Below are 288358 nucleotides of genomic sequence, written 5' to 3' on the forward strand. Positions count from 1 at the left end.
GATTTTTATATATGTTCTTAAACCCAGATGAAGGACATTTGTAGTGCATCAATCTTAAAAGAAATTTAAAGGGAAGGCAACTAAGCCAGAATCTAGAAGATCAGCAGTAAAAAATAAAAAGCTTTAATTCAAAAGGCTTTTGAGGATCAATAAATGTAAAAATGTCATCTATGTTTTATTTATGATTTAAATAATAGTTCTGTATTTGGAAATAAAAATAATATTAGGAATGGTATTTTATTCCCAATGCTACTTTTATAGTCTTTTTTATATTGAATATATACTTTCTGCAACAACAAAGCTCCTTTCTGCTCACTTTAACTTCCACCTAACATCACTATGACATTTATTTATGTTTTATCTTCTTTTATTCCTTCTCTGATGATTTCCTTTCTTTTTTAAAAAAAATGTTTATATTGAGGTATATACAATAAAATGCATAAATCTTATTGTACAGCTTGATGAATTTTGATATCTGTATACACTCATGTAACCTTTGCCCAGATCAAGATAGCCCCACTTCTTTATGGAAATTGCCAGTATGTGTCCTGTGTTTGAGTCTATTTCAGTTATATTTGTTCATTTGTTTTTCAAATTTCACATGTAAGTGAAATCATATGGCATTTGTTTCCTCTGATATATTTCACATAGGATAATATCCCCTGGTCCATCCTCACTGTCACAAATGGCAATATTTCATTCTTTTTTTTTATGGCTGAATTATATTCCATTTTGGACATACAGCACATCATTTTTAACATTCATCTATTGATGGACATTTAGGTTGTATACATATTTTGGCTACAGTAAATAGTGCTGTTATAAATATAGGAGTGCATATATCTTTTCAGATTAGTAATTTTGTTTCCTTTTGGTAAATTCCCAGAAGTGGAATTGCTGGATTATATGGTATTTCTATTTTTAGTTTTTTGAGAAACCTCCTTATTGCTTTCCGTAATGGCTGTACCAATTTGCAATCCCACCAGCAGTGTACAAGGGTTCTCTTTTCTCTACATCCTCTCAAATACTTGTCATTTCTTGTCTTTTAGATTGTGGCTATTCTGACTGGTGTGAGGTGGCATCTCATTGTGGTTTTAACTTGCATTTCCCTGATGATAAGTAACATTGAACATCTTTTCATGTATCTGTGTATCTTATTTGGAAAAATGTCTATTCAGGTCTTCTATTTTTAAGTTATATTATTATTATTATTATTTTTTGGTGTTGAGTTGTATGAGTTTTTGTATAATTTTGACGTTAGCCCCTTGGGAGATATATCATTTGCAAATATATTTGCCCATACAGTAGGTTGTCTTCTCATTTTGTTGATGGTGTCCTTTACTATGCAGAGCTTTGAGTTTGATGTAGTCCCACATGTTTATTTTTTGCTTTTGTTTCCCTTGCCTGGGGAGACATTTCCAGGAAAAAATTACTGATGCTGATGTTCAAGAGTTTGCTGCTTATGTTTTCTTCTAGGAATTATATGGCTTTAGGTACTATATTCAGTTATTTAATCCATTTCGTGTTTATTTTTGTGTATGTTATAAGATAGTGATCCAGTTTCATTATTTTGCATGTAGCTGTCCAATTTTTCCAACACTATTTGGGTATTTTGAAAAGATGGTCCTTTCCCCTTCATATAATCATGCCTTCACTGTCATAGATTAATTGATCATATAGGCATGGGTTTATTTCTGGGCTTTCTATATATGTATGTGTTTCTAAGGTCTATGTATCTGTTCTTGTGCCAGTAACATACTGTTTGATTACTGTTACTGTTTAGTATAGCTTGAAATCAGAGTGCATTATACTCCCAGCTTTGTTCTTCTTTCTCAATATTACTTTGGCTGTTGGGGGTTTTTGTGGTTCCATAGAAAGTTTAGGATTGTCTGCTCTACTTCAGTGAAAAATACCATTGGTATTTTGCTAGGAATTGCATTGAATTTGTTCACTGTTTTGGGTAGTATGACCATTTTAACAATATTAGTTCTTCCCATCCATGAACATGAAATAACTTTCCTTTTATTTGTATATTCTTCAGTTTCTTTCATCAGTGTCTTACAGTTTTCAGAGTACAGGTCTTTCACCCCCTTGATTAAATTTATTCCTAGGTATTTCATTTATTTATTTTTGAAAATGTTTTTGATACAATTTTAAATGAGATTGATGTCTTAATTTCTCTTTCTATTCACTATTTATAGAAATACAATAAATTTCTATATATTGAGATTTTATATCCTATGACTTTACTGAATTCATTCATTCTAGTATCTCTTGGTAGTTCTTTAGGATTTTTCTATATATAGTATCATGTTACCTGCAAATAGAGGCAATATTACTTCTTCCTTAACAATTTGGATCCCTTTTATTTATTTTTCTTGCCTGATTGCTATGACTAGGACCTCCAGTACTATGTTGAATAAAAGTGGGGAGAGTGGGCATCCTTGTCTTGTTCCTGATCTTAGAGGAAAAGCTTTTTACCATTGAGTATGATGTTAGTTGTGGGCTTGTCCTAATGGCCTTATGTTGAGATTTATTCCCCCATCTCCACTTTGTTGAGAGTTTTTATCATGAATGGATGCTGAATTTTGTCAAATGCTTTTTCAGCATCTAGTATGATAACCATATGGTTTTAATCCTTACTTTTTCATAATTTTCTTGTTTCTAGTAATAGCCTTTTTTTTCCTTTTAAGGAAGTCTCTTTAACATTTTCTTATAAGGCTGGTTTAGTGGTGGTGAACTTTCAACCTGTGTTTATCTGAGAAGCTCTTTATCTCTCCCTTAATTCTGAATGATAACCTTGCTGTGTAGACTATTCATGGTTGTAGGTCCCTCTCTTGCAGCTCTTTGAATATATTATGCCACTCCCTTCTGGTCTGCAGAACTTTTGCTAAAAATTCAGCTTACAGCCTTAGTGGTTTCCCTTGTAGGTAACTTACTGCTTTTGTCTCACTGCTTTTAAGATTCTCCCTTTGTCTTTGATCTTTGACATTTTAATTATTATGTATCTTGGTGTGGGCCTTTTTGGGTTCATCTTCTTTAGGGCTCTCTGTGCTTCTGGTCCTGGGCATCTGTTTCCTTCCCCTGTAGAGAGGTTTTCATCTATTATTTCTTTAAATAAGCTTTCCACCCCTTTCTCTCTCTCTTCTTCTTCTGGGACCCCTGTAATGTAAATGTCAGGACATTTGATGTTGTCCCAGAGTTTCCCTTACCTATCCTTATCTCTTTGTCTCTTTGTTCTTTTTTCTTTCTGCTGTTTATCTTGAGTGATTAACATTACCCACTGATCCATTCTTCTTTATCTTCTACTCTGCTGTTGATTTCCTCTAGTGTATTTTTCATTTCATTGATTGTATTCTTCATCTCTGATTGGTCCTCTTTTATATTTCTATCTCTTTGTTGAGTTTCTTACTGAGTTCATTCAATCTTCTCTCATGTCTGGTGAGCATTTTTATAACCGTTAAACTCTTGTCAGGTAGATTGTTTAATTCTGTTTCATTTAGTTCTTTTACTGATGTTTTGTCATATTCTTTGTTTTAAACATATTCCTTTGTCTCTTCTTTTTTGACTTCTGATATTTGTGTAGGTTAGGAAAAAGTGCTACCTTTCCCAGTCTTGCAGGTGTGGCCTTGTGTAGGATTGTTCCCTTGGTTGACTATACATGCCTGGCAGTTTTGACTGTCTGTCTGGAGGCTGGGTGGGCATGAACTGGAGTGTCCCAGTGTCAGGGCTCCCAGGTCTGAGCCTGGGGTCTCCTGTGTGGTTGCCAATTGGTGCTACTTTGGCAGGGTGAATGGTATTGAAGGGATGCATTCTGGGGAGCTCCTGTGTGGGCAACAGGGTGGCACCTCACTGGCAGGGTGACTGGGTTCAGAGGGGCATGGTCCAGGGCTCTCCCAGGTTGGGTATCAGCAGGATTCACACTAATGGTGTAGCTGGGGGAAGATGGTTGCAATCTGGGGTCTCCTGGGTTGGCATCAGACTGGAGCCATGCAAATGGTGTGGCCAGGGGTGGAAGTGGCATGGGTGGAGTGAATCCTTATGAGTCATGCTAGTGGTGCCTAAATCTCTGACAGTTGTGTTTGGGTGTGGGCAGGAGCCAGGAGCCTGCCTCTGTCACATCTTGTATTGGTGTGTTCACCCTGACCTTGCTCCTGTCTGCACTATCAATGTGCATGGGGAACATAAACAGTAGTGCTCTCCCTGCTCCTATCCATGCTTGCTATGTGCATGGGTCATATAAACGAAAGCACTCACCAGCACCTTCAGTCCTGGAGAGTGTGTTCCAGCAATTCCCCTGTGGTCTGGTGGGCACTTGAGTTCTGAAAATCAGCTTCCTTCAGTTATAGTTGCACTTGACTTTAAGTCCTCCAACTCACAGCTTTTTTTCTGTGCCCCAGGGCAAGCAAATCTGCACTCTAGTCCCTTAGTGATATCCCTCATTACTGCAGGGTCATGTTGGGGATGGGGCTTCCTCCATTAACACGTCTCTATCTCTCCTGCTATTTTCCACGTGGTCTTTCTGTTCCTCATTGTGCAGAAGGTGTTTCTCTAGACTCAGTTCCCTCTCAGGATTAATTGGTCTGTGTGTAGGTGCAGATCCTCTGTGTACATTGGAAGAGGTGGGCTCAGGCTCCTTCTGTGCTGCCATCTTGGATCTACTTCCTTTCAATATGGTATTTTAACTCATAAATAAACCACTGTCTATCTTTAGAAAATTTTGATAAAAAAAATTTAGCACCTTAAATCAGTTTTTGCAGTGGAAGTCCCGTATTTTGTTATACTAATTTTTATTGAGAAAAAGATAATTTCCAAGCAGCAAGCAACTTCATTTAGTAGCTAATAATAAATAATTGAGAAAAATTTGGGAATGAATAAAAATTCCAGTCCTTCTGCCAATATCCAATTCCTTATTTTCCTCTTTTGTAATGTAGTGATAACAGTACCTATGTATGTTAGAAAATTGAGAGAAACAATAATAAATATAACATAATTTGGTTCCTTAATCTAGGAAGTACTCAGATATGTTCCTTATTCCATCTAGGGAGTCATAGTTCCTGTTTTTTATGACCTAATGGCTGATAATTCTGTGGCTAACAGCTTGAAGATGGGAATAATTGGAAGTGATCTCTATACATTAGAGAAATGATCCGTTGAAACCAAGATACATTATGGTAGGAAATATTCTGAGACAGAACAACTACAAAGTAAGCAAAGACTCCCTAAACCCAAGTATAATATAAAAATACTTTGGAATTATAATGAGATATAAATTATAAATAAACCAGCAACAGGAGCAGAGGAAAATCATATCCAGGAAAGCAGAGGATATGATTAATTATGTAGAGAATAATAATCTTTTAGCCTTACAAATGAACACATTCTTTTTGATTATTAAAAAGTCTGGATTTGATTTCTGCATTTTAAATAGGATTTTTAAAAAACTGGTGGTCTGGACAAAAGGTTAGAGGGGAAGGACCTATAAAACATATGAAGAGATTTAAATTTAGGGTGACCACACATCCCAGTTTATATTGGTTGTTCCAGCATAACTGTGAATGATAAATTATATGGTCTCCCTATTGCACAACCATTTTCCAGGGGATGAAAATGGTTATAAATAAGATATTCAGCAACTTTTTTTTCATTCTTCAGAATCTAAGCTAAATAAACTGAGAAAGGGATAAAATATTCTTTTTCTAGCTCTAGTCTTACAATATGGCACTTTTTATAATAAAACACCTCAATGGCTTCATATTCACCCCTAAAGTCCAGAATGAGCACAATAGATCACAAGGCCATTCAGGAACAGGCCCCTGCTTATCTTCACAGAGTCACCTCTTCATACTTTATTTCCTCAGTCTTCATTTCCAAGTCATACTAAACTTGGAATTTTTTCCAAATCAGCACTCTCTCTTGTCTACAGACTTGAGCCAGCAAACATGTCTTGCTGGAATGTTCTTTCATCCCATGCTTCTCACCCTGTGTTTCACTTTACAACTCCTAGCTGCCCTAGTTGCCTCAGTTCAGGCAAGACTTCCTCCAGAAAGCAGTTCCTGGGCCACTAACAACTGGGTTGGCTGTCATCCATCCTCATACTTCTATAGCACATTATGCTTACTGCAGTCATGACACTCACCCCAACAAGTTTTGATTATCTTTTTACATTGCTGAATAGCTAGTCATACTGGCCGTTTCACAAGGCAGGACCTATTGTATACTCAGTGTGTGACCTGGTGCTTGGTGTGAAATAAGCCCTCCATGCATATATGCTGAATTTGTTTGTTGAATTAAAGATCCTCTCTAGTGTTAAGATTTTTTGTGCTTACACAAATAACTGGTCAGGTCATAACAAAAATAAATTTGAACTATATAATTCATAATTCTGGATTGAATAATCATAGAAGTTCTGGGACTTGTGAACTCTGTGTGTTTCTACTCTGAATTTTAACTGCCCTAGGCAATGTTTGTCTTCTTTGTCTTTAAACCTCTGGGGGTAGGCATACCACAACTCCTTTGGCAATGTTGATGTATTATTTTAAGAACACTTGGTTTAAGGAATTCACAAGAAGTAGCTTTCAAAAGAGTACAAGGTATTGACTAATTCTTCATGTGTTCCAGATATTCTTTTTCCTCAAGAAAACTGGTATGTTTCAGCATAGCAGTGCATTTGTTATTATTTAAAAAGGCATATTCTTGTATGGTAAATAAATGTCACACTACTGAAGCATATGTATTGGAATATACATCCAATAATGTATTATTCTATGACAAACTACCTGTAGCAAGCATTGCCAAGTTTCTTCATATAAAAAACTTTAAAAAAGAATTGGACTTTAATTTCTTGGATTCTTAATATCTTTTCTTTTTAAAATATATATCAATTGTACTCTTGCAAGTTGGGTTAATATTTTGTAAGTCATTTGGCCAAAGAGAGGAAATTCAGGTATTTGGGACCACTTTTATAGAATACAGTAAATATATTCTAACCACAGGTATTTTCTTAATAAAGAATTGCAAATCTTATAAAGTCTTACTATGTACTATTGATGATGACTTAAGTGTTTCACAAATTAACTCAGATCATTTTCACAACAACTCTATGAAGTAAGCATATAATATACCTATTTTACAAATAAGGAAAATAAGTCCCCACAGGGATTATATAATTTATAAGTAAGCATAGCTAGTAAGTAATAGATGTGAAATTTGTGCCCCAGTAGAGTGACTTCAGAGACTGAACACTTAACCACTCTATTATTAATGTGATGAGGCTAAATATAAATATTTCTATTAATAGGCTAATGAGAGAAATTTTTCCCTTAGATGTAAAACAAATCATCTGAATATGGTAGACTAACCTATGACATAGAATATGGCAAACTTAGTCTGAGCAGAGATTCCATGGAATGGTGAACCAGGCTTACTCTTTCGAGGGAGAAGCCTATGCATGAAGCTATAGACATTATAGATGGAATCAAGTAGAGCAATTCCAAACACCTCTCTTCATCCATCAATCCATTAATTTAGTGAATATTCATTAAACTTTTGTCACATACTATTTGTAAATTCAAACACTAAGTATCATAAAAAATACTAAATATAAAATATGACCCCTTTATCATGTTCCATATTAAAAAATGGCATTTTAAATATGAACAAATGTAAATACTTTAGGGCATTGTTGAAATTTTATCTAATGATTGGGATGATGGTATTTATAATATAGACAACAAGGCTTAATAGGCTCCAAAAGTACAGCATAGAGTAACCATGCCTCCATCAAGTACTTACTAGAGTCAAGTACAGCTTCTCAGGTACTTTTTAGGCTCAACTAAGTTTTGAGAACCATGGAGACAGACACTAATCTTGAATGTTTCCTGTTATGTGTCACATTATACAATAGGGTTTTTAATTTTTTTGTGGGGTCATCCATTCTTTTGGTAATCTACTATTGTAGATATATGTTCCTTGAAATACTCCCAGCAGAAATGGGATGTAGTATGATGAGTGTTATGAGTTGAATTCCCTCAAAATTCGTATTTTGAAATCATAATTCCCAGTATCTCAGAATGTGACCTTGTTTGGAAATAGGGTTGCTTTTGATGTCATTAGTTAAGATGAGGTTTTACTGAAGTAGAGTGGACTTCTATCCAACTTGATCAGAGTCCTTATAAAAAGGGACACACATACACAGGGACATGTGAAGATTAAAGTTAAGCTACCACAAGCTAAGGAATTACTTACACATGCCTGGAACATATCCTTCCTTAGTGCTTCCAAGGAACAGCATGTCTCTGCTGACTTCTTCAACTCAGATTTCTAGTTTCTGGAACAGTGAGACAATAAATTTCTGTTGCTTAAGCCACTCAGTTTGTGTTACATTGTCATGGGGGCCTTAGCAAATTAACACAGTGGTGAAGATAGTCTTTTTAAAAATTCCTGATAGCCTTCTTGATATTTATTGCAGAGAAGTTACAGATATATTAAGGTTGGGTTGACCAGAAATATTCTGGAAGTGGCGGAATTATTTAGAAGTGAGTTAATGGTTAGGAAAACAATATTGTTTATTGAAAATGGACTTTGGTGTTGGAAAGAACTGGGTTCAAAATCCAACTCTACTATTTATTAGTTGTGTCACCTGCAGTATGTTCACCCCTCTGAGCCTCAGTGTTCTCATCTGTTGCGTGGTAATGATAGTAAATGTCTACCTTATATAGTTGAGGAGCTGAAAAGAATAATATCTTGAAAACAAAACAAAACACCTTAAAACAGTGAACACAGTGTTATATACTATGGAAATATTCAATAAATGAAAACTCTTACGAGTGTCTATAATTGTCCTTCAATTAGTGTTAAGCCCTTAATGATTCCCCCACAAAAAGAGAGCAAAATCAGTTTTATCCCTGCTCTTTTCCCCTTATACTTGATTGGAGAATCTTACAACCTGCTGGGTTTGATGGTTGGAAGAGAGGTATGGGCGTAACTCAACATCCATATGTTATCAGCCTCAACAGGCAATTTATTGATAGATAGAATTTATAGCTTTGTAAGTAAAGTGATTTAAGTTTTAAATAAATACTTTAGTTTATCTATAATCCAATGAAGCACAGACTCATCCTGAAAAGCAGGTTCGCCATACCAAACATTTCCAGCCTAGAAAGGTCTACCCGTAAAACATTTTTCTTTGTTGTCCCAGTACATTTTACATAATTTATGCAAACTAATACAGTGGGACAGCAATCAACTCAAGAATATTATTCTTCCATAATAAAGGTAATACTTTATTTTAATAATTTAGAAAATATTAAAGAAATTAAAATCACTCTTCACCACAGTAGCCATAGATTTAAAATAAAATCACCAACTTCTTGTTACATATCCTCATTTGTATGCCTGTTATATATTTTACATATATATAAATGTACACATGTATGTATGTATACATTAAAAATGAATATGGTTCTGTCCAAATTGTTTTGTAATTTTTCTTTTTTTAGAAAAAACTTTTCTGAACATGAATACCATTTTTCAATACTGAGACAATAACTAAAAATATGTGTCCATATATTTGCATATTCCATAATTTAGTAATGAATCCCCAAATTTATACATTTACATTGTTTTAAAGCATTAAAAACCATTGGTGTGAATATTTGAACATAATTCTTTGTGAACGTCTCTGGTTATTTCCTTAGAATAAATTCCTGAAAGTCTGAGTTATTTGTGGTCCACATGAACCTTACATTCAGGTGACTGATATGTAAAAAAAAAAAAAATCTAAGGAATCTAATGGGGTATGCATTTTTTACCTAGAGCCTATCTTGATTGACTAAATTCAGTGAAAAATAAAGTTGTGATTAAATAGCCAATACATTTATGACATATGAAAACCAAATATCAACTTTCTTGATTTAGTGTTTTATAAACAAGGCCTTTCATTGCCCAGATACCAAGTGGGCCCAAAACATCATTGTCACTATCATAATAATATCTAACATTTGTGAAATGCTGCAGTAGGTGTTTTTTGTATTTTTTAAATAAATCCTTTCAGTAGCACTATGTAGAAGGTATTACCATGCCCACCGTGGATAGGAAAAAGAAGTCTAAGAAAACGAAGTTTCCTAAGTCCCACATTACATGGCAGAACAAGTTGAAAGTCAGGCCCTGGGCTATCTGACTTCAGAGCACAGGCTTTTTACCCATTATGTCCAAAGACCTCACCAAACTTTCAGGGATTCTCAGGATTTGCAAACCTATTCACAGCTTGGATAAACTACGATCTCTTTTAATTAGTCACATCTTACTCCTTTCTTCATGTTTATCCCACCTCAGAATTGTGTTTCTGATTTGAGTATAGTGCTGGTTTTCTGTTAAATACCTGAGTCACGATTGTATGTTTCAGGGCTTGTGAAAATCTGTTCAGTTGGGAAGCACAGACCGTGGCACCCCCTGCCCATGTTGTGTGCTCCTGTTCCTTTCTAGCAAAGGCACTGTGTTCTGTACCCTTTCACTCTATAACCTTAGGACTAATCCAGAAATTATGTAATTAATATTTCTTTTAAGACATCATTGATGCCTGGGGTGGAGAACATATGTTTTTGTATTTGCTTTAATATGAAGAGCATATGTGGTTATTAAAAACGAGTAATGCTGACATCTAACCTAATTATAATTCCCAGAGAGCACTGTCCAAAGGAAATATTCAAATATCAGACAAGTTGTACAGAAATTATCCCTGTACATTGACCAAAGACAAAGGAAAAGATACATTTGAAGAAAAGAATTCACATAATAATTTGAATGTACAAAAAATTTTATGAGAAATATGGATAAATCAAAAGAATGCTAAAACCACAAATAAAGTTGTTTAATTTGGTTTAAAAGGTTAAGTAGAGTTTACATAACAAAGTTCCTTTCTTTCAAGTAATTACTTGTTAGATAGTATTTATCTAAAATCATTAGACAGTTTTATCTAAAATTATTCAAGTTTTATCTAAAATTGTTAGTACTGTTAGGTTTATCTAAAATTCAGTTATTGAAAAATATATTTTATCCCAACTTAGAAAATGGACCAAAAGGAATGGAGTGAAAAAGTTTGCAATAGTCTTCATATTAGACCCTCCCTCCATCTATAAAGTTTATGTTCTTGTCAATCCATTAGGCTGCTTTTCTAAACTTACTTATTTAAAACGTAAATTTTAAGCTGTATTTAAAGGGGTTGTTTGTATCTGTAATCTCAAGAAAATGAAAACAGATGGATTTTGAGAGTTCCCATTGGTGTATTTATGACAATATAAAGGTAATGGGAAGAAAGGGGGAAGAGGTAGAAGGGAAAAGGGAGGGAAAGAGAGAGGGAGAAAGAATGAGTGAATATGAATTACTTCCTTCTTTTCTTTTTGAATCTCATTTGTGAGTATGTTTGCAAACCAGAAAGATGATGCTTAGCTAAACTTTGGTTGTTCCCAGTGCCTAATCAATAAAATTCAAATCTGCTTGTGTCAGAGGTTCTATTTTGGGAGATGGAAGAATGGCACTTTGTTTTTGCTAAATCTGAGGTTCTGCATATCATCCAGGTTTATGTTTTTGCTAAATCTGAGGTTCTGCATATCATCCAGGTTTATATGTTGAATATGGGGTTTGAAGCTGGAAAGAGTGGTTAGACTATTCAAGAAGAGAGAAGAAAGAGCACCCATTACAATGCCTGGGTCAGAAGTTCAGTAAGTGCTTTTCTTTCCCCACTGAAGTAGTAAGAGGGTGAAAGTTCTGGAGAAACTTGCCATCACTTATGATGAAGAGCAGAATTCAAGTTGGCAAAAGAAATAAAATATATGTTCTCTTGTCTCTGTCTCACAAACCAATCATTAAGAATTTACATCAAAACGGCACTGATAATTGACATTCTCTAGTTAAATATTGGAATTAATGTTATGTATTAGTGTATCTCATGCTTCACAAAAAATCATATATGAAAATACGTATTTTGATAAATTACCTTATTCTTACATGCTTAACCAGATTCCTCTAATGGTAGGCTCAAGATGGTACTGAGAGACAGTTCTCCAAGGGTTTATCCTGTTTCTACACTTTTTGTGAGTGAGGCACTAAATGGATTATCATTCTAGTCTCTCTTTTCGAGGATGTCTGAATAGTGAACAGCCTGGAAAAATAGAGATAGTCTCCCTCCAGAGGAAAGGACAGGCATGTTTACTGCACACTTTATTAGATCTGGGTTCTCTGAGCTCAGAATGTCTCTCTTGTCACGTGACTCACTGTGTGCACAGGTCTTCATCTGTGTCTGTCCGTATCACTTCCACGGGATTTGGAGCAAAGGGGAACTGATGCAGACATGATGATGGCCATGCTTCTAGCTGTGCCATAAATAATAGAAGTCCTTTGTTTCTGACCCAGGAATCACATGTCTTCTCCCAGCATGTATGAAACTGGCAGGCTGACTTGTTGTTAGTATGGTGGCCTCAGACCCTTCACAGTTATTACAGGCCGGTTTTCACTGAACATCTGTTGAGTAATTGAACAGTTTTCCTGGTAAAATAAAATCCGAACTTGATTTACATAAATTCGAATTATAATTTTTAAAAATGTATATACTACATAAGGCAAGGTAGATCTATACTGGATTCAAGACTTCCCCTCAGAATTGAAAAGAACAACTCATTCTGACACTTGTTAAAATGGTATGGAAGACTTTTGATTAAAGTTTGGCCAAGGGATATTCTTTGTCAGAGTTCAAAAGTCATGTGTGGAAAAATTCTGTAATTTGTGTGAATGGGAGGCAGGCGTAGGGCATTGGACAATGTATGGTTCCTTGATAGGAAAATGTATATGTATTATTTAACATTCCTTTCTTAGGTAGGATTTCCGTTGACTTTTTTAGAGAGTAAATGTTCACCACAATTCAGCTTAAATGGCACTTCAACCAGGAAATCTTTCTAGATTAACCAAATTAGAAATATTTATTGCTTCTAGGAATATGGGGCACTCTATATGTTTCTGAATCTAAAATTTAGTGATGTGTGCTATAGTTTGCAGTATGTGACTTTGTATTATGTAAAATTTTATCATCCAAGATTCAAAATTCATTAGGGTTTTAGTCATTGGCTCATATTTGTAATCCAGCAACAGCTAGCATCAGTTCATACAATTCTTTAGTTAAAACACATATCAAAACTCCCATTACCCCTTTTTTTCCTTCCCACCCTCCTTCCCCATCTCTTTCTTTCAATCTTTTTTTCTCTATACATATGCAAAAGTATATATATATATATATATATGTATATATGTGCGTATATATATATATACATATATATACACGGAGAGAAAGAGACACACTCTGTTTATACATATACATATTTACACACACATTTAAACTCCTGCTTTTCAGACTTTAAGATCAGATATGCTGTAACACTTCAATGCAGTGCATTTGGCAAAGCCAGGATGGATGATGTCTATTGTAATGATCATGTTTAATGTACCACTTGGAAAAACTAGCAAGACATTACAACATTCTGATAGTAATAATTTGAGGTACAAGTTTTGCTTTTTGAATTAGCAGCTGTTAGGTGAACTATCTTTGATATTTCCAAAGCAGCAGTCTTTTGTGAACTAACCACAAATGGAATTCGATTTCACTTTTTACTATTTTAGCTTTGTTTAAAATGTTTGTTTATTTTACCTGAACCAGTCTGTCAGGATTGACTTTTATTATGTATCTTGAAGGTAGGGGCCATTTTTCTTTTTTTTCACACCAACGTAACTCATAATGCTCAAGTCATTTTCCAATAAATGTTTGATCAATAAAATGGGTCTTGGATTTCTTTTATGAATTGTAAATGGTACTTTTTATCAGATCATAGAGGAAATATATACTCTTGTACAAAAATTTGAGGATAGTATATAAACACAAAGAAAGAAAAAGCATCCACAATGACAATATCAAGATAATTACCTTTTTTAAAATTTTGGTATCTTTAATCTACAATTACGTGAAGAACATTATTTTTACTAGACTCCCCCCTTCACCAAGTCCCCCCCCCCATTAGTCACTGCCCATCAGCGTAGTAAGATGCTGTAAAATCACTGTCTTCTCTGTGTTGCACAGCCCTCCCCGTGCCCCCCCACATTATACATGCTAATTGTAATGCCCCCTTTCTTCTTCCCCCACCCTTCTCCCTCCCTTCCCACCCATCCTCCCCAGTCCCTTTCCCTTTGGTAACTGTTAGTCCTTTCTTGGGTTCTGTGATTCTGCTGATGTTTTGTACCTTCAGTTTTTCCTTTATTCTTATACTCCACAGATGAGTGACCTAAGTGTCCATCAGTAGATGAATGGATAAAGAACATATGGTACATATACAGAATGGAATATTATTCAGCCATAAGAAGAAACAAATCCTACCATTTGCAACAACATGGATGGAGCTAAAGGGTATTATGCTCAGTGAAATAAGCCAGGTGGAGAAAAACAAGATAATTACCTTTTAACATGTTAATATTCCTATTACATTTTTTTATCATACATGTTTGAGAACTTCCATTACTATATATATATTTTTAAAATGAAATCATTATTGAGGGTATTTTGTAGTATAGTTTGTATTCAGTTAATAGTATGTTTTAAATACTTTCCTATAATATTAAATATATATTAGCCTATAGGCTGCATAATATTCACCTTATGGGTATAGTACAATTTTTTCAATCAATTATCCACTTTGGAAATCTAATTCATTTCTAATCTATTGTTGAAAATGCCATTTGGAAAATGAAAACATTTGTGTATATCCATCCAAATTACCTTAAATATAATCAAATGAAATTTCTGCATCCAATATATGCATATATTGGACTCCAGAAAAGAGATTTAAACTGCTACTAGAAGTGATAACTTCTGATAATTGATAAATTTAAAAAATTTTAAATGTGTATGTCCAATGATGAAAAATAACATGCTATCGAATTGTGATGCTAATTCACATTAGTTATCCTTATCCAACCTTACAACCATACATATTTAACTGTCTTATTTTTGTATGTGTTTCAGCCTACCCAATCACTTTTTCTTAGAAAGAATGTTGAATCTAAATTGCCAAATATTTTTTAAAATATCGATATTTAATGACATATTTCAAAAGACATTTAGGTTAATCAGCTGTGGTTTAAAATAACTTAATGAGCATTATAGTCCCTGATTTTGATGTGAATATTTACTCTATTTATTTTGATTAGTCATCAATAATTGTTATAAGCATGTGAGTTTGTTCTATGCTTGTGTGTAAAGTACTATCTTGTAATTTTTAGGTTAAGTTTTACTTCACAAAAAACATGAAAACAAAATAAACTGCAAAACATTTCAGAGACCCAACTAATGATCAAAATAGGTTAAAAGTAAAAATACAAGTAGGTTAAAACAATATTAATTCATTTATGACCTATGGCCTAACAAGTAGGTCAAACAATGTTAATGAGTCAATCACTGACCTCAGATTCTGTTTAAAGAAACTAGAAAAAGAAGAGCGAATGAAACCAATAAAGCAGAAGAAAGGAAATAGTAAAAGCAGAAATCAATAAAACAGAAGTGCAGCTGGGAAAAAACAATGAAATCAAATGCTCCTCCTATGCAATCTAGAAAATTGATAAATATCTAGCAAGATTGATTAGAGAAAAGAGAAGACAGAAATTACCGATAAAGGAATAATATCACTACAGATCCTATAGATTGAAAAATAATGAGAAAATATTATGAACAAATTTTATAAATAATATAACTTAGATGTCCACAAAAGATACAACTACCATCCATGCTCACTCAAAAACGAATAGAAAATCTGAATAGCCCTATTAAAGGAGTTGAATTTGTAGTTCAAAACTAGCTCAGAGAGAAAACTCCACATCCAGGTGGCTTCACTGGTGAATTCTAGTAAATATTTGAAGAAGAAATGATATCAATTTTACTTGAACTCTTCCATAAAACTAAAAAAATGGCAGTACTAGAGAGAAAACTGATTTTTGACAATAGGGCAAAGGTGCAGAAATTTCCTTCAGTGGAGAAAGATTAGTATTTTCAACAAATGTTGCTAGGAAACTGCAAATCTGAATGCAAAACAAATCATAAAGTTAAATATAAACCTAAAACCATGAAATTCCTAAAAGAAATCATAGAATAAACAAACCATTGTCACCTTGGATTAGGCAAACCGTTTTTAGATATGACACCAAAATCATGATTCATAAAAGAACAAATTGATATGTTATACTTCATAAAATTTGAAAACTTCTGTTCTTTGAACTTCATTGTTACAGGAATGAGAAGGCAAGCACAGACTAGGAAGAAATATTTGCAAATATCCATATATCTAATAAAGGATTTGAATGCAGAATGTATAAAGAATTCTCAAAACTCAATAATAAGCAAAGACATAATATAAAATGGGCAAAGATTGAACACACTCTTTATGTGTCAATTTTTATAAACATGTCAATTATTCTTCAATACAAAATGTTAAAAATGAATTACATTCTTTAACTTTTATTTATTTCCTCGGGATTTATTTGGTTATTGATCAGTAATGGTGTTTATATGTGGTCTTGTGCTGAGTCTAATTGTGTAAGTTACTATCTTTTAGTTTTAATCCTTTTCTAATAAGTAACACTAAGCCAAAATATCCCTAAAACAGACGATTTTGAAGGCTGAGCTGGCAATCTGATAAAATGAATAAACTGATGTTTGAACGAGATGTCTCATTGCTACTTGTACTTTAAATTGACATTTCTTTCTTTTGGAATTTAAAAATGTTTTAATGTGAATATGTCCTAGACAAGTATCTGCAAATCATTAATATTATACAATGCATTATACAGTTATGCCTAGATCTTGTGCTTGGTGAATGTTTTATGTGGTAGGAGGCAAAATATCTCAAGGTCCCTACTTAGCAAATACAAAGAATAATTGTTGTCTGTTCACAATATCTAGAGAAGGATAAAGTATTCCTTATGAGGGGTGATTTACAAACTGACAAATCTAGGACAGTCTCTTCAGTCCTGCACATATCCAGGATGAGGTATTGACTGGCCTTCTACTGTCCCCCATTTCTGACATAAAGATGATCAAAAGTCTAAATCCTCTGTGCCAGATCATCTAGTAAGGTTGTTTGTGATGGTCATCCCTAGACTATTCTTGAGACACCAGTTTAGGTTCTTCTGTTCTACTCCATACTGATGGTTCAGTAAAATGTGACTTTTTCTGTTATATTATTTTTGTTGAATAAAATGCTGTCATAAAACATACATAGAGTATAAATCTTAATTTGAGAAACTGGTTATCAGTTTCTGTTAGATTGAGTGAATGCCCACGATTTGCTACAAGGCATATGTGGAAGTAAAAATCTTTAAGACTTGCACATTGTAGAAATGTTTGAAGAATACTTTATTGAACATGTTATTTTTCTTCTCCATATAACCTACTAATGGTGACAATAGTATTTCTGTGTGTAGATGAGCCTGAAAAGACAATGTAGAACTACCCGTCATTTGTACGCTGCACCTGACATTTGTTACTAGCTTCATTCTGGTAGCTGCAATTTGAGTGCCTTGTTACAGTTTATTCTGAGCTGTGGCTAAATAATTTTCTTTATAGCTAGGTGTCATCTTGATTTGTTTATCACTGTTTTCACAATTGTGTCATGATTCTCGAAAATGTTCATCAGTGGCTCAGAGAAAGCCTTTCTTCAACTTCTCTTGTTTGTGGTTACCTCACTTTGGTTCACTTCCATAAAGCTGTTGTACTTTCCTGCTGTTGTTGTTCTTTAAAATTCTTGGTTACATTTTGGGCTACCTATGCGTTATGACCTGAACTCTTCACTGCTGAATTGGGCTATTTTCCAGCAACTCATAATAGCTCATCTTGTCTTTCCATAGAAAAGAGTATCAAGAGAATGCTCAGCATCCTGCAAATGTCTGTGGGAGGTCCAGGTCTTATAACAGGATAAAAAGGAGAGAGATGCTGGTGATACACAGACTAAATTAGCTCCAAAGCTTGCTCTTGGGGCTATGGAGTTAGACTTCTAAATATATGCCAGCTTGATGATTATAATCTGAGCTCACATACCATATTTAATATTCATTTATTTAACAAATATTTTTAAAATACTTTTTCAGGGGTCAGGTATTAGGGCTTCAGTGGAGAACAGAAAAAATATTTATCACAGGGTCATCATCTAGTAATAATTTCAGTCTGGAAAATGTCTCATACAGATAGGTTATGAGTTTAATTGTATTCTCCCCAAATCTATGTTGGAATCTTAACCTCCAGTGCCTCAGAATATGACCTTATCCCGAAATAGGGTCATTGCAAATGGAATTAGTTAGATGAGATCATATTGGATTAGGGGTCCACTCTTGTCCTTATTAAAAGAAGATCATGTTAGACACAGAGACATAGGGAGAAGGCCATGGGGTGGCAAAGGCAGAAACTGGAGTTATGTAGCTGTGAGCCGTGGAATGCCAAAGATTGCCAACAAACCTCCAGAAGCTGGGAAGAGGCAAGGAAGGGCTGCGAACAGGACTCAGAGGGGCCATGGAGCTTGCTTTTTGGACTTGGAGCTTCCAGAACTGTGAGACAACACATTTCTATGGTTTAAGCCAGCCAGTTTGTGTACCTTATTGAGGTAGCCCTAGTAAACTGATACAATAGGGGTTCACTATTTTTTTGGATTAAATTATTGCTTCTTTAGAGAAATTGTTTCTCTGAGGTTGTTAATCTGCTTTGGTCACTTACTCCTGGAAGAAGTTAATAAAGGACATGTAAATTCTCCAGATGAAAAATTCAGTGATAAAATCCAAAACTCTTGAATTTGGAAAGGACCTTCCGAGATCTCCTATCCAACCTTTCACATAAGGCAGTGCTTCCTTCCTTACCATAAACTGTGGTGTTCCCTACAAGAGCACTTACAAAAATGAGTGGTCACTAATTACTGGACAGTACATTCCACTTAAAAATCATTTTATTTCTATTTTTAAAGTTGTGATTAATACATATGCAGAATTTACCATCAACCATTTTAATTATACAGTTAAGTAGTAGTATTAGTGTATTCACGTTGTGGAAAGAATTTCAAAAACAAGTTCATCTTGCAAAACTCTAACTCTATTAAATTTCCACTTTCTCACTTGAAAGTTCTGCTAGTAAGTTCTTTCTTCTAGCCATTTCTAGAAGTTAGAATTATCTTCTTAGCTACTGCCTGAGCTCATTCTTATTCTACCCTTTAGAGTTAACCCAATTGGCATAATACCTTTTCTCCATGAAAACCCTATAAATTGTTATTTGCCTTCCAAGACTTCACCATCTATAAAGTGTCCACATTTACCTGGGCAGCAAAGCCATCTGACTTACATTTTCTAAAATTCCTTGGATTTTTAATCTTGTCTTTTTGGTCCATTTCCACAATGATTTCTCTGGTCTCACTAATTCACTTCAAGTCCTTTGATTTCCATTAATCTCTTTTAATCTTTCAAAAATGATCATCTACCTTAATATGGTTACTGGGAGAGTATTTTAAACACATTTTTATATCACATTTCTTTTCTGTAACTTGTATGTTAGTCCTCCATTTCCTATGTTAGTCAATCTAATTCCTCAGGCCGGTGTTCAAGGCCTTTTTTAATGCCCCCTCCATACCTATCTCAATCATGTTTTGACTTTTGTCCGTATGCCCCTCCTGCTATCTGCTTTGATCCACAAAGTCTTAGGAGATACAGTGTTTCTCAGTACCATCTTTCCAGACAGAATTGTGATTAAATTTTGTCACTTTCAGGTACATGACCTTGGCCAATATTTTAATTTCCTATAACTTGTTTTCCTCCTCTGTAAAGTGGGGGTAATAATAGCAGAATCTATCTTAACTATATTATTGTGAAAATTAAATGAGAAAAGGCAAGAAAAATCCTTGGTAAATTGTTTCATAGTAAAAAAATCAATGCATGATGATGTTTTGTAAGCATGTTATTGCTATTTCTGTACATTTAACAAAATGCCCATTTTATGTACATTAATCTTTTTTCTCTGGTTAGAATTTAATATTTTTAGAAGCAAGAACCAAGCCTTAGATTTCTTTTTAACTCTTCATAAACATTGGTACACATGGCATTAAATTAAATGCTGTACTTAATGAATACCTGAAGATATTTTTTCTTAAAATAAGAAGAGTTAGCCCCAGAGATTTAGTGGAAGGTTGGCAGATACCATGTTTCACATATCATTTTCTTGTATGCTTCTTAAGATGTGTATAGATCTGTGTAATAGAGAGGAACATTTTATGCCTCACTGGGGCACTACAACAACACTGAAGTCGTTTTGACAGTTTGGTCAGGGCATCTGTGTAGCAGCCACAGGATGGCAAGTGATGGATGTGTGTTTGCTCACATGTCCTTCTTGGGTCAGATGTGTAAATAATAGAAAACTCTACACTGAGGTGTGGTTTTGAAAGTAGGGCACTTTCTGGAATCACTGCAATGTATGCTACAGAAAAAGACATTGAACTCTTTCTTTGGGGAAAGAGGCTGTGATGATTTCTCTAAAGGATGTGTTCTGCAAAGTGTTGATGGTATCTTGCTGTGTTATCACAAAACGTTCTGCATTAGCCACAGTCTACACATACCATCACTTTATGTTTATGCAATATCATTTCAAATGTTATTATAATGCAAAGAGAATTTTGCTTTGATACAGAAACTAAGGTAGTATCATAAATATTCATATATGGAGTACAAAGTCATTATTAATGACTATGAGGATTCCTTTTGAATTTTCTTAATATTCAGCAAACCGTATGTTTGCTCAACCTGCATAGTGGTTTGTTTTACATTACCTATTACCTAGATTGTTTTTTCTTCTGCTGTACATAGTTACCTTCATTTCTTACTATGTACTTTCTCATCGTGATCCAACTTTTAAATGAATTCATTAATTTAGCAAATATTTATGGAGTGCTTTCTACACACCAGACATAGTGAGGAGAAGAGGACATGCTGTTAAATAAAAGTCATAATTACTACCCTAAAAAGCTTACACAATTAATTATTTAATTACAAGTAAAATTAAAGGTGACTTTAATTTTAGCAAAGAAACAACACAGGCTACACATAAGTGATGCCAGAAACAAAGTTAGGTCTAAAAATAGTTAATCTAATTGGTATCATGTAATAGGACTAACTTAATATGCCTTTTAGAAATTTCAGTTCAAATTTACCAGATGAGTGAATTACAACACATTTTTGTAGCAAAAGAGAGTGATTACTTTCCTTATTTATTTACACAAACTAAAGTACATTACCTCAAAATACTTCTACATTTTCAGAATGCTTTGGTTTATTTTTATTTTTGTTGAAGCAAATTATGCTTCAATGTCTGGTTTTATGAATTAAAAGAAATAAGGATTACTGATTTAAAATGCTTTTGTAGATACAGAGCATTCTTTCAATGCCTCATCTGTTTCTTTGCATTATTCTATTTTCTTTTAAAGCTTGAAAAATGCCTTTAGAAAGTCAAATTTTCAGATGTGATTAAATGTTTTGTAGAAGATACAGGGTTTTTTTTTAGGGATTCAGTGTCAATATTTTCCCCAATAAAGATGACAGCACATTAATTCTCTGACAGGTGAATAATAAATGAGATTTATTTATTTTTGTTTACTCAGCATTTCAAAAAGAAGTTTCTATCATATATCTAGTTTCCTAAACCCTAGTGGGGGTCATTGTTGAGGCTTAGCTTGCAGTGTGAAAATAATACACTCAAAATGAAAATAAGGTGATAATTAGCATTTACCTTTCCATTTTGGGGGCTTCATATTTTAAATGGTGTTGTATTTAGGCTAAGTTCTTTACTAGTGAATTTAGTGTAAACCTGGAAGTAAGAGATGTTATAAAATTTCTGGCTTTTTAAAATGTGCTTATTCTAGGTTGTATATAATCTCTGATGATATTACTTCAAAATACAAATTAGTATTTGGTATGGAGTTGCAGAGAATTATAAATAATCCTGCCTTTTCTTTTTCCTTTCAATTTATTTGTTTAGAGCCTCCTTTCCCTCTCTGAGATCTTTGAGAAGAAGGTAATTTTCTCTCTCCCCCTATACTCAGATTGTTGATATTGTCAAAATCTTCCTGGAGATGATTACATGGATTGAACAGTGTAATTCAATTTAACACTATGTAACTATGTGAAATGCTATACCAGTTTTTTTTTAAGGGGTTGGTCCTCCCAGCATACTTTAGAAACAGACTGAGAATATGATCTTGCAACTTCGTATTTTATTAGATGGTTTGGATGTTAGGTCTCCTTTCTAATCTTCCAACATATTGTACCATATTGTGTAATCTGAAACTCCTGGATTAAGGTTTATCACAAACATAATGATGACTTTGTCCAGTGGAGTGGGCTTTCTTCCAACATCATTTACCTTCATACTACATACTACTAGTGAGGTTAGTCACTTCTCTATGTAATTTAGGAATTTTTATTGGTTAATATATCCAGAATAAGGCCAGATAATTAATGTGCAAATATGAGATAAAGTTATCCTGGGATATAATATTTATCATTCATCTTGCAATGGGGTATCATTATGCAACAAAAGACAAAAAGAATAAACTCCACTATAAAATATTAACCTGGATAGATTTCTACTATCTATCTACTGGATAGATGGACTATACATTAGGCATTGGCTTAAGAATATGTGATTAAATTCATAGAATGACAAAACAAAAATAATATGGAGAAGATTTGTAGGCCCTTGCTTATGCTATGTTTTCCTGCCTGAGATATTTTTCTATTTGTGCTCCTACCCATTCAAATTCTTCATATTTTCTAAGGAATCAGACAACCACCCTATAAAAGTCATTTCCCACTCTTTCAGCACTCAATATACATTATGTGGTCTTTTTTCTTATTGTTGTTTAAAATTTATATAACACTGAGAGGAAATATTGGGAAAAGCCTGCCATATTTTTTTCTCATGTACTATCATAAAGCAACACAGAGGGTTCTCTACTGTTTTATATAAACTGCATGTTTATCATCAATTATTTTGAATTGTGGCAATCACAATTTTTTCCTTTTGACAACTTATTTTGCCTTGTAAATGTATATGCTCCTAATTTCTGGGGTTATTCTCATGAAAAAATGCCTTTTGGAGGGGGTCAATTTATAGATATGGTTATCTATCTACTTAGTGTTGCTTGGGTTATTGAAAATGGTAAATTTCAGACCTGATGGTCATTTATACAATAGACCCAACATTCCTGTAATGTTTCTACTTTGGGATTGAAAGGGAGTGAACAGTCACTGTTTATGTCCTTAAGTCTTTGGAAACTAAATTCTCCAGAATGCTCCCATGCAATCACCTTTTTAGCAAGAACCACACACAGATCTTTAAAAAAGCTCTAAACTAAAATATTTTAAATGTTCTCAACCTAAAATATTCAAATGTGTAAAGATGCAATCTCATTTACTCTTTGGAACTTATTTGATGCAAAATGGGTATTTGAGTTATCAGAAACAATGATCAGCAAAAGATAAAAGTATTTGTCTTTTGACAAAAATACTTTTGACCACAAAGAAGGTCAATTGTTAGCACTACCCATTTTTGCTATGTGTGATACTGGGAGAGTCACTTAAACTCTAACTATTTGCCTCTTTGTAAGTTAGGAGACTTAAACTAATAATGCAAATACATCTTTCACTTGAAATGATCAGATACCTGGATTCTTTTGAATGGTACAAATTTCTCTGAATAAAGCACAACGTGATGAAATGGTTACGTAACTATTAACTATTTACCATTACTAAGTGAAGCCAGTTAAACTAAGTTGTTACAAATCCTTCTAACAGGCTATTCATTCATGATTTTGAATATCATTTCCTCATGAAAAAAATCAGTGAAGTTTGAAGCAGTGTGCACAGGATAGAGAATGAGATTTTTGTCTTTTAATCTTGACCTTGCATGGATTTTGTAGGTGTCACTCATGTAGAACTGAAGGCGGTGACTTTAGGAGGTTAGTACTCTTTTACTTTGGACTGAACTGAAAATCCTATTAGGGACTCCAGTACTGATATCCTTATTTGAGTCATCTTCCTTTTCTGGCTTCCATCTTTGTGCCATGTTGTGCCCATCTTTAGAATTTACCATCTTTGCTTCCTGTCATAGTTTTTGTATGTGCTAAATACCTTACTAGATTGAAGATTTCTTGGGGATGCAAACTATGCTTTGATTTTATTTTCCACAGTTCTTAAAACTAATGTAGCATATGGTCATTTAGTAAACATTTGCTAAATTGAATTCATCTACTTTTATTCATAGGTCACTTACATATTAGATTGGCAACTTTTGGACATGTATGGGATTATCTGATCTGTGAGGTCAAACCAGATTCAGAATGGCATTTCCGATAGACCATGTGGTCAGGTCCAGTGGCTGGGATGACTAGAATGGTCTAAGACTGTCCTTTATTCCAGAATTTCAGTTGAGAGGTGACCATAACCTGTTGAGGCTTGCCAACAATGAGGATTTTCAAGGCTTCTTTTATCCACTGTATTTTCCTTATCGTAAGATACTATCCAGAACTGTATTCTTTTCCTAGATCACCAAGTTTTGGCACCTTAGTGGTAGAATGATTTTAATATAATTTAAGAATTTAAGCATCTCAGTAGGAAGGTAGGTGAAGGTATAAGAGCAATGTTGTTCGATGGTTCATATCAGAAAATGAATGAAAATGACAAGTGACATTGAAACTATAGGCCAATTTAGGGCATCACCCTAATAAAATATCTGGCCCAGATCCTAAATTAAATTCTGATTAACAGATCTACTAGTTTTTGGTTTTATGGCTTGGCCAAAGAGTAAGGTGATAATTTACATGTGCTATTAAGAGAATAGTCAGCTGATTATGAAGAATTAGAATGTTTGAGCAGTGGCTTCTAGAATGCACCCACGCTAAACATCAAGCCACAGGCCTGCAGATTACTGTGACTGTGATCATAAGTACAATTAAATTGCCTTTGAATACTAAGGAAACCTTGAACTCCTATGTGTTCTCCAAATCATTTAATGGAAAATATTTTCATGAGTATTTTGTCTGTCTAAAAAAGAAGGATAAATCAGAGCTACAATTAGTGTGATAAAAGGTAACTCTTAGCAGCTGAACTGGATTAAAGGAGCACAAAGAAATCAAGGTGCAAATTAAATTTCCATAATGATAAAAAATTTGCATGATATCAAACAGGGAGATACCGTATTAGCTGATAAATAACCTCATTGTTATGTACCTTAGTGTATCTTTCTCACATTTTATGAAAATTGTTTCTTGCATGGGGACATTTGTTAAGAAAAACATTCAACGCACACCAAGAGAAAGGTCATAAGATACACTTGTCTAATTAAATTTTAGGATGAATCAAATACATTCTTTGGTTTGTGCTGTGTCTGCAGAATATTACTGATATGATTGTAGTTATTTGTGGCAATCAGTGTTAAGAGAAATTAAACAAAGAGAACAGCAGTATAATCACTATATTTTGACACAGCTTTTAAGGGCATGTGTTGTTAATGAAATCATCCATAAGCAGTTCTTTTTGGAAACTGACATATGTAAATATTAGATATTAGTAACTCGAGTCAGATGGCCAAAGTGTTTATTAAGTAACCTTTCTAATTAATCTTTTTGTATCTCTGTGCTGTTTCATTTCATTTCTATCCTGTTTATTCCTCAGGAAGTATAAGTGCTCAATATTGAGGGTGTTTTTCAAAGAAAAGATGATAATTCAGTTTCTGGCCCTCAATTTGTTTATCAAAAAGATTTTAAAGAAAGGTCAATTTTATATTTGGCATAAGATGGCTTAGAGGGGGTTCTGGCTTCACAGAAGGAGAAAGGTACAATCTGATGCCCCAAATGATGTTCTAGTTTAGAAAAAATATAACTTCAATACAAAATTGTTCAAAGAACAATAATCAACATTTTAAAAATAATAGTTAAATGTTACTGAGCACTCATGTGTTAGACACTGTGCTCCTGTTGAAATATTCATTTATCCTCTAAAAAACTGTGAGTTGTGAGGTAGTAAATTTTACAGACAGTAAATATCAGGACAGTGTGTACATGTATTTCTGAATGTGTGCCTAAAGGTGTGTATGTATATGCATCCACACAATGGACTAATCACACTTACATATATTTTAAAATCTGAGTTATTTACATAGTACTATGTTTAATCTTCCCAAGTAAGTAGAGACAAATCACCTTTCCAGCTGCTTAACAATCTAATTCTATTGGCAAATAATTCAGATTGCTAAATTTTCTTCCTATCTTTACCAATGCTATAAAAATATAAACATTTTACTTTTTCAGTTGTCTGTTATAATATTTTAAGTGGAATTGCTGGGTCAGAGAGTTGTGTTCATTTAAATTTTCATACATAGTATGAAACTGCTGTCTAGAAAGACTTCACTAATGTACACTCAAATCAGTGAGTCCTCATTTGTTCCACTCTTGTCACCACTTGGTATGACCAGTCTTACTAATTATTGAAAGCTGCATGATGAAAATTTGTAGGGTGGCATGTTATTACTTCGATTTGCATTTCTCTGGTTACAAATGAAGTATTTTTTTATTACATTCATTCAAGATTTTTAATATGTATTTTATTAAATGTCTGGAAAAGTACATTGCCTTCTTGTCTAAGGAAGAGTTTTTTTTTCTTTCACCTGGCTATCAATCTCTATCAGTCTGGACATATGGATTCTTATTTCTTTTCCTGTGGATTATAATCACTTGCTGTCATTGAATTGTTCCAGAATGACCGGGAAGAATCATTTTATGCTGGCTCTTGTGTTCTGTTGATATTTGCTTCAATTTTTTAAAGCACATTTTTACTTTCTGACACAGCAAGATGTAGAGGAATGAAGAAATAAGAAAAATCACCATTTGACAATTGCCAGTAATTACTGTTTTAGATGGGATCATTAATGGATGCTAAAACTAGTAGGTCCAAGTGTGATACAGGGTGTGTAGTCCCAAAATATCTCCCACAATGTCAGTACAAAGGGAAAAGGAATAACTTCAAAGTGGAGAGAACTGATGACTCTACCTTAACCAAGTAATTAAAGTTAACATCACCAATAATAAGATATATATTCACATATTTCCTGATTCGTTGCATCAAGAAACACATACACATTTGGTGCTAATTCTTCCCTAAAGACATAAGCTGCATCTAATCTTGAGGAAATGTCACACAAATCCAAAATGAGAGATGCTATAAAAATAATTGACCTGTATTCTTGAAAAATGTCAGGGTCTGAAAGATACATAGATGGAGGAATCTTCTAGACTTCATCTAAAGAGACAACGACAACTAAATGCAACATTTGATCCTGAATTAGGTCCTGGACTAGAGAAAAATATTTCTTTTGCTATAAATAATCTAAGTAGGATATTGGCAGAATTTAATTACAGTGTCTCGATTAGATTGTAGTTCATTTTCTGATTGATAACTGTAACTGTGATTATTTAAGAAAATGTCCTTATTTTTAGGAAATACACATTGGATTCATTTAAGGATAAGGCACATCATATCTTCAACTTGGTTTAGAATAAAGTAGAGACAGAAGGGGATAGGGAAGTAGGGAGAGAAAGGAAGAGAGAGTAAGTAAATGTTAAAATACTAACATTTGGGGACTTTGGTAAAGTGTATGAGAATTCCTTATACTATTTTTGTAGCTTTTCTATCTGAATTATTTCAACACAGAAAGTTAAAAAAAGTTGCCTTTGACTTCATTTTGGTTTCTGTCCTTCTCTTATTGATTTACATCATCTGCTAGAGGGTCATAATGTTCTTTAATGGATGAAATATTTTAGTTTACCTTTTGCTGAAATTTGTAATATGGGCTGCATTTTCCCATAGGCCAGGGCTTGCAAAGATGATCAAACCAGCATTTTGATCCCCTGCTAAACCTTAATGATAATTTGAACATGGCTAAGAGATTTGTGGCCTAATTTAGATTCGCTTATCATTTAGAGAAGTGATTAAATGTGCTTTGTATGTTTTGATTTGTGGTTTATATTATATTACTCTATTCCCATTCAGGTTATTAAAAAATCTTAAAATGTAGTTATGAAATTACCTGTTTAACACCAGATGCAAATTTTGACTTGCATGATATTCAGATAAAATGTAATGTCTTTTGGGGCTAACGCTGACGCTGCAGTTTTGATTCATGCCATGACATAGCCAAGATAAAGCCACTATCACGAGTTTCTTCCAGCACCTTTAATAATTCACTTTATAGATGAGGTTTGGGGTAAACCTGCCTTATATACTCTTTCCTGTTAAAAGGACCTGTATTGAAGTAAGACCACAGAGTATTTTAAGTTCTAATAATAGTAGGTTTTCAAAGATGAGGACTTGTTTAAAAAGTCTTTGGATTGACCAAAGAATACAACTTCTCAGATTCAAAAAGACAGATGCACCCCTATGTTTATCGCAGCACTTTTTACAATGGCCAAGATATGGAAGCAACCTAAGTGTCCATCAGTAGATGAATGGATAAAGAAGATGTGGTACATATACACGATGGAATATTACTCAGCCATAAGAAAGAAACAAATCCTACCATTTGCAACAACATGGATGGAGCTGGAGGACATTATGCTCAGTGAAATAAGGCAGGCAGAGAAAGACAAATGCCAAATGATTTCCCTCATTTGTGGAGTATAGCAATGAAGCAAAACTGAAGGAACAAAATGGCAGCAGACTCAGACACTCCAAGAATGAACTAGTGGTTACCAAAGGGGAGGGGTGTGGGAGGGCGAGTGGGGAGGGAGGGAGAAGGGGACTGAGGGGTATTATGTTTAGTACACATGGTGTGGGGGATCACAGGGAGAACAGTGTAGCACAGAAAGGGCACATAGTGGATCTCTAGCAACTTGCTGCACTGATGGACAGTGACTACATTGGGGTGTGGGTGGGGACTTGATAATATTGATAAATGTAGTAACCACATTGTTTTTCCATGTGAAACCTTCATAAGAGTGTATATAAATCATACCTTAATAAAAAATTTTAAAAAAAGTCTATGGGTTGACTTAATGCAGGATATGCTGACTATGCCATGAAAAATAGGTTTAAAAGTGAGACAGGTGCAAGTTGAAGTTAACTCAGTGAGGACCAGAGAACTCTGGACATAAAATCCCCTTGACTTTGACAGCATGGGACTGCACTGGGGAAGGGAATAGGCATACAGCCTAGTGGAAGGAAAAAGTACAGAAGAAGGCATATTCTCAAAAGTAGAGCTAAATTAGACATTTTAAGAAGACAAGGGTACAGTAAATTATGTAACAAAATGCTATTACATGTAATTCATAGTGACATAAAAATAGCTCCCCATTTAGCAGACCAGCTGTAAAAAATATCTCATAAAGCCTAAGGTAGTGCTGATGCTTTGTGATGTATTCTAATTGTCTTCTGAATTCTTCTTTGGGTGCTTTAATTAACCTTTGTGACCCAATCCTCAGCCTAATCCTCAACCATAGCTGAGCTGCTACAGAATTATGATCCTGTTCAGCACTGGGTCACTGATTTGAATGATGCAAGTTTGCTCATTCCAGATTTTTTCCTCCATTCTAGGACTATAGAGTAAAATGAACCACAAAGAAATATGGTGATCCTGGAGGGCTGTATATTTCAGCTTTCTCTCCTGAATAATTTTCATGTCCCAGATGAAATAATGCACATGATATGTGACTACCTACCAGAAAACCCAGTCTTAGTAAATTTGTCATTATTTTGCTGAAAACCTTTTTCGAAAGGATTAAATGATTTGGGAGGCACTTTTAAGATTACATAAACCAATGCTGTATGAATGCTCAACACTGGTGTTGGAGCCAGGTAAGCCTTCTTAGCCTTGCCCCTGCTTCATGGAGTACACAGAGCATGAGGAAGCGTTCAGAACCAGTCAGAGCAAGTGGCTGGTCTCTGAGTGACATGCGCATTTTAGAGAGGCAAATTGGCAAACATTTAGAATTACACTTTCCATTACTTTCAGATAATAAAATCACACATATTATAAATATAGGCCCATTAACTAGCATATTTGCAAATTGCCATTTTATTTTTCTTCTGCATGTACTTTTGAATATTAGATGATAGTCGAAGTATGGCTAATTAGTGGCTTCATAACAAGAACTTGGGAAACCTTGTGGCACAGTTGATATCTTGCTGTTAGGTAATAGGAGAGTCATATGTATCTGATTTTGGCTTGTATGTGGCTGATGTGTGTTTCCCAGCTTCCTCTGCATGTGACTGGACTATAAGCAGAAATGTGTCCTTCTGCCAGGCATGATCCTCCACATTCTTCCCCTTTTAGCATGTTGTTGACATCCAGTGGAAGGCCTAGAGTTAGTTGCAGGGTGTCTGTCATCTCGAGTTCCAAAATAACCAAGCAGAACCCTATTGCCTGGAGCTGCCATGGAATGATAACATAAGTTAGAAATAAATTCTTGTATACTAAGCTGCAGAAATGCTGGGGTTTGTTATTATTATAGTTATACCCTAAGTAATACAAAAGGTAATGAAAAACTACAGCTGAAAATCATGAAACAATATAGCTGAATTTAAAAGTGAACAGGGAAAGAATGTAAGAGGAGGTGTGAAAAAGTAATGACAATATTAAGAAATAGATATAGGGCAAGTAATGATGTTAAATAAGAAGTCAACAAAGTAGATGGAAGAAATAAAATGAAATATATTTCAAGTGTGATTTCCACTAAAAGGCAGTCTGTGAGAGTTAGAAAACAAAACCTAGCTCTATGCTCTTTATAGGAAATAAGCGACAAAAATTATGAAGAAAGAGTAACAACAAAGAAATCTTGGTGAATGACAAATTGGTGTTGGGCAAATGCAAACCTAAAGAAAATGGGAGTTTGCAAATGAAAACCTATAGAAAACTTTTGCAGTTTTTAAAATATGAGCAATTTTATTGTATTCCTCTCTGCTTATAAGTCAATACAATTAAAATAATTAAAAATAGAACAAAATGTTTTATCTACTTAGAAAACACACACCTCAATAATTTTTGTATCAATAAAGAAATGATAAACAATACAAAAAGCATTGGAAAGAGCACTTCATGTGTTTGAAATGTAGAAAAGCTAAATGTAAGAGATATTCTACAGCTTTAAAAGTCTTTTTATTAAAGAGGAGAGAAAATGGAATTCAAGTACTCATCTTGAGAATTTTTAAAATATGCAGTGGCTAGGAATCCAAATCTTTTTATGTAAATTCCATGATTATGGGACTTAGTCCTTTTTTCCTTTGTTTTATTGAGACATAATTAAGAAGTCACTGTATATAATTATGGTATACAGCATAATGGTTTGACTTACATATATAGTGAGATGATTCCTATATAGTGAGATGATTCCACTTATCATCTCATATAGATACAATAAAAAGCCAAAAAAGAAAAAAAAAATTTTCCTTGTGATAAGAATGTAGGATTTACTCTTTTAACTTTCTTACATATCATACAGCAGTGTTGTTAATTGTAGTCATCATGTTGTTTATTAGATCCTTAGTGCTTGTTTATCTTATAGCTGGAAGTTTGTACCTTTTGACCACCTTAAGCCAATTCTCCTTCCCATCCCCCCACCTCTGGTAACCACAAAACTGATGTATTTTTCTATGAATTTGTGTGTGTGTGTGTGTGTATGTTTTTTTGTTGAGATTCCATATACAAGTGAGATCATACAGTATTTTCTCTGTCTGACTTATTTCACTTAGCATAATAGCCTCAAGGTCTATCCATATAGTTGCAAATGGTAGGATTTCCTCCTTTTCTGTGGTTGAATAATATTCTATTATGATAAATATATATGTATATATACATATACACACACATTCATACATACATACAACTCCTTTATCCATGGATGTTGATGGACACTTATGTTGTTTCCATGTCTTGGCTATTGTAAATAATGCTATGAACATGGGGGTGCAGAAATCTTTTCAAGTTAGTATTTTTGTTTCCTTTGGATGTATTCCCAGAAGTGGAATTGCTGGATCATATGGTAGTTCTATTTTTAATTTTTTGAGGAAGTCTGTTTCTTTAGATTTGTAATCTCAGCTCCTAGTAGAGTACCTAGCTCATTAACAGGCCTTTGGTAAATATTTCTTGAACAAATAAACTGTAGGAAACCCAATAATAAAAAAAGCTACCATTTACTAAGCATTTAGAGTGTGCTAATCACTGTGCCTTACATGAAGTATTTCATCACTCAGCAAACCTATGAAAGTATCAAACTTTTATAAATGAAAATGCAAGCCTCAAGAGGTTAAATGAACTGCCTAATCTGAAAAAGCTAGCAAGTGTCAGATCTGAGATTGGAACCCATGTGTCTTATTTAAAAACTTCACAAACTAAACAACTGTTTTATCTAGGAGTAAAAACCTCAATAACCTTGCAAAGAAAGGACCACATTTTTCTTGTAACTGGGGAATATCAAATTTTACTCTCTCCAGCCAGATGTAAATATGGAGTTTATGAAAGTCCAAGTGTCTGAACAAGGCAGGCTAAGGTCAGCTATATGCTGCAATATAAATCCTGTAAGGAGCAATAAGCCAACAATGAACTTACTTGGTGGCCCATATAAGTTTCTTTTGGCTGCTGTAACAAGTCATCACAGACTGTGGCTTAAAGCAACAGAAATACATTCTCTCTCAGTTCTGGAGCCAGAAATCCAAAATGCTGGTCAGCAGGGCTTTGTTCCCCGCAAAGACTGTAGGGGAGTATTGATTCCCTGCCTTGTCCAGTGTCTGATGGCTGTTGGCATTCCTTGGTTTGCAGCCTCATCACTCCAGTTTCTGCCTCTGTGCTCACACTTTCTTCTCTTCTGTGTGTTGGTACTATCTTTGCTTCTTTTATAAAGACACCTGTGATGGCATTTAGAGCCCTCCTGGATAATGCAGGGCAATCTCCTCATCTCAAAAACATTAACTTCATTACATCTGCAAAGACCCTTTATCCATAAAGGTAGTATTTACAAGTTCCCGGGATTAAGACTATCCTTGAGTGGCCACTATTCAACGTACTACAGGGATTTTTCAAAAGAGAGCTAGGGCCTTGGGGAAGCAGGAACACATCAATCTGAATGGTGCAGATAAAAACTGCTAAAACAACTGAGAGAAGAGAGGATCATTTGGACTTAGGTTTTGGGAGAAAGCTCTGTGAAGATAGGATCTGAGTTGCATTAGGAAGGTTGTGGAGAAAAAGAGCAGACCTTGAGCTGGGAGTACTAATATGAATCTGGGGATAATGAGAAGGTCTGTTGGGCAGCATCTAGTAAATATTACTCAGGGCAGTCAATATTCACCTATGAAGTGGTTAATATCAAATAATTATTTATTAAAAAAATGGTTGTGCATGAATTATTAAATGTGAGGCAGCATTTCCAATAAAACTCCATTCTCTGGCAGATGTTGAAGTAGCAGTTCAGAAATCCCAAATGTTCCTCCATGTGCATGTTGAGGCAGCCATTTGTCTCCCTATATTAGAGTGCAAAGCACACACTGTCAATAAGGGGTCTCTGAGATCCCCAAGAGTGAAATGTGGTCCAAAGATGCAAATACCTTTAGGAAAATTGAGGTAACATATAGGGATTTGAGAACTAGAGCTTCTTCTCTTGAAAGATTATCAATTTTCACTCATGCTTCTTCATTATAAATATAAATCCTCATTTAGCTAAGTTTTTTGCACAATGCTTTCAGGTCAGTTCTATGTCCCATAGCAGCTGATCACTTGGGGCTTTGAGTGACTCTGATAACTTTACTTTGCAAAAGATATATTTACTCTTCTGGGAATATTATGATTTCTCTTCATTCTTTCTCGCATTTTGTCCATTATATCCTGAGTTTGCCCATAGGACAGAAATAAGTAGCTCAGTCTTCTTTAAAAACAAAGTGTGAATTGAATAAATTTAGAAGCTGCTTGGTGCTCTTGATGCTGATCTAAGAGTGTTTTCAATTTATTCATTCCCCCTTTGTTCCTAAAGAAGGCTGGTTCTTTATTTAGGTTCATGGAAGGAGCTCTTGGCATCATGGATAGATCCAGAATAACAGTTGGGCATAACTTTAGCCAAGTAAATACATTACTGAGAATCTGATTTACTCTGGTTTGTACGGTAAAAGCAACAGCCCTATCCCAGATGTATTATTATATTTGTAATTTAACACTTTAACGCTTAAAAATCCTACTCTAGTGCAAGTTAATTGTGTGTTTCTGTTTCTGAGGAAAGTAGCTCAGTGCAGAGGTCTTCAACATTTTCTGCTTTATTTTCATGGGGGGAATCGTAATTCACAGGAAATGCTGGCTTTCAGCTGCCTATCAAAATGGAGGGTTTTTTCAAGCAGCACTTTCACAGTGAAAACCTTTTGGTCTGTAAGAATCAGACTATCCTTCCAGGAAGTGGACTTCAGAGTACTCTTCAGACCACCTTCTTATCTTTCTTATCCCTCCTTAGTGTTTGAACAATGTTAAGGATCCTGCTGCTGCTTTGATTTCTTTCCCCAGGAGCCCTTCTGACCCTGAGACTTGGGTCTTACCTGAGTCCCATCACCCAGGTGGTATAAAGAAGTTGGTCAGGGAGAGAAAACTAACATCCTAGCCCTGTTCTGACTCTGAATTACATACTAGGAGATTTCCTGATGTCCCAGACTACCAACAGTCTTACTCATGATCTAAAGAAAACAAAATTGAATAGCTCCACATTTAGGTGAAGGAAGTTTTAGGATATAAGTAATGTCAGGAAGGGTCAGGAATAGAATTAAAGATGGAAAAGGCTAGAAGATTGATGGCCGAGTATTATAATTTCAAGTACCTACGTTTGCTCTGCTAATGTGGGATGTACATAAAATTTCAAGGTGTTTTGACACATGATTTCCTGTCATGATGCCAGGTTTAAATATCACCTTAGCATTATTTGATGGTGATGCTGTATTGAATTGTAACAGTCTGTAGGTAAAAATTCCATAGGTTACAAACTCTGGCATGTGTAATAGAGAATCTTTTTTTTAGACGTTTTCCACTACTGACTAATCTCTATCCTGACCAATATTCCACTTCCTAGTAGAAACTTCATCTTGTCATTTACAACATAAAACACAGTCAGGGGTTTCTAAGCCAATTCCAGATTTCCTAGGTCAATTCTTTCTAAGGTAGGCAGAATCCTAAGAGTCTATGACTCCTACCCTCTGGAGTTCACATGGTTTCTCTCCATTACTCAACCAAGCACTAATCTAGGTACTGCTGTGCATGGATTTTGAAGATACAACTAAGGTCAATTAGCTGACTTTGAGAAAGGGATTATTTGGGCAAGTCTGACCTAATCACATGAGTCTTATAAGTCTGGGTCTATAGATCAAAGACAGAGAAGTCAGATTTAAAGTTTGAGATGGATATGGTATGAGGGAGATTCTTCATGGATTGCATTAAAGGTGGAAGGGGCCACATGTTAAGAAAGGATGGTAGTCTCTAATTGCTGAGAGCATCCCATCTGACAGTCAGCCAGGAACAAGGACCTCAGTCCTGTAGACACAAGAAACTGAGTTCTGAGAACAATCTCAGTGAGCTTGAAAGAAGACTTTTCCTGAGCCTCCAGATAAGAATTCAGCCTGGAAGACACTTTAAATTCAGTTTTGCGATACCCTAAGCAGAGAACTCTGTGTGGCCACTCTAGACTTTTGACACACTGAACTGTGAACTAATAGGTGTTATTTTAAGTCCCCTGAATTCATGGTGATTTGTTACGCAGCAATAGCTAACTAATATACCCTGTTTCCTTTCCGTTGTGGTTGCACGTAAGTTCTCATAGGCTAACACAGCATCATGGTCTGGGGCGGGGGAAAGCAAAGTCAGGAAATAACATTCCATTGGTTGCACCTTCCATGCTGGCCTTTGTTGTCCATTCTCAGTCCTGCCTGTTCTTCAGTTATCAGTCCCGGCTGGTATCTGCTGCTGCATTCCTCTGTCCTCACTACCTGCCTCTCTGGGCTGAGTCCTCAGGGGCCCTGTGAGGCTGCCCTCAGATTGAGATTCCTGGAGTCCATCTACAGACATTTCTAATCCATTGTTCCTTCCCACATGGATGTGAGATTTCTCTACAAGACTGGAAAAATTCCTGGAGCTTTATTTATTGGGGAAAATAGGAATTGTCTTCTGCTCTCAGAACTTCAAACTTACCTGAGGTTCTTTTACTCTCAGTTCTGCATCTCCAGTCCCCACACCAGCTGACTGACTTAGGAGAGATTGTTCTTAACATCTAACTCTAAGGATTTTTCTCTCAACACTTTCTAGGAAAACAGTATTCCCCTTGAATAGGAAAAACCTGTACACACGTATGCTTCCAGTTTTATTTGTCTCTTAGCTGGATATTGACATTTGATATTGATAATTGAAAGCCAGTAATTTGACTTATTTGTTCTTTGATTTCGCTGTGACAGCTCCACCCTGAGACAGTAGGTGCTTCATAAGGGTGATGGGGTATAGGACTAAGAAATAAATAAATAAATGACTTCATGCTTTTAATATTCCTTCACCTACAATTTTTTGAGAGTAAAGAAAGCTATTTAAAGAGAACATGATGAGTATTTAGTTTTCAATTACAATTACTGAAAAATAATGACTGAGAAACTAACAGTGTTCTCTCTCAGACAGGGTATTTAAAACAAAGTTGTAAAAAGATAAGGACTTAGTTTCACTAGTGGTCTATTACATAATACTTTTCAAATATGTATTAGAATAAATATTTTATTAAGATTTTTCAAATCTTATTCCAACATTCAGTTTTTAAAAGGATAATTGATAAAGATGAAACTTTGGAAAGTTCTTCGGGGTAAATGGTCTAAGTGTGCTGATTTCTGATATGCTATTCTAACACACTGTATTCTCTATTTTTCTCCCCTTAAAGATGACTTTTTAAAAATAATGAATATAGTTTAACAAAATAATTCAAGGACTGTAGCACAATAAAATACTAGGGCTATAAGGGGACTTAATGACATTTGTTTTAAATTTTAACCATCAGTGCCACACCATGTATATTTAACTTAACCCTAGTTTACAATGGAAATTTATTAAATTCCAGCCTGCACTGTAAATCAATAGGAGTTTAAAATATATTTAGTTCAAATATTTAAAATAGATCTATCTATGAAAGGTTTATAAAATGGAATGTTTTCTTAGATTTTGGCTTTTAAAAATTTGTCTGTAAGAAAATATACTAGTTTAATGATTCCACTGAAGGAAAACTCATTTTACATTTCTAATTTGTAAACTTGCATTGTATTAATGAAATGTTTCCATAAAAGTAAGTGTTAGGAAGAGGATTGTGTTGATAACACTGTGTGAAACAAACATATTTTTAAATAACTGCAAAGTTGTTACTAGCTCAGGGCTTAATTCTTTTGTGTAAGTATTGTATGCAAGGTAAAACTTACTGGCAAATCTTACAGTGTACCAACTAAAAAAAATCTGTAAGTGGCAAGGGGTAATATTTGTTTTATCAATATTATCTCACATTTGCGGCTCTATTCACTGGTGGATACTGAGGTTAAATGCATCAGGTTTGCCATTAGAAATAAAGCAACTGGCTCAGTGCACTGATACCTGTCTTTGGTGGGCACGTTACAACATTTGGTAGTTATTTAGCAGACACAGGGGTGAACAGGATGAACATGGGTCTAGAAATTAGGAAACAAATTGTATTAGGATGCTTGCCACTGCAAATTCTAGGAACTCAACATATGCAAGTTAAACAAGCAATGGAAGCACAGGAGCTTCAGCTGCAGCCTGAGACGGTGCCCACCGATGTCAGCATTTATCTTCTCCCCCTTTCCCTCTCCACTCTATCTTTTAGCTGAGCCTTGGTCTCAGAGCAGCATCAGAATAAGGAGAGTAGTAGTGCCTTTTAAAGAGTTCTCATGGCCCTGCTTGCACTACAGATCCACTCCTGAACCAACCACAGAAGCGCAGAGGTGAAGCGGGGATAGTCTGACTGGCCAGCCTGGGTCACATGACTATGGATGTCGGAGGAAAGCAGGTCTTAATTTATAACCTTACCCAAAAAACACTGAATGAAGGAAATACACTTCCCCAGTAGGAAATATCCTGAAAGCTAACTCCACTCCCCCTGTGTTCTATCACATTCTTTCTTTCATTAACTAAAAGTGTGGCCACAGCAAAGCACTTTAAAGAGTCTGGGCCTTGGTCTCTTCAGCTGTAAAATAAGATGTGCCCTTTGGTTTATGACCATGCATCTCATCTTTCCATCTATCCATTCTTCAGTTGGTGGCCACTCTCTGCCAGGTGCTATGCTGATTGTTAAGAGTTCAGATATTACCTATGATCCCCTCCTGTGATGGTCCAGTGTGGGGCGTAGACGTAAGTTAAATAATGACAGGGCACTCTTATGTAGGGCAGTGTGTGGAATACTGCTAATGATAGATATCATTCATTAGGACTCTGTTATGTGCTAGGTTCTGGTCTCCGTGCTTGTGTATATTACAGTATCTGGCCCTTATATTACATGATAATGCAACTACTGAACTGAAGTACTTAAAAGATGAGAAAACTAAGATTAGTGGGATTTGGTAAATTATGCAGAATCAGATGATCAGTGGTGGAAGCTGGACATTTTGAATTAATGCTGGACTTTGGATTCTCTGTTCTTTTCACTACACCATAAGCAAAGAGGGAACAACTACCTGTACGATAAGGATCAGGGAAACTTTCATAGCAGAGATGACAATATAACTGAGTGGAAAGATAAGTGGAGAAGAGCAAATGTGAAAATGTGTGGTATAAGAGTTGAGTCTGGGGCTGCTGGAGAAACAGCTAGAGAAAGACAGCTAGAAAGCTGGCTATAAACTTTTGAAGGGCTTTGGATGAAGGACTTTGGACTTTATTTATAGGCAGTAGAGATACTACAGAGGGTCTAAGACAAAGCTTTGAAGAGTCAGATTTTGATTTAGAAATATCATCTGAGGTCCATTAGGTAGTAATTTTTATAATCTGTTGTCATATGGAATTGTGCATTTTATTAGGTAATTTAAAACAGGAGCTTGAAATACTGTGTAGAACAAATATAGGATTTATTACTTAATTTTTATGTTTTGAATTCTATAATGTCTTTCATATACATTAACACATTCTCCCATGGTATTTTCTATGCACATGAATGAAGAATTTTATCTTATATATAAATGTGTGTGTGTGTGTGTGTGTGTATAATTAAAGTATCATTGATACACAATCTTCTGAAGGTTTCACATGAACAACATTGTGGTTTCAACATTCGCTATTACCACGTCTTCATCCCCCCATTACAGTCACTGTCAGCGTAGTAAGATGCTTAGAGTCACTCTGTCTTCTCTGTGACCTGCCTATATTGTGAGTGCTAATTATAGTGCCTTTTAATCCCTGTCTCCCTCCCCACATACCTTCCCCAACTTTTTCCCTTTCATAACCACTAGTCCCTTCTTGGAGTCTCTGAGTCTGCTGCTGGTTTGTTTCTTCACTTTTGTTTTGTTTTTATACTCCACAAGTGAGTGAAGTCATTTGGTACTTGTCTTTCTCCACCTGGCTTATTTCACTGAGCATAGTATCCTATAGCTCCATCCATCTTGTTGCAAATGGCAGGATTTCTTTTCTTTTTATGGCTGAAAAACATTACATTGTGTATATATACCACATCTTCTTTATCCATTCATATACTGGTAGACACTTAGGTTGTTTCCATATCTTGTCTATTGCAAATAGTGCTGTGGTAAACATAAGGGTGCATACGTCTTGTTTGGGTAAATTTCTGGGAGTGGAATTACTGGGTCAAATGATATTTCTATTTTCAGTTTTCTGAGGAACTTCACATTGCTTTCCACAGTGGTTGCATCAATTTACATTCCCACCAGCAGTGTAGGAGGGTTTCCCTTTCTCTGCATCCTGGCCAGCATTTGTTTGTTTCTTGTCTTTTGAATGTCGGCCATCTAGATCTTATGTTTTTACCTGTTTTCCACAATTATTCTCATTTTACATAAAGTAAAGCTGAAATTCAGAAAGCTGTAACATTTTTGGGGTTATAGCTATGACTAGGCTTTTCAATTCATGCCTTTTTCATACAAAGTACCTTGCCTTTGTGTTAATAAATGGAATGATTTAAATGTCTTAGGGCCTTTGTGTGCCTGGGAAAAGATGATAGGAGCTAAGGGTGATTAGAGTAGCTGGTTTATCATAAGGCTGCCATGACATTAGACTTATTTATTAATTTTTACAATATGGACTATAGTAAATTAAATGGACAAATCAACTAGCTATATATTATTAACAATGACATTAAATTATTTTTGACTCATTTTGTCTGGGATTTAATTATGTTTTCATGTTAAATCATAATTCATTTGGAAATGCCCCCTAGGACTTAAGGTGATGTCTCATTCACTACAATAATTTGTTTCAGTGTATCACATAAAAATTTTACTTATTATGGCTTTGCTCGAGATGATGTTAACCCTCTGGCCTGCTGCTGAAAACGCCTGGCCACTTTAAATAGATGAGGCAATGTCTTGATACATTTAATAAAGAAGGGTCCTATAGGATCCTAAAATTGCATGGAAGTAAAGCCTTATATGCTGAAAAATTAAAGGTGCAAACCTGAGTCTATTGTATTTTACTGTTTTTCATGATATAAAGTGTAATGTCTACTGGTACTTTAATTTTAAATGGAAGTTGAACCACATTTAGATAACAAAACTCATCAAACTTCCCTTTTTTGATTCCTTTTTCATGACAGGGGTAGGCTACTAGAAATATTTCTACATCACACAATGCTAATACTCAAAACAGAAAGACTCATTTCTGGATACAAAAGTCTGGTGATAATACTGGTATGACAAAAGTACTGCAAGTCATGCTGAATAAACACATTCAAAATTTAAGCACACATTTCACATGTGGAATGGTTCCATCACATTCATCTTAGACAAAAGCTATCTTTCTCTGTCTCCCTTTTTGTCTCTCTTGGATAAGAATAGGCTTAATAAATATTTGTCCTCAGGTCAATATACCTTACACTCACACTGCAACTTTTTCTTTCAGTAATTCTTTCTATCTATGGGTACATAAAGACAATTCCCACTTGATTTGACTCCAAATTTCACTGCATGATTTATTGCTTGGTTTTATTGGAATTATAAATATATCTATCATCTAAATGCAGTTATATTTGCTCTGTAATTCGGTAGTGTTCACTGGACATGTTACTATTCCTCATGGTTGCCTAAAGGAGAGGTTCTAGTGTACAGTTATATTGTTTCATATATGCTGGTGCAGGAGTTCAGATAAGGTAATGCATTAGAGGTATACAGTCTCTGTTTGATATTATATAGTGTCCTTGCTGACACAAGGGATGTTTACTCATTTAGAATGAAATTCTCTATTCATTGCCCAAATGGTACAGGAAAAGCTCATCTTTAAAATGTAGTATTGATAAGAAAAGGCTGATTGTGGAAATTATTTCTATCTAAGGGCATGGTAGGTACCACTGAGAGGAGAAAATGAGTTAAGGAAAACTGTTCTGAAACTCGGTTAAAAGCAGGTCTGATTATTGTCCTTTCCCAGGTTATGCTCATTTGAGGATAAGTGCTCCTCTGAAGAGACTCATGAAAAGGCAATACACATTTTCATTCCTGTTTGCAAAAGTCTCTCTGACTCCAAAAGAACTGCCTGAAAACTGCTTATAATCAATTTTGCAAGCTGCTTTCCATTTCATTCTTTTGGTGCTGTATCTAAGATAACTTTGCCTATCCCAAGTCACAAAGACTTTTTTCCTATGTTTTCTTAAAATTTTAAAAAATAATTGTGGTCTTCACACTTTTGTTCATGATCCATTTTAAGTTAATTTTTGTATAAGGTGTGAGATATAAACTGAATGTTATTTTTGCACATGGACGTCCAATTTTTCCAGCATGATTTTATTGAAAAGACTGTCCTTTTTTTACTAAATTGTCTTTGCAACTTTGTTGAAAATCGGTTGTCCACATATGGGTATTTTTCTGAACCCTACATTCTGCTCCAATGAGTTACTCTTCTGTCACTACCACAACTGTCTTCACTACTCTAGATTTATAAGAAGCCTTGGTATCAGGTGGTGTTAGCTCTCCTTCTTGGTTCTTTTCCAAGTTGTTTTGGTTATTCTGTGTCCTTTGCAATTCCATGAAGATTTTAGACTCAGTTTCTACCAAAAAGCCCACTGGGATTTGGATTGAGATTGTACTAAATATATAGGTCAATTTGAGAGACTCAACATCTTAACACTATCTAGTCCTATGACAGGTGATTATTGTAAGTGGTATCATTTTATAAAATTTCAATTTCCAATTACCTGTTATTATATATAAATGAAATTGATTTTTTCATATTGATTTGTACCTGCAATATTATTAGTTTTTAAAAAATATATTACATTGAGTTTTCTATATATGTAAATAATTTTATACTAATAGTTTCATCTATCACCATGCTTAATGTTTAGGGCCATGAATATTTAGCAATTGCTTTATGTAAAGTTACCTATGAAGAATTGAATAATTCTCTAACAATTAACATTTAGATCTCTAACAGAAGAGGCATGGTGTTCTAAGAGTTATGGCTGGGACCCAAATGCAATTAGGAATAAAATAACCATCTTTTGCCAGAGACCAGAGTAACTTGAAATTTTAAACAGTTTCCAATAAATATTAAATATTAGTACAGTTAAGTGGGCTAAAACTCTTCTTCCCAATATTGATTTACCTTCATATAACATTTATCTCCTAAAGAAGCAGTAATGTATTGAGGCAATCACAGTGTCTCTTTTAGATCATTATTTTCTGTTCCTTGTCCTTTGGAGCATTATAAAGAGCTTTAATTAGGCTAGCAACAGTATTCTGCCTTTATCAAAGTGAATTTAATGAAGGTGTTTGGGTTATTTTCTCCTGAATAATTTCAAATATTAAAACCTTGTTCTTTTAGGATATTTACAGAGAAATAATCATAGTCAATAAATCACTTTCAGAAGAAACCTGTTCAAAGATGGATTTATTTTGAAAGCATTCTTTCTCTTTGACTATTTAAAGATGTGAAAATGCAAAATAACTAATTCTAACTTGCACAGAATTTTTCAGGTAAATAGTTTCTTTTGATCTCTTTTAGGGAACAAACTTTATAATGGAAAGATTTTTTGTTTTAATTATTAGGCAATTAGATAAGGATTTATTTTGAGCAATCATTCTTACCCTGTTAAGTCTGGAGTAGAGAGTAGTCCTGGGCACTCCCACGGCTGTTTTCCTCTTGCCACGGCATTGCTCATTCTGTGTTGGGATTGCTGTTTGCATATTGATCGTCTCTCTGGACTCTGTGGTCAAGAGTCTCCATCTCTCGTTCCTGCTGCCCAGCATGGTGTGGAACACAGGTCATTCAAAAAAATGCTATTACTGAATGACTGAACTGCTTTAAAACATGCTCTTTTTTCATCTGGTTTTAAGTATCTAGATTCTATGGGCAGTGTCAAATCAGTAAGTCATTGAGAATTGTAGTGACCTTTTATACATGTAAATATTGTATAAGTAAATTCTAGTATTAGGGAGTAAACCAAGTAGAATTTTTTTTTAATTTAAGATCTTTTTTATGGCCAAGAAATTAAATATTTCCACATCACGCAATGCTAATACTCAAAACAGAAAGTTAAGAATGCCTTGCTATCCTAAGTCATTATTTACAGTTAGCATACTGCAAAATTGTTATTGTAGCATTTCTTCCTATCACATTTTTACAAAGCATGCAAATATTAATAATACATTTTCAAAGGAAAGGAAAGCAGATAAATTTTATAGTTAGCTGTATTTGTTTATAATTCTAGTTAAAGTTATATGGAAACAAGATTTGAAACTAGTTATTGAAATGTAGCTTATCCTTTTTTTGTAGTGTTGATATTCATACAACCCTTCTCCCTGATTGTAGAATTCAAGCTCATAAGGAGTAAATTTCCTTCTCCTTTGGTTATCTAATGTTTAAACCATCTATTTTCTTCTGCTTTAATTACTAAAGGTTTCCAAACTTTCCAGTCAAAGGAAGTTTTTTGCCTTTTTTAACTGATATACTATGGAACTATGAATTAGCACCAAATACAGATTTATAAATTTCAGAGAATTTAGTGTTAATTCCAGTACTTTTATTTTGCAGAAGGAAACTTTGGGCAAGAATCACATATTATGTTTAGAAGTTCTGTGATAATAGATAATTTATTATCTTTCAGGATTTATAGTTTACTTAAATCTGCTAAAAAATCCACCTTGGTTAATGAAGACAGTAAAATTTTAAAAAATCCCATTTACATGAGGCAAGCTCATATATTTAGCTCTAAATCTCAATCAGGATTCACACTTACTTGAGTATTTTAATTGGTCCTGAGTTGCTAAAGGAATAATGCTTTAGTGCAAACCACAAGAACTAGAGGCAGGGGTAGGCTACTAGAAAGTTTGGGGATATTACTTGGGGTTAAGTTACATATTGCAGAGAAATGGGGAAAGGGCTTAAAGAGAGATTAGGTTTCTTCAGAGCAGAGCCTGAGACAAGGATTTTGGGGCAGGTATTATTTAGACAGTGATTCCAGAAACAGGAGTTAAGGATCAGGGAGGGAGAGACAAGGATGGAGGTAAAGCCAGTGTGTGGGTATGTTATCAAAATTGCTGTGGTGCATAACAAGAGGTCCACTGGGAATGCCTCTCAGAACTTTCCACTTGAAGTACAGGAGGCAGAACATTTATGGACAGGGTCCTAAACTCTTAACTGGTTGAAGGTTGCCTCGGGTCCTAACTACCCTATGCTTCCAAGCATCATTTGTGAAAGATGAGGAAGCTCCTGAAGCATCTGGGAAGGAGCTGAGACTAAAAGCAGAAAGATACACAGTTCCCACTTCTGCCTGGATGCTGGTAGTATGAGGTGAGACTGAGCACACACAGAACTGCCCACTAGAGCTACAGCTGGAGTGAGAAGTTGAGGGATGTGAAGCACCAGCCAGCAGCTTCTGGTTTAAAATGAAATGATTACCAACCAAGACTTATAACAAAAAAGTGAAATAGAGTAAGGTAGGAGAGAGAAGAGAGTGGAAGCAGAAACTAGGTTTGTAGCTTCTGAGCAATAAATAAATTCTAAATTACTTGGTGACCATGTGTTTTTGGAATTTCTTATTTCAGAGTGAGCAGATCATCAAAGTGGAAGTAGGAAGGTTTATAATAATGTCCAAAGGATAATTTAGTTTACACTGGACAAGTAGAATTTTACTCTAAAAAGTATACAGAAATAAAAGAGAACGTGGGCTTTGAGAAAAAAGAAAAGAACAGTGTATGAGAGAAGCTGAAGAAGAATTCAAAGAGAACAGAAAAATAGAAGAAATTGAAAAGTGAGGTGTATGAGCTAAGGAAAGAAATTAAATATAACAATTAAGCTATTACAAAATGTAAAACCATACCGGAAGCAATAAGAAGTAGAATGCATGATGAAAAAAGACCAGCGATAATCTATCATGCTAATAAAAGCTAATATTTACTTATTACATACCAGGAACTCTGCTTAGGATATTGCTCTTAGAGGCTCATTGAATACTCAGATTTTCACTAATTAGCATTACCACTATTTATGTTATTTAGATGAGGAAACTGAGACATAAACATAATGTCCTAGGTACATCTCTTTATTAGGAATCCATATTGTACGAAATTAAATTATGTGGCAAAATCTTTTCAGCTCTGCACCCTCACTGCTAGACAATGTGGAAGCAAGAACACATTTGAGGAAATTATGTAGATGAAAACAGGAAAGCAATTAAGCCATAAAGACTAGAATAGAATTACATATTAAGTATTATTGTCTCTGAATTAGAAACTGAAATAAGTACAAAAAAAACAATAAAACCTTCCATATATGAAAAACTGAATTTACAAATCTAAGTTGAATAAAAGTGCTAGAAAAATTAGAATTATCAATCCTGAGCGGTAGTATGGTATGAATATTAATATTCAAGATTAGATAACCAGCACTGTTGTCATCCATCAGAAAAAGCCTTCAAGAGGGAAAATTTAGGCTACACTCAGATTCTTCATACCAGTAGGCAGTGTCAAGAGAGGTGGAACATATCTGCAGAATTCTGAGTTTAAAAAGTTGTGATCCAAAAATTTAATAATTAGCTTTTTATCTATGCATACAGGCAACAACAAATCATTCTTAAACAAGAAAGCACTCAGAGAATGTACTCCCCATAAGTGACAGTAGTGGGAAAAATCTTAGTTATGAATTCTGTCACCCAACCTGCATCACTAAGCTAATGCCATGAAACAAACCACCCCAAAATTTATGGCTGAAATGCTCCTGATATGCAGGATGAGCAGTTTTCCTGATCTGTGCAGTCTAAGGAATCTCTGTGGCCTTTCATACATCTGCTTTTAGTTGCATGTCTAAAATATAACTGGCAGTTGGATGATCCAGGATGGTCTCACTCAAATGTCTAATTGTTGGAAAGCTGTTGGCTAGCGCACAAGGCCAACTGGGTCATGTATCTCCATCATCCACAAGACTACCCAGATTCTTTTACAGGTGGAGTTATCAGGGTTCCCAAATGCAAAAGTACCGCAAAAGCAGAAATTGCAAGGCCCCAGGTCTTGGCTTGGAATCCATGTGGCATTACTGTGCAGCTTTCCACTGTCCCAAAGGATAAGGACATAGATGTAACTCTTACAAGAGAAACTGAAAAGAAAAAATAGATGCTTTCTAAAATTTCTGATTGTGAAAATTGAGTTTTAAACAATTACTTAACACTATGAAAGTAAACCAGTTGGAAATTAAAAATAGATTTTAAATTGTCAAAATTACTAGGAGGAGGAGAAAAGATACAGATCACATTGCAGGAGATAGGTAACAATAAAACAAATCAATAATTAATACTTGAAAACAAAACATGTTATGCAGTTTGAAAATCAAATATATTCATTACCACATACATATAAATAGGATAAAAAAGCCAATTAAAAGATAAAAGGTTATGGGATTTAATAAAAACAATAAAAACTTGGTTGTGCTATATGTGAGTTAAACATTTCTGAACATTATCAAAATGAAAAATTTTATAGGAGAACAGATTAATGACTTGTTTTTTATTGAGATAAAGTTGACAGGTGTTATTATATCACTAATAATGTACATTGTATCAAGTGTACAACATGATTTGCTATATGAATATATTGTGAAATGATTAACACAATAAGTCTAGCTAACATCCATCACCATAGTTACAATTATTTTTCTTGTGATGAGAACCTTTAAGATTTACTCTCTGAGTAACTTATAAATATACAATACAGTATTATTAACTATACTCACCATATTGTTCATTACATCCCCTGGACTTATTTTTTAATATTTTACATTTTTATTGAGGATAACTGAAATACAATGTAGTTTGGTGTGCAACATTGTGATGTTGATATACATTATAAAATGGTCACAATAAGTCTAGTAACCATACAAAGTTGTGACAATATCATTGACTATATTCCCTGTGTTGTACACTACATCCTCATGTCTTAATTATTTTATAACTGGAAGGTTGTACCTTTTAATCCCCTTCACTTATCCATCCCCCAACTCTTCTCTCCTCTGGCATTGTTTTCTATATCTATGAGTCTGCTTTTGTTTTGCTATTTGTCCATTTCTTTTGGTTTTTAGATTCCATGTAAGAGTGAAAGCATGTAGTATTTGTCTTTATCTAACTTATTTCACTCAGCATAATACCTTCTAGGTCCATCTATGCTGTTGCAAATAGCAAGACTTCATCCTTTTGTTATGACTGAGCAATATGTCATTGATTGCCACATCTTTTTTATCCATTCATCTGTTGGTGGACACTTAGGTTGCTTTTGTATCTTGGCTATTGTAAATAATGCTGTAATAAACATATGGGTACATATGCATTTTTGAATTAGTGTTTTTGTTTTCTTCAGATAAATACCTTGAAGTGGAGTTGCTGATTGTTTTCACCTTTTTGAGGAGCATCCATAATTTTTTTCTACAGTGGATGCACCAGGATGCATTCCAACAGCACATGAAGGTTCCTTTTTCTACACATCTTCACCAACAGTGTATTTCTTGTCTTTTTGTTGACAGCCATTCTGATACATATGAGGTGATATCATTGTGGTTTTGCCTACCTCTTCCCTGATGGTTAGTGATGCTGAACATTTTTTCATATGTCTGTTAGACATCTGTTCATTAGTCCATTATTAGTATATAGAAATACACCATATTTCTGTGTAATGATTTTGTATCCTGCAACTTTACTGAATTAATTTATTCTCATAGATTTTTGGTGGTGGTTTATGGGTTTTCTATGTATATTATCATGTCATCTGCAAATAGTGACTATTTTACATCTTCCTTTCAAATTTGGATGCCTTTTATATATTTTTCTTGCCAAATTGCTATGGCTAGGACCTCCAATATTATGTTAAATAAAAACAGCAAGAGTGGGCATCCCTGTCTTGTTCATGATCTTAGAGGAAAAGCTCTCTAGCTTTTCACTGTTGAGAATGTTATCTGTGAGTTTGTCATCATATGTGGCCTTTATTATGTTGAGATACTTTCCCATGATACCCACTTTGTTGAAAGTTTTTATTGTGAATGGATGTTGGATTTTGTCAAATGCTTTTAGGTCTTATTTTTTTCATTACAATATTATTGACTATATTCTCTATGCTGTTTTTTATTCCTATGACTTATTAATTTTGTAACTGGAAGTTTGTACCTCTTAATTCCCTTCACTTATTTCACTTATCACCCTACCTGCCTCCCCTTTGGTAACCACCAGTGCTCTATATTTATGAGTCTGTTTCTGTTTATTTGTTCCTTTTATTTTTAGGTTCTACATATAAGTGAAATAATACGGTATTTGTTTGTCTCTGACTTTTTTCTCTTAACATAATACCTTCTAGGACCATCCATGTTGTCCCAATGGCAATGTTTCATCCTTTTTTATGGCTGAGCAATATTCCATTGTGTATATGTACCACATCTTCCTTATCCATTCATCTATTGGTGGACACTTTCTGACTATTGTAATAATGCTGAAATAAACATAAAGGGCACGCACATTTTCAAATTAGTGGTCTTGTTTTCTTTTTAGGGTAAATTCCCCTAAGTGGAATTACTGGGACATATGGTATTCCTATTTTGTATTTTTTTAGGCAACTCTATATTGTTTTTCACAGTGGTTGTTCCAATTTACATTCCCTCCAACAGTACACAAGTATTTTATTTTCTCCATATCCTCACCAACACTTGTCTTTTTGATAATAGCCAATCTAACAGGTGTGATGTGCTATGTATTTGTGGTTTTTTGATTTGCTTTTTCCTGATGATTAGTAATATTGAGCACCTTTTCTTGTACCTGCTGGCCTACTTGTACAAGATTTTTGATATCTTCTTTGGAAATTGTCTATTCAGATACTCATTTTTTAATCAGAGTGTTTTCTGCTACTGCTTTACATTCTTTATATATTTTTGGATATTAATCCCTTATTAGATACATGATTGACTTTTTGCTTTGTTGATGGTTTTCTTTACTGTGTAGAAGCTTTTAAGTATGATGTGCTCGCATTGCTTATTTCTGCTTTGTTTTCTTTGTTTCTGTTGTCAAATTAAAAAAGTCAGCATCAACTGAAGTCAAGGAGACTGGTCCAAAAAAATACTGCTAAGACTGATGTCAAAGAGCTTAATGCCTCTGTTTCTTCTGGTTTCAGGTCTTATGTTCAATAGTCTGATGTGTGTGCTGTAAAGTAGTGGTCCAATTTCCTACCTGTGACTATTGTTGTCCCGCTTTTTTCAACGACATTAATTGAAGAAATTGTCCTTTCCCCACTATATATTTCTGCCTCTATTGTCATAAATTAATTGACCATATACATGGGTTTATTTCTGGGCTTTCTATTCTGTCCGTTGATCTTTGTTGGTTTTTATGCCAATACACTATTGTTTGGGTTACTATAGCTTTGTAATATAGTTTGAAATCAGGAAGTATGATGTCTCTTTGTTCTTCCTCAGATTGCTTTGCTATACAATGCTTTTTATGGTTATATACAAATTTTAGGATTGTTGGTTTTATTTCTGTGAAAAATGACCTTAGAATTTTGATTGGGATTACACTGAATCTGTAGATGGCTTTGGGTTATATGGACATTTTAAGTATATTCTTTCAATCCATGGGCATGGAATATCTTTCCTTTTATTCATGTCTTCAATTTTTATCATCAATGTCTTATAGTTTTTAGTATATAGATCTTGCATCTCCTTTGTTAAACTTATTCCTACGTATTTTGTTCTTTTTGATTCAGTTGCAACAGAGATTGTTTTCTTAATTTCTCTTTCTGATATTTTGTAATCAGTGTATAGAAAAGCAACAGATTTTTATATATGGATTTTTATGCAACTTTACTGAGTTTATTTATTCTAATGGTTTTTTGATGGAGTCTTTAGTATTTTTTTATATATAATACCATGTCATATGCAAAAAGTGACAATAGTACTTCCTCCTTTCTGATTTGGATGGCATTTTTTTCTTTTTCTTGCCTAATTGCTCTGGCTAGGACTTCCAATACTATGTTGATAAAAGTGACATGATTGGGCATCCTTGTCTTATTTCTGATATTAAGTCTTATTAAGTTGGGTTTGCTAATATTTTGTTGAGGATTTTTAAAAATTAAGTTTTCATTGTAAAATAATGTGCACATTGTAGGCAATTTGGAAAATATAGAAAAGCATATATTATATATGACATGTAAAACTATTGCTTGGCTGCCAAAAATGTGAGTCTATCCCTGAGGGAAGAATTTATGCCACTCCACACTAACCCACCTTCTTAGTTACCTCTTGGTCTGTTTTAATTTCACTGTAAATGTGGGCCAGTTCTTATTGTCACAGCCAAATAATTAATGAGAAAATTCTCAGACTTTCCATTTATCACTTCCAAACACCCTCTTTTGGTGAGTCAGTTACCATTTGAACAATACAGAATAATTTTCAAATTAATTAAAACAAAACAACAATTCAGCTCATTTCTTACTCAAATATCTCCAAGGGATTTTTGGCTTCATTAGTCTTTGGACCAGCACTCTCAAACAGAGAAAGGACATTGATCATGTCTCTCTAGTGGGGGAGGATCAGGACCCAGGAAAAGTAAGTGGTCTGTCAATTATAGAGAGCTATGGAGGTCATTGGGACTGTATCTGGCTTGGAGTCTTTCTCATTTTTTTCAACACCAGACAATCAGTCATGTTTCTATATTTCATGGATACCTATTATGTGCTAGTTTTTTTCTGAGTATTTAGGGGAATGTGAAATACAAATAACTATGAGACCTAGCTTCCATCCCCTTACAATCCAAGTAGCAAGAAGATACAGACATGTAAACAAAGTAACACAGAGTTAGTAGTGTGATGTTTACTGTTGAGGATGTTTACATCTATGTTCATCAGGGATATTGGCCTGTAAGTCTCTTTTCTCATAGATATTGTGTATTGAATTTCCATATTTATTTTTCTCAAAGTATTTTTTGATTTTTGATTACTTCTTTGATCCATTCATTGTTCAATGGCATATTGTTTAATCCTTACATATTTCTGAATTTACCAGTGTTCTTCTTGCAGATGATTTCTAGTTCCATATTGTTGTGTTCAAAAAGATGCTTGACATGATTTCAGGCTTAAAGGAGTGGCCTTGTATACAAGATAAACATTATCTTTCAAAACCTTCCCTAGCTCCTGGTTGTTTCTCCAACTTCTGTGATTGTCCACATAGCAAACACTATATTTAGTGGCTTCCAGTAGTTAAGTATGTGCCAAGACTTGTTAGTTTCCTTAAGGGGAGGACATCTGTGAGCACCTAGATTTGGGCTGATTGAAAGCCAGACCCTCTAGTAGAAGCTTTTAAAGTATGCAAAAATATACAGTACTGTGGGACTGTGAATGTAAGACTTGCTGGCCACCAGAGCCAGGTGATCTTGAGTTACCCCCTCAGCAGCAGCTGAAAAAATCTAGGCACCAGATAACTGTATAAGCTCTTTTCTGGGAGACACCAGCTACCTGAACAAGGTAGTGGAAGAGAACAGAGATGGCATCCACTAGCCTCTATCCCTAAATGTGTGCCAAACCAAACCTTACCCCTCAGGTCAAAGCGGCAAGACAATCAAATAGGCCTCTTTCACAGAAAGACTGGGCTCCTTAGTTGCCTCTCTGCTGTGCCATGGATGTGCTAGATGGTTAAGAACTCTTTCTCTGTTTGTTATAGTCCTGTGAGACCTGTGAGCATAAGTCCTGCTGGCCACCAGAGCAGGTGACCTAGAGGTGTTCCCTGAGGGGAAGCCGTGAAAACTGGGGCACTAGATGAGCTCCTCTCTAGGGGATACCGGTGAGCTGGAGTGAGGTAGAGGGATAGTGTAGAGATGGTGTCTGCTGGCTTCCATCTTTGGATAGTATTTCAGCAGACCTGTAGATGTGTGTTAAATTAGATGTCTGTCCCTCAGGTTATTTGTTTCTGATGATCAAATAAGCCTCTTTCATAGAAAAGCTGAGTGCTTTGCCATCAGCTGCCTCTGAGCTGGACCCTGGGGTGGGTGAGTCAGCATGAAACCTTTAAGAACTGTTTCCTATACCCTCATGGAACTCATGGGTGCAAGCCCTGTTGGTTTTCATAGATAGATGTCTTGGGAACTCATCTTTCAGGTGCAGGTCTTAAAATTTAGGGTGTCAGATGTGGGGTTCAAATCCTTCAGTCCTCAGGGAGGAGCTCAGGTTTGTGAGTTCCTCCTGATTGTGTGTCTCCATGCTGTGCATTAGGTTCTCTTGTTCCCAATGGGTAGGAGATGCTAGGCTAGTTTGTTTTGTTTTATTTTTCCACAGCAAATCATTCCATTTGTAGCTGTAGAATCAGTAAATCTGTGGGAGGAGGTGAATTCAGGATCCTCCTAAGTCATCACCTTGAACTAGAACCTGTTAATTTGATTTTGACTTTTAAAATGGACAAACAATATAATAGGCAATATATCAAAAACAATTAAAATAGTTAATCAGTATGTGAAAATAAATATGAATTAAATAAATGCAAATGATGGGTAATTGGTCAATAGCTACCTCATATCAACCTTGGCAAATAGTTCAAGTTTTGCTTATCATTTCCAGAAGCATAGACAAGAAATGACCCAGGTCAAAGTAATCTTGCAAAATAAACTAAATCAAACTTTCTTTGAATGACTAAACTGTTTTTTTCTGCTCAGAGAATATTTAAGCTGGCTTCCATTTGTTTTTTATTTTAATAACACCCACCCATATGTTTTTGACATGGAACATTTATTAATTTATTATTAATCATAATTGTAAGAATAACATCGAGGGAGAACGATTGGGTATGATTTTCATTTTCATTTTACTATTCAGTAAACTGAGGCTCAGAGAGATTGGGCTTACTTGTTTTGGATAGTGAAAGAAATAGGCCAGGAAAGACAAGTCAATGGGGATATTTCAAACATCTTCAAACTAATTTGAGGCAGGAACAATTTACTTTCTGAACATTATCAAGTATAGCTCTGAATTTTAATTCCAATCACTCTTGGACTTGAAGTTCAACCTAAATGGATCAAAGGTAGTTTTAAAATCAGAGTGCCCAGGATATGACGTGAGATGTGAAAGGGGTATATCACCTTCTTTACATAGGCTTGAATTTGAGTGTATTTTTCCAACAAATATTGAGGATACAGAAGGGAGAGGAGGAGATGGGGTGCTTTCTTCTCTATTCCAAAAGAGTTATGAAAGGAAGGAAAATGGCTATCTTTGAAGACACCATTCTTTGCTGGCTAAACCACAACCAAGCAACCAAATGGTAACATTCCAACTGTAGGTTTGAAGGTAATGGATAGAAATGATGGAAATGGAGAAAAATAAATTCATATGAGTAAAACCATAAAAACTTCTAAGGAAACCCTGTCCTATCCATTGATAGAAACAAACCATACATACCATTTTCATTCAACTTCCATGCTTTTAAGAATTTAAACAGACTGGAGTTTCAGAACAGAAATATTTTAATATCAGAAAATAGGCATCAAACTTTTAATTCCAGAAATATCACTTGCCCATTCTAACACATATACAAACACAAGAAATTATGGCACACACACACACACACACACACACACACACACACACACACACACTTGAAATGGAAGGTGACTAAATTTTGGCTAAGATGCCTTTTGTCCTTTTGCATTTAGATTGTGTGCAAGAGAAACAATGTTTCTAGTCAAGAGAATACATGGTTTATCCTCAAAGAAGGAGAGCCAACAAGAATAGTAATTTATCACTTGCATGTAGTCAATGGTTTTCTCTGCTTGTGGTTTTATTCTAATCATCCCTGAAAATTCTGGAATGAAGTACATTAACTGATCTCCCAGGATTTGATTTTCTACCCTGTCAACATATTAGTGAGAGCCTATTAGTCAGTGGCCAGCTTTGACCATTGTGGTGGATAGCATTACTAAATCCACTTACAGTGAATGACTGAGAATAAAAAATTCATTCTCTTTTATAGTCAGGCATTTGATAATAGGCACTTAAAGACATCCCTTTAATTACTGAGGTGGTGGATCAAGTCCATTTTACCCCGACCTCTATGCATGTAACATCTGTTAAATTTATCACCTCTCCCCCAAGATAACTGTGCAGTGATTAACTAAGCATGTGGCCCTTCCAATTTGGTGACTCAAGAGAGCCCATATATCACTTAACACATCAGAAAGCATGTTCAATTTCTTTGCCTTCATTTATTATCCCATGGGACAGAAATGATTCTTAGCTTTCCTGATTAAAACACCATGACTGTGCTCTAAGTTTAATTGTATACATTGCTAGTTAATAGCAACTACTTCCCTTGGGCATAAACTTCTAAATCTCATTTAGATTGGCCCTATTATGATGATAGAGGCTCTAGTTTCAGAAAGAAAGAGAGTGGTTGCTACATCTTTGCTCTCTCTAGCCATGAGTAATGTATCCTAGTAATTCACAGAGAAAGCAAATTCAGAGCTTCAACCCCAAATAAATAATCCTTAGAAAATATTTAATTTTAATATTTAATATTTAATCTGTTAATGTGTGCATAAAGAAATCAGATTTATTTATCTGGAACATTCAGAAAACTTGAAACTGGAATAAAGAATTATGGAAAATGTGTGATCAAGTTGTAAACATTATGATCTTTGAAACTGGCAACTTTGCATTAATGGATGGTAGAAAAAGGCAATAAATACACACAAGACTGGAGGAAAAACAATCTGAATTGTTATATGTATTTTAACCATTTTAATTAATATTTTTTTAATCCTTGAGCATTCTCAAAACCTTAATAAAAATGGTCCTTTAAATTATGGTTTTATTTATTTTCAATAGGTTTAAATGGAATTTTAGACAAGATTATTTTTTAATAATTGAGTTATTTGTACTAAGGAAATATTTTTATTTTCTAGATTAAAAAATATTTCCTTTGTGTTTTATAAAGAGAGTTGTTGCAGAGGAGGGAGGATTCTCACAATGAAATCTGCACCATAAGGTAGTATAGATCTGGAGTCTAGGTACATTCTCAACATACACATTTGCCACTAATAATACTGTGTATAATATGGTAAAAAGAGAGACAAAACAAATACAGAGAAAACAGAATTTAAAATATAATTTAAGCAATCACATATTGGGAATAAGTAGTCTGTATTCATGTTTGCAGATAAAATGAACATGATAGTAATCTACAAAATAAATAATTTAGGGACAAAGTATTTTTGGTGGAATGGTGGTAGTGGATTAACAAGTAATATCTGTTTAAAATTTTGATTTAGTGACTCCCTAGCCCTTTCTCAGCTGATTTATTTAATTGAAATACAGCCGTAAGGTCTCTTTTTTTATATCTACCAATTTCTTTAAGTCACTGACAATTTTTGTGTGAGTTTTGCCATATGTTTTAATCAGTTCCATGCCCAATGTAAAGCAAGGCTAATGTTAGATGACAATTTTGAATGCTAGCTAATATAATAATTCATCTAAAATACTTACAGAATACTTACCATGTGCTGGGTACCATTCTGAATTCTTGGGAAATAGTGGTGACCAATGATATCCCTGATCTCGTGAAGTTTGTATTCTAGTGAGGAAGACAGGAAATATGCAAGTGAACACACAGAGATATAATAGAGTAGGAAGATAAATGAAACAACACAAGCTGATCTGGAAAAATGGGAGATGTGTGTGAACAGTGAAGATGTTTCAGAAGGTGATGCTTGTGCAGAACCTGAATGTGCTGAGCAGGTTGTATGAAATTTTCAGTGTGGGTGGAAAGGTGGTGGGACTTGGGAAGAGCCTTTAAGTCATAGTGGCCAACGAGAAAGGCTGTGAGTAGAGAATGCTCCTGGCTTATTGGAGAAACTACAAAGAGTAGAGCAGAACAAGTGAAGAGAAGAGTGGCGAGATTAAGGTCAGGTATCAGAGCATGGGGCCAGGCATGAAGAAAATAGTAGGAGATGTATCATTTTACATACAGTTGGGGTGACTTTGAGTAGGAGGGTGAAATGATTGGACTTGCATTTTAAACACACCACTCTAGGTGCAGTGTGAAAACCAGTGTGTAGGTGGAGAAAGGGTAGAAACAGCAGAATCAGGAGATTGTTGCAGTGGTCCAAGAAAGAGAAGCTGGTATTTAGACCAGTGTGGTAGCAGTGGTGAGAAGTAATTGAGCTCTGAATTATGTTTTGGTTTATTTTGATTGTGAAGATGATAAAATTTCCTTCTATAAGTGGCAGTGGGTGAGTAGATGAGGGAAAGGCATGAGTTAAGAATGACACTCCATGTTCTAGAGCAGAACAACAGAGTGGATTTTGCTCCTCAGTTTCTGAAATGGGGACACTTTAGGGGTTCTGTTTTGGACTTTCTAAGTTAGATTCGTCCTTTAGACATTAAAAAAGAGATGTTGAATGTGGCTGCATATATAAAGTGGTCACTCAAGAGAGAGACCAAGGCCAGGTACTCATTTCATTAGTGTTCAGATGCTCTATAAAGCCGGGGCTGGATGGGTTCAACTATGGTGTGATTTCAGAATAGAAGAGTAGAAGATGGTGGACAGAACTCTCCAACATTGGAATGAGGAGAAACCAATGGAAATCTAGGACTGGCCAGTGAAAAGGAAAACCTAGTATAATAGTTATAACCTAAAGTCAAATGATCCCTACTGGTTGAAGTAATCCTCTCTTCCTGAGACATGGGAAAAGATGCTTTGCTCAGAAGCATAAAATACATTTTCTGTACCTGGACTTTGTGTCCAGGGCCTGTGGAGAGACATGGAGAGGAAAGGTGTTTGTTTCTTCACTCTATTATGGAAATAATGATTTCTTTCTTTTAAAGTTACTTTAATCATTCATTATAAAGGCTGTAATATAAATAGCAGCATCACACTCTTTGATAAAAGGAAGCCCCTTAAACTTCGGCTGTTGTGGGAGAGTGACGTGTAGGGCACACTAAGTGTGGACTTAGGGAAGCCCATTAGGCTATTGCAGTGTTCCAGGTAAGAGATGATGGTGGCTTGGGTGGGGCAATAGTGACATTCTAAATGGGCTGGAACCCAGCTCTCTCTCCTAGCCAACCTGGAACCAATGTGATTTATTTTAGTACCAATTGGGATTAGTAGTTTCAGCACCTAAAGGGGTTCTTTTAACATAGGACTTAATGAAATATTATTACTTATTGAGAAAAGTTAAATTCCTCTTTGGGAGAAATTGCCTGTCATTTACCAGAGATTATTTTTAAAGTGCTTATCCACAGTGCAGTATAATTGCATATTTTATTTATGGCTCCAATTTGGCTCTATTCCTTTTCTCTAGGAAACTGGGGATACCCTTCCTCCAGCGACTCTTGAAAAGATTCTGTCCTTGTTCTGGTCTAGGCATTCTCTTTTTTTGTCATTTGACTGTGTCTTTCTCCAGGCTGCTTCAGTGACCCCTGACAGTCAGTGTTACATTGATTCATGCCTTGCTGACTTCTTTATATCACTGTGCATGCAAAGAGTTCTGCATCTCTTTTCACTGTTCAGAAGTTCAGTCTTCAGAATATTTCAATTGAATTTCTGCTCCTAAGTTATTTCTCTTATTTACTGTTGGGCACTGGTGATGTTTGTACATTTCTCTTATTGCAATGTCACAGGTGGGAGGGGTTATATAGAAAACCTCCATGGAGTTAGAAGAGAAAGGATAGTTTTGTGACTGGCTGATTGACTTGTCTGTCAAAATGTTTGTAACTGACATATCTATAAGGTGTGCATGTGTGTGACATAAAATCACTTAGTCTAGTGCCTGGCACAAAGTTAACTCTAACCAAGCATACTATTCTACTGGGAAAAAGTAAATCCCTCTTCTTTTGACCTGCCACAATTTTGCAATAAATTACTCAGTAGCCAGATAGGTAAGGACAAAATACAAAATCATAAAATGATTCTGGCACCTTCCCTCTTTTACAGACGTACCTTTATCTGCATCTTTGTTTCCCTATGGTAGTCCCAGATAGGAAGCCAAGTCAACAGGTAGGTGAAATGCAGACTAAAATGTTAGGCTTTTTTATTCACTTCCCTTTAGCTATTTCTTCACTTTGATGGGAAATACCAGGTGTGCCTACTGACTGGTTTAGTATCAAAGATTAATGTTTGTCAAAACACAGTACTTGGCAAACCTGGATTCAGTTCTGAATAAAAGCATGTGAGTGAAACCAAAGACTTGGTAGTAGCATGAATATGGTATGCATTAGGGCATTTGTTTAATAATATATAAAACTAGTTGGTAAACACAGGATAAAAGATACACACACACACGATTATATAACTGAAATTTCTTTTGATATAACATGTAACAAAAATGTGAAGGCAATTTTAAACTAGAAAAAATATTTCAAAATGTATTCTTATACTTAATACATAAATGTTAAATTTTACAGGAGAAAATTTAAAAATTTTACTCAATAAAAAGGGGAAGTCCACAAATGAAGAAATAAATGTATTTAAAAAGTTCAACTATGCAAGAAAGCAAACATTAAATAATAATTAAGATTGAAATACAAAATTTTATCAAAATAACTAAAATTTAAAATGTATGTCTCCAGGTTTGTAAGGATGTGAATAAATGATATTAAATTGATTTTTCTGGAGAACAATTTGGCAATATAAATTTAAAAAATCCTTGAACATGCATATTTTTTATCTGATAATTTGATTTGTAGAAATAAACGTTATAACAGTAGTAAAAGAAAAACACTATAAATGTGCTTCATATAAGAATGGTTTTAAAATCCCTCTGGTAAACTCACAAATTGGAATATGGTACTGGCATAAAATGATATTGCCAGAGGATATTTAATTATGTGGAAAAGTACACTGAAAGCGCCATGTTAGGTATGACTGTGTGTGCCTATTTGCGCATGTGAGTATGTGCATGTGAGAGAGAAAAAAAGAGGAGAAAATGAACTAGTGACGGGAGAGTTTGGCCCCAGGCCCAGACTGCCCGGGTGCATATCCCAACTGCATCATTTGCTAACTCTGTCTAGGGCAGCTTACTCAACATTCCTTGTACCTCCATTTCCTCATTCTTAATATGGGAAAAATAATATTCTCATCTGATTATTGGGAGGATTATATATAAGTTTACCATGCAAAACATTCAAAAGAATGGAGGCCCAAATAAACACCCCAAAACATAATTTTTTACTTTATAACCAAAATGTTAACATTGGATATTCATTTATTCAGCAGATATTTATTGAGAGCTTACTATATAGGTCAAGAGCTTTATCAGCACTGGGGATGGATTGATGTACAAGACAGATCAAGTTCCCACCCTCCAGCAGCACAACATAGAAATAAACAAATGAATATGTGATAACAAGTTAGATAGTGGTGGTACAGAGGTTAAGAAATGGCAGGGTAAAGAAGAGGGGTTGTGGGAGAGGTGTTGCATTAGATAGGGTTGTTAGGGTGGGCCCCTCTGAGCAGGTGATGTCTGAGCAGAGTCCTCAGTGGAGTGCACAGCAAAGGCTGTCAGCAGCTGGGTGAAGAACCGTCCAATCAAGAAAGAACCAAAATGTTCTGTGGTAGGAACGTGCTTGGCATAGTTGAAAAATCCCAGCTCAGTTCTGGGCTGGAGCAGAATGAGGTAGCGGAAGAGAGGTGGGACATTAGGGAGAAGAAGAGCCTGGGACCAGATCCTTTTGGGTTGTGTAGGCATGGAAAGGAACTTAGACTTTATTTTAGGCATGCCAGGGAGCCATTAGAGGGCTCTGAGCTCATTAACAATTTAGAAAGATCACAGTAGTTGTTTTACGTAACGTACACTGTGCTGGTGCAAAAGTAGTTAGTGGGATAATGGATTATTTAAATGATCTTCTTTTTGTCCATCTGTATTTTCCAAGTTGTTTACAATGGACAGGTATTCCTTTTTTTAAAATTTTGGTATCATTAATATAAAATCATATGAGCAACATTGTAGTTACTAGATTCCCCCATTATCAAGTCTCTACCACATACCTCATTACAGTCACTTTCTTTCAGTGTAGTCAGATGCTATAGAATCACTACTTGGACAGGTATTCCTTTATAAGAAAGTAAACTTGTTAATTTTTTAAATGAAGACTGAGTAACAAGCATGTGGAATAATTATTGTTTTTACTATTTTCCTCAGTTTTCAAAAGGGCCTGACTTTTGTACTGGCATATAATGTCTCAATGTTTCTTGTTGTTTTATCTTTTTCTACAAATTCTTAGAAGTTATTTCTACTGATTTATCTTTTGTCAGACCTAGAAAGTAGTTCACTTTTTTATTTTCATTTTTAGAGAAATCAGTCTATCATAACAAAAGGGCATCTTCACATCCATGGCAGAAAACACTTTTCATACCCTCCTCCCTTGATTTTGTTTTCAAGACCCTAATACAAGTGCCATTGTTGTAAAAAACACCTTCCTCCTTTGAGCACTTTATGCTTCAGCAAGTGTGAACAAGCTACTGCTGATTTTCTAAGACCAACAGAAATTATGATAGTTACTGCTGAAAAATGACATAGTGGAGCTGGCTTTGGCCAAAAAAAAAAAAAATCATGCTCGCAGTGAAACATGGCATGTCACAAAGATGGGACTCTTCTCACTTTATGCCACATTGCCTGTGAGAAGGATGGATGGCTGCTTCATCACTAGTTGAAGCATGAGGTTCGTGAAGGATAATGTGAGCACTGAGGCGTTTACAATCACGGAGAGCGTGTCTTTCTCATTGTCATTTTTTTAAACAGCTGCTTCATATCTGACACTGATGCCCTCAGCCAGAATTCTTAGGAACACACGAAGTATTAAGGTTGGAGAAAAAAAAAACACCCTCAAGTATGGTCCTCTCCTGTGTAAGTCCATGCTTAAAAATCAAAAGTGTAAATTAGTAAAAAGGAATGAAATGTTATGATCTCAGGCATTCTATATAATATACCAACTGTGACTTTAAGTACATGTAACAAACAGCATTATGTTGAAAGTAGCTGATAGTTGAAACTCAAGAGAAATATATGAGTATGCTTGGAAAGACCTCTCTGTTTAATCACCATCTTTCACATGAGATGCCGCTGTTTGCCCCAGACTGTGCCCCAGAGGAAGGGGGAGGAACAGAGACTAGATGCCTCTTGGCTGGGTCAACTCATGGCTCTAAGTCATCCCATTCTGCTCGTTCTTCTCTTTGAGCAAAAAGCAAAGCAATTAGAGCCATAGAACTGTTTGTTCTGGCCTAGAAACTGGTAATGTCTACATATCACCTCATACACTCTGCAGGTAAGGTGGTGACATTCAAGCAACAAATAACAGTTAGAGCTAATATTTCCTGAGCTTCTGTGGTCAGGCCAAGGGCTAAGGGCCTTATATACATATCTCATTTCATTCTTATGATAATCTATATAGTAACGGAAGTCGAAGAAGTTAAGTAAATTGTTCAAGTTTCCACACCTAGTAGATGGGAAAATCGCAATTGAAACCCAGGCAGCCTGACTCCAGGTCCCATGGTTTCAGTCCCTTTGCTTTTTGGACCAGTGGTATCCACACATGTACTCTTGAGGGCATAATATTTGAACCTGTAGACTCCATTTACTGCATCATACACAATAATTGCTTTTTAAAGGCAATTCCACATGATGTTATTCATGACTTTTCTAGAACTCAGATCATACAGGTATGGTTCATTCAAATGTTTCAGAAAAAAATGAGGTGAGTCCAATCAGCTGCATAGTTTTTCTCTATTGGCCAAGAACATATTCCTAAAGGTACATACCTCCCTCACTGATTTCTTTAAAAGAAAGATTCCTTCTACATGCTATCCCTGTGTTCATCAAATGTGTCATGCAATATTTAGACTGTCTGAGCCACTTTGTGAAGGGAGGTAAGGCTTTTTCCTTAAGGTGCATTTTTGCTTTTTCCCTTGAACGAACTTAATAAGCCCCTTTTGTTTTCTCTCTGTGGTTTAGGAACCCAGCCAGCTAGGCACACAACCATACTCTCAATATACCTTATATACACAAAGGTCCGTTAGTCTCATGTATATTGTTCAGATGGGTAATTAGTGTAAGCAAAATCTACCCACAGCCATTTTTGATGGAAGGTGCTAGCAATTGAATGTTTCTCGTTAGACCCAGAAAGAACATGAACTTATCACTAGTGGAAGCAATTGCTGCAAAGAAATCCTCTGCTCTTGTGCATACTTAGATTTGTCACACGCCGGGACAGAGCTGCTGTATAAGCCATGCTAGGCAACCCTATTCTTATTAGTTTCTAAGTTTATTTTAACTTCCATTGACACAAATTAAAATGGGAATCTTGCTATCTATTGATTGTGTCAGTAGATCTTTTTCTCTCTCTAGAATTCATTTTTAAAGAGTACTTTTATTAAACTAAATACTGCTGGTTAACTCAAGTCTTGGATTTTATAGACTCAGGAGAGCAGGAGCTAACATAAATTTATCATGACTTAATTGACTGAACTAATTCAAGTTCCCTCCAGTCCATTGCACAACACTATTCTTGTCTTCCCAATGAACGCTAAATGGTACATTGCTTCAGGAGTATAAGCTTTAACATCTTTAACACTACATTCTTTTTTTCCGAAATCTGAAGTTTTAATATTCTTAGAATTGTCTACAAATGTACTCATAGTTAGGAAGACCAAATTAGTTGGCCCTATACATTATAGCTGCCCAATTTCTTTCTATTATTTATTCCACACATGGACTACCATCTTTATTTGGTAATACTACTAAACACACACACACACCCCAATAACAACAATTGAGTTGATTGCAATTTACATTTGTTTTTCTTACCTAAAAAGAATTTAAAAGTACACTAAACTCCTAATGCTACCACTTTATTGCTATAAAAAAAACTAATAAAAATGTTTAGCAAAATAAGCTAAGACATCAATGGTAATAGTGTTCTCAAAGCATTCCTTGAAGAGTAAGTACTGATAAAGCTGGAAAAGACATCATCAAAAACATATTTTTGAGAAGATTTTTGGTTTGAAATTTTATATATTTCCCTTAAATTACTACCAAAGTTTATTACATCCTTTAAAACTAACTAATTTTTCACTCTTAACACTGGCAGGACAGAACTATGTTACATCAGGAAAAAAATTAAACTTGATGCTATTTTCTCTAAGTCAGTACTCCTTGGAATAGCATGGGGGAACAAAAGAGGGCAGAAAATTTTTAATTTTTTATTAGGGATTAAAATAGCTATGCGAAACTGGATTTCTTAAACAGTTTTTTATTTTTTTTTCTTTTGGTTATTCGTGTTATACTTGTTTCATTTTTTATTTTGTCTTATTTTGCTTGTTTTTGTTTTATTCTTATAGTGTTTATTTCTATTGTTAGCTGGTTGGATGATGTTATTTTGTTTTGTTCCACATAGCATCCTTTCCCAGCTCCTCTCTTAGAATTTAAATACTATTAAGAGTTGACCGATACTGTGAGTTCAGGGATGTCATTGATTCCTCAGAAAGCACTGTAAAGTAATAAAGTAATAAATTATAAATAATAAAATGTCACATACTGACAGTATTGACTGTGAACAGGTCTCTAAAAGTCAGGAAATAAAGGACAGCATAATGCAAATGATGTTTAAATTTTAGTGTGGCACTCTTTTTACATATCATAATATGTTCATCATATCCTATTAAAATATTTCATAATATAAAATAGAATTCCATAATATAAAAATGCGTGTAGTCAGATAATAAGGATTTTAGTTCTTTTCTGCTACTTGATATATCAACTTGGGCAAATCTAATCCATTTAGGCTGCCTTTTCCTCAACAGTAAAGTGGGATTTTATGTACCTTAGATGTTACTAATAGCAAAATGCAATCATGTGTAAAAGCATTTTTCAAAATAGAAAAGCATCTACTTGTGAAGAGCTCTGTTTTGGCTTTGAGATGATAATGAACTCTTAATTGTAGGTATGCATTAGCTATAGAATTATACTCAGAGGGTTTCTTTTTTAATTTTAGTAAATAGAAAAACAACCCTGCTATTTGTGAACTGGGATGTCTCATGAATTCTGGATTAAGGGTTTACCGCATACGTGTGGTAAGTAAAAGGAACTGGCACCTAAGGTATTGAAGTGTATATAGGAAATCTGTGGAGGTGGCATTGTTACCTATGTCGTCAATTCTCTTCTCTCTGCTTAGCCTTATGTGGAGAATTTGGTATTTAATGTATGTAAATCTAAAAGAAGAAAGGTCAGACTGAAGTTGCTGACCTGACTGATACTTGTTGAACCACAATTGCTGGTCTCACTGTGCATAGCTTCTGATTGTCAAGACCATAGATGGGGCTCTGGGAAAGGCTGGAAGGTATGCTCAGGTAGTAGGATGGTGGCTTCCTCAACTAGTTCCTTAAGACTGAGGATTTATTAGGCAGCCCCTTTAGAATAAAGAACTGAGCTTTCATCATACAATTTCACTTCCCATAAGTTAAAGTTCTCACTAATTAGATAATATTAAGCTTGTTTTAAAATGCCAGTGTGGTTGACAATAGATGATCTGACATTTAATGTGAAGCTTCTGACGTGGCACATGGAAGTTCTGGGGATGTCGTTAGGTGAAAGTATGAAAAGAATTAAATGCCCTTTAAAATAAAAGTAAAATGCCCTTGAGTACTTACATAGTGTTGTTTCTTAGATAATAGCAAGACCAAAATTCAATGCTCAAGGTTTTCATCTTAATACAAATATTTCTTTCTTCTTGTTTGTGGGTGATTTCCTAAAAGTGTATTAATAAAGTTTAAAGTTAGATGCATATGAAGCTTTTGGCTGTTTAAAAGTTTGAGTTAATTTACAAAATATAGATTCTATTTCTTAACTATAACTATAAAAGTAACTCCTTATAGGGATCTCAAACATACAACACTGATTAATATCTTTGTCATTCTTCTGTGGTCATATATTGAATTATATAAAAATATTTTTGTAAATAGTCAAATTTTGGCAGTTTCATATGGTTCAAACTAGTATATTTGTTTCTTTCTAATCTTGGTCCATCCTGACATACATACAAAGGGCATTAGACTATGTGTTATCAACATCCTTAGGTCTACGAGCATTTTTTGATAGATTTACTTGGTTTTCTGAAAAGCTTATTACATAGAAGGGGGTTTCTCTCAATGAAAAGAGAGTTAATGAATATCAGCTACCTTCTAATGTTTTGAATATATTAAATATTCCGAGCTAAATATATTTGAAGCACTTTCTAAGACTCAATATGACACTCAATTAAAATTAGTGAAAGATTTGTTTTAGGATCTTGTGTAACACAGAATTCAATGTACAGCATATTTATTTTGTATAAACCATTTGATTCTATTTGGTTTTTGACTAAAAGAATATCAAGTACAGGGAAACTACTTCTCCAGCAGCTTTTTAAAAGAAATATAAATTTATGTGCAATAGTAACTCCCTAATAAGATACTGACAGTAATGAGCTCTAAGTACATTTTCCTAATATTCTCCCCAAGGAATATTTCATTACAAGGTTTGATTTTTTTATGTGCTCATTTTGGTTACAGGTCATTAATTGCTGATAGGAATTACTGTATTTTACAATTTTGGTGGTAACATTTAATTTCCTAATACTCTTTACTAAAACAATGTGACATCCTTGACAAACTGAAGTACTTCTGTATATATCTTGAAAACAGATATAAATTCTGAAATGTGCTTTAATGCAAGTGCAAGCAATGAAACCTGAAATTAAGTTTTATAGAATAAAGTAGATTTTTAACTTAATGTCTTTCCCCTTCAATTGAGAATATTCCCACTTAAATTATATTTCACTGAAGAGAAGAAATCAATTTATGTTCTGATAATGAAAAGAAACCTTAGACTATTTCCTACCAAATATTTAAATACTTTTCTGAGAAGATTAGTTAGAATAATTTTAATTTGACTAATTTTAATTTAAGGTTTATAATTTATAAACTGACTTCTGTGCCAAACTGTGAGACATAAACATCATTTTACTTTGACTAAAAATTTTGTTGAGAAGCTGTTAGGATGTTTGGATTGAATATGGAAGAGGAAAAAGAGGGAAAAATAAAAATGTATTCTGGATTGTCATTGCTTTATATTTTCACAACATATTAACTTACAGAACTTTAAAAATAGTATGTCAAATCTTAAAATGCATTTTAAAAGTAACAATATTATGGCTGATGAAATTCAGAGATGATGAAAGAGAAAAGACAAAGGAAATAAATCAGACAAATACAACCTAGGATATGGTTCAGTAATACTTGCATCAGCAAGTTTATAATATGTATCTAGTTTTAGACAAGCTGTGCTTGAGATGCCTGGTAAGTAGAAATCTAGACATCCAAGTGAAGATCTGGAATAACAATACTATAAGATTAGCAATGATAACAACAGCATTTATTTGGGACTCTCTGCCAGTTGTGGGTCTTAGAGCTTTACTTGGTTATCTCAACAGTACCTATGAGGCAGGTACTATTATCATCCCCATTTTAAAGATGAAGAGACTGGGATACTTTTTCATGGCCACACTGAGCTGAGGTTTCAGCTAAGACAATATGATGACTCCACAGCCTACACTTTTGTGTGATATGCAGCTAACTCTTCTTAGGGAGTGGGTTGAAATGGAAATATTTGTGGATAGACATTGATCAAGTTACTACCTGTATCAATATCCATCTGTCTTCCCTTCTTTCCTGTTGAAATCAGTAACACTTTATGGCCAATTTTCTATATACTTGTAATTAGATCCCTTGTCTGTAGCCTACTCAAGGATTTTGCTTGTGTAGTTATAGCTTAGTTCTTCTCATAATCAATTTCTTCCCTTCTGTCTGAAAATTCCTAACAATATAAAAATTGTTGTATCTTCCTCTTAAAAATAAATCCTAATCCTCACATACTCCTCTAGCTTCCACCCCATTTCTCTGCTCTTTTTTGAACATGTATTCTAGATATACTGTTTCTAATTTTCTCTCCTCCAATTCTCTCTTTAGTCCATTTTGGTTAGACTTTTTCCGATCAATTTACTGATATTGCTTTTGTCAAGGTCACCAATATCTTCCATCTTGACAAGTCCAGTGGCCAATTATTGCTTCTCAACTTATGGAAGCTGCTCATGGGGATGGAAGTGCAGCACGGAGAATATAGCCAATGGTTCTGTAACATCTATGTTGACAGAAATTAACTGCGCTAGTTGGGACGATGTGTGAAACTGTTGAAACACTGTGTTGTATACTTGAAACCAACATAATGTTGCATATCAGCTATACTTCAATTTAAAAAAAAGAAAAAGAATTTCTTGGCAGCATTTTCATGTTCACATCCTATCTTTTTATGATCTGATGTTGTTCTTTGACTTAATACCATCTTATGCTTATGATTATCATTTATTCATCTAGTCTCAACATATGATCTTAAGAACCATATACCTATTGTTTCAACAACTCCACATAAATGTGTAGTAGGCATTCTAAACTTCATTTATCTCAAATACAACTCTCAGTTGCAGCTACGTGCTTCACTTCCCATTATCCTGCTCCTATCCCAGACTTCTACATCTCAGTAAATGATGCTGCCATTCATCCAGTTACTAAAAATATATAGGGTCACTATTTACTTCCCTTTTCTGTACGTCTAATCCATCAGCAATTCCTATCAACCCTACGTTCAATATATTTCCCAAGCTTCATTATTTTTCACTTTCTCTATGATTACTGCCTCCATGATTACTAGCCTTTTAAATGATCCTTTTGTCTCTAAATCTTGCTTCTGTACCAATTCATTACTTTGAAATATGTAACTACTTAAAATCTTCTATTTTTTTCCTACCATGCTAAAAGAAAATCCAACTTACTCTTCATTGCCTATGCTATCATAAATGATCTGACTACCTACTCTTATATTATTAACTACCGTTTTCTTTGTCTACTTTAGTGTTCTTATTTTCCTCTAACAATTTAAGCTTATTTCCAATTTAGACATTTGTATTTGCTATTGTATACATTCCAAGACTCCCTCTAGATCCTGAAACCATGGATGGTACCAAACCATACATACACTGTTTTTTTCCTATACATACATATCTATGATAAAGTTTATTAATTAGACACAGTAAGAGGTTCACAAGAGCAACTAATAACAGAACAATTATAAAAATACGCTGTAATAAAAGTGTGAATGTGGTCTCTCTGTCTCTCATTCAAGGTAACTTGTACTGTATTCACCCTTCTTCTTGTGATGATGTCAGATGATAAAATGCCTCTGTGATAAGATGAAGGAGGTGCATGATGTAGGCATTATGATGTAGTGTTAGGCTACTACCAACCTTCTGACAGTATGTAAGAAAGAGTATCACCTACTTACTACAGGTAACTGAAATTGTAGAAAGCAAAACCGCGGATAAGGCAGGAGTACTGGATCTCTGGGATTCTGTCCTTATTGGATTGCAGCACTTGATTACTTTCATTTTCCAACTTCCTGATACTTCCATATTTAGTGTGGTCTATGTTGACTAAAGTATCCCACTCAGTATGAAGTTGCTATCCCTTTCTTACTATTTACTCACACTATTTCTTACTATTTTCCTGTTTATTTCCTTCTTAGCCTTTAATAATTGTCTTGTGTTTTTACTGATTGATTGATTCATTAATTCAATTGTTGTTTACTTATAACTGTTAGCACTAAGAATGTAGAGCTTGGCTGGGGACATAGAAATGCTCAATAAACATTTGCAGGAGGAAGTAATTAATACTTAATAATTGACAAGGATTTCATTTATATACATCCAATTAATTTGTCATCCAATTAACTATTATCAGCAAGGAATTCAGTATATTCCCTCGTATTTTAGAAGCTTGACATAAATTAAGCTTAAAGGATCACTGATTCCAATTTTGCTTGTCTTCTACCATTATGAAAGCCACAGTTTAGAGAGATTTAATTGACTTGCACAAATCAAAAAAAAGACTTGAGATGGAATTTAACCCTAAATAATGTAATATCAAATTATTCAATGCTTGCCTTATACCCTCTTTTGACAGTTGAGTGTGTGACATATTTTAGAAAACATATTGGTAGGACCTACAAATTAACCTCTTTAAGTATAAAGCTAAATATATTTGGTAGTTAACTTTATAATATTAACATCTGAAGATGTAATCCCCTTGAAGAAATAATAGATAAATATATGACTTTTCAGAATAGGGTGTTTCTTGGTCTGTATTTCTGAGATTTAAAAATGATAAAAGAAAATTAATCCAAGGATAGCAGAATATTTTCCATCATTCACCAAAGTGATCAAAATGCATCTATATTCCAATTTTACCAATGTTGATGGAATAAATATTGTGTGCTAGGTATTGTGCTGATTACTTTTTCCTGTGTTATCTCACTTTATTTTCCGTTATTGGGTATTTTTATAATTTTTAGTTTACAGGAAAGACTTAGACAGCAAGTAAATGACCAAAGCCCACTGACTCATAATTAATTGCCTCTTACATTGTGTTTTATTGTTTCTGCACTGTCAGGAAAATACCTGTGCAATACGATTAGTGGAAATAAATTTGGCATCTTGATCACTGTATTGTAACATACCACAATGTTGCTCTAGTCATCTTCTCAAAGCCCTGGATTTTCCTTTATTTAATCCCTTATATTTAATTCATTATAGATCATGATTGTTCTTTATGTAAACTGTGTCTTAGTTGGTTCACCTGTCTCCATCTCCGCTGTCATTGTGCCAGTCCAAATCTGTATCATCTTTAAGTGTAATTAACTAGAACCTCTATTCCTTCTCTTTTTGTCTTATAAGCCACTCTTTGTGGGATACAACTAAAATTATCTTTAAGAATTGTACTCAGATCATAGCTTTCTGTTAAAAGCAAACCCAAACCTCTGTAATGGCTTATTGTTATATTCAGGATCAAAACCAGGCTCTCACCTTGGCCTCTGAGACATTACATGATCTGACTCCACCTGCTCCATCTTCTACTGGCCACCTTTCCTTTTCTTGGGTTCTGGCTCCAGAGGCTTTTCACCTCTACTGAAACATGCTGAGTTCTTTGTGGTCTTGTAGGCTTTGCATTTGTTATACCCTTTCCTTTCAATGCATTCACAACATGGCTGGTTCATTTCCCACTTTTGGTATCACAAGTATTTTTTTTAGACCTTCAGTGATCATTTCAGATAGTGTGCCCCTTGTCCTCACACCTATTTAATTACACTTAATTGCTTCTCAGTGTTTTTAAAAAAATTGCTGATCACATTTTTCTATTATATTTATTTCTTTACTTGTGTGTTTTCTGAGTTTCCTCACAGAAGAATAAAATCTCTGTGAATAAGGACCTTCACTGTGTTTTTTACCATTGTGTTTTTATACTCCAGGATAGTGCTGAATACCTGTTTCTGGAATGAGTTGATGATAAGGAGATGACTGGAATTAAGAAAAATGACTGGATCTTTAAAATTTTTAGTTTCTCTCCTTTGCAGCATTTCAACTCAGCACTAAAATTTAGTCCCTGTTATATGACAATGATGAAGAAAGAACAAAATGATTCCTAAGGAGTAAATTTGGTACTGAAGATAGAAATATGCTTTAATTGGAGAATAACAATTATCTAGCCATGCTTGTAGAAACAATCCTTAAAAAAAATCGTTCTTTGCAGTAATTCAATAATAATAATATGATTGATCTTCCCTACCAGTAGTGAATCCATTAGAAAATGACTCATATTGGTAATCTAGTCTGATATATTTGCCTAAATTGACAGTGCAATTTCAGATCATTTTAAATTCAATTGTGTTAAGGTTAAAAAATTTTTTTTTACAAAGAGAACAAAGATAAACTAAATCCAGAGGTTATCGTTTGAAAAAACTAATAAAATAAACCATCCCATAGTAGGAAGAGTTAAAAGAGAATAATCAGGATCTTGAAAAGATACTGTGACCCCCATGTTCATTATAACAGTATTCACAATAGCCAAGATGTGGAAACAACCCAAATTTCCATTCACAAATGAATGGCTAAAAAAAATGTATATACATACAACAGAATATTCACCCTTAAAAAGGAGTAAGTCCTACCATTTGTGACAACATGGATGAACTAGAGAATATTATGCTAAGTGAAATAAACCATGCACAGAAAAGGCAACTATCGTATGATTCCACTTAAATCAGTCACCTAAAATAGCCAAACTCATAGAAGCAGATACTAGAATAATGGCTGCTAGCAGATGGGCATTATTGCTAAATGGATATGTTATGCAAGGTGAATAAATTCTAGAGATATGCTATCAAACATAGTGTCTGTAGTTAACAATACAGTATTGTGCACTTCAAATTTGTTAATCGGGTAGATCTCATGTTAAATATTATTACCACACACAAAAAAGCACAAAACAAAAGGAAATTTTTGGAGGTGATCTATAGCACCTTGATTGTGGTGATAGTATAGGTGTATGCATATGTCCAATCTCATCACAATGTATACATTAAATACATGAAAATTTTTATATATCAATTATACTTCAATAGATATTCAAAGAAAATACAAAACCAGTGTTAGTTTAAAATGAGGATACAGGTAATATGCATGTTCAAAATATCAACAGAAATGAACATTGGGTCAATAAAGTTGAAAAATTAGATGAAATAATTTTCTGAAGAACACTTAAAGTATCAAAATGGTCTCAGGAAGTAAAAGTCTGAAGAGAGAGAGAACTGTTAAATAAATTGAACCAGTGTTCTGTCTTCTGCCTGTACCTCTTAAGGTTCTGGATTTAGAAGAGTTTACAAGGCCATTTTGCAAAATCTTAAAGAAAAGTTAATGTCAATCTAATATAAACTATGTTATAGAGAAACAGGTCTGACAATCATTCTGAAAAGCTAATACAAGTGCCACAAGATGAGACAAGGACACTAAGAAAGAGAAAAATTAAAGGTCAATATTTTTGAACAAAGGAGCAAAATCCTAAAAAAAAATTATTAACATTATATCAAATAATACATAGATAAAACACATCCGAATCAAGTAGAACTTAACCCCAAAATGCAAGGCCTGTTGAATAGTTGGAAATATAATTTAACTGCTACAAATCCCAAAACAAACATAACAAGGCATAAATATTAGAAACACTCAATTTAAAATCAAGAACAAACAATTGTTCCAGCTGTTAATGGCTTCTAATATTTCACTTGAGGTGTTCAATAAAGTAAAATTAAAAAAAAAAACACGAGATATAGGAAAGGAAAATGATGAAAAGATTGCTGATATAAAAAATCCAATAGTATCAACAGATAAAGTAGTACAAAGAGCAATGTTCTATGCACTAACAAGCAATTAGATTATTTTTGTTTAGAAAGCCATCTTAGAATTCTTGCAATATCTACAAGAATTTAGGAGTGATTAATTAAAAGCTGAGTTTCGAAAGCAAAGGGGACTCCTTGGTTGCTTGCAGATAGCTCTCATCTCCTGTAACTTGGAGGGCAGACAAAGCTGAGGACCAGGCCCAAGACTTAATCATAAAAGTAGCCAGGATTCAAAGATTAAATTCACAACTAAGACAAGTCCTCTGTGTCAAGGCTAGGACCCTGCTTGGGAAAGAATAGGAACTCCAAAATCTTGAATTTTTAGATTCCGAGCCTTCAGAAGTGGACCCTCTCCTTGAGTAAAGAAAATTCAGGGCACCTCCCCTCTTGGCTACAAGGACTTAAAGTTAAATCTCAGCTGGGAACACCTGGAGCTGATAAAAGAGGAAAGGATCTGTTCTCCAAAGGAGTATACTCCGAGGCAGTGATATTATGGGAGGAGCTCAGAGATGATTAAGCATGGGACTAGATTCTGAGGATTCTTGATCAAGGGGCTGAAACACAAGTTGGATAAAGGAGAGATTATTCATTTCAGAGTCCTCTCATGGGATACATGATTTAAAACCTTGGCAAGGACTCCAGGAGATATTACAAGAATGCTATTAAGATGGTTTCTAAACATGAAAAAAGCAACTGCTCATAAGTGAGGGAGAAGTGCCAGAATTGCCATGGTAGATGGTGTAGGAAAGAATTAAAAGACTTGGCTAAGTAGGCATGCTGGAGTGAATGTAGAATGCCAGGCAGGAAACATCACCAAGTGATTACGTCCCATGCATGTGTTGTTTATTAAGGCGAAAATGAATGCATCAGTGAAAGGGACCTTAGCATCACTAATAAATTTGGTGGAGGGTCTCACTTGGAGGCCAAAAATCATAGTGTAAGATGCTGTTACAGAACTGGACTCACTGAGAGCAAATTGGGATGGTAAGAAAGAAAGATCATCATCAGAAGCCACATGTACAAAATTACCACAATGAATGACAAGGTCAAAGGATTCTTCCCCTCTTTTTAGTCCAATTACGTATGTTAGTTTTGTCACTGCAACACCTTTCTTTAATATTAGTTTTAAAAATATCTATTATTTTTAAAACTCTGATTCCTGCTGTATATTTTTTCTGACCTATATTCTAGTTAACCAATTCCCTGATTACTATTATGTAACATGCTGCTAAATACATCTTCAGAGCCTTCATTTTGTCTATTTCTTTTCATTTATATTCTCCACTTTTCTATTAAAGTTCTAAATTTTGTCTTTTAGATTGTTTAATATATTTAACATAGTTATTTTAAAGCTTATATCTAATAGTTCTATTTTCCAGTTTCTCTGTGCATCTATTTCTTTTCTTTTTTTCCTTTGCATAGTATATATATATATATATTTTGGTATCATTAATCTACAATTACATGAGGAGCATTGTGGTTACTAGATTTCCCCCATCATCAAGTCTCTACCACATACCCCATTACAGTCACTGTCCATCAGCGTAGTAAGATGCTGTAGAGTCACTACTTGTCTTCTCTGTGCTATACTGCCCTCCTTGTGCCTCCTCCCCCCTACATTATGTGTGCTAATCATAATGCCCTTTTTCCCCTTATCCCTCCCTTTCCACCCATCCTCCCCAGTCCCTTTCCCTTTGGATTCTTGGATTCTGTGAGTCTGCTGCTGTTTTGTTCCTACAGTTGTTCCTTTGTTCTTTCACTTCACAGATGAGTGAAATCATTTGATACTTGTCTTTATCTGCCTGGCTTTTCTCACTGAGCATAATCAGCTCTAGCTCCATCCATGTTGTTGCAAATGGTAGGATTTGTTTTCTTCTTATGGCTGAATAATATTTCATTGTGTATATGTACCACATCTTCTTTATCCATTCATCTACCGATGGACACTTAGGTTGCTTCCATTTCTTGGCTATTGTAAGTAGTGCTGCGATAAACATAGGGGTGCACATGTCTTCTTGAAACTGGGCTCCTGCATTCTTAGGGTAACTTTGTAGGAGTTGAATTCCTGGGTCAAATGGTATTTCTATTTTTCGTTTTTTGAGGAACCTCCATACTGCTTTCCACAAAGGTTGAACTAATTTACATTCCCACCAGCAGTGGAGGAGGGTTCCCCTTTCTCAACATCTGCACCATTTGTTGTTGTTTGTCTTTTGGATGGTAGCCATCCTTACTGGGGTGAGGTGATATCTCATTGTGGTTTTAACTTGTATTTCTCTAATGATTAGCAATGTGGAGCATCTTCTCATGTGCCTGTTGGCCATCTGAACTTTTTCTTTAGAGAAGTGTCTGTTCAGATCTTCTGCCCATTTTTTAATTGGATTATTTGCTTTTTTTTTGTTGAGGTGCATGAGCTCTTTATATATTTTGGATGTCAACCCTTTATTGGATCCATCATTTATGAATATATTCTCCCATACTGTAGGATGCCTTTTTGTTCTACTGATGGTATTCTTTGTTGTATAGAAGCTTTTTAGTTTGATATAGTCCCACTGTTCATTTTTGCTTTGTTTCCCTTGCCCATGGAGATATGGTCATGAAGAAGTTGGTCATGTTTATATTCACAACAGTTTTGCCTATGTTTTCATCCAAGAGTTTTATGTTTTAATGACTTACATTCAGGTCTTTGATCCATTTTGAGTTTACTTTTGTGTTTGGAGTTAGTAATCTAGTTTCATTCTCTTACTGTCCAGTTTTGCCAACACCACTTGTTGAAGAGGCTATCATTTCCTCATTGTATATCCATGGCTCCTTTATCATATATTAATTGACCATGTATGCTTTGGTTAATATCTGGACTCTCTAGTCTGTTCCACTGGTCTATGGGTCTGTTCTTGTGCCAGTACCAAATTGTCTTGATTACTGTGGCTTGTAGTAGAGCTTGAAGTTGGGAAGTGAGATCCCCCCTGCTTTATTCTTCCTTCTCAGGATTACTTTGGCTATTTGGGTTCTTTTGTGGTTCCATATGAATTTTAGAACTATTTGTTCGAATTTATTGAAGAATGCTGTTGGTATTTTGATGGGGATTGCATTGAATCTGTAGATTGCTTTAGGCAGGATGGCCATTTTGACAATATTAATTATTCCTACCCAAAAGCATGGGATGAATTTCCATTTGTTAGTGTCCTCTTTAATTTCCCTTAAGAGTGTCTTGTAGTTTTCAGGGTATAGGTCTTTCACTTCCTTGGTTAGGTTTATTCTTAGGTATTTTATTCTCTTTGATACAATTGTGAATGGAATTGTTTTCCTGATTTCTCTTTCTGCTATTTCATCATTAGTGTATAGGAATGCAACAGATTTCTGTGTGTTAATTTTGTATCCTGCAACATTGTTGGATTCAGATATTAGATCTAGTTGAATTCAGAGTGGATTCTTTAGGGGTTTTTATGTACAATATCATGTCATCTGAAACAGGGACAGTTTGACTTCTTCTGTACCAATCTGGATGCCTTTTATTTCTTTGTGTTGTCTGATTGCTGTGGCTAGGACTCGCTGTTAAGTATGAAATTGGTTGTGGGTTTATCCTATATGGTCTTTATTATGTTGAGGTACTTGCCCTCTGTACCCATTTTGTTGAGAGTTTTTATCATGAATGGATGTTGAATTTTGTCAAATGCTTTTTCAGCATTTATGGAGATGATCATGTGATTTTTGTCCTTCTTTTTGTTGATGTGGTGGATGATGTTGATGGAGAATGTTGTACCACCATTGCATCCCTGGTAAGAATCCCACTTGACCATGGTGTATGATCCTCTTGATGTATTTTTGAATTCAGTTTGCTAATATTTTGTTGAGTATTTTTGCATCTATGTTCATCAGGGATATTGGACTATAGTTTTCTTTTTTCTTTTTTTTGTGGTGTCTTTGCCTGGTTTTGGTATTAGAGTGTTGCTGGCTTCATAGAATGAGTTTGGAAGTATTCCCTCCTATTTTTTGGAAAACTTTAAGAAGAATGGGTGTTATGTCCTCTCTAAATGTCTGATAAAATTCAGTGGTGAATCCATCTGGTCATGTTTAGTCTGTGTATGTCTTTGGATTTGAAGTGAGTCTCTTGTAGGCAGTATATAGATGTGTCTTTCTTTTTTATCCATTGTATTACTCTGTGTCTTTTGATTGGTGCATTCAGTCCATTTACATTTAGGGTGATTATAGATAGATATGTACTTATTGCCATTGCAGGCTTTGGATTTGCGTTTACCAAAGGTTGAAGGGCAGCTTCTTTACTATCTAACTTTCGAATTTAACTCACTTAACTATGCTATTATAAACACAGTCTGATGATTCTTTATTTCTCTCTTCTTTTTCTTCCTCTTCCCCTCTTTATATGTTAGGTGTTTTATTCTGTACTCTCTGTGTTTCTCTTGACTGATTTTGTGGGTAGCTGATTTTATTTTGCATTTAGTTAGTATTTGGTTGGTCTACTTTCTTTGCTGTGGTTTTATTTTCTCTGGTGACATCTATTTAGCCTTAGGAGCACTTCCATCTAGAGCAGTCCCTTTAAAATACACTGTAGAGATGGTTTATGGGAGGTAAATTCTCTCAACTTTTGCTTGTCTGGGAATCGTTTAATCCCTCCTTCAAATTTAATTGATAATCTTGCTGGATACAGTATTTTTGGTTTGAGGCCCTTCTGTTTCATTGCATTGAATATATCATGCCACTCCCTTCTGGCCTGTAAACTTCTGCTGAGAAATATGATGATAGCCTGATGGGTTTTCCTTTGTAGGTGATCTTTTTTCTCTCTCTGGCTGCCTTTCATACCCTGTCTTTATCTTTGATCTTTGCCATTTTAATTATTATATATCTTGTCCTCCTTGGGTCCCTTGTGCTGTGTGATCTGTGGACTTCCATGCTCTGAGGGACTATTTTCTTCCCCAGGTTGGGGAGGTTTTCAGCAATTATTTGTTCAAAGACACTTTCTATGCCTTTTTCTGTCTCTTCTTCTTCTGGTATCTCTATAATGCAAATATTATTCCATTTCTACTGGTCACACAGTTCTCTTAATATTCTTTCATTCTTAGAGACCCCTTTTTCTTTCTCTGCCTCAGCTTCTCTGTATTCCTGTTTTCTGATTTCTATTACATTAACAGTCTCTTGGACTTCATGCAGTCTGCTCTTAAATCATTCCATTGTTTGTTTCATTTCTATTATCTCCCTCCTGAATTCATCCCTTAGCTCTTGCATATTTCTCTGTAGCTCCATCAGCATGCTTATAACTTTTATTTTGAATTCTTTTTCAGGAAGATTGGTGATTTCAGTCTTGCCATGCTCTCTTTCTGGTGTTTGAGGGATTTTGGACTGAACAACGTTCTTCTGCCTTTTCATGGTAATGGGAGTGGTCACTGGCGAGTAGTGCATTTGTCATTTGGGAGAAAAAAGTCCCTTCCTGTTTGCTGGTCACCTTGCCTGTCTCTACTTTTTGTGCCATTACCATGCACGGAGCAGCCTCTGGGTTAATCCCCTGAGCTGTCTTGGGTGGGGTGGCCTTTGAGATGGCCTAGGGCACTGTGGGGGTCGCAGGCCAGCAGCACGTGTTCTACCATGAGAACAAAGCCACTTTGTGCCTCCTGTTCTCCGTGCCCATATCTGCTACATGTGCCAGTCAACTGCACAGGGAGCAGCCTCTGAGTTAATTCCCTGAGCTGCCATGGGTGGGGTGGCCCTTGGGATTGCCTAGGGCACTGGCAGGGGTCACAAGCGAGTGGTGTGTATTCTTCCATGAGAACAAAGCCCCTTTGTGTCTCATCTACTCTGTGCCTATCTCTGCTGTCTGTGCTGGTTAACCGCGGGCAGGGAGCAGCCTCTGGGTCTAGACCGGTTAGCCGCATGCAGGGAGAAGCCTCTGTGTTAAGCTGTGTGGTTGCTGTAGTTGGAGCTGCTTCCTGGCTGTTCTACAGCAATGGCAGGTCAGCCAGTTTCCTTGTAGTGCCAGCTGGGGAGAAGGAATGGCAGGCTTCCTATCATTGTGAGGGCTGTGTTGTCCTCAGTTGCCACCCAGTAGATTAGGGTGCCTGAAGTTCCTTAAAGTTCTCAGCCTGCTGGGCTGAGGGTGACAGCCTCTGAGTTATTGTCCACCTGTTAAACCCTTGTCCACCTGTTAAACCTTTGTCCCTTTAAGACTTTTAAAATGCCTGCTTTTCTTTTGTCCCAGGGCAGCCATCTGTGGGAACCTATTCACAGTCCTAGTCTCAGACTTTGCTTTTCTGCTCCTCTAATATCCAGAGCAGCATGCAATGTGTGACTGTGCTCCCAGTACAGTTTACTAGGGCTGGTTATTTAGCAGTCCTGGGCTTCCACTCCCTCCCCACTCTGACTCTTTTCTTCCTGCCAGTGAACTGGGGTGGGGGTAGTGCTTGGGTCCCGCCAGGTTACAGCTTTGCATCTTACCCTTTTCTGTGATATGTTGGGTTCTCACAGATGTAGCCTGGTTGGTGTACTGTATCTTCTGGTCACTCTTTAAGGAATAGTTGTATTTGCTGTATTTCCAAAATATATATAGTTTGGGGAGGTGATTTCCACCACCCTACTCATGCTGCCATCTTGAGAATCCAAGATTCATCTATTTCTATTGTGTATTTTTTTCTCTGTTTTATTGATGCTCTCTTATTTTCTCATTGTCCTTATTTTTTATTGGGTGATGTAGTCTGTATAATCTTTTTAATAATATGAAGCTTACAAGGATATTATGTTCTTTCAGAGGAGGGTCACCTATGCTTCTGGTAAGACTAGGACATTCTTAATCTTGGATTATCTGTATATAATTCTAAGGCATAATAGTATTTAAACCTTTGTTTTAGTCCCCTTGAGGATGAGACTATTCCCTGTGCACACTAACTTCTCAGATGTGGTCCCCAAAAGCATGAAGAATTTATCAGGACTCACATGTTAACAGGCTGAACTACAACTTTTTTCCCTCTAGTAACAAAACACTGAAATGAAGTCTTATACTAACATGAAGCTCTCGTGAAGGCATGGCTTCTTAGTGTATTGACATTAAAGTCAACTGGGAAAATTACCAAAAATAATTTGAGTGGGATTTTAAAAATTGAATAATTGACATATTAGTTTCAGATGTACAACATAATGATTAAATATCTGTATATATTGCAAAATGACCAGACCATAAGACTAGTTAACATGCATTGCCAAACAGTTACACAGTTTTTCTTGTGATGACAGTTTTTAAGACTTACTCTTTCAGTATCTTTCAAAAACACACAGTATTATTAATTATAGTCAACATGCTATATATCACATCTGTATCACATTTCTTTTGTAACTGGAAGTTTGTACCTTTTAACCCCTTTACACATTTCATCTACTCCAACCCCCTGCTTCTGGCAAGCATTCATCTGTTCTATGTATCTATGAGTGCATGTGCACATGTGTGTGTATGTGTTTTATAGACTCCACATACAAGCAAGTCCATGTAGTATTTGTCATTCTTCGTTTGACTGATTTCACTTAGCAAAATGCCCTCCAGGTCCATCCATGTTGTCATAAAGGGCAAGACTTCTGTCTTACTTTAGGCTGAATAATATTCCATTGTATCTAGATGCCACATTTTTAAAAATCCATTCATCTATCAATGGGTACTCATGTTGCTTCCATATCTTGGCTATTGTAAATAATGTTGCAGTGAACATGGAGGGTAGATATTTTTTCAGATAGTTATTTCATTTTCTTCAGATAAATTCCTAGAAGCAGAATTGCTGGATTATATGGTAGTTCTATCCTTAATTTTCTGAAGAATCTCCATAGTGTTTTCTGTAGTGTCTGTATCAATTTACATTCCTACCAATAGTGTAAAATAGGATTTCCATTTTCTTCACTTCTTGCCAACACTTGTTATTTCTTGCCTTTTTGCTCATAGCCTTTCTGACATGTGTGATATCTCATTGTGGTTTCAATTTGCATTTCCTTGATGACTAATGATGTTGAACATCTTTTCATGTACCTGATGGCCATCTGTATGTCTTCTTTGGAAAAATGCTTATCCAGATTTTCTGCCCATTTTTTAATAGGATTTTGTTGTTGTTGAGTTTATTTAGTTCTTTATATATTTTGGGCATTAATTTCTTTCTAGTATATGATTTACAAATATTTTCCACTTAGTATGTTGTCTTTTCATTTTGTTGATGGTTTCCTTTGCTGTGCAGAATCTTTCTAATCTGATGTAGGTCCCACTTGTTTATTTTTGATTTTGTGGCTATTGCTTCTGGTATCAAATCCAAAACATCTTCACCAAGATTGCTGTTAAAGAATTCAGTACCTATATATTCTTCTAGGAGTTTTACAGTTTCAGGTCTTAGGTTCAAATCTTTGCTCCATTTTGAATTATTTATGTATATGGTATAAGATAGTAGTCCAGTTTCATTCATTTGCATGTGGCTGTCCAGTTTTTCCAACATTTATTGAAGAGATGATCCTTTCCCCTTTGTATATTCTTGGCTACTTTGTAGTAAACAACTGTAGTAAAAGCCCATATACACATGGGCTTATTTCTGTGCTCTCTATTCTGTTCCATTAATCTATATGTCAGTGTTTATGCAATACTGTACTATTTTACTTACTATAACATTGTGTAACAGTTTGAATTAGGAAGTGTGATGCCTGCACTTTTGTTCTCACTCAAGATTGCTTTGGCTATTTGGGGTCTTTTGTGGTTCCATACAAATTTTAGTGTTATTTGTTCAATTTCTGTGAAAAATACCACTGGAATTGTGAGAGAGATTGCATCAAATCTATAGATTGCTTTGTGTAATATGGACATTTTAACTATATTCTTCCAATACATGAGCATGGAAAACATTTCTGTTTATTTCTGTCATCTTTGATTTCTTTTATTAATGATTTATAGTTTTCTGTGTACAGGTTGTTAACCTCTTTGGTTACAATTAGTCCTTGGCATTTTATTCTTTTTGATGCAAAAGTAAATAACACTGTTTTCTTAATTTATTTTCCTGATAGTTCATTATTAATGTGTAGAAATTAAACTGATCTTTGTATATTTATTTTGTATTGAGCAACTTTACTGATTTCATTTATTCTAAATATTTTGGTGGAATCTAAGGTTTTCTATATATAACAGTGACAGTTGAACTACCTCCTTTCTGATTTAGATGCCTTTTAATTCTTTTTCTTGCCTAATTTCTCTATGATTTCCAATAGTATGTTCAGTAAAAGTGATGAGAGTTGGGCATCTTGTCTCATTCCTGATCTTAGAGGAAAAGTATTCAGCTCTTTACCATTTAGTATGATGTTAGCTGTGGGCTTGTCACATATAGCTTTTATTATGTTGGTGTCAATTCTTTTTATAATAACCTTGTTGAGAGCTTTTCTAATCATAAATGTTGGATTTTGTCAAATACCTTCAATGTATCTATTGACATGATCATGTAACTTTTATCCTTTATTTTGTTAATGTGGTTATCACATTGATTGATTTGCAAATATTGAACCAACCTTGCATCCCTGGAATGAATGCCACTTGATCATGGTGTTTGATTCTTTTAATGTCTTGTTGAATTTGGTTTGGTAACATTTGGTTGAGGACTTCTGCATGTATGTTCATCAGGTATGTTGGCCTCTAACTTTTTTTTCTTATGGCATCCTTACCTGGTTTGGGTATTAGGCTAATGCTAGCCTCATAAAATGAGTTTGAAATAATTCCCTTCTCTTACATTTCTTGGAAGAGTTTGAGAGAATTTGTATTAATTCTTCTTTAAATTTTTGGTAGATTTCACCAGTGATGCTATCTGGTTTTGGACTTTGTTTGTTGGAATGTTTTTGATTACTCATTCAATCACCCTAATAGTCACTGGTCTGTTCAAATTTTCTATTTCTTCATGATTCAGTCTTGGCAGGTTGTATGTTACTAGGAACCTGTCCATTTCTTCTAGGTTGTCTGATTTGTTGGTGTGTAACTATTGGCAGTAGTTTATGACCCTTTGTATATATGTGGTATCTACTGTAACATTTATTTCATTTCTGATTTATTTGAATTCTTTGTCTTTTATTCCTGGTGAGTCTAGCTAAAAGTTTGTCAATTTTATCTTCTCAAAAATCCATGTCTTAGTTTCACTGATCTTTTCTATTGTCTTCTAGTCTTTATTTCATTATTTCTGCTCTGATCTTTATTTCCTTCTTTCTACTAACTGTGGACTTCATATGTTCTTTGAGATATAAAATTAGGTTGTGTAATTTAGGTATTTCCTTTTTTTGATGTTGGCATTATCACTATGCACTTCCCTCTTGAAATGTTTTTGTTGCTTCCTATAAGTTTTGGTATATTATTTCCATTTTCATTTGTCTTAGGGTATTTTTTAAATTTATTTTTTGATTCATCTTTGATGCACTAGTTGTTCAGTAGCATGTTGTGAATTTTCCAGTTTTCTTTCTATAACTGATTTCTGGTGTCATATCATTGGGGTCAGAAAAGATGCATGATTCAATTTTTAAAAATTAACTTGTTTTGTAACACAACACATGATTTATCTGGAAAATATTCCATGTGTACTTGAGAAGAACGTATAATCTATTATGCTGAGAATGCTGGAATTCTACTGATGGAGTGTTCTGTATATGTCTGTTAAGTCCATCTGGTCTAAAGTGTTAATTAAGGCCAATGTTTCCTTATTGATTTTTGTCTGGATAGAAATTGATTTTGTTATTCATGTCACAATTTACATCTTTTATCTGTGTACCCCTTAATAAATTATTGTACTTATATTTTATTTTGTCTTATAACCTTATAGTAGCTTTATAAATGATTAACCCACCACCTTTACAATATTACATTCTGAATTTTACTATATGTTTTCCTATTACTAATTAGCACCCATTTGTGTCCATTAAAAGAAGTAAGCTCTTTTGCATTTCTTTTAAGGTCATTCTAGGGTTGATGAACTTTAGCTTTTGATTGTTTGGAAAACTTCTTCAATTCTGAAGGATAACTTTGCTGAGCAGACTGTACTTGGCTGGCAGTTTCCTTTCAGCACTTTGAATATATCATACCATTCCCTTCCTGCCTATAGTTTGTTAAAAAAAATCTGTTCATAGCCTTTTGGGGGTTCCCTTGTATATAACAAGTTATTTTTCTCTTGCTGCTTTGAAGATTTTCTCCTCAGCTTTAACTTTTGACACTTGAATTATAATGTGTCTTGGTCTCTTTGTTTTCATCTTCTTTTGAACTCTCTGAGATTCCTAGATCTGGATGTCTTTTTCCTTTCCCCAGTTTAGGGATTTTTTTTTTACCATAAATTATTCAAATAAGTTTTCTGACCCCCCAACCCCTTCTCCTCCTTCTGGAGCTCCTATAATGTGAATGTTGGTCTGTTTGATGTTGTCACAATACTCCTTTAAGCTGTCTTCACTTTTTCATTCTTTTCTTTTTGTTCCTCTAATTCTTTGAGTTCTGCTGTCCTGTCTTTGAATTTTCTGAATCTTTCTTCTGCTTCACCTAATCTGCTGTTGAACCCCTCTAGTATATTTTCAGCTCTTTGGCTCCTATTTGGCACTTTTTTTTCCTATTTATTTGTTCAAATTCTCACTTTGTTCTTTTTCTGAGTTTGGTGAGCATATTCATGACTTATTTGGAATACTTTCTCGGGTATATCACTTATCTCCATTTTATTAAGGTCTTTTTAAGGGGTTTCACCTCGTTCTCTGTTCATTGAACATATTCCTTAGTTTCTTTATTTTCCTCAACTCTGTATTGGTTATTATATGGTAGATTAAAAACAGCCACCTTTCCCAGTCTTGAAAGAGTGGCCTCATGTAGAAAATAAACCTTATCATTTAACACTGCTCTAGAACTTGGTTATCTCTCAATCCTTTGTGTTTGTACAAACAGCCTATTTTATTTTCAGTGACTCCTAGTAGTTGAGGGTGTGCCATTACCTGTCAGTGTTCCAAAGAGGGTATATCTCAGTGAGTATATAAGTTTAGGCTGATTGGAAGCCAGACCCTCAGGCAGCAGCTTTTTAAAGTATGCAAACACATATCATTGTATGGGACCAAAAGGGTAAGTCCTGATAGTCACCAAAGACACATGATAGGGAGCATCACTTGGTAACAGCCATAAAAACTGAGACACTAGGCACATGTACAGATCCCCTTATGGGAGGAACTGGTGCTATGGAGAGCAACAGAGGAACAGCACAAAGAGAGCATCCTTCTCCCAAGGTGTCCAGAGAGGATGAGAGTCATCTCTTAGTTGTGTGTGTATATGAAGCTCCTTATGCCACACCTGTGCAGATGAGCTAATAGGCTGGTTTCACAGAAAAACTGGGCACTTCAGTCTGTTGACTCTGTGTGCCCTGGCAGTGGTAGCTGGTTAAGAATGTCTTCATTGGTTACAGTCCTGTGGGACCCATGATTGTAAATCCCGCTGGCTAGTAGAGCCAGTGATCTAGAGGTGTCCCCTCAGTGACAGGCGCAAACACTTGGGTGCCAGATGAAGGTATAAGCCGCTTTCCAAGAGATCGAAATGATAGAGTGAGACAGAGGGAGAGCTCAAAGATGGTGTCCAATTGTCTCCATCCCTGGAGAGCATTTCAGTAGATCTCTAAATGTATACCAAACCAGAAGCCGGTCCCCCAGGCCAAAGATCCAGAAAAGGAAATAGTCCTCTTTCACAGAAAGACAGTGTACTTAGAGAAGAACTATCTCTTCAATTGTTACAGTCCCATAGGACATAGCAATACAAGCCCTGCTGGCCTACCAGGCATTTATGGGTGTCCCCTGAGTGGCAGGTGCAAAACTTGGGACACTAGACCAGGGTATAAGAGTATTACTGGGAGATACTGGTGAGATGAGGCAGATGACAGATAGTGCAAAGATATCACCTACTGGATTCTATACCTGGAGAGATTTCAGTAGGCCCCTAGATGTGCTTTAGATTAGATGCCTGCCCCTCAATCTGAGGCTTTAATGTAAGCAAATCAGCTTCTTTCACAGAAAATCTGTCTGCTTTGCAATTGGTTGCCTCTGTGCTGGGCCCTGGGGTGTGTGAGTTAGCACACGAACACTTAAGAACTGTTTCTCAGTTTGTCATAGCCTTGTGCATCTCATGAATGCATGCCCTGTTGCCTTTCAAAGTTGTATGTTTTGGGGAATTGTCTCTCAGGTGCATATCTCAAAAGTTGGGATATCCAAAGTGGAGTTTAAACCCTTCCTTCCTCAGAGTGAAGCTTCAGATTTTGAGTTGCCTCCCAGCTCTGGGTCACTGTCCTATGGGTGAGGTTCACGGGGAAATTGTGTCTCAGCATCTTCTGCCAGCTTCTGTTTGGGTTCTCATTTTCCTGATGTGTAACCATCACTCAGGCAGTTTATGTGTTTTTTTCAGAGGAAATTTTTCTGTATTTAGCTGTAGATACAGTGTGTTGTCATCCAGTGTGAACACCAGTGAAATTTTGATGGAAATGTAATTAAATTTAAAATTACTGTATGTTTTAACTAATATTTCATATTTTATGTCAACATATGATAACTCATTCTATGTATCCACAGATTATTTTAGCCCTAAGTACATATTTGTAGTTTTATTCACAAAGGTCATATACATTTCTTGGCATATTATATGTTTCCAATTATATTTTGAATGAAATGTATTTCCCTTTATGTTTTCTGAGTGATCACTGCTAAGATATAGGAAATTACTTGAATTTTGCTTGTTTTTATGCTTTATGTCCTATTTGTGTTTTTTTAATAAACTTTATTTTTAGAGAAGTTTTAGAGTCACAGAAATAGAAATATTGGGTAAAAAGAGTTTTTTTTTTACTAGAAATGACAAATGTCTGACATGAAGAGTTTATTGAATAAACCTAACAGCAGATTGGAGCACGTAAGAAGAAAGGACAGAACATGACATGGATAGTAGTCACTTTGAAATATTCCAACATATGTGTAGTTAAAATCCTATGGAGAGAAATGAAAGAATGGAGTAGAAGAAATATTTGGAATATATTTAAATTGGTAGAGATACATTAACATACTACTTTCTGAAATCATAAGGCATTTATACATAGTTCAAGGGATATCAATGAAAACTAAGCAGAGTAAATACTAAGATATTCAGAATCTTAGGGACATAGTAAAGGCAGTTCTAAGAGGGAAGTTTACAGTGACATAGGCACACCTAAAGAAACTAGAAAAAGAACAAAGCTCATTGTTAGTAGAAGGAAGGAAATAATAAAGGTCAGAGCAGAAATAAATGAAATAGAGACTAAAAGAAAAGGTCAATGAAACTAAGAGCTGGTTCACTGAAAAGAGAAAATTGATAAACTTTTAGCCAGTCTCAACAAGAAAAATAGAGTATTCAAATACAATCAGAAATGAAATAGAAGTTAAAAATAATAAAATACAAAGGATTATAAAGGTACTATGAAAAATTATATGCCAAGAAATTAAATTCCTAGAAACATACAATCTTCCAAGACTGAATCAGAAAGAAATAGAAAATCTAAGGAGACCAATTACTAGCAATGAAATTGAGTTGGCAAACCTAAAACTCCCAATAAGTAGAATACCAGGACCAGATGGATTCACAGATGAATTCTACCAAAAATTTAAAGAAGAGTTAATACCTAGCCTTCTCAAAATATTCCAATAAATATGAGAGGAAGGAATGCTTTCAAATTCATTGCATGAGGCCAGCATTACCCTCATGCCAAAACCAGGCAAAGACACTACAAAAAAGAAGAAAAAGAAAAAGAAAATTACACTCTAATATCTGATGAACATAGGGACAAAAATCCTCAAAAATACATCAACAGCATCATTCACCATTATCATGTGGGATTTATTCCAGGGATGTAAGGGTGGTGCAATATCCACAAAGGAATCAATGTGATATAACATATTAACAGATCAAAGAATAAATGATCATTAAAATAGATGCAGAAAAAACTTTTGACAAAATTCAACATCTATTCATGATAAAAATTATCAATAAAGTAGGTATAGAGGGAACATATCTCAACATAAAAACAGCATATACAAAAACCCCATAGCTAACATCATTCATGCTCAATGGTGAAAATCAGAAAGCTTTTCCTCTAAGATCGGAAACAAGTCAAGGATGTCCCCTCTGACCACTTTCATTCTGGATAGTACTGGATCACAGTAATCAGACAAGAAAAAGAAATACAGAGCATACAAACTGGTAAGTAAAACTGTCACTTTATGCCAATGACTTGATACTATATATAGAAAATGTGAAAGACTAAATGAGAATAAAATGTTGCGGGATACAAAATCAATAGAACTTTATTGAATATCTATACACAAATAATGAATGATCAGAAAGAGAAATTAAGAAAACAATCCCATTTACAATTGCATCAAAAAGAAAAATACCTAGGAATAAATTTAACCAAGGAGGTAAAAGACCTGTACTCTGAAAACTATAAGACACTGTCAAAAGCAATTAAAGACAACAGAAATAAATAGAAAGATACACTGTGCTCATGGATTGGAAGAATTAATATTGTTAAAATATCCAAAGTATGCAATGCAATCTGCAGATTCAATGCAATCACTATCAGAATACAAATTGCAATTTTTACAGAAATAAAACAAGCAATCCTGAAATTTGTATGGAACCACAAAAGACTGCCACTAGCCAAAGCACAACAAAGCTGTAGATACCATGTTCCCTGATTTCAAACCATACTACAAACTTACAGTAATCAAAACAGTATGGTATCAGAACATAAATAGAAATATACATCAATAGAACAGAATAGAGGGCTCAGAAATAAATGCAGATAAATGCACACTCACATGGTCAATTAATCTACACAAAGGAGGCAAGAATATATTATGGGGAAATTAAACTCTGTTTAATAAGTGGTATTGGGAAAACTGGACAACCAGTTTTATACACCATACACCCAAATAAATTCAAAATGGATTAAAGACCTAAAAGTAAGAACTGAAACTATAAAACACCTAAGAGAAAAACAGGCTGGAAACTCTTGGACATTAGCCTTGGCAATTTTTTCCCAGGTGTTTCCCCAGACAAGGGAAATAAAAGGAAAAATAAACAGTTGAGACTATCTTAAACTAAAAACATATGTCTTTGGAATCTCTGCATCCTAAGTAAGGAAGCCACAGGTCTCCACTTGCACCATTATGGAAACCCAGAGTATCTGACAGGGCTAGCGGCCAAGAAGGAAGTGGGGCAGGAGATTTGAGTTTATAGAAAATAGCTGGAGACAGGGACTTCAGTGACGAAGCTAACCCATCTGTATCTGACACTCAGGTGGAACCAGTTGTGTCAGCACTAACACAGAAGTGGGATGAGTCCAGATGCAGTTCAGCATTTGTTCATCAATCCCTAACACTCTGGTGGAACCAATCATAACTCATCAGCCATCAATCATCTATTCCTCTCATGTGGTAAATCTCTGTAAAACAAAACCCTACTCCAAAATTCACATCAGTTTTGGAATGGACCCAAAAACCTAAGAGATTGAGCATTTCTACTAGAGGAATCCAATTAACATTACCATTTTAGAGTGTATTTTTGTTCCTTCTATCTCCCAGCCCACCCTAAAGATTGAAGATTCATATAGTAGTTCAGAGAATTAAACATTTATGTTTGTTGTTTATTTGAAAAATAAATTTGTAACCTCACTATAAGCATTTGCAATAAATCTATAAAAATGAATTATAATTTAATACAAATATTTATATGATATATACAGCATATATAAAATATTCTTGAGTTCCAGAAACTGGCTAACATCAAACATTTAAAAAATATCATAGAAATCCACTTAAAGCTCTATTTGTTTCAAAGAATGGACTTGGTGAAAATTACTTTCTAAAAGGAACTGAAGGTGGGTTTCAGCATGCCAATTTTTGCCAAGTTTTGGTGCTGATTATGTGATGGGGATTTGGAAATAAGCATATATTATTGTCATAGGTGACATTATATGAAGGTGACAGAATGAGTCACGGAAGAAATCTAAACCGATAATTGTTAAATCCTATAGAACTATTGCATAGAACTATGGGAACTCAAAAGGAACAAATGACTGAAAGTATTAGAGACATGAGCTGATAAAATGGCTGATAATATTCCATTTGTAATCCAGTGAAAACCAAAAATAACTACTTCTATTTAATTTATATTTACTTCTAACTTATGACTTCCCATATCAATGTTTTTCTCACTAACCAGGCCATAACGTCATGGAAATCTGCCCATCAGCATTTCAATTATGGAAGAGAAATCAGAAATTTCTATCTTCTTCTCATGTTGGACAAAATAGGGTAGGTGTCACTTTAAAGATAATTTGTTTCAATATAATGCTTATATAAATTGGTGCAGTAAACATGTACATCATTATGCTATCATTGCTGTCATTACTTATACTAAGTAGATTTTCAGTAAGTGTTGATATTAAGAAAATTCATATTTAAAAAAAAAAAAGAAAAAAAAGAAAGAAAATTCAAAGTTACTCAATTGTCATCAATGTAAATTTAATGGTATTAAATATTTAGATAATACAGAATTCTGACTATACTTGAGACAAATAGTCTCTGAATTTTCTTACATAAACATTAGTAATCTGTCTTTTATTATAGGATCATTTTTAAGGCTATCATTTGCGATATAAAAAAGTTTAAAAACAAAGACAATAAAAGTTCAAATGCCCAAAAGAGGTGGCTTGTGGTAACCTATGTGGGTGTAAAATCTGTAAAAATATTCTCTAATTTTATTCTGTACAAGTGAGGTTGCACTTTTCTTCTGTTGTGTTTCATGAACAAATCATATTGTTTAAAGACAAAAGGAGATCAGGGATTATTTTTTTTGAGATTCAAGTCAGGTATATGTACCTTATCTATAATGAAAGCATTTAGCACTTACTGTAAGTTCAGTCCACTTACAATATTTTAAACAAAGCCTTTTGCTTTTTCATGCATTAAACCAGCTTATGTAGGTAGTGAATCAGTGCAGTTGATACCCTGAATACATCAAGGTTCCAGAAATAACAGCTGCACCATGAGAGAAAAAATAGGAAAAGGAGCATCCATTCATATTTTGAGACACGCACATCTATGTTAGCTTATAATGCCTAAAGTGAACAACTACTGCAAAAGCGATTTGGACTGATGAATCTAACATTTTAGAGTACTTGACATGCCTGGGAAGGCAGCCATGTGAAAGATTAAAATAGCCCACTCTGATTTCAGCTCCATCGAAGAGTAGCAGAATCAGTCACAGAGGATGATTCAGAGGCACATTTTTCACTGTGATATTACTGTCATACAGGTACTATTTATTTGCTAATAAAATTATTCCTGAGGTTTATAATTTCACTCTAGTAATACACTGTGATTTTTTAATGATCTGTCTGTAAATATGAAGCCTAATTTAGATATATTTGGTTAACATGAGCCTAGCATGGCGAGAAGAAAAGAACTCTGTATATGCTGGGTTCCAGGCAGTGCTGTGTTGAAAAGCTTTGCACTGGGGAATTCTTTTGCGTTTTCCTTAGTTTGACTTTTACTGACTTTCCATCCCTGCAGAGCTTATTGTCATTGACAGTGTGATTTTTAAACAAATGTTCACCTTCAGCTAACTTGGGGTTTATTGCTGTTTTCTTTTAAATAGATTAACTACTCCCAACCAACAACTGTGGGCTTATAATACTGCTTACTGGTGTAGTCAATGGTTAATCCTTCATTCCCAGGTCATAAAGAGCTCTGCTGGAATCTCAGCTGTGACCCCTAATAGCTATGTGACCCAGATGGTATCATAACTTTTCTGATCCTTGGGAAATAAAAATAATTTATATTTAAAGTAAATATAAAATGAATACAAAAAATTTAGAAGAATGCCTAGCAATGAAGTATTAGCAGCTATTATTTTTCTAAATATTTCTCTAATATTTTTTCTAAATTTTGCCTAAAAATTTAGACAAGAGCATTGGTGACAAACAGGAAAAGTCTTGATTCTCCCATTAACTCTACAACCCAGAAAAGGTCCAGGATATGACATTTACAATTCAAAGAAAGTATTGAAAACACAAATGATCTTTCCCAATGTAGTCTTAATAGTGTTCTATGGCACTAAAAATGGATTTCCAGGCAAAGTTTTATAACAGAGTACAGATGTTCACAATGGGAAAAAAAAATCATTAGCAAACTCTAAGACACCGCTTAGAGGAAATGAGCTAATATCCAGGTGGAAGGTAGTAGAAAATAGTACACAATTGTTGATAAAGTTGCTTTTAAATACTTCATTCACTGTCAAATTATATTTTAGACATATAATACCTGAAAAAGTACCTGAAAATATTTGAATTCATGTAATACAATAAGATAAAAATTGAGACTATCCTAACAAAAGCTTTCCTTTTAAATGTTGCCAGTCTGATTAGTAATGAAGTAAAAGTACAATTTTGGCGAGGCTGTAAGAAAGCAAGCACTCTTGCCTTGCTGGTGAGAAATCAAATTAGTGCAGTCTCTGTGAAGCAGTATTTGGGGAATTTGGAACTTAGCTACTATGTGTTTATCTTTTTATCTGACAACCCCATTTCTAGGAATTTATGCTAAAGATACACCTAACAGTACAAAAATATATCTGCACAGTTTATTCAATGCAATGTTGTTTGCAATCTCCTAAATGATCTGATATTGGGGAGTGGCTGCAAAAACTGGAACTACCTTTTCTAAAAAGAGAATGAGTCTGATTCTATTCTAGAGTGTGAAATCTAGGATACACTAAATGTTAAGTGAGAAAGCAGAGTCTCTTTAGTATGCGTTTTGTAAGAAAGAAGAAGAAATAGGAAAATGGACAGATATCTGCACATTTTTGTAGAAAGTAACAAGGGAGATTGGCTACTTACAAGGCGAAACAGAGTGAAAAAACATGGAAGAAATGTGAGTAGGGAATGAAGACATTTTCCTAAACATCTTTTGTGCAGTTCTGACTTCTAGAAACATGTTAACATTTCATACAACCCAAAATAATTCACTTTTAAAAATCAGCTAGATTGGGTAAACACCCTAAAAACACAAAAATGATTCAAACCATGTTTCCCATGAATCCTCACTGGGGAGAAAAAGAAACTAACATTTGAATATACTATTTATAGAGCCAAAAACAAATACTGAACACTAGTTAGTAGATATGCATTTTTAGTGGTATAGGTTAGTAATTCTCAAACTACTTTATATTCTAGAATTAAGCAAATTAGTAAATTTAGATATCTGAATTTACTCTCAAAGGGTTCAGAATAAGAACTATAATTATGTGTGTATGTGTTGAAAGGGCAAATGCAAATTAAAAATAAGCCTCTTATTTCACACTGTTGAAAATAAGAGACTTCCCTCCTCCTTTTTCTTAGAGCATGCACTTTAAATGACTTACATTGTTAGTGCCTTGAAATGTATGTAACTCCTTTTAGAAGAAGCCTCTTGTCAGCTTTAAGACCCAGGAATATCTTTCTCCAGGCCCTGGGAACTATCTCTTTGAAATGGAATCATCTAGGAAGATAGTGCCTGTATTTTTCACTTGCTGTGGGCGAGTAGGAGCCTAACTTGGTGGGTTCCTCCTTCCAGGTTGCAAATGGATTGTTTATTTGCTTGGCTATATAAAAGGGTGTTATTTCTTTCTGGCTGAGCAATCTCTATCTCTAAAGATTGCCTGCGAAAGTCATTTTAGATTAATGCTTTTTCAATAATAAAACTTTCTGAGGTCAGGGGCGGAAGATGGCGGCGTGAGTAGAGCAGCGGAAATCTCCTCCCAAAACAACATATATCTATGAAAATATAACAAAGACAACCCTTCCTAGAATAAAGACCAGAGGACACAGGACAATATCCAGACCACATCTGCACCTGAGAGAACCCAGCAACTCGCGAAGGGGGTAAGATACAAGCCCCGGCCCGGCCGGAGCCGAGCGCCCCTCCCCCCAGCTCCCGGCGGGAGAAGAGCAGGCAGAGCGGGAGGGAGACGGAGCCCAGGACTGCTGAACACCCAGCCCCAGCCACCCAGGCCAGAGTGCAGGGCCCTGGATACTAGGAAAACAGGACAGCAAGAACAGTGAGCAGGCACTGGAGGCCGGGTATTGGAGGACATAAGAAAAGCGCGCGAACATTTTTTTTTTTTTTTTTTTTGCTTTTTTGCTGCTTTGTTTTGGCGAGCGCTTTTTGGAAGTCTTAAAGGGATAGGGACCCCAATACTAGGGAAACAGGGCAGCAAGACCGGTGAGCAGAGGCCTGAGGCTGGCACCAGAGAATGAAGAAAAACGAGCGACCACCTTTTTTTTTTAATTTAAAAAAATTTTTTTTTTAATTTAAAAATTTTTTTCTTTTTTTTTTTTGGTGGTCGTTGTTTTGTTTTGGCGGGTGCTTTTTGGAAGTCTTAAAGGGGCAGGGCGGGACACTTAATCCAGAGGTAGGGAATATGGGGATCTCTGGGCACCCTAACCCCTGGGCTGCAGGGAGCAGTGAGGCCCCTTACGGAGATAAACAGCCTCCCAGCCGCTCCTGCTCCAACGCGACTCCACCACTTTGGAGTAGCTGCCGGAGCCAGGCCACGCCCACAGCAACAGTGGAGATTAACTCCATAGCAGCCGGGCAGGAAGCAGAAACCCTGTCTGCGCGCAGCTGCGCAGCACAAGCCACTAGAGGTCGCTGTTCTCCCAGGAGAGGAGGGCCACAAACCAACAAGAAGGGAAGTCCTTCCAGCCATCACTCGTCCCAGCTCTTCAAACTATTCCTATCACCATGAAAAGGCAAAGCTACAGGCAGACAAAGATCACAGAGACAACACCAGAGAAGGAGACAGACCTAACCAGTCTTCCTGAAAAAGAATTCAAAATAAGAATCATAAACATGCTGACAGAGATGCAGAGAAATACGCAAGAGAAATGGGATGAAGTCTGGAGGGAGATCACAGATGCCAGAAAGGAGATCGCAGAAATGAAACTAACTCTGGAAGGGTCTATAAGCAGAATGGATAGAATGCAAGAGGCCATTGATGGAATTGAAATCAGAGAACAGGAACGCATAGAAGCTGACATAGAGAGAGACAAAAGGATCTCCAGGAATAAGACAATATTAAGAGAACTGTGTGACCAATCCAAAAGGAACAATATCCGTATTATAGGGGTCCCAGAAGAAGAAGAGAGAGGAAAAGAGATGGAAAGTATCTTAGAAGAAATAATTGCTGAAAACTTCCCCAAACTGGGGGAGGAAATAATCGAACAGACCATGGAAATACACAGAACCCCCAACAGAAAGGATCCAAGAAGGACAGCACCAAGACACATAATAATTAAAATGGCAAAGATCAAGGACAAGGAAAGAGTGTTAAAGGCAGCTAGAGAGAAAAAGGTCACCTATAAAGGGAAACCCATCAGGCTAACATCAGATTTCTCAACAGAAACCCTACAGGCCAGAAGAGAATGGCATGATATATTTAATACAATGAAACAGAAGGGCCTTGAACCAAGGATACTGTATCCAGCACGACTATCATTCAAATATGACGGTGGGATTAAACAATTCCCAGACAAACAAAAGCTGAGGGAATTTGCTTCCCACAAACCACCTTTACAGATCATCTTACAGGGACTGCTCTAGATGGGAGCACTCCTAGGAAGAGCACAGCACAAAACCCCCAACACATGAAGAATTGAGGAGGAGGAACAAGAAGGGAGAGAAGAAAAGAATCTCCAGACAGTGTATATAACAGCTCAATAAGCGAGCTAAGTTAGGCAGTAAGATACTAAAGAGGCTAACCTTGAACCTTTGGTAACCACGAATTTAAAGCCTGCAATGGCAATAAGTACATATCTTTCAATAGTCACCCTAAATGTAAATGGACTCAATGCACCAATCAAAAGACACAGAGTAACAGAATGGATAAAAAAGCAAGACCCATCTATATGCCACTTACAAGAAACTCACCTCAAACCCAAAGACATGTACAGACTAAATGTCAAGGGATGGAAAAACATATTTCAAGCAAAGAACAGTGAGAAGACAGCAGGGGTTGCAGTACTAATATCAGACAAAATAGACTTCAAAACAAAGAAAGTAACAAGAGATAAAGAAGGACACTACATAATGATAAAGGGCTCAGTCCAACAAGAGGATATAACCATTCTAAATATCTATGCACCCAACACAGGAGCACCAGCATATGTGAAACAAATACTAACAGAACTAAAGGGGGATATAGACACTGCAATGCGTTCATTCTAGGAGACTTCAACACACCACTCACCCCAAAGGATAGATGCACTGGGCAGAAAATAAGTAAGGACACGGAAGCACTGAACAACACAGTAGAGCAGATGGACCTAATAGACATCTATAGAACTCTACATCCAAAAGCAGCGGGATATACATTCTTCTCAAGTGCACATGGAACATTCTCCAGAATAGACCACATACTAGGCCACAAAAAGAGCCTCAGAAAATTCCAAAAGATTGAAAGCCTACCAACCTTTTCAGACCACAAAGGCGTAAAACTAGAAATAAACTGTACAAAGAAAGCAAAGAGGCGCACAAACACATGGAGGCTTAACAATACGCTCCTAAATAATCAATGGATCAATGACCAAATCAAAATGGAGATCCAGCAATATATGGAAACAAATGACAACAACAACACTAAGCCCCAACTTCTGTGGGACACAGCAAAAGCAGTCTTAATAGGAAAGTATATAGCAATCCAAGCATACTGAAAAAAGGAAGAGCAATATCAAATGAATGGTCTAATGTCACAATTATCGAAATTGGAAAATGAAGAACAGATGAGGCCTAAGGTCAGCAGAAGGAGGGACATAATAAAGATCAGAGAAGAAATAAATAAAATTGAGAAGAATAAAACAATAGCAAAATCAATGAAACCAAGAGCTGGTTCTTTGAGAAAATAAACAAAATAGATAAGCCTCTAGCCAGACTTATTAAGAAGAAAAGAGAGTCAACACAAATCAACAGTATCAGAAACGAGAAAGGAAAAATCACGACGGACCCCACAGAAATACAAAGAATTATTAGAGAATACTATGAAAACCTATATGCTAACAAGCTGGGAAACCTAGGAGAAATGGACAACTTCCTAGAAAAATACAACCTTCCAAGATTAACCCAGGAAGAAACAGAAAATCTAAACAGACCAATTACCAGCAACAAAATTGAAGCGGTAATCAAAAAACTACCAAAGAACAAAACCCCCGGGCCAGATGGATTTACCTTGGAATTTTATCAGACATATAGGGAAGACATAATACCCATTCTCCTTAAAGTTTTCCAAAAAATAGAGGAGGAGGGGATACTCCCAAACACATTCAATGAAGCTAACATCACCCTAATACCAAAACCAGGCAAAGACCCCACCAAAAAAGAAAACTACAGACCAATATCCCTGATGAACGTAGATGCAAAAATACTCAACAAAATATTAGCAAACCGAATTCAAAAATACATCAAAAGGATCATACACCATGACAAACTGGGATTCATCCAGGGATGCAAGGATGGTACAACATTCGAAAGTCCATCAACATCATCCACCACATCAACAAAAAGAAAGACAAAAACCACATGATCATCTCCATAGATGCTGAAAAAGCATTTGACAAAGTTCAACATCCATTCATGATAAAAACGCTCAGCAAAATGGGAATAGAGGGCAAGTACCTCAACATAATAAAGGCCATCTATGAAAAACCCACAGCCAACATTATATTGAATAGCGAGAAGCTGAAAGCATTTCCGCTGAGATCGGGAACTAGACAGGGATGCCCACTCTCCCCACTGTTATTTAACATAGTACTGGAGGTCCTAGCCACGGCAATCAGACAAAACAAAAAAATACAAGGAATCCAGATTGGCAAAGAAGAAGTCAAACTGTTACTATTTGCAGATGACATGATACTGTACATAAAAAACCCTAAAGACTCCACCCCAGAACTAGTAGAACTGATATCGGAATACAGCAAAGTTGCAGGATACAAAATCAACACACAGAAATATGTGGCTTTCCTATATACCAACAATGAACCAACAGAAAGAGAAATCAGGAAAAAAACTCCATTCACAATTGCATCAAAAAAAATAAAATACCTAGGAATAAACCTAACCAAAGAAGTGAAAGACTTATATTCTGAAAACTACAAGTCACTCTTAAAAGAAATTAAAGGGGACACTAACAGATGGAAACGCATCCCATGCTTGTGGCTAGGAAGAATTAATATCGTCAAAATGGCCATCCTGCCCAAAGCAATATACAGATTTGATGCAATCCCTATGAAACTACCAGCAACATTCTTCAATGAACTGGAACAAATAATTCAAAAATTCATATGGAAACACCAAAGACCCTGAATAGCCAAAGCAATCCTGAGAAAGAATAATAAAGTAGGAGGAATCTCACTCCCCAACTTCAAGCTCTACTATAAAGCCATAGTAATCAAGACAATTTGGTACTGGCACAAGAACAGAGCCACAGACCAATGGAACAGACTAGACAATCCAGACATTAACCCAGACATATATGGTCAATTAATATTTGATAAAGGAGCCATGGACATACAATGGCGAAATGACAGTCTCTTCAACAGGTGGTGCTGGCAAAACTGGACAGCTACATGTAGGAGAATGAAACTGGACCATTGTCTAACCCCATATACAAAAGTAAACTCAAAATGGATGAAAGACCTGAATGTAAGTCATGAAACCATTAAACTCTTGGAAGAAAACATAGGCACAAACCTCTTAGACATAAACATGAGTGACCTCTTCTTGAACATTTCTCCCCGGGTAAGGAAAACAACGGCAAAAATGAGTAAGTGGGACTATATTAAGCTGAAAAGCTTCTGTACAGCAAAAGACACCATCAATAGAACAAGAAGGATCCCTACAGTATGGGAGAATATCTTTGAAAATGACACATCCGATAAAGGCTTGACGTCCAGAATATATAAAGAGCTCACATGCCTCAACAAACAAAAAACAAATAACCCAATTAAAAAATGGGCAGAGGAACTGAACAGACAGTTCTCCAAAAAAGAAATACAGATGGCCAGCAGACACATGAAAAGATGCTCCACATCGCTAATTATCAGAGAAATGCAAATTAAAACTACAATGAGGTATCACCTCACACCAGTAAGGATGGCTGCCGTCCAAAAGACAGAGAACAACAAATGTTGGCGAGGCTGTGGAGAAAGGGGAACCCTTCTACACTGCTGGTGAGAATGTAAGTTAGTTCAACCATTGTGTAAGGCAGTATGGAGGTACATCAAAATGCTCAAAACAGACTTACCATTTGACCCAGGAATTGCACTCCTAGGAATTTACCCTAAGAATGCAGCAATCAAGTATGAGAAAGATCAGTGCACCCCTATATTTATCGCTGCACTATTTACAATAGCCAAGAATTGGAAGCAACCTAAATGTCCATCGATAGATGAATGGATAAAGAAGATGTGGTACATATACACAATGGAATACTACTCAGCCATAAGAAAAGGGCAAATCCAATCATTTGCAGCAACATGGATGGAGCTGGAGGGTATTATGCTCAGTGAAACAAGCCAAGCGGAGAAAGAGAAATACCAAATGATTTCACTTATCTGTGGAATATAAGAACAAAGGAAAAACTGAAGGAACAAAACAGCAGCAGAATCACAGAACTCAAGAATGTACTAACAGGTACCAAAGGGAAAGGGACTGGGGAGGATGGGTGGGTAGGGAGGGATAAGGGGGGGAGAAGTAGGGGGGTATTAAGATTAACATGCATGGGGTAGTAGGAGAAAAGGGTGGGCTGTACAACACAGAGAAGGCAAGTAGTGATTCTACAACATTTTGCTATGCTAATGGACAGTGACTGTAAAGGGGTTTATAGGGGAGACCTGGTATAGGGGAGAACTTGGTAAACATAATATTCGTCATGTAAGTGTAGGTTAGTGATACCAAAAAAAAAAAAAAAAGGGCAGTTCCTGTGTGGTATTCTCCAATGATTTCTACACAAGGGTATAAAGGGCATATAAAAGTGTAGGCTTAGGGTCTGTTTGCGTTTATGCAGAAGATCAAAGCCTAATTGGGCTACCCCAAAAATGAACTAAGATACGATATGAAAGAGAACTTCCAACATCAGCACTCTCTGGAAGACTCATGCCAGAAGATGATCATCAAAAAACCCCAACAAAGATCCACGCACTGCTACAGCTGTAGATGCACTCATCCCACCAGCTCCTGGACTTGCCATGGGAATGAAGAAGGAGATATCTAAGCTGGCCAGTGCATACAGTAAAACAACAAATTTGACTGGATCTATACTGTTGGAACTAAACCAAGAATTAGGAGAAGTGCAAATTGTAGCGCTCCAAAATCTTACAACTACAGACTATTTACTGTTAAAAGAACATAAGGGATGTGAACATTCCCCAAGAAGGGGTTGTTTTAATTTGTCTGATTTCTCTCAGACTATTCAAGTTCAGTTGGACAATATCCACCATATCATAGATAAGTTTTCACAAATGCCTAAGGTGCCTAACTGGTTTTCTTGGTTTCACTGGAGATGGCTGGTAATTACAGGTATGCTTTGGTTATGTAACTATACTCCTATTATGTTAATGTGTGTGCGCAATTTAAGTAGTAGCTTAAAACCTATACATGCTGAAGTTACTGTACAAGAAGATATGTCAAAGAAATAATCAATCTTCCCATGTTTTCTGCCGCCTGCTACTTCTATAGCTTTTCTTCTTCCTTCCTAATTACAACCCTTAAATAGAATTCGTGCCTCATATCAAATTTACCGAGTATCATAATTCTTCCAAGTGGTAAAGATACCTCAAGACAAATGCTGGGCATAGAAGCTACAGGGCATAAATATGCAAAGAAGTAAAAAGCTAACCATTTCAAACAATAAGGCTTCTCTCTCACTTACCAACTTTACATTCCCCTGTATGGCCCCAGAAGATGACTGGTTAGCCAGAGACGGGTAAGATTCCTCAAGGGAGGAACAACCTAAGACAGGCACAGTCGCAGGGGGGTCATCAGGTGAGAAATTGGGGATCAACAGAGGTGAGGCTTAGAACCTCACCCCCCCGTTCTGAGAGAAAGCTTCTGCATACGTTGATGTTTTATTGTCCTTGTCTTGCTTGGATTAACACATAGTCTACAGGCACACACCTGATCATCTACATTTGCTCTCTTACAACACTAAACTATGTTTTCTACCTTTATCTTGTATCTACCTACCACTCCAGCATTTTATTAAAAATAATAATAATAAAGAGAGAAATGTGGTATCCACATATAAATCATGTATAAAAACCAAATGAGTATTCATATTTGAACTTACTGTTTATAGTTCATAATGCATGAGCAAAACCGAAAGTTTCTGTGATGACTGCCCTTGTACTGTTCTCTATGTAACTTATTCATTATGTAAGAATTTGTTCTCCATGTAAGAACTTGTTTGTAATGCCTCAGAAGATTGGAGACTGACGAAAATTAGGCTTGGGGTTGATTAATGATTGTGCATTGAGTATTGACTCCCCTATACAGAATTTTATTGTTGTTAACAACCATTTGATCAATAAATATGAGAGATGCCCTCACAAAAAAAAAAAAAAAAGGACAGACTTCCAATGGTAAAATAAATAAGTAACCGGGATGTAATGTATAGCATAAGGAATATAGTCAAGATATTGTAACAGCTTGGTAGGGTGATAGCTGGAACCTAGAATTATGTATATAAATGTTTTATCCCTGTGTTGTACACTTGAAACTAATGTAATGTAACACTGTGCGTCAACTACCCTTCAATAAAAAATAATTATCTTAAAATAATAATAATAATAATAATAAAACTTTCTTTTCTATCTTTGTGGAGATGTTGTCTGGGGTGGGATGAGATTATGTAATCATATTTCTTCAATAGCAAAGAAAGGAAAAGAACTTAAGGAGAGAAAGAAAAGTAAATGTGGTAAAGCCTTACCATTCAGGGAACTTGGATAAAGATTATAGGGAATTCTTTGCCCTGTTTCCTCACCTTTTCAGTAAGTTTGAAATTATGTCAAAATAAGAAAGAATGAATACAAATGGAGTAAATAGTGCAGAGGTAAAGGAAAAGTGCTGAGCATGAAACTCACCAGCTTTGGGCTAGTTTAATTCAGGAAATCTGGGATCTTGACACCTCTTTCTGAGTCATGTTCCACTAGTTACCACTAATGAAATCTCAAGTTTGGTCTATGACAAATTTACTTACCTTGTCAGTTTATCACTTAAGAACCCTTAATGGAACTTTCCAGAACTATATAACTCTTAGTTCCTGGCATTATAATAGGAAACATTTTACTCAATTTTCTGACAAATCAAGATGTAATTAAATTTCTAAAAATGACTGAGAAGTTAATCATATTTGATTTGCAAATTTGGAAATAATGCATTATGCAATGAGTAATTTAGCAAATTCAGCAAATCTGCTATTTCTAAGTGCAAAAAATTTTTGCAAATCGCCAAATATAATAAACAGTAAAAATTACATGTGCAAGAAGAAATCAACTGTAACAAAATCAGAGAAGCTCCTAATAGGTTGTAATCAAGTTTTTGATTTTAAAAACAACTGTACTGTGCTTCAATGGAAGAGAAAAAAACTTTAGTGTTCTTGTGAGCTATCAGAAAGGTATATGTTTCATTAAATCATAAAAAATAACTACTCATACCTGTATCTACTAGGAACACTTACTTTCATTACTTATACTTGTCAGTTCTACAAACTCAGTATTCCAGGGTTATATGCCCACTGGTATAATGGGGTTGACAATCTCTTCAATGATGTGTATTTCTCACCAGCCATAATGGTGTTAGATATTTCCTTTTGCCTAACCAGCTAATCTAATATTCAAATCATCTTTACTTACTAAAACTATAGGAAAAGTAAAATGTTGAGTGTCAAAAAAATTTTAAAAGCCACAACTTATACTATCATACTTTTCTTGTATTCTTACTATCCTTTTGCCAAACCTTTTTTAGTACTATAACATTAGTTTTATTATTACTAAACAACAATAGCTAATGTATCATGAGAACATTCTACATGTCATATGCTGTTAGGTACTTGTCATACATTTTATTTCTTATAATAACCCCCAAGAGTCTTATTACCTCCAGTGTATAGATGAGCTAACTGAAGCTCAGAAAAATTAAGTAACTTCTCCAAGGATACAAAACTAGTAAATATGTAGGGCAGTCTAAACCTAGGACTGTTGCATTCCAAAGCCTAGAAAAAATATCCATAATAGCATTATTTGTCAACCTGGATTCATCATCTACACTGCAAAATGCAAAATTTTACTTGGGTGCCCATTTTTTCAATTATCTCAAGGTACAAAACTAGACTATCTAGATATATAGAAGTTAATTCATAAATCATTGGCATTTATTCACTAGTGATTAATGTGTTCTGGGTAAAGAAATATGCACTACATGTACATTAACTCAGTTCACATCCAAAGTCACCCTGAGAGACACATAGCATCTCGGACTTCTAGACAGTGAAACTGATGCTCACAATGGAAAGATGAATTGACTAAGTTGATACAGACTCTAAGTGGTAGTAAGAGAATAAATAACAACAGTAGCATTTTAGTTGATCCAGATACTAAAGCTTACTGAAAAGTGGAACCTTCAGTTAATGTCATTTGTTCTAAAATTTGATGGTACAAGGTACCTGAGTTCCACACTAAGAAATTACATAATTCATCTGGGGTGGTCCCAGGCAAGATTTTTACAGCTCCTCCGATGACTTTTAAGGTACAATCAAGTTCTACATAGTCTGAAAAATCATCTCTTCCTCTTCCTCCTTTTTCTTCTTCATCATCCTCTCCCTCTCCAATAAACTGACTAATTGCCTTAGGCACTACAGAGATATAGCAGGTTATATCTCAAAAAGAAAACCAAAGAGGTTATTTGATGTGCCTCATTGATTTCACATACTATCTCTAAATCAGACAAGCTAGGAGAAAGCATAAATTATTTCCACAATAAACTACTTTCTACCTTCTTTTCATGTACTAGCATATGCTCCCTATCAGGAGGTATGTCTTCAGAAGGAAACACAGTTGTGATGTAGGTTAACCAGTAATTGCTGGATTGATCGTTATCGCCACATAATTTAGACAGAGAGGATTATCTGTGCTTTGCAAAATCTTTGAGGTAAGAGAGAAAACACATGTTGAAATTACCTGAGCAGCCCTGACACAAAGGATTGTGGAAAATAGTATAGATTCACAGAATCAGAAACTGGAGGGTCACACAGGTAAGCACAAAATGGCGCAGTTTATAGATCAGGCTTCATAGCTGAACAGCAATGCTCCCATGAGTAATGGAGCACCAAGAAGAATCACTAGTATTAAAAAATAACTTTTCGCTTTTGTGGTTCTCTGTAGCTGGACCTATTTTTTCAGCTTTGTTTCTTTTGCCTCCCTCACCCAAGGCTCACACAGAAGAAAGGAAGACAACCCAGTTGTACTTGTTAGCACTTATCAGATGAACAAATGAGTCATCTTCAAAGAAAAAGAACCTCAAAAGAGAAAAAATTGTCATCAGTATCAGGGACACCATATTGATTCTCACTCCCACACATCAGTTATGGGACATTTGACAGGTAAAAATCCTGAGAAAAAACAAAGCTGGAGGCATCATACTCCTGATTTTAAACTATATTACAAAGCTACAGCAATGAAAACAGTGTGGTATCACAATAAAAACACACATAGATCAATGGATTAGAGAGACCAGAAACAAACTCATGCACACATGTCAATTGATTTTTGACAAAAGAGTCAAGAAGATACAGTGGGGAAAGGACAGTCTCTTCAATAAATGGTACTGGGGAAAGTGGACAGCCATAAGCAAAAGACTAAAACTAGACTGCTATCTTATGCCATACACAAAAATCCACTCAAAATGGATTAAAGACTTGAACTTAAGACCAGAAAGTGTAAAACTCCTAGAATAAAAAAGAGGGGATAAGCTCCTTGACATTGGTATTGACAATTATTTTTTTTATTTGCGACTAAAGCAAAGTCAACAAAAACATAATAAACAACTGTGTCAACATCAAATTGAAAAGCTTCTGCTCAGCAAAGGAAACCATTAATAAAATGGAAATGCAACCTATGGAATGGGAGAAAATATTTTCAAACCACGTATCTGATAAGGAGTTTATATCTAAAATATACAGGAAACTTACAAACTTAATTTAAAAAATAGTAAAGGACAGGCCTAAACAGGCATTTTTCCAAAGACAATCAAATAGCTAATGGGTACATGAAAAGATGCTCAACATCACTAATCATTAGGGAAATGCAAATCAAAATCATGAGATTATCATCTCAGATCTACTAGAATGGCTACTATTAAAAACAAAAAAATAATGAATGCTGGTGAAGACATGGAGAAATGTGAACCCTTGTACACTATCTGTTGGAATGAAAACTAGTATAGCCATTATTGGAAATAATATGGCTATTCATCAAGAAATTGTAAGTAAAACTGCCATTGATGTAGCAATCCCCATGCTGTGTATATATAATAGGAAACGAAGCCATTATTTCAAGGAGCTATCCATACTCCCTTGTCTTTGCAGCATTATTCACAATAGCCACAGTATGGAAACAACTTAATGTTCATCAGCTGATGAATAAATCAAGAAATTGTGAGATACACACACATAAGGTGGAACACTATTTAGAAATCCTGTTGTTTGTGACCACGTGGATCAACCTCAAGGGCATTATGCTAAATGAAATAGCCCAGAAGGAGAAATACAAATACCATATGATGTTACTTATATGTGGGAAATCTTGCCATTTGCAACAACATGGACAGACCTTGATTACATTATACTAAGTGAAATAAGCCAAAGAAAGAAACACTGCATGGTATCATGTATACATGGAATATTAAAAAAATGTTAAACTTACAGGAACAGAGTAGAAAAGTGGCTGACAGCAGCTGGGGGTGGGGAGAATAGGGCAGGTTGGTAAAAGAGTATGAACTTTGAGGTATTAGATGAATAAGATCTGAGGATCTAATGTATAATATGGTGACTATAGTTTATAGCACTATATTGTATAATTCACATTTGCTAGGGGAGTAGAATTTACATGTTCTCACCAAGGGGAAAAAGGTAAATGTGTGAGGTGATGGATATGCTAATTACCACAATGAGCATTCTTTCCCAGTGTACACATATATCAAATCATCATATTGTAGTCTTTAAAACAGCTTTCAACTTTGTCAATTATAGCTCGATAAAGCTGGGGGAAAAAGTGATTCTGTAAAGACAGGGATTTTGTTTTATTCGCAGTTTTAGATTTAGTTCTTTAAACAGTTCCTGGCACATAGTAATTAAATATATATTCTTTTTCCATTTTGCCAGGTGTTTTTTCATCATTATCCCTAGTTGCCTTCCACTTAATTTTCTTTTACCTGTTCATATTTCTTCCTTTGACCCACTACCCTTCTTTTCGAGATTTCTATTCTGTTTGTTTTATTATTTTCTGGTTGGGGGTAGTTTGCTAACATAAGATCCTTCCTGAGTTTTCATCTGCATAACGTATTGATCCACTCACACTGTCTTGAGTTTTAATTTAAATACTATGGTTGCTATAGACAGAAATTTCCATTTTACTTTACTTTAAAAAAATTGTTAATTAAGTGAAACAGCACATTTTTAATACTAAGTATATACTTATTGCTTTTACATACTGTAGCAGACACAAAAACATTATAGAAAGTAGCATCCTTCAATGGACTGAAAATATGTTTGGGCAGAAAAATTACAGAAGAAATTAAAAAACCCATTTGCCTCAAAGTGGAAGTTCTGTTACTATATGCAATGTAGGTTGAGAACAGACAGCTCTGTGGAGGTCGATTTAATGTCTCTTTACCTTTACAGTGAAGAACATGCTCTTCTTATTCAGGCTTCTCTCTCATAAACAGGCATACCTTGTTTCATTGCACTTTGCAGATATTGTGTGGTTTTTCTTTTTCTTTCTTTCTTTTTTTTTTAACAAATGGAAGGTTTGTGGCAACCCTGTGTCCAGCAAGTCTATTGGCACCATTTTTCCAACAGCATTTGCTCATTTCATGTTTCTGTGTCATACTTGGTAATTCTTACAGGATTTTAAACTTCTTCATCATTATTCTATCTGTTATCGTAATCTGTGATCAGTGATTACAGCTTACTGAAAGCTCAGATGACAGCAGTTTTGAGCAATAAAGTATTTTTTAATTAAGGCATGTATGTTATTTTTAGATACAATGCTATTGCACACTCAACAGCCTGTAGTATGGTGCATGCATAACTTTCATATGGGAAAGTTATGGGAAACCAAAAAAATAAAATCATTTGAATCACTTTATCATGATATTTGCTTTATTGCAGTGGCCTGGAACTAAACCTGCATTATCTCTGAGCTATGCCTGTGTAAGAGAATTTTACCTTTATTTTTATTTTAAATCATTATTATAAAGAAGGAAAACATACATGGAAGAAGAAAGAATACTACTGAACTTCATGGACCTATCACCTAGTTTGAGTGATTTGTGCCTTAACATCAATCTTGTTTCATTCCATACCTGCACTGATCTCCCCCATCCCCTTCCTGAATCATTGTGAAAGCAGTCCCAAATTCACTATCATTTTTATTTGTAAATATGTCAGTGTGAATCACCAAATGGACCATTTTAAAAAACATAGGAACAATGTTATTATCACACATATAAAGGGAACAATTTCTTATTATCATGATCTACTCAGTACTCATATTGCCCCAGCTGTCTTACTTTTTATAGTATTTTTTACTTGAATCAGAATACAAAAGTTTCTTACATTTGTAATTATTGATTTGTCCTTAAATGGATTTTTATTGATACATGTTGCATTACTAAAGATAGAAATTTATTCCTGTTAATTGTGAAAACTTCGTGTAAGCCCATGCTGGAGAACATATGTGCAATCAGAGGTAAGTCTGATAAGAAAATTGAGATATCAGAGTATGATTTCTGCAAGGAATTATTCCTGTTTCACTTTGTAGATGTGCGATTGAACTAAGCAGCCGAAAACTTCTTACTAATCAATCACTTTTATAAGTTGTAGTGTTATTCTGGCTGTATTACCTCCACAAATGCATAAAGTCACTAAAGGCATAGTGAGTTTTTTTCAGGCCATGGGAATTCTTGGGCTGCCTTTTTACCATGGGCTGTTATTCCATTTCAAGTTATTCTATTTAAATGATAATATTTAATTTCTGCTTCCACAAGTGTGATTTTTTTTTTTGGCAAGGAAAAGAAGTGTATAGCACAGTTTAACAGCAATGATTTGAAATGACTCTTGAAATGTCAAGGACTTTTTCTGTAAACAATAATTAGAAGATTAAATGTCAACAAGTATATTTAATAACTCTGATATTTTGCATCTGGACCATAGCCAACACTTAAGGATCTCAAAGAAGTCTAATCTTGAACTGAAATGTTATTTATTCAAGTATATTTTAATTACTCAAAAGTAACCTCCACTATATAAGGTATGTATAGTGAGTGCTGAAGAGTTACACTGTGCAGTTTGCTAAGTAACAGGAAAGTATTTAGAATTAAATTGCGTGTCATTTTAGCGTTAGCCTTGATATTTTTTATATAATTTTATTGCACTACCAGAATTCCAGTTTGTGAACTCATATACAATGTTCTAGAAAATATGAACATTCAACTAATTAAATCATTAATTAATCCAATGAATATTTATATAGTACCTACTATATGCCAGATACCATTCTAGGAGTAGGCAGAAAGCAAACTAAAACAGAAGATCCCTGCCTTCATGGAACCTCCTTTCAATAACCCATCCAAAACAAAATAGAAAGAAGTAGGAAGAGTTCTCACTAACATTTCTGGAAGAAAATATAAGAATCTATTTATTAAACATCTAACAAGCTCTAGCCACTGTTCTAAGCAGCAGAGGTAAAAACATGGGTTGGAAACGTTCTTTTCCTCCAGAATGATATGAGAAGTTGATAGAACATAGTCAAAAGAGGTCGCAGAGCAGGCAAGGCAGTCAAAAGCAGAAATAGCGGGTGAAACCTCAAGGCCGTGTTGGTAGATGAGAAAGTGTAGTAGAAGATGAAAGAGAAAGAAATAAGAAGATATGGACATGGAATTCGCTCGCCTTGTTTTGGTATAAATTCTTGGTCAAATAGATAAGATTGATTTAGCTTTCAATCTGCCATAGATTGAACTATATGACAAGCTATTAACAACTTTAGATTGCTAAGTGTGGGCGTTCAAAGGCACTTTAGCAGTTAGGAACAAAGTATGTTTGAAGAAAGTTTACTAAATTACGTTGATGCAGGATCTGAACTAAAATCAAAATTTACAAGGCTCTTATGAACAGATATCTGATTCTATAATTGAAATTCTATACTTGAAACTATGAATATTAAATTTCTCTCATGATTTTTTCCTTAAAAAATTATTTTAAGTTGGGATTTGAATTAGAAAAGTTATTTCTTTTGGTAATTTTTAGATTTTATCAGCCTATTTTTTTCTTCTCATAAGGAGCCACATTCTTCCCATCTCAAACCTGTGCACATGCTTTTCCCTAGGCCTAGAATGATCCTATTACCTCGTTGACTACAAATTTCTTCTCCTCCTGATTCCTCAGGATTTTTCTGACCTCAGACTAGTCAGCACTCCCATCTCTGTGGAAATGATTTACATTATCAAAGTACTGACAGATGCTAGTATTAACTAATGTCTAAGTCGTCCACTGGACTATAGTCCCATGTAATAACTGAGTTTGCTTCCCATTGTCTTTCCAATGTTTTCACAGTAAATAATACAGAATCTCAGTAAACAGTTGCTGGATAAATGAATTCAGTATGTTTCTTAGAATTAGAAGTATCTTCTGAATACTGAACTTCCAGTCTAATGAATGTAACTCTGAAGAGGGAAAAAGACACCAAACATCTTCAGTAGAATTGCTGTTGACATAGGATTATTGAAAACAAAACGTTTCTCTGTTCAATGTTTTCTAATATCTTTTCCAGAACTAGAATCCAAATTGTTTGTATGGAATATAAATAGAAAGGCAAAAATCACAAAAAACTTTAGTCAACCAGAAAACATTGTCCTAAAAAATTATCAGCTGAAAAGTGACATAGAGTAGACAGTCCTCCACAATATGAAGTCATTTAAGAATACAACAATAATGAATAGAGAGTCAAAATAAAAATTAAACACAGTAAAACAATAAATAACAAAAAAAGCAAACTCAGCACTAGACTCAAACTAGGCCTCATATTTCCAATAACAAAGGTAACTGAATTTCAGAGATTTTAGCTCCAGTGAGAGGTTTAATTATTTGACTTGTTGCATACTCAGGTATATTCTATGCTTAGATCTGGGCTGATCTGGAAAGAATACTGAGATGCCAATACTTTTGTTCCAGGTGTGGCATTGAGCAAACAGGCTCTGACAAAGTGCCTTACAGAAATGAAGAGAAGCATAACATATAAGCAACATCTCCCAATGGGTCTGCATATGTTTGCATGTATGTGGGTTTTTTAATCTTTTTCAATAGACCTGGTCAGTTGGAATACCATGAGATTAGGAACCATCAAGTACAAATTTTAGAAACTTTAAAGGACAAAAAAAAACAAAAAAGAAAATAAAAAGTAAGAGAGGTAAAAGAGAAAGGAAAAAACTGGTCTTCTCAGGGACCTATCATTTACACCAGGTCTTGGCAGGACTAGTCACCAGACAAAGCAGCCTTGGCATACATATTCCTGCTTCAATACTGATTTTCCTTTTTAAGAAGTGTATTCTGCTTTATGACCCTTGCAAAACTGTTGCCACTTTAGTATGATTGTTATTTTTCTGTTTGTCTGGGTACGCTAAAAAAAGAACAGGCATCTGGGAGCTAACAGTTTCAACTAAAGATCAAAACAATAAATAAGAACCAAAATAAAAGATATAGATTTTGAAATGCTCAGAAAGATTGCAGAATTAATGTGTTCAGCTGATCTATTCTCAATTCTGGAAAAATTGAGAATTAGATCTTGCAAACATGTCACTAAAAGGTTTCTCTCTAGAAAATTGAATGTGAGGGCAAATGCTGTGATACAGTTGTTTTCAAGCCATTAATCCTAGTTCTAAAAGAGTGCTTCTGTATAAAAACATAGAAGAATGAATGTAATGAAAATAAACTACTGCATTTTCCCTGTAGAAGTTAGCAATAAGAAATACACTTTTAAAAGATACTGTTAATAACAGGGCACATGAGCAGTATGTTATGGTAGTCACATGGATGAAGAAGAATCCAAAGGACTTTGATTTCACTGACAGATAATGATATTACTAAGATTATAATCATAACTCCAAGAAATAATGAAATCACTGTTTCTTGCAGGGACTCTGCTAACTCATCAGCCCCTTCTGTGAGAAACAGAGAAAAAAACAAAACAAAATACTTTCTTCCCTTGGGGCAGACTTAGTCCAGAACCAGAGGCATGGTCCTGTAAAACTCACCCCATTAGTCCAGCACCCTCACACAGGACTCAAGTCTTACAGTCTGGCTTCTGATCATGATGAAATGCTTCCACTGCTGTGTTCAGGTAGGAATACAGACAGAGCATTCTTCTTACCTGACAAAGCCTTGTGTCATTCCTGTAGGATTGTAGGAGAGAATGCACTTCCCTCTAAATGTATTTAATATCTTATATTTAAGGTCCACTGCTAATACTACTTGAAAAGATTGCAAATACATTTCCGGGAAACTGGACCAACTAAGAGTTTATTTTTGTTATTGTTGTTGCTATTATTATTTCAGTTGAAAATGAAAAGTGAAATAAAACGTTTTAACAACTAAGGACAGTATATACTTCTAAAGTGAAATGATGATTTTTTTTTGTTACATTTAAGGATGGACTGAAAAATAAAGTACGCCTGTGAGAGTTTAGTTTAGAAAAGTAAAAATGCAAAGAACATATCATCTTAAACATACATGCCTAGTCATCTTCAGTAAGGTACCTTCTACACTCATGAGGGAATTATTTATACACAGTCATGAAACACAGAGATGATAGAAATTCTGTTGGCCAGTTCACTTAAAACCAGTCAAACAGGAATCAGAAAGTAATAGGTACATAATGTAAACATTTGATTTTAACCTGAAGCCTAATATATATTTATCACATATTTTACATAGTGTATATATAGTGTAACAAAATATAGTTTGTTTTAATTTATATTTTCTTTTCTTTTATAAGTGTAGAAAATATATTTGCCATGCAAATTATGAGCAGAATTCTATTAGAGGTTAACCAGTATTTACAATTAGTTATAACTAGTATCAGCGATCCACTAGTTAGTTATCTGCTATGCATGGAATATTGGTTTTGCCCAAATTCATATGTTGAAATCCCACTTCTGACGTGATTGTATAAGGAGATGGGATGTGGGGAAGTAATTAGGTCATAATGGTGGAGCCCTCATGAATGGGATTAGTGTCCTTATAGGGGATGAAGTGACCAAAGTCCCTCAACCTCCACCTCATGTGAAGGTACAATGAGAAGATGGCTCTTCCCCACACACCAGATACCAAATCTGTAAGAGTCTTCATCTTGGATATCCCAGCTTATAGAACCATGAGAAATAAATTTCTGTTCAGTCACCCAGTCTATGGTAATTTGTTATAGCTGCCTGAACTAAGACAATTACCTTTATTAATTTTTTTTCCAAAACACTCAAGTAGCTTTCATAAACATAATTTTTTTACAAACATATTTCATATAATAATGCTCAATTAAATTTAATAACTAAATTCAAAATACAATCTGCATAATTTATTTAAGAAATACACAGATGAGCCTTTTTAATTGTGTCATTCAGTAGTGGAGTAAAAGTGACTACAGGGATGTAAAACAAAGAGATAACAGTCAAAATAACAATGACAAAAAGCAGCATATTCCATGTACCTAGAACCTATAGCAGATTCTTCTATTTAATGTCTGAAGTTTAGCTAGGGAGACTATTTCCTTCCAACACACTACTTTTTCTTTTCTCCTCCAAGATCAAAGCCACTTTGTCATGGAAGAATGCAGACCAGATTTTAAGGGAAACCTAAAAATGTGAATATTTCCTCATTTATGCTGAGTAAGGCAGGTATAATTCATGAAAAGCATAGAGTTACTGTTGTCTTGTTGTTCTGTTTTGTTTTTCTCAAGAGTTATCTAATATGTCATTGGAAATATTACTCATGAGCTTGTGTATTCATTCACAGTTTGAAAACCACCTTGGTTCTAACTATATTTATCTGTTCCATGTCACTAAAAATGTGCACCTTTCTTACCCTATTCATAGCAATGCTTGAACAGAGGTCCCATGATTTGGGAGAAATATTTTATTTTTTAAGGAAGTAGATAGGAAAGAAAAGGAGATGGTTAAATACAGTATAAATGTAAAGCATCAGACACATTGAAATAAACATGAAAATACTGAGTTATCTGAAACTTGAGATTTCTCACTTCAGTGACTTTTATCCATATGCCAATATTGTAAATTTACTTCAATTGCATGATTATATGCTTAGAATACAACATGATGTATTTTGGTAAAGGAATACTTTGAATCTAATTGCACTCTAAAATTTTATAATTTATTCTATATGCAGGTCTGTCAATTGCATCTATGTATAGTAATCATAACCATAAATTGACTCTTCTGTGCCTTTCAAATTTGACATCTTTTAAAGAAAGGCAAAAACCAAGTATATAATTACTTACTCTTTTCCTGTCCCATTAAATGATGAGGGTTTTAAATTTTCCACTGGGTAATACTAGTGGGAAGGTAGATTCTTCCCACCCAAACATCCTCCAGAAAAAGGAAGAAAAAAAAAAAGAAGAAAAAGGAAAGGAAATAACCCCTAAGGCACTCAGTATCTAATTGTCTATAGGAGCAAGGAAAGTCTACTAAAAAGATTTTAAAAGTGGCATTCTGTATGACCAGTTGTTCTTTTTTCTTGTAGGAAAAAAATGCTGTATTTAATTTTTTATTCTAAATATAGTGATTTTCCTCTTGACTCTTTAAAATTCCACAGAGTTTTCTTTCATTTTTTTTTTCTGGTGATATTTTGGGAAAATATAATGGCTTTTTTCAACCTCTAAGAGACCCTTTTTCCAATGAGGTTTGGAAAAAACAAAAAGCAGGAATGATTATTTTTGAGAGTATAACAAACAATAATTATGAAAGAAATAGGTCTATTGCAATGACTTTTCTCACACTTAGAAAAATATGTTTTTAAAACCATGCTTGCATCATTCTATATGTATATGTTAAAACAGTATTTTATAACAGAAATTTGAAATTCTCATTTAATTCTGATGGAAATGGAGAGAGTAAACAACAATCTTTGCCTGTTCTCACTCACATCTGGAAAATATTTGACTTTGTAGATCATTAAAAATTCATTGTATGAATTAGAATAAAATACTACTGATAATAAAAACACTTAAAATATATACTAATTAAAATTGTTTCATCTTTTTTTTAAAGTAACTCAGGAAAGTTGGATACTTCACAAGTAAATGAGAAAAAAAAGACCATGGTATTTATAGTTTAAAAATGTATCTGTTTGTGATTTCAAAGTTTATTTGAAAGGATGGATATATATGCATATCCTTGTTGGGTATTCACCTAGAATTTCTCTTATTTTCCCTATTATACATAAGCACATTTTGAAGATGTGCTCTTTCATTGTGGAAGTAAACATCTCAGAAACTGCGTGAACAAATTTAAAGATTAATGATATATTTTTATTTTGCCACTTCTAATTATATATTATCAATAAGAGCTTAAGAAAAGAAAAAAGCCAACTCTTTCTAAATATAGGAATTATACATCTGACAAAATTTTTAAATTTTTGTCATTCTTTTCATACTTCTAAATTTGATAAAATGAAATACAGAATACAAGAGATGGGTATAGATGTTGATATATTAAAATTAATCATAACTACTGCTAATCATTTTGAAATTTCTGTTTCAATAGGATGTAGAAGAGTGCATCAACATCTATGACACATTGTGAGGATAATGTTAAGTCAAGTTGGCTGGGCAATGGTGCCAAAATATGTGTTCAAACATTATTCTGGATGTTTTTTGTGAGGGTGTTTTTAGATGAGATGAACATTTACATCAGTGGACTTTGAGCAGATCATCTGTCATAATGTGGTGGGCTTCATCCAATCAGTTGAAGGCCTCATAAAGCAAAAGACTGAGTTCACCTAAGCAACAGGGAATTCTGCCAGAAGACAGCCTTCTGACTGGAACTGCAAAGTAAGCCTTTCACTTGCTCTTCAGCCTGATGGTCTTTGGACATGCACTGCAGCACTGGCTCTTCCTTGAGACTCCAGTCTGCTAACCTACCCTGCAGAATTTGGACTTCCAGCTTCCATGGTCATATGAGCCAATTCCTTAAAATCTCCACCCTCCATATCTTTCTATCATCTATCTATCACCTATCTATATCTATCTATCTATCTATCTATCTATCTATCTATCTATCTATCTATCATCTATCTATCATCTAGCTAGCTATCTAGCTAGCTAACACAGATATATTAAATCCTACTCTGTTTTTGTTATATATGCTCTTTGAAGATATCAATAACCATTTTTTTATCTTTACATCCCCACAACAGAACTCATTGCTTAACAGAGTCAAAAATGTTGACAGACATTAGCAATATTCTTGTGTTAAAAATCACTGATCATAGAGTTGTTGAATGGATTAAAAAAACCAAGATCCAACTGTATGCTGCCTATAAGAGACTCACTTCAGTTTTAAAGATGCCACATAGACTGAAAGTGAAGAATGGAGAGGTGATAGTCTACACAAATGGAAACCAAAAGAAAGCTGGATAGCTATACTTATATAAAACAAACTTTGGACAAAGACTGTAAAAAGAGTTAAAAAAAGGTCACTATAAAATGACAAAGGAGTCAGTCCAAATAGTAGATATATTTGTAAATATTTATGCACCCAATATAAAAACACCTAAATTAAGCAAAAATTTACAGATGTAAATGGAGAAATAGACAGCATACAATAATAGGAGGGGACTCTAAAACCCCACTTTCACTAATGGATAGATCATCCAGATAGAAAATATAAACCAGAAAGAAAGAATAAACCATAATACATTAGACCAGATGTATTTAGCAGACATTTACAGAAAATTCTATCAGAGAAAAGCAGGATTCAGATTCTTCTAAAGCACACAGAGAACATTCTCCAGGATAGATCTTATGTTAGGTTACAATGCAAGTCTTAATTTAAGAAGATTGAAATCATATCAAGCATTTTTTTTTTCTTTCCAAGGAATTACACAAAGAATAAAAATCTAAGCCCAAGTTAGTAAAAGGAAGGAAATCAGACCAGAAATAAATGAAACAGAGACTAAGGATAATAGAAGAGACTAAAGAGAACAGAAAAGATCAATAAAACTAAGAACTATTTTTTTTAAAAAAGCAAAGGAGGCAGACCATTCACTACTCACCAAGAAAAGGATTCAAGTAAACAAAATCAGAAGCAAAAGAAGATGCTACAACTGGTACCACAGAGATATAAAAAATCATGAGACACTACAACTTCATGCTAACAAATTGGACAACCTTGAAGAAATGGTAAGTTCCTATAATCATACAACTATGAAGAAATAAAAATCTAAATAGATTAACGGCTAGTAAGGAGATTGGATCAGTGATCAAAAGCCTGACAGCAGAGAAAATTCTAGGACCAGATTGTTTTACTGGTGAATTCTAAAAAACAGTTAAAGAAGAACTAATTCTCAAACTATTCCAAAAATAATAGGAGGGAGCACTTCCAAACTCATTTTATGAGGCCAGAATTGTTACCCTGATACCAGAAGTAGATAAGGACACTATAAGAAAATTACAGGTCAATATTCCTGATGAACAGAGATGCAAAAAAATCCTCAACAAAATGTTAGCAAAATGATTTTAACAGTACAATGAAAGGATTATACATCATGATTAAGTGGGATGTATTCCTGGGATTCAAGGATGATTGTACATTTGCAAATCAACCAGTGTGATACACCATAGTAATAAAATGAAGGATAAAAATCATATAATCATCTCAAAGATGCAGAAAAAGCATTTGAGAAAATTCAACATCCTTTCATGATAGAAACTCTCCATAAAATGGGTATAGAGGAAATGAGTGTATTTCAACACAATAAAGGCCATATGTGGCAAGCCCACAATATACTCAAGCCCACAGTATACTCAACAGTGAAAAACTGAAAGCTTTCCCTCCAAGAGGAGAAACAAAATGATGATGTCCCTTCTCACTATTTTTATTCAATATAGTATTAGAAGTCCCAGCCAGAGCAATTAGGCATGAAAAATAAATGACAGTCATCTAAATCAGAAAGGAAGAAGTAAAACTGTCTGTATTTGCAAATTGCACAATATTATAAATAGAAGCCCCTAAAACAGTTAGAATAAATGGATTCAGTAAAAGTTTCAGGATATAAAATAAACAAAATCATTTGTTTCTACACACTACCAGTGAACTATCTGAAAGCAAAATTAAGAAAACATCCTCATTTACAATTACATAAAAAAGAAAATGCACTTAGTTATTAAGCAAGGAGTTGCAAGATCTACATGCTGAAAACTATAAGACAGTGATTAAAAAATGAAACACAAATAAATCAATACATTGTAATCATGGATTGGAATGATTAATAATGTTAAAATGTCTATACTACCTAAATAATCTATAGATTCAATGTAGTGTATCCCAAATTTCCAGTGGCATTTTTCACAAGAATAAAACTAACCCTAAAATTTGTGCTGAGCTATAAAAGAGTTCGGACAGCCAAAGAAAGAATAAAGCTACATATATCATACTTTCTAACTTTAAATTGTATTACAAAGCTATAATAATCAAAATAGTATAGTATTGGCATAAAAAGAGATACAAAGAACAATGGAACATAATAGAGAGCCTAGAAATAAACCCACACATATATGGTCAATTCATGTATGACAAAGGAGTGGATAATATAAAATGGGGAAGGCAAAGTCTTTTCACTAAATGGCGCTGGGAAAACTGGACAGCTACCTGTAAAGGAAAGAAACAGGACCCCTATCTTTCAGCATACACAAGAATCAACTCAAAATAGGTTTAAGATTTGAATGTAACAACTGAAACTATAGAAGTCTTAATATGAAATATGTAGGGGTTACACTCCTTGACATTGGTCTTTGCAAAGATTTCTTGGATTTGATACCAAAAGCAAAGGCAACAAAAATAAACAAGTGGGACTATATCAAACTAAAAAACTTCTATTCAGCAAATAAACTGTCAATAAAATGAAAAGGCAACATACTGAATGGGAAAACATATTTGTAAAACACATATATAATTAAGGGTTACTATGAAAATTATTTTAAAACCTCACACAACTCAGTAGGAGAACAACCCAGTTAATAAGTGAGCAGAGGATCTGAATAGACATTTTTCCAAGGAAGACATACAAATGGCCAATAGGAACATGAAAAAGTGCCCAACATTACTAATCACCAGGGAAATGCAAATTAAAAGTACAATGAATTCACCTCACACCTGCTAGGTTGATTATTATATAAAAGACAAGAAATAACAAGTGTTGGTGAGGATATGTAGAAAAGGGAACACTTGTGCACTTTTGGAAGGAATGTAAATTGGTATAGCCACTACAGAAAACAATATAGAGGTTTCTAAAAAAATTAAAAATAGAACTACTGTGTGATCCAACAATTTCACTTCTGTATATTTATCCTAAGAAGACTAAATCACTATCTCAAAAAGACATCTGGGGGAGATCACTCAAGATGGCAGCATGAGGAGGGTGGTGGAAATCTCCTCCCAAAACCATACGTATTTTTGAAAATACAGCAAATGCAAGTATTCCTAAAAGAGAGTCCAGAACATACAGTATAACAGCCAGGCTACGTCTACATCTGCAAGAACTCAGCATCTCACGAAAAGGGTAAGATACAAAGCCATGAACTGAGGGGATCTGAGCACTTCCCCCACCCCAGCTCACCGGCAGGAGGAAAAGAATCAGAGTGGGGGTGATGGTGGAAGCACAGAACTGCTAAATAACCAGCCCCAGTAATCTGCACCGGGAGCACAGACACATAGCGCATGGTGTACTGGATATTAGAGAAAAGAAAAAGTAAAATCTGAGACACCCCTGGGACAAAAGAAAAGCCGGTGCTTTAAAAGTCTTAAAGGGACAAGGGTATAACAGGGGGACAAAATCATCCCAGCACACTCAGCCCAGGAGGCTGGGAATCTAAGGAACTTCAGGTGCCCTAACCCCTTGGTGGCAATGCAGAAGCCACTCACAGAGAGAAGCAGCCTGTGGTTCACTCCCACTTGCCAGTGCCTGCTGTTCATTCCCCCCTGCCGGTGCTGCAAGCAAACCAGCTGACCTACCACTGCTGTGGAGCAGCCAGGGAGCAGCCCCACTGAAAGCAACCACACAGAGTCTCTCTCCCAGAGTACAGCTAACTGAGCCAGACCCAGAGGCTGCCCGGTGTGCAGCTGCCCGGCACAGGCAGAGGAAGCTGGGGCAAGATCTGGAAGGCATGAAGGGGCACTGTTTTCACAGGAGAACATACCCGGTGCATCTGTGATCTCCCACAGTACCCTAGGCTATCCCAAGAGCCGCCCCACCTACGACAGCTCAGGAGATTAACCCAGAGACTGCTCCCTGTGTGCAGGTAATGGGGACAGGCAAGGGAGAAGGGCAAGGTGACCAGTAAGCAGGAAGAGACTTTGTTCTCCCAGCTTACACATGTGCCACCTGCTGGCAATCACTTCTGTCACCATGAAAAGGAAGAAGAACTTGGTCCAGTCAAGAATACCTCAAACAACCCCAGAGAGAGGGCCTGGCGAGATAGATATAACCTATCTCCCTGAAAAAAGTTCAAAATAAGAGTCATAACCATGCTGATGGAACTGCAGAGAAATATGCAAAAGCTAAGGGAGGAAGTCCAGAGGGAGATAATAGAAATGAAACAATCAATAGACGGACTTAAGAGCAGACTGGATGAGGTGCAAGAGACTGTTAATGGAATAGAAATTAGAGAACAGGAATACAGAGAAGCTGAGGCAGAGAGAGATAAAAGGATCTCTAGGAATGAAAGAATATTAAGAGAACTGTGTGACCAATCCAAACAGAACAATATTTGCATTATAGGGGTACCAGAAGAAGAAAGAAAAAAGGGATAGAAAGTGTCTTTGAAGAAATAATTGCTGAAAACTTCCACAAGCTGGGGAAGGAAATAGTCTCTCAGACAATGGAAACCAAGCCCACAGACCTCCCAACACAAGGGACCCAAGGAGGACAACACCAAGACATATAATAAATAAAATGGCAAATATTAAAGATAAGGACAGGGTATTAAAGGCAGCCAGAGAGAGAAAAAAGATCACCTACAAAGGAAAACCTATCAGGCTATCAGCAGACTTCTCAACAGAAACATTACAGGCCAGAAGAGAATGGCATGATATATTTAATGGAATGAAACAGAAGGGCCTTGAACCAAGAATACTGTATACAGCATGATTATCATTTAAATTAGAGGAGGGATTAAACAATTCCCAGAGAAGCAAAAGTTGAAGGAATTTGCCTCACACAAACCACCTCTACAGGGTATTTTAAAGGGACTGCTCTAAATGGAAGAACTCCTAAGGCTAAATAGATGTCACCAGAGAAAATAAAACTACACCAAAGAAAGGAGACCAACCAAATACTAACTAAAGGCAAAACATAAAATCAACTATCCACAAAGGCAGTCAACGGAAACACAAAAGAGTACAGAATAAAACACCTAACATATAAAGAGTGGAGGAGGAAGAGTAAGAAGGGAGAGAAATAAGGAATCATCAGACTATGTTTATAATAGCATAATAAGTAAGTTAAAGTTAGAAGGTTAGATAGTATAGAATGTACCCTTGAACCTGTGCTAACCGTGAATCCAAAGCTTGCAATGGCAATAAGTAAATATCTATCGATAATCACCCTAAATGTAAATGGACTAAATGCACCAATCAAAAGACACAGAGTAAAAGAATGGATATAAAAGCAAGACCCATCTATATGCTGCTTACAAGAGACTCACCTCAAACCCAAAGACATACACAGACTAAAAGTGAAGGGATGAAAAAGATATTTCATGCAAACAATAGGGAGAAAAAAGCAGGTGTTACAGTATTGTATAAGACAAAATAGACTTTAAAACAAAGAAAGTAACAAGAGATAAAGAAGGACATTACATAATGATAAAGGGGTCAGTCCAACAAGAGAATATAACCATTCTAAATATCTATGCACCTGACACAGGAGCACCTACATTTGTGAAACAAACACTAACAGAATTAAAGGAGGAAATAGAATGCAATGCATTTATTGTGAACCAGCCGCGTCAAATCAAACAGGGTCTGCTGAAGGGGAAAACGCTGGGGCTCAGAAGAAAAGAAGACAGAAAAGAACTGGGAGGGTTGACACTCCAATGCGTTGCCAACAAAGCTTTATTGAAGGTCCAGGGTATTTATATAGCAAAGACACACCTGATTCCAGAAAATAACTTTATCCAATAAACAGTCAAGCACAGTATTGACGTCAGCGGTAGCCGGGCAAAGTTAAGGACAGCAGGGCTCCTTCAGTTCCTCACGGAATGCGTAAACAGGCTGTTCTTTGTTCTCCGTTCCCACCACATCAGCAAGTGGGGGAAGGGGCACAGCCCTGGCTCCCAACATGCATTCATTTTAGGAGACTTCAACACACCACTCCCTCCAAAGGATGGATCAATCAGACAGAAAATAAATAAAGACACAGAGGCACTGAACAACACACTAGAACAGATGGACCTAACAGACATCTACAGACGTCTACACCGAAAAGCAGCAGGATTCATGTTCTTTTCCAGTACACATGGAACATTTTCCAGAATAGACCACATACTAGGCCACAAAAATAACCTCAGTAAATTCAAAAAGATTGAAATTCTATCAACCAACTTCACAGATCACAAAGGTATAAAACTTGAAATAAATTGTACAAAAAACAAAAAGACTCACAAACACATGGAGGCTTAACAACATGATCTTAATAATCAATGGATCAATGACCAAATTAAAACAGAGATCAAACAATATATGGAGACAAATGACAACAACAGCACAAAGCCCCAACTTCTGTGGGATGCAGTGAAGGCAGTTCTAAGAGGAAAGTATATAGCAATCCAGGACTATTTAAAGAAGTAAGAACAATCCCAAATGAATAGTCTAAAGTCATAATTATTGAAATTGGAAAAAGAAGAACAAATGAAGCCCAAAGTCAGCAGAAGGAGGAACATAATAAAAATCAGAGAAGACATAAATAAAATTGAGAAGAATAAAACAATTGAAAAAAATCAATGAAACAATGAGCTGGTTCCTTGAGAAAATGAACAAAATAGATAAACCCCTAGCCAGACTTATTAAGAGAAAAAGAGAACCTACACAGATAAACAGAATCACAAATGAGAAAGGAAAAATCAGAACTGACCCCACAGAAATTCAAAGAATTATTACAGAATACTATGAAAATTTAAATGCTACAAAGCTGGAAAACCTCGAAGAAATGGACAACTTTCTAGAAAAATACAGCCTTCCAAGACTGACCAAGGAAGAAACAGAAAATCTAAACAGACCAATTACCAGCAACAAAATTGAATTGGTAATCATAAAACTACCCAAGAACAAAACTTCCAGGCCAGATGGAATGACCACTGAATTTTATCAGGTATATAGAGAAGACATAATACCCATTCTCCTTTAAGTTTTCCAAAAAATAGAAGAGAAGAGAATACTTCCAAACTCATTCCATGAAGCCAGCATCACTCTCATACCAAAACCAGGCAAAGACACCAGAAAAAAAGAAAATTACAGACCAATATCCCTCATGAACATAGATGCAAAAATACTCAACAAAATATTAGCAAACCGAATTAAAAAATACATCAAGAGGATCATACACCATCATCAAGTGGGATTCATCTCAGGGATGCAAGGATGGTACAACATTAAAAAATCCATCGACATCATCCATCACATCAGCAAAAAGAAGGACAAAAACCCCATGAATATCTCCATAGGTGCTGAAAAAGCATTTGACAAAATTCAACATCAATTTATGATAAATACTCTCAATAAAATGGGTATAGAGGGCAAGTACCTCAACATAATAAAGGCCATATATGACAAACCCACAGCCAACATTATACTTAACAGCAAGATGCTGAAAGCTTTTCACCTAAGATCGGGAACAAGACAGGGATGCCCACTTTCCCCATTGTTATTCAACATAGTACTGGAGGTCCTAGCCACGGAATCAGACAAAACAAAGAAATACAAGGCATCCAGATTCGTAAAAAAGAAGTCAAACTGTCACTATTTGCAGATGACATGATATTTTACATAAAAATCCCCAAAGACTCCACTCCAAAACTACTAGAACTAATATCTGAATTCAGAAAAATTGCAGGTTACAAAATTAATACATAGAAGTGTGTTGCTTTCCTATACACTAATGATGAACTAGCAGAAAGAGAAATCAGGAAAATAATTCCATTCACAAGTGCATCAAAAAGAATAGAATGCCTAGGAATAAATGTAACCAAGGAAGTGAATGACCTACACCCTGAAAACTACAAGACACTCTTAAGAGAAATTAAAGAGGACACTAACAAATGGAAACTCATCCCATGCTCTTTGGTAGGAAGAATTTATATTGTCAAAATGGCCATCCTGTGTAAAGTAATCTACAAATTGAATGCAATCCCCATCAAAATAGCAACAGCATTCTTCAACGAACTAGAATAGTGCTAAAATTCATATGGAACCACAAAAGACCCTAAATAGACAAAGCAATCTGAGAAGGAAGAATAAAACAGGGGGGATCTCACTTCCAACTTCAAGCTCTACTACAAAGCCACAGTAATCAAGAAAATTTGGTACTGGCACAAGAACAGACTCACAGACCAGTGAAACAGAATAGAGAGCCAGATATTAACCCAAACATATATGGTCAATTAATATATGATAAAGGAGCCATGAACATACAATGGGGAAATGACAGCCTCTTCAATAGTTGGTGTTGGCAAAACTGGACAGCTACATGTAAGAGAATGAAACTGGATCATTGTCTAACTCCATACACTAAAGTAAATTCGAAATGGATCAAAGACCTAAATGTAAGTCATGAAACCATAAAACTCTTAGAAAAAAACTTAGGCAAAAATCTCTTGGACATAAACATGAGCAACTTCTTCATGAACATATCTCCCCAGGCAAGGGAAACAAAAGCAAAAATGAACAAGTGGGACTATATCAAGCTGAAAAGCTTCTGTACAGCAAAGGACACCATCAATAGAACAAAAAGAAATCCTACAGTATGGGAGAATATATTCATAAATGACATATCTGATAAAGGGTTGACATCCAAAATATATAAAGAGCTCATGCACCTCAACAAACAAAAAGCAAATAATCCAATTAAAAAATGGGTAGAGGATTTGAACCCACACTTCTCCAACGAAGAAATTCAGATGGCCAACAGGGACATGAAAAGATGCTCCATATTGCTACTCATCAGAGAAATGCAAATTGAAACCACAATGAGATATCACCTCACACCAGTTAGAATGGCCAACATCCTAAAGACAAACAACAACAAATGTTCGCAAGGATGTGGAGAAAGGGGAACCCTCCTACACTGCTTGTGGGAATGTAAATTAGTTCAACCATTGTGGAAAGCAGTATGGAGGTTCCTCAAAAACGAAAAATAGAAATACCATTTGATCCAGGAATTCCACTCCTATGAATTTACCCTAAGGATGCAGCAGCCCAGTTTGAAAAAGACAGATGCACCCCTATGTTTATCGCAGCACTATTTACAATAGCCAAGAAATGGAAGCAACCTAAGTGTCCATCAGTAGATGAATGGATAAAGAGGATGTGGTACATATATACAGTGAAATATTATTCAGCCATAAGAAGAAAACAAATCCTACTGTTTGCAACAACATGGTTGGAGCTAGAGGGTATTATGCTCAGTGAAATAAGCCAGGTGGAAAAAGACAAGTACCAAATAATTTCACTCATCTGTGGAGTATAAGAACAAAGAGAAAACTGAAGTAACAAAACAGCAGCAGGCTCAGAGAACCCAAGAATAGACTAACAGTTACCAAAGGGAAAGGAACTGGGGAGGATGGGTGGGAAGGGAGGGATAAGGGGGAAAGAGGGGCATTATGATTAGGAGACATAATGGAGGCCAGAGGCACAGGGAAGGAGGTACAACACAGAGAAGACAAGTAGTGATTCTATAGCATCTTACTATGCTATTGGACAGTGACTGTAATAGGGTATGTGGTGGGGACTTGATAATGGGGGGAGTCTAGTAACCATAATGTTGGTCATGTAATTGTAGATTAATGATACCAAAACAAACAAACAACAAACAAATAAATAAATAATAAAAAAGACATCTGTACCTCCATGTTCACTGCATCATTATTTATTGTAGCTAAGACATGGAAACAATCTAAGGGTCCACCAACAGGTAAATTGTCAAAGGAAATGTGTGGTACACATATACAATGGGATATTATTGGCCAGAAGAAATAAGGAAATCTTGGCATTTGCGAGATGGACTTGAGGGCATTATGCTAAGTCAAATTCACAGAGTAAGACAAAACAGTGTGCACTCACTCATGTGAAGAATCTATAAGGAAAGAAAACCCCTCAACTCATAGTCACAGAGAACAGACTGCTGGTTGCCAGAGGTGGGTTTGGGTGTAATGGGTAAATGTGGTCAAATCACACAAACTTCCAATTATAAGGTAAGTTTTGAGAATGTAATATGCAGCATGGCAACAGCTAATAACACTGTGTTTTACATTAGAAAGTTGCTGAAAAAGTAGATCTCAAAAGTTCTCATCACAGGAAAAAAAAACAACCCAGCAGCTTGTAACTACAAGTCATAATGGATTTTAACTAAAGGTACTGTAGTATCATTTTGCAATATATACATATATCAAATCATTATGTTATACACCTAAAACTAATACAACGTTATATATCAGTTACTTTAAAATTTTAAAAGTTATTGTGATAAAAATTCTTTTAACAAGAGCAATAAAGCAGTGCTGTATACAGAAGATACTGCGGCAAACTACAAAAGCTCCCGGCTTTGGAGCTAGGTGGAATTGGTTTGAAGTCAGGCTTTGCTGTGAAATTTTGAGAAATTCACTGAGTCTTAGCTTTTCACCTGTACCATGGTGGTTCTGATATTTACTCCATTGGATATTTCTGTTTGCCCACATCCTTTTAAACATCCTTTCTAGTTTTGAGACTTTACCTTGTGCCTCACTATTCTGAGAGAGAGAGGAATCTCCCCTATCAGGCTTTTCTTGCAGGTGGAATGCAGGCATGTTCCTGGGCGTTAACCACCAAATAAAAGTGTATGAAACTGGTTTTTGAAAAGAATGACTTAAGAGGCTCCCTGAGGAATCACTGTGATGAGGATGGGAAGATATATTTAGTTTCCAGGGGTAATGCTGTCAGAGGTCCAGGGGCTAGGTATTGGCAGTGAATCCCATATCTGCATTCTTTGGACCTACCCAATGGTGTAATTTGAATTATATCCAAAATTCAAATCTTTGGTCTTTCCAGAGATTCCATGAGATACTCAATATGGTTTAATGAATTGTTGTTCTGCTTGAATTAACTAGAATGGATACTCTTGCTTACAATGGAGAAATCTACTTTATAGTTATACTATGAATTAGAATGTGCAAAATGCCTAAAAGAATTTTTGTTACATAGTAGGGTTACAACATTGTGATGTCCTCTGTCACTTAAGTTTTCTGTAGTTGAAGATTTTTCTCCAAGATTTTTATTCACGTTTTTGGATACCTTCTGTAGGTTATATGTAAACATTAGCACAGTGTTGGTAATATATGTCTATGGGTTAAATATACAGAGAAATTTCTTGTAAAGTTGGACTGACAACCAAAATGTCTAGAAATTATAAAAGCTTTTATTCAGAGACCACATATTCTACTCATATTTGTTCTTGTCAAAAGCTATATTTTATACCTTGAATAAGAAATTCTGCAAGATATCTCCTAACTGTAGGATGAATGCATCTGGAGCCAGCACTGAGATCCTTTCTTAACCATATGTTTCATCATATGACAAAAATAGGATTAATAAATAAGAGTGTTAAGTACATGTAGAGTGACTAGAAAAAAATGTTTCCAAACTCAAACCCTCATTTGTTGTTTAAGAAGGGAGGGGTGAGTAGAGGGCATAGAGAACTATTTTAAGCTATAAGTCTGACCCTTAGATTTAGGAGAGGTTAAGTGAATTGAAGAAAATGGTAAATAAGATAGGATGGATGAAAGGAAGTACATAAAAAGCACTCTACAATGCCTTTCCCAGAGGATTAATTCAGTTCAGGTAAGGAAATTGAAGGGATGAATTTGTTCACTGGAGAAATGTTCACTGAACTCCTTCTATGTGCCCCCTGATGTTTAAGCATGAGTATACAACTGTGAATAAAACAGGTTAAACACCCTTCCATGTGACCTTTTAGGGAAACAATCTGTTCCTCCAAAATGTCCTCAGGAGAATTTATATGTACTCAGATGAAAGAGAGTGAAACAAAATACCAAGCGTAAGGGAGGAGGCAGTTTTTGTGTTTCCTGGTTTGTTTTTGCTTTTCTCAGCACCACATGCTCTGCCTCTGAGTAGACAATGCTTTACAGGAAAGGCTGCAGAACCAAATGCCAACCAACTCTACTGGTGTTGCATCTAAATAAATCAAAATTTTCTCCCAATCATACTTTATGCTAACAAAATATCCTTCACATATAGTCTAATGTATGAGAAAATCAAAAATAGTGATTTTCCACAAAACTAGTGTTTTCCTTTGAACTGAGGGTCATGCTTCTGCACCTTTTAAAAGAATCAATGCCATTTGAAAGGGAAAGTACAGAGGGTATATCATCTACCCCATGTGTTCAATATGTTTGGGATGAGTCTGCTTATCTTGGTGGTTTAGAAATATTTGTCTTAGAACAGTGCCTACTATCTAATATGAATCAAATATGTTTGCTCAGCATAAACACAACAGGTAACACAGTTTCAACAGTCTATCATACTTTTGTGATTCTAAATGAAAATCTCCCAGAATATTTGCTAAGAAACGACACTTATATGTTACATGTATATACACATACTTCAATTTGCATCAAGATTTTACTAGATTCCTGAAAAGTAACTTGATTGGAATTCATTCTAAAGACAATTTGTGGGCCAAAAGAAGATAGAAAATTATAATACAAAATATTTAAATATCAAATATATATTTTAAAACATAAAACATAAATATCACAAACCGTATCTGCTTACAAAACTGACCGAACACATGGGCATTAAAAATCCTGCTTTGAAGGTAACTCTAATAGGCAGAATTAAAAGGCAGGCTCCTTAACTTGCAATAATTGCCATCATATTGATTCATACTTCTCCATCCCTTTGAAGAACTAATTTTCCTCTCCATCAAAGCTCCTCAAAGGAGATCTAAAAGAATATGCCACATGATGCTTTTTCCCTAGTACAGTGTGATTGGTGTAAAAGTAGATTCATGACGAGGCCAGTAAAATATATCACATCACTGGAATCCATCCCTGTCTCTACCACAGTGTTTATGAATCTTCACTGATGCTAAGAAATCACTCTTAAAGGTAACTGCTTTCCAGGCCTTTCTCCTGGAGATTCAGATCTCCTGAGTCTGGGATGGGGTCTGGGAATTGGGATTTTAATGACTTTTCTATTCAGGGCATTCTGAAATATCTTCCTGTAAAGCAGTGTTTCTGAGATGTTATCCTGGAGGAATTTAAAACTCCAGATATCCAGGCCCTTCTCCATACCAACTAAATCATAATCTCTGGCAAAAAAAAAAAATCAATGCTTTTTTTTGAAAATTCTGAGGATCAGGAGCATCAGCTTCATTTGAAAGCTTAACAGAACTGTAGAATCTTAGATGCTAGTCCAGATTTACCTTATTGTAATAATCAGAATTTTCATTTTAGCAAAATTCCTGGGTGGTGATTACGAAGTTTGAGAAACACTGCTGGGAATTCTGAACCAAGTTAGGCAAGGGATTTTTTAAATTGAGCTGGGAAAGAACTTCCTCTTTGGTGGTGAAGGTGGAAGGACATGTGGCCAGCGGCAGTCATTTCTATCCTTCTCATAATTTGATCATGTAAGAAGGTGAGTTAAATATCTTTTCTTGCCAACAAAAGAGTTCTAATTCAGTAAGTGTCTTCAAAAACCACCTTCATTCAATTAAAGACTATTAATGTTTCATAGTGAACTTCTGAGGCCCCTTCTATTCCAAGATGTGTTATTTTAAGTTTTTAAAACCCTTTATTTGTTTGAAATTTAATTGACTTCCCTACTCTTTCATTCTCCCTTAATTTTCTATCTTTGCAAAATGCTTATCTAAGTATGTGGCCTTTTCATATATTATCAAAGTGACAAAAAGTATATTTTTCCTGGACCTGCTCTAATACCTATTCAGTGAGAGGTTACTTCTTTCTCTATAATCCCCATACGCCAGCCCAATGTGGGTGGGAATAAGAATGTTAGAGCATTATTTTGTTCTGTGGCATGAACGGATTTATAAATATATGAAGAGATTGAATATTTTTTAAAATTTGGAGAATATTAGAAACACTAATTGTTGAAAAGCAAAATCATAGATGATGAAGGAATGAAAATGTATCTTCATTATTGAAACATAAAATGAATCCTTGGAACAGCAACTTAATAACAATTGACCCTTATACCATATACAAAGTCAAATCAAAATGGATTAAAGACTTAAAACTGTAAACTCATGGAAGAAAATGGGGGAAATATTTCATGACATAAGTCTTGGCAAAGATTTGAAGGATATACCAACAAAAGCACGGGAAATAAAAGCAAAATAAACAAGTGGGATTACATCAAACAACTTCTGAACAGTAAAGGAAATGATCAACAGAGTGAAAGGCAACCTATAGGAGGAAAGATATATACCCATACATTTGATAAGGGGTTAATGTAAAAAATACATAAGGAATTCCTAAAACCTAATAGTTAAAAAGAACCCTGATGAAAAAACTCAATTAAAAAATGGGCTAAAGGCATGAACAGATTTTCTCCAAAGAAAACATACAAATGGCCAACATGTATTTTTTAAAAAATGCTCAGCGTCACGAACCAGCAAGAAAATGCAATTCTAAACCATAATGAGATTTCGGCTCACACCTGTCAGTATGGTAATTATCAAGAATAAAAGACAAAAGAAGAAAAGAGGCCAAAGTTAGCAGAAGGAAGGAAATAATGATTTAAGCAGAAATAAATAGAAAACATTAAAACAACTGAAAGTAGTAATGTAACTAAGATTTGGTTCTTTCAAAAGATAAACAAAATTGACAAACCTTTAGGCTACACTAACCATGGTAAAAAGAGAGAGGACAAATCAATGAAATTATAAATGAAAAAGGAGACATTACAACTGAAATCACAGAACTATGAAGAATCTTAAGAGGCCAATATGAGCAGTCATATGTCAACTGGACAACCTAGAAGAAATGGAAAAATTCTTAAAATGTGGAAACTACTGAGACTTAATCTTGAAGAAACAGAAAATCTGAATAGCCCAATTACTGGTAAAAGAACTGAAGCAGTAATCAAAAATCTTCCAAAGAAGAACATTCCAGTACCAGATGGTTTCACTGGTGAATTTTACCAAATACTTAAGGAAGAATTAATGCCAATCCTTCTCAAACTTTTCCAAAAAATCAAAGGAGGGAACACTCCCAGTCACATTTTATGAGGCCAGCATTATCCTAATATGCAAGCCAGAAAAGACACCACAAGAAAACTACAGGCCAATATCCCTGTTGAATATAGATCCAAAAGTTCTCCATAAAAAAATGGCAAACCAAATTCAGCAGTACACTAAAATGATTGTTCCCCATGATGAAGAGAGATTTGTACTTGGGATGCAAGGATGATTCAACATTTGCAAATCAATCCACGTGATAATCACATTAACAGAATGAAAGGAAATCATAACACCTCAATAGATTCAAAAAAGCATTTGACAAAATTCAACACTCATTCCGATAGAAAAAAACCCAACAAATTAGGTATAGAAGAACATACCTCAACATAATAAAGGCCATATATGACAAGCCCACAGTTGACATTAAATACAATGGTGAAAAGTTGAAAGTTTTTCCTTCTAGGACCAGGAATAAGACAATGATTTCCACTCTCACCATGCCTACTCAGCATAGTACTGCAAATTCTAGCTAGAGCCATCAGGCAAGAAAAAGATATAAAAGGAATCAAAACTGGAAAAGAAGATGTACAATTGTTTTTATTTGCTGATGACACGATTTTATGAATAGAAAACTCTAAGAATTCCACCTAAAATTTGTTAGATATAATCAATGAGTTCCATAAAGTTGCAGCATACAAAATTAACATACACAAATCAGTAGTATTTCTATACACTAAAAACAATTTAAAAGAAAAAAATTATTTCATTTACAATAGCATCAAAAACAATAAATACATAGGAATAAGCTTAACCAATTAGAAAAAGATCTCTAATCTGAAAACTACAAAACACTGATGAAAGAAATCAAAGAAGACCCAATTAAATGATAAGGAATCCTGTGTTCATGGATTAGAAGAATTAACATTGTTGAAATGTCAATATTACCAAAGCCATCTATAGATTCAAGGCAATACTTACCAAGATTCCAATGGCACCTCTTAAAGAAGTAGAAAAAATAATCCTAAAATTTATATGGAACCACGAAAGACCTTGAACAGACAAAGCAATCCTGAGAAGAAGAAAGTGGGAGAAATCATACTCTTTGATTTTAAGCTATACTAAGAAGTTATAATAATCAAAGTAGGGTGGTACTGTCCAAAAAACAGATCAATAGCACAGCCCAGAAATAAATCCAAGCAGGCACAATTGATATTTGACAAGGGAGCCAAGGATATGCAATAGAGAAAAGACAGTCTCTTCAATAAATGGTGCTGGGGAAACTTGGATATTCACATGTATAAGAATGAAACTAGACCCTTGTCTTATACCACTCACAAAATTTAACTCAAAATAGATTAGACTTAAATGCATGACCTGAACCCATGAAGAAAGCACAGGAATAAAGCTCCTTGACATTGTTTTTGGCAATGACTTTGTGAACAGGACCCCTAAAGCATAAACAAAAAATAAACAAGTAGAACTACCTCAATCTAGAAGCTACTGCACAGTAAACAATCATTAATATGAAAAGACAGCCTATGGAATGGGGAAAAATATTAGGAAACTATATATCTGATAAGGGATTAATAGCTAAAGTAGATAAAGTACTCATACAACTCAACAGCAAAAAATCAAATAATCTGTTTAAAAAATGGGCAAAGGACCCAAATAGATATTTTTCCAAAAGATATATACATGGTCAGCAGGTATATGAAAAGACATTCAAATTACTTGATGTTAGGGAAATGCAAATCAAAACCTCAATGAGATATTACTCATGCCTGTTAGAATGACCATAATCAAAAAGACAAAAGATAGTAAATGCTGACATGGATGTGAAGAAAAGGGAACTCTTGTGTATCATAGGAAGGACTGTGAATGGGGATAGCCACTATGAAAAACAGTCAAGTTGAGACATAAAATGATCACACAATGAATGACAGCTTCCAAACCAATATAGTAAACTCCCTTCACTAGAAAGCCAATAAGATGCCAATATGCTGAAATTTAATGTCTTCAATATCAAAGGTGAATCATGACTTCCAGGATGGCCAGTAATGGCTCTGGCAGTGGTTACCATATAAGTGTGCGTATAGTTCAGAAATAACCTCCTCCCACCAACTTCCAACATAATGAATAGAACTAATTTCTTTAAAGTTTGGATTTTGTTTTGTTCCTCTTCTGAACCTTCCAAGCTTCTAAGAATATAGTAGGCACTCTCTAGATATTTATTCAAGAAAAATTAAAATTTATTTGGACATGAAATTTATCTGAATTCATTATATTACAAGATTTAATTTTTTGATTCATGTTGTGTATGTGTGGGAGTAAATTACTCAGGCTATTTTTTATTAACTAAATTTGCATTTGCTTCTTGTCAAATTTAGATCTCAAGTCAGCTAATAGGTGGATACATAGTAATATTTTAGTTTTCCCATCTTCAAAGCTTGATTGAAATTTTTGCATTTTAATTCTAAATTGTATTCACAGAAGCCTTAAAAATAGATAATAATCAGTATATTCTAGCTTAAATATATAATTTGAGATATCCTGTTTGGAAGAAGTTCACAGGTCACACATTCCATTTCTGTATCAGAGCATGATCAGGTTTATTAGGCAGTGTTCTTTGTATAGTTAAATTGCTCACTCCTCGGAATCTTTGAAATTCACTTAACTAATAGCTGTCTGTCAGAAAGTATCTTCATAAAATTTGGAAAATTTAATACAAACTCATGTTTCTTTTTTTACACTTTACAGAAAGGAGAGGAAGTTTTACATAAAATACTTTAATAAGATGGGACATAATTGATAGCAATGAAATAAGTTCATTATATTGTATATAGTGCTGTGGACCTTGGCTAATGAGATGGCTTTATTCTTCTTTCTGTTGTACCATTAACTTTACGATCAGTTCCATATTTACTTACAACTCAAGAAGATTTTTTTTAAGAATCAGAGTAGATATTTGAAGACAAATGGGATGCTTAATAGCTATTAATAAAAGATCAATTCATAACTGAACACTGTCATTTGCTTCACAACTTCTATTAATATTCAATATTTTTAAGTGAATATAAATATTAAAATGTTTTTTAAAAAGATTCAGCACTTATTTCTCTCATGAAATCATAATTTTGAGAAAGCTCACTTACAATTTTGTGACAGTTTCAAATTGAATGCCTCCTCAGTTTTAAGAAATATGCAATTCCAACTAGAAGCAGTATCATTCTCCTAGAAAAATAAAACTGTGTACACTTTATGAAATAGCACATGTGACTGATTCTTCAGAAGTGTCAATTATCTTCCTCTGGCATATACATGAAAAAAAAATTCAAAGCAATTCTAGACATTTTTAATTTTCAGTTTTCAGGACTATCCCAAGAAAAGTGAAGATATCTCTTTGCATCCACAAAATATGATGCATGCTGTACTATCAATACAATCTATGTAACAGTTCAAATGTAAATTGATAGAATGTTTTGCACAATAACATAATGAGTAGTTTGATACAGATAATTAATGAGATGTTTCTCCTCTCATCTTTGAAAGAAAACTTTTCCTTAAAGGGAAATATTTTGATGCATTACTTATTTCATTGTCTGTTTTTAAAGGTATGGGGATCAGCAAATCCAAATGCTCCAGCATCTAGCATTGTGCTGTAATCAGTATCTTAGGCTTTAATATCTCTTAGGTCTTACAATGCCATGCTACATTGCAGATAAAAATGTCAAAAATCTTTCCTGCCACACCTGAATTACAAAGCATAAAAAGGAAAGTTTCAGAAGTATAAGGCCAGTCTCTGCTTTGAACACTTTATAAATCAATCAGTGATTATGAAATAGAGTAAAGAGACCCCTGTAATTTGGTTGGTGTATTTCCTACATCAGTGTAATCCATTTTTTTTGTAGTCACTGCATCACAGCCTCAAAAGTGGTAATAATGCTGAGGAGAAAATTCTTATTAAATTGTCAGAAATCTCAGCATTAGTCTGACATTCAATGTTTCACGGCTAAAATTCTCTTTCCTATTGGCGGCTGGAGGAAAGAGCTCTGTAAACCACGGAGGGAAGGAGAATGATGAATCCCTCTTACCAGCGATATTAGTCTTGAAATGCTTTCCACTGCACTCCAGAAATATCTACAAGTGCAGCCAAAGAAATTTCAGATATTAGTCTTGGATTCTATGCAAGAGGTTTCATGGCTTGAATTAAAAGGAACTTATCTGCAAGCCAAACCCTACATTTCAGAATATCAAATGGTGCAACCTAATTTTCATCTTTTTATGGATGTGTGAAGTATCTTTATGGGATTCCTACCAGGTAACTCAAGAAGAGAGTTAACCATACAGCTAAGGATTTAAATATTTTAATTTCATTATAGCACACATATAGGTCTGACAGGAAACTCTACGGAAGTATTGCTGTTGTTCATCAAACTCTAGACATGCATGAGAAGTAAAATTTTGAAGAGGCAAAAGAGATTGGATTTTAACTAGAATGAATCTGTGTTTTGGTCTTTCTCTAGGCCTCACTTGGTCCTTTATGAGAAATAATGTAATAATGGAAGTTAAAAATCTATAATTCTACAGACTGGAAAAATATATGACATATAAATACATACACACAAATTAGCCTTCTTTTATCCTTTGGAATTTTAGGATCCTTTTTTAATTTTCATTTTGAAATCTTATTTGTTAGTCATTCTCTCCCACCACCATGTAAAAAGACAGGTTTTCTCATGAGTTATTTCTACTCTATTTAATTGTGTAATTTAGAAAAACCCTTCCCCTCCTGAGAACATTGCTTGGTAAGAAGAAAGCAGATTGGATTTCAGCCTTTAGCAGGTTCCTTGGGCAGGTCCCTTTGTGCAGTGCAGAAACTGCACAACTGTACATGACAACCTGGTTGCCAGTGAGGTGGGAGCAAGGAAATAGTCAAAGACTAAGTGAGAAAAAAATAAAAGAATGACAGCATGAGACAAGATGAGTTTCACTGTATTGCTGAGGCTTCATCTACTTGAACAGTGGCTGATTCTGAGGTGGAAAGGGCAATACTAAATAGAAAGGATGTTAATTAAAATGCATTCTAAGAGATAAAGACTGTCAGTCCTTAGCCTCACAGGATACGTGGTAATTTCTACTTCCTGTGGTCACTTTAGACTTTGATGAAAGAATCCTGGGCAGTGTGATGGGAGATATTTTGAAAATACTATCTCATGATTTCACTCATCTGTGGAACATAAGAACAAAGAAAAAACTGAAGGAACAAAACAGAAGCAGACTCACAGAACCCAAGAATGGACTAACAGTTACCAAAGGGAAAGGGACTGGGGAGGATGGGTGGGAAGGGAGGGATAAGGGCAATATGGGGCATTATAATTAGCACACATAATGTGGAGGCGGGGCACTGGGAAGGCAGTATAGCAAAGAGAAGACAAGTAGTGACTCTAGAGCATCTTACTACATTGATGGACAGTGACTGTAGTGGGGTGTGTGGTGGGGACTTGACAATGGGGGAAATCTAGTAATCATAATGTTGCTCATGTGATTGCATATTAATGATACCAAAATAAAAAAAGAATTACTGCATTGTTGGAATAAAAGCTAGATTTTGTTGAAATTAAAAAGAAAAGAAAATACTATCTCAAGATTTTCTAGATTAAACACTTCAGTACTCTCTATTTAGATTTAGAATCCTAACTGAACATGAAAAATGTATAGCTTTTTGTATTTTTGAGATATTAGTCTCTGAAAACTTTGGAATATGTTTCCAGAGGAAATATTTTCTGTCAACCATGAACAAAGTCAGATTATTCTCTTTCCCAGGTGCATATTTATTAAACCCTGAGGCTGAAGAACAGAGGCAGAGAAGGTTACGTAGTTTGCCCAAGATCACACAGAAATGATGAAGCTCAAATTCGATAAGCTTGAATTTGAATCAGGAAATCTGTACCATGTTTGCGTAATGTCTTTGATTTCACTGAGTCTCACTTCCCCAAATGCCTGCTGCAATATAGAATGCACCTCTAGGCAGTTCAAATGGCACTGGGAGTCTGAGATCCAACATGGGTTCAGATACTGCAAGAGTCAAAAAGGACTATTAACACCCACCATCAACACAATCCCAAAGCCTATGTGAGCACCCCCCCAACAGATATACATGTAGATTTACTCATAAATATTATACACACACACAGTGAGACTGTAAGATAGCCTGCAAGAAATACTCCAGAAAATAATATAGATCTTCTTGAAATAAAACTACTGTAAATTTTTTAAACGTCAAGCATTTTATGTATTTCTCAAGAAAACCCTAAAATGTTTATTTATCAGATGGGGACTTGACTATTGCAATTTAGATAAGGACACCTTTCTCTTTGTATGTCAAAAATCCAGTAATCTATAGGGAGTTCCATACTCCTTGGAAAGTAGTAAAAGTTACAGGTTTCTACACAAAGCTGTGCCAGCATGGAGCTGCTTAGTTTTAACTCAGGCTAGAAAACAAATGAAGCACTTGCTGTTTTAGTCTTACTGCCTGTTACTCAAAAAACACAGTTGTGAATTACTGAGTTTCTAACAAGGCTTAGGCAAAGAGCTCTGTTAGCAGTGAATCACTTGCTATTGGTTTTTACCTATAGGAAGTAGAAAATACGCTTGTTTTCTTTCTTTATGGGTACCAATGTCTCTTTAATCACTGTGTGGTGTAACTCAACACCCTCATACTGCTGTTTTCAGTATCACCAAACTCTGGTGCAGTATACTAATGCAACCACCAGACTTATTTTCTATAGCTAAAGAATGCCATGGTCATTGCATTTAGTGGTTCAATTATATGAAAGACCTACAAAAGACTAAGTGAAAATCAAAATAATATATCAAAATACTTTAAAGCTATTATTTACTTAATTCTCTTTCCAGAATTTCCAATCCATTCCTAGTTTTTCCGATACCCTACCTACTTAAAAATCATTCACGAAAAGAAAAAACCCCACCAGTTTAAAGAAGAGGAAGCTCTAGATATAACCTGCTGATCCATTTCATTACACAAGGCAGAGCAAAGTAACTGCAAGAAGACAAATTGTTCTAGTAATTCATTTTCAAAAGCACAAAAGGGTGTTGCTTTTCTGATGTATCTTGATCTCATTTGTTCTCTCATTCTATACCCTATTCTATTCTTCTCTCACCTGTACTCATTTTATACCTCTCATGTCTAATATCCACATAGTTATCACTAAATGGAGCTGACACTCTCTCAGGGGTTCTGTACTTGAAGACTGAAAACTTCTGTTTTCTCCCTCATTAAGTACTATATCCACACTTTTTTGGAATCACTACTAATGGCATGCTGATAGCTTAATAGGTCTGAAATTAAGAGGTATTTGCCAGCTACAATTGTTGTAATGCAAATGGTTAAACTGATACTCTAGACATGAGCATGGCAATTGTCACATCTTCATGAACTGGCAAAGAGAATTAAGACAAATATTCCTGCTGTTCTGGCATACACAAAGTTTTAGATAAAATATAATATCCAGTAGGAAGAGCAGAATATTAAGAATTAAAAGTCTTGGATCTAGACATGTATAATTAAACAGTTGGGTGACTGTGCAAAGCATTTACTCACAGATTTAATTTTCCTCGTCTATAAAGTATAGGCTACATATCTATAAAAATGATTTCCAATTCCAAAATTTATTGATTTATGGAATTTATTACAAATATTTCCAAATTTATATTTGCTTTTTGTTTCTCTTTGTTTTGTATTTGTTTTACTTAGGTAGATGAAAATTTTGTCCATAGTATAACTGTCTACTTTATAACAAGCTCTCTTACTATGTGAAATATTGGTTATATAGATGCAAAATATTGGACCATATTCGACTTATAATCATGTATATATTTTAATTTATTTGCGCAGAAAGGTTAAATAGATGAATCCAATGATATATATACTTGTAGTTAGTATGATGAGCATATTTACACAGGCTTATATAACACAGGCTTCTCATTCATTCTCCAGAGTTGACTTGTAATTTAAGAAATATACTAGAGTAATTAACAGGTAATGATGTAGAATTCATAATATGAGTATATTTTGAACTCATGAAATTGGAATCTCAGCAAACTTAACTATTTGGAATAATCTTAGGACTTTATAACAAATAAAATAATGCGGAAACAGATTCTTACAAAGAACATAATTTTGCTTGGAATAATAGCCGTGACAATCAAAGGTCAAAACTTGTGGACTCAGTCATATGCATCATTCATCAATTTTTTTCATGCAGTCAATATTTTTATTAAATGCTAATTACTGTACTAGTTTACTGAGATTCAATACATGAAGTCAGCCTTCATGGAGATTTTAGCAGGAGATAAAAACATTATCGGACAAATACTTAATTAAAACTGATAATTTCCATGAAAGAAAACACAGAAGTATCTGATTTAAAATAGAGAAATGAGAAAATGAATTTTGAGTAGAGATCTGAAGAACTGACTACAAGTTAACTAAGCCAATGGGTAAAGGGCAGGGAAAGACACTAAGGGAACAAAACAGCCTTTATAAAGCTAATTCCTGATGGTACAGGAAAAATTATGAGCTTGAACAATGAAAGTATACCAGGATTGCTGGAGAAATTACGCAAGTTTATGTCCAGAACAAGATAAAGATAGAGGGTTAACATGGAGACTTATACACCATGTGAAGAGTTTTGTTTTTAATTTCAAGAACAATAGAAAACCATTTAAAAATGTTAGAGAAGAATATACTTGTGGAAAAGATGATAGATTTACTTGTGAAACATGTTACTTCTCAGCTATGATTAAGACTACCAAGTAGAGATGTGAATTGGACAATTAGAAACTGTTAATTTTTAAAAATTGATGTATAATTGACATATCACATTATATTAGTTTCAGGTGTACATGATTTGATAAATGTGTACACTGAGAAAGAATCACAATAAGTCTAGTTATAATTCATAACCACACAGTTATAAATTTTTTTCTTGTGATGAGAACTTTTAAGATTTACTCTCAGCAACTTTCAAGTATACAATATAGTATTATCAACTTAGTCATCATATATCTCAGGGTTTATTTATTTTAAAACTAGAAGTTTGTACCCTTTTACTACCTTCACCTGTTTCTCTCATCCCCCACCCCTGCCTCTGGCAACCACTTATCTGTTCTGTTTCTATGAGTGCGTTTTTTATGTTTCACATATAATTGAGATCATGTGGTATTTGTCTTTTTCTGACTTATTCCACTTAGCATAATTCCTCAAGGTCCATCCATGTCTTGACAAATGGCAAGATTTCCTTCTTTTGTATGGCTGGAGGAAACTGTTGATTTAAGTGAGAAAAAGATTAAAAGAGGGCATCCAGCATACTCATAATTTGTAGGTTATTCAATTATAGCTAAGAGGGAAAAAGAATGTGATTCTAACTTTTCTGAAGAAAATTAGAAAAGCTTATACTTTGAAGAAAAACACAGATGTAAATTTAAGTATTATTTTTTGGGCAGTATCTTATTAAGTAAAGCAACTGAAGAGAAAAATGGACATTTAAAAGTTACTATTGTATAGGATGGTGAAATTGTTTTTGGTGTACAGGAGTCTAAAAAGATTCCTTTTAACTACTAATACTTGTAAGTGCAGACAGAAAATGGAATGTAGTTACACAATTTTCACATATTGCCCCACTGAACAGAGTATGATCCTAGGATTGATTAATCTCAATTCATGACTTTATCATAACTAGTTTTATGACACAGAAAAGGGTCTGTTTTTCTGTAGTGGTAAGGGAAAGAAATATTTTCTACTTGTCTTTCTGAAGGCTCTTTTTGTTGACACTCATTTACCAAAAAAAAATAACAGATGATATATGCGAACTGTTATAAATGCAGCATGAAGTATATAACATTGTTGCGGGACAGCTGCATCTGGCGAGGTCTTGCCCTGCACACTAGGTGAAACCTCAACTTGGATGGGGGAGGGTTCTTGACTCTGAATCAGAAAGATTTCTCAAGTAGGTCAGAAGAGTAGGTAAGGAAGGAATTCATTAAAGTGAGAGTAGCAGGGAATGGCATCTGCCTTGCAGGCAACAGAGAGCAAGGAAGAGCAGAGGGAGGAAAGGGAAGATCATTGAACTCCTGCTTGGCATAAGGCAGATCCCTTGCCAACTCAAGCCAGGATCACCTGGCATTCAGTGCTGCCTGGATCTGTATGGCATGGGAACTAAGCCCACCCAACCCCAGGATTTGTGGGAGCCACAAAGAACTGGATGGAGTGAGATTACATTATGATAAAATTCCCAAAGGCAAAGAAAGGAGATTTTTCAAGAAGGTTACAAAAGAGCATGATTGTACAGCCACAGTCCTGTCCAGGTCACCCAGGTGATGGGAACTTGCAAGCCCAAATCAGAGCTCTCAGTAGCCCCTCCCTACTTATCTGGAGTAGAAGAGAGACAGAGTGAAGACTTGTGCTAAAGTCTGGAAAATAGAACGAAATAGCAAAGTGACAAAGACAGCACTGCAAGACTACAGAGACAAAACCCAGTAAGTTGAGCAGTGAGAAGGCTTTATTTAAAAGTACACACTCAAAGAAAAGGGAGTGCAGGCAACCTCAGAGAGGAGATACATGAAGGGTTTGGGGTTTGGGGTTGCATAGGGCCTTTCAGGTAGGAGTCAGCATAAGGCATGATATGTACAGATGATTCATAATTCCTTTGAAGTTTTGTCTTAAGAATAGGGTTTAGGTGACTGTGTTGGTCCAGATCTCAGCATTCCTTAACTATAGAGACTCATTTACACTCCAGAGGTCTATCTCCTGTCCTGGTTACAAAGTTACTTAATTGATTAAGGGGAGGGAGGAAGAGGGAGAATAACCTACAGATTAAGTTAAAGAAAAAGCTGGGCCTTTTTTTGCATGGATAGTGGCATGACCCTTGTCCCATTTCCCTGCCCTACCTCAATATCTTGCTTCTACCATGTACAGGTCTATAGCTAAGACGAGAGGACTCATCTAGAGATGTACACAAAAGTCATTTGTAGAAAAAGTCCAGATTCCAAGGCACACGTGAAACCATCTTTGAAGATGGTGTAGTATAGGAAGAAAAGAGGAGCCCTAAGACAAATCACCTCCCATTTCTCTGTCCCGGTTGTTGGGAGGGTCACAATGCAAATGGTGCTGAGCTCTTTTTGTGGGCTGGTTTCCTGATGGACTCAGGAAATGCAGAGGCATCTGCAAGAGATTTGTGGGTGGCAGAAGAGGAGCCTGGGCATTTCTTCCTAGTTCCAGCCAATGTTTTGGCAATAGCTGAAACTCTTCAGAGCTACAACTCTTATCGGACAGCTATTCCCCCGTGACTTCTGTTCTCACTGGGCTTGTAACAGAGAACTGAATTAAATCTCTGAGATTTAAAATTTGACGTGAACATTACCTTGAAAATGAACTCAAGTAGCCCAAAACCTTTGTAACCACCAACAGGTGGCAGTTACTCTGCTTCTCTGTTTTCTGAGTGTCAGGGTCAGAGGTAATGTAGGAAGCTGATTTTGCAGAACCCAAGCCATCGTGTACCAGAGTACTGAGGAGGAACCAATACGAGAAACACAAAGCGATTGAATTGGTGTAAGAATGTCTGCTTAGATACTTGCAAGTTGCTACTTTGTGTGTCTGTGACCAGCATAGCCTCTCTCCCACAATTTCCCCTTTAAAAACCCTAACTGCTAGTGCTTCTGGAAGACAGTGGTTCTGTTAGGAATGTTAGGTAGAAAGACAGACCTGAGCAGCTGGAAAAGGGGAATATAAGGCTCAAAGAAGACACCCAGATAAGGTTCAAATAAAAAGCCACCCAAACTCTGCCCAGGTAGGAGGTCCCAGGTGGAGACAACAAAGGCTTTACAAGGAAATCACTTCATCCACAACCAGATCACAATAGAATGGAACTACGAACCACCCAGATTACACCTCAGCGTGGACATCTCCCTGAGAGATATGGCTATACAGATGGACCTGTATGTCACATAACTCCCACCTTGTCAGTCAAAGAGGCACCTCCTCACCAGAATGCAATGTATAAACCTCCTGCTGAACAGATGGAGGCCTTTGCCTACCTTGACTCTGGCCTACTCCTCCCTTGGACTGTATTCAAGCAAAACTTTCCCTCTGCTTTGCTATTGTGTCTCAGCCTTTCAATTCTTTGTCATGGTGGGAAATGGGACCGAGGAGAACTAACTCAATCTGTAGCAGTTCTTTAAGGTATGAGGCTGCAACTCCCTCATTTGCTAGCAATTTAGTAAACTATTCCTTTCTTCAAAACCTTGTCCTTGTGTTTTGTGATTTAATTTTGTTGACAAGGACCAGTTTTGGTAACAGGCTCTGCCAACCCTATTTCTCCCTCCTCTTGCTTTTTCAGCTCCAAGATGATAAAATATCTGCACATCCTTTGGTCATTTATACTTTTGTAAACATTCTTTATGAAAAGTCTCCTCATTTGAACCTCTGAAGTTAATTCCATTACTGAAACATACAGGTCCACAAATGAATTTTTTTCTTCACACTCATTGATGACTAAGGTGACCTAAGAGTCCCTTACCTCCTGTGAGGCACTGGTACTGCAAACACTAGACCTCCACACTGGCTCCTGTCCTTCCACCATTGCAGCAGCTGCTATTGCCTATGATGACAGCTTTTTATGCAGAAGAGAAACAATGATGCCATCTTTGATCTAGAGATTTCAATCATTTGCTCTTCATTTGAAGTGAATCTGAGCATTTTCCTATGTCATTTTGATTGACAATGAAGAAAGGATTCGGTTGCAGGATGAAACAATTTCAGCTAGGATGCTTAGGTAGAATCTACCTATTCTAATGGTGCTGCATTTTTCCAGGCATTGGGTCATCAAAAAAATTTGAGACAGTAATTTAAAAATGAAACAGTGTCTTATTTGTTAAAATACAATTAACTCTGAAAGGAGAAAAGACGGACAGAATACTCTTTTAGTAACTCATCTACGGAGAAAGGGCAAAAAGCAATGTATGATTTTGTGATTTTTGAGAAAAAATATATATTTGGTCTTTGCTCTGGTTCTCAGCCCAAGCTCCTGAAACCCTTTGAACTTCCCAAGTGAGGAGAGCAATAAAGGTGTCTTTTGTTATTCATAACAGGTTCCTTTCAATTACACCCTAGTTTATGTTAATGAGGTGGCTTTGTAAAATCCTCTAAGGAAGGGTGTGGTTGCCAGGGGAACCAACTGTGATTAGATGGGTGGAACTTTCAGTCCCACCCCCTGACCTCTGAGGTGGGGAGAGGAGGCTGAAGGGTACATCAGTCACCAATGGGGAATGATTTAATCAATCATGCAAACATAATGAATCCTCCATACTTATCCCCGAACTCGGGGTTTTGAAGAGCTTTCCAGTTGGTGGACACAGGGAGGTACTGGAGGGTAGATTACCTAGAGACGGCATTTAAATGCTATGCTCCTTCCCACATATCTTGTCCTATACATCTCTTCCATCTGGCTATTCCTTGAGTTATATATATATGTTTTAATTAATTTGTTTTTTCTCTCCAGCTTTATTGAAGCATAACTGACATATACAATTGTGTATAAAGTATACAACACGATGACTTGATATACTGCAAAGGTATCCTTTGTGAAATGATTACTACCACATTAGGTTAATATATCCATCACCTCACATCATGATCCATTTTTTGGGTGTGTGTGCTGAGAATGCTTAAAATCTTCTCTTTTCACATATTTTTGGTATACAGTACAGTATTATAAAACTACAGACATCATGTTGTACATTAGATTCTCAGAATTTATTCTTCTTAGAACTGAATCTTGAGTAATGTCCTTTAATAAATCAGTAATCTAGTAAGTAGAATGCTTTCCTGAGTTCTATGAGCTGCTCTAGCAAACTAATGAAATTCAAGGAGGTGGTTGTGGGAACCTCTAATGTATAGCAGATTGGTCAGAAGTACAGGGGACACACTGCACCTGGGTTAGTGTCTGAAGTCAGGCTGGGTGGCAGGCAGTCCTGCAGGACTGAGCCCTTAACTGACCTGGTGCTCTCTCCTGCTAGATAGTGTCAGAATTGAGTTCAATTGTAGGACACCAGCTACTGACACAGAATTGCTTGGTTTTGGAAAACATACCCCCTCCCACACCAAAATTTCGTGACTAGAAGTGGCTGAAATGGAGTAGTAGAGTATTGAGAATAGAGGAGACATTCAGGATGACCTTGTTTTTCCTTTAGAGAACATCTCTCCATTTACACAAACCTGTGGAGACATAGGCATGCTGTATAAGAAAGAAAACTGGTTGCAAGATGCAGCCCCCTCAGATGGGAATGTACCTCATTAAGATACTGTTCTCTAGGAGGTTATCTGTTTGGTAAGAGCAAGTAGTGTAATTTTAACTGTAACGACGAGCTGTCCATATATATATATGTATAACAACTACTGAAGAGTGTTTTAATTTGGGATGTGAACATTTTTTCTTTTTAAAGGAGAGGTTGAGGGTGATTAAAGGTATACTTGAGATAAAATTCTACATAGATAATTTGACAAGTGATGACAACTGACATATACAATGTCATACCAAATATTCATGCAAAACCCGAAGTTTCAGGGTGGCTGAGACTTCCTTGAAAAGCTCTCTGCAGTCTCACAGACCAAGTTAAATTCCCTGTGTGTTAGTGCTGAACCCAAAGCCACACTTGCCACTCATTAGGCGATCATTTGCAGATCTTCTCCGCTAGATGGCAGGAAGCAGTATGGTATTACATGCCCAGTACTTAAAATCTAAAGAACAGTAAGAATAAAAATTTTTTTAAATAGTTAAATAATACAGTATTATTATTTAAACCTTTCCTTGCTAGAGAACTGGAAAAAACTGCCTAGCTAACAGAAATACTTTTATTCTGGACTCATTAATTTCTTCCTCAAAAATGTTTCAGTGCTCTGCATTGCTTACAGAGTAAGAGTCAAACTCTTCACCTTGACATAAATCCTTCCTGTTTAGATGCCATCTCATTTCCAGCCACTCCATACTACACATCCACACTGAATTTTATATAGAACTTCTCTAATTTTTCTTGCATTTGAAAATATGTTTCCTCTATGTAAGATTCACTACCTTTGTTTTTTTGGCAAAGGAAACAACCTTCTAGGTCTAGTTTTAATCCCCTTCCCTGTAAACATCTCATCCTGGACAACTGAGCTTATTTCTCCCATACAGCTTTATCTTTGAATGGGCAAAAGAGTTCTCAGAGAAGTTGACCCTAGCAGATAATCAGAAAGGGACTCTGTTTCATAGTTACTGTCCCTCAAATTCCTGCTAGTTGGCTAATGTCCTGCTTCTATTCCTTGCAGCTCTACCCTTTCCTCTGTCTGCATTTAGTATATGCCATACCACATAGCATTCTTAATAGGGAGGGAGAAAAGGAGGGTGGAAGGGACAGGGGAATGGAAGGAAAGAAGAAAAGGCAATCACTTATTTTGTTGTCTCTATTTATAGAAACATCTGAACATTTTGGGTATTTCACTTTCCAGAATCATTGTCTTATGAATTATCAGATAAGCTAATAGTGATGAAAGGCACTATTAGGAATTTGGAGGCAGTAATGATAAATTGCATCCAGTGTAGTTTTTTATCCTGATGATGACTTGTTTGACTCAAAATGGATTCAAACAATGAGAAGCCGTGGGCAGCCCTAATTTTTACACTGGTTATGAGCATAGTTTTAGGATATTGATTAGGGCTTCAGCTAATGAACTTCTTAAAAAAATAAAACATACAGTTGTAGAGCTCAACCCATTTTCTATAGAAGTGTTTCTGTTTCTCTTTATTAGGCCATATCAGATGTTAACCTCTAATAGTGACATTATTTGTTAATTGATAATCTAATTGCATTCTTTGCAAAAGAAACACAAAACAAAACTTCATTTCATCACCATGGGATCTTCACATCTTTCTGGAATCCATGCACTTACTACAATATTACTAAAAACACATTTTTTTCCTGACATATTCATGCATGAGGTCACCAAGAATAGAGAAAAGGAATAGATAAGAATTTGCAATAAGGTTAGTATTTGAAACAGTTTCAAGAATGGAAAATATTTTCCTAATTTAAAACTACTAAATTTCTTCCTTTGCTAGCCTTAAAAATAAAGTCTGTGTTATGTTAAACTTCAGAAATTAGTACTGATTAATTCATTAAGTTTGTCAAAAGACTTTTCCTATCAAAGTTTTATCCAAAGGTCAAATAATTTGGTAAATGTACCTCTTTACTATATATTGAACCATGTGAAAAATACTGAAAGAATCAAACGAATATTCATATTTGACCTGATTGTTTATAGTTCATAATGCGTGATCAAAACCGAAAGTTTCTGTGATGACTGCCCTTGCACTGTTCACCATGTAAGAACTTATTCACTATGTAAGAATTTGTTCACCATGTAAGAACTTGTTCGTTATGCTTCAGAAGATTGGAGACTGATGAGAATTAGGCTTGGGGTGGATTAATGATTGTGCATTAAGCATTGACTCCCCTATACAGAATTTTATTGTTGTTAACAACCATTTGATCAATAAATATGAGAGATGCCCTCTCAAAAAATAAAAAAACAAAAAAAATAATTAGGTAGTGAAAAACATAATGTCTTTTTTTCATTTAAAGCAACAGCAAAACGAATAGACTCAATAACTGGAAGCATCTGTAAGATTGGGAATTAAATTAAATGTGTTACCTTTCTATGGAGTTTAACACCAACATTTTCAGGGCTGTCTTTGACTATGTTAGATTCCCCAAGAGAGAAAAATGTATTAGCATTTTTTACTGTCCCATTTTCTGATTGTTGTTGCCTTCTTCCTTTAGTGCTGAGAATTAGCTACAGAGTTTTATCCTACAAATTTTCCCCTCATATTTTTTGAGGTAAAAACATATATGGTGAAATGTGCAGATATTACATATAGAATATGCTAAATTTTGACAAATACATACACCTATAACCAACATCCCAAATCAGGAAACACATCCCAGATGTTCACAATGTAGAATGTTTCCTTCCCAAAAGTTCCCTCCTGCCTCTTTCTAGTCAATCTCCATCATCAAAAGGCAACAAATGTTTGATTTCTGAAATAAAACGTTTTACCTGATTAGAGATTTCATAAAAATGAAAGCATGCAGTATGTACTGTGTTGTTTACTCAACATAATGTTTTTGCAACTTATCTCTGTTGTATAATTTTTTTAATGAATGTATATATTCCAAAAAAAAAATACTGAAAGAGTTTCCTTCTTAGAGAGTCATAGTTTCCACTGGATAAAACTGTCTATGTATTTATTCCCATTAAAGGAAAATATCATGTTTCAGGTATTATATAATTGAATTATCAAATATTATGTAAATACCTAAGGGAATCATAGCTCACACATTATATCTTCAAATATACAAATGTGATATAATTAAAAGGAGGTAAGTCTTCACTAAATTAATATTGGCATTTTCACTACAGCAAAACTTAAGAATATTTGAGAAACTCAAATGTGTGAGAAGGAAGCTAATTTTACTAATATTTCATATTTGTGCACAGCCATTCAGAACACTTTATTCAAAATACTTTGTTAAATCACCTCATTAATTCATGCAATTTCTCATTCAGGCATCATAAGTATATGTAGTGTATGTTAAACTTAGAAAGAGGGTCACAGAGCAGTCATTTGACTTACACTGTTGCTGAAAAGGAGCCAGGCCTAAAATTGAAAAACATTGTCTACAGAAAAGCAGGGTTGGAAAAGAATCTAACATTTCCTCCTCTGTTTCTGGCATGTTCTTTATAACAAACTTCTGTTCATATTTCTTTATAATATAAAGATAAGCAAATATAACTGTATGTCTGTATCTCTCATTGAAAGAGAGGTCTATTATTTTTATTTTTCATTCACTTTTTTTAAACTAAAAAAAAAACAGTTTGACCATTTCTTTCACCCTCCCCCTCCACCTTCGGTAACCACCACTTCGTTCTCTGTATCTATGGCTTTTTTTTTAAGATTCCACAAGACAGATCATTCCATATTTATACTTCTCTGTTTTCTAAAAAATTCACTATTTTTCATTCTATTTTTTATTTACTTTATTCTATCTTTGTAACACTAACTTAAATCACTCTCTTATATAAGTCTAGTTACTTCCCTTGTTAAAAGCAACTTTAATCTTATTTGTTTGGAAAGGGAGGTTTTCCTTTAAGTGAAAATCTTAAGATTTTCTCTTCTATATTCCTCATCTGTAAAATAAGAAATTGGACTTTAGTCTCTCCTGTTGCTCTAAAATTCTCCAATTTCTACTTCTACTTTGGCCTGGTGGGGTAAGTGGGTGGGGAATTGGATTCAAGAAGGGTAAAGAAAGAAAACAGCTATTGATTAGAGCCTTAAAGGATGGGCAGATTTTTAACAGGTAAAGTTAGAAATCAAGCCCTTCCCAGGTGGAAAGAACAGCAGAAGCAAATTGTATTGAGATGGAATAGCAGATATATTTACAAATAAGAATCTTCTCAGAGTGGAGCCTTGGAAATCAATCTCTCACCCTCTCAACAGATACTCTAGGTGAGTCTGATGGAGGTGGTCTGAAAACCACACTAGGTGACACCAAGCAGCCTGCCAGGTGGGGAGCTCAGGTCAACACAGAATTCAGTACACTAGGGGTGCTCAGTAGTGCAAACAGCAATCATCTCAAATCCTCTGAGATCTCCTTTTCTTCCCCCTATTCCTTTCCCATGATTTAAGCATTGGCTTATTATTTTACCCTTGTTATTCTAAGTGGTTTATTATTCTTGATGAATAGCGAATTATTCTAATGGTGCTTATTATTCTATTCATTACAACTTGAGGCTGATTAGGAGTGAATGGCTGCTAAGGAGCTATTCCAATAGCAAAATTAGGTTTCTACACTTTTATGATACTTAATATTCAGTATCAGTAATTGCCCTGGTAGTTTCCATCACTTAACTATCTCTTCCTCTGCTTGAAACTACAAAGATATAGTCTAGTGATTTCAAAATAAAGAATATCTTTTTTTTTTTTTTTTTTTGTAGATAATTATTTTTTATTGAAGGGTAGTTGACACACAGTATTACATTACATTAGTTTCAGGTGTACAACACAGTGACTCGACATTTATATACATGATAATTCTAGGTACCAGCTATCACCTTACCAAGTTGTTACAATATTTTGACTATATTCCTTATGCTATACATTACATCCTGGTTACTTATTTATTTTACAATTGGAAGTGTGTACTTTTTTTTTTTTTTTTTTTTTTTGTGAGGGCATCTCTCATATTTATTGATCAAATGGTTGTTAACAACAATAAAATTCTGTATAGGGGAGTCAAAGCTCAATGCACAATCATTAATCCACCCCAAGCCTAATTTTCGTCAGTCTTCAATCTTCTGAAGCATAACAAACAAGTTCTTACATGGAGAACAAATTCTTACATAGTGAATAAGTTACATGGTCAACAGTACAAGGGCAGTCATCACAGAAACTTTCGGTTTTGCTCATGCATTATGAACTATAAACAGTCAGTTCAAATATGATTACTCATTTGATTTTTATACTTGATTTATATGTGGATACCACATTTCAATCTTTATTATTATTTTTTTTAATAAAATGCTGAAGTGGTAGGTAGATACAAGATAAAGGTAGAAAACATAGTTTAGTGTTGTAAGAGAGCAAATGTAGATGATCAGGTGTGTGCCTGTAGACTATGTGTTAATCCAAGCTAGACAAGGGCAATAAAACATCCACGTATGCAGAAGATTTCTCTCAGAACAGGGGGTTGAGGTTCTAAGCCTCACCTCTGTTGATCCCCAATTTCTCACCTGATGACCCCCCTGCGACTGTGCCTGTCTTAGGTTGTTCCTCCCTTGAGGAATCTTACCCATCTCTGGCGAACCAGTCATCTTCTGGGGCCATACAGGGAAATGTAAAGTTGGTAAGTGAGAGAGAAGCCTTATTGTTTGAAATGGTTAGCCTTTTATTTCTTTGCATATTTATGCCCTGTAGCTTCTATGCCCAGCATTTGTCTTGAGGTATCTTTACCACTTGGAAGAATTATGATACTCGGTAAATTTGATATGAGGCACGAATTCTATTTAAGGGCTGTAATTAGGAAGGAAGAAGAAAAGCTATAGAAGTAGCAGGCGGCAGAAAACATGGGAAGATTGATTATTTCTTTGACATATCTTCTTATAGAGTAACTTCAGCATGTATAGGTTTAAAGCTACTACTTAAATTGCGCACACACATTAACATAATAGGAGTATGGTTACATAACCAAAGCATACCTGTAATTACCAGCCATCTCCAGTGAAACCAAGAAAACCAGTTAGGCACCTTAGGCATTTGTGAAAACTTATCTATGATATGGTGGATATTGTCCAACTGAACTTGAACAGTCTTTGAGAGAAATCAGACAAATTAAAACAACCCATTCCTGGGGACTGTTCACATGCCATATGTTCTTTTAACAGTAAATAGTCTGTAGTTGTAAGATTTTGGAGTGCTACAATTTGCACTTCTCCAAATTCTTGGTTGAGTTCCAACAGTATAGATCCAGTCAAATTTGTTGTTTTACTGTATGCACAGGCCAGCTTAGATATCTCCTTCTTCATTCCCATGGCAAGTCCAGGAACTGGTGGGATGAGTGCATCTACACCTGTAGCTGTGCGTGGATCTTTGTTGGGGTTTTTTGATGATCATCTTCTGGCATGAGTCTTCCAGAGAGTGCTGATGTTGGAAGTTCTTTTTCATATCGTATCTTAGTTCATTTTCGGGGTAGCCAAATTAGGCTTTGATCCTCTGTATAAACACAAACAGACCCTTTGCCTACACTTTTATATGCCCTTTATACCCTTGTGTAGAACTCATTGGAGGTCACCACACAGGAACTGCCTTTTTTTTTCTGGTATCATTAATCTACACTTACATGACGAATATTATGTTTACTAGGTTTTCCCCTATATCAGGTCCCCCCTATAAACCCCTTTACAGTCACTGTCCATCAGCATAGCAAAATGTTGTAGAATCACTACTTGTCTTCTCTGTGTTGTACAGCCCTCCCCTTTCTCCCACCCCACCCATGCATGCTAATCTTAATACCCACCTTCTTCTCCCCCACCCTTATCCCTCCCTATCCACCCATCCTGCCCAGTCCCTTTCCATTTGGCACCTGTTAGTCCATTCTTGAGTTCTGTGATTCTGCTGCTGTTTTGTTCCTTCAGTTTTTTCTTTGTTTTTATATTCCACAGATGAGTGAAATCATTTGGTATTTCTCTTTCTACATTTGGCTTGTTTCACTGAGCATAATACCCTCCAGCTCCATCCATGTTGCTGCAAATGGTAGGATTTGCCCTTTTCTTATGGCTGAGTAGTATTCCATTGTGTATATGTACCACATCTTCTTTATCCATTTATCTATCGATGGACATTTAGGTTGCTTCCAATTCTTGGCTATTGTAAATAGTGCTGCAATAAACGTAGGGGTGCATCTGTCTTTCTCAAACTTGACTGCTGCATTCTTAGGGTAAATTCCTAGGAGAGGAATTCCTGGGTCAAATGGTAAGTCTGTTTTGAGCATTTTGATGTACCTCCATACTGCTTTCCACAATGGTTGAACTAATTTACATTCCCACCAGCAGTGTAGGAGGGTTCCCCTTTCTCCACAGCCTCGCCAACATTTGTTGTTCTCTGTCTTTTGGATGGCAGCCATCCTTACTGGTGTGAGGTGATACCTCATTGTATTTTTAATTTGCATTTCTCTGATAATTAGTGATGTGGAGCATCTTTTCATGTGTCTGTTGGCCATCTGTATTTCTTTTTTGGAGAACTGTCTGTTCAGTTCTTCTGCCCATTTTTTAATTGGGTTATTTGTTTTTTGTTTGTTGAGGCATGTGAGCTCTTTATATATTCTGGATGTCAAGCCTTTATCGGATGTGTCATTTTTCAAATATATTCTCCCATACTGTAGGGTTCCTTTTAGTTCTATTGATGGTGTCTTTTGCTGTACAGAAGCTTTTCAGCTTAATATAGTCCCACTTACTCATTTTTGCTGTTGTTTTCCTTGCTCGGGGAGATATGTTCAAGAAGAGGTCACTCATGTTTATGTCTAAGAGGTTTTCGCCTATGTTTTCTTCCAAGAGTTTAATGGTTTCATGACTTACATTCAGGTCTTTCATCCATTTTGAGTTTACTTTTGTATATGGGGTTAGACAATGGTCCAGCTTCATTCTCCTACATGTAGCTGTCCAGTTTTGCCAGCACCATCTGTTGAAGAGAGTGTCATTTCGCCATTGTATGTCCATGGCTCCTTTATCAAATATTCATTGACCATATATGTTTGGGTTAATGTCTGGATTCTCTAGTCTGTTCCATTGGTCTGTGGCTCTGTTCTTGTGCCAGTATCAAATTGTCTTGATTACTATGGCTTTATAGTAGAGCTTGAAGTTGGGGAGTGAGATCCCCCCTACTTTATTCTTCTTTCTCAGGATTGCTTTGGCTATTCGGGGTCTTAGGTGTTTCCATATGAATTTTTGAATTATTTGTTCCAGTTCATTGAAGAATGTTGCTGGTAGTTTCATAGGGATTGCATCAAATCTGTATATTGCTTTGGGCAGGATGGCCATTTTGACGATATTAATTCTTCCTAGCCACGAGCATGGGATGAGTTTCCATCTGTTAGTGTCCCCTTTAATTTCTCTTAAGAGTGACTTGTAGTTTACAGAGTATAAGTCTTTCACTTCTTTGGTTAGGTTTATTCCTAGGTATTTTATTTTTTTTGATGCAATTGTGAATGGAGTTGTTTTCCTGATTTCTCTTTCTGTTGGTTCATTGTTAGTGTATAGGAAAGTCACAGATTTCTGTGTGTTGATTTTGTATCCTGCAACTTTGCTGTATTCCGATATCAGTTCTAGTAGTTTTGGGGTGGAGTCTTTAGGATTTTTTATGTACAGTATCATGTCATCTGCAAATAGTGACAGTTTAACTTCTTCTTTACCAATCTGGATTCCTTGTATTTTTTTGTTTTGTCTGATTGCCGTGGCTAGGACCTCCAGTACTATGTTGAATAACAGTGGGGAGAGTGGGCATCCCTGTCTAGTTCCCGATCTCAGAGGAAATGCTTTCAGCTTCTCGCTGTTCAATATAATGTTGGCTGTGGGTATCATAGATGGCCTTTATTATGTTGAGGTACTTGCCCTCTATTCCCATTTTGCTGACAGTTTTTATCATGAACGGATGTTGAACTTTGTCAAATGCTTTTTCAGCATCTATGGAGATGATCATGTGGTTTTTGTCTTTCTTTTTGTAGATGTGGTGGATGATGTTGATGGACTTTCGAAAATCATGGTGTATGATCCTTTTGATGTATTTTTGAATTCGGTTTGCTAATATTTTGTTGAGTATTTTTGCATCTACATTCATCAGGGATATTGGTCTGTAGTTTTCTTTTTTGGTGGGGTCTTTGCCTGGTTTTGGTATTAGGGTGATGTCAGTTTCATAGAATGAGTTTGGGAGTATCCCCTCCTCCTCTATTTTTTGGAAAACTTTAAGGAGAATGGGTATTATGTCTTCCCTGTATGTCTGATAAATTCCAAGGTAAATCCATCTTGCCTGGGGGTTTTGTTCTTTTGTAGTTTTTTGATTACTGCTTCAATTTCGTTGCTGTTAATTGGTCTGTTTAGATTTTCTGTTTCTTTCTGGGTAAGTCTTGGAAGGTTGTATTTTTCTAGGAAGTTGTCCATTTCTCCTAGGTTTCCCACCTTGTTAGCATATAGGTTTTCATAGTATTCTCTAATAAGTCTTTGTATTTCTGTGGGGTACGTCGTGATTTTTCCTTTCTCATTTCTGATACTGTTGATTTGTGTTGACTCTCTTTTCTTCTTAATAAGTCTGGCTTGAGTCTTGTCTATTTTGTTTATTTTCTCGAAGAACGAGCTCTTGGTTTCATTGATTTTTGCTATTGTTTTATTCTTCTCAATTTTATTTATTTCTTCTCTGATCTTTATTATGTCCCTCCTTCTGCTGTCCTTAGGCCTCATTTGTTCTTCTTTTTCCAATTTCGATAATTATGACATTAGACCATTCATTTGGGATTGTTCTTCCTTTTTTAAATATGCTTGGATTGCTATATACTTTCCTCTTAAGACTGCTTTTGCTGTGTCCCACAGAAGTTGGGGCTTAGTGCTGTTGTTGTCGTTTGTTTCCATATATTGATGGATCTCCATTTTGATTTGGTCATTGATCCATTGATTATTTAGGAGCATGTTGTTAAGCCTCCATGTGTTTGTGCGCCTCTTTGCTTTCTTTGTACAGTTTATTTCTAGTTTTATGCCTTTGTGGTCTGAAAAGTTGGTTGGTAGGCTTTCAATCTTTTGGAATTTTCTGAGGCTCTTTTTGTGGCCTTGTATGTGGTCTATTCTGGAGAATGTTCCATGTGCACTTGAGAAGAATGTGTATCCTGTTGCTTTTGGATGTAGAGTTCTGTAGATGTCTATTGGGTCCATCTGCTCTACTGTGTTGTTCAGTGTTTCCGTGTCCTTACTTATTTTCTGCCCGGTGGATCTATCCTTTGGGGTGAGTGGTGTGTTGAAGTCTCCTAGAATGAATGCATTGCAGTCTATTTCCCCCTTTAGTTCTGTTAGTATTTGTTTCATATATGCTGGTGCTCCTGTGTTGTGTGCATATATATTTAGAATGGTTATATCCTCTTGTTGGACTGAGCCCTTTTTCATTATGTAGTGTCTTTCTTTATCTCTTGTTACTTTCTTTGTTTTGAAGTCTATTTTGTCTGATATTAGTAGTGCAACCCCTGCTTTCTTCTCACTGTTGTTTGCCTGAAATATGTTTTTCCATCCCTTGACTTTTAGTCTGTACATGTCTTTGGGTTTGAGGTGAGCTTCTTGTAAGCAGCATATAGATGGGTCTTGCTTTTTTATCCATTCTATTACTCTGTGTCTTTTGATTGGTGCATTCAGTCCATTTACATTTAGGGTGACTATTGAAAGATATGTACTTATTGCCATTGCAGGCTTTAAATTCGTGGTTACCAAAGGTTCAAGGTTAGCCTCTTTAGTATCTTACTGCCTAACTTAGCTCGCTTTTTAAGCTGTTATATACTCTGTCTGGAGATTCTTTTCTTCTCTCCCTTCTTATTCCTCCTCCTCCATTCTTCATATGTTGGGTGTTTTGTTCTGTGCTCTTTTTAGGAGTGCTCCCAACTAGAGCAGTCCCTGAGAGATGCTCTGTAGAGGTGGTTTGTGGGAGGCAAATTCTCTCAGCTTTTGCTTGTCTGGGAATTGTTTAATTCCTCCATCATATTTAAATGATAATCGTGCCGGATACAGTATCCTTGGTTCAAGGCCCTTCTGTTTCATTGCATTAACTATATCATGCCATTCTCTTCTGGCCTGTAGGGTTTCTGTCGAGAAGTCTGATGTTAGCCTGATGGGTTTTCCTTTATAGGTGACCTTTTTCTCTCTAGCTGCCTTTAACACTCTTTCCTTGTCCTTGATCTTTGCCATTTTAATTATTATGTGTCTTGGTGTTGTCCTTCTTGGATCCTTTCTGTTGGGTGTTCTGTGTATTTCTGTGGTCTGTTCGATTATTTCCTCCCCCAGTTTGGGGAAGTTTTCAGCAATTATTTCTTCCAAGATACTTTCCACCCCTTTTCCTCTCTCTTCTTCTTCTGGAACCCCTATAATATGGATATTGTTCCTTTTGGATTGGTCACACAGTTCTCTTAATATTGTTTCATTCCTGTAGATCCTTTTATCTCTCTCTATGTCAGCTTCTATGCGTTCCTGTTCTCTGGTTTCAATTCCATCAATGGCCTCTTGCATCCTATCTATTCTGCTTATAAACCCTTCCAGAGTTTATTTCATTTCTGTAATCTCCTTTCTGGCATCTGTGATCTCCCTCCGGACTTCATCCCATATCTCTTGCGTATTTCTCTGCATCTCTGTCAGCATGTTTATGATTTTTATTTTGAATTCTTTGTCAGGAAGACTGGTTAGGTCTGTCTCCTTCTCTGGTGTTGTCTCTGTGATCTTTGTCTGCCTGTAGCTTTGCCTTTTCATGGTGATAGGAATAGTTTGCTGAGCTGGAACGAGTGATGGCTGGAAGTACCTCCCTTCTTGTTGGTTTGTGGCCCTCCTCTCCTGGGAGAACAGCGACCTCTAGTGGCTTGTGCTGGGTAGCTGTGCGCAGACAGGGCTTCTGCTTCATGCCCGGCTGCTATGGAGTTTATCTCTGCTGTTGCTGTGGGCGTGACCTGGTTCGGCCAGCTGCTCCAAAGTGGTGGAGTCAGGTTGGAGGGGGAGCAGCCTGGAGGCTATTTATCTCTGTAAGTGGCCTCCCTGCTCCCTGCAGCCCAGGGGTTAGGGTGCCCAGAGATTCCCAGATTCCCTACCTCTGCATTAAGTGTCCCGCCCTGCCCCTTTAAGACTTCCAAAAAGCACCCGCCAAAACAAAATGACCACACACACACACAAAATTTTTTTTATTAAAAAAAAAAAATAATAAATAGAAAATGGCCGCTCGTTTTTCTTTATTCTCTGGTGCTAGCCTCAGGCATCTGCTCACCAGTCTTGCTGCCCTGTTTCCCTAGTATTGGGGTCCCTATCCCTTTAAGACTTCCAAAAAGTGCTCGCCAAAACAAAACAGAAAAAAAAAAAAAATGGCCGCTCGCTTTTCTTATGTCCTCCAGTGCCAGGCCCCCGGTACCCTCTCACCGTTCTTGCTGCCCTGTTTCCCTAGTATCCAGGGCCCCGCGCACGCACTGTGTCTGAGCTCTGGTCTGGGTGGTTGGGGCTGGGTGTTCAGCAGTCCTGGGCTCCGTCTCCCTCCCGCTCTGCCTATTCTTCTCCTGCTGGGAGCTGGGGGCAGGGGCGCTCGGGTCCCGCTGGGCCGGGGCTTGTATCTTACCCCCTTTACAAGGCACTGGGTTCTTGCAGGTGTGGATGTGGTCTGGATGTTGTCCTGTATCCTCTGTTCTTTATTCTAGGAAGAGTTGTCTTTGTTATATTTTCATAGATATATGTGGTTTTGGGAGGAGATTTCCGCTGCTCTACTCACACCGCCATCTTGGCTCCTTCCTCCTAAAGAATAACTTTATGGAGTAAAAAATCATATTTTCAAATGACTTTAGATTTAAGTGGGTCTTTCACTTTCAAAAACTGTCTTGAAACCATAGCTTCTTTTCTGATCATAAAGATTGGCAAAGATGATGCAATGACACTGCGGTGGTTACCTTAGGATGTGTATATGGCACTGCCTTACTACATTCATTATAAAGACTCCTAATTTCAGTTCACTTCCATGGGGTTCCAGACTGTTTACGATTTTCACTTCCTGCCTGCCTTTTGGATTTCTGACTTGCTTAGCCAGTTCCTTATTATAAGTAGTATACAGATAATACATGTTTATATACAGACACACACACACGTGTCTTCCTGCTTCCCTGGTGAGTCCTGGTTAATACCATTTTTATCCTCATGTTATTATTATTATAGTATTACAGCATTTACATTCTATCCTATGAAAGTAAGTTACCACCTAGTTTTCTCTACAAATTCACTCCAAGTGTAAAACGTGCTACTGTATATTATCTCCTATGGAATTAAGTATTGTGATTGGATACATAAAATACATGTTATTTTACCTCATTTAGTATATGCTACTCAAAGAGACCATTACTAGAAAATGGAAGGAGGAAATGGTAGGAATGGCAACATTAGATAATTATTCCTTAAGTTATTTAAATTTACCTATCATCATCAAGAAGAAAGTCCCATGTTACTGGGAATGTCACATAAGTTATTTCTCTGTTTTTTAGGTCCCAAGTTAACTTTTTTTAATACAATGGAAAAGAAGTACTTGCTTTACTCCATCCCTCTTGGTATAGAACTTCCATATGACTATAATGATGGTTTTTAATGACACTATTTATTTTCTCCCTTATGACATTCTTAGGAGACTTTCTGACTTCCATATATAATTTGGGCTAATTTTACTCTAGCCTGTAGCATGTCTGTGCTACACAGTATTTCATATCATTGCTGATTTGACCCCTCATATGTTCCCCTTTTGTGGAATCCTTTTCTTGTTTTGTTAGACTATAAATAGTACTTTTATTTTCCAGAGAAGGACTGTGCATATTAGAATTTCTGAATCCTCATGTTTAAAAAAAAACTTTTAATTGGCCATTTGGCTAAATATGATAAAGTTTTCTGTTTAAATAATTGTGATGCTCAATATTAAGGAGTTATGTCAAATTATTCTAGCAGAAGTCTGATGTCATTCTTACCTTTTCTCCTTTGAAGATAATTTCATCTTTCTCTTTAGAAGTTTTTCATTTACATAAAAAATATGAGAGTTCCAGTTGCTTCATATCCTAACCAATACATAGCATTGCTGTTCTAAGAATTTTTAGTCTTTTTTAGGGGGTAGGTAATGGCATATCACTTTGGTTTTCATTTACATTGACATAATGACTAAAAATTTGGAGCATTTTTTTCCTATGGGCCTTTGCCATGTATATGCTTTAGTGAAATGTCTATTTAAGTTTTTTTGTCTTTATAAAAAAATCAGGTTGGTTGTTGGGTTCTTGAGTTGTAAGCATTCTTCAAGTATCCTGGATATTATATTAGTCATCTCAAACTTAACAAGTCCATAATGAAAGAACTCTTCAATATCTGCTTTTGTCCTACATCAAAACTGCTTATCTTTCAATTATTTCCATCTCAGTAAATAATCTAATTGACTACAACTGCTTGAACATTCCTGTTCCTAATATTTTCTCTTACCCAACATCCAATTCATCCTCCAATCTTTTCAGGAAAAATAATTTTTTTTATAACCACTGAACCCAGCCTAGTCCAAACCAAAATCAATTCTCAATAACCACACTGCAAGTGTCTCCCAGCTGGTTGTCTTCCAGTCTTCCCTCTGTACAGAAACCAGAGTTGGGTTATTTTTTAAGTCACAGAATATCCTTGCTATAACTCCTCCTCAAAGATTTGTCATTTAGACTGAATGTTAAAATCGATACCATCACCTAAATAATCACTCCTAGGAGTAGACACATACCTTTGCTAATTCAAACTTTAGGATGCATAAAAATCACATGGATAGACTGGTAAAACAGATTCCTGGGATCAGCCTACAGATTCTAGTTTCATTGGTCTGGAGCAGGGGCCAAAAATAAGCTCTCAGACAATGCTAGGGCTGACAGCTATGGACCAGGGACCTGTACCTACATTCTCGAATAAGTGAGTAAATGGGAAATCCAAGGAATAATGGTAGGAGACAATTTCAGTGAGTGAGGCAGGGATTAATTTATTTAGGGCATTGTGGAAAATACTAAGACTCATATAATAAAGAATGATGAAAAGTATCACCTAAAGACCTATTTCCATTTTTCCTCCTGAATCTCAGATGTATCTCTCATTTGGCATTGTTTATCACACATTATTTAGCAGACCGTATAAGCTTAATAAAAACTAACTGGAAAAGACCCAGAAGCACTTTAGTGAAGAAAAGGGGGTAGAGAAAATACCTTTCAGTATTTCCCACCACGAGCACAAGAGACACATTGCTTTGTGATAGCTCCAGTTGTAACAGAGAAGAGTTATACAGCTTCCAACCATAAGCCACTCACCTCTGCTTCTTATAATTAAGTACTTCTAAATACTAAGCCTAGAGCTACAGGCTTACAATATATACCTCGACCTTCCTGAAAGTCTAAAAATTTTAGATTGGGTTGGCACTGTGAAACAAAATAGGGGGTCATAGCATTCTCAAATCCCTGTAAGAGAATAGTCAAAGGAATCCTAAACATCAAATCTTTTGAAACTATATGGCTCTGAATTTTCCCTCTGTTAACATTAGCTCACCTCAACTGTTTAAGTATCCTCTTAGAAAACCAATTACTAAGAAATTTTGAGACCTAACATTTGGAACTTGGATAATGGGTAAACTGCTTGCTTTTTTTGCATTAAGCAAACATGTAATAGGAGACGTAATTACTTTAAATCAAGTTCAGAATGGTTCCAAGTGTGGATGGAAAATTTAACTGAGTAACATTTATGTTGTAATTTTGCATTAATTTGGCAGAATGATTTTTGACCTGCTTTCCATAGGTTCAAATATTAATGAAAATGTCATTTTTATTCATGAATGAGTGACTGCTATATTCTCAGAATGTCACAAATGTAGCCTTTCAGTAAATATAATACAGTGATTAAGTTACTTTTATTAAGAGAAAAAAGTATTTACTAGCACAAGACAAACACAAAACTGCTATGGAATTTTTTTCAGGGAAGTATCCAACTAGTAATTCCCCCAGTCTTATGAAATGAAGCAAAGAAGAACCATGGCTAAATCTACAATTTTACATCTCAGAGAAATAATTTAAAGCAGAACATATATCAAAGACCCACATCTTAAGATTATTATTATTGCTCTCACTTTTGTGATAGTCATCTGAAAATTTGATAATTATAATTTATTTTTCCCATTCATCAATATTAAAAATATCTAATTGATCTTTATTATCCAATTAATCCTTTAATAACATAGAGTTCAATAAGAATTTATTTCAAAATACAGGTACATGTACGAGAAGACAATGTTGTCTCTAGAGCTGAACTTTATAGATGTTATTTGCAATTGCGTTCTCTGCTTTCAACCTGCCAAAATCAGCAATCAAATAAAGACTATATACATTTAATGTTTGACTTTAATCTTAGAAGAGATAAAAATGTTTCTACTGTTCACTTTAATCATTAAATTCAAGCTTTAAAATGCCAGTTTTCTGTGATCTCTCAAGGAACTAAATGACCTGCAGACTAAGTATATTAGAGCTTTCAAAATGCAGCAAACAGAAAGCTTTGATATTTCTGGCCACTTAGGAAGCATTAAGGTCCTCTTGTGTCATTGTTACTAGACTACCATGTCCTTACTGCTCTACTCAGAACTTAAGGAAGAGTATTTCTCCCCCATAGACTTTCAGATCACATTAGAAAGCTCATCAAGATAGCATTTTCAACCACTCCTGTCCTGCAAACACGAAAACATATCTGCACAAATTTTCACAGTAGAAGCCCACACTGGTTTTAAAATCTGTCTCCTATTTTCAACAATCCAAACTTTATTTTTATGAAAACAGGACTTTATAGCCTGCAGGCAGTGTTAATCCAGCCTTTAATGCTAGCAGCTAGTAGCTGACTTCCATTTCTTTTCCCAGTGAAATAGATGTCAAAACTGTTGGGACCAAGGAAAGGTCTTGCAATGCTTCTTAGAAAAAACTTATCTTATTTCAGTAGGTCCAATTTCTTTAGGACAAGATGCTAAAGGCAACCAGATACTGAGAATGAAATTACCAGCTCATTTTATCTCCAAGATATCCGGCCAGTTCTATGAGTACACTGTTATACAGAGCAAAAGAGAATCTGTTTTTGGCTCCTAGAAATTCTGAGGCATTAACATAGAAAAAGCTCCACTTTAAAACCTTTAACTTTTTATATTTTAAAATATATTTGAAAATCCACAATTTAATGTCCTTAACAATAGAAAAACTCTCTCAACAGTATCTTTTTTAAATCATAAAATCATACAAATAGCTTTTTAATGAACTCTGATAAATTAAATCAAGGATAATCTAATCACTGTTCCTATAGGTTAGTCCTAGGATGCTTTGATCCTTTCTCATATGTGTTGAGATTTATTTTTAGAAATAGCATTTCAGGACATTAGTTATTTGTATTAAGAGATAAAATTGAATGTCCTCATTTTATATCCTCTGAAACACAGGGTTAGGAAAAAATAAAGTATGAGTAACCTATAACTATAAAATTTCAAATATTTAAATTAAAATACATGGCATTAATATAATGGAAGTGTCTGCTCAAAAGCTTTCTCCTTTGAAAGGAGTCCCACAATCACCGTATCTTACCTAGCGGCTCACTAAATACTCGCCCAATTCTGCTTTGTTTCTCTTCATGGTGCTTACACCTCCATATTAGTACATTAATTATATGTGTATATAAGCAAGAAATAATATATTTTGTAACATAACTTTTTTGTGATAAGTATGTAAAACATTTTTTATATAAATAATAAAAAAGGGCACTTGATAGAGTGTTAGAAGAGCTTGAATGGCATGACAGTAAGATGCAATATATGGTTGTTAATTAGATATTGGTTTAAACAAACTATTCAAATATTATTAAGTTAAATTAATTTTCAGGAAGAAATGGAAATCATTACTTGATAAAAAATGTCAGGTTGCCAGGTTACAAAACACCATATAGTGTATGATCTCATTTTGGAAAAACAAAAAGGAAAATTAATATTGTACATAGTAAAAGAGAAGGAAATATCTACAATAAAGTATTCAGAATGGTAATCATCTTTGAAAAATACAAGCATAATGTTTTAATTTTATTTTCATTTACATGTATTTTCTTTCTACAATATGCATGCACCTATGCTTATGTAATAACAAAAATTACTTTAATTTAAAATGGTAATCTATAAAGGAATATATTGATGCTTCCTAATGTTGAGCACATGAGTTCATTTTAGCATATACTTACTTTTCAGTGTATTTGAAATACTTCATAATGAAAACATAAAATAAATTAAATGCTAAAATAATGTATCACTACATTACATAGTAGCTTGACAGATAATGGAAATTGAATACAACCAAATGGCAAAATTCCTTCTTTAAAAATAAATTCTTCTAGATATCTATGCTGGTCTGTGCATACAGTAAAACAAATTTGACTGGATCTATATTGTCGGAACTCAACCAAGAATTAGGAGAAGTGCAAGTTGCAGTGCTCCAAAATCGTGTGACTATAGACTATCTACTGTTAAAAGAACATGGGGGATGTGAACAGTTCCCAGGAATGTGTTGTTTTAATTTGTCTGATTTTTCTCAAACTATTCAAATTCAGTTAGACAATATCCATCATATCATTGATAAGTTTTCACAAATGCTTAGGGTATCTAACTGGTTTTCTTGGTTTCACTGGATATGGCTGGTAATTGTAGGTCTGCTTTTGTTATGTATCTGTATTCCTATTCTGTTAATGTGTGTACACAATTTAATTAGTAGTTTGTTAAAACCTATACATGCTTGTGTTACTCTACAAGAAGATATGTAAAAAAAAAATAAATAAATAATTTTTTCTATAAACATGTAATGTGACAAAAGTTAAAATGACCCCTAATGATTCAATTACCTATTATAGTATTTGATCAACAAATCATATATAATTCAGAAATTTAAGTTTAGATGTTTTTTTAAGAGTTTTTAAATAGAAAATTTAAATTCTGTAAAATAACAAAACAAATTAAATGAACACTAACTATAAGTTAAGTGAAAAAGTATTGATTTACAAGAGAATGATTAGATTTTTAAATTCAACAAAACAGTTAAGTAGTTACCTAACAAAAAGGGCTGTAACTTAATGAGTTGAAATCAGTGTGAAAGTAAATAATGAATTTGATAAAAATACAAATACTACATTAATTCTACAATATATAGCCATATATGCATGTGTTAAGGTGCACATATTACTTAGGCTATATGAATATTTTTATTTTAAAAATTAGTAAGTCTTTTGAAATGATGTACTAAATCTTATTTTCTTTAATTTTGGTATCATTAATCTACAATTACATGAAGAACATTATGTTTACTAGGCTTCCCCTTTCACCAAGTCCCCCCAACATACCCCTTCACAGTCACTGTCCATCAGCATAGTAAGATGCTGTAAAATCACTACTTGTCTTCTCTGTGTTGCAAAGCCCTCCCCGTGCCCCCCACACACTATACATGCTAATCATAATGCCCCCTTTCTTTTTCCCTGCCCTTATCCCTCCCTTTCCACCCCGTCCCTTTCCCTTTGGTAACTGTTAGTCCATTCTTGGGTTCTGTGATTCTGCTGCTGTTTTGTTCCTTCAGTTTTCCTTTGTTCTTATACTCCACATATGAGTGAAATCATTTGGTACTTGTCTTTCTCCACCTGGCTTATTTCACTGAGCATAATACCCTCTAGCTCCATCCATGTTGTTGCAAATGGTAGGATCTGTTTTTTCTATGGCTGAGTAATATTCCATTGTGTATATGTACCACATCTTCTTTATCCGTTCATCTACTGATGGACATTTAGGTTGCTTCCATATCTTGGCTATTGTAAATAGTGCAGCGATATTTTTATGAGACATATATACAACATATAGTTTAGGAATCTTTTTATTTCTCTTAAGCCATCTGAAAATAATAAAAGGATAGAGAATAAAAATTAAATTTAATATGGAATTAAAAAATATTTGCTCTGCAGACTGTTGGTCTTTCAATTAAAGTTTTGATTTCGATTATTTTTATTACTTTTGGGCTTACACGTAGTCCACAAATCACTTCACAGAAGACTTTTCAACAAACTAACATTAGCAATACTGTGAGACTCATCAAATAAGCTCATTTAACCATAGATTCTCAGAATTTGAAGGAACCTCAGAAATGAACTGATTCCTCCCATTCCACAAAACTTTCATGATTCTCTGTGACATTTATGCTAGTGATCATTCAGCATGCACTTGATTGCTCCTCATGATGAAAAGCTCACTACCTATTAAGGCATTGCATCCCATTTTTTGTGAATGATTTGTTCATCATCATGTTAAAGACAAATATAATTACTTATAATGTTATCAGTTGAGGATTAAAAATAATTAACACACACCTGCACATGTGAGAAAATTACAAATATGTGAAGATATCTCTTCAGATTAAAACATCTCAATTACTCCTCAGTAAAGACCCTTTTTATACTGTTCTTACAGTATATCTTTCTGGACACTCTGTACTCCATTTCCATTCTTATTATAGTTTTTCATGTACAATTAATTACCACAGCTAGAGTTTAGTCTACTTACAATATCTTATAGTATATAATGTAAATTCAAGTTTCTTGTTCTATATGCCATACCTAACAGTGCATTGTAATCTAATTAAGGAAATATTAATTTAATGTTTTTCATTTTGGAAATTGTTCCATATTTCTAAATCTCACTGAGATTCTAGTGGCCTAAGATTTTGAAATAGCTTGTTTGTACTGTTAGGAAGCCACCACTCTTCCATTCTTTGAGTAGTACATGTATCTTGCCAAAGGAAAAAAAATGACCCTATTTTCAATACTGGTTATCTTTCAATAGAAAGTTTATAAAATCCACTGAGACATTTATAAATCCTCATTCCATCAACTAAACAATCCCTGTCCTTTCCATTTTGTGAATATTCCCAACCTTATCTTAATTAAAATATAGACCAATTGTAGATAAAGGACAGTGCCTTATGGCATTCCATACTAAAAAATACAGACAGTAAGCTGTCTTATTATGACTGTTCTCCAGCACCGAGCAGAATGTCTGCCATATGTAGACATTCAATAAATTCTTTTAGAGGATGGCTTTAAAAATCACTCTTACAGTGCTAACATGGATCATATTAATACTCTTAGGATACTATCATTTACCAACTAATCATTCATCAATTATACTAGGGTATTCCACATATTCCTAAGAACTACCCCTAATTTCACAACATTCATCCTTCCCTTTATCTAGTTAACCAACATTACAACTTAATTTCTGCCATTTCATACTTCTCCATATTCATATACTTCATATAATTTCACAGACACATGCACAACACACACATTTTATATATAATAATGGGATAATATTAAATACCTTGAAGAAATTTCTCCAAGGCAATTAATATAGCCCTAAAGTATTCCTTTAATGGTTGCATAAAACCTTATGGTATATCTACTTAAACTGTCTCCAACTGATGGGTATTTGCTTTCTCTTAAAACAATACCACAAAAACTGTCTCTTAAAACAGTGGTGGGAAACTGAAAGTGGTTTTAATTCCATGGGGTAGATTCTCTGAGAAATTACTTGTCAAAAAGTATGTGTATTCTTAGATTTAATCAATATTGAGAGACTGCTTTTCAAATTGGCTTTAACAATTCACATTTCACCCAGTAATTAAGAATATTAAGAATTAACTATAAGTAAAAACATAACAACATACAAATTTACCTAGATTTAATCATGAAGAAATGGAACACCTGAACAGAGCAATTATTAATAGGGAGATTGAATCAATAATCAAAATTGCCAAACAAAGAAAAGTCCAGACACAGATGAATTCTACCAAGCATTTAAAGAAGATTTAATACCAGTTCTCCTAACTCTTCCAAAAAGTTGAAGAGGAATTCTTCCAAACTTATTTTTTGAGGACAGTATTACACTGATACCAAAGCCAAATAAAGACTACTAAAAAAAAAAAATATAGGTGAATATCCCTGATAAAGATAGCTACAAAAATCCTCAACAAAATTTCAGGAAGTCAAATTTAATGGCACATTAAAAGGGTCATACACCATGATAAAGTGGGATTTATCTGTGGGATACAAGGATGGTCTAACATATGCAATTAATCAATGTAACACCACATTGGCCAAATGAAGGATAAAAACTATATGATCATTTCAATAGTTGCAGAAAGAGTATTTAACAAAATTCAACATATTTCATGATAAAAACTCTAAAAAAATAGCTTTATATATCAACATATAAAGGTCATGATGACAAGCCTACAGTTAACATCATACAAAATGGTGAAAGGCTTAAAGCTTTTTCTATAAGATCGGGAACAAGACATGGGTCCCCACTCTTGCCACGTCTATTCAACAGAGTACTGAAAGTTCTAGTTAGGGCAATTAGGCAGGAAAAATAAATGAAAAGACTCCAAATCAGAAAGGAAGAAGTAAAGTCACTTCTGTTTGCATGATATTATACATAGAGAACCCTAAAGTCTCCACAAAAAAACAAAAAACAAAACTGTTAGTCATGATAAATGAAATCAGTAAAATTTCAGGAAACAAAATTAACATGCAAAACTCAGTTGAATTTCCATATAGTAACAATGAACTACCCGAAAAAGAAATTAAGAAAAGAATCCCACATACAATTGCATCAAAAAGAATAAATTAGTTAGGAATAAATTTAACCAAGGTGTTTAAAGATGTATATACTGAAAACTATAAAATGCTAATGAAAGAAGCTACAGAATATTTAAATAAATAAATGAAAATATATCCAATGTTCATGAATCAGAAGAATTAATATTGTTGAAATGTCCATACTGCCAAAGAAATATACAGATTCAGAATTCAACAATCCCTATCAAAATTCCAATGGTGAGCTGATTGGATTAAATATGGAGGCATGAGAGGTGAGATAGAGGCTTCCTTCTAAAACCACATAAAATATAAAAATATAATTAAAACACCTAATCCTGAAAGAGCAACAGGAAAGAAGGCTGTGCCAAACTGCATACTCCTGGAGAAAAGAATAAACCTCACAGAATAGGGTAACATACCAAAGCCATGGCCTGGTGGTACACAAGCATTTCCCCCAACCCAGCTCAAGGGTGGGAGGAAGAGAAACAGACAGGGGAGGGAATGGAGTCATGAGACTGCTGAATACCTAATTCCGGAGATCTGCTTTGGGAGCACAAACCTACATTTCATGGTGCTTTCATGGTACTCTTGTGATTAGTGAGGTTGGAAAGCTAAGACAGGCAAAATACCGGAAGAGACTGAGATTCCAGCTGCTTGTGGAGAGCAGGGATACATATCTGGCTGCTCTGGGACAAAAGAAAGGTGGGCAGTCTGAGAGACTTCCTAACAGCAAGAGTGCTGCTAAAGGGGCAAGGATTGCACAGAGCTTACTGCTCCGGAGAAATGACAGGTAGACAAAATTGTCCAGGTGCACTCTGCCCAGCAGGTAGGGAACTTTCACAATCTTCAGATGGTCTAGCTCCCTGGCTGGCTACACAGCTCCAAGGTCCCCCTCCATGATACGCAGCCTACTGCGCCTTTCTCCCAGCCAACCCCAACTGGCTTGCAAACCAGCAAATCCTACACTGGCATTAGGCCAGCCAGAGGGAAGCCCCATGTATAGCAACTACAAACACAAAGCACAGAGGCTTATACCTGTGTGCTCAGCCCACTGGTTCTGGCAGTGGAGCCAGTCAGAGCAGCCTGAAAGCAGGAAACAGCTCTTTCCTCCCTCCAGGCACCAGTACCACAGCCCCCGTATCCCCGGACATTGCTTCAGGCACTGAGCAGCTCCAGAGAGAAGAGCTTCTGTGCACTAAAGGGTGCTATAGACAAACATGAAATGGCAAAGGAACCTGGTACAAATTAAGATTATGAATAAAGAAGCTGAGAAAGTTTCAAATGAAATCGACCTCATGAATCTTCCTGAAAAGGATTTCAAAGTAAAAATAATTAACATGAGCATGGAGGTACAGAAAAATATTCAAGAACTTAGGAATGAATTCTGGTCAGAGATCCAATCATTGAAAAGCACTATGAAGGGTATTAAAAGCAGATTATATATGGTGGAGAAGATGATAAATGAAATAGAAACTAGAGAGGAGGAATACAAAGAGGCTGAGGCACAGCGAGAAAAAAGGATTCCTAAGAATGAGAGAATATTGAGAGAACTGTGTGACTAATCCAAACAGAACAATATTCACATTGTAGGGGTACCAGAAGAAGAAAAGATAGAAAAAGGGATAGAAAGTGTCTTTGAGGAGGTAATTGCTGAAAACTACCCCAATCTGGAGAAAGAGAAGTCTCTCAGGCCATGGAGATCCACAGATCTCCCAACACAAGGGACCCAAGAAAGGCAACACCAAAACATATAGTAATTAACATGGCAAAGATCAAGGATAAGGACAGACTATTAAAAGCAACCAGAGAGAGAAATAAGATCACATACAAAGGAAAGCCTATTAGGCTAACAGCAGACTTCTAAGCAGAAACCTTACAGGCAAGAAGGGAGTAGCATGATGTATTTAATGCAACGAAGCAGAAGAGTATCAAACCAAGAAGAATCCAGAAAGATTATCACTTAAATTTGAAGGAGGGATTAAACAATTTTCAGATAAGCAAATGCTGAGAGAATTAACCTCCCACAAACAGCCTCTACAGTGTATTTTGGAGGGACTACTATAGGTGGAAGTGTTCCTATGGTTCAATAGCTGTCACTAGAGGTAATAAAACCACAGTAAAGAAAGTAAAACATGGATGGAGCTAGAGGGTATTATGCTCAGTGAAATAAGCTAGGTGGAGAAAGACAAGTACCAAATGATTTCACTCATATGTAGAGTATAAGAATAAAGGAAAACTGAAGGAACAAAACAGCAGCAGAATCACAGAACCCAAGAATGGACTAATAGTCACCAAAGGGAAAGGGACTGGGGAGGATGGGTGGGAAGGGAGGGATAAGGGCGGGGAAAAGAAAAGGGGCATTACGATTAGCTTGTATAGTGTGGGGGGGGGGCACAGGGAGGGCTGTGCAACACAGAGAAGACAAGTAGTGATTTTACAGCATCTTACTACGCTGATGGACAGTGACTGTGAACGGGTATGTGGGGGGGACTTGGTGAAGGGGGGAGCCTAGTAATCATAATGTTCTTCACGTAATTGTAGATTAATGATACCAAAAGAAAGAAAGAAAGAAAGAAAGAAAGAAAGAAATAATAAATAAAGAAAATAGAACAGTTAATTACTAAGCAAATACAAAATTAAATCAACTATCTGAAAAGTCAATGAAGGGACAGAAAAGAGGATAGAATATGATATCTAATAAATATAAAGAATGGAGGAGGAAGAAAAAGCAGGAGAGAAAAAAAAGAATCTTTAAATTTTGTTGGAAATAGGGTATTAAGTGAGTTAAGTTATACTCATAGATACTAAGGAAGTTAACCTTAAACCTCTGGTTACCATGAATCTAAAGCCTGCAATGGCAATAAGTACATACCTTTCGATAATCACCCTAAATGTAAATGGTCTGAATGCACCAATCAAAAGACACAGATTCCCTGAATGGATAAAAAAACAAGACCCATCTATATCCTGCCTGCAAGAGACTCACTTAAAACCCAAAGACATACACAGACTAAAAGTGAAGGGATGAAAAAAGATATCTCATGCAACTAATAGAGAGAAAAAAGTAGGAGTTGCAGTACTTGTATCAAACAAAATAGACTTCAAAACAAAGAAAGTCACAAGAGACAAAGAAGGACATTACATAATGATAAAGGGGTCAATCCAACAAGAAGGTATAACCATTATAAATATCTATGTGCCCAACACAGGAGCACCTATATATGTGAAACAAATACTAATAGAATTAAAAGGGGAAATAGAATGCAATGCATTTAACACTCTACTCACTCTGAAGGACAGATCCACCAGGCAGAAAATAAGTAAGGACACAGAGGCACTGAACAACACATTAGAACAGATGGACCTAACGGACATCTACAGAACTCTATACCCAAAAGCAGCAGAAAACACATTCTTCTCAAGTGTACATGGAACATTTTCAAGAATACATCATATACTAGGTCACAATAAGAGCCTCAGTAAATGCAAAAAGATTGAAACTGTACCAACCAGTTTCTCAGAACACAAAGTTATGAAATTAGAAATAAATTATGCAAAAAAATGAAAAATACCACAAAAACATGGAGGCTTCACAACATTCTCCTAAATAACCAATGGTTCAATAAATAAAAACAGAGATCAAGCAATATATGGAGACAAAAGAAAACAATAATTCAACACTGCAAAATCTGGGGGATACAGCAAAGGCTGTGCTAAGAAGAAAGTATATTGCAATACAGGCCTATCTCAGGAAAGAAGAACAATCCCATATGAACAGTTTAAATGCACAATTAACGAAACCAGAAAGAGAAGAAAAAATGAGGTCCAAAGTCAGTAGAAGAGGGACATAATATAGATTAGAAAAGAAATAAATAAAACAGACAAGAATAAAACAATAGAATCGATGAAAGCAAGAGCTGGTTTTTCAGGAAAATAAACAAAAGAGATAAACCCTTAGCCAGACTTACCAAAAAAAACCCGAGAGTCTACACACATAAACAGAATCAGAAATGAGAAAGGAAAAATCAATATGGACACCACAGTAATACAAAGAATTATTAGAGAATACTATGAAAAACTATATGCCAACAAACTGGACAACCTAGAAGAAATAGGCAACTTTCTAGAAAAATACAACCTTCCAAGGCTGACCCAGAAAGAAACAGAAAATCTGAACTGACCAATTACCAGCAGTGAAATTGAACTGGTAATCAAAAACCTACCTAAGAACAAAACCCCTAGACCAGCTTGCTTCACTGCTGAATTTTATCAAACATTTAGTGAAGACCTAATACCCATCCTCCTTAAAATTTTCCAAAGAGTAGAAGAAGAGGGACTACTTCCAAACTCATTCTATAAGGCCAGCATCACTCTAATACCCAAACCAGGCAAAGACACCACAAAAAAAGAAAATTACAGACCAATATCCCTGATGAACATAGATGCAAAAATACTCAACAAAATATTAGCAAAATGAATTCAAAAATACATCAAAAAGATCATCCATCATGATCAAGTAGAATTTATTCCAGGGATGCAAGGATGGTGTAATCGAAAATCCATCAACATCATCCACCACATCGACAAAGAGATGGACAAACACCACATGATCATCTCCATAGATGCTGAAAAAGCATTTGATAAAATTCAACATCCATTCATGATGAAAACTCTGAACAAAATGGGTATAAAGTTCAAGTACCTAAACATAGTAAGGGACATATATGACAAGCGCACAGCCAACATTATACTTAACAGCGAGAAGCTGAGAGCTTTTCCTTTAAGATCAGGAACAAGACAAGGATGCCCACTCTCTCCACTTGTATTCAACATAGTTCTGGAGGTCCTAGCCATGGCAATCAGACAACACAAGGAAATAAAAGGCATCCAGATTGGCAAGGAAGAAGTTAAACTGTCCCTGTTTGCAGATCACATGATATTGTACATAAAAAACCCTAAAGAATCCATTCCAAAACTACTATATCTAATATCTGAATTCAGCAAAATTGCAGGTTACAAAATTAATACACAGAAATCTGTTGTATCCATATACACTAACGATGAACTAGCAGAAAGAGAAATTAAGAAACAATTCCATTCACAGTTGCATCAAAAAGAATAAAATACCTTGGAATAAACCTAATCAAGGAAGTGAAAGACCTATACTCTGAATACTAAGACAATCATGACAGAAATTAAAGGAGATACCAATAAATGGAAACACATCCTGTGTTCATGTATAGGAAGAATAAATAGTTAAAAAGGCCATCCTGCCTAAAGCAATCTATAGATTCAATGTAATTCCTATCAAAATACCAACAGCATTCTTCAATGAAAAAGAGCAAATCATTCTAAAATTCATATGTAATCACAAAAGACCCCTTATAGCCAAAGTAATCCTGAGAAGGAAGAATAAAGCTGGGGGATTATGCTCCCCAACTTTAAGCTCTACTAGAAAGCCACAGTAATCAAGACAATTTGGTACTGGCTCAAGAACAGAACCATAGACCAATGGAACAGACTAGAGAGCCCTGATATAAACCCAACCATATATGGTCAATTAATATATGATAAAGGAGCCATGGACATACAATGGGGAAATGACAGCCTCTTCAACAACTGGTGTTGGCAAAACTGGACAGCTACATGCAAGAGAATGAAACTGGATTATTGTTTAACCCCATACACAAAAGTAAACTCAAAATGGATTAAAGACTTGAATGTAAGTCATGAAACCATAAAACTCTTAGAAAAAAACATAGGCAAAAATCTCCTGAATATAAACATGAGCAACTTCTTCCTGAATGCATCTCCTCGAGCAAGGGAAACAATAGCAAAAATGAACACATGGGACTACATCAAACTACAAAGTTTCTGTATGGCAAAGGACACAACCATACAATAGAACAAAAAGGCATCCTAGAGTATTGGGAGAATATATTTGTAAATGACATATCCAACAAGGGGTTAACATCCAAAATATATAGAGAATTCACACACCTCAACACCCAAAGAGCAAATAACCCTATTAAAAATTGGCAGAGGATATGAAGAGACAATACTCCAAAGAAGAAGAAACTCAGATGGCCAACAGACACATGAAAAGATGCCCCACATCACTAATCATCATGGAAATGCAAACTAAAACTACAATGAGGTATCACCTCACACCAGTAAGGATGGCCAGCATCAAAAAGACTAAGAAAAACAAATGCTGGTGAGGATACGGAGAAAGGAGTATCCTCCTACACTGCTGGTGGGAATGTAAGCTAGTTCAGCCATTATGGAAAGCAATATGGAGGGTTCCTCCAAAAACTAAAAATAGAAATACCACTTGACCCAGAAATTCCACTCCTTGGAATTTACCCAAAGAATATAACTTCTCAGACTCAAAAAGACATATGCATCCCTATGTTTATCACAGCACTATTTACAATAGCCAAGATATGGAAGCAACCTAAGTGTCCATCAGTAGATGAATGGATAAACAAGAGGTGGTACCTATACACAATGGAATACTATTCATTCCTAAGAAAGAAACAAATCCTATCATTTGCAACAACACGGATGGAGCTGGAGGATATTATGCTCAGTGAAATAAGCCAGGCTTTGGAAGACAGGTGCCAAATGATTTCCCTCATTTGTGGAGTATAACAACAAAGCATAACTGAAGGAACAACATAGCAGCAGACTCAGAGACTCCAAGAAGGGACTAATGGTTACCAAAGAGGAGGGGTGTGGGAGGGTGGATCGGGAGGGAGGGAGATGGGGATTGAAGGGGTATTATGTTTAATACACATGGTTTGGGGGATCATGGGGATAAAACAGTGTAGCACAGAGAAGGCAAACAGTGAATCTGTGGCATCTTACTACACTGATGGACAGTGACTGCACTGGAGTATGGGTGGGGACTTGTTAGTATGGGTAAATGTAGTAACCACATTGTTTTTTCATGTGAAACCTTCTTAACAGTGTATATCAATAATACCTTAATAAAAATTTAAAAATATTCCAATGGCATTTTTCACAAAAATAGAAAAATATTAATTCATATGGGAGCACAAAAGATTCCAAATAGCTAAAGCCATCTTCAGTAAGAAGAACAAATCTGGAGGCATCATATTTCCTGATTTCAAAATGTACTACAAAGCTATAGTAATCACAATAGTATGGTATTAGCATAAAGACAAACACATAGATCAATAGAAGAGAACAGTGAGACCAAAAATAAACCCATGCATATATGGTCAACTAATTTTCCACAAACATGACAAGAATACACAATGAGGAAATGTTAGTATCATTAATAAATGATGATGGGAATACTGGATATCTACATGCAAAAGTTGTAACTGGACCCTTATATCATACACACACACTCAAAATCCTCAAAATGGATTAAAGTCTTAAATGTACAACCCAAAACCATAAAACTAGAAGAAAATACAGGGAAAAGCTCCTTGACATTGGTCTTGGCAATGATTTTTTTTTTTGCATCTGATGCCAAAAGCACAGGTACCAGAAGCAAAATTAAGTAAGTGCACTACATCAAACTAAAATGTTTCTGCACAGCAAGGAAGCAACGAAATGAAGAAGCAGTAAGTGGAACAGAAGAAAATATTTTCAAACCATATATCCTATGAGTTAATATATATAGGGAATTTTTACAACTCAATGGCAAAAAGACAAAAACAAAAAAGACAAAAAACAAATAACATGATTGAAAAATAGAGCAAAGGACTTAAGTAGACATTTTTTCCAAAGAAGACAGTTGGTCAAAAGATAAATGAAAAAAAACTCAACATCATGAACCTTCAGAGATACAAATAGAAATCACAATGAGATAAACCCTCACACAAAACAAAAGATAATAGACAACAATGTTGGTGAGGATTTGGAGTAAAGGGAACACTTGTGCACTTGGGAATGTAAATTAGTACAGCTATATTGAAAACAGTATGGAGGTTCCTCAAAAAATAAAAATAGAGATGCAGTGATCCAGCAATTCCATTTCTGGGTATATACTCAAAAGAAATGAAATCACTGTTTTGAAGAGATATCTATACTTCCATGTTCATTGCAGCATTGTTCACAGTGGCCAAGATATGGAAACAATCTAAGTTTAAGGATGAATGGATAAGGAAAATGTCACACACACACAGACAGAAGAATATTGTTCAGCCTTAAGAGAGAAGGAAATCTGGCCATTTATGACAACTTGGATAAACCTGGAGGGCACATACTAAGTGAAATAAGCCAGAGAAAGGCAAATACTGCATGGCATCACTTATATGTGAAATCTTAAAAAGCTGAATTCATAGAAACAGGAAACAGATTGGTAATTGCCAGGGTCTGGGGTGGAGGGAATGGGGACTAAAGGTACAAACTTTCAGTTACAAAATGAGTAAGCTCTGAGTATCTAATGTACAGCATGGTGATACAGTTAATAATAATGTATCATATACTTATAATTTGCTAAGAGAATGGATTTTAAGCATTCTCACCCCCCCCAAAAAAGGTAACTGTGTATGTGTATACTAATAGTTGTAATTATTTCATAATGAAGACATATATCAAATCATGTATACTTCATAAAATATAGTTTATTTGTCAATTATACTTCAATAAAGCTGGGAAAAATTATTTACAATAGTCTTTCCATGCACTGCAACTCTCAGCAGGTATCCCTAATTTTCTATTTGACAAAATGATAGATATTATATTTATCATATATAAATATATGACCAAATAGAGTTACCTGCCATTTGGATTTACTCTTTTTTTAAACTGCTATGCATTACTGTTTGCTCAGTTTGTAAGAACATATAATGGCTGACTTTATGGATAAACCTGGCTGGGCTATGATGTCCAGTTATATGGTCAAATGCCAATCTATATTTTTCTGTAAATGTATCCTCTCAGTCTATATCTATATCTATTGTTATTATATAGTTTTAATGCTTCTGTCTAATACAAAACAATTTCAGTGAAAGAGATGGAAAATCTTCTGGTTTTTTTCATGCTTTACAGATAGTGTTACAAAGTCTTAAAATTGCTGATTTTATATATATATTTTGCCATAATAGTTAATAATGTATGTAGTCAAATCCCTCTTTTCAAATTTTCATTACTTTAGTATTTTTTAGTCTTGAGTAAAGAGATATTTCTTGCCCCTAAATTGTACACGTAGAATCCAGATTTTCTTGCCAACCTTCTATTTTACTTTTTACATTTGTGTTTTTTAATTCAACTTGGCATGTTTTTATTTATGATGTAAAATGGGTTGTTTCATTTTGGATTCTTTGAGAAGTAGACACCAAGACAGACTTATATACACAAGAGGTTTCTTGGGGAAACTCCTGTGAAGGGAAAGAGGAATGGAAGCAAGAGCAGGTGTTGACTTCAGACCATAATACATACGGTTCCGATACACATGAAAGGTGAGAAATGCCCTCATTCAACCCACAAAAGACAGGTCCCTGTGTCACTTCTCTTCAACAGGACTTCCACAGACCCTTGAGTCCTCACTTGCCCCTCATCCCTATTAGGACTCAGCAAAAAGATTGTCATTGGGACGGGAGTGACCAGAATCTGACTTCACCTTCCCTGGTTCCCAGAATCCCTGTGCCCCACACCCTTGCAATTCATCAGTTTTCACACTTTATTCAGATCCTTTCAATGCACAGCCTGTTCGATAACTTCCTTTATATCTACCATCATTATTTGGGTATCTACCTTCCTTCTCTTTATCATTTAAAGTTGTACTGTAAGAATTTAATTTTTGAAAGGTCCTAATTTCTTTTGCACTGACATCTCCTCTAAAATCTCTTCCCATGAAATAATTTTTACTAAAGTCAAATTTCCTAAAACCTTTGATCTGATTTTGCCTAACTTGGCATCACTATCTGCCATATGCGAGATGAAGTAAAAAAGTTTAGACTCTAGCTTTGTCACGTACTGATTTTTGGGAGCCAGGCAAGTAACTTAGTATTTCTGACTTACCACGGATATCTATTAAATGGGCATAATTACATTCACTACACAGAATAGATGCAAACAACATGTTTTATTTAGGACAGATCATAGATTCAGAAAGACCATACAGCTAGACATTTCCTCATACTTTCTGGCAGAAACTCAACTTCTTCAAGTCTTCACCTTTCTCCTCGATGACTCAGGGAGTAGTGGCTCTTTACCCAGATTCAAGGCCAAGTCCTGAACTGTCTATGCCAATCATTGGCAACCTATTTCCCTTCAGAATGGTAGATCTAATCATGAGTGCACAATTACACCCTGGCAAATGAAATATGAGGGAGGGCTACTGACAGGCTTTTGTTACAGGTTCTTTCAACAATGTTGCACCAACAAGAGACAGCTCCTCTCCTTACATTGGATGATTTTTATATATTTAGCCCTGTTCCTTCAAATCTATCATCTATAGTATAGTCAATATGACCTACCTAAAACATTGTACTGACCACGTGACTCCCTTATTTAAATACCTTTAATGAATTTTCACTTCTTAATGGCTGAAATCAATTTGTTAGCATATATTTAAAGGCCTCCTCTTGATCTACCTTAGCTTTGAACTTCACATTTGGTAATGCTGAATTGCATGTGCTTTCAAACCTCCTTTCTCTGTTTATATGTCCAACTTATTTATCCTCTAAGACTCAGATTGCCCATCTTCATATCCAGAAAGCTTTCCTCAAATGCTGTGTATCACTCACTGTGACTTCAATGACACCTTGCCTGTGACGCTGCCTAACTGTTCATGTACCTGCCGTGCATACCTTGAACATAGTTCCTTATGGGTAGAACCAAGACTAGTGCCTTTAACATAGTGTAAGCTCCCTAGATACATTGCTTATCAGTCATGCTCTTGCTCCTCAGAGTAAGGACCGGGGAAGCGCTCCCCTACCCTTACTCACCCCATGCTTTGGACAGAAGAAATTCTCAAATAGAGACATCAGGAATGAATTTAGCAAATTCTCTGTATTTAGCATAATACTACTTCCAACAGATGTCTGAAGAGATCTTGTCACTACTTTAGCTTGCTTCTGTGCCAGGCTGATATCAATATCACATATATATACAAAAGATGCATATACACACATAAAACAAAGCAAAAAAAATTGTTTTATTTTTCCCTTAGAAAGTATGTTCCTTGATTGGAATCCATACCAATTTATTTTTTTCCTTCTCACTCTTTCCATCAATACCTAATATAGTCTACTCTATAACAATACTCTGAAATTAATGGAAATCAGTAAATTGAATGCATCAAATGGACCCCATTAGATTTTTTATCTCCCTGAGTAGTGATAATATACCCTCAAGAGCATCAGTTCTATTTCTTGCCACTTTTATTTTCACTGGCATGCTTTCACACTTCCCTTCTTTATATATATACTATTTCTTGACTTACACTCATAACTTTATGGCCCTTTTTGATGGTCTTTTCTTTTGAACAAAATATGTCACTGTTATATGCTAGCATGTGCACATGTACATGGATGCAGAAAACCATAAATGGGGAGTTTCTTTATTTTTTTTAAAAGTATCAATAATTACTAAAGTTTGTAAATTTTATGAGGAAATGTAGTATGCCATTTTTAGTTTCCTTTAGGCAAAAGTTCAGGATAAAAAACAGATGTTCTGTTCCTCTATTGTTTGTCACTTAACTTTTCTCTGTTCCACCTCCCAAATAACTGTTTTTTAGGGCTGAATACATTTCTTAAAAATAAATGAGTCAATAGAGAGCTTATGCATTTATCAATATAAAACTCCAAAGCTTATTTTGCTTAATACTTGATCCAAACATATCTCAAAACTAAAATTTAGGTGGGTTGTGTGTACCTTTTCCATATGGTGAAGTAAAGAAAAACAGTCCTTTGCAGATAGACATTATGCTATGCAGCACTTGTTTTCAACTCTCAGAGTTTCATTAACACTACTGATTAAAAGAGATCTCCAGTGGTTTCTTGATTTAAAATATAATGTTTCTAACCATTCATAAACAAATGCAAATGTCTATGGCATGTAAAAGCTTGCACTTTTGCTGAGGCAAATGTTTCAATCTTGTGTACAAAAAATTGCTAGGAAAAAGCATGGAAATGATCAAGTAAGTGAGAATAGTGGACTTCACTTCTCTCTCACTGTGGCTTTGCTGCTCTCTACTACCAATATTATTTACAAAGACAATGGTTCTCAATCCAGTTGTGTAATCCAACTGGAGATATTTAGACAATTGTCCTCAGTTACCATTGCATTTTATAAGTGCCACACTTCAGATAATTTTTTTTTTGAGAGTATTTATAATCCTGTCTCCACACTTTCCAACCTAATTGGTTGGAAATGTCTTCAGATATGTCTTCTGTTGAGCACACTCTTTCAAAGGTTACTAAGACCTCCTTGTCCACAAATCTACAAAAAGATGGGTTAATTCTCAGAACTCATCATACTTAACATTCTACCATTATTTAATTCAAAAGATCTCCTTTTATAAATATTTTTCATTTGGTTCTGGGACATTACCTTCTTCTTTTCCATCTCATCTCACTGACTTTTCTTCTTAGCATCTTTTGATGAATCTACCTCTTTACAACCATCTAAGTTTAGAGCCCACCTTTAACTTCTCAGTTCTGTCTACTCTAACCTGTGATAGCTGATTGCCCCACCATGTCTCAAAAAAGAAATCTGTATGTAAATGATTCCATAATATATCTCTAGCTCATAAACAAGGATCACATAAATCCGTTGTCTATTTTGATGTCTTTAATGTTTACTAAGGAAATCATCATTAATGTGTTTCTCTTGCATTGTCTCCATACCATGAGCAGAATCTCAAAAATGCCTTTGAAACTGTATGGCACATACAACCACTTCACACTCCCTAAACTGCGTCTATACTACTTCAGTAGTACAAGGGATTTGGTTCTACTCTTAGCCTGTTCTCCACATAGCAGCTTAACTTTTTCTTCTAAAATATAAATCATTACATATTCCATTTCTTAATTCCTAACAATAATGGGTCCTGTTATATTATAAAACTCCAGACCTTTATGGCCCTACATGATCTGTTCCTTTCTCATGTTTCCATTTGGCAGAGTTACTTCTAACATAATGAACATACAGCTTGAATTTATCATGTATATGAACCTGTAAGTACAGTATGAAAATTATTCCATATTGTGCTATTCTAAAATGCAGCAATATTTGAATGTTCCCATAGAATATACCTATAACACATTTCAAGATTTTCTATAATATTCTATCTGAATTTCTCTGAATTTAAGTAAATATATGTCACTTCATGATTTAGGTAAATCACAAAGTTTTGCTAGAAAGTTGTGAATTATCAATATTACAAGAATTATTTAAATTTAATAGGCTTCATATTAAACTGAATTTCTATCATTATCTATAAATTATTAATATTAATATTTTCTTAAAATTGATGAAGGCCAGAAAACACAATTATAATCAGTATTAGTGCTTATACATCTGTCTCTCTTTCTCAATGATTGACAGAACAAATGAGCAGAAATCAGACTACAGAAGGAAAAACTATCAACCAAGTCAACTAAACTGGCCTTTGTAGAACATTCCACCTAAAAACATAAGAATACACAACCTCTTCAAGTGCACATTGTCAAAATAGGTACTATTTTAGGCTATATAAAATAAAGTGAAAGGGATTGAAATAATATGTTCTGTTGTGACAACTGAATTAAAATGGGTATCATTAACAAATATCTCAAAAATGTCCAAATATTGGATATTAAATTACACTCTTCTTAAAAACCCACAGGTAATAGAAAAAAATATAAAAGGAAAATGATAAATTGACTACAATGAAAATAAAACATTTCAATGATTATGTGATAAACCCAAGGCAATATTTAGAGAAAATTTTGTAGTATGAAACATTTATAAAATAAATATGAAGAAAAGTTACAATTCCAAGATTTAACTTTTAAAACTAAAGCTTAGGAAACCAGAGAAAGAATATCAAATTAATTCCAAATAAACAGAATGTAGATATAATAAAGAAAAAAAGGAAGAAAACAATAGAAATAGAATAGAAAAAAAATCAACAAACACAAACCTGGTTCTTTATAAAGACAATGATATTAATAAACTTTTAGCCTGGCTGGTAAAAAATAGAGAAAGACAAAAACGATCAATATAAGAAATGAGAGAGACACCAGATTCTATAGATACTAAAAATCTACTGGGTGAATATTATGAATCATTTTATATCAATAGATTAAAAAACTTAGATGAAATGAACAAACTCCCTGAGTGATCACTAAAGCTCACTTAAGATAAAATAGATACCATAAATAGCCTATATGGGTTAAATAAATATATATAAATTTATAAATATTTAAATATTAAAAATATAAGATAAAATTTATGGTTAAAAGTATGTCCCTGAAAAATTCTAAGACCAGATGGTTTCACTGGTCTATTCTCCACAAACTCGTCCAGATAATAGGGAAGGAGGGAACATTTTTCTATACATTTTATGAGGCCAGCATTACTCTGACACCAAAATTAGTGACACTAAGAGCAATTCCAGTGTCTGTCATGAGCACACTGCACCTTTAACATAATTTTGGTAAATTGAATCAAGTCATATATACAAAGCATGATCAAATACAATTGATCAAGGCGCAAGGTTGACAACATTCAGAAGCCAAACTATATAATTTGTCTTATCAGACTAAAAAGAAAAGCCAGTGATCATCCAATAAATTCAGAGAAAACTTTTGTTAAATTTCAGCAATCACTTACGTTAAAAAAAACCTCTCAGCAACCAAAAATATAAGGAAACATTCTCATGTTGACAAATAACATCTATACAACTCCTACAACTGAAATGATGAATCACTGAGTATTTTTCTACTAAGGTACAGGACAAGACAAGGGTGACTGCATTACATATTACTAGGGTTCCCGGTCAGTGCCAAACACATAAATGTAACATGCAAAGAAAAGGAAGAAAGCAAGAGGAAAGAAATAAAAATGCATTTTTTATCAGATAATGTTGTGAAAAACTTAAACTAAACAAAAAGCTACAATAACTAGTAAGTTAATTTCGTAGAATCACAGGATAAAAGGGCAATATGCAAGATCCAATTTGATTTCTGTACATTAGCAAAAGATAAATGTTAGTTGAAATTTAAAACATGAAATTTACACTGCCATCAAGAATTATAAAACATTTTGGGATGATAAATTTAACAAAATATATGCATGATCTTTAAACTGAAACTACTATTACTAAAAGGAATTAACAAAGCTCTAAAAAGAGAAATACCAGTATTAACAACAAATGAACATACACAAAAAATTCTCAGAAAAGTAGACATATGTATTTGCTTGAGCAGAAAACTAGAAAAGACATTATTACAAATTATTATATGTGAAAGAATCTAGACATAACCATCATATGCTGTAATACTTTAATGTGAAATTCTAGAAAAATCACAGTGATAGAAAGCAGCTCAGTAGTCGCCAAGGTCCAGGCATGGAGAAGGAGTTTGAACTCAAAGTGGTATGAGTGACCTTTCTGGGGGATAGAAATTTTTGATATAATGATTGGGGTGATGATTATGTGGCTGTGCAAATTTGTAAAACTACATCAAACTATAAAGTTAAAATTGGTCAGCTGTATTTTGTAGAAACTATGCCTCAATAAAGCTCCCCCAAAACAAATGTTTTGCTCTTGCCCCAACCTAGAATTTGTATCATTGTTTCAATACAATTCTAGATTCAACCTAGAATCTGTATTATATTCCTCAAGAATTCTGATACTGGTGACTTTGGTCTACATTTAGTATAAAGCATATTAAAAATTGTATAGACATAGAATTTAGATTTTCACTTATTAGCTGATCTAAAACTTTCTCTTCTATGCTACAGTTTATTTGTGCCAAGTTAGAAATGTCAACTAAACCTTTTGTCTTAATTTAATGATAAAACATACATAAGCAACAAAATGCCCTGCAGATACTCTATACACTGAAACAGCTTTAATAATGAAATGATAAAAACAAGAAAATGAAAAATTTAATCATGTTCAATTATGAGTCCATGTTTACCTTTTAGAAGGATCCCTTATCTTCCACTTACAGGAGAATTAATAAAAAAATCTTCTCAGCATTTTTAAAAATACATGTCCACTGGTCAAAGTTATGAGCTTCTTTTTCTTCTTAATGAAACTCATTTTTAGTGTTTTATTTTAAAATATAGGTTTTGGGTACAAATGTTTACGTCCCAATTTTTAAGTGAATGCACATTTTAATTAATCCTTTGTTTTTAAAGATTTTGTTAAAGGAAGTATCTTTCTGGCCCTCTTGGAATAATAAGTAGGAAGTGAGCAAGGGGTTTCATGTAGTAAGAAATTCATTATACCTTTCCTTTCTCTGAGTGTTTTGATTGCCCCCTTTACAGGATACCTAGGAATTTCTGCCATTTCAACTTCATTTAGTACACATGTATTGAGTTCATATTTCTGCTAACTAGTCAAGCAAACAGTTGAGGCTATTCCCATCTTCCAGAGTTACAGTACCCTAAGAGTCCTTTCCTACATATATTCCCAAGCATATGCAATAGAAAGTCTTGCAAATCTTTTGTTCCCTAGATCATGCTTTGTTCTTTTTCCAGGATGGTATTGGTCTAGTCGGAGGTAACATGGTAATAAAGCAATTAAGGGATACACCATCATATCATCTGGCAAAGTGTACCTCAGGTAAGAGCTGCAGGGTTTTATAGAGAGGTAAGAGCAGCCTCATAATAATGGAAAGAAGAAGAAACTTCTGTTACAAGATATTCTCAATATGTTTTGGACATCTGAAATCATCCAAATGCACTCACATTTCCCTGTTTCATTATGTGAAATCCCAGCATTTCCCAAAGTCCTAACTTGCACATGAAAGATCCAACCAATTTTGTTAATTCAATCTACATAAGTAATTAGTCTACCCATAGGATCAGACCCTGTGACTATAGCTATCAGAGATAAGGAATTATTGTAAGGAAGCTCTCTGTTACTTTGATCATGACTTGGGGCAATAATATAAAATCCCACGTAAAAACTGCTCTCCAGACAGTTATAATACCCTGTCAGCTCACAGACATTGTGCTCCACATTTTCCCCACAATGGTCAATTGCAGCAGCTACCACGCCTGTCGAGCAGTCCAAACAGTCCTTCAATACAGGCTGCATTCCAGAGGACCACAGTTAAGTAGCTATTTGCCCAATGTAACATAGTAATGTCTCACTTTGTGATGTTAATGGAGTCATCACAGAATCCAAACATAACCAGTCCTCCAAGTCCCACATCCTTGAGTCTGATTTGCTACCACTCCTTGGATGATCATAGATTAGATGCAGAAAAACAATAGTCTCCAGCTAATTTAGGTAGGAAGCCTTTACTTAATACAGTATATTGAGTGACTTATAAAAATTAGGAGAGGGTTAAAAAAAACAGATGATGAAATTTCAGGAAGTTCTTCCATAACTATACATAGTCTTGTCAGGAAGCTACAGCTCCAGACACCATAAACCTGCCAGTGAGCAGGAAACCACCACAGCTGCATTGCGTAACTAGGAAATGTCTGCTATTCTTTGTGACAGCAGAATGGATGTGCAGAGCTCTGCTTCTTCCCACCCGCTGCCTCACTTCTGTCATCTAAAACATACCGAAGTGCACCTAACTGGCCGGCTGTTGATTACATTCAGAAATCGCACTCGCCACGTCGTTCAGGAAATGTAATTGGTAGCTTTCCAGTCTCTGTACATTAGAGGCACACTGGTATTGAGGTAAAAATGGAGCTGGGTTGCAATCCACCATATTCATCAGTGAGAACAAACTTAAACATCTTCTATTCCCATGAATTACTTTCTCTTGTGATGTTTTAACACACAATCTAACCAACATGGATTAAAATGTTCAATGATCTAGCACACTACCTAGCATGTCCCTCCTTTTTTGGTACCCCATCCTAGGTTAGAGATGGCAGGTGTATCATTTTACTTTAAGTTCCTTTATGCCTCATCTTTATATAACTTAAAAAACTCTAAATTTATACAAGTAACATCTTTTATAGTAAGAATGATCAGAAATTTTAGACAATGCCCCATTTAACACTGAATCACTATACCCCTTTAAATCAAGGAGATAACACTATTCATTAGGTAAAGATGGGTCATTTTTAATGTTAATGGTAATTTTATATACCTTTTATTCCTCCTCATATTGGGTGTTTCTCACCATTTAAATGTATACGTGGAGAGTTTTGACTTCTAGCAGGCAAATGCTATATACATTTGTAATATACCAAAATGTAAAATATGAATGTTTAAATATTTTGACGGAACACAGATAATGGCAGCAGATACAATTAAATTACTCTGTTCCCCATAAAAAAATATTTGTCTATATAGTGAGCCTTTTTATTTTAACAGAATATCAAGTTCATTATGCCAACAAGATTTTTTTTTTAACGACTAAATATTTTGAGTTAGGAAAAGCTTTTATCAGTCTATCCAAGGATTAACAATGAAAATAAAATAGTATACACTGACCTAGGTGCTAACAGTCTTTACTGTGTATTTACTAACAAGACTATATATATTCAATATTGAAAAAGAGGTTTAAAGCCAACATTTCACCTAAACAATCTGCTAATCTAACACACAAAGTAGAAGCTCAAGACCTTGATAGCTCCCAAACTACACTATATTGAACTCGATGTATTCCAGTAAAGACTAAGAATTTCTCTCCCTTTGAAATTGTTATAAAGGTACCATCTTTGCTCTCAGGAATAAATAAAAATATATTTTAGAAATCTATTGATAGCAATTTGTAGAAATGCCCTGGTAAGAAAAAGGAGAGTGATGTGCTATGGAAAAGTAGCAGGAATATCAAAATAGATAAAAATTTCATAGACTTGACCCTGGCTGCTGTACCCATCATGCTCCCAGTTAAATGCTGCCACATTAACTTTACAAGAAAAGACATTTCCGTCTTAGAAATATGCCCAGTTATTGCTTTAGCCTGGATGTTTCATAGAGCAGGACCCATATTCCATGAGTCAGTTTTTAAACTTTGAGTTCTATGCAATTTGCCCCACCCCCAAATCTAGTGTAAATTCAGGCAAAGAAATTTTTACAGATTCAACTCATTCTTCAATACTTCCTTTCACATGCCTTAATTTTTAAGAGGGACAATATATCCATTACATTCAATTTTGAGTTTTGAGTTTTGATGTATACATTCCGTTTCACTGACGCAGTTTGCAGGGTCATCCCGCTCAGTGGTCTATGACTGAACCCTGGGCTGAGTTTCTTCATGAAAGAAGTAGAGGTAGTAGTTACATCAGGAGTTTGGTATGAGACAAGTCCTTTCCATTTATTAACTAATCTACTCACTTCAACATCCCCATTTTATGGGTGAAAACTGAAGTGCAAAGAGTTAAGTCACTCGCCCAAGATGACCTCACTAGTAAGTGGCAGCAGAGGTGGAATGTCGATCGGAACATGCTAAGTGTAGGCTTTGGAGTTTGATGTATGCTATTTGAGCAGAAAGACAGGAAAGAAAGCAGTGTTCTTCACAGTCTCTTAGGCTCTGGTCATGCTGCATGCCCCAGATGTTAGACTTGAGTAATTCTTGTCAGTTCTATGGCATTAAATCACATGCTCCATATATTCCTCTTTTGAAGTCATATGACAGCCCCTCAAAAGATAAGATGTCATATACAGGGTACTTTTCTGAGTTTCAAATAAAATGGGAAGTTTTTCCTTTTTGTTTACATTGTTTTTACAATATGGTTAGAGAAATGACACATTATATTTAGTTTAAAAACCATATTTTTTTGGAGGAGACATAGGAAAGTTTGAATGCAATGTTCCTCTTCTCCTTTATGCAGTGTACTGACCAATAAACTGGTTAAGCAAGTAATGAAAGTTGTGGCAAAGAGAAAGATTTTGAAAGGAACAAGTGTTCCTTCATCAGTTCCTCTTATTGGTTAACATAATAACCAAAATTCCCTCATATTTAGAATAGTGTTCAGGTTCCAATGAAGTTAAATCATGTCTCCATTCCACTTAAAACCTTAAATTGTCATTGTTCTCTCTTAATCTACAAAACAGAAGAAATACTGCATTTCAAGTGGATAAAGCTCATGAAGTGAGTCACTGAGCTGCAGTTACATTTAAAAATTATAAATACGAAACCTTGGTACGGACCATTTCTGTTTCAAAATGGTAGCATTGGAAGAGATTAAAGATGGCAGCATGAGAGGTGAGACAGAGGCTTCCTCCTAAAACCGCATATAATACAAAAATATAATTAATACAACTAATCCTGAAAGAGCAACCAGAAAGAGGACAGCACCAAACTGCATACACCTGAAGAAAAGAATAAACCTCACAGAATTGGGTAATGTACCAAAGCTGTGGCCTGGCAGGACTCAAGCCCTTCCCCCACCCTAGCTCAGTAGTAGGAGGAAGAGAAACAGAGTGGGGAAGGAGTGGAGGACTGGAACTGCTGAAAACCTAACTGTGGATTTCTACTCCGGGAGCACAAACATACATTTTATGGTGCTTTCATGGTACTCTCATGATTAGGGGTTTGGAAAGCTAAGACAGGCAGAATTCCTGGAGAGACTGAGATACCAGCCACTTGTGGAAAGCTGGGATCCATATCCAGATGCTCTGGGACAAAAGAAAGGTGGCCAGTCTGAGAGAATTCCTAACAGCAAGTGGGCTGCTAAAGGGGCAAGCATTGCACAGAGCTTACTGCTAAGGAGAAAGGACAGGTAGACAAAATTGTCCAGGTGCACTCTGCCCAGCAGGTTGGAACTTTAATGATCTTCAGGTTCTCCAGCTCCCTGGCTGGCTACACAGCTCCAAGGGTCCACTTTGTGATGCATAGCCTACTGCACCTTTCTCCAAGCCAGCCCCACCTGGCTTGCAAACTGGCAAACCCTAACCTGATGTTAGGCCGCCAGAGGGAAGCCCCGCTTACAGCAGCTACAAACACAAAGCTTAGAGGTTTATGCCTATGTGCTCGGCCCACTGGTTCTGGCAGTGGAGACAGACATAGCAGCTGGGAAGCAGGAAACACATCTTTCCTCCCTCCATGCACCACCCCCACTCACCTGCAACCCCCAACACTGCCTCAGGGGCTGAGCAGCTCCGGCTAGTAGAACTTCTGGGCACTAGAGGGCGCCATATACAAATATGAAATGCCAAAGGAACCTGGTTCAAAGTAAAATTATGAATACAGCACCTGAGAAAGATTCAAATGACATTGACCTCATGAATCTTCCTGAAAGGGACTTCAAAATAAAAGTAATTAACATGCTCATGGAGGTACAGAAAAATACTCAAGAACTGAAATGAATTCTGATCAGAGATCCAATCATTATGGAACACAGTATCAGAAATGAAACATACAATAGAAAGTTTTAAAAGCAGATAAGACATGATGGAGAAAATGATAAATGAAATATAAATTAGAGGAGAGGAAAACAAAGAAGCTGAGGCACAGAGAGAAAAAAGGATCTCTAAGAGTGAAAGAATATTGAGAGAAATGTGCGACCAATCCAAATGGAACAATATTCATATTGAAGGGGTACTAGAAGAAGAAGAGAGAGAAAAAGGGATACAAAGTGTCTTTGAGGAGGTAATTGATGAAAATTTCCCCTATCTGGGGAAGGAGATAATCTCTCAGGCCATGAAGGTGCACAGAACTCCAGACACAAGGGACTCAAGGAGGACAACACCAAGACATATACTAATTAAAATGGCAAAGATCAAGGATAAGGACAGACTACTAAAATCAGCCAGAGAGAGAAATAAATAAGATCATATACAAAGGAAAGTCCATCAGGCTAACAACAGACTCCTCAGCAAAAACCTTACAGGCCAGAAGGGAGTGGCATGATGTATTTAATGCAATGAAGCAGAAGGGCCTGGAACCAAGATTACTTTATCCAGTAGATTATCATTTAAATTTGAAGGAGGGATTAAACAATTTTCAGGTAAGCAAAAACTGAGAGAATTTACCTCCCACAAACCATCTCTACAGTGTATTTTGGAGGGACTGCTATAGATGGAAGTGTTCCTAAGGTTGAATAGCTGTCATCAGAGGTAATAAAACCACAGTAAAGAAAGTAGAACAGTTAATTACTAAGCAAATGCAAACTTAAATCAACTATCTCCAAATGAAGGCACAGAGGACAGAATATGATACATAATATATAAAGAATGGAGGAGGAAGAAAAAGGAGGAGAAAAAAAAAGGAACCTTTAGATTGTGTATCTAATAGAAAATTAAGTGAGTTAAGATAGACTCTTAGATAGTAAGGAAGTTAACCTTGAACCTTTGGTAACTATGAAACTAAAGGCTGCAATGGCAATAAGTACATACCTTTCAATAATCACCCTAAATGTAAATGGTCTGAATGCACCAATCAAAAGACAAAGAGTCACTGAATGGATAAAAAAACAAGACTCATCTATATGCTGCCTACAAGAGACTCACTTTAAACCCAAAGACATACATAGACTAAAAGTGAAGGGATGGAAAAAGATATTTCATGCAACTAATAGGGAGAAAAAAGCAGGAATTACAGTACTTGTATCAGACAAAATGGACTTCAAAACAAAGAAAGTCACAAGAGACAAAGAAGGACATTACATAGTGACAAAGAGGTCAATCCAACAAGAAGATATAACCATTATAAATATCTATGCAACCAACACAGAAGCACCTACATATGTGAAACAAATACTAACAGAATTAAAGGAGGAAATAGAATGCAATGCATTCATTCTAGGAGACTTCAACACACCACTCATCCAAAGGACAGATCAACCAGATAGAAAATAAGTAAGGACACAGAGGCACTGAACAACACATTAGAACAGATGGACCTAACAGACATCTACAGAAGTCTACACCTAATAGCAGCAGAATACACATTCTTTTTAAGTGCACAGGGAATATTTTCAAGAATAGATCATATACTAGGTCACAAAAAGAGCCTCAGTAAATTCAAAGATTGAATTGTACTGACCAGTTTCTCAAGTACCAACGAGTACCAAGACCACAATGGTATGAAACCAGAAATAAATTATGCAAAGAAAATGAAAAATTCCCCAAACACATGGAGGCTTCAAAACATGCTCATAAATAACCAATGGATTAATGACCAAATAAAAACAGAGATCAAGCAATATATGGAAACAAATGAGAACAATAATTCAACACCACAAAATCTGTGGGATGCAGCAAAGGCCATGCTAAAAGGAAAGTATATTGCAATATAGGCCTACCTCAGGAAAGAAGAACAATCCAATACAAACAGTCTAAACTCAAAATTAATGAAATTACAAAAAGAAGAACAAATGAGGCCAAAAGTCAGTAGAAAAAGGGACATAATAAAGATTAGAGCATAAAGAAATAAAACTGAGAGGAATAAAACAATGGAAAGAATCAATGAGAGCAGGAGCTGATTCTTTGAGAAAATAAACAAAATTGATAAACCCCTAGCCGTACTTACCAAAAAAAAAAGAGTCTACCCACATAAACAGAATCAGAAATGAGAAAGGAAAAATTACTATGGACACCACAGAAATAAAAAGAATTATTAGAGAATACTATGAAAAATTATATGCCAACAAACTAGATAACCTAGAAGAAATGGAGAACTTTCTAGAAAAATACAACCTTCCAAGGCCAACCCAGAAAGAAACAGAAAATATGAACAGACCAATTACCAGCAACAAAATTGAATTGGTAATCAAAAGACAACCTATGAAAAACTCCTGGACCAGATGTTTTCACCACTGAATTTTATCAAACATTTAGTGAAGACCTAACACCATTCTCCTTAAAGTTTTCCAAAGAGTTGAAGAAGAGGGAATACTTCCAAACTCATTCTGTGAGGCCAGCATCACTCTAATACCAAAACCAGGCAAAGACACCACAAAAAAAGTAAATTACAGACAAATATCCCTGATGAATATAGATGCAAAAATAGTCAGCAAAAATATTAGCAAACCAAATTCAAAAATACATCAAAGAGATCATCCATCATGATCAAGTAGGATTTATTCCATGAATGCAAGGATGGTACAAGATTTGAAAATCCATCAACGTCATTCACCATATCAACAAAAAGAAGGACAAAAACTATATGATCATCTCCGTAGATGCTGAAAAAGCATTTCACAAAATTCAACATTGATTCATGATAAAAACTCTCAACAAAATGGGTATAGAGGGCAAGTACCTCAACATAATAAAGGCCATACATGGCAAACCCACAGCCAACATTATACTTAACAGCATGAAGATGAAAACTTTCCCTCTTAAGATTGGGAACAAGACAAGGTTGCCCACTCTCACCTCTTCTATTCAACATAGTACTGGAGGTCCTAGCCACGGCAATCAGACAACACAAAGAAATAAAAGGCATCCAGATTGGCAAGGAAGAAGTTAAATTGTCCCTGTTTGCAGATGACATGATATTGCACATAAAACCCCTAAAGACTCCACTCCCAAACTACTAGATCTAATATCTGAATTCAGCAAAATTGCAGGATTCAAAATTAATATGCAGAAATCTGTTGCATTCCTATCTACTAACAATGAACTAGCAGAAAGAGAAATCAGGAAAACAATTCCATTCACAGTTGCATCAAGAATAAGATACCTAGGAATAAACCTAACCAAGGAAGTAAAAGACCTATACTCTGAAAACTACAAGACACTCGTGGGAGAAATTAAAGAAGATACCAATAAATGGAAACACATCCCATGCTCATGGATAGGAAGACTTAATATTGTAAAAATGGCCATTCCCCCTAAAACAATCTACAGATTGAATGCAATTTCTGTCAAAATACCAACAGCATTCTTCAATGAACTAGACCAAATCATTCTAAAATTCATATGGAACCACGAAAGACCCTGAAGAGCGAAAACAATTCTGAGAAGGAAGAATAAAGCTGGGGGGATTATGTTCCCCAATTTCAAGCTCTACTACAAAGTCACAGTAATCAAGACAATTTGGTACTGGCACAAGAACAGACCCATAGACTAGTGGAACAGACTAGAGAGCCCTGATATAAACTCAGCCATATATGGTCAATTAATATACGATAAAGGAGCCATGGACATACAATGGGGAAATGACAGCCTCTTCAACAACTGGTGTTGGCAAAATTGGACAGCTATATGCAAGAGAATGAAACTGGATTATTGTTTAACCCCATACACAAAAGTAAACTCGAAATGGATCAAAGACCTGAATGTAAGTCATGAAACCATAAAACTTTCAGGACATAGGCAAAAATCTCCTGAATATAAGCATGAGCAACTTCTTCCTGAACGCATCTCCTCGAGCAAGGGAAACAAAAGCCAAAATGAACACATGGGACTACATCAAACTAAAAAGTTTCTGTACGGGAAAGGACACCATCAACAGAACAAAAAGGCATCCTACAGTATTGGAGAATATATTTGTAAATGACATATTCAACCAGGGGTTAACATCCAAAATATATAAAGAACTCACATGCCTCAACACTCAAAAGCAAATAACCTCATTAAAAAACTGGCAGAGGATATAAATAGACAATTCTCCAAAGAAGAAATTCAGATGGCCAACAGACACATGAAAAGATGTTCCACATCACTAATCATCAGGGAAATGCAAATTAAAACCACAATGAGGTATCACCTCACACCAGTAAGGAAGGCAGCATAGAAAAGACTAAGAAAAACAAATGCTGGCGAGGATGTGGAGAAAGGGGAACCCTCCTACACTGCTGGTGGGAATGTGAGCTAGTTCAACCATTGTGGAAAGCAATATGGAGGTTCCTCAAAAAACTAAAAATAGAAATACCATTTGACCCGCGAATCCTACTCCTTGGAATTTACCCAAAGAATACAACTTCTCAGATTCAAAAAGACATATGCACCCCTATGTTTATCGCAGCACTAATTACAATAGGCAAGATACAGGAAGCAACCTAAGTGTCCATCAGTAGATGAATGGATAAAGAAGAGGTGGTACATATACACAATGGAATACTATTCAGCCATAAGGAAGAAACAAATCCTACCATTTGCAACAACATGAATGGAGTTGGAGGATATTATGCTCAGTGAAATAAGCCAAGCAGATAAAGACAAGTGCCAAATGATTTCACTCATTTGTGCAGTATAACAACTTAGCAAAACTGAAGGAACAAAATAGCAGCAGACGCAGAGACTCCAAGAAGGGACTAGTGGTTACCAAGGGGAGGGGTGTGGGAGGGCAGGTAGTGAGGGAGGGAGAAGAGGATTGAGGGATATTATGTTTAGTACATATGGTGTGGGGGGTCACGGGGGAAACAGTGTACCATAGAGAAGGCAAACAGTGAATCTGTGGCATCTTACTATGCTGCATTGGGGTATGAGTGGGGACTTGATAATATGGGTAAATATAGTAACCACATTGTTTTTTCATGTGAAACCTTCATAAGAGTGTGTATCAATATTACCTTAATAAAAAATTAAAAAATACATAGTCACCATTTTTTTCATCATTAATAACCCTAGCAAGTAGCTAATATGTAGAGCTTCCCATCAATATTTTTACCATTTTTACCTAACCACGTAGCCTAAGAATAGACTATATTTTGTGCCCTGCTACATATCTCCTGAGAAGGTAAGTCATCCTTTTAACATTCTCAATCTTCAAAACCAGTAGAAAATTCCTTAAACTTCAGATAAAATGCTACAGGTTGCTTCTCAGTAATCCCTTAACGTTTTGCCTTGTTTACATTTTCTTAGTACACAGAAAATGCCCATAAGAAATAGATCAAGGATGTAGGAACTGGAATGAAATAAAAGCAAGTGAAACCTACAGTAGGCAGAATCAATATGCTCTTCTCCACTGGATGACGTTTCAGTCTTCCTGTTTCAGCAGGGCCAGTGTCTGTAAGTTAGGCCGACAGTTATCAGTTGGAAAGGAGGCATGAAGAGTAAGGGATATCAGAGTAATTGCCATGGAAGGATAAATTAGCCTAAGTGCCACCTGCCAGCAGAGGTCTGTTGGAAAGCTCTCTTCCTTTCTTTCTGGATCTAATGTACAAATTAAGTTTAGCTCTTCCTGTGAAGAAAAATGTTTAAAATAATAGCAGAGCTCAATTTTCAAGTAAGGAGAGAGGAAAAAAACACCTTCTCTCTGAAGGGTTACACCTGTTCTAATTACTGTAGCCATTTCAGCATCTAATGTTTCTAGAGTCGTCTTATTTCTATATCAACAAAAACCATAAAATATTTCAAGGAAACAATCATTTTTCATGAGAACACAAACTATTAATGAATTGGGTCTTTAAACTAGAAGTTATATAAATAACTTTTCTAGCCTCTGTTACATTGGTAAGTAGTAAACTTCATAAAGCAAATCACTGTTGATGACAAACTGCTCACACACCCATTACCTAATGTGCCAAAACTACAGAATTGAAGAAAGTAATTTTCTTTTTACAGTACAAATACATACAACATTCAACATTCCCCCAAACCCCACACCAATAATACTGCTAGGCCACTGTATATCTCATCATTTGGACAGGGTCCTGCTCAGCTGGAAAATGATGGAGCAGGATTAGAATCTATTCTTCTGATTGTAAGGCTCATGCCTTTCACTCATGCTTCATTAGACATCTTAGTTTTCAATGCAGTCCTGATTTCAATAACTTTATTACTTCAATAAAGGCACTATATTAAATGTGGACATAAAAATCTTATCAGGACATACGGAAGAATTTCATGGAATATAGAATATCATAAAAATCAATTGTAAGAATATCTTGATGTTATGGGAAGTAAGCCTTTTTTAATTATGCCATTCTGACTTTGTAATGAAAGAAGGCAAATAATATTTGGTGAAATATTTGGTGAATATGTTTACAGCACTTGTTAGGTGTAAACTAACAAGTGCTGTAAACATAGTCTCATTATTCCTCTAAACAACCTTGTGAGTTAGACAATATCATTCCAGTTTAAGAGAAAAATCATAGGGATTTTTAAGTTAAATAATCATGCAAGAACTATATGGAGAACAGCAGAGCTATGGGTATTGAACCTCAGTCTACAAGCTCCGATGATTTTGTGCTTTTCCTCCACACTGTGCTGCCTGAAGTGGAGTGTTTTCCTAATCCCAAATTTTCTGCCAAACATTTCTGATCCTCACCACAAAATCTTTACAAGTATAATGAATGTAAAGCTCCTATCAAGTATTCATTTTAAAATTTGCATTTTTCTTGTTAGTTTTAGTTTGATGCCTTACCCATCATTTTAAGACTGGCTATATTAATATACACATACTTTCTCCAGTTTCACTCCCATATTGGGCTATTGAAAGTAAATTACCTAAGCAAACTGATGGAAAATAAAAAAGGTATGACTTTTTAAATTACAAAGGGAATAAATCAAGTTCTTGGCTTGAAAATATAAACCAATGTTTTCTATTAAAAATAAAAACTTATTTGGACTTCACACAGAAGAATATTTTTGCTTCTAGGGCTATTTAACTAGCAATTATTACTAATTTGAGTCTCCCTATCTGAAAATATGACTAAAGTCATTTTAACTCTCTCCTTTTCCTATCATCAGATAATAGTGTGCTTAAAAGAGGATTCTGAGCTAAAACAAGATATTGAACAATGACACAAAATTATGATCTATTTATCTTTTCTCTCTTGAGAAAGCATTGACCACTTTTTGATAATATTTGAAAGACTTCATCATTCTTTTATTAATATATCACAGGTGAATCACATAGCAGGAACAGTCTGTACCTGTAGTCGAAAACCAGCTGTTACTGCTAAAATTAATGTCTGTAGAATCCAGGCTGGCAGTGGATGATGGAGCCATTAATCAAAAACGTACAAGTTTACTGGAGTTTCAAGGTTTGGCACAATTGTAATTTAGTCATCGCTAGTTTCCTGATAAATATAGGTATAGGAAAAAAATAGATTAAAATCTTGATATTTATAGTTAACTTTTTCTAATACTGGCTCAATTCATTAGATCCTTCATTACTTATAAAGAGTCTCTATCTCTTTGTCATACACACAGCGTCTTCCATCTGTTTGCTATACACAGGTAGCCACCAGAAAACGGAGGCAAGGAGGAGGGAGGAAGAAAGGGCAAGAAAGAAGGCAGGCAAGCAGACAGGCAGGACCAGGAATATAAAATGAAATCAAAAGAACCTGAAGCAAACATGCAGACACCACTCTTTGACCTATGATCTCAAAATATATTTCTTACTTGATGTAAGTTTAACCTATTTGACCTTTCAAACATGCAGTTTAAAACTTTACATTGTGCTCTGCTTTCAAACAAGAAGAAAAAACAGGGACCAGCATTACCTTCTTCCTGAAACAATTTTTAAAAACTGGAAAAATACATGAAATAACAGTTTAAAAAATTTTGGACATGAAGCATTCTTGAGAATAATAAACAAAGAAGACAAGCTCTATGATCAGTCTGCCTTACTGTCTAGAGATACTTTAGAGGCTGCAGCGCAGGGAGAAGGAACCAAAGTAGAGCTTGGAAGCCTCCCCACTGAGGAGACTGAGTTGAGAACACAGGGAGGCAGAGGAGGTTAGAGTGTGCAGGACAGAGTTCCTGAGAGAAAAGAGCTGCACAGAGTCACTTTCAAGTGTTCAGCAGAGGCCTAGTGAGCACAGGCATGTGAGGAAATACCAGCAGTCAGGAAAGAAATTATAAGCTACAGTCTATCAGGCTCACATAAAACTAAGAATACTTACATGTTTCCACTGGCAGAGTGGAAAAACCAGGTAATTCACAGGGCCTTGGGTAAAATGTTCAGAAGGGTTTCCCTCAGAAGTGGAGTAACGTTTACTCTGTTAAAATTAATTCTTTTTGGAATTGCCTAAAAATAAGAATAAAACTGTTTTAGTGTACCTTAATCATATCCCATAACAAAGAGGAAGAATAATTGTAGCAATACATAAATGTTTCAGCAGCTAAAATAAAATGGTGCTTCTTCAAGCTGATTAATTTCAGCTATGTGAAACGACATAGCTGATAGTGAAAGACTGAATGTTTCCCCTCCAATAGTAATAACAGTAATAACATTAGCCTGTTTACTCTTACCCAGTTCAACTTAACATTGTACAGGAGGTACCAGTCAGGGCAGTAAGTTAAGAAAACAAAATACAAGGTATTCAGACTGAAAACGAGGAAGTAAAACTGTCTTTATCTACAAATGCCATAATCATGTATGTATGTAGAAATCTGATGGGATCCACCCAAAAATGCTACCAGAAAAAACAAGTTTACCAAGGTTTCAGGATATAAGATAAATTTACTATGTCTTTACATATTTTTAAATGTATCAATCAACTATATTTCTATAACTAACTTTGAGCAATCAAAAGGTGAATTTTAAAAGAATATTATTTGTAGAATAAAAATATAAAGTGCTTAGGGATAAGTCTGATAAAATGTGCAAAACCCTTAAAATGATAAAACTAAAGAGCTAAATAAGTAGAGAGATATACAATGTGTATGGATTGGGAGAATCAATATTTATTGAGATGTTAAGTTTCCCTTACTTTTTAATAGATTCAACCAAAACCAGTCAAGATCCTAGCATGCTTTTATATAGAAATTGATAAACTGATTATAAATTAAAATATAAAGAACCAAGAATGGTAAATGCAATTTGAAACAGAAGAGTAAAGTTAGAGGACTTACGCTACCTGACTTTAATATCTATTATAAACCTACAGTAATCAAGACCATGTGGTATTGAGGTTTCAACAAATAAATGGGAAAAATGGAAAGTCAAGAAAAGATCCACAAATATATAGTCAATTATTTTTGACAAAGATGCCAGAAAAATTCAGTAAATAAATAATCTTTTCACAAATGGTGCTGGAACACTTGGATAGCTATATAAAAAAATAAACCTTCATTGAGACCTCACACTATATACAAACACTAACTCAAAATAGATTATAAATGTTAACTTAAAGTCTAAAACTACAAAATATATAGAAGAAAATCTTCATGATCTTTGTCAGAGTAGGCAATGATTTCTTAGATGATACCAAAAGCAGAATCTACACAGAAAAAAAAAAGTCAATGAAATCAAGAAGTCTGGTTCCTTAAGAGACACTGTTTAAGAATGAAAATTTAGGTTTTGAGGAAGGTGGCGGCGTGAGTAGAGCAGCGGAAATCTCCTCCCAAAACCACATATATCTATGAAAATATAACAAAGACAACCCTTCCTAGAATAAAGACCAGAGGACACAGGACAATATCCAGACCACATCCGCACCTGAGAGAACCCAGCGCCTCGCGAAGGGGGTAAGATACAAGCCCCGGCCCGGCGGGAGCCGAGCGCCCCTCCCCCCAGCTCCCGGCGGGAGAAGAGCAGGCAGAGCGGGAGGGAGACGGAGCCCAGGACTGCCGAACGCCCAGCCCCAGCCATCCGGAGCAGAGTGCAGGGCCCTCGATACTGGGAAAACAGGGCAGCAAGAACAGTGAGCAGGCACTGGAGGCTGGGCGACAGAGGACATAAGAAAAGCGCGCGACCATTTTTTTTGCTTTTTTGCTGTTTTGTTTTGGCGAGCGCTTTTTGGAAGTCTTAAAGGGATAGGGACCCCAATACTAGGGAAACAGGGCAGAAAGACCGACCGGTGAGCAGAGGCCTGAGGCTGGCACCGGAGAATAAAGAAAAACGAACGACCACCTTTTTTTTTTAATTAAAAACTTTTTTTTTTTTTTTTTAATTAAAAAAATTTTTTTTCTTTTTTTTTTGGTGGGCGTTGTTTTGTTTTGGCGGGTGCTTTTTGGAAGTCTTAAAGGGGCAGGGCGGGTCACTCAATTCAGAGGTAGGGAATCCGGGATCTCTGGGCACCCTAACCCCTGGGCTGCAGGGAGCAGGGAGGCCCCTTACGGAGATAAATAGCCTCCCAGCAGCTCCTGCTCCAACGCGACTCCACCACTTTGGAGTAGCTGCCCGAGCCAGGCCACGCCCACAGCAACAGCGGAGATTAACTCCATAGCAGCCGGGCAGGAAGCAGAAACCCTGTCTGCGCGCAGCTGCGCAGCACAAGCCACTAGAGGCCGCTGTTCTCCCAGGAGAGGAGGGCCACAAACCAACAAGAAAGGAAGTCCTTCCAGCCATCACTCGTCCCAGTTCTGCAGACTATTCCTATCACCATGAAAAGGCAAAGCTACAGGCAAAGATCACAGAGACAACACCAGAGAAGGAGACAGACCTAACCAGTCTCCCTGAAAAAGAATTCAAAATAAGAATCATAAACATGCTGACAGAGATGCAGAGAAATACGCAAGAGAAATGGGATGAAGTCCGGAAGGAGATCACAGATGCCAGAAAGGAGATCGCAGAAATGAAACAAACTCTGGAAGGGTTTATAAGCAGAATGGATAGAATGCAAGAGGCCATTGATGGAATTGAAATCAGAGAACAGGAACGCATAGAAGCTGACATAGAGAGAGACAAAAGGATCTCCAGGAATGAAACAATATTAAGAGAACTGTGTGACCAATCCAAAAGGAACAATATCCGTATTATAGGGGTCCCAGAAGAAGAAGAGAGAGGAAAAGAGATGGAAAGTATCTTAGAAGAAATAATTGCTGAAAACTTCCCCACACTGGGGGAGGAAGTAATCGAACAGACCACGGAAATACACAGAACCCCCAACAGAAAGGATCCAAGAAGGGCAACACCAAGACACATAATAATTAAAATGGCAAAGATCAAGGACAAGGAAAGAGTGTTAAAGGCAGCTAGAGAGAAAAAGGTCACCTATAAAGGGAAACCCATCAGGCTAACGTCAGATTTCTCAACAGAAACCCTACAGGCCAGAAGAGAATGGCATGATATATTTAATAGAATGAAACAGAAGGGCCTTGAACCAAGGATACTGTATCCAGCACGACTATCATTCAAATATGACGGTGGGATTAAACAATTCCCAGACAAACAAAAGCTGAGGGAATTTGCTTTCCACAAACCACCTCTACAGAACATCTTACAGGGACTGCTCTAGATGGGAGCACTCCTAGAAAGAGCACAGCACAAAACACCCAACATATGAAGAATCGAGGAGGAGGAACAAGAAGGGAGAGAAGAAAAGAATCTCCAGATAGTGTATATAACAGCTCAATAAGCGAGCTAAGTTAGGCAGTAAGATACTAAAGAGGCTAACCTTGAACCTTTGGTAACCACGAATTTAAAGCCTGCAATGGCAATAAGTACATATCTTTCAATAGTCACCCTAAATGTAAATGGACTCAATGCACCAATCAAAAGACACAGAGTAACAGAATGGATAAAAAAGCAAGAACCATCTATATGCTGCTTACAAGAAACTCACCTCAAACCCAAAGACATGTACAGACTAAAAGTCAAGGGATGGAAAAACATATTTCAAGCAAACAACAGTGAGAAGAAAGCAGGGGTTGCAGTACTAATATCAGACAAAATAGACTTCAAAACAAAGAAAGTAACAAGAGATAAAGAAGGACACTACATAAGGATAAAGGGCTCAGTCCAACAAGAGGATATAACCATTCTAAATATATATGCACCCAACACAGGAGCACCAGCATATGTGAAACAAATACTAACAGAACTAAAGGGGGATATAGACTGCAATGCATTCATTCTAGGAGACTTCAACACACCACTCACCCCAAAGGATAGATCCACTGGGCAGAAAATAAGTAAGGACACGGAAGCACTGAACAACACACTAGAGCAGATGGACCTAATAGACATCTATAGAACTCTACATCCAAAAGCAGCAGGATATACATTCTTCTCAAGTGCACATGGAACATTCTCCAGAATAGACCACATACTAGGCCACAAAAAGAGCCTCAGAAAATTCCAAAAGATTGAAATCCTACCAACCAACTTTTCAGACCACAAAGGCATAAAACTAGAAATAAACTGTACAAAGAAAGCAAAGAGGCTCACAAACACATGGAGGCTTAACAACACGCTCCTAAATAATCAATGGATCAATGACCAAATCAAAATGGAGATCCAGCAATATATGGAAACAAATGACAACAACAACACTAAGCCCCAACTTCTGTGGGACACAGCAAAAGCAGTCTTAAGAGGAAAGTATATAGCAATCCAAGCATATTTAAAAAAGGAAGAGCAATCCCAAATGAATGGTCTAATGTCACAATTATCGAAATTGGAAAAAGAAGAACAGATGAGGCCTAAGGTCAGCAGAAGGAGGGACATAATAAAGATCAGAGAAGAAATAAATAAAATTGAGAAGAATAAAACAATAGCAAAAATCAATGAAACCAAGAGCTGGTTCTTCGAGAAAATAAACAAAATAGATAAGCCTCTAGCCAGACTTATTAAGAAGAAAAGAGAGTCAACACAAATCAACAGTATCAGAAACGAGAAAGGAAAAATCACGACGGACCCCACGGAAATGCAAAGAATTATTGGAGAATACTATGAAAACCTATATGCTAACAAGCTGGGAAACCTAGGAGAAATGGACAACTTCCTAGAAAAATATAACCTTCCAAGATTGACCCAGGAAGAAACAGAAAATCTAAACAGACCAATTACCAGCAACGAAATTGAAGCGGTAATCCAAAAACTACCAAAGAACAAAACCCCCGGGCCAGATGGATTTACCTCGGAATTTTATCAGACATACAGGGAAGACATAATACCCATTCTCCTTAAAGTTTTCCAAAAAATAGAGGAGGAGGGGATACTCCCAAACTCATTCTATGAAGCTAACATCACCCTAATACCAAAACCAGGCAAAGACCCCACCAAAAAAGAAAACTACAGACCAATATCCCTGATGAACGTAGATGCAAAAATACTCAACAAAATACTAGCAAACCGAATTCAAAAATACATCAAAAGGATCATACACAATGACCAAGTGGGATTCATCCCAGGGATGCAAGGATGGTACAACATTCGAAAGTCCATCAACATCATCCACCACATCAACAAAAAGAAAGACAAAAACCACATGATCATCTCCATAGATGCTGAAAAAGCATTTGACAAAGTTCAACATCCATTCATGATAAAAACTCTCAGCAAAATGGGAATAGAGGGCAAGTACCTCAACATAATAAAGGCCATCTATGATAAACCCACAGCCAACATTATATTGAACAGCGAGAAGCTGAAAGCATTTCCACTGAGATCGGGAACTAGACAGGGATGCCCACTCTCTCCACTGTTATTTAACATAGTACTGGAGGTCCTAGCCACGGCAATCAGACAAAATAAAGAAATACAAGTAATCCAGATTGGTAAAGAAGAAGTTAAACTGTCACTATTTGCAGATGACATGATACTGTACATAAAAAATCCTAAAGACTCCACCCCAAAACTACTAGAACTGATATCGGAATACAGCAAAATTGCAGGATACAAAATCAACACACAGAAATCTGTGGCTTTCCTATATACTAACAATGAACCAACAGAAAGAGAAATCAGGAAAACAACTCCATTCACAATTGCATCAAAAAAAATAAAATACCTAGGAATAAACCTAACCAAAGAAGTGAAAGACTTATACTCTGAAAACTACAAGTCACTCTTAAAAGAAATTAAAGGGGACACTAACAGATGGAAACGCATCCCATGCTCATGGCTAGGAAGAATTAATATCGTCAAAATGGCCATCCTGCCCAAAGCAATATACAGATTTGATGCGATCCCTATGAAACTACCAGCAACATTCTTCAATGAACTGGAACAAATAATTCAAAAATTCATATGGAAACACCAAAGACCCCGAAAACCAAAGCAATCCTGAGAAAGAAGAATAAAGTAGGGGGGATCTCACTCCCCAACTTCAAGCTCTACTATAAAGCCATAGTAATCAAGACAATTTGGTACTGGCACAAGAGCAGAGCCACAGACCAATGGAACAGACTAGACAATCCAGACATTAACCCAGACATATATGGTCAATTAATATTTGATAAAGGAGCCATGGACATACAATGGCGAAATGACAGTCTCTTCAACAGGTGGTGCTGGCAAAACTGGACAGCTACATGTAGGAGAATGAAACTGGACCATTGTCTAACCCCATATACAAAAGTAAACTCAAAATGGATCAAAGACCTGAATGTAAGCCATGAAACCATTAAACTCTTGGAAGAAAACATAGGCGAAAACCTCTTAGACATAAACATGAGTGACCTCTTCTTGAACATATCTCCCCGCGCAAGGAAAACAACAGCAAAAATGAGTAAGTGGGACTATATTAAGCTGAAGAGCTTCTGTACAGCAAAAGACACCATCAATAGAACAAGAAGGATCCCTACAGTATGGGAGAATATATTTGAAAATGACACATCCGATAAAGGCTTGACGTAAAGAATATATAAGGAGCTCACACGCCTCAACAAAAAAAAACCAAATAACCCAATTAAAAAATGGGCAGAGGAACTGAACAGACATTTCTCCAAAAAAGAAATACAGATGGCCAACAGACACATGAAAAGATGCTCCACATCGCTAATTATCAGAGAAATGCAAATTAAAACTACAATGAGGTATCACCTCACACCAGTAAGGATGGCTGCCATCCAAAAGACAAACAACAACAAATGTTGGCGAGGCTGTGGAGAAAGGGGAACCCTCCTACACTGCTGGTGGGAATGTAAGTTAGTTCAACCATTGTGGAAAGCAGTATGGAGGTATATCAAAATGCTCAAAACAGACTTACCATTTGATCCAGGAATTCCACTCCTAGGAATTTACCCTAAGAACGCAGCAATCAAGTTTGAGAAAGACAGATGCACCCCTATGTTTATTGCAGCACTATTTACAAAGCCAAGAATTGGAAGCAACCTAAATATCCATCAATAGATGAATGGATAAAGAAGATGTGGTACATATACACAATGGAATACTACTCAGCCATAAGAAATGGGCAAATCCAATCATTTGCAGCAACATGGATGGAGCTGGAGGGTATTATGCTCAGTGAAACAAGCCAAGCGGAGAAAGAGAAATACCAAATGATTTCACTTATCTGTGGAATATAAGAACAAAAGAAAAACTGAAGGAACAAAACAGCAGCAGAATCACAGAACTCAAGAATGGACTAACAGGTACCAAAGGGAAAGGGACTGGGGAGGATGGGTGGGTAGGGAGGGATAAGGGGCGGAGAAGTAGGGGGGTATTAATATTAACATGCATGGGGGGGTAGGAGAAAAGGGAGGGCTGTACAACACAGAGAAGGCAAGTAGTGATTCTACAACATTTTGCTATGCTGATGGACAGTGACTGTAAAGGGGTTTATAGGGGAGACCTGGTATAGGGGAGAGCCTAGTAAACATAATATTCGTCATGTAAGTGTAGATTAGTGATACCAAAAACAAAGCAAAAAAAAAAAAAAAAAAGGACTGTTCTTGTATGGTAACCTCCAACGAGTTCTACACAAGGGTATAAAGGGCATATAAAAGTGTAGGCAAAGGGACTGTTTGTGTTTATACAGAAGATCAAAGCCTAATTGGGCTACCCCGAAAATGAACTAAGATACGATATGAAAAAGAACTTCCAACATCTGCACTCTCTGGAAGACTCATGCCAGAAGATGATCATCAAAAAACCCCAACAAAGATCCATGCACTGCTACCGCTGTAGATGCACTCATCCCACCAGTTCCTGGACTTGCCATGGGAATGAGGAAGGAGATATCTAAGCTGGCCTGTGCATACAGTAAAACAACAAATTGGACTGGATCTATACTGTTGGAACTCAACCAAGAATTTGGAGAAGTGCAAATTGTAGCGCTCCAAACTCTTACAACTACAGACTATTTACTGTTAAAAGAACATATGGCATGTGAACAGTCCCCAGGAATGGGTTGTTTTAATTTGTCTGATTTCTCTCAGACTGTTCAAGTTCAGTTGGACAATATCCACCATATCATAGATAAGTTTTCACAAATGCCTAAGGTGCCTAACTGGTTTTCTTGGTTTCACTGGAGATGGCTGGTAATTACAGATATCTTTGGTTATGTAACTATACTCCTATTATGTTAATGTGTGTGCGCAATTTAAGTAGTAGCTTAAAACCTATATATGCTGAAGTTACTCTACAAGAAGATTTGTCAAATAAATAATCAATCTTCCCATGTTTTCTTCCGCCTGCTACTTCTATAGCTTTTCTTCTTCCTTCCTAATTACAACCCTTAAATAGAATTCGTGCCTCATATCAAATTTACCGAGTATCATAACTCCTCCAAGTGGTAAAGATACCTCAAGACAAATGCTGGGCATAGAAGCCACAGGGCATAAATATGCAAAGAAGTAAAAAGCTAACCTTTTCAAACAATAAGGCTTCCCTCTCACTTACCAACTTCACATTTCCCTGTATGGCCCCGGAAGATGACTGGTTAGCCAGAGACGGGTAAGATTCCTCAAGGGAGGAACAACCTAAGACAGGCACAGTCGCAGGGGGGCCATCAGGTGAGAAATTGGGGATCAACAGAGGTGAGGCTTAGAACCTCACCCCCCCTGTTCTGAGAGAAATCTTCTGCATATGTGGATGTTTTATTGCCCTGGTCTAGCTTGGATTAACACATAGTCTACAGGCACACACCTGATCATCTACATTTGCTCTCTTACAACACTAAACTATGTTTTCTACCTTTATCTTGTATCTACCTACCACTTCAGCATTTTATTAAAAATAATAATAATAAAGAGAGAAATGTGGTATCCACATATAAATCAAGTATAAAAACCAAATGAGTATTCATATTTGAACTGACTGTTTAGAGTTCATAATGCATGAGCAAAACCAAAAGTTTCTGTGATGACTGCCCTTGTACTGTTCACTATGTAACTTATTCATTATGTAAGAATTTGTTCTACATGTAAGAACTTGTTTGTTATGCCTCAGAAGATTGGAGACTGACGAAAATTAGGCTTGGGGTGGATTAATGATTGTGCATTGAGCACTGACTCCCCTATACAGAATTTTATTGTCGTTAACAACCATTTGATCAATAAATATGAGAGATGCCCTCACAAAAAAAAAAAAAAAAAAAGGACAGACTTCCAATGGTAAAATAAATAAGTAACCGGGATGTAATGTATTGCATAAGGAATATAGTCAAGATATTGTAACAGCTTGGTAGGGTGATAGCTGGAACCTAAAATTATGTATATAAATGTTCTACCACTGTGTTGTACACTTGAAACTAATGTAATGTAATACTGTGCATCAACTACCCTTCAATAAAAAATAATTATTTAAAAAAAAAAAAAAAGAATGTAAATTTAAGTCACAGGGTAGCGGAAAATATTTGCAAATTATTTGATAGAGAACTTCTGCCCAAGATATAAAAAATATTCTTAGAACTCAACAAAAAAAGAGAACAGCTCAATTTTTAAAATAGGCAATATATTTGAGTAAAATTTCACAAAAGAATATATATAGATGGAGAATAAGCACAAGAAAAATGGTTAATACCATTAGTCATTAGGGAAATGCAAATTAGTATCATGATGAGATATCACTGCACACCAATTAGAATGGCTACAGTGAAAAAGACTGACCATACCAGCTGATGGTTTGATGTGGAGCAGATGCAATTCTTACACACTGCTGGTGGGAATTAAAAATAGTACTCCTACTTTGGGAAGCAGTATGACAGTTTTGTAAAAATGTAAACATATTCCTACCACAGTGACCCAAGCTTTCCATTCCTAGTTATTTGCCTAGAGAAAAGAAAGCATACACTTAATGCAAAAACCTGTTTATGAATTTTCACAGCAGCTTTTCACAGCAGCTTTATTTGTAAAAACCAAAAGCTTAAAACAACTTGAAAGTCCATCATAAATAAGTAAATGGATAAACAAATTGTGGTGTATCCATGCCATGAACTTACACACTACAATAAAAAAGGAATGACACATGGGACAACATGGGCAAATCTTAAATTATTCTGAGTGAAAGAAGCTGGACAAAAATGAATATATGAAGTAGAATTCCATTTACATAGAATTTTAGAAAATGTGAACAAACCTACAATGACTGAAAGCCCATGGCTACATGGAAAAGGGAGGTAGAAAGAGACAGGAGGGAAGAAGAGAAAGAGGCACTTGGCAACTTCTGCAGAAATAGATGTGTTTGTTGTCTTTACTGTGGTGATAGCTTCCATTATATATACCTATGTTGAAACTTTCCAAATTATACATTTAAATATGTACAGTTTATTGTATATCAATTATATCCTAATAATCTTTTTTAAACAATGTTTTGCCATGATCATAAGTTTTTAAAAGAACCTTTCACAATTCCAGCCCAAACTTTGATTTGAAAGAATTTTAAAGTCTTTAGGAATTCAACAGTCATGAAGGTTCCAAGGTATGGTTGGAAAACCTGAGGGTCAAGGATCAATTTTCTCTTGATACCCAATGATTTTCTATTATGTATATTGAAATCCAAGCTACACATTGGTACCTAGTGTATCTTTAAATCTCTTACTAAATTACAGCATTTTACACTCTGATCATTCCCACTAGATTGTGAGTAAATTCTGAGCAGTGCCTGCACCTTAAGCATTTTTTTTTAACATCTGATGTAGTGCCTAAAAAACTGTGTATGTTTAATAAAGAGTTGTTGAGTGATTGAATGCAAGAAAAATGTTTTAACATTTACTACTCTGACACATTAAATCCACTCTTGGTTGCTTAGAAGAATTACTATTTTAGAACAAGAAAAACAGTAATAATTCAATAATTACTGCATGCTTATTTTGGTTCATGCACAGATTTAGATATTTCATGCTTAATCCCTCAACCAACCATACTGATACTTCCATTTTGTTGTCTTGGTAGAGAAATTTTGCTGTGGCTGAACAATATCTGATATCAGGCTTTTATTTTTATGTAGGATTTTCCATGAAGTTCTTGGTTTCAGAAAAATCATTTAAATAAAACAAGGTGTTTAACTGACATTAGTTTGTTTTGAACTCTGCATTTGTGCTTCTCTAATTATAAAAGTGCAACTCCTTCTACTAGTCTTTCCCTTTCTTTAAGTCTCCACTGTTAGGTGTCACAAAACTAAAATCCCTTACTTAAAAGTCAAGCAGGGGTCCTTTAAAAACAACATGAATTGAGAAGAACAAAGTATTTGCTTTAAGATTTTATTGACTTTAAAAATCTTAAGTACATTGATCACAACCAGATGTATTTGCAAAATAATAGTAATAATGTTAATAAACAGTGGTAAAGGGGCCATTACAAACTGAATATAAAAAGTATTTCGAATAATCACACCTGACAGGCTAAAAAGTTCTTTATCTCAGACTGCCTTTTTTCCCTTGCTAATTTCAATGATCCTGGAAAATACAGGCCATCTGGTTTTTTGGAAACTGTAAATATACCTCTGGATTATATATATTCCTCAGGATTTTCTTTTTCTAACTATAAAATAATTGATTTTTATTTTCCCAATAGGGCAATGCTTAATTAAGGTAATAGCTAAACTCTATAAATTCCTAAGAAAACGTATTCAAAATTTCTGTTGAAAATACCAAACTACTCTTTCAAATTCTTCCTTGCCTTATTTCATTCTGTTACAACTAATTAGTTATATTATGCTAATGTTTTTCAAAGGCAAAGTTAGGTTGCTGATTTTTATAGCCAAAGTATATGTCTCTAATTTAAAACATAAGGCTTTTTCTGCACATTTTTCAAGCAATGTAAAAAGAATGACAAATACAGTGAAAAGGCAGTAAACTAGTTTAAACATAACTAAATGACAGGAAAAAAATTGTTTGCTGACTTATAAAAATAAGTTGAAAAACAGAAACAATAAAAATTTTGATTCAGATATTTCTTAAACAAAAGCTTCAACTAATCATTTAAAATGATGACCTTGAATAAAATATATATTTAGTAATCAGGACAAAATTTGTAAATTATATTTAACAGAGCATACATAGAGTCCTAGACATACTAATTCTCAGGTACACTACAAGAGCTAAAAATCAGTGAAAGTAACTGGACATTGACAGTCAAAGAGAAAAAGTTTGAAGTTGCAGGATAAATGTCTATATTACATGTTGCCAATGTAGTCTATATTTCTTAAACTCAAAAAGGTAAAACAAAAACAAAAAAATGTAAACCCTAAACTATGGTATTCCGCAAAACCCAGACCAAGTGGACCTCATTATCCTGAACTAAGCCATGATCAAATACTTCTTTAAAAAAAAAAAAAGCTGGTTTTCTTAGTTTGGGGCTGTCATTTCAGTATTTCCTTAAAAGTGAAAAGATGCTTAAAGTATCTATTCCCAGTCTTTTCAAACAAACTTTTAAGAAGTTCTATTATCTCCTCTTTGTCTGTTATTCTTTCTCTCTCTTTTCAAACAGTGAGCAATAATCTGGCCACTGCTGCTGAGCCTGAATTTAATAGATTCACTTCTTTCTCCTCACCAGAATGGTGGTTTCATGCTGCAATTGCCTTTTTCTCTTCTGTCAAGTCTTCCGCAATATAATCCATCAAACCCTTTCTTGAATTATCTTTACTTACTTCTCCTCAAGTGCAGTAAAACTCCTTCTTTGAGATGTTAATATAAAAGATACACACACACACACATGCATTGGTTCCTGTTAATTTTTCCAACTGAATATACTCCACGTTCTTATAAAGAACCCTATATGGTGTCATATTTTACTAACTGACTGCAATAGCAATATATACTAGAGGAAGGAAAGAATATTATTTTAGACATTGTAAAGGAACTGGCTGGTAGTCCTGGGTCTCCCAGTAACAGTGTGACTTTTAGAAACTATTTGCCTGTTTTGTACTTGTTTCTACATCACTGAGCTGCTAAAATAGGAATGCAGGCTATCTCTCAGTTACCTAATTGGTTGTAATTATTTAGGTTTCTTCCAGATCTATTGCTACCATTTCCACCAGAAGATAAGGAGAAGACATTAAATGGTTTGAAAAACAATTGTCAGATCAAATTCCTGTTAGCAAAAACATTGGTGACCAACAAGCGAAATAAGGCCTGAGTTGAAAATGAGGAATGCATTTTTCTCTATTTCCCCAGAGATTCCATATAATTGGTGACTGTACCTGTTTGCTGTTTAGTTCAGTGACCCTGGAAAACTAATTCTTCTATGGACTTCCTTGAAAAAGTTGCATCTCTTCCACATTTCTCCTTTCAGCATTAGTAATGCTATAGAATTTTAGGTCTTTAGCTACTATAGACTTTTGTTCACATAGATCAGAAAAAAAATCTAAATGGCTACTCAGACAGTACATTCATTCCTTCAAAATATCTAATGACCAGGCACATTTCTTAGTATTAAATTTGGTTTAATAATTATTTTAAGCAATCAATTCAGGGTAGAAAAAGATTTGAGATTAAAAACTAGAGTGAATGTTAAGCTGCAGTTCATTTTTTTGCTGTTTCCTTTATACCTAGAAGAATTACTGGAAACCTGTTACATTTGATAAACTTACTATTTGATAATTTTTGTCTGAAGTTATTAACATTTTATTCTTCTATAGTAAATATAAAATGGGTTTAAAGTGATACAATGAATTCATTTAGGGTGTAGATTATCTGACATATGAAGTCACCAAAAACTTAGTAAATTGAAATTTAGAGATTCTCAGAGGCAGTATTCAGTTATTAAATGAATTTTCATCATTACTTCATTTATTTAGTTACTCTTAATATTTCTTTCCAAAAAGTCATTATAATACCATTTGGAAAACATTTGTCAGTATCTACAAGAGATTTATATATATAAATGCGATGACCCAAAAACTCTTAGCACATACAGACCAAAATATATCTACAGGAGTGTTCATCGCAGCTTTAGTTAAAATAGCAAAAAACTGGAAACAACCAAAATGTCCATCAACAGTATAATGGAAAATAAACTGTAGTATAGTTATAAAATGGAATATTATACAGCAATAAGAATAAAATACTTCTATATGCCATACCATCACATTTTGCAAATGATGCTAAATGAAAGATAGTGACACCAAGAAATGTACACAAAGTTTAAAATGAATAAAAAAGGTAGATTTTTTCAGCAAAAGGCAAATAGCTTGTTTTAGACTCATTTGCCTATACATAACAATTTTGAACTTTGTATAATTTTAAAAAATACTGTCAATTCTATAGAATGCTTATTTGGAAGCTGCAGATTTGTTCCAAACAACTGATATGTTAGGAAATAATTGGAACATAATTGAAATTTCATGTTTTCTTATGTTCAATTTCATCTGTGAGAAATATCAGGTGAGTGCAGAACACTACAGTTATGTAGGAACACACACACCTCAAATCTACTAGCTACTTCAGTTCATCCCATGTATTAGGAATCATACCCGTTTACATCAGGTGTTAGAACTTTGTCAGATTTCAGATAACACTCCTAATGCCTCACACTAACTCACAATCTTCAACCTTCCTTACACACACTTCCATAAATAAATTTCAAGACTTTTACAAGGTAAGGTGCTACATTTATTGTAGTATTTGTGTATTTCTTAATCATTTAACATGTAAAAATGGGCTACCATTTTTTACCAATTTTTTTTTAACATCACTGATTAAGTTTGTGAGTGTTGTGGATTTAACCCAAATTTTTTTCCCCTATAGGCCCTGTGGTTTTTTATTGCATATTGTGATTTTTTTAGGAACACATATGCTTTGTTAGAGCAAAACTGACTGCATTTAAAAGTGCTATGTAATGACCAAAAGTATTATAAAATGTATAATGATCATTTAAAGTTCTGCAGAGGCTGAAGAGGAGGCAACTTTTTAAAGAGGCAAAGTGTACTTGGTGATATTTGCATTTAAGTGTCTTTTTGCCTGGAAGCATGCCCTCATCTGCACCAATGGGATTATGCAGGCTGGAACTCAAGCAGAAATTTCTAGTCTCACTATTTTGAGAAATTAGGTGTTAGATGTTACAATTTAAAGGTATCAGAGCAGGTGGGAATGTTCAAAAAACTCCAGAAATGAAAGAGCTAGCAGGAGATGCATGGCAATCTGTGTAAATGCCTTAGGTCATTGATTTATCTTTTAACTGCATACACAGGAGAGACCAAGAATGGAGCCGCTGGTAGCCTAAGGGAACTAAGAAGATGCCTTGATTGCTATCCACATCAAGTAAGGCAGTATTTAGAGTTGGAGTCCAGCTAAGCTATCTGCCTGGTAGAACAAAAATCAATCATCATCAGAATTATACTATAAGAGAACTCTATATCATTTACAATGACCAGGATGCAATAATAAAAAAAATTAAACATAAAAAAGATAGGCAATTTCACCCATTATCAGGAGAAAAAGCAATCAATAGAGACCAACCCTGAATTGACTCATGTTAGAATTAGCAGACAAGCCTTTTAGAGCAGCTATTTAAGACATATTCAATGATTTAAGGACACTATGGTTATAATGCAGAAAGAGAATGGCAATCTCAGTGGAGAAGGAAAACTATGAAAGAGTACCAAGTGAGAACTCAGAAATGAGTAGTAGCATTAATAAAAAATAAACATAGAGTTATCTGGATAGATTTAACAGCAGACAGGTCAGTACACTGGAAGAGGCCTGATGTTATCAACTCTGAAGTGATTGAATATATAGGAGAAAGCCTCACTGACCTGAGGGACAAGAGGACAATACCAAAGACTCTAGCATATATGCAACTACAGTCACAAGATGAAAAGAAGGACTGGGGTAGAAAAAACAATAACATATTAATAACAAAAATTTTCTGAAAAATTTTTTTTAAGTATATACTTGTAGATTCCAAAATGCCAAATGAACCCCAAGCAGAATAAATAGAATGATAGCAACAACTAAGCACACTATAATTAAACTGCTGAAAACTAGAGATGAAGAGATAATCACTAACATAGCTATAGAAAGCAGCTAGAGGCAAATAATGATATAAATGAATGCAGGAACAATGGAGAGCAACAGACAATGAAACAAAAAAGCATAATACACCCAGAATTTTATCTTAAAAAAAACATCCAATTCAATAAGTAGAATGTAACTTGGTCTTTACAAAATATTTTCTTCTCTTAATTTTGTTAAAATAACATTATTTTAAGTCAAAAATAAAATTTATTTTATGTTTTGTAATCTACGTAGATGTGACATATATGACAATTCAAGCTTTGTCTAGCAAAGTCACTGGTGGCAGAAAGAATTACTCGAGACTATAGGAAAGTCAAGAGAGATAAGAGCGAGGCTAAAGGAAGTCTCCTCGAATGCTCTCAAGCTTTCATATTTATTGAGCACACATTTAGAAAAACAATGTAAAGCACGTCAGAAGGCTACCTGCCAAGTAGGATGTTGCAGGGTAAGTGCAGGCAATAAAGTATAGCCATTCCCATGACTTCAGAGGAAAGTAAAACCCTATACACCTGTTAATAGATAAGCAAAGTGTGTCGTGCTGTTGTCAGCATGGAGGAAGCAGTGTTCTGCTTTACAATGCGGCCCTACAGCTTTCTAATCCAGGATATAGTCATTTGGTTCCCCACACAACAGCATATTAGATGAAAATAAATGAAACTATAATGTTGAAGGGTTTTAAATGTTACATGCAGTAGTGAAATATTAATTATAATTAGATGATAAGTTAAGCATGTATACTGCAATAACTATTGAAACCACTAAAAAATAATGTAGTTACAGCAAAAATTGAATACAGAAATGAAAACATATAGGAGACATATGACTAGGTCAAAAAAGACAGTGAGAAAGAAACAGGACAACAATAAAAAACAGATGAGAAAAACAACTTGCGAAATGACAGATGTAAATCTGGACATACTAATTGCATTAAATACAAACAGACTAAAATCTTACAACATATAGAAATCTCACAAAATAACAGAATGATTTAAGAATGATTATACATCTAAACTTAAAGCCAAAATTATAAAATGTAAGGAAAATAAAACTGATGTATCTGTGATATAGGCAAAACATTCTTTTGGACAGAACATATACAGCATTAGTTATGAAATTCTTAAAAATGATAAAGTAGACATCTTCAAAATTAAGAATTTCTGTTCAATAAAATATATCATTAGGCAAATAAACAGGAAGCTCTAGATGGGGAAAAAACATTTAGAACAATGACACACACACACATATATGGGAAAAATTTGAATAAAACATACTAAAACTCCTATTAACTCAAAGACAAACCAGTCATTTATAAAAAATGGGCATTTTTCACAAAGGATAATAAATGAATGGCCAATAAAATAAATCATAAGTTTGTAATCATTATAAGGCAAATTGAAATTGAAAAGAATATGATACTGTATTTCACAAGGAAGACAAAAAACAAAGACTGACAATGTTAAATTTCATCAAGAATGTGGATCAAGCAGGACTCATATTAAATTCTTCTGAGACTATAAAATGATAAAATGATTTTGAAAATGTACTGGACTTTTTTCCTTTTTATCAAATATGACACTTACCTACTCTATGCCAAAGTGCTATATAAACATACATTCACAGAAAATATCCAAAAGCTGAAACCAAATGTTCATCAACAGGATGAAATGAAATATATTTATCCCATGACTACTATTCAGCAATAAAAAGAATGAACGGCCAATACATGCAATGACATGGATGATCTCACAGACATTATGCTCAGCAAAAGAAGCCAAAAACAAAAGCATGCATAGTGTAATACTCCATTTATGTGAAATCCTAGAATGCTCAAAAATAATCATGACAATAATTTCTTAGGATGATTAGATCCACTGGGTAAGGGTGTAGATCTGCGTAGTAGAGCACAAGAAATCTTCTGATATTAATGTTCTTATTTTCATAGGGTTCTCAATTACATGAGTTTATACATTTGTCAAATCTGATCAAATTACATATTCAATTTTCAATTTACAATTACATATTCAAATTATACATTCAAGATTTGTATAAAAATTTCATTTCAAAAAAATTTTTGGAAAACAAATACTAAACCCTAGTTAGTAAAAGTTTGTAAATCACAATGCCATTGGTTAACTGTTTGGAAAATACTTTCTGCCTAGTCTGTACATTAGAGCAAGAAATTCAGTTTACAGAGGATAATGGAAGCCTAGAGAAGGGAGTATTAAACATGGAAAAGCATAAAAACTAGAATGTTCCCAGAGGCTTTTGACTTGTAATCAGAAGTTTGACTATGATCTCATGATATTTTTTTAATAGACAGCATGAGACCAAGCGAGCACACAATGAGCACACTGAGTACACGTATTTTAATTTTTAAACACCATTCTCCGCTAAAAGAAATCAGGTGTCATTAGTGATATGTTAGATTACATGGCTGAGGGAATGATGAAGACATATCAAAAGGACAAAGAGGCCGGCTCATGAGGCTTCCACTGGTGAAATCTGAGCTAATATGATCAAAATAAATAATGATAGAATGGGTTAAATCCTTTGAATAAAAATCCATAGAACCACAAAAATACAGATATTTAAAAATAAATAAATGCAGAAGAAAGAAAAGCTCTTCCTTAGTACAACATAATAATAAATAAAGGATTGATGGAATTAGAAAATCACCAATGGATGCAAAAAATAGCAGATATGTTTGGTGAAGAATAGGATATTTTCATACTATCAAAGTATCTCCCCACAAATTATTAATTATAAGGAAAAGTATACTACTTAAAAATTACTAACAGACACCGTCTTAATCAAGCTATCAAAGTTAACATCACTGTTTTAAGGACAGACCAACATCATTTGCTTCCTGATATGGTGCACCACGAAAGAAATGACCTTTCCTTTAGAATTTCCAAAAATACACAGCCTGAATCTAATTATGAGGAAATATCAGACAAACTTAAATTGAAGGACATACTACAAACCTTCCTGGGCTTTTCAAATGAATCAAGGTTAAGAAAGAAAAAACAGTTTAAGAAACTGCTTTGGATTTTTAGAAAGACTAAAAATGTATGCAACCAAATGTAATGCATGATTAAGTTAGATGTTGGACTGGGAAATTAAGTCATAGAAGATACTATGTGGATAATTACTGAAAATTAGGTAACATTAATAAATTTGCAATACTGTGATTATGTAAGAGAATGCCCCTTTTTTAGTAGACATGCTGAATCATTTAGAAAGAAAGGGGCATGAAGTCTATGACTTAAAAATGTTTCAAAAGAGACAGATGGAGGTGGAGATGGAGAGAGAGAATAATGGGGAAAAAATGGGGTCACATCCAGTAACGGGCATACAGGAATTCCATGTACTATTATTCTTGAGCCTCATCTTTAATACTGAAATTGTGTAAAAATAAAAAAACAAAACCCCCCAAAACAGATAAAATAAATACATGGTGATACAAATCAAGATAGTGGTTTAACCATTAGTTTACTAAAACTTCCATTTTGTTCTATAATTCAGTTAGGTCTTTAGTTCAGGAAGAGTTAGCATTTGGCTCATACTTACTCAGAAAGAAGCATGTCTTTGTTAAAAAGTTAGATTTCAAGGACTTTTCCAGCTGTGTAAGATCTTTAGGGACATATGGGTTACTTTATAATCTTATTTCATCAGGGTCAAGATTGGTCTAGGCTGAAACAGACTTGCCATTTTGAGTGAGGAAAAACACTGTATTTTTGTTTCCTCTCAAGAAATCAATCTTAAATAACATGTGGATGGCAAATGATAAGAGAAGTACACCAAATAGTTTATATCAACCTGTACCCTTATCCATCAATGTTGTGATTAGGGCACTGTGTGTGTGTGGACTTAGGGATTCAAAAAATGAGGGATCTGGTTTAGAGAGAAGTGGACAGATTAAAAATGTCTGTCTATATTCATAAGAAAATGCTCAAAAGAAGGTGTTATAAATGAGTGAAGAAATCTAGAATTTTAAACATTGAATCTCAGTTATGCTACCTATATAATTTATACATTGGTCTTGTTTTATGATTATCACATAATATACAATACGTAGATCTCTTTGTGTGCAATGAATTTTTCCCCATCCTCCCAAAATATTTATAGTAAAACTAAATTTTGTTTTAAATACACAGGAAATGGTAGGGTAAAGATGAGGACATGAAGGCTGTACCTGCCCTCTGAAAATGAACAATTCAAACAGTATCATGTATTTTATACTTAGATATGTTTTATTCATTTCTAATGAATTTATAAGATAATGCACTCAATAGATTATTGGCTAATTCAGAGTGATGGGACAAACAATCTGGTGTGTCATTTTGTTTTCAAACAAAAATGAAGGAAGGCGAAAAGGAAGATGAGAAGGAAATCACAATATATCCATTAGCGAGGCTCAAAAACAATTTTATATAATTGTGCTCAAGTATACTGAAATTAGATGCTGAGAATGTAAATAAATAAACTTGACTGAAATAGAATGAATGGCTGTAATACAACGACATAAGTGTGAGTCTATTAGCTAATATGGAAATTCCTCAGGCTCTCGTGATCTTCCCTAACAAAGAATAGGCCCCTTATGCTGAGTCAGCCTTAGTGTCATGCTCAGTTTCTCTGCTTCAATCAAATCATTATTCTCCTTGCTTCTCCCTACAATTGCCTATCAATTCCTACCACTGTGGCTACACTTTCCCAGTCCTTTACCAAAAATCTCTAACTTTCCCTCTAAGGCACACCCATCCTTTAATGTCCACCTTCTTCTTCGCATTATTCTAAGGTATTATTTTATCAGGAAGTTGATGCTTTTTATTTCTATAGTATAATGAGATCAGAGACAGTTCAGAGGGTGAGGCTAGAGAATTCGAGAAATAACTTCTGTGGCTACTCAGCCGTATCTTCAGCATATAGATTTATTAATATCTGAAGTAGTCAAATTACAAAACAGTATCAATACATATTTTGCCAAACTGTGTTCACACCACATTTAGTCATTTTGTAATTTATCAGCTTTTGCTCCCATCTACCAACAATTGAACATGTAACATAATCTCCTTAGGACAGAAAGCATTTTATATTCATTGCATACTTAGCTTTGAACTAGACACATCACCTGATTAAATCTTCCCCTTCCATCTATGCTACTCTCAAACTTAATTCATCACCTCTTGCCCGGACAGTATCAGCAGCTCCCTAACTAATCTCTCCAGCTCCCTGGCTTCCTGCGCCAATCCACCCTTCACATTCCCAAGGGAATGAAAATTCTTAAAAATACAAATTGCCTACTTGAAAGCCTGAGGTGCTTGGTCATCTTCTAAAAGATAAAATCCCAAGGCCCCAACAGCCTATAAAGCCCTGTTATATCCTCGGTCCCTATTTTACTTGGGCTTCTCTTACTCTAAACGTCAGCTCTGCACTACTACTCCCTTCAAAGGCTTTCCCATCTTTGATCTGTGTTTTTTCAAGCTTCCACAGACTCTCGCTTCTCCCCAACGCGTGCGCGCACACACAAACCCCTGCCTAAAACAGTTGTCATTCCCTGAGCTCCCTCTCTAGTGCCTCCTCAAACATTTCCTGCTCTGAGGGCTCCCCCAGCCCCTCCCAGGTTTATCCTTCTATAACATCAATTCTTTATGTATCCGCACTGCCAGACTAAGAACAGGAAAAGGCAGGGTATCTTTTGTGTGTTTTCAGCAGGATCTGGCTCATGGTAGATGATCTATAAAAGTTTGTTGATTAGACAAAAATGGAATTGTGCTCAATGAACAGTTTTTGTTTGATTAGTTACAGGCTTATTTTGGTTACAAGTATCATCAGTAACTCTAACAAAAGCATTAAGAGAAAATTATGTGTTTATGTAACCATGGGGAGCAAAGAGATTTGGCTAAGCTTCAAAAACAAATTTGACCAAATTATATTATTCCAATATTTAAATATATGCCCCAAATTTGTAGAAATGTCCTATAAATAATAAATGGATATGGAACACTCAAGAAAGACATTAAAGGCACACAGCAGTCCTCAGTCTTAAAGAGCTTCTCAATTCATCAATCACTTAAGGTGATAAAAATTTCAATGTTAGTAATGTTAATATTTCTATGTTTCAGAAACCAACTCAGCCTTCTGGAATCTGTGCCATCTTCTCTAAGCAAAAGCAAGGGAAAATCTTCCCACTTGATTCCACAAGGTGAACATAGAAATTATACATCCCATTATACTCAGAAGAAGTAACCTACTAAATTTAGTGAGAGATTACACACATAATCTAGGAGAGGTTTCCCAGAAAGTTTCTTTCTTCTAAGAAAGTGCATGGTGGACCTAAATTTTTCAACTTTTGAAAAAAATTCCTCTTATATTACAATAGGTAATGAAAAGACTTCTTAGTTTTGGTCAGCATTAACCTAAACCTTTTTGAGATATTGCTATTTTTTAGCCTGCTTTGAGAAAAGTCCTACTTAATACTATAGATGTCCACAAACACATTTAATATGTTTACCATATTAAAAAAAGATTAGTCTGTTAGAAAACGAAGCATGAGAGTGAATCAAGATATAGTTGTCAACCCTTTTTGGAGCTGAACTTTGGAATACTTGTGGGAATTTGGAAGATGCAATTAAGTACTTCACACAGGTAGAAAATGTGCTTAACCATTTTTTACCCCCATTCTCCAGATTCACTGCAAGCAGCATTCATTGTAATTGACAAAGATACCCACATAAAATGATTCTGAAAGCTGTCGTAACTCTCACCAGGGAATGTGGTCAGACAACTATTTCCATAAACTCTTGATATAACAGTATTCTTTATTAAATCACTACAAAGGTTAAGAGGAAAAAAACTGTATATTTCAATAAATGTACACTCATTTAGAAAAGATTCACCACAATAGGAAGATTTAATAGTAGGAATATATACTAAGCAGTGTAGGATCCTTGGAGAACAAAACCTGCCAGATTTTGAGCAAGCTACAACATTGTTATAATACAGCAGAAGTGTCTTCAAATAAAACATAACAGAAATGTAACCCTGTAAAAACAAACTAATCAGCAATTGAACTCTTTTTTAAAATAGCTCTTGCAATTATCCCTAAGATTTCTTACTGAAAAGGAAGTCCTCGGGGATTCCATGCTTTCCAGAGTTAATTATATCAGCAATTTCTCCAAGTGGAAAGTATTTTTCAGAGTGGAATCTTGAAAGTCCTTCGATGTACCTTAAGAGTCTGAGTCATTCATAGGAAACCAGTATGTCTGTTGAACAACATCCCTGTGAATCCTATTCCTGAATAATATTTGACAAAAGAAAATCATCTGGATTTCTACTGGATGTTTACCATATTAAAATCTGTATTAATAACTTATTTTTCCAAATTATTCCTTTGTTTTAATTATCCCAGGCAGATTGTTATTTATTCTTCTCTACTCAGTAATACAATGCATGATTAAACATTCTAGAAACTCAATTTTTCAAATGATTTACACTGGAGAAAAGATGGTAAAATGACTAATAAAGTATATTTTTCTTCAACTTACTCTATCCACATCAATAGCAAAGTATTATAGATGCTCTGTTCATTTACTAGTTCATTAAAATCACATTCACTGGACATGGTTTGTGACACCCACTGTTTTAGGTACTATATAGCCTGATTAATGCAAAACATATTGCTTGTGTACCACAACGCCAGTGTGTTTATTTCCAAAAGGGAATACTCATGTCCGTTTTCTGTGAGAGTTCTTATCATTATAAAACTTATAAATAAATAAATAACCTCAAGGTCTCTTGATGAGCACAGAATCAAAGCCAGGAGAATTAGATTGTCTTCAGTGGTATTTCACCCAGTCTAGAGAGAAGCCTGATGAACTCTCTCTGACTCACAACAAAACAGATTTCCCTTGTGAATTAAATATCTGGGTCTGCCAGATGAATTTTCTCTTTTCTTTGGGCTTTATTGACTAAATACTTACAAATCATTTCTATCCATCTACTAATGCTTACCACATCATTACTTCTGAAAATAAGATTACAACACAATTGAATGAGTTCCATTTTCCTTCATTTGGGGATACATTCTGACCCTTTTGCTTGGATATGATATCACTCAAGTCTAGAGTGACAGCACCTACCAAAACATTTTCTCTTAAGGTATTTTTGAGGATAGCTAAGTTGTCCATTTTTTGAGCAATAATGCTTGTTTTACTACTTTTATTCTAAGTGTATAGCCTTATTTCCATACCCTGAGGCTAGCTTGATGATTTCTACCCACTGACTGAGGTTTCTGAAGTTCCATCATACATCTTGGGTTTTTATCAGAAGGATTATGTTAAAAATAAATAAAAAAAGAAATACTGATATATGTGCTACAAGGTGCATAAACCTCAAAAATATTATGCTAAGTGAAAGAAACCATTTCACAGCTATTTAAAACATCCAGAATAGGTAAATCTACAGCAATAGAAAGCAGATTAATGGTTAGTAGTTACCAGCGGCTTGGGGAAGAGAGAATGGGGGAATAACTGCTTAATAGTTACAAGGTTTCCTTTTGGAGTGATGGAAATATTTTGGACTAGACAGAGGTGGTAGTTGCACAACATTATTAATATAGTAAATGCACTCAATTGTTCTGTGTTCTGTTCACTGAAAACAGATTATATGAATTTTATCTCAAAAACATTATCAAAATAAAAGCATGCTTAGATTAAAGCAGAATAGATGAAACATTGCATAAAAATAGGACAGTAAGGAAATACACACACACATACACACACACACACACACACACACACGCCAGACTTTTACTCAGTTTTAATGTAAAAACATGTGGTCATGAATGCTGATGTGATAAACTGGTTAACTGTCAGAGATGGTCTTTCTACTGGAAGAGAAGGCTTTTTCGTGAAGAGAGGAGGTAGAAAACTGAATTGTTTTGAGACTTGTTGGCTTTGAATGATTATTGATACTTCCAGGCAAAAGAGTGAAACAGTTAATTATAAACTCAACTTTAAGTTTTTGAAGTTACAATGATGGCCAAGATTAGCAATACATATTTAAGAGCTAAGAGCATACAGGTGACAGGTAAATATATTTAACAAGTACCCAGAAAGAAAGTACAGAGAGAATAAAATAATACCCTAAGGAACACATACTTTTTTTTGAAAGAGAAGGAGGGAAAACAGTGAGAGAGTAATCAGCAAAATTAGTTGAGAATGTGAAGTCAGAGAATAGAACTATTTATAAAACTAAGTCAGTAATCATTGATATCTATTTATTCCTGGATCCAAAGGCAGCAAGGAAAAATGATGTGTGTTCAGTGAAAGCAAGTGTCCTTTCAGTCTGGTTCAGTGTCATATTCCAAGATTGCAATTAAGTATCCAGTCCATAGTATTCTGTCTGGTGTGATATGCTGATGTAACTGAAGTATACGAGGAAATCATGCCTCAAAGAGAGGGAATATTAACAGTCTTCAGATACTTATGAGTGTTTTTCCTTAATACTACATTAAAACTCATCAAGCATTAGTTTTCTAAAGATTAGTTGTAATGTGGAGTCTGCAACTATTCCAATGAACTTTTCCTACTCTTTTAACATTAAATTCATTCAGTTTATTTGTACTTTAAGTGGATTATTTTATCCATGTATGATTTTGTAACATTGTTTTTGTCATTTGAAAAATATTGTTTCATTATGCAATATAAAAAATACATATATTAATATTACAAATTTATCAGAAAATATTTAAGTATTGGAAAGTTATCAGTTCCACAGTAGAAGATATAAACTGTCTAAACTCCTATTTCTCACTTGAGAGCACACATTTTTTCCATTGGCAACAAATGTCAATTGTTTCCCTGAAGTGAAAGGCCCACTTTATTTTTGTGAAAATGTCTGCCAAATACCCAAGTCTACACTACCCAGTTTAGCAAGTGTTCTTTCAAGTAAGTGTTTTTTCTAGCAAATGTTTATCAAGTTTATCAAAGTATTTCACTAAAAAAAAGAAAAAAGTATAGTTCAACTTACAACCCAAACACTCACAAATTTTTTTCCCTAAGAGAAACTCTGTACTTTCTTTGCAGCAGAAGTGTCCTGTGTATATTTGCCATTACCGTCACTCAGGATATTTAAGGACATTCTTATGTTAAACTGGCATTAGGTTTTCTGCAAGTGCAAGGCAGTGAAGAATACAATGGCTAGTTTTAGAGATTGGTGCCTCTACCTTGATTTGTACTCAGGTTCCATCAGTTTCACTCACCACTCCTTTTCCACTGTCACTGCAAATACTAGCCAAGTGAAATGCGAAGGATGTCAATAAATATTATTATGAAAATAATTTTGACCATGCAGACCCTTGAAAGTACCTCAGTGACCCCAGTTGTTCACTGAACACACTTCTAAAGATTTTTGTCTGCTGAAAATAAATGCAGTGGGGGTCGGGAATTCAAGAACAATGGCAAGTTTTCTGAAATAACTGGATAATAAGAGAGTTGACTACGTTAAAAAAATCAAATTCATGTAACAAAACACTAGTTGAGGTTGGAAATTGTGAACTGATGAAATCAGCATTTAAGGGTTTTATAATAAAAGATTCAGGTATGTGGATTATAAAGGTAAAGCAAGGACACATCATGAGGGAGGGGAAATTGAAAGTATTATTTAAAAAACTATGAGTGCAGCAATTTTATAATTTGATTATGGTGAAAATTACTTCTCTTTTTAAATTCATATACCTAGACCAGATACAGGACACTGTTAATATCTCCATTTGCTGTCTTTATGCCTCAGTAATAATATGTGCAGACCTGTAAATTATAAAGATAACATACCTGAGATGCTTATAAAATATATTCAGATATTTAATACTTTATGATGGAGAAAATTTGCAGATTAAAAAAAATGACTAGTTTTGTTCCTCCTTATACACTTAAGTAAGTGTTATACAAAAACTTTTATCAAACAAACAATTGTCCTTGGTTATATTTGTTGGTGGCATAGTGAGAAAATTACAAATTTTATCTTCTAAGAGTAAGGAAAGGATATGATTACATTTTTCCCATTATTCCACATTTTACCATTATTATTCAAACAGTTGAAATCAGAAAACTGCCACATTTGTTTGATGGGCTATGGAATAATACATGAATATTCAATTACCAGAAAGTTCCTACCTGAGGTGTGAAAACTTTACTTTTCAAGGTTATCAGAAAGTAAGGCACAATTCCAGCATCACAAATATGCCCCTGATTTTTTTCTGTAAATCTTATGATTTAAACTGTTCATACCAGAAGTGAATATTTTCTGATGTTTTGATGTGCCTCTAAGTATTAGCCAATTCCTGACAATCATAATCTAAATATTACTAACAGTCATTAGCAGTGGCACAAAAAAGGTGAGAATCAATATTCAGTGATCTTTCCAATAAAGGAATTGCTTTCTTCACATTTAAGAAATATTAGGCACATTTCTTAGAGTTTGAAGCCAAGCAGCATGCAAAATAGGACATTATTTTCTTAATATATGAGCCAATTATGTTCTAAAAATATTTTATGTAAACTCTTATAATTGAAGGGACGTTTATTAAAAACTCTGAGTATAACTATACCCTTTCAATATGTATAATTGTCTTTTACTTCTGCAATGTTTAAATTAATTTTAATATTTTTACTATTTAGTATTTTTCATCTTTCCTTCAACAGTATCAATTGTGTTATCTAATCTATGCTGTCTTAAATGTTCATAATTTTCTCCTTAGCTAATTTCATTTCAGCTAAGGAGAAAATTTGCTTGCTTTTCTCAATCCTGACCTCGTTATCACTTATTGTGTTTTGGCAATATTACCCATTTTGTGGTGCTGATTCCAATTTGGCTTCCATTGACATTATAATTTAGCTTCTCTCTCCCATTTATTTTTCTAACTTCTGCTTATGTGTCACTTCACTTTCTGTTGTCCAGTTATAATTTCCCTGAGCTCTTATATCTCTGTCCTGAACTTTGGACTTCCAAATATTTGGATTTAATAAAGATATATTTGATCAGATCTTCCAACCCCATTAGAAATATTTCACTGATGAGTGTTATTAATATGTCTTTACTTTTTAATTTTCTCATTTTTTTGGTACCTTTGTTCTGACTACTCATTTTTGAATGATAGGTGTTCCTCCTGGATCATATTTTTGTTTGCTTAGTTTTTGTGTTCTAGTGGGAGCAGCAGCCAAGGACATGTGCTAGACCATCAGATTTTCTGTAAGAGACAGGATTATATGAATTCCACCCAGATGAATCAAAGTCAAAACCACTGGAGTGCTTACAATGCTCATGTTTGCCTACTCAATAGATGGATTACTCTAAATGTGGCTGGTCTTTATAATATCTTGCTCATTTGCCTTACTGCTTCTTGTTGAAACAAACTGGGTCCAGGGAAGTTCTCATCATAAGTCCGGACACCCCCTTCCAAATATAGCAAACAAATCATCACTGGTTTTGCATGTAAGCAAGTGCCATTGAGTTTAGAGAGTATGTCCTGAAAGTTCATAACCAGGTCTGTAAGCAGGGCTACTAAATATGGTTATACAAATTTTGAGCTGCACAATTCTAGATGGCACTGTAGATATTTATTTCCTGAGCAATCCTAAGCATGCCTGAAATCCTGGCTCTCCTATCTCTATACCAATCCTCACCCTTGGTTGACATTTACTGGCTTTGCTTGAGATCATGTGTTTTCTGGCTTTGTCAATGGTGGATTTTGCAAGTTTATTTTCTCATTTTCCATATTGCTTTTAGGTGATTTGTGAAAGAAAAAGGAAAAATGATAACTGGAATACAGCTTAAAAATCCAGAGATTTGAGTATTCTTAATTTCTTCCATTAATTTATCTACCCAAACTAGAGGAATTAACTCTTTTCATGCTTTTAGTCTTCCTCCAAAACCATCTCTATTTTTTAGTAAATGAGATCACCAGTTTAAACTCAAATACCAGAAGTTCTCTCATGAGTCCTCCTTTATGTGCTCTTTTCCTGAGTCCCCACAAGTCTTCCCACTTCACCTCCATCTCTGCTGCTACCACCTTTCCCTGTCCAGCCATCTTACCCAGATGATGCTAACCACCCCATGACAAATGTCCCTGCTCCAACTCTCATTTTTGCCCAACCACTTTCTACGCCTGTTCTTCCTCCTACAATAGACAATAGCCACAGGTGGCTATAGAGTACCTGGAATATGGCTTATCTGCATAAAATCATATATAGTTTTGAGATAGGGATCATGGGGTTTGGTGAGGACCTCTGGAAAAAAAGCAAAGCAAGATAATTACAGTCAGAACAATGTAACAACGTGCAAAGAAGTCCCTACTGAAACTCTGTGTTAAGCATTATGCAAAGTCAGAGTCACACTAATTCTCTAGGGTAAAAATACCAGACTAGGAATATAGACATCTTCAATGAAATCAGTTAAAGCTCAAAAGGTCAGGGGAAACTTAGCCTGGAATGTCTGAATGTTCCTCAGACAAACAAAAGTATTTCAGCATAACCTGTGACTTCACTGTATTAGTTAGATCATGACACTGTAAAATTCACCTTAGCCTGCTAAAAGGCCCAGCTTTTTTTTAACTATACCTATGTGCTGTGTTTCCTTCTCTAATCCTAATCAGGTAATCTGCAACCTAGGCAAAAGATTAATTTGGTAAGCAAGCCCAGCTATAAGCAGCCCAAAAAATTAAGAAATAAGACTCTTAACTCTTTAGTAAACAGGCAACAACCCAGCCCACTCTGGGGGCAGGGCAGGCGGTCTTCATTGATATGCTCCCAGAGGGAAGATGCTATCCTGAGAAAGAATCAGAGCAGCAAATTTCTTCTGTTACTCATAAAAAATGAGCACTCTGGGACCACTCAACAAATCTGCACCCCTAGCCCTTTACCCCCATTCCTGAAAATCCTCAACCATGCATAAAACCCCTGTATAATGGCACAACCATGGGCTCTCTTGTCCCTGCTCTGTCCTCTCACTTTATCTCTAAATAAAAGCCTCTCACTTTCTCTCCTACTTTGAGTGTTTGCAAAGTTCATTCTTAGACTCTGTGAAGAAGAACCCTGGTATCATCTTGAATACTTAGTATAAAAATAATGTAATATTTTAATCAATAATTTTATATTGATTACATGTTGATGTGATATTTTAGATACACTAAGTACTGTAAAATTAATTTCACTTGCTTATTTTTACCTTTTTAATGGGTGACTTGAAAATTTTAAATTACATATGTTGTTCATATTTGTGGCTCACAATATATTTCTACTGGGCAGCTCTTTCCAAATTGTAACAAAAATAAATTAAAACACAGAGAGTATCATGTTACAATGCAGTCTAAAAACTCTCAAATGACTTTTAACTTGAAATCTAATCCAAACTTCTGACCATGACTTATATATCTTTACTTGACTTGATCTCACCGATCTGTCTAACTTTACCTAGAGCCATGTTTCTTTCCACTCATTATAACTCCTGTCCTGCTCATCTTCATTCTGTTTTTTTTTTGAACACATAACATTCTTTCCTGCCTCAGGACTTGTGCACATGCTTTTCTTTCTTATTAAAATGCCCATCCACTCATAGCAGCTCATTTCCTTCTTTTTAGTTTCACTCAATGTCATTTTTCAAAAAAGTATTCTTTGGCTGTCCAACATAAACTAAGTAACCCTTTTGATTCTCTACATCGCTCTCTTATTAACTCATAACAACCTGCAAATACTATATTCAATATAATACTCACGGCTAATCTGTGATGACTCCAAAGTATCTTCGAATCCTGAAAATCTTTTCATCTTACAGTTTGTCATCAATTAAATCAAAGAAAGGGAATCCGGAAGGCAGTTGCTGCTACTAAGAACATAGGGCTCATATTTCAATTTTTAAACTCAAAGATAATTTTAAATTTATAATGAAAAAATAGCCATTAGAGTATCTCCTAATCAAAGGGAGAAATTCTAAGTTGTTCCACTCCTGTCAACATATCAAGAGCCAGCACTGTGGGCATGATAATATTAGAAGCTGAAAAAGGTTCTAGCATGTGGGAAAAAGAGGTAAGGAGAATAGGGCAAGGAAGGCATGAAAAGTATGTTAGGATTCCCTTCACTAAGGGAAACTGGCATATGGAGGAAGAAAATGTTAGGTTGAGGAAAAAGCCACAAGTAGAGGGAATATTTATCCCTTTCTCAATAGGACTTTTGACAAGACTGTTAAGCTAACGGTCCTATTTCAATTTCAGCAGATTATCAGTGACTAAAATGTATGGCTATATAGAGAGAGGAGAAAAAAGGTAAGGAAGAATGAGAGAGATGCAGAGATGTCCTCACCTTCCAGAGGGACTCAGAAGTTGTCCCATGTCATGGAGATAGCAATGCAGAATGGCAATGTGCCATTTGGAGCCACTATAGACAGAAATAAGAAGCCCCAGTGCAAGTATCTTCAAGGTAGAGTGCCTCGCCAGCAAGCACATGTAGATGTCTGGGCACCAAAAGAGGCTGCAGAGTAAAAAGTATCTTAAGAGCCAAAAAATTATTGGTTAAATCAACCATAGAGAACTATTGAGTTTTTAAATTCTCCCAAAGAACAAAAGATAAGTTCAGCAGCCTTACCTCAGAAGAAATCAATTCAATGGATCTAGGAGCTGGGCCAGATCAGCTCATCACAACAGAGATGAGTGATGAGGTGGTTAATATCAACTGGATCCCTCTTCTACTTCTGGAAGGTCAAGAATCCCTCCTCTATTTCAGTCAACCTCTTAGGAAGAAAGGGAGAGGATGAAATTAAAGAGAATTTACTGAATTATTTAACTGAGAAGAGAATGAGACACTCAAACAAAAATTTCAGAGATAAATTTGCCACTTAAAAATATTTTCACCACAACTCACAATGACGGATTCATAAAGAAGTTTCGGTAAGATACAGAAAATAACATTCAAGTGCAGTGAATAAATGTGTTCACCTTTACACTTTTTATCCTGTCTCTCACAATCACTCCATTGGCATGAACTAAGTCTTCTTCATCAACATTATACACCCCCCACTTAGCATAGGTCTGGCATATAGTAGGTACTCAATAATATAAGAGGAATGCTGGAGAGTCAAAACAGAGAAGAGATAGGATGATAGAAGCAGAGGTCAGAGTGATGTCCTCTGAAAATGGAGGACAGTCAGGGAAGGAAGGACTACAGATGGTCTCTAGAAGCTAGAAAAAAGCAAGAAAATAGTTTCTCCCCTAGAACCTACAGAAGGAACCCATCTCTGTCAAAAACTTTAGCACTAAGACATTTCAGACTTCTGACCTTCAGATCTGTAAAATAACAAATATGTGTTGCTTTAAGTCTTTAAATTTGCTCCTATAGCAATAAGAAATTAGATACTAAGTGAATGAAGAAATTAGAAAGTGCCTATTTTGAGAGTATTGGGTAAAAGATGGCGGTATAAGAAGCAAGGCAGAAACCTCCTTCCAAAATCACATAAAACATGAAAATACAGCAAATACAATTAATCCTGAAAGTGACCTGAAGACTGCAAGACAGATTGGTACTGGCAAAACTGGGCAGCTACAAGTAAGAGAATGAAACTGGATTATTGTCTAACTCTATACAAAAAAGTAAACTCAAAATGGATCAAAGACCTGAATGTATGTCATGAAACCATAAAACTCTTAGAAGAAAACATAGGCAAAAATCTCTTGAATATAAACATGAGCAACTTTTTCCTGAACACAACTCTTGGGTAAGGGAAATAAAAAGTGAACAAGTGGGACTACAACAAACTAAAATCTTATATACAGCAAAGGACACCATCAGCAGAACAAAAAAGACATCCTACAATATGGGAGAATGTATTTGTAAACGACATATCCAATCAGGGGTTAACATCCAAAATATATAAAGAACTCACATGCCTCAACACCCAAAAAACAATGGACACCACGATTAAACAATGGGCAGAAAATCTGAACAGACACTTCTCCAAAGAAGATATTCAGATGGCCAACAGACACATGAAAAGATGCTCCAGCCATTGTGGAGAGCAATATGGAGGTTTCTCGGGAAACTGGAAATGGAGGTGCCATTTGACCTGGGAGTCCCACTCCTTGGAATTTACCCAAGGAATACAGGTTCTCATATTCAAGGAGACATGTGCACCCCAATGTTTATCAAAGCACTGTTTACGGTTGCCAAGGTATGTGTGGGATTAATATATAAATCCAGTGTATAATCACAAGTTTAGAAATCAAATGTATAAGCATATATGACTTGATTATTTTTCCTGTAATTCTTGATGTGTGATCAAGAACAGAACAATCAAGTCCAAAACAGCTTCTGTGACATGACTGCCCTCACATTGTTTTAGTATTTTTGAGAACGTCACGCCCCAGGAAACTGGAGACTGCTGAGAATTAAGGTTAGAGTTAGTTAATAATTGTGTATTAAGTCCCCCATGCAAAATTCTATTGTTATTAACATTTATTTGTTCAATAAATATGAGGGGTACCCTCTCAGCACCACTCTTGTGCTGTTAAGCCTCGAGTTCCTTGGCTGGTCCTTTCAGATCTTCAATATCTCATCGTGTCTTCTCTCTTATCTGCGGGTCAGAAGTAGGGAAGGACCGACAATATGGAAGCAGCCTGGGTGTCTGTCCATCAGTAGATAAATGGATAAAGAAGATGTGGTGCACGTACACAATGGAATACTGTTCAACCATGAGGGGGAGGCGAATCCTGCCATTTGCAACAACATGGATGTAGTTGAAGGATGTTATGCTCAGTGACGTGGACCAGGTGGAGGAAGACAGGTGCCAAATGATTTCCCTCATTTGTGGAATATAACAACGAAGCAAAACTGAAGGAACAGAACAGCAGCAGACTCACAGACTCCAAAAAGAGACTAGTGGTTACCAAACGGGAGGGGTGGGGGAGGGGTGGGGGAGGGCAGGTGGGGAGGTAGAAGGGGATTAAGGAGCACTATAATTTGAAAGCACAATATAGTTAACTCATGAGGAAGGCAGTACAGCACAGAGAAAACAATTAATGACTCTATAACATCTTACTATGCTGATAGACATTGACCTCAATAGAGGTGTTGAGGACTTGACAATATGGGTGAATGTTGAGATGTTGTGTTGTTTATATGAAACCATCATATTAATAAGATTGTATATCAATGATACTTTAATTTAAAAACTGTCTATTTTGATGATTTCCAATAGCTTAATGTATCTTAAATATTAAAATTTGCTGCTGAATGCAGGTTTTTAATTATACTCATCGTTAATAGTTCATAAACTCCAGAATACATTTCTATGTTTTACTAGTTTACTGGTAGCAGATTGAATTTATATAGTTTATGCTCAGAAAATAATACAGAAAATAAAATTATAGCTAATCATACTCTTTAGTATTTAACTTAGTATCAAGAGTACACTCTTGTTGCTGATATGGCTTTTATATACTCTAATAAATTGTTTTATAACTTCGTAACAGTTGCTAATCTTTTGTATTTACTGCATTAAAGCTTCCCTATATTTTTCAGTAAGTACTTAACATATGGAAGAATTTTCATTAAGCTCTCATGCTCAGTTACAAGTGCATGCACAGCCTTGTCAAAGATAACCTAATACACATAATTCCAAAATAACAAGATAAATTTAAGATTTTAATATTCATTTGATGGTTTAACAAAAATATTCCATTATATGAAAGTATCTGAAAGGAAGTATTTGCTTGAAAATTACAGGGTACTTTTCAAAAGTTTGGAGAAATAAAATTTTCAGAGGTAAAAATTATAGAAAATTAATTTAACCAGTGTTGTGCACTGAATAATAAATGAAAGTAAGATATTCATTAAATTCTCATCGTCAGTGGTAAACTATGAGTCCATTTAAAAACAACCAATTTTAATACATCCATTAAGGAATAAAGGCACTATATGAAGAGGATTATGTAGTTTAAAATATATTTCACTGTGAATAACTGAAAATATAAACACCTGCTGTATAGTGCTTAAACAACTAATGTTTTATCTAAATAAAATTTATAGTATGTGCTAATTGCAAGCAAACATTGTCTTTTTTTTGTCTCAGAATTTTCATTTTTTCTTATCCTTGGATTCTAGTAATGTTCCTGTTCTCTTACTCTCTATATTTCGTCCTACTTTAAAGTTAGTTGAGCCAAGGAATTGAAGATGACATAGATATCATATAAAATGTACCTACTTTTAATTGACAGTCTACTGGAGAGTCTAGTCCACCCTTATCCAACTATGATGAGACATGCATTAGTGCAGAGTTTAAATTGTTTATGAAAGTTCCTCAAAGGTCCAGTAAGTCCATGAGGTTCACATGTCAATTAACTCCAACTGTCAGCCTGCAACAATTTTTTAGGTCCTACTTTTTCTGGATATGTGGCAGCCTTTATTCTCTAAAATAAAATGAAATAGTATGAAAGCAAGAATAGCAGAAAGGTGGAAGTAGTGATGGGGAAAAGGAGGGAAAAGTCAGGCTACTTTCCAACTGATTTCTCTCTTTCTGAAGTGTCTTCAGCATGGCCAGTTACATGAGTAGGATGTTTACTACTTTAATATTAGTGCATTACTATGGTAATATTTTTCCACTAAAATGTCATATTTAGGAATGTAAGGATGATAAGTACTAAAAATAAATGTCTATTATACATTTCTATAAATGTATAAATTTGTATAAAAGCTTAGCAAGGCTTCATTAGTTAACTCTGATAGGTGTCCAGTATTAGGCAGTAAATGAATGTGTGTGTGTATGTGTTGTTTTGAAAAGAGACCTACACATTCATGAATGTATGAATTCATTCATTTAACAAATATTAAAATATTTGAGAGAAAAGATTCTGATGATAATTTACATGATAAGTCGTCATATACTATTAAAAATGATTCTAAAGGAAATGATACTTTAGGCCTACAATTACTAACATTTTACTTTCTTTATACCTGGTGATAGGTTTAGAAGTATTTTTATCTCCAGTTCAGAAAAAAATAATAGGCTTTGAAGCCAACATGGCGGCATGAGTAGGACAGTGGGAATCTCCTCCCAAAAACATATATACTTTTGAAAATACAACAAACACAACTAGCCCTAAAAGAGAGACCAGAAGATGCAGGACAGTGGCCAGACTGCAGCTACACCAGCGAGAACCCAGCGACTGGTGAAAGGGGTAAGACACAAGCCCCGGCCCGGCGGGAACCGAGCGCCCCTCCCCCCAGCTCCCAGCGGGAGAACAATAGGCAGAGCGGGAGGGAGACGGAGCCCAGGACTGCCGAACACCAAGCCCCAGACATCCGGGCCAGAGCACAGACACAGTACGTGCCCAGGGGGCCCTGGATACTGGGGGAACAGGGAGTAAGACCTCTGAGCGGGTGCCGAAGCTGATGCCCCTGTGACAAAGAAAAGCGGGGGCTTTTTGAAAGTCTTAAAGGGACAGGGACTTAACAGCTTGACGGAAACAACCCAGGTCACAGTACAGCAGCTGGAAGTTACAGGGAAAACCGGGTGCACTAACTCCCTGGGCAACAGCTCTGAGAACCCTCACGGAGGCAAACAGTCAAACAGCCCTGAGACAAATTCCGCCCACAGAAAGGGAAATTTCTCCCTTCCGGCCAGGCAAGACACAAAGACCCAGTCTACACGCAATTACCCAACACAAGCCACTAGGGGTCGCAGTTGTCACAGTAAAGAAAGGCCAGTAGCAAGTGAAAATTTTGGCCCTCCCAGCTGACAGTCAATAGCACCTGTCAACATGAAAAGGCAAAAAAATATGATCCAGACAAGACTAACCCAGACAGCTTTGGCATCTGCTACATCTTCCCCTGAGAAGGAATCTGGGGAGATAGATTTAGCCAGTCTTCCTGAAAAAGAATTCAAAACAAAAGTCATAACCATGCTGATGGACTTGCAGAGAAATATGCAAGAACTAAGGAAGGAGAATTCAGAAATAAAACAAGCTCTGGAAGGACTTCAAAATAGAATGGATGAGATGCAAGAGACCATTAATGGACTAGAAAACAGAGAACAGGAACGCAGAGAAGCTGATGCAGAGAGAGATAAAAGGATCTCCAGGAATGAAAGAATTTTAAGAGAGCTGAGTGATCAATCGAAAAGGATTAATATAAGAATCATAGGTATCCCAGAAGAAGTAGAGAGAGAAAAGGGGATAGAAAATGTCTTTGAAGAAATAATTGCTGAAAATTTCCCCAAACTAGGGGAAGAAATGGCCTCTCAGACCACAGAGGTACACAGAACTCCCATGACAAGGGATCCAAGGAGGGCAACACCAAGACACATAATAATTAAAATGGCAAAGATCAAAGACAAGGACAAAGTATTAAAGGCAGCCAGAGACAAAAAAAAAGGTTACCTACAAAGGAAAACCCATCAGGCTATCATCAGACTTCTCAAGAGAAACCCTACAGGCCAGAAGAGAATGGCATGAAATACTTAATGCAATGAAACAGAAGGGCCTCGAACCAAGACTACTGTATCCAGCACGAATATCATTTAAATATGAAGGAGGGATTAAACAATTCCCAGACAAGCAAAAGTTGAGGGAATTTGCCTCCCACAAACCACCTCTACAGGGCATCCTACAGGGACTGCTCGAGATGGGAGCACTCCTAAAAAGAGCACACAACAAAACACCCAACATATGAAGAAGGGAGGAGGAGGAATATGAAGGGAGAGAAATAAAGAATCATCAGACTGTGTTTATAATAGCTCAACAAACGAGTTAAGTTAGACAGTAAGATAGTAAAGAAGCTAACCCTAAACCTTTGGTAACCACAAACTTAAAGCCTGCAATGGCAATAAATTCATACCTTTCAATAATCACCCTAAATGTAAATGGACTGAATGCACCAATCAAAAGACAGAGAGTAATAGAATGGATAAAAAAGCAAGATCCATCCATATGCTGCATACAAGAGACTCACCTCAAAACCAAAGACGCGCAAAGACTTAAAGTCAAGGGATGGAAAAAGATATTTCAAGCAAACAACAGAGAGAAGAAAGCAGGTGTTGCAATTCTGGTATCAGACAAAACAGACTTCAAAATAAAGAAAGTAACAAAAGACAAAGAAGGACATTACATAATGATAAAGGGCTCAGTCCATCAAGAGGATATAACCATTATAAATATATATGCACCCAATACAGGAGCACCAACATACTTGAAACAAATATTAATAGAACTAAAGGAGGAAATAGAATGCAATGCATTCATTCTAGGAGACTTCAACACACCACTCACTCCAAAGGACAGATCCACCAGACAGAAAATAAGTAAGGACACAGAGGCATTGAACAACACACTAGAACAGATGGACCTAATAGACATCTACAGAACTCTACATCCAAAAGCAACAGGATACACATTCTTCTCAAGTGCACATGGAACATTCTCCAGAATAGACCACATACTAGGACACAAAAAGAGCCTCAGTAAATTCCAAAAGATTGAAACCCTACCAACCAACTTTTCAGACCACAAAGGCATTAAACTAGAAATAAACTGTTCAAAGAAAGCAAAAAGGCTCACAAATACATGGAGGCTAAACAACACGCTCCTAAATAATCAATGGATCAATGACCAAATCAAAATGGAGATCCAGCAATATATGGAAACAAATGACAACAACAACACTAAGCCCCAACTTCTGTGGGACACAGCAAAAGCAGTCTTAAGAGGAAAGTATATAGCAATCCAAGCATATTTAAAAAAGGAAGAGCAATCCCAAATGAACGGTCTAATGTCACAACTATCAAAACTGGAAAAAGAAGAACAAATGAGGCCTAAGGTCAGCAGAAGGAGGGACATAATAAAGATCAGAGAAGAAATAAATAAAATTGAGAAGAATAAAACAATAGCAAAAATCAATGAAACCAAGAGTTGCTTCTTCGAGAAAATAAACAAAATAGATAAGCCTCTAGCCAGACTTATTAAGAGGAAAAGAGAGTCAACACAAATCAACAGTATCAGAAATGAGAAAGGAAAAATCACGACGGACCCCAGAGAAATACAAAGAATTATTAGAGAATACTGTGAAAACCTATATGCTAACAAGCTGGAAAACCTAGGAGAAATGGACAACTTCCTAGAAAAATACAACCTTCCAAGACTGACCCAAAAAGAAACAGAAAATCTAAACAGAACAATTACCAGCAACGAAATTGAAGCGGTAATCAAAAAACTACCAAAGAACAAAACCCCCGGGCCAGATGGATTTACCTCGGAATTTTATCAGACATACAGGGAAGACATAATACCCATTCTCCTTAAAGTTTTCCAAGAAATAGAAGAGGAGGGGATACTCCCAAACACATTCTATGAAGCTAACATCACCCTAATACCAAAACCAGGCAAAGACACCACCAAAAAAGAAAACTACAGACCAATATCCCTGATGAACGTAGACGCAAAAATACTCAACAAAATTTTAGCAAACCGAATTCAAAAATACATCAAAACCATCGTACACCACGACCAAGTGGGATTCATCCCAGGGATGCAAGGATGGCACAACATTCGAAAGTCCATCAATATCATCCACCACATCAACAAAAAGAAAGACAAAAACCACATGATCATCTCCATAGATGCTGAAAAAGCATTTGACAAAGTTCAACATCCATTCATGATAAAAACTCTCAGCAAAATGGGAATAGAGAGCAAGTACCTCAACATAATAAAGGCCATCTATGAAAAACCCACAGCCAACATTATATTGAATAGCGAGAAGCTGAAAGCATTTCCACTGAGATCGGGAACTAGACAGGGATGCCCACTCTCCCCACTGTTATTTAACATAGTACTGGAGGTCCTAGCCACGGCAATCAGACAAAACAAAAAAATACAAGAAATCCAGATTGGCAAAGAAGAAGTCAAACTGTCACTATTTGCAGATGACATGATACTGTACATAAAAAACCCTAAAGACTCCACCCCAGAACTACTAGAACTGATATCGGAATACAGCAAAGTTGCAGGATACAAAATCAACACACAGAAATCTGTGTCTTTCCTATATACCAACAATGAACCAACAGAAAGAGAAATCAGGAAAAAAACTCCATTCACAACTGCATCAAAAAAAATAAAATACCTAGGAATAAACCTAACCAAAGAAGTGAAAGACTTATATTCTGAAAACTACAAGTCACTCTTAAAAGAAATTAAAGGGGACACTAACAGATGGAAACGCATCCCATGCTCATGGCTAGGAAGAATTAATATCGTCAAAATGGCCATCCTGCCCAAAGCAATATACAGATTTGATGCAATCCCTATGAAACTACCAGCAACATTCTTCAATGAACTGGAACAAATAATTCAAAAATTCATATGGAAACACCAAAGACCCCGAATAGCCAAAGCAATCCTGAGAAAGAAGAATAAAGTAGGGGGGATCTCACTCCCCAACTTCAAGCTCTATTATAAAGCCATAGTAATCAAGACAATTTGGTACTGGCACAAGAACAGAGCCACAGCCCAATGGAACAGACTAGAGAATCCAGACATTAACCCAGACATATATGGTCAATTAATATTTGATAAAGGAGCCATGGACATACAATGGCGAAATGACAGTCTCTTCAACAGATGGTGCTGGCAAAACTGGACAGCTACATGTAGGAGAATGAAACTGGACCATTGTCTAACCCCATATACAAAAGTAAACTCAAAATGGATGAAAGACCTGAATGTAAGTCACGAAACCATTAAACTCTTGGAAGAAAACATAGGCACAAACCTCTTAGACATAAACATGAGTGACCTCTTCTTGAACATATCTTCCCGGGCAAGGAAAACAACAGCAAAAATGAACAAGTGGGACTATATTAAGCTGAAAAGCTTCTGTACAGCAAAAGACACCATCAATAGAACAAAAAGGAACCCTACAGTATGGGAGAATATCTTTGAAAATGACACATCCGATAAAGGCTTGACATCCAGAATATATAAAGAGCTCACACGCCTCAACAAACAAAAAACAAATAATCCAATTAAAAAATGGGCAAAGGAACTGAACAGACGGTTCTCCAAAAAAGAAATACAGATGGCCAACAGACACATGAAAAGATGCTCCACATCGCTAATTATCAGAGAAATGCAAATTAAAACTACAATGAGGTATCACCTCACACCAGTAAGGATGGCTGCCATCCAAAAGACAAACAACAACAAATGTTGGCGAGGCTGTGGAGAAAGGGGAACCCTCCTACACTGCTGGTGGGAATGTAAGTTAGTTCAACCATTGTGGAAAGCAGTATGGAGGTACATCAAAATGCTCAAAACAGACCTACCATTTGACCCAGGAATTGCACTCCTAGGAATTTACCCTAAGAACGCAGCAATCAAGTATGAGAAAGACCAATGTACCCCTATGTTTATCGCAGCACTATTTACAATAGCCAAGAATTGGAAGCAACCTAAATGTCCATCGATAGATGAATGGATAAAGAAGATGTGGTACATATACACAATGGAATACTACTCAGCCATAAGAAAAGGGCAAATCCAACCATTTGCAGCAACATGGATGGAGCTGGAGGGTATTATGCTCAGTGAAACAAGCCAAGCAGAGAAAGAGAAATACCAAATGATTTCACTCATCTGTGGAATATAAGAACAAAGGAAAAACTGAAGGAACAAAACAGCAGCAGAATCACAGAACTCAAGAATGGACTAACAGGTACCAAAGGGAAAGGGACTGGGGAGGATGGGTGGGTAGGGAGGGATAAGGGGGGGGCAGAAAAAGAGGGGTATTAAGATTAGCATCCATAGCGGGGTGGGAGAAAGGGGAGGGCTGTACAACACAGAGAAGACAAGTAGTGATTCTACAATAGTTTGCTACGCTGATGGACAGTGACTGTAAAGGAGTATATAGGGGGGACCTGGTATAGGGGAGAGCCTAGTAAACAAAGTATTCGTCATGTAGTGTAGATTAATGATTTAAAAAAAAAAAAAAGCAGTTCCTATGTGGTGACCTCTAATGAGTTCTACACAATGATATAAAGGGCATATAAAAGTGTAGGCAAAGGGTCTGTTTGTGTTTATACAGAGGATCAAAGCCTAATTTGGCTACCCCGAAAATGAACTAAGATACGATATGAAAAAGAACTTCCAACATCAGCACTCTCTGGAAGACTCATGCCAGAAGATGATCATCAAAAAACCCCAACAAAGATCCACGCACTGCTATAGCTGTAGATGCACTCATCCCACCAGTTCCTGGACTTGCCATGGGAATGAGGAAGGAGATATCTAAGCTGGCCTGTGCATACAGTAAAACAAAAATTGGACTGGATCTATACTGTTGGAACTCAACCAAGAATTAGGAGAAGTGCAAATTGTAGCACTCCAAAATCTTACAACCACAGACTATTTATCGTTAAAAGAACATACGGGATATGAACAGTCCCCAGGAATGTGTTGTTCTAGTTTATCTGAATTCTCTCAGACTGTTTAAGTTCAGTCGGACAATATCCACCATATCATAGATAAGTTTTCACAAATGCCTAAGGTGCCTAACTGGTTTTCTTGGTTTCACTGGAGATGGCTGGTAATTACAGGTATGCTTTGGTTAGGTAACTATATTCCTATTATGTTAATGTGTGTGCACAATTTAATTAGTAGTTTAAAACCTATCCATGCTGAAGTTACTCTACAAGAAGATATGTTAAAGAAATAATCAATCTTCCCAGGTTTTCTTCTGCCTGCTACTTCTATAGCTTTTCTTCTTCCTACTTAATCACAACCTTTAAATAGAACTCGTGCCACATGTCGAATTTATCGAGTATCATAATTCTTCCAAGTGGTAAAGACACCTCAAGACAAATGCTGGGCATAGAAGCCACAGGGCATAAATATACAAAGAAGTAAAAAGCTAACCTTTTCAAACAATAAGGCTTCTCTCTCACTTACCAACTTCACATTTCCCTGTATGGCCCCGGAAGATGACTGGTTAGCCAGAGACGGGTAAGATTCCTCAAGGGAGGAACAACCTAAGACAGGCACAGTCGCAGGGGGCCGTCTGGTGAGAAAATGGGGAGCAGCAGAGGTGAGTCTTAGAACCTCCCCCCTCATGTTCTGAGAGAAATCTTCTGCATACGTGGATGTTTATTGCCCTCGTCTAGCTCGGATTAACACATAGTCTACAGGCACACACCTGATCATCTACATTTGCTCTCTTACAACACTAAACTCTGTTTTCTACCTTTATCTCATATCTACCTACCACTTCAGCATTTTATTAAAAATAATAATAATAGAGAAATGTGGTATCCACATATAAATCAAGTTTAAAAATCAAATGAATATTCATATTTGAACTGACTATGTATAGTTCATAATGCATGAACAAAACCGAAAGCTTCTGTGATGACTGCCCTTGCACTGTTCACCATGTAACTTATTCACTATGTAAGAATTTGTACTCCATGTAAGAATTTGTTCGTTATGCATCAGAAGATTGGAGACTGACGAAAGTTGGGCTTGGGGTGGATTAATGATTGTGCATTGAGTATTGACCCCCCTATACAGAAATTTATTGTGGTTAACAACTATTTGATCAATAAATATGAGAGATGCCTTCACAATATATATATATATATATATATATATATATATATATATATATATATATTTATTTAAACACACTTCCAATTGTAAAATAAATAAGTAACCGGGATGTAATGTATAGCATAAGGAATATAGTCAAAATATTGTAACAACTTGGTATGATGATACCTGGTACCTAGAATTATCATGTATATAAATGTTGAATCACTGTGTTGTACACCTGAAACTAATGTAATGCAATACTGTTGTCAACTACCCTTCAATTAAAAAAAAAAAAAATAATAATAATAATAAACATTTAATTCAAACTTAGATAGTTTAGGTGGCTCAGATTATGAGACTATTAACTCAAATGCGTATCTTTAAGTTGTTTCTATTTAATAGGTGCTAGAAACTCATCTTTTATAAAATAAAAATATGATAGAAAGTGACAGCTCAGTAACATTAATTTAAATGTAAAAGAACATATTGAATCAGTACTGTAAAAAAAAAATTGAGTCATACAAGTGTTGGTACTTTTTTATGCTAGTGACATTAAAAATTATATCTGAAACAATAAATTTAAGTAGATCTAAAGAAAATACAGTATCAACTAATTTTGATATAACTTTCAATCTTCTTTAATGTTTTTCTTAATAGGAGTATTAACTCTTGCTTCTTGATTAATATGTTTGATGTGACAGCAGAGTGGGCAGCACAAATAAATCAGGCTTAAAATGCAACTGTAAAATAAAGTGACAGCTGATTTAGAAGGATAAAAATCCGACACATTTAGAAGTTTCATTTTTCATTGCTAACGGGGAATTAATTTTAGTTGTCATTTTCCTTTGTCCCTTTATCTAAGTTCAGAAAATATGGTGGAAATATATGCAGCCTTCTGCGAATTTGTTAGCAATGAGGCGAGAGGGGTGACTTTCAAAAACACAGGACATTTCACTCTCTAATTTTTCTTTTTGAAAATCCTTGACCTTTCAAAAATTTGCATGATGCATGTGGTGTTGTTTTGATGGTCTGCTTCCTTTGAAATATTTCAGGAGCAATTCTCATATCATCTGAGGATTTTCTCCTGTTGTTAGCTTTCAATAACAAAGAAAAGAAACTGAGGACAGACACCTTTCTTGATTTTAGATGCAATGTGGTGTTTCTAATTCTTTTTAAATTGTTCTGTGGCACCCCCTGATAAAATGTATGTATGCATTTGACAATGTTTTCTACCTTCTCTTATTGATACTTAAGCAAGTAAAAATTCTTATCCCAGCTGCCCATTTCATCCAGACTCTGCTTTCAGATTTACTGGATGGGTGATGTGGATATATTCTAGTAATATCCTTCTCCTACAAAGGCAAAAATTAGCATGTATGGCTTTTTCTCTTGTACCACTAAGTTTTATTCATTTCTAAATTCCTGTTTCTTCAAGGTATTTATTGGCTACGAAATGAATATTTTTTATTTTCTTCCTACATTCTTCTATTAACTTAATTAAATTATGCGGCAACCTATTAGAATTGCTGCTTTAGGGTAGAATTGGCTCTGCAGTAAATGTCAACTAAACACAATCTTTTATGATCAGATCCTTTCTAAAAAGTACCCTGTTCTTGGGTACTTCAGATTCTGCTTGTTTATCCTCACCCAAATCCTAAATATGGCTTGGTCACCCGCAATTCCATTGCCACAGCTAGACCATTCTTTCCTTTCCTCTTTGACCTCCCCTCCTCAGGCCATAGCAATCACCAATCCTGCAGGGTGAACAGTATGTATCTCTGGCATTTACCTTCTGATGACTTACTTGTCCAGCCCCTTGAGATTGTCCTCAAATTTCAAATACTTCTCAGGTCCAACAGTACTTACAGTAAAAGATAAGCAATCAGAAACTGTGGTAGAGTTTATGGTTCTTGTTAACTGCCAGGAGCATTATGGAATACCATGACTTTAAGTTTTTGTTATGCCTATAGCTAATTGTTTGCAGAAAAAATGATGACTATTTCTAGGGCTCTGAGAAGCAAGCCATACGGACAATTAAGAGTTGTAATCTTTAATATTAAAATCTATCCTAAAAGTAACTTAAATATAAAAAAGTCTTGTATGGGAGGGTTTGGAATTAGTTTATTTCACTTTGATGAGTATTAAATATCTGTTTTTCTAAGCACTTTCCTTGTTGCTATAGTGAATACAAAGATATGTGAGACATAGTCCCTGCACTTACAAAGTTTATATTCTAGCCAGCGACATATGACTAACGTTGTGAATGATTAAAATACAAGACAGTCCATTTTCCTAACACTTAATCCAGTAAAGACAGAAAGACAGACATAATTTTTAATTATATTATCTTACATTATTATCTTACTCTTCTGGAGATCAGAAGTCTAGTTACAAAAATTTCTTATAATTAGAACAATGAGATATAAGAACTAGCAGAACACTAAGGATAATCCAGTCAAGATCTCTCATTTTGCAGATGTGGAAAATTCTGCACGGAAGGGACTTGCCCAAGGACACAAACCAAATAAGTACTACATCAGGTCTCAATATGCTATCTTAACTCCTACATGAGGGCTCTTTCTATTATAGCCAGCACCCTTGTTAGACAAAATGATTTTCTGTACTTATATATTAGAAATGGCAATCCAAATATTTCCTACCAATAGTTATCTTATGTAAGCATAAAGACTTAGTAATAGTACTGGTTAAGTATTCTAGAATAAAATACTTGTTTTCCTGGAATTTATAAGCTGAGAAGGCTGATGGCAAGTGAGACACATTGTTCCTAGAAGGCTGGGAACTAACTCATGGATGTTCAGGAAACTCTGTCAGCAATCAGCATGGCTTCATTATACTCTTCTGCTCTCAAGCTCAAACCCCCTTCAGTTTTGCTATAGCCAAAACTTTTGCTATGAAAGCCAGAAGCTACAGAGTGGCTATCAACACTTCACTACTACTTTGGCCTTGGAAAAGAAAATATATGTATTGTTCTTTGTGAAACAGTGTTTTAAGCTATGCAAAGGAAACTGGAAGCTGAATTACATCTTTTTTGTGCATTCCAAAACCAAAGTGTACACTAAATATCCCATACATTAAATTATATGTTCCTTGGACTAGTGAACAGTGCTAAACGAAGATGATGCTAAAGCCATGTTGAGTAAAAACAAAATTTTATGTTCTTATTAACAACTATGCCCACAATAGCTTAGTTATTGAAGAGCTATGTAATGTGTGAATTAACATATTTAAACTTAATACGTAGTGGATTTTAATAAGTAGTGCAAAGAGTTATTTGCATAAAATTGTATATACAGGTAACATGAATAAATTAAAAATGAATTTAACTGATTTAGCTGACTGTAATCACAGATCCTTGGCCCCAATGTTTTCTCTTTGAAATAATAACTTGAATCATTTTGGAAAATATGAAGTAATATAGTTCCTTTCCCTTTTATTTGAGTCAAATTTAAACTACAGAGGTTAGAGCCATCCAGGAAATGCTCAATTTCTAAGAATGAAGGATAATTTAAAGACAAGAATTCTGTGGACCAAGCAGATTTATCCAAAATCAACATTTAATTGGTTTACTTTCAAATACCAAAGTTAGTAATTTCTTATTTTGATATAATGACTGTGGTAGTAGGAAGAATAATGCCACAGCAGAAAAAGATGCCTACTTCTTAATGCACAAGATCAATGAATACGTTATCTTACAAGGGAAAGTGGAATTAAGATTACAGTTGGAACTAAGGTTGCTAATCAATTACTGTAAATAAAGAGATTATCCTATTTTAGACTTCTGATCTCCAGGAATGCAAGATAATTATGATAGTTACTTTTACGCCTCAAATTGGGCAGGCCATGGACTCAAAATTTGGTCACGTACCAGTCTAGACATGACTGTGAAGGTATTTTATAGATGAGATTAATACGTTAATCAGTAGACTGAGTAAAGTCATTTATCCTCCAAAATGAGGGTGGGTCTCTTTGAGGGCCTCCAGGTAAAGGCTGACCTCCACCAAAGGACAGGAAATTCTGCTAGCAGACTGCTTTCAGACTCAGGTTGCAACGTAATTCTTCCATAGTCCACAGACTGCCTGTAGATTTTAGACTTACCAGCCCCCACAGCAGTGTGTGCAAATTCCTTATAATCTTTCTCTGTCTCTCTTTCCCTTTCAATACACACATATATACACATATAAATGTATACATATGTATATACCTGTATATGTACACATATACACTCATATCCTGTTGTTCTCTGGAGAACACTGATTAATATAATAATAAAGTTGTAATGTTTTAAGCCACCAAGTTTATGATAGTTTGTTCTAGCAACAATAGGAAACTAATACAAGTATAGGTCACACAAGTTTCCAAAGGGTTTCATTCCTTCTGAAGGCTCTGGGGGACAATCTATTTTCTTGCTTTCTCCTGCTTCTGTAGGCTGCCCCCATTTCTTGGTTTGTGGCCCCTTCCATCTTCAAAGCCAACAGGGGCTTGTTGTCTCTCTTATACTGCATTGATTAGATGCAGCTGATTCTTCTGCCTCCTGCTTCCACTTTTATGGATCCACCAAAATAAACTCAAGTTCAAGGGCAGCTAATTAGCAACTATAATTTCATCTGCAATTTCAGTTACCCTTTACCACATAATATAACATACTCACAAGTTCTAGAGATTCGGAGGTGAACATTCTGCCTACCACACTCCTCTAGAGCTTCCCAAAAGAAATGCAGCCCTGCAGACACCATGATTTTAGTCCAATCATTTAACTGAGTCAGACTTTCAACACCCAGAACTGAGAGATAATAAATTTGTGTTGTTTAAGCCACTAACTTTGTGGTAATTTATTTCAGCAGCCATAAGAAACTAATACAGTTTTTATGATGAACAAAGGAGAAGTTTACACATAGAATTTGTATCTAAACATAAAATGAACCTCTTTGGGAATTTTTAGTAAGCCAGAGGGATTCAGATATTTCATGCACTTAAAACATAATGCTTCCAGAGTTTCAGAGCTAAGTAAAAGGAAAAAAGAAGAGATAATTGACAGTAGACCCGAAGGTAGATATTACCCTATGTCAAGCACACTAAAATGTGTCTTTTGTAGATTAGTGTTCTGGAGATAGGTTTATAGGAAAACAAGTTCTCCAAAATGAAATATTACTGAAAAACTTAGTTTTGTTTGTTTTAAACATAGGGCTTTATTTTGTTTGCATTCATTGGAAATATCCAAATAGTTGTACACTGTTTCAAGAACTTCTTGACCATGTAATTTAATGTTTCCCCTAATGCATAATTCTGCTGAACATAGTATGGGAAATGCTGCAAAGGGTTGGAGGGTTGGTACACTGGATATTCTATGAAAGCTGCCATTAAAATAATAAATCTCTGATCATCTGATTTCATATACTTAGAGAGAAATGAATTTACATATCTAATTAGAAAACTCTGAAAAACAGGTTGGTAACACAACTAAAAATATATACTGAACACTCCCCACAGGCGTAGCTTCCATTAGTGTTACAAAGAAGTAAAATCACCTATGAAGCAGTTACAGACCTGTGCATAGCCAGATAAAACTGGAGAACTCTTTGGTTTGGGATCATTCTACAGTGAAAACCATGAAAATCAGTGTAAAACAAGACTTTCTCAGTTCCAATCAGCTCACCCTTTCCTGCTGAGGCAGTGGGTCATCTCTCAGGGTTGGCTCTTCTTCCTAGGTCCACTCACCCAGGACTTTGCACCTTGGGTACAGCCACAAAGTAAAGGAGAAAGAAGTAAACAACCATGGAGAAAAGACATGAGCCAAACTGAAGTAAGTGAACAGGGCTAAAGCTGGAAGGCTTGTTGATCTCAGTCTACAAAACAACACAGTCTAATTGTAAATAAGATACATACACATCCACTGAAAGTACATGAAAGGAATTGTGTGATTAGAAATCAAACACATGATTCAGGTAGTAAGTTCAAACAGAAACTAGAACAAAGAGAAACGATATAGGCAAGGTGGCTTGGAGTTCTAGGAACCCTGATATATTAGTTGAATCTTGTGGGTTTTGGTTTACAGGATAAGAGAGGAAAAGGTATTCCTAGGTGAGGGGACATGAGAAAAGTGCAGACAGACATAGGAGAGAGGAATATATTAATCATGCAAGAAAGCACTGTCTAGAATTAGTCGAGTAAAGTTTCTTCTATATTTTGAATGGACACCATTTATCACTTTCTTAGGATATGTTATTATTTGTGTGTGCAGGTGTGTGTGTGTGTGTAGATGTTGGAGAGGTGCAAGGAGCAAGGAACTGAGGGTCAAAATCTAGAGAGAAATAAAACTCAGCCGGGAAAGCCATGTAGTCAGTGTGACTTCTCCCCTCAAGGCATTTGAGGATTTTAAAGCAGCAGCTAAGAGACCAGGAAGTAGAGCACAGAATAATTTCTGAGAAGCTAAGAAGAGCTTGTGGCAATGCTATGTGTCTAGGAAGCAAAATAAGGATGTCTGGACCCCAAAATGAAAACCGGCCCTAGTAAACACCCCAGGCTTTTGGTTGGATATCTGGAGGGCTATCTCTAAAAGTAAAAGTAATTCAGAAACAGATCTATCTGAACCAAGTATGAAGCCTAGGTTCAAATAACTGTATTTTATGATTGGATTAAAGTGGCCTTTTCCTGACCCAAGATCTGTTAGAAACAGAAGTAAATAGTTTCTGAAGGAAGATAACATTATTTAGACCCTCAATGCATCTGCAATTTTTTTATATACAATATCCAATATTCAGTCAAAATTTGTCAGTCAGAGAGGAGTGAAGGTCACATGATGCATACCAAAAGAACAATAGAAAGAGTCCAACAAAAGATCCAGATACTGGAGTCAAACATCAGATGCAAAATATCTGTGACTAATATACTGAAAGTCACGTGACCAAAGGACAAATTCAGCAGCAAATAAACTTATAAATAGGAAATGGAAATTGCAGAATTTAAAATAAGAAAAATAAAAATTCAATAGATGGTCTTAACAGTAGCAGTAACCATCTTAGAAATAGTTGAAATAAAAACAAATGGAAGATGTGTCAGGAATAAAACATGTGACTGAAGCATGGAGAAATAAAATGTTGAAAAAGAGAAATCAGCATAAGAGACATATGGAATATGACAAAGTGTTCTAACTAAATGGAATTGGAATATCAGAGAGAGAGTGAAGAGAGAATAGAGGAAGTTATACTTGAAATTATGATGGCCCAGAATTCTCTAAAACTGATAAAAGATGTAGTGCAAGAAACTATTAATACAACAGACCCTGTCTTACAAGGGGCCTGCTTGAAGTCCTGGCCCATGGCTGGTGTCTGGGAATTCGGCTTTTAAAATGTTCTCTGATATTGTTCTTGCTGTGTCAGCCTGCTTTGACTAAACATACATGTGATTTATGATGAATATCTGCTTTCCTTCTAAAAGTCCAGAATTTAGAAAAACCTTAAAATCTGAGTGTCAGAGAGGCTTTCCTGGACAGAAACATTGCATGCATGCAGCTGCATTTTTACTGCTAAAGAAAGGAGCATGCTCGGTGTGACCCTTCCTGGGCTGGGAGAGAGAGAGAAAACATAGGAAACACATGCCAGAGTTTCTCCAAATTCTGCCTTATGTGCATTTTCCCCTTACTGATTCAGCTATTCATCCTTATTGTGTCAAGATAATAAATCATATCCTTGAATACAGCTATGTGTTGAATCCTGTGACTCCTTTTAGCAAAACACTAAATAAGGGCATGGTCTTGGGACTCCCTAAACAAACATCTACTTATATGTTCAAGAAACTCCAGCAACGCCAGGCAGGATAAGTAGAATGAAAACTATATCTAAGGACATCATAGTAAAAATGTGGAAAGTGAAAAACAAAAAGAACATTTTAAAGGACACCAATGAAAAAAGACACATTACTTTCAGAGGAGTAGTATGACATCCTTACTTGGCTTTAGCACCACACAATGACAGAAAAAATTGGTATAAAAATCTTCAAAGGGCTGAAAAAAACCCTGAAATAACTACTAGTCTAGAAATGTATATTCAGATAAATACCCTTCAAAAAAAGTAGGATAGCTCCTTTGTGTTTGGTCTACCTGCAATAGCACACTGCACTTTGTCTCCCAAGTCAAAAGCTGTACATTGACACGTGTCTGTAATGAAGGGCTGTGACTTTTCAGAACCATTATAATTGATGGCAGTTAAATTTATAAGAGGAAACAACAAGCCATTGCTTTCATTGCAACAACTAGGAATAAAAAGATAAACTAAAAACTAAATTTTAAAGAGATAAGAGAGTTGTTTGAGATAGCTGAATAAACTTTAATCTGGGAGAGGGAAGAGCCCTTCCTAGGCAAGCTGAGATCATCCACCAGTTTCTTCCTCGAAAGCATTTGCCAAGCCTGGGCAAGGGCTGATTACAGGCTTGACACAGTAAGAGACTCTACTAGGAGAAATAGAAAGCAAGAGAGTTTATGACTCAGCAGAGTGCCACAGGGCAGTCGAAACCAGGGGACCCCTCGTGGCAGCAGGGTTGTTTGTTAACAAACCCCACAGGATGTTTGTTAAGACCCAGAGCAGCACAGTTCAGAAACACAGAATGGGATTTCTCACAAAGGGTCAAAGCCATGTTCGGGAAGCAGGCCTACAAGAAATGTATGAGAAGTCACTCTCAACACATTTTCCATATCTTAAATATCTGTGAAATGTGAGGCTAAAGAGTTAACCTCAAAACATTCAGTAGGCTGAAAATTCAATGAGGTAGAAAGACAGAATGGCCAGATTCAGTCAAAACAGCAAAGGTTGTACCTCAGGACATGAAGGCAGTGTGTTCTTCTGCAGCCTTATAGGAAACCATGCCCCGCAAGGAGAGCCTACAACAAACACACAATAGGTCTCTGTCGCGGTCCAGCCGCAACAGTTGAACAGAGCTACCAAGGGACGTGAGGAGACCGGAATAAAGGACACAAGAGAGCTGGGGAGGGCTGACGCTCCTTCTCGTCGTCAGCAAAACTTTATTGAAGGTCTAGGGTACTTATACAGCAAAAAGCACCCTATTCTAGGAAATGGCATTATCCAATAAACAATCAAGCACAGTATTTGACGTCAGCAGTAACTGGGCAAAGGTAGGCTCAGCAGGGTTCTGTCAGTTGCTCATGAAATGCGTAAACAGGGTATTCTTTGTTCTCCTTTCCAGCAAGTGGGGGAAGGCAGGCCAGAAGCAGGGGCGGTGTTTTCACACATCTTCAAGGTCTCCCTATTTTCAGAGTGAGGAGTCTTGGCTCGTCTTCGAGGACAAGATATGTTTTTGTGGGCAGATAACTTCCAAGGACTGCACCGGTTGTTCTCAAGCTTGTGCTTTCCCATGCTGCATTCAGACACGGAGGAAGGGACACAGCCCCGGCTCCCAATAGGTCTCACCTATGAGACTTGAAAGATCAGCTGAAACTAACTGGAGCTGCAACCTAGTTCCAACCTGGTTCAATATCTGATTAGACTGAACTACCAGCCTCTCACAGTATCTGCATAAAAGAGAAAATTTTCTAGGAATAGATGGCATCAACTTCTATCTCTATGGATATTTTGCATAATAGCACACTGTCACATGACATGAGAAGATTCATGAAATGTGACAAATAATCAAGAAGAAAAAATAGATAGTAAAAGCAAACCCAAGGATTACTCACATATCAGGAATTGAAAGAACATTATTAAAAATTTTAGAGAAAATGGAGGAAAATGGACAAAATGAATGAGGAGAGAAGTTCAATTGATAATTAGAATGTATGAAATACACATTATATAATGGAAGTTATAAAACTAAAATATAAATAGTATGAATAAAAATCCATTAACTAGATTAGCAGCAGATCAGACATAACAGAAAACAAGATTAATAAATACTAAGTCAGGCAAAAAATAAAAAGAACAGAATACATGTAATAATGTGAATCTAGTCAAATGATATCAAATGATATATAACTGGAGTGTCAGAAAGAAACTAGAAAAAATGGAGAAGAAATATTTAAGTGATAATTGTCAATAGTTTTTAAAATTTGATTTTAAAACAATGTATTCAAGAAATTCAACAAATGCAGGAAGGTAGAAACAAAGAACACACATCAGAATAAAAGTGTGAAAATCAAGACAAGAAGAAAATTGTACACATAGCTAAAGATGAAAGATCCATTATATTCTTGATAATTAGAATGTATAAAATGTACACTATATAATGGAAGTTATAAAACTAAAATATAAATAGTATGAAAATAAAAATCCATTAAATAGATTAGCAAGGAAACAAGACAGACGGTAGATCTCTTTACAAAAAGATGCAAATTATTTCCAATATATAATTCTATACCCTGGAAGAACAAGAAACAAAGGAGGGATGTTGAGTGAAGACCAGATGGGACAAAAACCCCCAAATATATAGGTAATAGAATTTAACCCAAATATATGATTTAATTATATACAAGTAGACTAAAGACTACAATTAGAAGATAAAGCTTACAGGCTGAAGCAAAATAATAAAGCCCAATTTTTTTCCTTTACAAGAGGTACAGTTTAATAAAAAGACATAAAATGGATGAAAGTAAACTATATCATACAAATACTAAAAATAATGAAGCTACATTAATATCAAAGTATAGACAAGATGTGTTAATGAAACAAAGAGAAAGCATATTCATAAGAGGGTAACTAAGATAGTGATTATGTGGAATATACATGGAACCAAGTCATATGTAGAACCAGCCATGTCTGTGCTAGAAAAGGGAAAAATTAGGGTGTTTTCAAATATCTGAAAAGTTTTAAGGTGGATAAGGTTTAAAATTCATAAACCTAAAAGAAAATTAGGACCAAATGACACAAATTATTTAAAGGCATATGTATGTAAAATATAATGAACAATCTTAAGTAACACGATTTAGACTACTTTTGTGATAAGCTCCCCACCTTGATGACATTCAGGCAAACTGGATAACTACTTGTCTGGAATACAATAGAGAAGATTCAAACATCAAAGAGAGGACTTGACTACTAATATCCATGTCCCATATCTGGTCTAACAGTCCATGACTGTCAGTAGCCACAGATCAAGACAAATTTAAAACAAAAATGTAAATAAATTAGATATCATGTAAAATGGAGATGGCAAATGTAAGAAACATTTTTATTTTGATAAGTGGAAATACTGTTATTAAAAAGAGTATATACACCCCCTAAGTTATAGTAAAAATGTTTGATTTCAGAAGAGATCACATTGCTTGGCTAAGATTTATGAAGAAAATTCTATCAAAACTGGAGAATGTGGAGCAAGAAGGTCAGCTGACTTTCGATGAAAGATCTGAAGTATGTGTGGGACATGTTATAGAATATCAGAGAGGGAAGAAAGGGAATTATGCAAAAGATGTGATAGATTCAAGAGAAAATATCAATATACATCTGTTGGCCCTCATTCCCTTAGAGATTTTTATAACCTGATGGAGTTGCTCTTCATTATCCTTAATTATGGCTGCAAGTGCACACAAAATACAACTAACTACTTTAATTTAGATAATTCATTGAAAAAACTGTCAAAGTATTGTGGACTTGATAAACTAGTCCCATTAAAATAGTAGATTTGATAGTTTGAGTCTCAACTTTTACTTAAGATGCTGCTTTTGTTAATTATTTCAGTTGAGTATGTGGCTAACTGATGTGTTCCAGTCTTCAGAATGCAGGAGGGACCCAAATGTCATCTTCATAAAAAAAAAAAAATGCCTCTCTGTAATTCTGTCTGCTCCTCTAAGATGCTGATCCCAAAATACTACACCATTTTTGCTGTCTTTGACATCATGATTCAAATGTTATCTGCCTGGACTAGTATGTTTTAGAACTGAAAGGCTTGAAAATGTCTAGTTCTGGCTTCCATGATTGTCTCTCTGTCTCACCTTCAAAAGATGAAAAGAATAAATATATTTTGCTGCTCTTCTAATATGCAAATTCAAGTTCCCTGTATTGAGAGTTCTGGAGTGCAGATTATTGTTACTGATGTTGAAGTAAAGCTGTTGGAAATGCTGCTCTTGGCTTTGACAGAAGAATAGATGATTAGAATAAAATTGCACTTCTCTGGTGGTGTTAAACATTGGCCAGCTGCCCAAATTCAGTGGTGCACATTCTGGTAGGCTTAGCTTCTCTCTTGACACATTGTACCACCGAGCAGACTTCCCCTGCCTGCTACTTCAGGTGTGCTGGGTTTGATATATTTATCCCGCCTCATTGCCTGTGAGTACCTAAGGCATTAAAGGAAAGATTAACCTGCAGGTATGAGGAACACTGGGGATTCTTACATTAGATGTCACTTTTTGAAGCACTGCCTTTCAAAGAAGCACACATACAAGTGAGATCAAGATGGAATTTGTACTATGTCAGTAGTTTTAACTATTTGCTATAAGACTGAAATTTTGTACAGTATCATATCATAAACCAAATGCAGTTTTGTAGAATTTATATTTAATTCATAGCTCCAGGCATTATAGTCAAGATACATAACAGCAGCAAGGGGTTCCATGAAGAGTGCAGGAGAAAAATAGATTTATACAAATTCCTGCTATATAAATTTTTGGTAGCAGACAAAAAAACTGAAAAGTTACTTTTAAACATATTTAGAAACAGTTTCCCTTTTCCCTACTCTGCTCTCCAATAGATTAGTTTGGTTGCATTTTTACAGATTCCACTATATACTGCTACACAGAATAAAAATCACTATAGTGTAGTGACTGAGAATGCAGACACAGAAATGCCAGAATTATAATTATGACCTAGGGCAGATTTCTAAACATGTCTTAACATATCTGTGCCTCAGTTTCTTCATCTATAAAACACTTAGTTACTTTCTCATAGGGTTGCTGTGAGAATGAAATGGTAACAGTATGTAACAAGCACTTAGAACAATGCCTGACACCCAGCGGATGCTCAGTCAATGTCAGCTATTAGGATTGAACAGGAGAGATAGTGAGCATACTGGACATTCATGAAGCCATGGAAAGTACGCACGGCCCAGGTTCATCCTACGGAAGGGAAAAACTGGGGGTGAGATGATAGCTGTCTTAAAATGTCTGAAAAGTGGTTAATACTTTAAACTGAATATATCAGAGAAGAAAAAAATGCCAACAGGCAAATTTTATATTTATGTGTATACACATGTATACACACAAATCACCTCTCCATTCCCAACCAAAAGTCATGCCCCCAAGGGTCCTGAGTTAATATAAATTCAGACAGAAGTCATTTGGATTACAGAATTTAATCTGTACTTTTACAGACAATGTAGCCTAGAAAATAGAATCAGATAACATACAGATCCTGGGCTCTTAAGAGAGACTGAAGTGTTCACTCAGGCATCATTAACTTCAAAAATACAGTAAATTATCAAGTAACCTTCGCCCAATTCCATCCAATATCAATGAAAAATTATAGTCTCTCATAATCCGATGATAAAAGGAACAGAGGGAGAAACGGAATAAAGAAACAGCCTTCTTCTTGAGCTCTGTTACCCAGTTCATTAATATTACAAGCAAACCATATCAGATGACTCAGCCAAAATTTGAAATTACTCAGTTCTAAAATCATATACACTTAATGGGAAAAAAGAAGTCTGTACATTCAGGACTACTGGGGCCACTAGGATGGTCTAACAAAGTTCAGGAAGCAGTGATTCAGCTCTGGATGCATCTTAGAATCACCTGAAGACTTGGGACAAAAGCTGATATCCAGGTGCCACCCCAGGGAATCTAATTTTTTTAGTCTGGGGTAGTGACCCAGAAGTGTGTTTTTGAAAGCTCTCCTGGTAATTCTAATATGCAGCAAAGATTGAGAACCATTGGTAGGGTCTTAATTATTCAAACAGACATATTCTAAATACAATTGACATGGAAAGAAACATTGAAAAATTATTACATAAATTCGTAACTATTTAGAGCCAGGGTGCTTTGTAGGAGAAGGGAAGCGGGTTTGGATGCTTATACTTAAGTTCTCAATTAAGTTATAGTTGACATCAGGTTCCTATACGAATATCAATACATCTGCAATGTGTATTAATATCCCAAAGTTTCATCTAGTACAGCCACTGGGGAAAAACAAAGAGCACCAACTAGACTCGGAAGTAGGGATATAAATCTAGCTACAACAAGGTCTCTGCATATAAGAAGCTTAAAGTTGTGTTTTGGCATAAAACAGCATAGCTTGAACATGGAACTAATGTTTATTTATTGAGTTTTTACAATGTGGAAAGGCACTGTTCTAAGCACATCACATACGTTATCTTCTCTCCATTTTATAGTTGAAGTAATGGAGGAACTGAGAGTCTAAAAAAATTATCCAAGATTATATTGCTGCTGATAGTGGAGCCAGGATTTTAGCTCCAGCAGTACACCTGAAGAGCCTGTACCTGGGACCCATACCATGTTGCTTTTCAAGCTCAAAGCCTCTCTGTAGCTCTATCACTCAATGATCTACTGTGTCTTTATGTGAAAATCCATATATATTTATTAAGAAAGTGTTCTTTGAAAACAAACTGTTTGATACCTTAGCTGAAGCAAGGTTTGAGATACATGGCTTTGCTTTGTTTGCTTAAGGTTTTGAACAATCTCTTAACAAAAATAAATTAGTGATATTTGATTGGCACCAATGAAGAACAATTCTTGGAACTTATAACCTAGATAATTTTATGGAATTATATATGAATAAAATAATTTACAGAACTGAAGGGAAACCTAGAAAACCAAACCTTAGGAAGTTCAGAGACATTTGGTAATACAGGGAACAGGAACACAGAGTATCTTTTTAGGGCCCAGTGATTGGAATAAGTCATATTGAACCATTTCCCCTCTTGTGTCACTTCACTGAATACCCAGATTTAAAGAAGAGTCTGACTGGCTGAACTGAGGTTCCAAGCCCACGTCTTGGCCAAGAAAGGCTTGGCACCTTGATAATAAATTCTACCTGGATCATTTAAAAGTGGGAAATAGTTCTCCAAAGAAAGCAAGGTGCTGATACAAAAAAAGCTGGTAACAGTAGCAACAGCTGGCCAATAAATCTCTACTACTATTTGGATGAAGCAATGCAGTAATTTTGAGGTCTTATACAATGAGTCTGCCTATTGGACAAAACCTGCCCTTGAAGAGGAAGGTGGAAAGAGGGCAAAGTGTAATTCATTCACAAGATAACTACAAGCACAGTCACAACGTATCAGTAAGCTTATTCATCCTTCCCTGAATCTACCCACTTACCGATACCTTATGATTTCAGAAGATCAGTCCTCTCCCAGATAATTAAGGCTGGAGGTGAATAATCCCAAAGCTTCTATAATTGAAATTACTTAATATGAAGCCAGGAAAGACTCTTTGCTAGTTTAGCTAAGTAAAATTTAGGATTAGTTGTCTGTCTTCCCTTGACTAATTCCCTTCTGAAGACTGGATCTCACCCTCTAAGTGGAGCAGTGTAAGCATTTGTCCAGGACAGGACAACATTTGGTTAGGCCTAGGCACTCTTTCACCATTACCTCTACATTTACTATACTAGTTCCCTCATCTTATTGCTGTGCTAGAGATCTGTCTGTCATCCATAACTTCAAGTTCCTAGTCATGGCCTAATCTGCCAGCTGCATATCACTCCAAAATCCATGGCACTATTATGCTGTGTTGTATTGCCTCTTCCCTGCAGGAAAGATGAGAGTAGACACAATTACCTCTGGAGAGCTTGGTGAGTAAAGAGAGCACCCTAGACATATTCCCAAGGGCAAATAACACACAAGGAAGACAGAGATAAAGGGCTGCTTAAAGGCAAAATAAAATAGGATAAAACAACGAAGTACGTTGAAAACCAGGAGTTTGTATTATGGAAGCAAAGATAATAGGAGACCTGGCACAATGACACACATGAAACAGCCACTTAATATTCAATGACTGACTAGTTGAGTATAATAAGATAATCATGAAACAAGTCTTCTTGTATTTCTTCCTAAAGATCATTATTGAAGATCATTGCTAACTACTCTTTTTGGGAGCATTTAAGGATAGCCTATGGATAATGATTCATATAAACAAGAAATCACTTAAATGACAATTTTCAATTATGTTGAGCTAGTTTCAACCTGAGACCTGTACTTTAAATTGTGTGGCTTTATTATAATTAATTTGCAGCAGCAAATGTAAGATAATTTGATGATTACTTATTTAAGGTCTTATTCATACTGTCTTCTTTCCTAGAAAACTGCTTACAAGTAGAAACTGCCAATTCATTGAAAGCCTTGACAACATGATCTATCAAAGATGGACCTGCTGACTAGATCCTGCATTTATAATTGGGATAGATTCCAAATAGAGCACCTCATAAATGCATTACTGTTTTTACTTGACGGACAAAAGAGACTATATTCCTGGACACATATGCAAATGTTCAAAGCATAGAAATTACAATGAATAATAAGTGAAAAAGGAAGTTTTTAATTCAACTAGTAGTCTTCCAAGAAGGAATAAACATTCAAGACAAGCCATTAAGATAATCCTTCCAGATGATTTTTAAAATGTGAGAATCAAGAGATTAATTTTTTATAGGCCTGGCTCATGGTTCTGTGGACTGCAGGGCACACCATTCATCATTCTGGTCAGTCAGTGGATAAAGGCAGAACACAGGTAAGTAAATGAGAGACTATTGTTCCACTGAAGTCTCTGAAATATTTAGAATTCACTTGTAAGTTCCATACTCAAGGTCAATCCTATTTATATCCTTATATATTCCATTTAAAGAGGACTTTATGTTTTTTTCTGTTTAGTAGAATAACTTTAGTAGAGAACAGGAAAACATAATTCTTCCTAGCCAACATGCATTATTTTAAAAATCACATTTTCAATCACCCATAAATTCACAAATAATTTTATTGGAATTAGTTTTCAATATGGGACAAAATTTGTCTTATTTCTAGTATGCTAATTCATTCTATCAAGTGACTAATACATCTTCTCATATGAAACTGAATGAAGGAGCATATGAATTGTGTGTCCAATAACCAGCCATCTATGAAGCACCTTGATTAACGATGATGCCTTCACCTCTGTGCTCTTCCATTCATAGTCCACACTTCAGTAATCTAGCCCAATGCCAGAGTCTGTTGTGCAGTGCTATCAGATATACTTTCTGATGGTTGAAGGAGTCTCCTTAATCATTTTGTAAGAATATCAATTTAGAAATCCCAGCAGGCTAGAGCTTCTAAAGAAGTACTATAGTGGTGAAATTTCCTAGTTCTCTTCGTTGTGTGATTTTTTTTTGCCCCCAAAATTATGTGGCAGGTTTTTCTCAGTTACGTTTTATCAAACAACAATTTAAATAACAATTTATGGACTAGATAATTTATGGAAAAGAAGTGTGAGTTTAACATATTGATTGTAATGCATAGTTGATGCCACATTTTCATTTCATTTTTGAACGTCCTGCTTTTTTGAAGATTAACATCCTACCATTTCAAGCATGAAAATTTAAGTACAAAGAAAACTTTTCCCTCACTACGAACAAAGCTACCTATAATCATGTCCAATACGTTTTCTTTCTGGGAACCCCTTTTGCTATTCACTGACTACTCAATTCACTCCAATCTGAATCATGACATCATTCTATCAAAACTATTCTTATTAAGAGTATCACTTTCTATCACTAAATCCAATGGTCACACTTGTTTCCTCATCTTATGGAATTATCAGATATTTGATACAATTGTCTGCTCCCTCTTTGGAAAAACTCATTACTTTCATGACCTAATATTCCACTGGTTTTTCTCTAACTTCTCAGAACTATTCTTAGTCACCTTTGCCAGAGAGTTTCATGCCTTATAGGATTAAACACTCTGTTCTCATAAGCACTCATTCTATACTCTCATTATATATTCTAAGCTCATCTCATCTACCCCTGTGTCTGATTTCAATTTAATACTAAATACTAGAAAAATTTTATCTAGAGTGTAGCCTCTTCCCTGTGCTCCATACCTATACTAGCCACCAAATATCTCCATTTACACGTTTTTGACTCATCTCAACTCCAATAAATCCAAATCCCATCATCTGCCACCCCCTCAATAATTCTATCTCAATGAATGCCACCTATCTCTAACCAGTTGTCCTAACCGGAATCTTCATTTAGTGTCAAGTTTAATCCCTCCCTTTTCTTCATCTGCCAGCTGAATTACCAGTTCTTATTGATGTTACTAAGTATGTTTAGATTATAACCATTTTTCTTTATCCTCACTAGTCCAAGGCACTGTCACATCTTGTTTACATTACTATCATAGCCTTATCAGTGTTTTTCCTCTGTCATCTCTGGCTCCTCTCTTTCATGCTGGATAAATAATTATACTTTTAATTATAAAAAACTTTTCATGTTTTCATACTGGAGAAAATTATACTTTTAACAAAAATAGTATTACATTTTTTCCATGCTTTAAACCTTTTAATTTCCCAACTCCCTTTTGATAAAATTCAAAGTCATTAACCTAGACACTACTGGTGGCCCACACAACAGTCAGTCTCCCCTCTTACCAGTAGCATCCACTAGTAGCACCCATCTTTTTAACTGTTGCCAAAGACTTAGGAACATTATGATTGGTCTTGAAGTCAGTTTCACTCTGCCAATTTGCCTGCCTCCTCCCCCTCACAGACTAATTAGTGTAAAGAATTATATGTATTCAATACCTCCATTACTCATGCCCCTCCCTCCCAAATGCATTCCAGAAATGAGTAGTTATGGTGGTCACATTCCTCCTCCTACTGACTGGTACAGGAAACCAATGATCCTGCCACCCATTCTGGTCAAGGAGATGATAAGGAATTTTCTTGGGTGTTTATGGGAGTAATTTACTTTCTCTTAAAGAGATATAAGAAAATATGTTATGTTTTCTCCTCTGGAAATCGGTATGTGAGGATATGATGCACGAAACTGATGCAGGCATCTTGCAAGCATGAGGGAGAGCTACTAAAAGTCTGAGAATGTCACGCAAAAAATAAAAATAGTTCAATAATATGAGCTCGTGAATTAACCAATCTCAAAGCTGTACTACCTTATGACTTGTTTTATAATACAAAAAATAATTCTCTAGTTTATTGAAGCTAGTTGAGGCAAGATCTCCCAAAAGACCCATGGTTTCCTTACTGATTGATTTGCTCAAAGACCCATTGAGATCTGGCCCTAATTCCCTCTTTAGCTTCTTCTCTTCTCTTTATATTATAACCACATTGGCTCTTTTTCATCTCTTCAAATATGCTGTGCTCATCTCCACTGCAGAGCTATTTCACATATAGTGTATTTTCCTGGAATTCTCCTATTCTAGCTCTATTGCCTTTCAAAGTCTCAGCTGAAATGTCACTTCTTTAGCCCTTTGTTATACATGCTATAGCATGACATTTGTCCCTACACTACTGTTCATACCTCTAACTAATGTTCAATGTCATGCATTATCAGTTCATTGTCATTTATAAGACAGCAGCCATGTCTGTCTTATTCAGTTTAATTCCCAGCACTGAGCATAGTTCTTGGCATACAGTGTTAAATAAATACATTTTAAAAGAATTACTAAAACTAAAATGATAAATCAATAGAAGACTTCCAAAGTTTTATTCTTTTGTGTGTCTTACTTAATTCTAGTGTAAATATTGAGAAAAGCAGAATTTCCAACCAGATCTCTGACCATGTTAAGATGACCAGCCATATAAGGAAAGGCAGTAGCTAGACATAAAATCACTGTCTATGAGCAGCATTCCTTACCTGGACCACAAGACTTAACCTAAAACAAAAGAGGAGATGGGTAAATGTAACCCCAAGGGAAAAAGGAGACTGGGAAGATGTGCATTCACTCAAGGTTCCTTCTTGCTACTAGACAGTCTATAATGTATCTATTTGTCTGAGATGAAAACAAAAAAATATCAGAAGCATTAGGGTATAAAGGTAGATTGGTTTAGTACCAATAATGACCTCTTTACCAACCAAACCTGGAGGAGAAAAACAGAACATGCTAAGAAAAATCATTTTCTCTTGTATAATTTTTTCAAATATTATGATATACCCAAGAATATGGAGCAAACCCAGCACCAGATCAGTATTTGGATACTTAGACCTCATACTCCTCCTACTATGGGTTGTAAGCTCTGTCTCTGAGTGCCAATAACATCCCTCTTTTTCTTTTTCTGGCCCTTCCTTTATAACATGCATTGTAATTTTATTTCTACACTTGTGTTTGGTCCCACTTTTCCATGGCATGAATTGAGTCCTACAGAAATAATGCATTATTTCTAACAACTAGCTAATTGTGGGCCACATAGTAAGAATTCAGAAACAATTTCTATTAATGTTAACTCATGATTGTATCAAGTACTGCCAGCCAAAGGTAACTTACTACACTGCAGGATGTTTTTGTATGAAAAGATAAAATGAGTTGGAATAAAAAAAAAAAAATCTCTCCTCCATAGGTAGGCTGAGGATATAATTTAAAATGTACCTTTCCTTCTTGAGAAAGATGGACCCAGATATCTTTTTATAAATCAGACCTTAGGAAATACTATCTAGACATAAATTTGAAAGTGGTTTATAAGAGTCTACGTTTTTCACGATAAAGGTACCATATTTTCACCAAAAATATTGTCATGCAGTTTCTGATTGCAAAAGTAAAAAATACCTAAACACAAAAGCTAAAATGATAAAAACTTCTAGAAGAAAATGTAGGAGATAATATTTACCACCTTTAGGCTGGCAAAGATTTCTACAACACAAGAAGCACCAACCTTTTAAAAAAATGATGAACTGGAGTTCATCAAAAGTAAAACATTCAACTTTTCAACTTACTGTTAAGAAAATAAGAAAGAAAGCCACAGGCAAGGGGAAAATGTTTGCAACACATTCAGCTGAAAATTTGTATTTGTAAGAGCTCTTACAACTCATTAATAAAAGGACAAATGACCCATTATCTTTTTTAAACTGAACAAAAGATTTGAAAAGACAATTCAAAAAAGAAGAACTATAAATTATCATGTGAAAACATGAACACCACGTTTCATCACCAGGGAAATAAAATTTAAACTGTAAAAGGTACCAGTAGGTACCCATAAGTATAGCTAACATTTAAAAAGCTGACAATACCAAGTGTTGACAAGTGTATGGAACAACTAAAACTCATACACTTCTGGTGGTGGCACAAAATGGCACAAATACTTTGGAAAAATCTTTAATATATTCTTGTAAAGTTAAACATACTTCTACCCTATGACCCAACAATTCTAGTGCTGGGTACATACCCAAGAGAAACATTTGCCTATAAAACTACTTGCACTTGAATGTTTATGGCAGTATTCATAATAGGGAAAATCTAGAAATTATCAAGGGGGAAACAGAAAAACAAGGTGTGATATATTCATACAATGTAGTCAATAATACCAAGGAACAAACCACTAACACACTACAACATGGATGCATGTAAAAACTCAATACACTGATCAAAAGAAGAAAAATATCAAGATGGTAGTATCTGACTCCATTTTTATTAAAACCTACAAGAAGTAAATTAATTGAAAAATCAGATCCATGCTTGTCTGGGGAGAAGAGTTGGGGGTGGCAGAACTGACTGCAAAGAGCTCTAAAACAATTTTTAGAGTACACACAGTTGTCAAAATTCATAAATTTATACTTACACCTAAAAAAGTTTATTACATAACTATCATATTCTTACTAAAAATTTTTATGTATTTTAGGCATTTGTGGTTATAAAATAAATATAACTATAAACCTTCAAATATTATAAAACTATAAAAAGTAAAAATGGAGATTTCCTATGTTACTTCTACCAGATAAAACCACTTTAAAATAGTTTGATGATATCTTACTCTGCAACTTCGTGTATGTGTGCATTATGTATGCATATATATATATATATATATGCACATGTACATATTTTTATTTTACGAAAATGGAAGAAAGAACATATAACTTGGTTTTCTACTTGTTTTCTTTTAAAGTAATGCTATTTTGAAGTGTCCTAAGTCAGTTCATACAGCATTCTAATGAATGCAATCCAATTTTCTAATGAATACTATACTAGCAGTATGGTAACTTATGTTACAGTTGCACCATAATTTATTTTACCAATGGTCCACTGGTAGAAAAAAATTCAAAATGAACTTCCAGATATTTTAAGTCGACAAATATGTCACTCTTAATACAAAGATATCTTTATTGACTTCTTTAGTGGAGGAGTACTTTCTGTAATTTACTCAGATTCAGAATAAATTTCTATTAGTCATGCATACTCTCACAACTGATGAAAAAAATGCTAATAAAAACACTTCATGAAAAACTGTCATGTTCTTAAGAGACCATATAGTTCAGATGGATGGAGAAAATGCATCTCAGATTCATTAAAAGACATATGCAAGGTCATTTAGTCATGGTTGGCAGAGCAAGCATCAGTACCAGGTACCCTGATCTTATTGTAGTGTTTCTACATGGCTTCCATTGTTTAGAGTTCACTAACATGAAAGGGGCTTCAACCCATTACCTTGGCATCTTAATATTATGTCTAAATATCTGACATCACCAATCTTACCTGTATATGCATAATTCAGAAAAAATAAACACTCGGTGATGAAGGCACAGAGGTAACATGGTGTTTATCTTTCAGGAATGTTTCTTTATGCTTCACAATTTAACATACTGCAACAGCATGATGCATCTAATGATTTTTTAAAACAGCTTTCTGCTGACAGCATAAACAGAAACAAGTTTATTTTGAGTGAGCAGCTGCTGTTTTTTTCCATCAAGGGATGCTGCTTGCTGAAATAATGCGGCAGGCTGGCAGTGCCATGAGCAGATAAACATCTATGGGTTTGTAGACTGGCAAACATAGGACCATTCTGCTTTTGCTGCAATTACCAATAAACCTAACAGCCCATCTCCAATTTTATGAGAATGAAAAGTTAAGCCAGTCTGCAAAAGAGTTACAGAAATGGGCTGCACAGATTGTCTTATTTTAATGAATGGATCTGCTGCAGATGTCAGACTTTTTTAATCACTATATGTGGGATTTGTAAATTCTTTATTTTTCAAGTTCTTTGAATTAATTAATCTTTAAAAAAGTGTTCATTTCCCTCTAAACAATCATTTATTACAAGGAAAGGGTCAAACAAAGCTATGGAGTTTCACTTAAACAAAATGCCCTTTCTGCCCTCCTTAACAATTTATTCATAAATATTTACTTTCTCTGAACAAAGATAACAAAGATACTAGTTGCCTAAATCTGATCTAAAAGAAAAATGTACTTGGGAAAAGACTACCTCAAGAAAGTTGTGGATTGACAAAAATGTTGAAATGAAGGGTTTCTCTCTTTTGGAGTGTTTTGGATGTTTCATCAGCCCCACCTGTATTTTAGTGCTTCAGGGAAAGCTGTTAAGGTCTCTGGTCTATTATTTATCCTCTTGTTTGTACATTTTTAACAGACCTATAATTATGTAACACTATCATTTGGCTGGCTTCAGACATTCTGTTCAAATACAATAACTAATCATATGTACTATTGAGAAGATTTTTTAAACATTTAACTCACAAAAGCATTGCAAAAATAGTACAGAAAGTTCCCATTTACCCTTCATCTAGCTTCCCCTTAAGGTTACATGTTATATAATCACAGACCACTCATCAAAACTAAAGAGTTGTAGGGGCTAAAAGTAGGCTTTCCCAGTATGTGCCACTTTGGCATATAGATTATGTTGAAAACAATTAAGGCCCCAAAGACTCAAAAAAACATTGACCTTCCCACTCCACAGGCATAAAAATAATTTAGGCAGAGGTACTGACCCTGGAGGACAGCAGTCACTCTCTGCTGTGGTGGATGACTATATTATAATGTGAACTAGGTGTGTAGGGGGTAAATGGATGTTTTCACCCAGAATTTCCTGCCTAGCCTTAGTCTATTCACATACTAATGGATGTTTACCACAGGAGAGCCTCTGGTGGATCCAGGGCAAAGAGTGGAGAGAAAATGGCCATTCTCTACTTCCCTCTGTTTCTGGTACCTAATTGGTCTGATGCCTGCCAATCACCAGGAACAAGCCTATGGAGTCCCTGCCTGCCTTACGGGTGGCCAGGGGAACAAATCCCCACTGCAGCTGCAGGGGAGAGAGCTGGCTTGCTAGCGGGCACTGGAAAGGAAGGATGTGGGAATGTGCCAGTGGAAGCCAAGTGAGAGACTGAGCTGTGAGAAATAAACCTTTTAACCAACCTGCCCTTCTCCTTGTCCTCCTTCAGTTTTATTGGATTCATAGGGAACTTGCCCAGTGCAGGTAACCCCCTTACTGCCAGAGCTACAGTGAGGCAGACCAAGAGGAATGTGTCTTAAAATTCCTGTGTCCCATTGTTTCTGTGTGACCATCAAACATTTGTTTACTATATATTTACTCTTTCAGATTCCTGTGAATTTCTTTTCTTTCCCTTAGAAGTCCTAGACGCCTATCCCCTTCTCCATAGTTCAGGATAACTATATGTCTCTTTTACCTTGTCTCTGGAATCTCATATCCATGGATTCCCCATAGGTATATAGTTAAACTTTGTTTATTTTTCTCCTATTCATCTGTCTCATGTCAGTTTGATTCTTCCTCCCCAACAGAGTGAATTTTATACTAGATTTTATATTTTCTTAAATGCAATTAAGATAATTCAAGAATGCTGCTAAATGATAAACATACAGTATAAGCACAATAACCTATGAGGAATGATCAAATATGGAGATATTTCTGAGAGGGAAAAGATTAATTAAAGTAGAATATTAAGTGTTCAAAGTTGAGTGGAATTTCCACTGGGATCTAGACAGTTGCTGGGATCTAGATGGCTGGAGAAGTGGAACAGCAGGAGAGAGAACCTCAGAGTTTGAGAAAAAAAAAAAAGATACAGAAAGCAAAAATTTAAGTGTGAATGAAGTTGTGAAAATCTGTACCTTATAAAAATCTGGAAACAGACAAGAGAAATCAAGGACTCTGTACAGTGACTTTTCAATGTAATAATTTTACTGTTATGTCATTAGAGGAAACTATAAATTGTATGAAACATATCAAAATTAATCATTAAAAAAAATCTCCAAATCTTGATTCCTTGGTAAGCTACTGAATGCACCATTAAATTAGATTGTGAACCCTTTCTTGGCCTAATCCAAGGTAACTGTAATTCTGCTCTCATATACTCTCACCTTTGTGTAGTTAGCATCTCAGCAGGTGAACAAGATGGGTCTTTAGGGTGTCAATTAAATTGTTGAAACTTCACCATATTTTTAATACCTTAAGCATATTTTATACCTGTCCCCTTGAGAATCATGGAAATTTGCCAAAAATGTTAAGTATAGTAAATGAAATCAATTATTCATGTGCTATGTTATTAATATCATTTAGAACTTATATAGCACCAATGTTTTAAAAATAGGAAAAGTCTGAATTGATGCAGGTATGGGTCAGTCACAAAGGCAATGAGTTGCTAGAATAATTTCCAGAGTCTGTTGGGTGAAGGAGCAATAGCCTAGTATTGCTAAGAGCAGTTATTAATATTGACTCTTCTGCAAAGATTAAATACCTACTATGAATTGTTTGTAGAAAGAATGAAAATGCCACATACATTCTGATTAGAGAAATTTTGTTTTTAAAAGTAGTGAACATCTCTCTTTATATGACATGTATATCTCCTTGAAAGCTGCATAAACAGGATGTGATAAGGAAAAATTCTGAGCTGTCCTAAAATTAAGAGATGAAAGGGCTGGAGAATGTGGGAGAAAAAGATATGGGAAGGTAATCAATAACTGCAGGCTGTAGCTAAACAGAAACTCCACATTCCTGGATGAAGTCATTTCAGTGAATATTTGGAAGGTCCCCAGAAACACTGCATCCCTCTTGTGTATGACCAGTGTCTGGCCATCATCAACCACCTGTCCATGAGCCTTCTCTATGGACTAAACACCTAACCCCGGAACTTTCCCCACTTCATGTTAGCCTCCTTCCATATCTATAGTCAATGTGAATTTAAAGAACTTTGCTCCAGACTCCTTATAAATGTGTATTGTTTCTTAAATCTGGAGGACAGGTTGTTTCTGCTAACTGGCCTTGCTGCTGTGGAAGCAGCAACTTCCTGTCCCAGGACCCAGTCTTTATGTGGCTAGCATCTGTAAAGGCTCAATGAACCCTTTTATTTCAGAGATCTGTCAGTCTCTTAGAGTTTTTGGTTTGTCGGATGCAAACAAAGTTTCTCTGAATGATATGAAAGTCCAGTAACAACTAAGTAATCTCTACTTCTGGAACAAAAATCTAGAAATCTATGTAAGAAAATATCCACCTACCTCATGTTTGTTTTTGCCTTTTATTTTCCCTTTACTAAAAGCAATTACTAACCAAGAACTCAATTCTAAGGTGATTTCCACCTCTTTGTCTTTTCAAATTCTATCAATTGTACACAATTCAACATGCAACTTTGTGCGTCCCTAACTGACCACTCCTTCTCAGGAATGTTCCCTTCTCATTTGTGTAGCATTTATGCTCTATACCACTTACTGGATCCTAAAATATTGCATTTTATTATTTGTTCCCATAGTGCACTATATGTTTTCTCAACTTGACTGTGTAGCAAATTTTGTCACCAAAAGACGTACCTCTTTGGAATGTTATTTTAAGATGGTTGGTTATTATTATTTAAAAAATTTTTTTATTTTGATATCATTAATGTACAATTACTTGAACATTATGGTTACTAGACTCCCCCCATTATCAAGTCCCCCCCACATACCCCATTACAGTCACTGTCCATCAGCATAGTAAGATGCTATAGAATCATTACTTGTCTTCTCTGTATATACTGCCTTTCCCATGTCCCCCCACTACATTATGTGTGTTAATCATAATGCCCCATTTTCCCCCTTATCCCTCCCTTCCCACCCACCCTCCCCAGTCCCTTTCCCCTTGGTAATTGTTAGTCCATTCTTGGGTTCTGTGAGTAGGCTGCTGTTTTGTTCCTTCAGTTTTTTCTTTGTTCTTATACTCCACAGATAAGTGAAATCATTTGATACTTGTCTTTCTCCACCTGGCTTATTTCACTGAGCATTATACCCTCTAGCTCCATCCATGTTGTTGCAAATGGTAGGATTTGTTTTCTTCTTATGGCTGAATAACATTCCATTGTGTATATGTACCACATTGTCTTTATCCATTCATCTACTGATGGACACTTAGGTTGCTTCCATTTCTTGGCTATTGTAAATAGTGCTGCAATAAACATAGGGGTGCATCTGTCTTTTTCAAGCTGGGCTGCTGCATTTTTAGGGTAAATTCCTAGGAGTGGAATTCCTGGGTCAAATGGTATTTCTATTTTTCATTTTTTGAGGAACCTCCATACTGCTTTTCACAATGATTGAACTACTTTACATTCCCACCAGCAGTGTAGGAGGGTTCCCCTTTTTCTGCGTCCTCACCAGCATTTGTTGTTCCTAGTCATTTTTACGTTGGCCATCCTAACTGGTGTGAGGTGATATGTCATGGTGGTTTTAATTCGCATTTTCCTGATAATTAGCGATGTGGAGCATCTTTTCTTTTCATGTGCCTGTTGGCCACCTGAATCTCTTTGTTGGAAAAGTGTCTGTTCACATCCTCTGCCCATTTTTAATAGGGTTATTTGCTTTTGGGGTGTTGAGGCATGTGAGTTCTTTACATATTTTGGATGTTAACCTCTTCTCAGATACATCATTTAAAAATATATTCTCCCATATTGTAGGATGCCTTTTTGTTCTCCTGATAGTGTCCTTTGCTATATAGAGCTTTTTAGCATGATATAGTCCCATTTGTTCATTTTTTATTTTGTTTCCCTTCCCTGAAGAGATGTATTTAGGAAAAAGTTGCTCATGTATATATTCAAGAGATTTTTGCCTATGTTTTCTTCCAAGAGTTTGATGGTTTCATGACTTACATTCAGGTCTCTGATCCATTTTGAGTTTACCTTTGTGTATGGGGTTAGACAATAATCCAGTTTCATTCCCCTGCATGTAGTTGTCCAGTTTTGCCAACACCAGCTGTTGAAGAGGCTGTCATTTCCCCACTTTATATCCAAGGCTCCTTTATCATATATTAACTGAACATATATGCTTGGGTTTCTATCTGGGCTCTCTAGTCTATTCCATTGGTCTATGGGTCTGTTCTTGTGCCAATACCAAACTGTCTTGATTACTGTGGCTTTGTAGTAGAGCTTGAAGTTGGGGAGTATAATCCCCAGAGCTTTATTCTTCCTTTGCAGCATTGCTTTGGCTCTTCGAGGTCTTTTGTGGTTCCATATGAATTTTAGAACAATTTGCTCTTATTCATTGAAGAATGCTGCTGTGTTTTGATAGGGATTGCATTAAATCTGTAGATTGCTTTGGGCAGGATGGCCATTTTGACAATATTAATTTTTCTTATCCATGACCCAATACCTTCTTTTGTCTTTAGCTTGAAGATGGTATTTAAGGTGATGGCTTCAGCCGTTTTTAGGAATTACTCTGTTTTCCTGGGCTTCTCCAATGTATAGAAGAGGTTCACATGTTATTAAACTCTTTTGCTTTTATGATTTTTAAATTTTCTCCTGTTAATCAATCTCATGTCACGTTGATTTTAGACCAGCTTAGAAGAACCTTGAAGGGCAGAGGAAAATTTTTCCCTCCTGTGATCTCATTGAGGTCAGATCTGATAACTTATTAACAATCCTTCCTATATGGTAAGCTTTCTTGAAATACTAGAAGCATGATCTAAGTGTTTTGTTTCTGTCTTATGAGGGCCATGCTGGGTGTGTAACTCTGCAGAACACTATGCATCATGTAAATCACCAATTCATTTTTATTCATCAAGTAATTATTAAGGGCTCATTAAGTGCAAAGCACCATACTAGGGATATACAAAGATGATTCATGTGAAGCTTCTGTTTCTATGGAGCTTACTGCTTAAGAAAAATAATGCATGTACATAAATAATTATAATGCAAGTGGGAAAGCTGTATTTGGTTAACAGAGTCAAGGTTAAAATGCTCTCCATGTTCTAGGGGTGCACATGGGTTAAAACTTAAAGGACAGGAGGATTTCAGGATGAGAAGCTAGTTAGGAGGCCTTCTCCCAAAAGACACTGCTTAAACCAGTGCAGGAACATGCAAAGAATCCATAGGTGCTAGCACAGAGATATAATTAATAGAAGAAAAGAAGTAATTCTAATTTGGGAAAAAGAAACCAGGTCTAAATAATAAATAAAGTTAAATGTGACAGAAATTTTGATTTTATTCGGAAAGCATGTTTTTTTTTAATTTGGTAAAATCTTAAAGACATGTTTTCAGAACTTTATTCTTATGTCAGAAAGCTAGGCATGGGCGAGGAGGGTGTAGAAAGCTGATTTCTCAGTGTGTGTGAGAGTGCGGAGAACAAACACTGGCAATGGAAAGGAAGGGATGGAGGAGAGATTCTATAGCAGTGGAATCAATAGCATCCTTTGGCAAGTACTCCACCTTCTTTAGGAGCCTACATTTAAGGTAAAAAAGGTACTATGCTTTAAGGAAGAAAAGTAGATATTCAGAGTTCCCAGGGAGCAAAGAAAAATAATGAAGAGTTATTTTACCAGTATCTTTCAAACAAGTTAAGAAAGGATCTGTTAAAGAGGATATTGTCTTTGCAAGGAGGCAAAAAGCAGATTTAAAAATATTTTAGATAAAAAGATATAAAGAGTTGACTTAACCAAAAGAAATTTTAAGGAATCAGAAATAGTATAGCAGAAAGAAATCCACCCCAGGCCAAGAGAAAGTTAAAGGTGGCAACTGATTGCCAGCTTTTATTTAATTACATACTGGACATATTGGAAAGATAGTCATTTGGAAACTATGTTGCTAAACATCCAAAGGTAAACACAGGCCTATGTACTACAGCATGCAAGATCAAGTATCTCAAAAGCCAAATAGGTACTATATGCCAAAATTCAGATAATCTTTTATGGTATTTCTATCTCCTGTCTTTTTGTTCAGCTTTCAACCAAAATCACAGTTTTAAAGAATCTCTGTGAGTTTAATCTTAAATATGATTCTGGTATCACAGTACATTATTAAAAACTTTGGAGAGATTAATATTTTATACTAGGTTAAAATGAAGAAAAGGGCTTTGTGAAACTAAGACCAAGATATTTTCTTGCAAAGCAAAACAAAATGGACTGAAAAGAAAAAAAGTCAAGATAGGAGAAGGTAATAAACATTGCCAAAAATAAGCTGCTTATAAATTAAACATGACAATTATTTAGTAGGCTAGGACACTTAGTAACTTGTCTTGATCATGGTTGTGGCATTAATATGCACAAATTTGTTTCTATGTAATATCTTTTCTTATTTTATAATAATTTTACGGACATATAAGAAGCCTCTCCTTAAGCATACATGATGCAATTGGTGCTATACCTACAGCACGAAGAGTGTGGAAGGCTTATACATTGACAAAGGGAACAAACACATCTATACAGGCATTTAGCCTACTCATGAGCTCTGAGGCCATGTGAATATGTATATGTATTTGGTCTAACATGTCCTACAGATCATGATGCCGTTCACATTCAGTCATTCAGTTTATGCCTCAGTCATGAGACTATGTAACTATATATACACACATATACAATATATTACTTACATAATAAAAGATGTATTAGTGTAAAATGTATATTAAGAATATATATGGTTTCTGGTTATTTCTTAAATCTATTGACCTTAGCATTAGCCTGAGATTCCTCATATTGTCAATTAACCATGATTGAAAAGGCCAAAAAGAAAGATTTGGCACGTGGCAGTAATAAATGTGTACAGGACCGTTGAAAGCATCAGTCATTTCCTTTACCTCTCACTGGCTTGTCACTCTCTCTCTCCTATAAAACCAGGGAAAGATTTGGCACAAGCAAGTGTAGCACTTCTTTTGCAAAGAAAAACTCATTTCCTTCCAGGAGTCCTTAACACAGACATAAGTATATCTTTGTGCATTTCTTTGCACAAAACAGCAGATTTGTTTTATTGGGAAAGATGTGAACCATTCACCGTAATTAATTCATGTTATTCCAAAGCCAAAGCAATTAATATCTTAATTCAAATTGTGTATTAATTACACCCTCTATTGTAATTCTGATTGGTAATGAAATGGTCCCTCAACTGACACTGAAAATAGAGTATTTTACTATGTCTTAAGTGCTCATGGGCAGAAAAAATATAACTCAGCATGAAATTATACATGTCTGTGTCTAAGTATGATAGAAAAGCTATTTTTTATTTACTTTTAATTGTATCAAGATAAAATTAAAAAATAGCTTTCAGACTCTGTGCTTAATGAACTTATCTACATTTAAAGGGAGTCGTCTTTTATTCTGCCATCACGCATAAAGCAATGAAGCTCCATGTTACAGAGTATAGTGTAGTTGAGGGTGAGATGAAAGAACTAATCTAACATATGCCTTCCTAGAACAACATAAGACAATCAGACTGAGGAAAGTGGCAAGGAAACCATGAGAACAAGAACAATTAAATATTTTTTAATAAAAAAAAAGAAGTTGACCAGCTAAATTCCAAAAATTATGAGTTCCTAAAAATTGAATTTAAGTTGCCTGAAAGAGACAGCAAGTGCCTTATACTTGGATATTTGCAGGCATCTGGAAAGGCCTATCCATGGAGCAGTTCCTGAGGTCCTTCACCTGCCCAAGATTATTTGCTGAATGCAGTCAGTGTGTAAAACAGATGGAAGAGGTGCTTAATTTTAGATAGCAACATAATTATATTAAAATAAATCATAGCAATTTAGTCAGAAGGGGGAAAAATGCATAATGCAATTGCTTACATTTTCTAATTGGTTTTTGCAGAGCCAGGAAGACACAGAAGAGTGTGTGTGTGTGTGTACGCACATGCATGCAGAATCCCTCCACATCTGGAGCATCAAGGAAATGCAGCTTCAAACTGCTATTACTCTCCTTAGCACTACTATCAGCACCAAATTTTTCAAAACAACAGGGAAAGAACATGATGGTAATAATCCTTATGGCCCCTAACCCTCATACTTCCTAATACCATGACAACTGTGGAAGATTATATTGGTGGTAGTGTAATATACGATTCTTTTGTCTACATGAAGAAACAAGTGCAGGATAGATTTGTTACCTCTGCACCATCTAGAGGTGTGACCTTCCAGGTGCCACTGGAATTATGGCAAATTTACTGCTTATGCAAATGTAGAATATTGCTGTTTTTTTTCTCTATACTTTCTACTAAAAAAAAAAAAGCTAAAACCTTCTGATTAATTACTTAGATACTAATAACCTGAAAACAAGGGAAGCTATACATGCTTGAAGGCAAGCATGCTGAAGGAGGAAAGCAGATGCTTGCTGAACCAGGATCACTGAATGTAAAACTGCTGAGCAATAAAGAACTATGTAAAGTGTTTAAACTTTTCAAGAGAGTCCTTTTCCTTTCTTTTCTTTGCATGCTGAGAACATTATTTCTTTTCCAAAGATCATGGTCACTACAGGTTGAATATCCATTAAAAAGCACATTTCAGCACAATTATATGTCAAATCTTGCTAGACAGAATGTGTGCTAGTCTGTGGCTGTTGGCATCTTTGAAATAAAATGTGTGTTAACAAACAGTCCATACTGGTGATACAAGTTAATTGCATCATTATGTTGTGATAAGGCGATGCAATTAACACATCTCACTATACAGAGATCTCAGGATGGGTATCCAATTAACTCAGGTCACCAGGCGCCCTGCTTTGGATGGGGTTTTTAGTCTGCTCCCAAGACGACTTTACACAGTTGTCTAAACCCTGAGGTGCAAGAAAAGTTTTTAAAGGAATAAGGTAATTTTGATAAGCTTAGGGGAAAAGTGCTATATCAATTTGATTCAGAACGTGCTATGCTGATATATCTAGTGTGTCAAGGAAATACTGTTTAAAATTGAGCAGAATGACTAAAATATGCAGAAGTTCATCACATTGCTTTCTATAAATATTTCATTGACTGATTATAACAAAGCTGAGGACAGAGATGACTGTAGTTTCAAACATACTGGAAATATGGAAATCATATCTGAGATAGGTATATTTAAGAACTGAGAAGATTATTGGAATATCACAAGAATAGCAAGAACTTAGCAGGTAATTTTAGAAAATATGAAATGCCTGTAAAAATGTGGCAAGAAAGTAGGTTTTAGATATATAAAGAAATGTGCAATAACATGGCAGGGTTCTTTATTAACCTGATAAAAAAGTGGCACTGAACAGAAATGGAAAATATTCTTTTGTTGGTACCACCCCTCCAGCAAAATCTGGCAATCACCTTTGCCACTCCATAGCATTTAGTTACCACTTTTCTAAATACACATATTGCAACAATTGTTTATTTCTAAGCCTCTTCCACAACCAGGTAAATTGCTTAAAAACAGGAACTGGGTTCAAATTCATCTTTAAATGCCCATTATCTATCATACAATTGGCTCCCCAATAAACTGTTGTTGAATAAACAAGGGAGAATTTTATGAACAGCAATGTAACACATTCCAATATTCATTAGGTCACACACAGATATTGGTCTTTTGCAGTTATTTCAAAGGCTTAAATAAAGGAAAATAAGTAGAATGAAAGCAAAATGTTGTATCTTGCATGAATGAAATGCTCTTGTTCACCATAAGAGTATGTAGACAATTGGCAGTCACAAAGTGCAACTAAAAGTAGTTGCTGAAGTTGGGAGAGACTCCAGACTGAGAGACCATATACAACATCCAAATATAAACCAAAGTAATACATTCCTCATATGGAAAATATGATACTAGATGATATTTTATAAGTATATGTCAACACAATGCCTGCATCTTTGAGCCTTGTCAACAATTCACTGACCACGTCACTGGTGTTTAGGCCAGTAGGAAAATCATAGTTATCCAGAAGCTGAAGACAACATGGAATGGGGTCTGCTGAATAATCACAAGTCCAATATTCAGCTTTAAATATAGCAAAAGGTTAACTTTGAGCTTAGATGAATTAATTCTTAGACTTGGGTTACTTTTCTCTTTTCCTGTCTAAAGTCTGGGTTGAACCTGCTAATGGAAGCTGAGCACCTCTACCTATCAGTGAAAAAAATTTATGCCAGGGTAAGGAATTAGGCTGTCTAATGTAAAGTCTGCAACTTTTGTTCCCCACCAGCATATTCAATCTTTCATTATTTGCAGCCCCACTCATGACTTCATGAAGTGAATTTAAATAAGAGGCAAAGACATATTTTTACCCTCAAAATGGTTCTGGTTCATTGGCCCACATTACATTCTCTGTCTGGGATGACTCAGATCTGTTACCCATTCCTATTTGAACTTAACTTGCTTGAACTTACCCTCTGAGTTTCCTCATCTAAAACATATAACTGCTCAAATCTCAGACTCAGTGTATGTTTTACCTTTGCTTTGGAAACCTGAACACTTAGCTCAAGGATTAAATGTGTATGTTTGGACTTAGATTCAGCTCAGTTCTGAGTGATCCTCTTGGCCTGATGAACCCACATCTGCAGAGCATTCTTAAGATCCTTCTGCTTCTCACTGTCCCATCCCTGAGAAACTGAAATGGAATGGCTGCTACATTCTTCCTGCTCAGTGTCCTTGCTTGTGCAACTACAGGATGAATGAATGGCCAGACTCTGAATAGACTTTATTTCAGCCATACCTTAAGCTCATGGACCACTGTCAGAACAGTATTTAGGGCCCCATGCTATCTGAAGTTCTACTCCAACACATATCTCTTCTCCCAAATCATAAAGAATATTTACTCAGGGTGCCAAAGCAAGGGAGGCAGATCAGTGCAACTGCATAGCTTCTTTCCTGTTCTTTGGAAAGACATGACCTGCACATCTAGGTGGTAGTGCTATCAAGTTCCTGGGCATATGATATTTCTGCATTCGGCTTGCAGAGAAGTACGAGCCAGTATTCATACAGACAACACAGCCAGGAATGCAGCTGTATCCTGGAAATGAGGATGTGCATGCTCCAGTGAGGGGCGCCGCACAATGGGAATGCTGGGGGGCTCTCTCCCCTCCATGCTTTGGAGGGGAAGATGTGTTTCCCACATTATAGAGAATTAAGAAAAATATGTTAAAAATTGAACTTTAAAGGCAACTTTATAAAAACCCTTCAAAACCACAACTTCAAGTCTTTTAAACATTGGCCCACTTTTCTAAACTATATTCAAATGAAGTTACCAAAATATTTTGCTTATGTTTATGATGAAGATGCTTTAGGCATATTTAACAACTTTCTCAGTTTCTTTCTTTACAATGAGTTGAACAGTCAACCACATGAATTTAGTTAATATTTCCAGGTCTATTTTTAAATGTCTCTCAAAAATGAATAATAATTAACCTGAAAAATCATGTTACACATATTGGATAAGAGAAATGAGAGTGATTTTATTTTCAGTGATCTATGTAAGTTCTCAGAAGTTAAACTGACATGTAGTATTACAAAACAACCAGTAGTCAAGGAAAACGTGTTTAGGTTTTTAATTTCTGTTATTTTAACTGAAACTGATTTAAAAATATTGTATCGTCTTCAAATGTTTTAAAATAAAGTTAAATTGTGTTTAGATGTGTTAGATCACATTAAATAACATCTACTTTTAATATTGGTTTGATTAGTCAAGGAATTTTATAAGTAAGGAAACTTTACAATAACCATGGTATTTGGTTAAGTTACCCAGAGTTGATATGTTTTCTCAATTTGAAAGCTGTTCTGGTGTTTTGAAAGAATTCTGAAAATAACGGTAGGAATCCCAAACTTTTAGATTCATATTAAGGGTAAGAATATATGAACAGTGTTTTAGTTTACTTAAATATTTAGCTACCCAAAAGGTAGCCAATTGATTACTCCTGCCCTGAAACTTTTATAACACAAAACTCTCTATGGAATGCTAGAACAAGACACAAGCAGCATGTCCAGTATTTAAAGAGCACATGACCAAGTTTACTAATGCACTGGAAACCTAATGAAATTGTCATAAAACTTTTCTCTCTCCCACAGAAAGAGGATCTTCCTCAATGAGAGCCTATTTCACAAGGATTAAAGAATTAAACTCTTAAGAATTAAAACTCACATACATATGCAATTAGACTTCTAATAATCATTTCAAAATTGATGCAGTTAGTGAATTGTGTAAATTGGGCTCATAGGAACCATAGTTTTTCAAACTGATTCCATTCCAAATAAAAGAAAATATTGTATTAATCATCATGATGTCTGAGATTAAAAACTCTTGCTATTCTGAGGAAAGAGAAACTTTCCTCACTGATGCTGAATAATTAAAAATGACCACAACTGATCACTAACCTACCAAGTTTTACATTTTCCAAGTGCAGACCCAAGTTTTCAGTAATTTGTTTTCAGGACAAAGGCAGATGCCATCCATTTGTATGAATCTACATTTATAGATCCCATGAGTATGGAACACCAAATCTTACTCCTCCTTTCTCTTATATTAATTGAAACCACCCAATGTTTCTGTGGAGAGGGGAAAGGGGAGGCTGATAATGTTTAGCTAATGTTATCAATAACAATTCTAGAATAATTAAAACTGTAAAACCTATGTATCAATGATTATGCCTTTCCTAGGCTGCTTCCAAAATATTTTGGTAATAGAATGAATTTGATGAGATTTATACTGAAATATTATATATTCTCATATTCATAAACTATTACTCTAATCTGCCTCAAATTTTGCATTGATTCTAAATGTCAAAACAGAACTTTTCTTTGTTCTACACACGGCCAAAACCAACATAATTCTGACTTAAGACCTAAGGATGCCTAAGTGGAGTAAGATACATTCATGGATTTCCTACATAGGAGGCAAAGACGTGAACTTTAATAGCATGGTACTTAGGCAATATTTTCTTTCATTTGCTACTTTACAGGTATGAAATATGAGAAATCTGGACATTGAAATTCTTTTACTACATTTTTCCAGGATAGATTTAAAATGAAAATGACTATGGTGGCTTAAGGACATTATCATTCTAATAGCAAGCTTTTATATGGTTATTGTTCAAGGGCAAATTGCAATATTTGAGACAAATCCAAAACTCTAAGACTAACAGAGATTTCCAGTTATCCATGAAGAGAGAAACAGAGTCCAATATGCATGATTAAATCCATCCATGCCCCAGACTTCATAAACTGTCTCTTCCAAACACAAATCAAAGCTTTATTCCCTCATTTATTTCCTTATTGAGACTCTCATCTCCCCACTCTCTTGATTATGAAAGGGAAAGGAGTACACAGATTTGGAGGTTTCAGGATTTTATTTCCAACCAGTTGATCTTTAATGGCCTCTACAACACACCAATGACTATAGGTACATGTATGTTATGGATTTATGTATATACTGAAATAGCACCACTTCTATTTCTTGTTTCAAACTGCTTGAAAATGTGTTTTTCTACTGTAACTTGGTATTGATTCCTAACAGCTGGTAAAAGTTCATAACATTTCTATGATTATATCAATGCTCATTAATAGTCCAAAGTAGAACAGTTATTATGGAATATTCCATATTAATCATACCTGCCAAAATTAAAAATAAAGAATCCTTGAAGCAAAACCCATGTTGTTCAGGACATAAGTTTTTGTTTGTTTCTGGTTTTTAACCTTAAATCAATTACTGGAAACATGAACTCTCAACCAAATCCTCAACAAAGTTTTAGTGGTGTTGAGAGCCAGAGCGCCTAAAAGAACATTTCACCCAACTTCTGCATTTGACAGAGAGGAAGCTGAGGCCCTGCTGTGTTGAAGGACACTGGTGATAAGGTTGGGTTTGGGACTCAGTCCTTTAGCTTTGAAGTGATGCACCTCCTACACGAGAATACTTCACAGCCTAATTAAGCATGTCTTTTTCTTAAAGGAATCTCAAATTTTTATATGATATCATATATATGTAAATCTGTCACAATTAAATCACCTATCACTTAAAAACAGTGGCCGAATTTTAACCAAATATGGGTATTATGTCTTGGCTGATACGACTTAAAATGTGGGGTATATGTGTATTTGGAATTCACCTTGTGGAGCCATTAAAGAGATTGGAAGTCATCTTTGGGAGCAAACGGCCCTGAGGTCTAAGGGAAAGGATTGTGTGTGGAGCTTTTGAGAAAGATATAAAAGCCACAGAGTGGGGAGAAACAACATAGTTGATGCATCAAATACAAGGACAGACTCTTAAATGAGGGGTCTTGAATGTTAACATGCTGTATCTCATCTGGAAATATTTGTATAGCTTCATGGAGAGGAAAGATAGCAAGATTAAACTAAACGTGAAGGGAAAGATGCCCTTACCTCTACTCTATTTTGTGGGATACCCTACAGCACGTGGAAGATCTCTCTCTGGCCGCAAAACACCTCACATATTCCTGCAACTCTGGTTTGGCCCCTATGCTCATTGGCTTCCTCAACACTGAACCCCCAAATTAAAAAGAGGTAAAGAAAAGAAAAGTCAGAGATTTTTTAAATGTACTTTTTTTATATTCATTGTAAAATTAACTATTTAAAAGTAGCATCATCTGGCACCATTACATATATATATATTCCACCCCCCTTCCCCATAGCACCATTATGATTGAACTAATGTCTTCAAATCCCAAAGCTGAAAAGAAATATTGAACAAGGATGGTAATGAAGCTGGCTCTCAGTAAGCAGCAGGGTAGTAAGTACCTTTGTACTGCACACTGACAAATGAGTTGCATTTGTCTGGCAAAGAAAGACTAAACTCACATCCTTGCCTAAAGCTGCTCATTCTTCAGAGCATGATTATTACAATAGAGAAAAGAACAGATACTGTCTTTGCTCATGGTGCAACCAAGCGTGATAGCTGACAGAAAACATGACCGAAACATTTGGTGATGATACGTTTACACTGATAAATCAATAAAATCTCATCTGCAGTTTGTCAATAGTGTATAAACCTAGATCAAGCTTTGATCAATAGCAGCAAGTGGTTATCTTGGAAAAGATCTGTTTTGCCTTTTCCTTTTTTGGATTCTGTTGTTTGGTGATTTACTGATTGAATTTTAGATTTCATGCACAAAGACTGAAGATTATTAGCATTCTTTGAATATAAATGAATACGTTGTTATGGGATTCAACTTCTCTCTGAATTTTAATTTTGAAGATGCTCTTTTTTGTTTTGTTCATATTAATATCAGAATTTTAATCATTTTCATGTTCCCATGAAAGTACTGCAGAGTTGAAAAATAATGAAAATGTAGTTAGATATAAAGGTTCAGTTTTGTGGCCACATTAAGATCACAATATACCAGAGACAGATCACCAGTGTAAAGCAATCTTGTTGCTATTTTTAATCCAGAAAAAGAATGGCCATCGTAAAAAGATGTTCATGAAATATATGACTTATCCTTCTCTGGTGATGATTTCTCCTGATCTATGTAACAAATTATTTAAACGTATTAAATTGCTCTTAGTGTATACCCATATGAGGCCACTAACTGGGCATCTTGCGCAGAGACTTGAAAATAAGCACCAGACTTGTCAGTTCTTCCCCAAATCCAAAGAAGATATATGATACCAGCAAGAATTCACAGAGAAAACGGGGACAGAATGGTCTCTGGGGTAAACCATGAAAGCAGAATCTATTCTCACCTTCCAGAAAGCTGATTTTAAACTATGCCTCAGCTTTTTCATCATTTCTCTCCTCCCATAACCACAGTTTATGAATGGCATAACATGGAGTATAAAATATAACATCCCATTTAAAGTTGATTCAACGAGACAGTGTATGACTTCGTAAGTCTGAAACATTAACGTTAGCAGATAACTGAAGTAATAGTTCTGTTTTTGTGACTACATGCTCCTGGGTATCTATTTACCCTCATTCTAAGGGCATTTAACTACTAGACTAGCAGAAGATATTTAACACTGTGCTAATAATTGTTTAGCTTTTCATCAGTAATTTGTTGATCATAACCTAACTTGTAACTGTGCTATATATGCTTTTATATGACTGTATATAACTGTTCTATATACAAAATTTTCTTTATTTAAGTAAGGATAGGTCTTATCCAGAGACATTTGGCTGACACTCCTTCAGGAGAAAAGATGGATTAAAAAGGGATGTATAACAGTACTTGGAGATAAAAATATTAATGAAAAGATTTGTAGTATTTAACTTGCCACCCAAATTGCCAGTGAATAATTCTGGAAGAAAGGGGGTTAACTTTATATACTCAATTTATACAAAATATCTCAAAAACAGATGATTTTAACTTGAATTAGTAGATAAAAAGTAGAATCCAGCCACGTGGTGCATCCGGGAACTAAGAATATCCTTCTTTAAAAATATCCAAGTTCAAAATAAAGTCAACATTTATGGCATACAGTTCACTTACACATGACTATCTGACTCATATAGAGATGCATTAATTTGTCCTAATATTTTGCAAGTTTCATTTTACATTTTTAAAAACTTAATCTAATAACTGTACATTTCTAATAAAATTTGGGGATTTCTAAGGAATCTGTCAGTTGTTTTGTTTTCCCCTTGCTAAGAGATACTATTTTAATTTTGTAACAGCTAACAGAAAGGAAGCAATAACATAAAAATAAACTGATTTTCTAAGTGTCCCTTGACCTTGAAATAGTGTACTGTCCTCACATAGTTTGGTTAGATCTAGCCTTTTGAATTGATGTAGTGAAATACATAGGATATGCCTGGAATGAGTGATTATTCAGATTTGGATAAAGGTCTTCTACTCACTTGGGTTATTCAGGCCTAAGAAATGCACAAAAGAGTTCTAAAAAAAAGTTTTAAAGTGATCTCACCCTTCTAAAATTTTAAATCCAGAAAAACATCTACATTTTAAAACAATGGGAGTTATACCAATGTGAAGTCCTGGTGGTCAGACATAAATTATTGCTGTTCACCAGGATTAGGTAAATTCTACAGTTTCTTTTCAAATAAATGCTCTAATTTCCTGAACTTTTTCCAAAGATTTTTATCTTCAGTAGTCACCTCAGTACTTTGCAATAGTGAGAGGTTCAAAAACATTTGATTTGAATTAAATATGCTGCTTTCCCTTTGGAAAAACCTTAACTTCATCTCCGTTCCAGCCATTCCTCCATCCTCTCTGTACCATCCTAATCCCCTTTAACACATCACATCAGTTGTTCCTTTGTTCAAACACTGTTCCAACTCCCATCCATATGCTAACACAAATTCTGACACCATGAAATGTAGGATAAATCGTATTAAAGGAATTTGGGGAATTGGTATGTTTTTAAAGAAGTTATTTAAAAATAAAACCTTCTGGTTTTTTTTTTTTTTTTAGCTATCCTGCACAGGAAAATATTAATCTCTGTATTTTCTCTTTTCACTTTCTTGAGACTGTAGAGAAACCCTGCCTGTTTCCAAACATACCCTCTACAAAAACATCAAATGGGAAATCATTGAGCTTTGCCATAGCATTTGCTTTTTATGGGAGCACCTGTTCATGTACATAAATGATGTCAAACTTGGATGCCAGCCTAAAAGATGGTGACTTCCACGTGGGGAGCCAAGCAGGAGTTGGACCTGCATGCAGTAAGCAAGGCCATCCAGCCTCTGTAATCGGGCCCTAAGGGCCCACATTTGCAGCAGCTGGTTAGACCTCCTACATGTCTGCTCATCTTGCTTTACTGTGGAAGAAATATGCACGTATAAACTCAAACTCTGAGTGAATGTCTATCTATGGTCATAAATTAAAATGGGTCCTCTGGTTTATATTTGTTGTTTGGCAATTAAAGAGTCCATCTGATGAATATGGTCTTATGTAAATAATTTGAAGTGTGGCAATTATCACAAATATACATATTCAGCAGATCTACCTTCACTTGTTGCCAAATACCCGCTACAGTGAAGGGAATATTTCTGAGCTAAAGAACAGCCAGCACAGAGACAACTGGTCAGAACTACACAAGATATTTCTTATCAAAACATAACAAACTGTCTTAGGAACACGTTTTCATCAGTCCAGAATTGAAAGAAATCAACGTTAATCTGGGATAACCATTTTTAGAACCAGTTTCATTTCCCCCAAAATACTACTGACTTTATGAAACTAGTATATAAAGACTTTACAAACCACTTTCATAATTATAGTTACACAGGACCATATTTCCTGACATGGAAAGCCCTTTGGCATACATAGTTAAATGGAAAAGGCAAGGGCAAAACTGTTTGCTGTGTTGTCATTTATAAGGGAACACTAGCAAATATTTACAAATATATGGAATATTTTGATATGACACAAAATCTATGAAAGTAGTTGTGCATGTCTAGGAGCAGAGGAAAGAGACTTTTTAAATCTATACTCTTTGGAACCTGTTGAATTTTATGCTTTTATGCTTTGTGTTTTTATTATGTAAAAAACAGGAAGAATAAATTTAAGACTCATAATGCCCTGAAACTATAATGCTGATGACAAGTTACCTGTGTTTGCTGTTATTGTTGTTACTAGAGCCTTAGGTGAGAACTTGCTGTGTATTATCTCATTCAGTCACATGGAATTTGGATTATTCACTCTCCATGTACACGGTGAGGGAGTTACTGAGTATAGGCTAGTGTTATTCCATTGTTGTTTCCTAAGACAAGAGTCAGGATTTTCCAATCAGCTTCAACACCCTTCAGATGTCAGAGACTCTGCACGCTAGGGATAACAATGGCCTCATGTTGAGACAATGAAATAGGTGGGGAGGAAGAACTGTTCACACAGTCTATGTAAGTTTCTGCAGACTGCAGTCAATAAAAGGGTCATTCTGCTCAACCACAGGAGCAGTTGTTTGTCAGCTGGAGTGGGCCAGCTTTGGCGAAAAGTCAGTGCTACTCCTGAGTTTATCCTCCCCGCCACCCCCAACACGTCTTGATGCTCCTCTTCTACTCTGTTCAGGTGCAAAGGCAGTGTGGTCTGACTCTAACTCCACTCACTTTCAACATTATTCTTTTGGAGCTAGGAATTCTCTTCCTAGCTTCCCTTACTCTTTCCCTTCTAATTATCAAGATCCTTTCTTTATGAATTACATTACTAATTCTAGAAACAAGGTATATAATTTTGGTCAACTAGGGAACTTATCTAGTATTGGAAGGTGTAAAGAATAAACTGATAAATTTTGTATTTCTAATATTGTTTCCCTATGTGTAGATGAAAAAAAGAGAGAATTCAAAGTAACACTTGTTATTTTGAGAGTGGCTCAAAACAGATCTGCCTAACTCTGACTTAAACACTGTGTTTCAAATTATTTCATCCAAGAATCAGAAGAAGCCCATACAACAGTAGTTTTCTATTGCTGCTGCTATAACAAGTTACCACAAATTACAGCAGCTTAAAACAACACTGCAGATTAAAACAACAAAAAATCTTACATTTCTGGAGGTCAGAAGTCTAAAATGGGTCTCTGGGCTGACATCTAAGTATCAGCAGAGTTGTGCTCCTTTCGGAGATTCTGAGGAGAATCTGTTTCTTTGCTGCCCACATTTTTTTGGCTTTTGGCTCCTTCCTCGGACTTCAAAGCCACAAACGGCACCTTCACTTTGGTGCTGACCCTTCTGCCTCACTCCTGCACATTTAAGTATGCTTACACTTTCATTGGGAACACCTGGATAATCCAGGCTAATTTCCTTTCCTATGTACCTCTGATTTTCTTCCTGAAGCCCAGCTGAAACTTTGATTCACCCTTGCCATGGAATAGAACGATTCACTGGTTGTGGAGATTAGGAAGTAAACATCTCTGAGGGCCAATAATTCTGCCTACTAAGAATAGAAATGATCATCATTATTAACACACAAGAAGTGAGGCTTAAATAAGCTAAGTCATTTGCGTAAGTTTATATAAGTAATAAATTGAAATATTGGGATTGCTTCTTCTCATTTTGCCCAATATCTTCTATATCCTTCAGGGTTTGGAAGGAAAGAGATAGCTTATTCAAATTATGTAATTTAAGGAGAGTTTAATGAAAAAAATCCAGAAATGGGGATTCTGGATCATATGGAAGTTTCAAAGTGTAGGTTTTTTTTTTTTTCACTTTCACTTAGACTAATGTCTTCCAGGTTCACCTATGTTGTCACAGTGGCAGGATTTCTTTCTAAGGCCGAATTAAAATAACATTTTATATATATGTATATATATTCACAGCACATCTTCTGTACCCATTCACCTGTCAGTGTGCCCTGGGGCTGTTTCCTCATCTGGCTACTGTAAGTCATGCTGCAGTGAACACGGGGGTGCAGGTATTTCTCCAATATCTTGATTTCAATTCCTTTTTTTTTGGATATATACCCAGAAGTGGGGTTTCTGGATCATATGGAAGTTATATTTTTAATTTTGGGGGGAATCTCTAAACTGTTTTCCAAAGCAGCTGCACCACTTTACAAAACCACAACAGTGTACAAGGGTGCCAACCTCCCCACATTGTCAACTCTTTATCTTTCTTTTTCTTTTCTTCCCTCCCTCCCTCCTTCCTGTCAGGGTCCAGGGGTTGCCTTTGAGATTTGGGGGCAATGCAAAGAGCAAAGAAGGCAGCGGGAGTTGTCATGGAGGGTGCTCAAAAGAGGCCATATTATTCTGCGTAAAGCTGTAGTTCTTATACTGCTACAGGGCTGATTCATGTTTGCATAAATATTGAAGACACGCATGTGTGTGGCCTTCATGCTCAGGTGCCTGGCCTTAAAGGCCCTTATTTAGCTCCGTATTCATGGGTACAACACACTGTATTTTTAGGTCTCTCAAGGCCAGACATAGTTGGGGTGAAGCAGCAGACAGTTGTCCTCATAGAACAGTAGGGAAAGTGGAGCTGGGGGGCTTTCCCTACTCCTCCCCCCATCCCTTCCTCCATTCTTTCCTTCCTCTTTTTTTCTTTTTCTTTTTCCTTCTCTTTCTCTCTTTTTCTTAGTAATAGCCATCCTAAAGGGTGTGAGAAGATATCTCACTTGGTTGTGATTTGCATTTCTCTAATAATTAATGATGTTGAGCATGTTTTCATATACCTTTTGGCTATTTGTATATCTTCTTTGGAAAAATATCTCTTCAAGTCCTTTGCCCATATTTAAATCAGATTATTTGTGTTTTGCTATCAGATTGTAGTAGTTCTTTATATATCAGATAAATAATTTGCAAATATTTTCTCCCTTGCCATAGTTTGCCTATTAATTGTTTTTTCCTCCACTGTATAGAAAGGTAAAAAAGGGTCTGGAGGAGCAACAGAGCATATGTAAGAATTTCCCACATTGATTTACTGATTTATTAACTTACAGATTTACATTAATAGTCACTGTTGCCTTCAAGGTTCTACTTAAAAGTGTATTTTTAACCTAAATGTTATGAAAAATTAGTATGGAGGTGGTCAGAATCTGATCTTTCCTCTACATCACCCTTTTCACAAAAATATACTTATTTACTTGCTCTCATTTAATTAGCTTTAAGCATGTACTCACTGGGAATGATTTATAATCGAGCTTTTACTGGCTGCATTTAGAATAGATCTTTTCAGGCATAGGCAGTCCAAGATGTCAAAGGATTAAATTATTGAAAAGGTGTCAGAGGTTAAAATTGCTCAAGTTGAATCTGATTTGACCATATAACAATGATATAATTACTATGTTGAACATAGCAATAACCATGAAAATCATACTTAATCTACTATAAACTATTAGCATGGTATATATAAATTGGTTAATTAGCACAACCCAGAAATCAGCCTTATACAAAAAGACTTAATATAATGACATTTATCAAGATGGCAACATGCATATTTCCTGACTTCAGTCCCCCTCATGAGAAGACTGATTAGCAGCTACCCACAGATAGATAAGAAACCACTGTGGAAATCCCAGAACCCTGGCAGGAGGCTAAAGCACCTCATGGGATTACAGGGGCCGAGAAGAGCCACAGCAGAAGGGAAAGAGGAGTAGTTTCACTTTGCCCATGTGTCCCTCCCCAGGGGGGCACTGCACCACACCAAGGGGACCCCCAGCCTCCTGTGGATGTACAGTTTCTCAGTGGGAAATGATAACCCAAAAAGGATGCCCTGCTTCCCAGTGTAAGACACTTCTTGGGAGGCACCCTCAGGTCTTGTTTCACAGAGATCACTGGGGAAAACTGCAGAGCTCAACCACTGGGGATCAGATAGAGATGGAGAAGGTGGAGGGAGTTACAGCAACTAGTGCTCAGACTGTAGAGGACCATGCTTATGTTTGCGGCAGGGCCCAGTCCCAAGCAGAGATCCCAGCTAGCTGCTCTGCCTA

Source organism: Manis pentadactyla, chromosome 11, assembly GCF_030020395.1.
Source record: "Manis pentadactyla isolate mManPen7 chromosome 11, mManPen7.hap1, whole genome shotgun sequence".
In the NCBI taxonomy this organism is placed as follows: domain Eukaryota; kingdom Metazoa; phylum Chordata; class Mammalia; order Pholidota; family Manidae; genus Manis; species Manis pentadactyla.